A 288,358-nucleotide genomic window follows, 5' to 3' on the forward strand; every position below is an offset into this window, starting at 1 on the left:
GTCTACGCACTTGAAATTTTAGATATAGGTTCCTTGGGCATGGATCGAACTTAATAACTTGATTTGAGCCCAAAACAATAAATTTTAATGGGTCATAATAAGGGTCAAATCTTTTTAAAAATTGACCTCTGCGGTATCTTCCAAATTACTCAGACAATTTCTGGTCTAAATATTTGAAATTTTGCATAAAGGGTATTCAGAGATAGGGCAAGCTTTTTAATCGGTTTGGGTCGAAAAATTTTAGGTACCAATATATAAATGTATGTATTATGTCTGTTTGCATGTCTTCCTTAAACTTTCAATAGAGGCGACGGATTTTACCAAGATCAGTATCGTTTTAAAGTTCGACCTTTCATACGACAAATATCGAAAAATTTGCTAAAAGTATTAACATCTTCGCCTTCAACTAGGCACTTTTCTACAGGGGGGAGTCACTTTTTTCGCCGATATTTTGAAAGTTATCCTCTCCTTTAGATTGTCTAGCCTTAATTTAAAAAATGTCGCTTCTGGTTTGGCGGTGGTCGTAACAGCATAAACGTTAGGTTTTACCCCGTTCTTTTCCTCCTTTGCAGTACGGGTTCGAGCCTGCCTTCCTACTACCACTTTTTTTTTTATTTTGCTCAACATACACATCCAAACACCCGGGCAACGCCGGGCTGAACTGCTAGTAATAAATAAAAATGAATATAAAAACGATTTGGAAAGGGATATCATCAAATGAAAAAATGTTAACAAGTAACTATGTATCAGTTTAAGAGGAAACGCTAGCAATGAAAAAAAAATAAATAAATAAAAACGAATTGCTTAGTCTCTTCGGTGAGCTTCGCCATATGATTAAGAATGGAACACTCGCCAAGTGTTATATATTGAGACCCTGCAAAAGTGGGTAGAAATTATTTTGGCTAATATGAATTTCGAGAGCATTTCATTAAGTACATGTCTAGATACTCTGGCACCAAACGGAACTGGACCCAGTGTACCTAGCGAAAGAGGCAATCGGACACAGGAGTCAGCTGCCTAGAAAAAAACATGCTAGAAGCAGGTGCTGATGAATACATATGACATAGGAATGTGATCATGTGTTTAAAGATTGGAACATAGTTTTGACGCAATGTAGGTATCTAAGTGAATCTCCGTTAAACTGCCTGTTCATTGACCAATTTTTATTTATGAAAGAATTAAGCTTAGCATTTATTTTATAAGGAGTTAATCTCGGTCTCTCCCCTCATGAATGAATCGCTTTTCCAAATAAAGCCTTTAAAACCGCTAACAAGTCTCCTAGTGTTTTCTTGTGTGAGTTATTTGCCTGAATTAAACAGCCATTGGATGATGCAGGAAACGGCCATATGTAAAAAGCGACGATCAAGAGCAGAGTCCAGACAACACACATATATAAAACAAAGAGACTTTTATTAATTAACTGTGTTACTTGATCACTCACCAGTGATAACAACAGATGCACAAGTAGGCGTGTGCGTGAAAAGACTATGTGCTTTCCGTCGTTTAAGCGTTTTGATTATAACAACGTAACACCAGGGGGTATTTGTCCCATTGTGGCAACACATATATACTGAGGTACTTTCTAAAGTCATCTTCAAGGCTTCATTATTTTTTTACATGTAGGATTCCCCATTTTCTTATATGCAGCACCTGATATTCTCAGTCACCCATTTGATTCTGACCAGGCTCAACGTTACTTAACTTCAGTAATCTAACTTGAACTGGTGTATCAATGTGATTATGTCATAAAATGAACATCAAAGTGAAATTTCTCTTTTTTTTCTAAATATAACATCAACACATTAAAAAACATACATTTTAAGTATATAAACAATTTAAATATATATTGGTCCTTGAAAAAAAGAATTTAAAGAATTAAAATTGATTGGCCCATTTGGTATAACGGTTAGAATGTTTGATGATAGACGTAGGAAAAATAGAAAAATATGAACATAAAGAAGGCTCTCCGTACATGTTTAAAATAACAACCTCATCAAAACAGGTGACTATGCCAATGATAATGTTTATGCTTAAACTAAGTGTAAAAAATGATGAAAAGTACTTTGAATAACGTACAAACCGACAATATAATAAGAACGACTTACACAGACTTGATACTATGCCTGAACCAATATAAAAAGTAATCTCAATAAAGTTCTGTAACTTATAATCATGACATGATTTGTTTGTTTTGCATTACACTCTGCCAAATTTGTATAATGTATTATGTCTATTATTCTGTGCCAGGGCTATTGCTTCCACCTGTAATTCAGTACCTCACATTATCTGAAAAGAAAGAACTACAAAGGTTTTGACATTTTAGGGCTACTTTTTTCCTAATATAGTCTCGGATAATCTGACGATGAGGCAGTCAACCATTGGTTGATTTGGTCACGTGGTCACTCATACAAATGTTGTGACTTACAAATTCACTTTTCCCCTCCTTTTTCGTTTAACCATTAAAGCGACAACATCGATTGTTCACTTGTTACGTATCCACGAGCGATCAATAAATAAAATAAAAGTCTTCATGCATACATGAGGATGTTTCTACGCGATGGTCTTTTTATTCTCTTTGCCATGTTTCACGTGTGGTCGTGATCTTCTCGTCTGTTTAACTAAACAAATAAAACTTCTCACGCAGGAAGACGTTCGCTGAGTTTCTTCAAGTTTTTATTAGAGAGAATGGATTTTAGGAGAGAGAGACTAATTGACTATTTCCTTCTTAATTTACTAATTTACGAACTCTGGTTTGAAAGTTAGTTTCAGTAAAGTTGTGTGATCTTTTCCGTTCATGGTTTTTCTAATTAAATTAAACAGTCTGTTGCACATGTCCGTCTCTGTAACATGCTTCATTTCAACTCAACGTTCTGTTCTGTCCATGGCTTCTTTTATGCACCTAGTACAGGCTACCCTGATGAGGTTATTTTTAGCGAAATATCGACAAAAAAATAAAAATAAATAAAAATGATTTTAGCATTACATTCAACACTTAAATGTTCAAAATTGTTCATTTATATATATATATATATATATATATATATATATATATATAGAGAGAGAGAGAGAGAGAGAGAGAGAGAGAGAGAGAGAGAGACTAGCAAGACCCGTTTCTCAATGTTCCCCGGGGAGATATAAAAGAATGCTAAATAAAAAAAATATTAAATATTCTTTTTGAATTGTTAAGTACCTATGTAACAGCATTGCCTGCTGGAAATATGCCACAAATAAAGAACAGATTTATTTAGAGAATTCCCCTTCTTAAATCAATTAAACTATGTTCGTTAAAAAAAAGCACATTTCATGATTTTTTGTTTATGAGTTTTATGTACTTATATAGAGAAAGTACAGTATTGAAATGGCCAGGGGAAGTTGTTTTGTAACGCATATATGTTTCACCTGTGTGGGCCTTTTCTTGTCTCGCACAAAAACACGCGTTCACATCTCAAGCCATTTTTCTTGTCATACACATACGCGTACACAGACATACGCGCACACGTACACACACGTAGATATATTCACGTTCACGTACATACACCCACATTCACGTGCACATAGACACACGCTAAGGTACACACATGTACACACACATACGCGCACACGTACACACACGTGTTGAAGGAAATCCACACGTGCACAAAAGACCACCGGAAACAACTATAAAAGCAAGAGACAAGCTGTTTCCTTCCTTTTTCAACTCGCCTTCCAACCTAAGCGGTCGACGGACCAGCCGCCTCCCTTTCGGGGCGCGCACGCTTCACGCCACCTGCTACTATGCGTGGGGCAAGAGTCAACAGACAGTACGTACACCTTACACGCTTTCTATCTCCATGAACTGGATTGATTTCTTTCTCTCTCTCTCTCTCTCTCTCTCTCTCTCTCTCTCTCTCTCTCTCTCTCTCTCTACAACAATAGACTTTCCCTCTCGCCAGCTAACAGCGAGAGACGCTCGCGAAACTGGATTGGCTTTCTCTTTCTCTTTCTCTCTACAACAATAGATTTTCTCTCTCACCAGCTAACAGCGAAAGACGCACGCCAAACTGGATTCACTTTCTCTCTCTCTCTCTCTCTCTCTCTCTCTCTCTCTCTCTCTCTCTCTCTCTCTCTCTCTACAACAATAGACTTTTCCTCTCACCAGTTAACAGCGAGAGACGCACGCCAAACTAAACACGTGCTATATCCTTTTCTTTCATTTGTTTCTTCACGAAATAAATTCCAGTTCGTTTAATTCAATTTAACGCGTTGTTCGTTCTTTCCTCAAAACAATCCACTTTTCCTATTTTGCCACACCGCAACACACCTAACGATTTAATAAAGAAAACTTGAATAAAAAATTCATAAAAACATTATTAAAATAATTTAATGTAATCAGATATTTACATTTATCTTACAGTTTAGGGTGGGATCCGTTTTTTGGATGAGTTTGCACAATAAATTTAGATTTGTAACTAATGTAGGTAAAACATTCCTTTTTTAAAAGGAATCAAAAAATTAAACCCCAAGAAAAACCTTCCTTCACCAAAAACAAAACAAAAAAAACACCGCATCTATTCTGTACCTTTATCTAACAATTGAATAAGTATTATTCTAAGTAATTCAAGTGTTAATGTATCGTGGGCACTCACGGGAGAAACGCCCCCCCCCCTAAAAAACAAAGAAAACGTTCAACTGATAAATAAATGAAATTAGTCGAAGAATTCATTGTAAGGAATTTCTGGGTAAACCAACAAAATTCAAGAAGCACAAAATTGTAGGGAAAGACTTGAATTGTTGGTTATTTAGCGAAAAGAGGACAATAGCTAGAAAACTGTAGATGCATGAAGAATGTAGGCATGCAGAAATTGAACATTAAGAAAAAAATTCAATAGCGCCCAGTCAGCAAATATGGTACACCAAGTTGGAAAAATTGGAAGATCTTAGGCAACTGTTTGCCAAACGTTAAAGAATTAATGAATAATGGAATAACGGAATGTAAGAAAACAGCCAATGAAATCGTTGGAAAAGTCAGGAGTTAAAGAAGAAGGGACCGATCAGTAAAAAGATTAAAGCAGTAAATATAAAAATGAAAAAATAGCGGACATTAATTATAAGATACTTTTATTCTTTAATTACGGAAGTTTGTGATGACCAAATAATGAGTAAGTACCCTCCCACCACCTGTAAAAATCACTTATTTGGGAGAGTGAATAATGCTGAGAGGAATATAGTAAATTACGATATTATGAGTAACATTGACTCATAATATCCGAAAACATGCAGCAGATATCGGCGGGTAGTGTGAGCATATTGAATTTATGTGTTTGCATTGCTATAATGTTTTTGTCTACAGGGGATAATCGTTTCCAGTTTATTACTTACTATTAACCCCCGTTTCCCGGCGTTGCTCGGGGAAGTTAAAAAATGCTAATTAAAAATATAAGCACCCATTTTTAATGAACTTACGCTTAAAATAAATGTATTCTTGTTTACATGTACATGTAAACACTCAAAATATAATTTATGGCCCTTATTTCCGTGGTAATTCTTGTTTGAGTTTCGTAAATTAATAAAATTGCATTTTTTTGCATTAAATGATCAGTAACGTCTCCCAACGCTTGCCATAGAATCGGTAATGTTATCATTTTCTGTGTATTATATAAGCATTGCTAATTAACGAATGTAGCAAAAACATGCAATATGAATAATGGAAGCGAAGTCTAATAATTAGAAAACGAAGTTTTATGTTTCAAACTGAACATTTCAAAACATCTAAATCTTTTAAAAATCAATTAGTTTCCAGAATGTATTTTTCTTTATAGTTCAACAGATTATATAATGGGAAGCATTTTTTACACACTAATATTAAATTAATCTGAATTGTTTATTTTTGAATTCACGGTAAACATAAAATAAATATTACATACATATATAAAAAAAATTGACCGCTTTTTTTTTTTTTTGCTCATCATACACCTCCAAATACCTGGGCAATGCCGGGCTGAAATGCTAGTATATATATATATATATATATATATATATATATATATATATATATATATATATATATATAAAAGTGGAAATGTGTGTGTGTGTGTGTGTGTGTGTGTGTGTGTGTGTGTGTGTGTGTGTGTGTGTGTGTGTGTGTGTGTGTGTACATTTCCCTACCAAATAACTCTGTCAATTTTCGGTCTACAAACTCGAAATTTGACGTAAGGGGGATTGAAGTTTGGGAAAATCTTTTTAATCAGGTTTCGGCCAGAAATGTTGCTGTCAAGGGGTCAAAGTTCAACGATTTGACCTTTGAGAACTTTACCAAACTCCTCCGCCAATTTTGGGTTTAAATACTTGAAATTTCAGATATAGGATACTTGGACATGGATCTGACTTTATAATTTGGTTTGAGCCCAAAACAGTAAATTTTAAGGGGTCAAAATTGGGGTCAAAGTTTTTTAAAAATTTGACGTCTGCGGTCTCTACCAACTTTTCTCTATGGTAGTTAAGAAAGCCTTTTATATAGAAAGGCATTACCGTACATATTCACACATTTTAATATACACTTATGTACATAAAGTTATGAACAGTACATAGGGCCCAAGCAAAACTGGGCGGAACTGCTAGTATAAAATGTTAACGAAGCAGTATTCGAAAATGCTGAAACTAATGCTTTTTTTTTGTTTTCTGTGAAGGAGATTGTGCCCGTGAAAATGTGATATTCATCAGGGACATTTTCTTTTTGGCATATTTAATACGTACCCTTGTCTAAAATTCCCAGACAGTATTTAATCAATAGATTTTTTCCTTTGCCTTTTTTCTTTTCTTTTTTTTTTTTTTTTTTACAAAGGAATCACCACTTATCAAGACCCAGAATCCACTCGAAGATAAGGGTTAAAGAGTATACATTAGTCAAAAGTACAATATGATTGTAATCGTTAGAAGTGTAAATTTGGTAAATCGGATTACATAAGGGCAATGGCTCATCAAGAACTTGTTTACATTGGACTTGAAGATGGCCATGTTGCAGTCAGCTGGAAAGCAGGTAAACGAAAGAGAGTTCTAGGAACAAAAAGTAATATCTATTTTGGTGCCACACTTAGTCTATTCTGTTCTAGGTCAATGATGTAGAAATCCTCACTCAAGCAATGTTTTTTTTTTAATTTTTGTATGAAAGGCTGACTAGAAAGCCACAGCTGTAGTACTCTGATATCATAATATGGAGGCATTGTACATCAACACAGAGTTCTAGGAGTCTGACAGTCAACTGACCCAAATAGAGAGGAACCTTGACAAAACACCTCAAAGAAGATAAGAACCTGACACAAGAAACAACACACCCAAACAGAAAGAAAACTGACAGGACCTACGTGGGACTTCGTTACTCCCACATCAGCCTTTGCAGCCATAGGTATTGCTGCTCTAGCCAAAATGACAACTGGGATGCTACTCATGGTTAACCCAAGAAGCCTAATATATATATATATATATATATATATATATATATATATATATATATATATATATATATATATATATGAAAATGTACATATATGAAAATGTATTAAAAAAAAAAGAATACGAAAAGTATAAAAGCTTATAACTTTTCTGTATTCGTTTTCTATTGGTGACGTGCAGGAATACAAAATGATATGAAAAAAAAAATTAAAAAACTTTTTTTAAAAGTACATATTTTCGACCGATCCTTCAGTCTTTATCAGTGTAGTGAATATTATATATGTATAATAATGAAATTAAAAATAGACGTAGTGTTTACCTGAAATATACAATTGTAAACTTCAATCTAATATAAATACCTGTATTTATATATAAATAATTAAATCTCAACCAAATAAAAAAGCTCAATACACAATAGAGAGTAGAGCTTATTATAAGAGCAAAAAATGAAAACTGTAAGCTGAAATTTACAATCAAAATTTATTGTTCGACTGAATACTACAAAAAAGAATCTACAAAGTTCTGTAAATTTTTTTTGGAGTATTCAGTCGAACAATAAATTTTGATTGTAAATTTCAACTTACAGTTTTCATTTTTTTCTCTTATATATATATATATATATATATATATATATATATATATATATATATATATATATATATATATATATATATATATATAATTTAAAGGAGATTAGACTAATAGTCTAAAGAGCTAAGTGTATTTTAATGTAACAGTGAAATTACTAGTTTAATTAAAATACAGGAAATGCTCGTTGTAATTTAGATATATAATAAGCTCGATAGTTAAATGTCCTAGAGCTAATTCAATATTAAGTAATGTGATTTATAATTTAAAAATTAAAAAAAAAATTTTAAATTTAAAAATCAAATTTTAATTAAATTAAAAATCAGTTTCATAAGAAGGAACAACAACAAAGTCAATTATCTGTACGATCGTTTCGGAAATCCGTGCTTTTTATTTGTGGTATACATGAAGTTATGCAGAATATATATATATATATATATATATAGTTTTTTTGGTAAGCACGGTCTCCTCATCAGCAAATTTAGGAGGATTTTTATTGAATTTAAAAGACACCATAAATAAACCTAGCATTAAAAGTAAGGCAGATGAATCTGAAAAAATTGAAATAAAAGGTTTGGATTTAAAATTTATAAGAAAATTAATATAGGTTAGAGATAGAAATGAGTAGAAAAAATATATATTTTTGAATTTACATAATAAATTTGATTTAAAAATATATAGAGATAGTTACCTTTTAGTTTTTCTTTTTTTGAAATCAGGAACTGTGTTTAAAGTAGTCATTTAGATGTTTGCTATAGCTTTTTATTTTATTGAATGATGAATTTTAAAAGGGCGACGCTCGTGCAGTAAATTGTTTCCGTTAGCGTATTTTGATTTAAAGACGCTACAGTTAATATATATAGAGAGAATATTTATTTTGCAAGTTTTTAAGGGGAGATAATTGTCATGTGTTATTGACTTAATTTATTATTTATTTTACGGGTCTAAGGGAGGTAATTGGTCTAACTTAATTTATTAAAAAAAAAAAAAAAATTGTAATCTATTTTTACTAATGAGTAATTTTTAATGATTTAAGGTGGTTTATATTTATTAAATTTAAACCAACGTTTATGATTACATGTCAGAAGCTCGTGTCTTGAATTTAATAGTTTGGTTGTACTTCTTATATCTTTATATTTTAAAATATTTAGGGTTTCTTTTGTACATAGTGCACAAAATTTATCTCCTGGTTTATATGATTCGCAAGTCTCAATTATTTATCAATATTTACCAAAAATGAAAAATACTATAATGAAGCCCTTAAAAACTCTGGATATAATTCACAAATTAAATTCATAAATGAAAATGATAGAAACATAAACTGCATTAAAAATAAACCTATTAAGAGCGTAATAACATATAATATGGCAATGTCTTCCCGTATACGAGTTAAGAAAAAAAACCAAGAGACAAAAAAAGATAAAACCAAACTACAAATATTAGATAATAATACAAATAAACAGCAAACTAAAACCCGTAAACATAAGAATAGACACAAGGAGATCCTATGGTTCAACCCCCCGTATTCCAAAAACCTAGAAACAAACATAGCCAGAGAATTTTTTTAAATATTAGATAAGAACTTTAAAGCCCCCCATAGATATAATAAAATTTTCAATAAGAACACAATTAAAGTCTCTTACTCTACTATGCATAACCTTCATCAGAAAATAATTAGCTCTAATAATAAGAAAATTAATAAACTACAAAATACAACCATACAAATTACATCGGACTGTAACTGTAGAAGAAAAAATAAATGTCCCCTACAAGGCTCATGTAAAATTAAAAATGTTATCTATAGCTGCACAGTATCAAAAACTCCAAATCTACAAGAACCTATTAACAGCCATAACTCAACTACCAGATTAAATAATAACACCAACTTAAATCAATCTACCGATCAATTACTAATCAACCCACCACATGTACAAAAGAAACCCTAAATATTTTAAAATATAAAGATATAAGAAGTACAACCAAACTATTAAATTCAAGACACGAGCTTCTGACATGTAATCATAAACGTTGGTTTAAATTTAATAAATAAAACCACCTTAAATCATTAAAAATTACTCATTAGTAAAAATAGATTACAATTTTTTTTTTTATAAATTAAGTTAGACCAATTACCTCCCTTAGACCCGTAAAATAAATAATAAATTAAGTCAATAACACATGACAATTATCTCCCCTTAAAAACTTGCAAAATAAATATTCTCTCTATATATATTAACTGTAGCGTCTTTAAATCAAAATACGCTAACGGAAACAATTTACTGCATGAGCGTCGCCCTTTTAAAATTCATCATTCAATAAAATAAAAAGCTATAGCAAACATCTAAATGACTACTTTAAACACAGTTCCTGATTTCAAAAAAAGAAAAACTAAAAGGTAACTATCTCTATATATTTTTAAATCAAATTTATTATGTAAATTCAAAAATATATATTTTTTCTACTCATTTCTATCTCTAACCTATATTAATTTTCTTATAAATTTTAAATCCAAACCTTTTATTTCAATTTTTTCAGATTCATCTGCCTTACTTTTAATGCTAGGTTTATTTATGGTGTCTTTTAAATTCAATAAAAATCCTCCTAAATTTGCTGATGAGGAGACCGTGCTTACCAAAAAAACTATATATAATTGTTCTGCATAACTTCATGTATACCACAAATAAAAAGCACAGATTTCCGAAACGATCGTACAGATAATTGACTTTGTTGTTGTTCCTTCTTATGAAACTGATTTTTAATTTAATTAAAATTTGATTTTTAAATTAAAAAATTTTTTTTTTAATTTTTAAATTATAAATCACATTACTTAATATATATATATATATATATATATATATATATATATATATATATATATATATATATATATATATATATATGTATATATATATACTAGTAAAGGTATCCATCGTTAACTGGGTTCAAAAACAGCCTACAGAAAATGGACTCTGATTTATGAAAGTATGGTAGGTTATGAAAAGGAAGGATTGTAAAGAGATAGCTTCGAATTTGGGGGTATCAAAACCAAAGCAAAATATGATGAAAGTAAAAATAAAATAGATAAACCCCATAATTTAGCATACCATACCTGTTCACACTGAAACACTTGTCACAATATTCTGTGGATCTATATTAAAAGACCTTGTTAAACTTTGTGACATATTTCCATTCTATGGAGGTCAGGCCCGAACGAACACCCCATAATTTTATTATACCATATTTCTTCAAACTAAAACATAATTATCAAAGTATACTTATGCAGATAGATATGAAAAGTCTTTATTAAAGTTTGTGCCTATTTCCATTCTATGGAGGCAAGGCGTGAACGCAGACCCCACAATTTTATTATACCATCCCTATTTAAGTTAAAACATACTTATCAAAGTATTACTATGTACATCTATATTAAAAACACTTGTAAACGTTTTTTTATTTTTTTATTTCTATACTTTGTGGACCAGGCACGAACGCAGACCCCACAATTTTAATTAACCACCGTTCTGCCAGATCAAACATACCCATTCCTGTGTCTCGATACATCTTCTATCATTATATGTAATCAGTTTTTTAAAATAGTCAACCATATAGGAGCCTATTCGTAACCAGACACCCCCACACACACATACACACACACACTTCTTCTTGCTCGTCCGTCGAAGTCAACGATGACCAAGGTATCAATCAGTTCGGCGTCAGGGGTTTGTGGGTCCTGAGATGGCTGATGAGGCCAATCCGTGCTCGGCAGACTCTTCCACACTCTGGACACGTGAAGGCGGTATCGGCAGGCTGTGAACCGGCAGCTCTCTCCTTCCTCCTCTTGCGCTTCTGCTGGTCGTGTGTCATGCGTTGATTCTCTGCCCTGTCGGTTCCTAGGCTGATGACGCAACGCCAGGCCGAACGTTTAGCAGCGCGACTCTCCCAAGACTGGGAGCTGATGTCAAAGTCTTTTAGGGACGTTCTCAGACAGTTTTTATATCGTTTCTTTTGGCCCCCTGCATTCCGCTTTCCCTGGCTGAGTTCCCCATAGAAAAGTTGTTTGGGGATTCGCTTCGTCAGGCCAAGGACATCTTGTCCTTGGCCTGATGAAGCGATTCCCGTACTGGGTTTTCGCTGAAACATGTATGCTTATGTGTAGCCATTTGTTTGTAAACTAAATTCACTCATTTGTTTGTAAACTAAATTTACTTATTTTGGCTCTGTCTAAACATTGAGCACTCTTTTGGTGGACACACTTATACATTTTGTTTTGAACAAACAAATAATTACTACCAATACAATATATATATATATATATATATATGTATATATATATATATATATATATACACACATACACACACACATTATATATATATATATATATATATATATATATATATATATATATACACAATATTTTTCAAATAAATATTACTAAGTATTTATATAACTATAAACACTAGTGTTTCATGCTTACACAATCAGTGTAGTAAATGATAATTACTGCTGATTTGAACCCAGTTACATAGTCAGGCTAGCATTCCACCAGTAAAAACTTACATAATAATTCGGGGAAACTAAGTGCTTATATTGCCAGGTCAGTTAGCTTACATAGTAAACAGTCAGAGAGCATTCAACAATTGAAAGTCAGAATGCTGCATTTGCGCTAATGTTGGCTGCTGTTTTTTTTTTTACTTCCCTTAAGAAGGCTCAACTTTAATTTCTTACAGGGCTTTATAACTATAATATTTTCCAAACCAGTAGGTATTATTATTATTATTATTATTATTATTATTATTATACCTTTCATTATTTGTTTAATTTCTTATTATTACGCTCAAGGCATAATCTCGAGTAAAGGTGATGGAAAGCTGTTCATAGAAGCAAGTCAATTCATGAGTTATTTAATGCTAAAAAACGATTCGTTTTATACGATTCCTTGGACACAAGTTGTTATTTTACCCATAATTGGAGTAAAATTGTTGGTGCATACTTTTATCAACAATATTTCTAAGTGCATGTGATAGATCTGTTAGGATTTGAACTCATTATGTGATTTTCTAGTCTGCAACATTATTCATTACACCAATCATTCATAATGTATGGATGTGAACACTGCAATGTTTTGTTTTGTTTTTTTAATCGGAAAACGACTCTTTTGGGAAAATTATGAAATACCACAAAACTGGTGCTTGCGAAGCAATAATGATTTGGCATTAGTCCCATAAAGACAAGTCAGAAAAAGTTAATGAGAAAATAGACAGCAAATAAATTAGAAATAGATTTCTTACAAAAAAATCACTTACTACATTATATATAAATGTAAAGCAAATAAAAATAAAACACTAATATAATGTCTTATGCATTATATAGAAGTAGCACCTGGACTCATACCAAAAGACTAAGAAATAGACATAACGGTATGTACACCAAGATTCTAAGAAGAGCTGCTCTAAACATCTCCTGGAGCCAGCACTCTACAAGGGAGCAAATTTGCTGACACCTTCCTCAGATCTCAGAGTTTATCAAAGAAGAATCAGATTTACTTGTTATTGCTTGAGAACTAAGGATGAAATTGTTAGCAATATTTTTTTGTGGATGACAAAACAGGGATTTAGTTCAGTAAGGAGTTTTGATTTGTTTTGTTTTGTTTTATGGAACATCAATTTTTTTTTTTTCAAGTTATTTAATGCCAAAGCCAGTAATTTTGGAAAAAAACGTTTTGATGCTTCAAGTTCTTAATATCTTCAAATATTTATTTATGGAGTTTTGTTTTGTTTTAGTTTTTATTTATTTGCTGTCTGTTTGTTACAAGAAAGGTTCCCTTTTCTTGTACGTAAGAAAAACATTAGATAAGTGTAAATGAGATTAGGATAGACCAAGAGTTGAATTTTGTAAGCAAGGTTCAGAAATGTCCAGTTTCACATGAAATAGTTTAGATTTGTTGTTGTAAAAGGAATTTTAATTGTTCAATTCTTTTTATGAAAACTGAATCAAAATAAGGTCAGTTAGAGAAGAACGAACAATAGCAATTGAAAAACATATTGAAAAATAAGTTAAATCGAAAAATTAGGTTAGTGAGAATTCTTTTTCTGCAGAAATTGTTTGGGAACATGTGCGAACCGTGTATGCTTAGGCCACGTGAGTTCCCCACGTGTGTGCGGCACGTTTTGAAGCCATACATGACGTCATAGCAAAAATGAATTCTCAATATAGGAGCTAGAGTCGAAGATCTGTTTGGTTTAGTATAGGAGAAAATTGTTGTTTTTGTTTTTTTTTATTTTGCATAACATGATCGAGTTCGTAAAGGGAACGAAAAAACAAAAAGCAATAACATCAATGTTTGGTGCATGTTAGGTAAGGAAGCCGGTATATTCAAATAACCTGATCAGCAGGTAGATTAGAGAACAGATGTCAAACAATAGAGGACTCACAACGCACCTACGAAAACTCACTAGATATGATGGAGGATAAAGAGAGATAACATAAGGGAATCAAAAAAGTATCATGACACTATTACTACTAGATAATGATAATGTCTTAATAATCATGATAAAAAGTTCACACCTCGGAGAGATGCAGCTTAATTTCTTTTGCTGATTTCGTCAGAACTATAAAGTGAGTTGACAACAAGATCGATTGCTTTGTTGTTTTAGTGATCAATAATTTGTGATTAACAACTTACCTTGTATTATTGTTTGTAGATAAATCATCTTTTAGTGGCATTTTTATGATTGGTAGTTGATTTCCTATTTTGAACGCTGCGCGATCAGGACGGAATGTACACAATTCAGAGGCCTTTTCTCTTGACGGCACTTCTATGAATCGAACTCTCTCATTGATGTGAGACCCCATTATCTGAACCGGCATTCGAGATATCGCCTTCATACATTCTGTGATAAATGAAAAAAAAAATAAATAAAAATATCGTGATTGATCTTATGTGGTTTGTCATAGTCAGGGTTTGTAGGTTGGTAAAGGCGGTCTTGTGGCGTGGTACTTGAGTTTGGTAGGACCAATATGGGCATTGATAGCATCTTTGGGTATTGCTAAACACCACACCGACATTTAATATAAATTGTGCATCAAATTTATTGTTATAGCGAAGGAATGAAATGGTAAATATATATACAGGCATTAAAATGAAAATAAAGGAAACATGAAATAAAAGCAGGGTACACAGTTATCAAGTGCTAACTAAACTATAAAAATAAGTTTTGTAAGTAAAAAAAAATTGAGAAAAAAAGATTTTATGAGAAAACATTTTAATATTACAATTTTATAAGCATATAAAAGTTGTGTTCAATTAGTAAATATTTATTTATGCAAGTTTGTGTTTGGTGAAGAAAGTATAGTTGGTAGTAATAAGGGTAAATATGTTCATAGTGCAAAAACATCAATAACATCAATGTTTGGTGCATTTTAGGTCAAGAAGTAGGTAGACTGTCAACTACTGATCTGATACAATGTCAAGCAACTAATAGAGGACTCACAATGCATAGATGAAAACCTACTTGGTGTTATGGACGATAGAGAGAGATGGCATAAGAGAATCAAAAAAATGTTGTGACACTAGCATTACTAGATAATGATAATGTCTTAATTCAAGTTAATACATTCCTGTGAAAACTTACTTGCTTTTGGGAGTAACTCTTCACTCCCAAAAGCAAGTAAGTTTTCACTCAAGTGAATTTAAACGCAGCAGAGAAAGAAAGAGAGTAAGTTATAAGAGCCATTTGCTTTTTAGCATTTGTTCGAATCACTTCGTGATTCAGTCACCAATGAAAGGTAAAAATTTCAGAAATAAAGTTTAGCTGACTCTATTCTGTAAACTTTTAAAAATAAAAATTTTTGGAAAGAAAAAAAAACATTAAAATGGATAACGTTTAGTCGCATACGAGGAGTGCAATAAGTAATGCCCCTGACCCACTTCTAGTTGTCTGATCTAGCTGAAAGGTTGCATGTGCAATTATTTATATCTCTACGGATTATGTGGCAAATATCAGCTCTGAACTAATTGCGGTTTCTGTTTTACAGGTGTTTGAACTGAGTCAGGTGTGAAATGGAGCCTGTTGAATATCGAGCAGTGATCCGGTTTTTGTATTTGAAAGGACGCACACCACAGGAGACTTTTGATGAAATGAAAGAAACTTATGGTGATAATGCCTTGTAAAGTGTTGGCATCATGAATTCAGACATGGCCGGAAGTCTGCGGAAGCAGCTCCCAGACCTGGTCACCTCCCCCCCTTCTGCCATTGATGAGGAAGCTGTCCGTCAAGTTGGAGCTGCCATTTTGGAAGATCAGTGCATTACTATTTGCCAAATAACCAAGATGTCAAGATTAGTACAGGGTCTGTGGAAACTATCATTCATGACCATTTGCATATGTATAAGGTGTCTGCCAGATGGATTCCCAGGTTGCTCACACCATTCTAGAAGCGAGAACACGTCGAGTGCTCTAGGATGAATTTGGAGATGTGCAAAGAAGATGAGTCAAAGTTTTTCAAAAGACTGATTACGCAGGATGAAATCTTGGTCCATCACTATGATCCAGAGACCAAAGCCCAGTCAATGCAGTGGAAGCACTTGGACTCACCATCTCTAAAGAAGGCAAGGGTGCAGCCCTCCGCTGGCAAGGTCATGCTCACAGTCTTCTGGGACTAGGACGGAGTAGTGATGACAGATTTCCTGGCAAAGGGTACCACAATTATAGGAGCCTATTATGCTTCACTTTTGAGGAAATTAAGGGAAGCTATCAAAATCAAGAGGCGGGGCAAGATCAGCAAAGGTACCCTCCTCCTTCAGGACAACGCTCCGGTCCACAACTCGCTTGTAGCCAGATCAGAAGCACAGGCGTGTGGTTATGAAATCCTTTCTCCTCCTCTCTACTCTCCTGACCTTGCACCCTCTGACTTTCATCTCTTCCCATCCATGAAGTTGTTTTTGAAAGGAAAGCGTTTCCCAGATGATGCAGCCTTGATTTCTGAAGTCACGTTGTGGTTGGAGGACTAACCTGGGGTGTTCTACAAAAACGGTGTCCAGAGCTGCATCAAACGATGGGAGAAATGCATAACTCTGGGTGGTTCCTATGTAGAGGAAAGACTAATAACTGTGCCAAGTTTCGTTGCTCTACTGGTATGGGAAGTGGGTCAGAGGCATTACTTATTGCACGCCCCTCCTAACAATGGCTTTTATTTCGACTGGATTGAACCAAAACTGAATACAATGATATCATCGTTAAGAAAAAAAATGATGTAAATGTTAAAAAAGAGTTCTTTTTATTTTTTTTTACATAGGCGTCACCACTTATTAAGGCCGAGAGGCCACTTCAGGATAAAGGTTAAAAAGTGTAGAGTAGTCAAAAGGACAATATAGTAATCGATAGTAATGGAAGTTCGGTAAATTTGTTAACATAAGTGGAACGGCTCATCAGAAACTTGTTTACGTTGGACTTGAACACAACCATATTATAGACAGCTGGAAAACAGGAAAACGGAAAACAATTCCACAGGCGTGCAGTTCTAAGAAAGAAGCTTTGTTCATGGAATCTACATTTAGGTTTAGGCACAGATGAAGAGTGAGGGGAATTATTGATAGTGTTTTCAGCTAGACCAGTGTTTCTTGTGAAAGTTTGGCGAGGGGGGACCATAGATTGAAGCTCAGTCGAACACTTTCCATGAAAATAATGATAAAGCATAGACAAACTCGCAACATCTCTTCTGTGAGATAGAGGTTGCAGTGAAGAGAAAACGACATCTCCCATGAGGCCACAAAGTATATTTTGAACCCTATCAAGGCAGTACAGGTCCTTTCTAGCAGCTCCTGCCCAGATGTGGCAACAGTATTCCATCCTTGGACGTACCTGGCTCTTATATAAATAGAGAATTGTATCAGCAGTGAGATATCTACTGGATCGATAGAAGGATCCGACCATTTTTCCAGCGGCCTTGGCAACAGATTTGATGTACGTATTCCATTTAAGGTCAGGAGTAAAGGTCAAATTCCTTGTTGCTTTGAGTTGGACATCTCTAATTGAACCGACTAGAGATTAGTGATGGAACAATTCCAAAATTTTCCCCGATTCTGATACAATTACCAATTCCGTTCTAATTCCGATACGATTCCTGAGTTCAAGTCTGATTCTTTTAAAATTAAGAACTAGTAAATTAGAGATTTGTTTTTTATTTGTAAATTTTCAAATTCCGAGGTAATTTTCATGTATATTTTTTCTCAAATGTTTTCCTTGTAATTAATTGAAAAGACAAAAGATTTATTTTGATTTTAAAACAAAGCCAGATTGTATTAGTCTGTTGTTAGTGTACAACATGCTACTTGAAAGTTTTCATAAACAGTTGAAAATAGTCGACGGTTGGTAGGCAAAATGAGAAAACGATGTAAGAACAAAATATTTAACAACGTCCCTACCATTGTTACGAACGAATTTCTAAATAACGTTACTATTTGAAAAATCAGTTTTAACATGTTAACTATTCTGTGCCTTCTCTCTACAAATGAAGTCAAAATTTTATTTTGATTATAAAAATTTGGTGGGTTATTAAATTGATTTGCTTTGCTGTAAACAAAAACAAAACGAGATGCAAATAATAATAATAATAATAATAATAATAATAATAATAATAATGACAAATTTTTAGATTAACACTCTCAGCTAAATCCCCGTTCCAAAAAGAAATATTACTTTTATAGGTGATTACGCGTGAGACCCTTAAAAAAACTTGACTTAGAGAAAAGCAATCATTTTATTATTTAGCTAGATAAATGTATAAACATTCTCATAAAAATAAATTTTATTCATTTTTATTCATTAAAAACTTTTTCCGTTACACCACATAGAGGTTAATAAAAAAAGTTAATTTTGTTTTAGACGCAAAAACATCGACTTCAGTTCTGTTGCTGGATTTTTAAAAATAATAAACATGGTTTTTAATACTCGTACTTTTATGTTTATTTGCTAGATAAAAATGTAAAATAAAAAAAATTTGTTTTGTGACGGAATAAAATTTGGCACACTGGTGCACATTTTGGCATACTTTTTGGCGAACTAAAATGGTAGATTGAAATCTGGTGTGCAGGCGTGCTGAGGTCCCGAAAATAATTACCCAACGATTGGTATGCAAAATAAGAAAATAGTGTAGGGAGATATATGTAATAAATCCCGTCCCATGTAAAGAATGCGTTTTACATAATAATGTAATATTTAGAAAAGCATATGTTAACTATTCTGTACCTTCCCTTTTTTAAAAATGTTCTGTTTTTTTTTTTCTCGCAATTATAAGCATTTGGTCGATTATTAGATTGATTTGTGTTACTGCAAAAGAAAAACAAATTACAGATACTACTACTACTAGTGCTAATATTATTATTATTATTATTATTATTATTATTATTATTATTAATAATAATAATAATAATAATAATAATAATAATAATAATAATAGCAACAGAAGTAAATATATTAATCCCTTTAGAATAACAACAGAATAACAAAATGGGATTCTACATTTTTAAATGATTATGTGGCGAAAAGAAAAAAAGAACAATTATTTTTACATTTTGCATAGGAAAACTGTTTTGCACATAAAATTAACCTAAAATGAGACTCATTTCCGGCCCATTCTTGCTTAATCGCTCCCAAATCGAAAATGAAACAAAAATACTCATACAATTTCGATCGATTGTTAATATTTATTTATGTGTTTCTACCAGCGTTTGTTTAATTTTCAATTTTGAGCAGTTACCAATGGTCCTTCTACCGAAGTTATTGGGCAGCCATTTTTTAAATTCTAACTCAAAGAGGAGACACTAAGTTTGTTTTAAACCAAAAAACAAACTTTGAAATAAGTTTAACCACAAATAAATTTATTCAAGTATGTAGAAGAGTCTTGTCTTTGATAACATTTATTTGTTGCATATTTTTTTATAATTTCTTTGTGTTTTTGTTAATTACAGTAATAAATGTCCCAAGCCCATTCTTTCTTTTTTTTGGGGGGGGGGGGTATGTGCATAAGTTTAGATGTAGATATAATTTCCTTTTTAATTAAGAAAATCTTCAGAATGTTTTATCTTTATGCATTTTATCCAACCGGAGATCTCATCTACATTTTTCACTTTCATCCAAAGAGAAGCACCATATAATTTTAATTATTTCATAAGAAACCGATGACAGACCCCGCTGATGTACAACTGTTGCCAACGAAATTTAAAAACCCTGGCCAGAACATTTAAAATCTTTTAATAATCAAGTGAACTCCCTCGGATGAGGGCATATAGACGTTTACCAAATAGATGCGAAAAGTTTACAAAGTGAATAGGCAAGTTATCTTTCTATAAATTACCAATAAATAAACCAAATTAAACTCTGTGAATCAATGTTAAATCTTTAAATGAGATTTATAACCGATTCTGTGACCCTTCTCAGTCTTATGTTGTAAATGAACCATTTCTAAAAAAAAACAAAAACAATTTGTGCTTATTTCATTTTTTATTATCAAAAATAATTAAAAGAAAGAATCGGTTTGGAATCGGAAATTAGGCTATAATTTTTCCGATTTCGATTCCGATATCGATTCCAATACCCCAAAATGTTCTGATTTTTTCCGATTCTCGATTCCGATTCCAATTAATCATCTCAACACTACTAGAGATGAGAAAAATATATAAGTAGTCCAACGTTTTCATTAACAATGAATCAATCACTTCACATAGTAACAAAAAATATTTACTGACATAGAAAGAAAATAGTCCATAAAAATATAAGTTATAATCTAATGCCACATTTTAATGGGGAAAGCCGACCCCCTCTAAATAAATTACTAAGTAAAGACTCAAACATCGAGAACTGTAGATTTAAGTATTAAAAAGTGAGACACAATAAAGTTGATTCGAATTATTGATCCCAGGTTTACAAATGATTCAGTAATTTAAACTTCCATATAAGGTGGATGAGTCATCTGTTCATCAGTTTAACTCAGAAATCTCTAGCGTTCACGTCATTAGGAAGAAAGAAGGTTATACCAAAGAGTCATGATAACAGGTATTTATTCAAGATGTCGTCGGTTGGAAACGTGCGGCTTCTTCTCATTCAGCCATCATAATTCTAGACTCTTAGATTGTTGGGGAAATCATAATTTTGATGTCATGATGACAAAAAAAAAAGAAAAGAAAAAAAGAAAAAAACATGATACTAGAGTTTTTGAACTGCAGTCAATCCATTATTGAATGGATTGGAACAGCTGAGCCTGTGTGTTGTATGGTTCAATAAAGAAAGTAGAATACGCAATCCCCATGCATCTGACAGGTGGCGCTTTTGCAGTCTATCCTGTTCCAACAAAAGGACCCGTGGCACAATGGATTAAAATACTAAGTAATAATTAGTTCTAAGTGATAGTCTTTTGGAAGTGCAAGGTTCAAGTCTCAGTATAGGTGATATTAAGAATACAATTATGAATTACTTGAAGGTGGCTAAGTGGCTAATGATATGGGCTAAAAACCTGGGTATACTAGGATCGAATTCAGTTTGTTTCAAAGACACACTTTCATCTAAACCACATATAATCTTGTGTCTAACCTCCTGGAGAGGAAGTAAATAAATACTTAAGGTCTGTTCATGACTGACTGAACGAGAGTAATCTACTCCTGTGTATTAAAGAAAGGTTTCTGTTTAAAATTCTGTACAGATTCCTGAGTTTGACATGATTCCCAAATTCAACAAAATGCATTAAGAAAAAGTTGGAGGCTACATCGGGTAAAATGTTGTGATAATAACAAGCAAGATGAGGACAGTAGTCTGAATAATCCAAATAATATAAACTCTTAATATTTTCGCTCTACATGCTTTTAACAGTTTTTATTTTAGACATTGTGCACGTAACACTGAAACTTTCATTGTTTCTTATCAAAGAGATGGTTATTCGATGGGCAATCTCTGCTTGTGATATTCCTTTTTACTAAAGTCACATTGAACATTGTTCTGTTAACTCTACAATGCGGTTGTGATTCTCAAGCTGATGCGAGGAATTTGCAACGAATCTTCTTGCTCTAATTTTAACACGATGACTTTCTTTATATCTACATACTTTTTTTTATCTACATACTTTTTTATCTACACACGTTTTTACTTTTTTTGTTTTTATTTATCCCAAACAAAGCACATTGCCTCTAAAACGTAAGGGGCAATTATGATTTTGATACAGATTTATATCTTGAGTTGGAGTTCAGTAGCAAGATATTTGTTTAAATTACATTTAAATGTCTGCATGTTGGTGCAGTCGGGAAACAGGGAGTAAAGAAGGAACTTAAGCCAGTCAGTAAACTTTTATGTTGACCGACACATCTGAATAAAGCATATACATCATTTGAATAGATTGTCAGTTGGTTATTGGATATTTAACCGTACCTTTTATTTAGTCCACAGAGGTAAATCGTTCTTGTTCCATCAGCCATAATCGGCTAGGAGTATTAAGAAAATAAATGTGGTCTACAGGATAAAGATGTTCAGTGACAATCAGTTCTATATGTAAGAAAGCCTTTTACTCTAATAGCTTCTTCCCCAGAACTGCAAGACTTTGGAATTCTTTTCCTGTTTCCTGCTTCCCCAACTGTACTGACATACAGAAATTCAAGTGTAATGTGAACAGACATCTTGCTGCTAAACTCCCTACATAGTACTTCTGCAACTTAGGTCCCGGATAGTAACCCCCTACATCAAAGTGGCAATGTGCCTTGTTTGGGTTAAAATGTAATAAAAAAAGAAAAGAAAAGATGTTTGCTATGAAACTTAAGATGAGGAATGAAGATATAAATTCTAATCTCTTTGGCAGCATACGATGACATATCAAAGATAGGACTCCATACAATGTCACATAGCAAGCTGCGAATTTCACCTCAATCAGTCTTATTGTAGTTATATGTCTTCCTATGGAGGGAACGATCAACTGAAGACTTAGCAGAAAAATCAACATCAACAACATCATGATCAGAAGAACCCAATGGAGGAGAAGAGGAAATAGAACATGATTCAAGAACAGAATTAAGAAAAAGATCAAGTAAATATGGTTGATGAAGGTTGTTATCAGGAAAGTAGGGAAAAGTCATGGGGCAGAGAAAAGTTAAGACAGATTTCACTAGCAAGATCTGTGCGATTAGAGTGGGGAAGCAAGTCCGAGAATTGAAGTCATCAAAAACAAAGATAGAGCTCGACGGATGAAGTTGTAATGCATTATCAATATTGTTGGATAAAGCTTCAACAACAAAACAGTCACTGTGAGAAAGGGGAATGGTATAAAAAGAACAAATAAGAAGTTGAGGGCAACAAATGTAACCTCAAACAGATAAACAGACATTCAAGACTGGAGACATGTACAATGGAGAGATCCTTGCAAAGATTCTTGCAAATGCATGGAAAAGTCAAAACGGACAAGAGACAAATAACTTTCCATTTGTAGATCATAGCTATGAATAGAGGAATCTAAATTATTCTCACAAAAAGCAAAAATATGAGGATATTTGTGCAAAAGAAAGGACTGAACATCAGGAAAGTTTGACGTGAGACCTCTGATATTAAGATAAGAAATAGTAAGAGGCTTGTTCTGTGAATTTGTAGAAGGAATGATAAAATAAATAATTAAATAAAAAGGAGGGAAAGGTACTTCAATACAAATAAAGCCTGAAAAGACCTCCCCCCAACCAGCATTCTCCAAACAGGTTAGCTAAGTCGTTAGAAAACAGTATGAAACTAATAGAAAAACGACACAAATGTTTAGCTAACGTCTTCAATATAGCCCAGGCTTAACATCTTTAATATAGCCGTTTTTACTTTATACATCGTTAATAAAGAACATTTTCTATTTGGCCTTTTTTGGCCTTTTTTGGCCTTTTTTGGCCCTTTTTCCTGAAAAATATTGCTTTAAATATCTTTTATAATCCGGCAACCCTGAGTTACCTCTCTTCTTGTGTTTACTCTTCAGGTTCAAAACAAATATGACCGAAAACGGTTTCAAATTGTGCTGAAAAAGTCTCTATTTTAGCTCTTCTTTTTAAGCATCATCAGCCTGTGTAAAGAAGTCCCTGTGATATTCTTAATGAAATAAAGCATTTTCAAGTTTAATCTAACTTCGATTCTTTCATTACAGTTTATTTCACTGAGAACATAAAATGGAGAAACACTTCAGACCTAATTAATTGGATTTGGATCCCATGAAATCGAATGCTGCCAATACGTAGTGTCACTGAAAAACATATTCAAACCTTTTTGGAAGTAGTCAGCGATTCTCAGCCCTCAGACAAGTCAAACTGAATTTATTAACCAATTTCATTTCTTCGGCTATATATAAACACATTTTAGACATGAACGATTACCAAACAGCTATTAACGTTCTGTGTATGACATAATCACGTTGACACACCGGTTCCCACTGGATCACCGAAGTTAAGCAACGTTGAACCTGGTCAGTACTAAATGGGTGACCATTTGGGACTTCTAGCATGTGCTCTCCGCTTATTTTGGCATTGTTTCCAGTCGGCCTGGACTTCTGCTTGCCACTGGACTCAAACAGTGCCGATTAAGGGGAGGTGTGGTTGGGATTGTGCAACCCTTGCCTCACAATTTTATGTGCAGCTGCCCCTACAGGGGGTATCCTTTGTCTTTTGAGACTGAACGAAGGCATCATTAATGTTCTCACAGAGGTTTTCATCCAGTTGACATTTATTGGCGACTTGTTGGCAACAAACTAATGAAAATGTGAACTAATATTTGCAGTCTTTGAAAGACTCGCCAAGGACTGTGATTTCCAGGCCAGGATGGAAACACAAGTGAGGGACGAATACATCAGAGACGCATTTATAAATGGGATTTTGTCGTCTTGCATAAGACAGAGGCTCCTTGAGAACAAAAATCCTCGATATAAGCACAGCATACGGCCAGGCTTTCATGCTCAAGACAGTCCAGAGAGAGATAACTTCATACACCCAGTCAGACGCCATAACTGCCTCTGTGTCCATGGTAAAGACAGGAGAAGTAATAGGTTGTAACGAGTTGCTGTGCACTAAGCAACTCGCAGTAGCAGCCCACTCCGGACTGAAATGTTTTTTTGTGGAAACCTGACAGGAAACATGACAGGATGAGATAATCTGCCAAAAATTCCGTTTGTATGAACTGTAAAAGAAAGGGTAATTTTGCACGTGCCTGTAGATGACCTACAGCGGCTGCTATAGACTATGGTAAGTCTCTTCTTGTTACCTTAGTTCCTTCGTTTGCTTTCTCAGAAATTTTATCTCATTCGTCTTTATGAGGAAAAATCAAGAAGAAGCTGATGCAGATACTCGTCATTATTAGAAGCTCTAAAAAAGTTTATCTATCCTGATAAATTAAAGAAGCTTGGATTGGTTATTGCACCAAGTCCTGAGAAAATTTTGATGGCTGGCAGTTCTCATTTGTACTCTACTCTTGTGTTGTCTAAGTCTGAATGGAAAGCAGTGCCATAATATCAAACTATTGATTATGGCCGACCTATGCAGTGATATCATTCTCCCACATAAATTTCTAAGTCAGCATTTTTCAGTGAAAATACCTTTTGGAGGACCCTTCCTTCTCTCACTGTTTGTAGACTGACTGCTATTAAAAGGTTCCTTATGCATTATTCATCTCTGTTTATGAATTTGACCCCTGATTGTTGCTGAATAGCAGTTTAATCTAAGAAACATGCCCCACCAGATTCAAAATTTATCCAGTCTGAATTATTCCCTATGTCAGTCTCTGTGGCGAACTCAAATGCTAGTAATATCTCCTTAGAATTACAGGATGACACTTGTTGTGGATTACTCACAAACAATAAACAGATTCACTCTCCTCGATGCTTATCCTCTTCCTAAAATGGATAACATAGTAAGTGAAATTGCTACTTACCAATTCTTCATCACTCTTGATCTAACCTATGCTTATCATCAAGTTACCATCAAACCAGAAAGGCAAAAATACACAACTTTTGAGGTCTCTGGATCTCTGTATCAGTTTTGTCAAATTCCATTTAGAGTAACCAATGGAGTAGCAAGTTTCCAACAAGTCAACGATTACATCATTATCTGCCACTACTCACCTCTGTAGATATACTATAAGCAAAGTCTCAGTAAAATCTGACTCCGACAGGCTTAAAGGATTGATGGACTTGCCTGCCCCTCAAGATCTTCCTTCTTTTTAATGAGCTATGGTAATGTGCTCTCAATATTTCAGTTGGATATCAAACTTTTCTGAGAAATTAAATCCCTTAACCAAGATTACCAACTTTCTCTTCACCAAGGAACAAACAGACGCCTTTAGGTACCTGAAGAAAGAAATTGCTAAATCGATCTTTATAGTCATAGATTCTTCTTTCCCTCTTGAGGTTGAAACGAATTCCATTGCTGTTTCTTTGACCCAGAACTTTCGACCTGCGACTTTCTTTTCAAGAACCTTAACATCTGCCGAGTAAAAGAACTTTGTAGTGTAAAAGGAAGCCTATGCAATTGTAGAAGCCATCCAAAAATGGTGACATTTACTGCTTGGGAAACATTTTAAGTTGATCACTGACCAAAACTCAGGGTTTTTTATGTTCTACTCCAAAGACAAGAGTTAAATTGTTATATCCCGTTTTGACGGTATATAATAACATGACAAAATACGCCGAGTGGAATGCGTAACAAAAAGGTTTATTCGTACTTCGAAAGAATACAAAATACAAAATGGCTGCTCGCCTTGAAGTTGATATACGCATAAATGAAGGTAAAGGAAAAAGGTAACTTAATGTGTGTGAGCGGAACGCTCGTCCTGGGAGCTTGGTAAATCCTGACTACACTTGGAGAGTGTAAGACGCGAGACGGTCGGGCTAGTGCGTACCACTGAACTGACTCCAAGACAATGCAAGACGCTCTTTTATACACCGTTTCGTATCCGGTGCTATCCGTAATTATGTCCCTTATAACATAAATCAAAAATGAGAAGATTACAAGTTGGAAGCTAAAACTTGCCTATTTTAGTTACAACATTTCTTATTGCAACAAAATGCTGCTGCAGACGCCTTACTCCAAATTTGTTCCTCTACTACTACTGCTGATAGGTCACACTCTTTGCACTCACACTCATGCTACTTTTCATCAGGAGCAAGCTTATTCTGACTTTAACTTTTCCATTACACATGTATCATGAAAATATGTGTCTTATCAGGTTGACAAGAAAGTTCTGGCGGTTTTTAACTTTTAAATTCAAATGAACATATCTCGGCTCAAACAAAAACTTATTAATTAAAATAAGTACCATTAGAATCAACACACTTTTGCCAATTTTGTCTTCCCAATCTCTCTCAAGTGGTTAGAAATCATTGTATATGTTACATCTTATTCAGGAGCAAGTTCTCAAACAGTGTACGTGGATTGGCTTTAACTAAGGCTCTTCATTGATTGCTGTTGACATTTGATGGCTGATCACTACACTCATCATCTGCAAGGCTTTCGTCGCCACCACAAAATTTCTTAAACCGTTATTGTGCTGTGCATTCAGTAGTGATGCATTGATATCGCAATTGTTTCAACAGCTTTTTGGCTTAGCTAGAATTAAAATAAGAAAATTGTGCGAATTTGCTTTTTTTCCATATTGTATGCAATATTCTGAAAAGAAGGCATAATTGTTTTAAAACGATTAGATAAAGCAAAGAACAATTTTAAAATTATATATAAAGTAAAGGAATTATAACGGAAATTTAATTGCAAATATATTATTTGAAATCAAAATTAAAGATTCTGCAAGAACTTTCTTCTCATCCTAATATTTTATAATGCAACAATATTTAACTAATTGTAACATGTCAATTAAGTGAGTAACATTGCTTTTAGTCGAAATTGACATAAAAAGTCAGTAAATACGATTTTTTTTTTAATGAAATTCATTTTTTGGACTTCTGATTATCGCTCTAATAACTAAGAAGCACTCTCTGAAGTAACTCATAGTTTGGAGGCTTCTTGGCCTTCAGGCCAAGATCAAAGTGTAGTATCTTTTCTTCAGATCTGCAATTTGTGTCAAAGTCAGAAGATCGAGTGACAAGCCTTCTTTGTCCACAACCAAGTAAAGGTTAGTTTTTGCCTTGTCCCTCAAGGACCGACCTCATTCTTTGGGGGCCTGGATCAAAAGGACTTTATTTTGTTTTGTTATCACTTATTTGTTTTCGTTATTGTTCATTTGGGCAATATTTATTGTTAAGTTTTCTTTCTCTTACAGATAGTCCAGTGCTTAGCGTAACTTAAGCAGCAGGCAGGTTTGGAGAGACTCACATACCTTTTTTAGGTTACGCTCTTCCTGTTTCCAAATCGGTAGGTCATTATCTGAGTTAGATATAGCAGGCCTCTGCTGCTACCACCTCGAGAGACGCCCCAGATGCAGTTGGAATCGTAACTGGGGCAGCCATAATGGGTGGCACCCCAACACCAGGGGCCACCGACTCGCCCTCACCACTTGCGTCTGTTCTGTCCATTCTAGAGGTTGGCACACCCAGTAGCACCCCATTACTTAGGACCGCCGACTCACCCTCATCACTTGCATCCGTTCCGTCTATTTTGAGTGTTACCACACCCAGTGGCACCCCATTACTGAGGGCCACTGACTTACCCTCCCTGACAGAGTTTGTGTCTGGTGGTGTCCCAGAGACAGTCAGAAGAACCAAAAGAAAGATGCCAGGTACTCCATATGTCACTCCCAGCAGACTGCAGGTTCTAGGAGCACTCTTTACCAGCCAGGAAAAAACAGAGGCAAGTGAAGAGAAAGAGGTCGCACTGGAGGAGTTCCTGAAACTGTGGCTGGTGAGCAAAAAGAAACCAGGTTTAGTCAGGAAGAGCAGAGACGTTTTTGGAAAAAATGGGTGGAAGAAACCCAAGAAGAGTGGGAAAAAGTTTACAAAGTGGCAAAGAGAAGAGGAACAGTGGCAAAAGCCCACTCAGCAACCAATAGTCCTCAAAAAGAATGAGGAAATGGGATCTGGAAAAGCAGATCACTGGAAAAAGTAGTAGAAGATGGGTGCTCTGCAGGGGGGCAACAAGAGGAAGATTGGCCAGCCCTAAGGTTTTCGGACTCTCCAGTACCAGAAACCCAGAGGGCACCCAAGAGTAGTCCCCAAAAGAACAACCAGGCAATAGGAAAAAGTCTCCACAGTTCTACAAGGACCTTTTCAAGACTAAATATGAACGATTTACAGAGAGGAATATGATAAAAGTCATTCCGGAAATACTTGAAAAGATCAGGAAAAGGTCAGTGTTACTAGCGACATCTGATGCAAAAAACAAAGGACTGGTGGGTGTTCCCAAAGTTAAGCTGCTGGAAATGTTGTGAGAACTCCAGATTCCAGTGCAATATCTAGTCAGAAGGAGTTTTGCCAAACTTCCAAATAAGGAAGAGTCAATGGCTAAAGGAGATATCAAGTGGAAAACAATTATCCTGAAGCCAGAATGAATGAAGCCAAAAGGAGGACGGTAGTAACGGTACCTGGAGTCCCCAGCTTCCTCTCTGAAGATCAGTTGGTACCTATAATATCTTAATATGGAGACGTTGAAGAAATATGTCCAATAAAATCTCCCAGGAACATAATAACAGGGGACTACAAGTTCCAACTGAGATTAGACAGGAAGGATTTAACCAAATTCCGGTGCAATTGAACTGTGAGAGCTGAGCAATGTTAGTGATAGTAGAGGGGAGGAGACCACATTGCTGGCATTGTCAAAAACCTGGGCACATTTCCAAGGCATGGCCTCAAAAAGCCCGGGTAAAGCCGATGGAGCAGAGACCAAAGAGGACGATGGAAGCGAAAGAGAAAGAAAAAGAAGAGTTGAATGGAGCAAGGTCGCCGCCAAAAAGACAAAAAAGCAGGAAGACGGTACTCAACTAGTAGACAAAAGAGTGGTGGCGACCAAAAGAAAACATGTAACACTCTCCTCGGAATCTGAGGGGGAGAACAAGACGCCGGCCACAAAACCAAAAGACAAAAAAGAAAAGAGAGAATATGAAAGCCAAGACATAGAGATTCCGGTACAGATCCCAGTACAAGAGGAAGAACAACCCATCACTCCCCTATCCATCGCACCAACCATCATGGAGGAGCTGAAAGAAGCTCCGGTACCAAAGGAGGCAGAAGAGAAACCTTCCCCTGCAGGCTCCAGAGAGGAAAAGATGACGAAGTACCCTTTTTGGCCGGAGAAGAGACAATGTGAGGCAGATAGTACTCATGTAATAACAGATCTGAACAGGAGTCGGAGGAAACACCTGAAGAGCCTGGAGGTGTTTGATGAAGTGGATGGAAAAAGGATATCAAACCCCAGAAACTTTGAAAATGTCGCTAAGAGTAAACAGGGGAGGAATGATCAAAACAGGAAAGAAAGCATTTTCTGGCTTAAAATAAACTGAACAGGAACTTGACAAATTTAAAGACTAAGTGCAAGGGGAGGGTTCCTCTTTATGTTCACCCTTCCTTCTTTAGAGGCCTAAAATTAACGTTTCCTCTGGATGTGGGAGGCCTATCAAGACGCGAATGGGCTATATTCGACCTGCTCATGGGCAGTTTTGGCCAGGCCTTCGACGTCCTTACCGCTGAAGATTATAGACCCATCTGTGATGAATACTACTAGGTAGGGACATAATGAACTTAAACCTAGCTAATTAAAACATGAGGGGCTTGAAATCTTGAAGTACGGCTGTTTGCGTGCTTGAGGCCCTTGAGGTAGATGTAGCTGCTCTACACGAGACCCACTTTGTTTCTTATTGGGATTGCGATGTGCTAATGAATGACTTTGACATGTATTCAGCATATGGCAATCTTCGTAGTTGTGGGGTTTCTGTGTTAGAAAAGGCAAGGGTGCAGCCCTCTGCTGGCAAGGTCATGCTCACAGTCTTCTGGGACCAGGACGGAGTAGTGATGACAAATTTTCTGGCAAAGAGTACCACAATTACAGGAGCCTATTATGCTTCACTTTTGAGGAAATTAAGGGAAGCTATCAAAATCAAGAGGCGGCGCAAGATCAGCAAAGGTACCCTCCTCCTGCAGGACAACGCTTCGGTCCACAACTCGCATGTAGCCAGATCAGAAGCACAGTCGTGTGGTTATGAAATCTCCCCATCCCCCCTACTCTCCTGACCTTGCACTCTCTGACTTCCACCTCTTCCCAGCCATGAAGTTGTTTTTGAAAGGAAAGCGTTTCCCAGATGATGCAGCCTTGATTTCTGAAGTCACGTTGTGGTTGGAGGACCAACCTGGAGTGTTCTACAAAAACAGTCTCCAGAGCTGCATCAAACAATGGGAGAAATGCATAACTCTGGGTGGTTCCTATGTAGAGAAGGACTAATAACTGTGCCAAGTTTCGTTGTTCTACTCTATGGAAAGTGGGTCAGGGGCATTACTTATTGCACGCCCCTCGTAGATTTCTTATCTTGTCCCATGTTCCAGTGGCTAGGTCATTAAGACCATAAATTAATTACGGCCCTTTTGAAGTTAAGCGATAGGCCTCAATCAGTCCAGAACTTCCGATAGGGTCGACCATGGGTTCTTGGAATCTGTTATAGAGACCACTGATTTTGGTCTGGACTTCCACAAGTGGATCTCTTTTTTTGTATCGTAATCAGTGCAAGTAAACGGTAGGATCTCAGAGTTAGTTGGGGTCTCTTGGTTGTCTGCTGTCACCGTTGCTTTATGTGCTGGCATTTGAGCCCTCCCTTTACAAGTTAAGGGACAAAGCAGCGAGATCAGTCCTGCATGGCATTGCTCCACCTGGTAGAGAACGTGCCAGGGTGTCCGAGTACACCAATGATATCACTGTATACATTTTGCAATGCAGACATAAAAGCAATGAGTAAGGTGCTCACTGAGTATGAAGACGTCACATGAGCCATTGCCAACCATAGCAAGTTTGTTTGCTTGTGGTTGGGAGCCTGTTCAGGAGAGTTAACACTTCCATATAATTTCAGTTGGACTGACGGCCTGTTTCAGATTCTCAGAGTATGGTCCGGACTGGACCTCCAGCTGGATAAGAATTGGTCAAAGGTACAGGCTAAGGTCGAATCGCCAGTGGGGACTTGGATTCATAGGATATTGTCCTTGAAGGGTCGTGCGCAGGCATACTCCTCTTATGTCTTTTCCTTGATCCTTAACCGTAAGTCTGTACTTCCTCTGCCTGTGAACCATCTCAAGGCTTTGGAGCAACTGCTCTTCAAGCTTCTTTGGAAAGGGGGCAAGCCATTTGTCTGTAGACAGGTCTGTATGCAAAGTCTCAGCGATGGAGGTTTGGGGATGCCCGATCTGGAGTATCATCAGCATGCTGAAGGGTTGGCATTCCTGACTCGCATTCTTCTCAAAGATTCTCTATGGGTCCCTGTGGTCGAGCGCTTCTTTCCTCGACTCATACCCGACTACTCCACTGAAGGTCGTCAAAGACCAGTTTAGGAGATGCTTTTCTTTGCTGAACGCTGGACCGCCCTTAAGAAAGAGACTGTATCAGGATTTAGTGGTAGGTACCGCAAAAAATTTGCTGGTTGAGTGGCTACGTATGTTGAGAGAGGAGGTTCCCTCGCAGTGGAATTGAGCACCAGCCAGAAGTTATTTAAATAATTCAGAATTTTCTTTGACATGAAGACTTGTCCGAGATGCACTGCCACTCTATGACAGGCTCGCCAGGGATGGAGGAAGGGATGCTGAGTTTCTCTTCTGTCTGTGCTGCAACAAAAACAACTGATCACACGTTCTTTCTTTGCAGTAGACTTCAGAGACTCTCGGGGTATATCAGAGAGGTAATGGCTTGCATCGACCTCAAGCAGCTGGTGCCACTTGATTTGGCATACATCATCGATAATATGGACTCGCCATTTATTAGGGAGAAATGGTTGGTGTTTCTCATGATCCTAGCAGTAGCTAGATTAGTGACATGGGTTACACGTCCAGACATATTTCATGGGGTTGGATTTATTTCAAATTGGGATCTGGTCGTTTACTTTAAGCATCAGCTTAAAGTAAAGATCAGATGCGATTGGAAAAGATTACATTGCATGGACTTTGATAGGAGATGGGTGCATAACACTAGCTTGTGCATCCATCAAAAGCGCTGGGTTTGAGTCTGTTTTCCCGTCCTAATGTATTGGTCAGGCGGTGGTAAGGTTTTCTGGAACCCAGCCCCGAACAAAGTATTATAGTTTAGGTTAGATAGGTGTAACCACTTCGAGTGGAAAACCTTTATTACTAGAGTAAGGTGAGTCTGAGAGTCGATCCTGTCCCTGTTCTTTATTTTTTATTGGTACTAGAAGAGCTTCCAAAGATGCTCGTTTCACCCTTCGTTTTGTCTCCGGTCTGTTTGCCCCTACACATACATTTTTATCTTGGAAGACACCGCCCATTCCCAATGTTTCCATCCCTATCTAATTTGTTGTTGAAATATCATCCTTAGGTCTCCCACTGCCCATGACCTTCTTGTATTCAACTTTAAGTCAGAAAACAGTGGGCATGCCATAATTAGAATTAGGTAGGGAGGGCCCTTACTAACCCGTCCCCATAGATATTTTATTTAGTTATTTTTTTTTTCTGTTTTTTTAGTGTATTCTAGCTTGTCCCCCTCCCCTCATCTTACCTCCTTTTGATTTTTAGTTATATTTTAATTAAAGAAGTTTTGTTTTTTGGTTTTTGCTGTAAATACATGTTTTTTTCTTTTATTTTCCAGACAATTGTAAATAAAGTCCATCATGTAAGCTGATTTTAAGTAGATAAACGCCATGGAGAGAATGAGGTATTATGATGAGAGTACTTAGTTTAGGCCAATAATAAAGCTTAAATAAAGACCTAGAAAAAGTAGATTAGATAATCATCCACTCCAACTCCCCCTACTTGCTCTTGTACCTAAGTGACTTGGACCCCAAATGAGGCTCTGGTAGTAGATAATGCCAGAGCCGGGGCCAAGCACTAAATAAAATCTGTTCCTCAGATGCTACAATTCAATTTTTTGTTCTCTGTCAGTGGAGGAGAAATCCTTCACGACTGAGACAATTTTTATTTCTGTTCCTTTTCTCCACATTAAAAAACGACCACGGTGTCTAACTCTGTCCCGTGGGGAGGCATTGTAAATAGGAACTCATAGTTTGGAAAATTTTCTATTTTCTAACTGCTATTTACTTTCCTCCCCAAGAGGGTAAAGTTAGAAACAAAATCAGTTTTAATGTGTAGGTATATTCGCCTCCTGAAAATGGGACATTCTGGATTCAAGAGAAAAAATAAAACATCTCCAATTGAAAAGAAAATCTCTTGCTCTGACTGAGAGCAGAATAAAGGCTGGAATTCGAAAGGAGTTTAATTTTCCAATCCCACGTAAATTAACAACAACAACAAAAAAAAAAGGTAGAAATGGCATTCGTTGTTCTGTAGTTTTTTTTTTTTTTTACACAGTGGTCACCACTTATCAAGGCCCGGAAGCCACTCAGGGATAAGGGTTATAGCAAGTACAGTACGTTAGTGTGGAGATTTAATGAAGTGTTTACTTAAGAGGGCGGTTCATTAGGCATTTGTTAACGTTGGACATAAAGACATCCAAGTTGTAGTCAGGTGGGAAGCAGGCAGACGGAACAGTTCCACAGGCGTGCAGTTCTAAGAAAGAAGCTTTGTTTTCCATCATCATCATCATCATCATCATCATCATCATCATCGTCGTCATCGTCGTCGTCGTCGTCGTCATCGTCGTCGTCATCGTCGTCATCATCATCATCGTCGTCGTCGTCATCGTCATCATCATCATCAGCAGCAGCAGCAGTAGCATTTATTTATTTATTTTCATCTTTAAAAAAGTTATAATCAGTTTCGCTGTAATGCTGATTTTATTTTTATTTCCTTCTCCATTTTAAATCGCGTTATCTTCCTCCCACTGTCGGCTGCTTCTGTTTAGATTTTACGCATGCGCAATGACACAGCAAAGCGTACTTCCGCTTCCTGTGTTGATTTCATGTCCATGTGTTTATTAATTGGTGAGTCGAGAATGTTTTGATTTTATGAATTTAACAGATTAAATTTGTCATTCCTTATTAGTTATAGTTTTCACATACTCGATTTGATTATTAGCAATGTGTACGTGACTTAGACATGCCGATCTTTTATTTGTTGATACCGGCTACTACTTTCATTTATTTTCTTTCACCTCTAAATTTGAAAATTCTCCTTGAGCGCATCCACGGGCCGCACGCGCACGCACGGCACGACTCGGAAAATTATTAGTTTTCATTCATTCATAAACTTCTCGCCATAAATTTTTCATTTGCTTGCGTAAATAAAATGAAAATATCTTTGTTTCACCTGTTGTGTTTGTGCGTAGCTTTTATATACTGTCGCTTTATAAAACACCGTTTTAAACATGCCAGTTAAATTTTAAACATGCCGGTTTTAAAGGTTATTATTAGTGATTTTTTTAAATTTTTTTTTATTTATTTATTTTTTTTTTTTACTAAAATACTTAGACAAGGTTACAGATATTTTGAACCCCTCCCCTGAAGAATTTTTAAGGCTTTTATTGGGAGGTATAACGGTCCAAATGTTTCTCATTACAGTTTAAGGGACAAATCGGAAATGGCCTAAGCAGTTTACGAATTAAAAGCCGCGGAAAGAAAAATGTAAAAAGGAAGACAATGTCAAAGCATACGAATGCAAAACCAAAATGACGATCGTGGCCCGAAAAACAACCCCCAAAAATCTATCGCATTCTGCCCCTCCCCTCCTAAAACAAACAACAAACAAACAACAAAAAAGAAGCCCTATGTACCCATTTGGCTACTATTACAAATTTTGGAGATAGGGTCGACAGATCGATTTAAAAATAAAAAATGCCATTTTAAGCAAAACAGTATTGCGTAATTAATCGTTTTTTTAAAAATTAGTAATATATACAAAAATTACGAAAATTCATAGAGTAGAAAGTTATAGTTAAAAGTAATTTTTACAGAAAATTGGGGAAAATTGTATTTTTTCTTAGATGTTGAGCAGTAGACAGTGAAGAATTCACACATAGGGGACATCCGACATCACTCAGGACGCAAAATTTAGATTACATCGACATTTGTAGCGATAGACATTTTTTTTATTTTTTTACCAAAACACATAGTAATTGTCATTTGTTCTACTCAATGAATTTTCGTAATTTTTGGATATATTGTTATTTTTGACAAAGAAGTACGTAATATTGTCTTTGCACCAAAACTTTGCTAATCCCCCCTTCCTCAAATAGTTTGAAATTTTTATTTTGCTGATACCCCCCTCCTCCTCCACAAATGAGAGAAATAACAACAAAAACACAATGATTTTTAAATTTAGTCTGTGGATCAGTTTTGCACATAATTTTAATTCAAAATGAAGGCATTAAAAATGCCTTCATTTTGAATTAAAATTATATGCAAAACAAGCAAGTATACTATTTAATTAACTGGAATTCTTATTGAGATGAGTAATTTGTATTATGTAATGTGGGGTCACGATAATCTAGATCTATAGGGGTGGGCAACCTGAGTGCAGAGTTGGTCAGCAAGATGTTTTTCACATTACATTTAAATTTTGCCATATTGGTAGCATCAGAGAAACAGGGGGCAGGGTCAGAATTCCAAAGGCAAGCTTTCTGAGGAAAGAAGCAATTAAAGTGGAAAATCTTCCGACATCTGTGGACCTCCACAGTGAAGGGGTGGGATTTTGCTGCTAGTCGGAGTTATTTACATTGAGGGGATATAAGTGCACTAAGTTTATTAGGACAAATTTTTCTCAAAGTACTTATAAAACCAGCACAGAGATACAATACAATGGTGATGTGACAGAGGCGGGAGCTTGGTTACCAGTGAAGGACTTACTAGATTAGAAATTCCTTTATCACCCTGTCCAAGAGAGGCTAGTGGTTGGTGCACTAGCCCAGACATAGCAACAAGAATGCTCCATGTACAGGCAAATCGTAACTTGGTGGAGATATGATATCGTCAGATGTTAGAAGTTTGGTAGCTTGATAGAGGGAACCGACATTATTTGCTACAGAGTTGTCAGTATCTTCTATGTATATTTTATGTACCTTAAATAAGTTTCCAGACATATTTTGTACAGGCATTTAAAATTGTTATAGACTTGAAAATTCAGTATGTTATTGTTATACATCTTATGAGATGATTGATTGATTTTTATGATTTCAGGTTCTAATGAGCAGCTACAGCAGGAATTAGAATACATCCTACTAAAGCCTGAGTATCACAGCTGGTGAATTTCCAAAACGCAATCTGAACGTGCGAATATTTAGAAAAAATATATGCAATAAAATTCTGTTTTAAATTTGGAAAACTGCCACAGAAACGTGTGGAATGCTTCAGACTGCTTTTGGACTATCTTGCATGAATTGAGCATCAGTTTTTGAATAGCATGAGAAATTCAAAGAAGGCAGAGAGTCTGTGAAGGATGATGAGAGGTGTAGGAGGAGTAAGGAAGTGAGAACATCAGAGTTGATTGGGCAAATAAAGAATTCATGAATAAAGACTTCTTTCTTCTTTTACATGCCTAGCGTTTTCAAATGCCCACAGATTTCTGTTATGGACCATTCTCACTATTGTATTTCTGCTGTGTTTAAAAGAACAAGAACACATTGATGTATAAAAATATATTTCTTTATTCTCAATCACATTTATGGCTGGTTGTTAAAAGAGAGATGCACTTGCAGAAATCTGCTGATTTCATTCTTCTTGGCCAAAATTGTTAACATCCTTTTCAATTGTTATTATATAAGCATTTGTGACCACACCGCTAGTGTTTTTTTTGGCTATCATCGTTCACTGGAATGATCTGCCTTTGATCACACCTGTGTAACCTTTTGCTGAAAATGATCTTTTAAACATCATACTAGTAACATTTTTTTTCTGACAATTTCAAGTTTGTTGCTTCTTCACATCGTTTCCCGTCAGGTTTATAATTTTTATTCAAATGACCTTTTGGTACATTTGATAACTATTATTGTTCTTACAGGCGCACGCTTTTGTCTAACTCTGCACTAAGTATTAACAAGATGTCTCTGTAATAAGATGTTCCTGTATCTATCTGGTTGGACTATTTGCCCGGACCAATGTGACTCTCTATCTCCAGACTTCCCTGTCTTCCATCAGTTGCCTCAAATCTTCAGGATCACAGTTGGCATCATGTGCAACTTGCTGGATGTATATGGATCTACGTTGTCCTATGTTCATGTGCACATGCCGTGGAGTCTACAGCCATACATTTCTCACTAGCTCTTGCTTGCTTCTCTAGCAGTGATAAATTGTACATGTCGCTCCCTGATGGTAGTAGATACAGCAGGTAGGTTGGCATAAAGTTGCTGCTTCGTTGAATGATCTTGCCAAGACATATTTCACATTGTTCGTAGCATGCGGGTGTATGTGCCATCTAGTTTTCTTTTCCATGTTTTGGTGAGTGTCCAGGTTGTATCACCAGAAACAAAGACAAACCCCACCACTGCTCTGAAGAACTGCCTTTTCAGTTTGTCAGTTAACCTTGAAGTCCATATTGATTGCAGTTTATTTAATGCAGCCCATGCTTTTGAGATGCGAATTTCAATATCTCTCTTTGTGGAACCTATGTTGCTGCCCAAGTACGTAAACTCAATAACTTTTTTCAACGTTGTTCCATCTAGAACTTTGATCTCCTCCTCCTCCTTGAAAGTCATAAACTTTGTCTCATTTGTATTAACGTAAAGACTAATGTAATTTGCAGACTTTTCTAGCTCATGTAACAGTTTTTGTGCATCAGTAGTGTTATTCATGATCAGAGCAATATCATCTGCATGAGTTATGTGTGCTGATGGATGGCATCTGCTTCTGGATTCATTTAAGGTGAAACCCAGTGTGCTGCGTATATCAACAGAGGTGTGAAGTACACAGTCAAGACAGACAATGAAAAGAAAAGAGTGTCTCTTTGAAGAATCCCGGTGCGAATGTCAAAAAATTCAGTGTCTCCATCTGGCGATCTGACCATTGCTTGAATGTGTTTGTACAGTATCATGATAGCATTAATGACTTCGTTTGGAATGCCATATGCCTTTAAGATGATGGCCATTGTTCCTCTATGTACAGAGTTGAACGCTTTGGAGAAATCTACAAAGAGCATGATGCCTCAAGCTTTTTGGCTCTGACTTCTTCAATTCGATTCCTGACAGTAAGAATTTGACCAGTAGTTAAGCGACTCTTCCTAAACCCATTCTGGTTCTTTCTGAGCACTTTTTCGATCTTTGGTTGGATATGGTTGAAAAGCATGGCGTTATTTCTCCGTAGTGGTAGTTATGCTTAGGCCACCTTTGTTGGAGAAGGGAAATATGCAGCCTTCTCTCCACACATGTGTAACCTCTTGATTATATACAACATTGCATTAAAGCCACCTGTCTTCCAGACAGCTAAAGGTATACACCCCGGAAAATACATGGTCAAAATGGAAGGGACACTTTGAAAAGCTACTTGGAAACGAACCAGTAGTGGCAGGCCAACCATTTCAGCCAATTATTGAACAAGAACTTGATACTAAGAAAGGAGATTTTATTAGCAATACACATGAAAAAATTTAAATGGCTTAAAATATTTCAATATTGGTATATATAGAAAGAGCTTGATGAGCTAAGAAAGAATCTTTTTAAATTTTTAAAATCTAATTAAAATTAAGAAAGTTATGGCTATTTTTGTGCCTCACACGTTTGGATATTTTTTCCACTTTAAAACCATATGCGTTTTGTCATTTTTTACATTACTTTTTCAGTAAAAATGCTATATCTTTGTTAAAACACAAGACTAAGCAATGAAATTTACCATATAAGTGTATTTTTGTGCAAGGAATCCGAATATGCTACTGAAAAATCTCCAGAAATGAATGGTTTCCAAATAATCTGCAATAAATGCACATAAATATGCTGCAATTCCTTAAAAATGCCATGTATCCATTAAAAGAAAAGAAGTTGAATTGTAATGCATTTTATGTGCCAAAAACTGAAATTGAAATCTAGGACTGGTTTAAAAATCAATATATTGCAATATTTCTTTGGTATTATTGTAGATTAATACCTTCTGTTAGCTCTCTCCAAAATATGTGATTGTACCTTTATAGACAATTACATGTGAACAACTTGAAAAACTTTAATAAAAGATAAATAAAAATTCTTTTAGAATTTAATGTAAGATGATTTCCCATTTAGAATCATTCTAGCGTTTTAGAGCAGTTATCCCCCCCCCCTTCCTATGATAGATAAATCCTGGGTGTTTTTTGTTTGTTTGTTTGTTTTCTAAAAGGCGATTATGTGTGGTTTTTAACAGGGTCTTTGGGCAATTATGAGAAGGTGGGGAGGTTGTCACTCTGACTTTGGGTTAATGATAGGGCTAAGGAAAATTATGTATAAACATCCTGAAGATTTGATAGAAACAAAACAAAAACAATTTTAGAATTTAGAGTGGGGGTTGGTTTCACATAAATGTAAAATAATTCACCATTTCAAGACCATCCTATCGTTTTAGGACAGTTGACCAATTTATTTTTTTATGGAAGATTAATCATGTGCACTTTTTTTAAACAATTTTACGCTTTTTTTATGCTTATGAGCTTACAGAGGAAGTTTGTTTAGTGGGGAGCTCTGCCACTTGTACTTAGCGTTATTGTTAAGGCTAAATGTTTTAGGAGGAGGCATGCCACTCGTACCTAAATTTAGACATAGGATTAAGCGAGTTCTTTTGTTTTTATTTTTAAGAGGGGGTTTGATACCCATTGTGAAATTTTACAAGAATTACGACAAATAGACAAAAATGTTATTTAAAAAAGTGACGTCACTCTAACAGAAAACATGACGCGTGGAAAAATATCAAGTATTTTTTGTCCCACCTATTTAAATATAAAAAATAGAAACAACTTTTTGCTAAAGCTGACAAATTGTTAAAAGATTTTGAATTAATTTTATTTGGATTTTTAATTACATTTCATGTCTTTTTATACCGTTTTTATTTCTTAACTGAGCACTTCCTACAAATATTTAAATATTGATTTTTGTTTTAATAATCGGGTAGATTAGTTTCAATTCGATAATAATTCACTGAAAACATTTTTAAAAGACGAAAATTAGAAGTGTGTATTGCTAGCAGTGTCAGAAATCGCCATTAAAAATGCGTGATAAAAACTTGAATAATTCGACCTCCTATTTTTCGAAGCTTATAACTACTTGAAAAATATAATTCAAACCCTAATGTTTTTTTCAATTAAAGGAGCAAATACCAAATTTTTAAAAATAACAGGTTTAATAGCAAATTATGCAACATTTGTTTTTTTTAAATCGGTTTTCTTTAAAAAAGATTTAAAGAAAATCAACGAATTTTAACTTACTTCGATAATAATATATATATATATATATATATATATACATTCCAAAAAATCACTTATCTATAAAAATATACTAATCAATGGGTACTTCCATTCTTCATTGTTAAGAATTTATCCGTATTTATATTTTATATTCCATGTTCTTTTTAAATAAAATACATTTTTAAGCATAGGATTCAAAAAAACGCGACATCAGATGTGTTTCATAGTTGAAATAAAGGGAGACAAATGTCTGCTTTTCTTCAAGTTGACATCTTCAGTGGCTTTAAGCGCCAGAATTAATGTTTCTTTCTATTGCGTGCTGTAAACAAAAGTTAGTAAAAATGGGCCACCATAGTTAAAAAATGATCCCATTTCACTTATCAGTTTTTGCCGTTAAAAAAAAAAAAATACTCTACCGATTTTTTTTATTATTCTCTTAAAGAAATAGATGAGTTTTTTATTTAATATATTTTATTTCTTCTTTATGGAGTGATTTTTTTTTTAAATATCTAAAAAAAAAATTGAATGAAATAGAAAAAATTGTCGTAATTGTACAAAATTTTCTGAACAATATAACAAGATTATAAGATTTCACTTAAAAAAAACACAAAAAATTCAACATGTTTTTTTTTTTTTTAAAGTTTTAAACTTTGGAGTTTACAGGTAAATTTGCAAATAACTGTTCTTTTTTGTTTTAATAACTGTTCTTTTTTGTTTTAAATTAGCTTATTTTATTTATTGATTTTTTATCTTCAATTTGAGGTGAGTAAATTATTTTCATTTTAATAGACATTTCAAAATGGGGGGGTGAATTTAAAAAAACGTCTAAAATATTATATTTGGTTTATTGGAAAGAGCATAAAATTTCACATTGACCCTGAAAATATCGTAAAACTTGAACCAATAGAAAAATTTTGATAGATTTTTAAAGTTTAAAAATTGAAAAAAATTTAACTCGTAAAATTCAATTGATTTCATTACGTAAAAAAAAAATGGCTGCATGAAGGCTCGCAGGCACTTTGTAAACACTGTTTTTTAAAAAATAGAAAAATAATATTTCTATTATTTTTCAAACAACTTTAATAGTTTATTTTGGAAGAATATTCCATAAAGAAAATAAACAACCCACTTTAAAAAAGAGAAATTACAAGTTTTTTTATATTTTATTTGCAGTTTTGTGTTAGGGGTGTCAAAAATTCCCAAAAAATTCTGATACACCTAGTGTACCACTTGTACACGTGAATCAAAACAATCGTATTTCACATCTTTGGTTGTTTGAATATTTTAAAATTTGACTACTATCCAATTTTTTTAAAATGTTCATATGGCTGATAACAAAATAGCTCTAACTAAAGATGTAAGAAATTGTTTTTCTAACCAGATTTTCAATAAAAAAACAAATCGATCTGGAATAGAAAATCAACAACAAAAAAAACGTCTGTTTACGCCATACTATCTCTGTTGCTGATGCTATTACTAATATTACTACATCAGTCTAGGTTCGAATTCATAACGATTTTTTTTTTGGATATCGTGTTTTTAAATTGAATTGCTACGTACTACTAGAGAAAAAAACTGTCCAATTATCTTTTTAACGAATAAACATAGTGAAAAGATTGCTTTATTTGATAGTGGGTGTCCGAAGAAAATTAAAAAAAAAATTTTTCATATTAGCCATTTTGAAATCTTTTTTTTAACACAACAAAAAAAACGAGTGGTCAAATGAACTTTGGGCACTCGAAACTATTAAAAATGACATCTCTTGTGGCTAATTTCATTTAAAAAAAATTCAGAAATGTGGTACAAGTGTTTAGAAATCAGGGGGGGGGGTCGTTACAAAATCTTACCGAAAACGCCATTTTATGATATTCACATTTTTATCACTTTATTTACTTAAAAGTCTAAAAATATACAATGTACATTATTATTTATTAATTCATTTGAAAGTATATTCATTTCCGAACAAAACGGTGGTATTTTGAAGACATAAAGTGCTCTGGTTTGTAAAATATGACTATTTTAGCAGAAACCCCTTGAAATCTGTGATTATCCAAAGCATTTTATCGGCCATGTGTATTGCTAATTTTATAATGGAGGAACTTCTAGCTGCACTAAAGAAGACCAAAAATTATAAAGCTGCGGATTTAGATGACATTCCTCCAGATGTTTCTGTACTAAGTATTAACAAGATGTACATTTGATAACTATTATCGTTCTTACAGGTTTAAGCTTTCATCAAAACGATCTCTGTACTAAGTATTAACAAAAAGTCGGGTTCATAATTTTCAATTCAGTGTCTCCATCTGGCGATCTGACCATTGCTTGAATGTGTTTGTACAGTATCATGATAGCATTAATGACTTCGTTTGGAATGTCATATGCCTTTAAGATGATTGCCATTGTTCCTCTATGTACAGAGTTGAACGCTTCTTATTATTCAAATAACCTTTTGGTACATTTGATAAATATTATTGTTCTTACAGGTTTAAGATTTTGTCAAAACGATCTCTCTGTAAACATGGCCTAAGTATTAACAAGAAGTCAAGTTCATAATTTTTATTCAAATGACCTTTTGGTACTTTTGGTAATACAGGTGCACGCTTTTGTCAAAAGTAATTTCTCTGCGCACACTGTCCAAATATCCAACACCACAAGTGTTAAAACTTGGTCGTCATTCTCCATCTTCTCATAAGTTCCTCATCGCTCAGTAATCACTCTATTGCATGAATCCTTACCCTATCTTATCTTTCCACAATTTCACAACCATCTTATCAATAACATTATTCAATGAACTTTAGATGTTAGTATTAGTTTGGACAGCTTTGATGGAAAGAGGCCGGATGGAATTACAGTGTCCCCAATTGAATATGGAAAATTATGTTCTGGGATGCTATGTCTTCAAAAGGAGTTAAAAATCAATAAATATCAGGCTGGCAGCTATGTTTTTATTTTCATTTCTGTAGAGATGTCAGGCATTCTAGGTACTTAGGCAGCCCTTCTACTAAACAGGCCAGAACTACTAAGAGAGAGAAACCACATAATTATAATTGTGACAAGTCTACGGGGCAAAAAATTAAAAAGAATACTAGCTTATACACGTTCTTTTAATAGTGTCTCTATCATATCTGTGTCTCTAAATTTCCGACTTTATCCTGTGTCTATCACTTTATAACTAGAATGAAGAAAAATACTAGTGGAATTTTGTGAAATAAATACTTCGTATTTGCATAAAAGAGTAATGAATGTATTTATGTATTGATTTTTTTGTAAAAAATATAAACATTTTTTTAGAAGACTTCATTTGATTTGAATTAATGCTGAATACGTTTTCTATCTTTGTTGCTGTTTTTTTAAAGTTCACTTAGTTTAAAAATAATATTTATGTATGTTAATTTCTTCAGTTTATAAAATACTTAAACAATTTTAAAAAATCCTTTAGATTTACATGGGATTCGAACTCTGATATTTGCATTATAAAACGCCTACTGCCTTAATAATGTGTAATCTGCCTATGCCTTTTTGTCAACCAATTGTCTCTATGTATGAATAGATAAGCTCCCAAACACCATAACGTGTTAATAGTACACATAAAATTAAAATGTAAATTTCAAAGAACAGATTTAAAAAAAAATTATTAAATGCAAAAAATACTTGCAAAACTCCCAAGATTTATTATCTTAACATTTTGAAAATAAAACTTACACCAATTTCTATTATGACTCTTCAGACTATTTTCGATGTTCACACATGTTTTGCCTGATGTAGCCTCTGAACATTTTCAGGTGCAATTTGTTGAGCTCAGAAATTTACATTGAATGGAATTCTTTATTTCATCCACAGGTGTAGCTTATTCTCATTCCATCATCCATTACCCAGTAGAAGTTGTCAGTAATTTTTTGCTTCTTCTTGTGAAGTCAGTTCTCTCTATAACTCTAACCACTTTCTCACACCCAAATTTATTCTCTTTCTCTACAAATGTACTATCAAATCCTATATGGAATACTAATGTCATATTTGGCCTGGTGAATTTCGGCCTATTTGAAGGTTTTTCATAAGCTTCAGAAACATATCTGTGATTAAATTGGCTCTCCTCTTCTTTTTTTCTGCATACTCTCATAAACATGATCTTGCTAGTCTCAGTCTTTTCTATAAATACTATTATGGTGTGTATTCTTTAAAACTGTCTGATCTATTCTCTGCTTCCTGTGTTCTAGCTTGTTTGACTTGTTGGTCTAGTTGTCTTCACAAACTTGCTGTTTTGCTACCCTGACTTCCTATTCCAGTAGATTCTTCCCAAGAACTGCAGTCTTATGGAAATCTCTTCCTGATTGCTGTTTTCCTCCTACATATAGTCTTGGTCTTTTCAAAATTAAGGTCAATAGGAATCTTCTTTCTTTGCAGTAATCATCTTTCGTTCATTTTAGCTGTTTACATCAAGTGGCTTCATACATTGTCTGAAGCCATTTCCATAGGAAATAAAAAAACAGAAAACAAAAAAAATAAAAATGTTTCCATTTTCCCAGTTGTCTGGGTTGGACAAAATTATTTTTAAAGTAAACTGCATGTTATTTACTGCCAATAACATGGTACGACAAAACAAAGAAAAATTAGACAGTCTGAACAGTATCTGAGCAAAGTAATTGATTTATGAATTAGAATCGGTAAAAATTCTGATTCCAGCAAAACAAAGCAAATAAGAAAATAACACACAATGAAAATGTCCAAAACAAAAAGAAAGTCTGTGATTAAGGAGTAGTCTTCCTTTATTAGGGAGAGAGGGGGGATTATTGTGTATCACTTTCTTATTTTAAAATCAAATTCTTTAGATTTCGTCCATTAAAAAGAAATTTCAATGAATCTGCATTATTAATTCCAAGCATCATCCCAACAGAAAAAAGTAGCAATAATATTATTTGTTTAAAAAAACAAGTAAAAGAAACAAACATGTTTTATATGCAAATGAAATTGCAAGAGCGATAAAATCTAATGTACACTTTAAAGAAATCCAATGAGGATTAGTCTTTGCGATTTCATGCATTTTATAAGAAGCCAAAAATAATGATCTTTTAATATCTGAAACCACTGAAGAATAAATTTAAATTCTTTATGTTCGTGTCTAACCTTTTATAAACGAAAATGTCTTCTGACATCCAACAGATATTTACATTTTTTTAATCGGAAGATTATAATCAAGGATTATCATTTAATCCTTTCACCTTCATAACTTGGGCTATTTCTTCACAATGAATTAACTTTTGGGAATTTATGCTACCACGTTCTTTACATTTTTATTAATGGAGGGAGCAGTCATTATGGAAGATAATTTAAATAGAAAAAAGTGCACTAAAATTTACAAAGAAAAGAATGTTTTAGCTTAAACTCCAGGATTGTATGATAGTATATAAAAGGTATGTGATAATTTTTATAGATGCCAATATATATATATATATATATATATATATATATATATATATATATATATATGTATATATATATATATATATATATATATATACAAGATTTTCTTCTATTTGATTGACACGTATAGCTTTAACAGATGCTACACACTGAAAACTATTTTACCAATCATTTCCAACTCAAACTGATTCATCTAAGAAAAAAAAAATTGTTTTCATTCAATTTCATGGATTTTTAGATTTAGTCTGCTTGCCTATATCTGCTTTGATTACTCATGTCAAAGAGGAAGTTGAGGGAGATAACTCTCATTCACTCACAACTACTCTTACCACAACCATTACACCATAAGGAAATACAGAAGTAATCTAATTAGTGTTATCATTTTGCATTACACTGACTTCAGATGTATCACCATGCCAACCTGATCATAACTGGCTAATTAACAAAAACTATAACAAATCAGGTTGACAAGAAAGTTCTTACGGTTTTTAATTTTGAAATTCAGATGAACATATCTCGGCTCAGATAAAAATTTATTGATCGAAATATGCACCATCAGAATCAACACTTTTGCCAACACAAAACAAGTGTATTTATGCCAGTAACATAAAAATTTTGCATTCTAGTGGCGATGAAGTTGCTGCAGGTGTTTTTAATATCGTTTTGGTTTTAGAAGCTCATAAAAAATTATTGAAATGCTTGAAAGAGTGATAGTCGATAGGTGAGAGGTCTGGAGAGTATGGCGGATAAGGCAGAGTTTCGTAGCCCAATTTGTTCAACTTATGCTGGGTCTGTTGTCATGGAGGAGAATTGGGCCTTTTCTATTGACTAATGCTGGGTGTTGTGAAAGTTTCTGATGCATTTCATCCATTTGTTGACAGAACTTCTTTGCTGTAATGATTTTGCCTGCACTCAAAAATATTTGAATGGATAAGTCTTTTGGTGCAACTCTGACTTCGGAAAGAGTTGTGGAGCTTCATCGGTGTCTAACCACTGAGTTGAGCATCGTCGGTGGTCATAAAGAACCCACTTTTCATTGCAAGTCACAACCCAGTCAAGTCATTCTTGTTGTATAAAAGAATGGAAGATTCCACTTCATAACAGCGTTTCTTTTGGTTGTCGCTCAATTCGTGAGGCACCCATTTATTCTGTGTTTTGTCTTTCCAATCACTTTCAAGTGGTTGGAAATTCTCATATACAGTACGTCCAATTCAGAAGCAAGTTCTCAAACTGTTGTGCGTTGTTTGGCTTTGACTAAGACTTTTGATCGTTGTCAACATCCCATGGCCAACTTCTATGCTCATCAACTCCAAGACTTGTTGCTGCCAGGAAATTTCTTAAATGACCATTGTGCTGCGCATTCAGTAGTGGTTCCTGGGCCAAATGCCCATTAAAACCTGGCAGTCAGCTTAACCTTGGTGTTGCAGGTAGCTAGGTTGGTGTTTTTTCTCAAATGCATCCCACACATAATTGTCCATGGAGTTGCAATCAAGCAAGTTGCTGGGTGAAGTTGTGGAAGTTCTCAGATAGCTACTTCTGTTTTTTATGACAATATAACTTGGAACCGAGTCTTGCTTCCATGTGTATGGCTTTTCTGCAGCTACTTCCCACCCAGCACTTGACAAGAGTAGATAACAATTTAACATAATCATCAAAATTGTGCAGATGTGGGAATGCATTACATAGCTTTTATTAGAAACACTCCTAAAAATTGTCACAGTTTGAGGGAATTTGGTCTTCATGAAATGCAGAACTTCATGCAGACTGTAGATTGAGTACCTGTTGTTCTGCATGTTTTACAACTTGTCAGAAGAACCAGAGCATTCCTGGTTTGAATATGTGTTTGACCTTTGAGTTCCTTGGCCTTTGTGAAATGGTTTGCTTTGCGATTGATAGTGATTAGTTAACTCTTGTGATTTTTGCATAAGGAGTAACAAATATTCTTGTTCAGCATTTTCTCCATAGTTGCCATTCTGAGGTCTATGTTACTTGCCATCGTCTGAATTACTTGCTTAGATCATACGGCACCTTCGTTTTTATTTTACAACTTTTTGACAAATTTTTTAGTATAAACACAGAATGCCTTCTGTGACCCTTCTTGTTAGTCACATAAAAACATAGCCCACATTTGAACCTCTTACGCCTATTAGCTGTGCCCCAAATTCATAAAAACTGGTTAATTTGTTTAGGAGTGAATCCTATGCATACAAATATATGAACATATAAGCATACCTAACTTTGGAATACACACACACACACAGACACACAATACCTGTCTGACAGCTTATTATGGCAGGCCGCTTACATGTCTTCATAAATACTTAACTTCCTTACATTTGAATGTTAATTGCTGGTGCTAACAATTCTCGTTATTCATTTTTCCATTATGTTAGATAATTATTTCCATAATTATCATATATATAATACTAAAGCTGAATGAATCAGCAATTATTTCTTAAAAGCGTTTTTCTTAGATACTCTAATCCTCAAATCTACACGCTAAAATATTGCATAATTTTTGTTCATAAAATTCTAATTTTTCTAATCAACTAAACAATTCACTCATTTAGTTGTTTATGTGTTTCCTGTCTTTTCACAACCTTATTCAATCACTCTTTAATAAGTTTTAACGTTGTGAGCACTTAAAAAAATATGTCTGTTTCTTAATACCTCCATTTTACCATCTAATGAACGTCCACCACAAACGTATTGGATTAAATAGCAACGTTACTTGTACATTATCTGTAAGGATAATAATAACCAAAGAGATTATTACTTTTAATTATGCAAGAAGAATGCCTTAATTTTCTGATCATTTTGTTCTAGCTGGGGATGGGGCAACCTACCAGATGCCAGACGGCCACCCACTATCTCATGCATTTCAACCAAGAAATCTTAAGATTCTAACCGTCCCTTTAAATGCAATTGTTTGTATTTCTCTTGTGCTCTTAAGTTTCATTTTCCTTCAGTGAAAGTTCTCAGAAATAAAGGGGGGTCCCCTGCTTGGGGGCTAACATGTGAACTCCATATGAAATACATAGATATTTGAATGTTACATTAAAGTTCTTTATATAACAATCACAGAGTTAGTAAAGAAATGAAGAATATAATTTTCCTCTCCCTAATCGATCATGTCTTTCCTTTTGGTTTCTTGGTCTTACTGGATTCCAGAACAAGATTTGATCTAGTCTGGTGGACTATCCACCTTTGTGTTGCTACTTGAGGTAATATGACTTGGAGAAGGTGTGCCATTCCCATAAAAGCTAGTGTTGGTTAACCATACTGAGATTTTGTTTCGGCTGTGAACACTGTGATTTTAAATATTTGGTCAGGGTTTACTTGTGAGAAAAGGTATCCTGATGACAGGTTTTCTTAACAAACGTTTCCAACCCGTTTCCCTGAGCAGCAAGAACAACACGCATCACTTCTAGATCTGTTTCTGACATCAGTTCCTGGGGATTGTATAACAAATGCTGACAGCCCACTCGGGAATGCTGATCATGCAGTGATAATGGTTGAAATCGCCCAAAACTCTAGACCCAAAACTGAAGAGCTAGTGCTCAAAACAACAAGATATTATAAAAAGGCTGACTGGGAAGCCATCAGAGATCTTATCAGAGATGCCCCATGGGGAAATATTTTTTCTCTTCCTGCTGAACAGTGCGCAAATGAGACCACTGAATGGTTCAAAACAGCAATTAAAGCACATGTTCCCATGCGGAAATTTTATAGCAAGCCCCACTCTCCCCAATGGTTTACTTCTACTTGCGCAACTGCCATTGCTCAAAGGCAGCATGCATACCGCAGATTTAACCGACATAAGTCCAGTTTAAACAGACAGAAGTACATAGAAGCTAGAAATAACCTTAAGAAAGAAATAGCGAGAGCTAAGAGAGAATTTATTGAAACCACTAAAAAACGCATCGAAGCACAAAAGTTAGGAACTCGTGACTTCTGAAAAATCTACAACAGTGTAGTAAATAATGGGCAATCAACAATTCCCCCACTAACCAACAATCACAAGGTTATTTGCTCAGCAACCGACAAGGCTAATATGCTTGCCAGCTGGTTTGCCTCAAACTCCACACTGGACCCTTCCAACGACCCCCTGCCTGACTTTCCTTTGCAGACAGAGGCCACGCTAGACAATCTAAAAATCACCCCTGCTCAGGTGCATGCTATCATAAAAAACCTTGACACTTCAAAAGCATGTGGACCTGATCTCATCCCAGCTGTGCTATTAAAAAAGTGCTCAGCAGAAGTAGCTCCAGTTCTCTCCAAACTCTACAACAAATGCCTTAATGAATCATGCTTTCCGGGCTGTTGGAAAACTGCTTCTGTGGTACCAGTATTCAAGAATTCTGGCGAAAGAACTGACCCATCAAATTATCGCCCCATTAGCCTCCTTCCACTTTTCACCAAAATATTTGAGACCATAATTAACCATGCTCTAGTCCGTCACCTTACAGATGCTAAACTTCTGACTGACAAACAATATGGATTTAGAAAAGCCCGTTCCACAGCTGACATCCTCACTGTAATCTCTGAACGTATATACTATTAACTGGACAAAGCGGGGGAGGGGAGAGCGGTAGCTCTAGATCTATCTAAGGCTTTTTTGACAGGGTATGGCATGAGGGTCTCCTCAGGAAAATTAGATCATACGGTATCACTGGTAGAATACTTAACATAATTAAATCCCTCTTAGATAAGAGAAAAATCCAGGTTGTCCTCGACGGTCGTACATCTAAACCATATGATAAAAATGCGGGAGTGCCTCAGGGGTCTATCCTTAGACCTCTATTGTTCCTAATATTTATTAATGACCTCCCCGACAAAACTGCCTCTGAAATGGGTATATATGCTGATGACACCACACTCTATAACAGGTATGACAGGAAAACAAATGAACACATAACTAAAGAAATGGCAAAAACACTAGAGGATGACCTCCAATCTGTAGTGGAATGGGGACAAAAATGGATGGTCACAATCAATGCTCCTAAGACTAAACTGGTTTCCTTCAATAATTACAAGAAACCTTCTCTGCCACCAATAGCAATCGCCAGTGACTCCCTGTCTGAGAGTACATCTTTCAAACTGCTTGGCCTAACGTTCACAGGAGACATGAGTTGGAACAATTACATTGAAAACATTGCCAAGGCCGCTGCAAAGAAGATAGGCTCTCTCTACTGTGCTAGAAACCTACTGACACCTGAAAGTATCCTGTACCTCTATAAGGCCACCATTCGCCCATGTATGGAGTATTGCTGTCACATTTGGGCTGGTGCATCTGCTGCTAGTCTCTCGCTCCTAGACAAGGTTCAAAAGAGAGTTGCCAATCTGATAGGCCCTGAACTGGCATCTAAGCTTCAGCCTCTATCCCATCGACGAAACGTTGCATCCCTCTGCCTGTTCTACAAGTATTTTAATGGTGAATACTCTGACGAACTGCACTCACTTGTGCCCCCACGACGTAGACACCCTCGACAAACCCGACATGCAGCTAAATCCCACCCCCATGCAGTAGAGATCTCTAGACGTAAAAGATCTTTCTACTCCAGTAGTTTCTTCCCCAGAACCACTAGACTCTGGAATTCCATTCCAGGTCCCTGCTTCCCCAACTGTACTGACTTGCAGAAGTTCAAGTGTAACGTGAACCGACATCTTGCTGCCCAAATCCTAACATAGTGCCCCAGTAGTTACTGCCTCTGATAGTAGCCCCCTACACCAAAGTGGCAATCTGCCTTGTTTGGGGTGAAAATTTAATAATAAAAAAAAAACCCTGTACAGACAGACCTTAAACACTCAAGGATAGTGCCTCATAGGCATTCCAGCTGTCTCCAGTAGGCATTCAAGTTCATGAATTTTCAAATGAAATCAAAGTGAAATGGAGAGTAGTAGTGGTTGTGACCCAATGGGTCATGGGTTCATCTAGTTTATGTGTGATAAGAAAAATGGTCAAGCTCAAACTCTGAAAACCCCTTAATCTCCACAAGTATCACAAACGAATCTAGTTTAATGTGTGAAAATCTCTTAAATTTCAACTTTGATTATTTTGCTATTTAATTCCCATACATGTTCGACTTGCGATATTGTGCTTATTGTTTGGGTTATTTTAATAAAATTTGGATGTCAACAACACTTACCTCTTTCTCTTTATAAATGTAAGCTTTATTTCTTGTGTCATTAAGAGTTCTTCCTTTTTTTTTCCGCCTAATTCAAGTTCAGTTAATATTTTGAACGCTGGGAGATAAAAAAATATTGTAGTTTTAAATTTTGCTTTTTTAAATTTTACTTTTGTTACTTTGATGTGATCAAAAGGTTCCCTCCTTAAGCTGACACACGATTTCATTATGATTCAAATTTATATATATATATATATATATATATATATATATATATATATATATATATATATATATATTAGTCCTCGCATGAAAGAGCAGGACACAAAATGTTTTAAATAATAATAATAATAGAATAGCAATAACAGACTTTCGCTGGTGAGGACTACTATTGAGCAGAACCAGTTATACAGTCCTTTTGAAATTTTCATCTCTATTTTTCTTGTTATCTACTGAATATTTTTAATGAAACCTATGTGAAATATGTTCCTTATTAAATTGTAAAGATTTTCTATTCTGAAAGAAGTTTAAAAAATTTAATCTAAAAAAGTTATTTTAAAGTTTTTGTTAAAAAAATTCAGATTTTCTCATTATTCAGACATGTATGACAAAGAGGGAGTTGCAAAAAAGAATTGTGGTGTGAGGAGAAATACAGACTGAAACAGAGAAAATATTCAGACCTGTAATAATACAGAGAGGGGGTTGCAAAAATGAGTTGTAGTGTGAGGAGAAATACAAACTGAAATAGAGAGTAGGAAAGTTTTTATAAATACATGCAAAACCACATTTATTTTTTTAAATCCAAATTAATAAATTAAATAAAATATAATCTTAAAAAGATACAATACAAGTTAGAAAAGCATTTCATCCAAGGCACGAAAATTGTTAAACAAAATTTTTTTTACTATAGGCTTTAAAAATAAAGGTACAAGATTCAATTTGAAATTTATCTTCAAAGTGCACTTTTATACATTTTACAAAGTAAGGTATTAAATTTTCATACCTTACTTTGTAAAATTTATAAAAGTGCACTCTGAAGATAAATAAATTTCAAATTGAATCTTGTACCTTTATTTTTAAAGCCTATAGTAAAAACATTTTGTTTAACAATTTTCATGCCTTGGATGAAATGCTTTTCTAACTTATATATATTGTAAAAGGGTTCTTTTAAGGATAAACCTTGTTTATTTTACGGTTAATATCTGTTGGTGTGTGTGATATTGTGTTCTCTATACAAATAAAGATAATTTTATATTAAAGCAAAAAAGTGACACATTACTATTAAAGGCGTAATGTACAGTATTTAAATTGTCTGTTATAAAAATAAAAAAATCCGAGTGATAACTTCAGTGATAAAATGCAAAATAAAATTTTGTTATATTATAAAATTGTGTTTCCGTTTTTATTTATTTATTCATTTTTATTTTTTTTATTACATTTTCACCCCAAACAAGGCACATCGCCAATTTGATGTAGGGGCTACTATCAGGGACATAAGCTACAGAGGTAGTATGTAGGGAGTTGGGCAGCAAGATGTCGGTTCAAGTTACACTTGAACTTCTGCATGTCAGTACAGTTGGGGAAGCAGGGTCCCGGAAGGGAATTCCAAAGTCTAGTAGTTCTGGGGAAGAAACTACTGGAGTTGAAGGCTCTCTTACATTTAGGGATTTCTACTGTGAAAGGGTGGGATTTAGCTGCTTGTTGGGTCTGTCAGGGGTATTTACATCGAGGGGGTACAAGCGCTTACAGTTTGTCAGAGCATTCACCTTTAAAGTACTTGTAGAACAGGCAGAGGGATGCAACATTTCGTCGATGGGACAGAGGCTGAAGCTTAAATGACAGTTCAATTTTTTTTTTTTTTTATATTGATTTATTATTACAGGAAAATCTTCCTTAGTTTCTAATGTGCTATGAATCATATTAAGAGTATTCAGTGTGTTAGCTGTTGCAATTAATCTTATATGAACTATGAAAGTTGCACTTTCATTGCACTGTCATTTTTGCATATTTTTAAAGATGAATGGGATTTGGCCGAATGGGTAGGCTTCCATTATGATTAATGTTCATTTACGGCAAGATGGCATTATATTTGTGAGGATGGTTTGCTTGTTTGCATTTTGTATTTCGGTTATGCATTGTGAAAATTGGCTTTTGGATACAAGACATCAATATATTAATTTCCAACGACCTTGAAAAATCATAATTCAGCAGCAAATTGAACTACATATATACATATATAAATTGATACGATTGTTTTACAAATATCTATCGATTCAGATATATAAGAAGGGAAACCAAACTAAATTATATTCAACCATGTTGATGTGTCATGTTTTTGAGGGGTAAACACTATGTACAGTCTTAGTTTGCCTTGGAGTAAATAAAAAACATCTTATATGTAAAAAATAAAAACACCTACTATCACACATATTGTATGTGTTAAATGTTGATAAGTATTTGTTTTACTGGTCTATAATATGGAGACTAGCTGATTCACAAACATATAGACCATAATCTTGAAGTTATGTGCCATCGACTTTCCAAACACCTTTAAATCAATATATATTACAATAGAAAAATGCGAGCATGAAAAGTAATATGGTTAAGCTTAAACATGGAAAAGTAAAGGATTAGTTGTTAAAACTGGAAAAAAAAAAAGGATGAGATATTCTAGTAAAAAATATAATAAATTTATAACTTTAAATATTGCATCATTAAGAATTGACTATATGATGTTATAAATTGAATTTAAAAAAAAATTCTTAATGTCAAAATATTTTAAGTTATAAATTTATTATATTTTTTACTAGAATATCTTGTCCTTTTCTTTTCCAGTTTTAACAACTAGTCCTTTACTTTTCCATGTTTAAGCTTAACCATATTACTTTTCATGCTTGCATTTTTCTATTGTAATCCATGATTTTCCAGGCTTCCAGTAAATTCACTTGTTATTTATTTAATTTCAGTCTTATTTTTTTCCCCCTATAAACATAATATACACATATGTAATAAATGTACCGCACTCGTCTGCTATCAATGAAATACCCTTCAATTATCTTCCTTTGATTCTTTCTGTTTCACTTGTTATTTCTCTTTTTGCAAGATCAGTGAATTGGTAGCAACATTAGTCACTGAAGTGACGTGGTTGCTATGGAAACCAGTCATAAAAAACGTTGCTCACCTTATGTTTTTATACGATTTTGAACACCAGTGAATTCATTCTAACTTTTGTTTTACTGAACAAAAATTGAAAATGTTTTTTTCACAATATAGCTCAGAAGGTGATCTATAAACTAATAATTATTCGAAATTTGGTTGAAAAATGAGTGAGCAGTGAAGTTTTAAAGCAGTTCTAAATGACTAAAACTGGCACTTAGCCATATATTCAAACACGGTAGTGTTTGAATGACATATATATATACAGGAGTCAAAGAGTTCAACAGCACATACCGAGCAAAATCAGGAATGGGATCTATCTACCAATGGATGTTCTAGGTAACACATCCGGGTCCTCAATAACAGATTATTTGCTTAAAATCCTGTCTTGTGCTATGAACTTCTGCATTGACTCATTTACCATTTTGAGTCGTGCTCCTTCCGATTTTAGCCTGAATATCTTGGAGACCGTTCATGTTCGTTTGAAGAGACCTTCTCTTTGTAAACACACGGAATGTCTCTTCGATTTGAACATGATTAACCTGTAGGGGATTCTATCATTGTATCATATGTAGGTTTATTTTAGATATACAGTGTCTCCCCCATTATTTTTATTTGTTTTCTCCCTGTGAGCACTCTTTATTTTAAATGTGTATTTTTTCTTAGGCTTATCTCGCTTGTAGAAATAAAATAAATCCCTTGATCCAACTCTAGAAGAGAAAGGTCGAAACCAGTCAGCTGACCTCCCATTTTTTTTTAATCATGAATATCAAAACATGTCTTTCCCTCATAATGACAATATATAAATTTTGTATGCCACAAAAAAAATTATGATATACATATATATAAATTGTAATAACAATAATGATAATACTAATAATAAATAAACTAGTATAAATAAAAGTGTAAGTGGAAATATCCGAACACATCTAGATTAGTTCATTTTCTTACACTAAGAAAAGATGGTTCTATTCTTCCTAAAATGAACAAAGAAAGGGGTGAATTAGAGCTCAAGTGAATCCTTATCTAGTAAATACACGACCATTGGTTGCGGTAAACCTGTGCATGAATAGCAAAGAATCAGATTGGCTAACTTACAAACTCTGCACCATGTGAACATATAAAAACGTGCTAATATCAATTTCATGCAAAGAACAAATTCTCTTGAGGATGAAACACGGGAAATTGTACTTAGCTTAATTGCCATATATATTTTCCAAACTTGTAGATAAACTATTAAAGTAGGTTGAATTATTTCACTGTAAAATTTATTTCGCATGGCCAAAGCTTCAAAGATAATATGATAAATATATACTAGTGTAATCCACTCCATCTAGCTGTAACCAAATACTGCCACCCTCATACACGTGCGCTCTCATGTCCCATGCTAAAACGACTGGCAGAGATAACGAAAATAAAAAAAATTTTGGTTTGAGATACCTACTTTTGAGGTGACATTTTGGAATATATCTACTGATGTAAGTGTTATTGAAAACCAGACAGTGTAGGGAGATGTGTGCAGTAGAGTAGACTTCAATGGTTTGGCTATGTTGAAAGAATTGGTTGAGAGTTCTGGGGTTTGTAGATATAGAACTATGGAGGAAGCAGGTTCTGTTTACAGGAGACAACTAAGGGAAACGGAGAAGGAAGTGATAATGGATTTGAAGAAAGGGATAAAGACGTGGCTAGATATCGGTTAGTTTGAAAGTCAATTTCTAAAAGCTATCCAATGCATGTCAACATGTAGCCCAAACATTAAGCTGAATATGACAATGAAAAAAAAACAACAACAAAACAAACTGTAGTTTTTGTGTTTATAGTTTTTCAAATACATAATCAATAAATTATATTTCCTCAAATTTTTATTTTTTAAGTCATGGAGATTAAAATTATTTTTTTTATTTATTATTTGTATTTTTATTTTCAAATGGAAACATGATAAAAGGTAAAAAAAAAAATAATTTGATTCTTAAAAAAAAATTTAAAAAAGACAATCTTGTTCATTTATTTATGTTTATTTTATAATGAAACAATGTTTAACAGTTGGGTTTTTTTTAATATAAATCTGACTTGCAAAAGGCTTATTGATTTTATTTTGGCCCGTTTCTAATTAAAATAACTCAATGTCTGCGAAATCGATTGACACTTAGTCTAAAACTTTCTCGGACAATAATAGCAAACACTGCATTTGTTTTTTTTTTTTTGCAATTTTTTAATTGTGTGTGATCATTTTTATTTGCCAACAACATGTCTGCGTTGAATAGCCATTGACTACTTGTGCATGGCTGACAATTTTAATGTCCGACCAAATGCACAGCTTGTAATGGTGCTTTGAAGATGATTCTTCAATGATTAGCTGATTAGTCAGATATTGTGCCACACATCACATCCACAAGAATTACTATAAAGGACAAGCAAAGGCCAGTTATCTATTATAGAAATCTCACCTGCTTAAATACATGTATACATGTATGTATGTTTGTATGTCTGCCTAAAACTTTTGACAAGAGGCAACAGATTTTCACAAGATTGGTATAATTTTGAAGATCGACCCTTTGGATGACAAATATTGAAAAATTGGCCATAAGCATTAATTCTTTCACCCTCAACTGGGCAATTTTCCACAGTAAGTGTCGTTTTTTTTGCTAATATTTTCAACTCTCACGTTCACGATGTCTCTTAAAAGGCATTATTTCGACTGCCTGTGACATCACAACCACGGTAGGCACATCAGTAAGACATTTTTTTTCACCTCTTTTTCCTTTGCCGCATTACGGGTTCGAGCCTGCTTACTTCTTTTTTTTTTTTTTTGCGCTTCCAATTTTCCTTTTATTTTTTTTTGTTCAACCAACACCTTTACACACACCGCCACTTTATTTTCTGCCTTCATGTCACAGGTTCGAGCCTGCCTGTCTACTACAACTTTTTTTTTTTTTCTCAACGCACACCTCCAAACACTCGGGCAACACCAGGCACCCATGCTAGTTAAAGATATAAATAAGAATTTCGGATTGAAGATATTTATTTAATCCATGGAGATGTATTGGTCTTCTATCATAAGACAGATGTAAGTGCTAAGTAATTTTTATTTTATTCTTAGTAATTATTGTTTACTTTTAAATCCCAGGAGACTGTTATGTAAAAACTGATTTTACTCAACACTTTTATCCATTGTGCAACGAGTTCATGTGAACAATTCTCGTATGAATTTCGGAAGCTTTAAATCTTTATTTAAAATGTCTAGTGTACAGTTAAATTTCAGGTATTCACAGATAACTCTAATATTATATTATGTCTATTTACATGTAATATATATTGCAGTTTACAATATGTACATGGTTATACCAATAATATGCACTCACCAATATATATTTATGAATAAAAGAGTCAGAAACGAACCACACATTTAATAGCATGAGTCCATTTCTGAATTCCAAGAAATTTGAGTAAACCAGAATGCTAATTATCAGCATTGTTTACTCTGAATTCTTGGAATTCAGAAATTAACATTTGCTGTGAAATCTGGAATTCGTTTCTGATCCTTTTTACTGTATCTTTTTAAATATGTTGGACTTGTAATTTAATAATTGAGCACTCTGGTTTCTCTCTCTCTCTGCTTTTTTTTTTTAATCATCTTTAAATCATATTCCAAATAAACAGGTTACATATTGCTATCCAAGTTTTGCAGTTGTTTCCAGGTGATGCTTATGTTTTAATTATATAAAATAACATGAAATTCTTAGCAACAGTGTCTTTCATCAGAACATGATTCAGGAAAAAAGTCCTTTAATAACTGGGCAAGGCTGAGAGAGAATTTGCAAAACAAAAACTTCAGGTTGCATTCAATGTAACATATCATGGTCAAATATGAGAATGTATACACATCTTAGTGTATATTATGTAATCTGAGAATATGATGAAATGTCTCAGTGATCTGTGTTTACTTTTTGTTGGTTTTGCAAGTAACTGAGTTTGGCAAAGTAGGTCCTTTATTTTAGTAAAATATTGCCAAGGGAGATAATCCAGATATTTTTCCTACTTATTTTCATGTTCCTTCACATTGCTTAATACAACAGGGATGCAAGTTCTCTGCTATTCAGAAAAGGTGGAAGTCTGCTTTAAAAAAAAACTTCAAGAAAAGTGGATTTCTGCTTAAATTTCCCCTTTTTTTTCTCTACATAACATTGATTTCAGTCAAATCATTAAAACTTATGTACTTATTTTTTTGTTATTTAACTCTATTTTATTTTTCTTTCACTTTCTTCCTCTCTCGTTTTATCTTTTGTTCTTTCTTATTTTTTTCTTTCTTCTCTCTATCGTGTCTTGCTTTGTTTCACTTCCTTTTCGAGTCTGTTGAAAATTTTGCTAAACTTCAAACGATTCACAATGCAGGTAGGGGTGGGAGGTAAAATTCTTTTCTTTCATCAAAGGATGACTTCCTGTCTCCTTACTCCCATTTTAATAGCTACCGTTTTTTTTTTTTGTTTATTTTTGGACTAAGCATAATTTTGATGTTTTTGAATTTTTATTGCACACAAAAAATTTGAAAAAAAAATGGAAAAGACAAACAAACACTGGAGACGATAACACGGTGGGAATTTTGTTTAACTCAATCAAATAAAAGATAGAGACAATATCTGTTTGCGAATGTGAGATATTACGATCTGGAAAGTATGGAAAAACTTCTTGTGGAATCTAATCGATGCAAGAAGCCTTTCGTAGACATACACAAATGCTTGCGCCCAGTTTGCCCTTTATATAATAGACTAGCCTGAGTGCCCGGCGTTGCCCAGATGTTTGGAGGTGTGTGTTGAGCCAAAAAAAAAAAGAAAGTGGTAGAAGGCAAGCAGGCTCGAACTCATACTGCAAAGGAGGAAAAGAATGTGAAAAAAACCGTGAGGTCTTTGCTGTTGCACCCATCGCCAAACCGGAAGTGACAAATGTTTAAATTAAGGCTAGTCAGTCAAAAAGAGGGGATGAATTTTGAAAATATCGTTGAAAAAAGCGACCCTTCCCTGTAGAAAAGTGCTCAATTGAGGGTGAAGGAATTAATGTTTTTAGCCAATTTTTCGATATTTGTTGTCCGAAGAGGCGAGCTTCAAAATGATACCGATCTTGTGAAAAAAAAAAAAATCCATCACCTGTGTCGAAAGTTTTAGACATACATACATACATACATACATACATTTAAACAGACAGGTGAAATTTATATTATACATTAGCTTGGTTGCCCGGGTGTTTGTAGGTGTGTGTTGAGCAAAAAAAAAAAAGTTGTAGTAGGCAGGCAGGCAGCCTCGAACCCGTGACACAAAGATGAAAAAGAAAGTTGTGTAAGGGTGTTGGTTGAGCAAAAAAAAAAAAAAAAAAGGGAAACTGCAAGCGCAAAAAAAAGAAAAAAAAAAGTGGTAGTAGGCAGGCAGGCTCGAACCCCTACCGCAAAGGATGAAAAGAAGTTGAAAAAAAAAATGTGATATGTTAGCTGTTGTGCCCATTGCTAAACTAGAAGTGACGTAGGTTTAAATTAAGACGAGACAATCGAAAAGAGGGGATCAATTTCGAAAATATTGGTGAAAAAAGCGACCCCTCCTTGTAGAAAATGCCCAGTTGAAGATGAAGGAATTAATGTTTTTGGCCAATTTTTCGATATTTATCGTCCAAAGGGTCGAGCTTCAAAATGATATGAATCTTGTAAAAATCCGTTACGTCTGTCGAAAGTTTTAGGCAAACATACATACATGCATTTAAACAGATAGGTGAGATTTATATTATAGACTAGCGGGGGGTACCCGGCGATGCCCGGGTGTCTTGAGGTAAATCAAAACTCTCGGGGGGGGGGGGTTAAATAAAAAAAAAATGTTTTGGTAGGTAAGTATGAGAATCGAACCCGTACCCTTGAGTTGGAAATTAATGTGTGAAAAAAAAAACGGGCGACGTTACCCATTAGGCCACTGCGACATACATACAACATACCCAGGTTTGAATTTATTTACTAAACTATAAAAACAGGCGTGCGCAATAAAAGTTAACTCTGCTGCTTCCATTTGACCTAATTAACAAGGTCAAATAGAAGTCACGCAGTTGTTTACCCAAGTTTGACTGTTTTTGTTTATTTCTCCAAACAAATGTTGGGGGCAGGGGAACCAGCTCCCAATTGTCCAGATTGAATAACAATTGTCTGATGTACAACATTGATCAAAGCTGATTGCTTCTGGGCATTTCCCGGCGCAATGCCGAGAACGTTGTTCGTTGTTAACTTTGAATTAGTTTCGCTTTTTATACGAAAAAGCCTCATCAACATGCGAGAAGCCAAAATAGCAATAATTTTGTAAAAGTCGACGTAAATAAATCTAGATGCGACGCACTTTCCCAAATCGTACATATTATTATTTAGGACCCATATAAACAGTTGTAAGCGATCGCAACGACATCGGAACCGTGTGCGAGAAAAGCCTTTTGAAGACAAACACGAAATGGTCACACACATTTTGCCTTTTATATATATATATAGATAATAATTTACCTTTTTAAAAGATGGAATCGCTCGATCGTCGAAGACAAAATTCAAACAAGCAAGGACACCCAGACAGTATACAACAAAGTTTTATAATTATTAAGATATATGTATTTGACTGTCTGAAAGCGAAAATGCTTTATTATTATACTTAGTTACAATTAGTATAGTACAGTGGTGTAGTAGGGTTTAAAATAGTATGGGGGAGGATTACTCTTTGGCTTCAAAAATAATCTATATATATAAATCTCCCCTGTCTGTTTAAATGTATGTATGTATGTTTGCCTAAAGCTTTCAACAGAGGCGACAGATTTTTACGAGATTGGTATCGTACGACAAATATCGAAAAATTGGCCATAAACATTAATCTCTTCACCCTCAACTGGGAACTTTCTACAGGGAAGGGTCGCTTTTTTCACTGACATTTTATGCAAGTCATTCAACCCTCAAGTCCACAACGTCGCACATAAAAGGCGCTATTTCGACCGCTGGTGATATCACAGCCCCTGTAGGCACATCGATAAAACAGTTTTTTTTTTCACCTCTTTTTCCTTTGGCATGTTACGGGTTCGAGCCTGCTTACTACCCCTATTGTTTTTTTTTTGTGCTCACAATTTTCCTTCTTTTTGTTTTGTTCACCCAACACCTCCACTTTCTTTTTCACCTTCGCGTCACGGGTTCGAGCCTGCCTGCTTGCTACAACTTTTTTTTTTTTTTTTTTTGCTCAACACACGCTTCCAAACACCTGGGCAACGTTGGGCACTCAGGCTCGTGTATATATATATATATATATATATATAAATGTTGTTTTTTATGATTTCTCGACCTTTTGCTTTAAAATAAAAAAGATATTCTTTGATTTCATATAAATTATTTTTAAAAATTAGAGGAAAAGGGTAGAATCGAAACCGCACATTTAGCGTTTTGAGTTTAATACCTTCCGAACTAAATAATTCAAACATTTGTTAAGTCGGCATTTAAAACAATACTAATAATAAAAATAAATTGTATATACCCATTTAAAGTTTTAAGAGATTTTTGTCCCCATGGGTCACTTAGAGGTGAGGCCACATAGATATCCAGTACATAAAGGATGACATAAAAATTCAAAATCATTTGCATTGCCTTCCCTGGAGAATGTTATACATCTATTATAATAAACTCGTATTCCTGTCTGTTTGTTTGTTTAATACTGAAAATGAACTTTATATATTTTTATTCTGGCATGATTTCTACATATAAACTATTTATTCAAAAGCAATCAGTATTGAAGAGGTTATCTCATTTGCATATTACAATAAAGAAAATCTGTTTTAACAATTATTAATTGAAATTAGTAATAGAATTGTTTTAGGTATTGTATTTCGAAATGTATAAAGTTAATTTAACTTATTTTAATTGAATTTACCTTTAATTTATTTTTATTTATTATTATAACCAAGATCATCTATGTTTAAAAACGTAAGTTTTCATTGAACCTATGAGTTATTTCCATTTAAGCTGTGAGCTTTTATTTCCCTGTTTGAATTTTGTAGATGAAGATGGTATGATTTATGCTTCCAAGAATCCCAAATATGTTCAGCTTTCAAGAAAATCGTGACAACTTAGTATATTTAGTCTATCTTAAATATTATGTGACTAAATTCTTTACCTGATAATATAATTTTTACCTTACAACGCCAGGTATGTACACCTAGTATGATATAAAATTCATTAAAATAGAATATATGTGAAGTTTTAAAGGTAGTTATTCTATCATAGTCCCTCTTAGGGTGCACTTTGAGATCCAGGAATACTTCCATTATTTTCCACAGTAAATTTTATATAAAAAAATATACTTTTCTATTCTATATATATATTCTCTACTCCCTTTTTTATATAGGGAACACACAAACATCAGTTCTCACTAGTCATCATCCTCCTATGTATTATCTCCTTCTTTGAAGAGGATACAGTGTAGTATGTGTTCATTTGTCATGATACAATCCTGCCAGGCATTACCTCCTTTGAATAGAAGGTACTGTAGTATATATGTTTGTTCATCGTAATCCCATCATCCCACGCATAGCCTCCTTTTTGAAGGGAATAGAGTTGTGTAATATCTGTTTTGTTGTTATATTATCTGCCTAGGAATTATCTCCTCCTTTTTTGAGGGTGGGAAATAATGTAGTACATGCCCGTTCACCATAATACCATTCTTTCAAACTAGCAAAAACGTGCATAGAGAAGGAGGAGTATATGTACTAATAAATATATCACAGATATTCCTTTTATCAGGAGGATGCTTATAAGTACCTGAATTTCTTTTCAAATCAAACAAACATTACCAACTCTCTCCACTAGTTATGCTTGTAAAAGTAAATGAGATTTTAGTGTCGCCTGTACTGAGGATTGAACCTTCCAGCTCCAGAAACCGCATTTTATCAAGTACTTTATCCACTATGCCACAATTGCAAATTACTAAAGACTTCCACCCAGTCATGGTTGATGGAATGAGGGAGCATGTTACTCCCATGGATTAAATAAAGAGTCCCATTTGAGATTCTATGCAGATGCTGAATTCGACAAAAAGATTGTTGAGTCCAACAAGGTACACCTGAAGGTCTGAGATTATACCAACCCAAACGTTGTGAGAATAACACTCAAGATGAGAACAGTAGTCCAAATAATCCAAATAAATGAATTATCAATCCTCATCTAAAAAATTCAGAAACATAAGGTGCATGATATGTGTCACATGATAGAGACCTTCCTCGTTAGAGTATTTGTCTCATCAATATGATAGACTAGTCTACCCTGCTATTCATCTCATGACTGAATGAAGGAGGCAAAATGGATTTCTATCTTTCTCAAGGACATTAATGCAAGCAGAATGATCTTGAACAGGTTTCAACCACAGACGATGCTTATAACTATGCACACACGCACATATATAGCTGAGATGAATGGAGATATTGATTTAAGACTTGCGGTCGTAGCTTCACCAGACACTTTTCTTTAGTGTGTGTCTCTGGGCTATTTACTAGAGGTGAAGATAGGCGATCAACATTGTTGTACTAAACGCGACTGTTATGTTATTAACTTCCTGGAAAATACCGGTTAGTCTTGCTGATAGTTAATTATGATGATTATTGTTATTTAGATAGAAAAATGTTATTGATACGAAAAGTTATGTTTTTGATGTGGACCCAAGGTTGTGACCATGGAAGGAAAACACAAAACACGGATTAGGTATAAGAAAGATATATTAACCGAAAAGGTTACAACGATAGGATAATGGGTAAGAGGCGCTTACTATCTATCCAGTGGTGTTCAGTATGGGTAGTTGTACATGCTGCACACTACTTGTACTCCTGCTGATGCTATGGTATTATGATATTTTTCCTCTGAAAGTGTTATCTTACATATAGTACTGGATGCAGGTAAGTTTTGGTCTCACAACAGTTTTAGAAGAATAAAAATATATACATTATTTTCTAAGAATGTAACTTAATGGATGAAATTTCATTTTTATGTTTTCACTAAGAAGGCTATTCAGCAGCGTAAGGATTTAGTAGACAAAGAAAATAATAACAAATAGATTTTGGGAAAAACAATAGGCAACGAGTTTTTATTCTTTGGTCACGTGGGTGATGACGTAATAAATTGTAGATTTACACATAGGAAATTAGTTAAGTCAGTCTGTAACCAAGAGTTGACAATTGGAAGTCAAGAGAGACGGTCATCGAATCGTGATGGCTCCAAGTGGTAGGGTGGTGGTGGTGGTGTTGATAATTAAGACATAGAACTGAAAACTAACATGCCGTTTTCAATGGGGAAACACCAGAAAATAAAGGCTGTAAATACAAGCAAGACTTCTGCTATAAATTCTATACTGCATTTCTTATGTTAAAATAATTGCGACTTGGAAGCAAAACAATATCAATTTCATCAATATACAATATTTGAAAATTTATAGGTATTATACCCTCATAATGTATAAGGGCTGTACTTAAGAGATTCAGGGACATTTTCATTGTCTTTACATCGGTAGATTTTATATAAGAATACATTTTCGGATCTTATGTAGATTCTCTAACCTTTCTTTCTATAGGAAATACACAGGAATCGGTGTGATTGGCCGATTCCATCTTTTAAAAGAATGATAACAGATGAATTTATATATATGTATGGGTGGCTCAGAGGCTAAGGAATGAGGGTAGAGAGTTGGTTTCGGTTTTAGCTGATGGCACCCAAGTCAAATATATATATATTAGTTTTGATCTTACTAATATATTTAGGTTCAATATAATAATGGTCTCTATAATAATAATGTTATATGCATAAATTAAAATATTTTATTTAAGCATATCTTACCACCGGGCAAGCTTTTTTTCCATGTATCCGTCAGTGCAAGATCAACCAGATGGAATGGATGTTTCTCTATTCTCCAATGTACACTCCATAGAATTGTATCTGTCCTTTTATATGTAAACATGCACACATACACAAAAGTAGACTGTTTTAAATATGCACATAACTAGAGACACACAAATAGACGATGCATCAACAGTAAATAGAGACTCGTTTATACAAGTCATATATACATACAGTACATATAAACTCCGGCCGGCTATTTAACACAATTGCTGCCATGATTTCATCCATACCTGATGAATCGGAAATTAGTGACAAATTATTATTAAGCGAACTGTATTTATTTATTAAAATGAATAAACGCAAAAATTTCTTTCCAGCTATCCTAACTATATTAACGTAACAAGTTGTGCTTATTTAATTCTATTATACAACATGTTATTGTGACAGTATATATAGTAGTGGTGCGACGACTCCAATATTTTTCTTGATTCCGATACAATTAATAATTCTGTTTCTTTTAAAATATCTAAATATTTAACTATACAATTGTTTGTTTTTAGTCGCATGCAAGCATCGGTCTGTCCGTAACACTTTTGTGCTTGGCCTTTTTGGTTAAGATCAAAGGTCTGTTGTTAATAGATGCTGTTCTTAGTTTGCTAAGCTTTTCTTGGTCTTTTGGCCAAGATCAAAGACAAAGAAATCAATCACTAACTCCCCATCCCTCACCCACAAAATTTTCTTTTCTCCCTTTCGTCCCATCTAGAGAGCATCCCCACTTAGAGACCGGCCTGCAGGAGCTCAGGCTCCTTTACAAACCAAGTGAAACAGACGGTCTATCAACTTGACGAGGTTGGGAGGGTCCTACTAACCACTTCCCCCCCCCTCGACACAAATGAATTATCGTATCATCATTGTTATCTTTTTTGTTTTTACACGGAAATAAAAAATGTTTTAAACAATTGGGTGCCAAGTAGGACGTCCCTAAGTACAAAAGGGCGAATGTGGTATTATGGTGAAAGACGATTCTAGCTAAGAGAAACTTTTGTTTAGTTCTAGAGTGACAAGGATGACCAACGACCCCCATCTGCTCTCCCCCCCTTTTGAGTTGGCCTTGTGCCTAAGTTTTTTGTTCATGTTCTTTTTTTGCCTGAATAAAAGATTTAATATCTCAAAGTGTAGTATCTGTTCTTACTACATGCTGTACTTATGTTTGTAACTTTGTGATATAAGGTGGGAGATCACTTTTCTGTATTAATTTAATGTAAAATGATCACCCACTTTACAACCAGTCAATCTCAAAGCCATTCAAGTCATTCTCCAGATCATTCAGTTGTTTTTGAAGGATTCCAGTTATTTTTTAAGCATTCAAGTTATTTTAAAGTCATTCAATTCATCTTGAAGTTCATTAAAGTCATTCTAAGTCATTTACTTTTTATTTATTTAAGTCATTTCATCCACATTTTCCGTTCGCCTGAATTCTTAAATATAGGGCATACTGATGAGATTTTCCAGGGTGATGGGAAGCAGTTCTCCTTAAGACAATATTTAAACAGTTTTGTAAGTATGGGGTCTAGTTCTGGTGGAAGTTTTTAGACTACTATACTTGGAATAGTGTCAGGGCCGATTGCTTTACTGGAATCAAGACTTTTGATTAGCTTGGCAACATCACACACAGATATTTGTATATCACATAATGTGTTTTCTGATACAGGAGGAAATATTGGGGGTTGGCCGTCTTGGTTGCAAAGGGTAGAATTAGCTGCAAAGTTCTTGGCAAAATGTTTGGCTTTGTCTGATGCTGACGAGATTACCTCAGGTCCATTGATGATAGTTGGGATAGAGCACACACTTCTGTTTAGGATTCTGTTTGCTATTTGCCAAAATTGGTGAGAATTAAGCCACTGATCAGCTACTTTGGACTTGATGGACTAAGCATACAAGTCTCTAGCATTCTTTATTACTTTCTTACAATGGTTGCTGGCAGTCCTGAAAGCGGCTTTAATCTCCATACATCTATTACATTGGAAGCAATGGAAAAAGTGATTTCTGTGCACAATGGCAGCAGCACATTCTGGAGAGAACCATGACTGCATGTTAGGTTTTTGCTGGAACTTTTTTGAGTGTATGAAACAGTCTATACCTACAATTAACCATTCCGTCAGGTCTGATACTATAGGACACATCCTTTTTAAACTTGGAATGCAGAGGTAGATCCGTACGGTAGCTATCCCAGTCAGCCATAGTGTATCGATATACTGTATGATGGAGAGGTACGTCTAAGGACTTATTACATTTCATTTTTACCTTTATTGATACAACAGAGTGGTCGGAAGATCCAAGAGGAGACAGAACGGAAACTGAACATAGCTCAGGGCAAGTTGTGAGAAAAAGGTCTAGGAGACTCGCATACTAACTGTCAGTGTCCAGCACACAGGTAGGTTCCGGTACAATCTGTGAGGTCATAAGCAATGGAGAAATCATGATAGAACCTCCCCTCGTCATCGGTCTTGTTTGAGTGGGTCAATCATTCCACATTGTGAACATTGAAGTCTCCACATACGTGATTGTTAGCTGAAGGATAAGCAGATAGGATGTGGTCATTTTCTCAGATATGCTTTTAAAGATAGTAACTCCGCTTTAATATAGGCACGTATTCCATGTCCATGGCGATCTTGGGGGTCAGATTTAGAAGTTAAGTTAGAGTGCAAACTCATCTAGGGAAATAGTCTGTCCAATGCCAGTTTTGCTTAGAAATAATAGGTCTGGTTTAGTGTCCTGTAATTGGGTTTCAACCTCTGGAAGGTTAGAACGTAGACCCCTGATGTTCTTTTCATTCTTTTCCCCCTCTTCTTTTTCTGCTTTTAATGTCTGGAGTTTATAAATCGTACGACTCCTCTCCCTCCAAATTTTAAAAGTTTCCTTATTATTCATTTGAGAACTTTTCTTCTGTCGCCTCTGTCGAAAGTTTTAGGCACATATGCAAACATACATACATACATACATTTATATATTTGTAACTAAAAATGTTCGACCCAAACTGATTAAAAAGCTTGCCATGTCTCTGAATATCCTTTATGTCAAATTTCAAATGTTTAGACCAGACATTGTCTGAGTAATTTGGTAGAGACCGCAGAGGTAAAATTTTTTGCTTTTTTTCGCCGATATTTTTGAAAGTCATCTTCTCCTTTCGATTGTCTAGCCTTAATTAAAACCTATCTCACTTCCGGTTTGGCGGTGGTCGTAACAACAAAGACATCAGGTTTTTACCCCGTTCTTTTCCTCCTTCGCGGTACGTGGTTTGAGCCTGCCTTCCTACTACCATTTTTTTTTTTGCTCAACACACACACATCCAAACACCCGGGCAACGCCGGGCTGAAATACTAGTAAAAAATAAAAGGCATTACTTTGGAGTGTCTTTGATGTGTATATACATATATTTCTCTCTCTCTCTCTCTCTCTCTCTCTCTCTCTCTTCCATTTGCAAATTCAAATATTTTAGGTCCTGGATATGACCTAAAACTATATCCGATGGTGAGGCCCCACCTTGCGGGCCTTGGGGAGTGTGGAGCCACCCTTTAATTGCCATTGCTCCCAGGTCCACTCTGACCTGGAGTGGTAGTACCTGTAAGGATCCCAACTATGGGTTAAATAGAATCCGACTTAAAAAACAAGTATACTCCATTAAAAATCGTTCCTCAAAATAACTAGATTCGGCATTAAATAACCTGAAAAAGGTTGATATGCCGTAAAACAAAAACAGCCAACAACCAAATATTTTAGATTCCATTAAATTTGATCCATAGTTATTTGGCAGTAATGCCTAAATTTATTGCAGTAAATAATGAAATATTTGAATTTTTGAATAGGAAGTTGTAGAAATATCTAAACATATTAATCTAACATTATATAAATAGAAACATAGAAATAAAGAGTTGTATTATATTTCTATTTAATTTACATATATATTTACAAATACATTATATAAGGTGAAATCTTTAATTGCTTACAGATATATTATAAACTGTTAGAGTGGTTGAGTCCACATGCAGAAAGGGGTGATGAGTTAGTTCATTTAATTAGAGTTTATAACTATTTAGAAGAATTGGAATTTTTGGTCAAACATAACTCAATCCCAAAACTCAGGGAATCTTACAAGAACCCGTTGGTGTATCGGATAAAGTACTTGGTAAAATTCAGTTTTAACTGACACTATTCTAGAGGTTGCAGGTTCAATTCTCAGTGCAAGTGGTGGGCGGAATGAGAGCATGCTACTCCTGTAAATTAAATAAAGGGTCCTGCTCAAAATTCTGTGCAGATTTATGAGTTCAACAAAACAATTCCTGAGTTCAACAAAATACATCTGGACAAAGTCAGAGGTTACATTAGCCGATATGCTTTGAAAATAATGCCTAAGTTGAGAACAATACTCCAAATAATATAAATAATATGAATTATCAATCCTTATCTCAAAAGTTCAGAAACAATTTCACAAAGGACTTTCACCGCCACTTTGAAACTAAATAAGCCCATATTACCCACCTTTATTGCCACTAACACGGCAACCTGATAGGTCCTGAACTGTCATCTAGGCTTCAGCCTCTGTCCCATTAACGAAATGTTGCATCCCTCTGCCTGTTCTACAAGTACTTTAATGGTGAATGCTCTTACAAACTACAAGCACTTGTACCCCTTCGACGTGAATATCCCTGACAAACCCATAAAGCAGCTAAATCCCACCCCTTCGCAGTAGAGATCCCTAGGTGTAAGAAAGCCTTCTACTCCAATAGTTTCTTCCCCAGAACTGCTAGACTTTGGAACTCTCTTCTGGGATTCTGCTTTCCTAACTGTACTGACATACAGAAGTTCAAGTTTAATGTAAACAGACATCTTGCTGCTCATCTTCCTTCATAATACCCCTGCAACTTATGTTGCCGATAGTAGGCCTCTACTTCAAAGTGGCACTGTACCTTGTTTGGGGTGAAAATGTAATAAAAAAAGAAAAGAAAACTGTGTTCCAAATTTCATAATGATTAGTTAATTAGTTTAGGTGTGAATCCTGTACGTACAATATATAAACATATGTACACATACCTAACTTTGTATAGAGATATACTAGTATTTTGACTTTATTTTGCCATTTACTGGTCTGATTATTTGTCAGATATTCAAACAAATGTTAGGTAACCTCTCCACATGTGGGAATTAGTCTTTAACCCGTTGCTTCTGATAATCATGACATTCGATAAGATCATCACTTCGCAGTCATCCGGGTGCTTTTGATAATACATAAACGATAATAAAACCGTCATTTGTTTCCTTCAATAGTTTTTTTGTTATCCTCCGGGGAACCTTCTTATCAGTTGATGGGTTTGACTAATGAAATCTTTGTTCCTCTTCTCTATGGGAATAAGGATTTGAAGTGAAGGTCGTTTTCACTAATCTTCTAAGTCGGTCTCTTGAATCACTAGATTATTTCATCTACTTTTTTAAAGGAAGACATTTCAGTGCATCCTTGCATGAAAATGAAGCCTGATGATGTTTTCTTTTTAAAAGAGCCAATTATTTTTATTTATTTTTAAAAAATTTTTGAGGAGGGGTACTCTAATTGCAATAGATTCTTAGAATCTCTCTGCAAGTAGTTTTACTGTCTTTTTAATTTTAAATTTGAATAATAATTAGTTTTTAGTTTGTTAAAAACAGGCAAAACTTACAGCTGTTGATTTGAATGAGTGCCTTATGTCAAATTGAAGGTTAAATATGGTTAAATCTGTGTTCATTTTCGCATTAATTACTAATCTCTATTAATCTCTAACTTTACAATTAATGTCAAACATAAATCGACCCGTTTCTGAATTTTTGAGATGAGGATTGGTTATTTGTATTATTTGGAATCTTTGTACTACTCTTCTCATCTTGAGTGTTATTTTCACAATGTCTCAGTCGATGTAATCCCCGACCTTCTTTAGGTGCATTTTGCCGAACTCAGGATGTTTCTGTCTAACTGTAGAGTTTGAACGGAATTTCAAGCAGAACCCTTTATTTACTTCACAGGGGGAGCAGGTTCTCGTTGCGTCATTCATGAATGGATAGAGGTCCTAAGTAATTCGCAATTGACATTCCGTCCAAATTTCCATGTTTGACAAGATACACCTGAAGAAGGTTGGAAGTTATAGCAACCAAATCAGCAAAGATGGTGATGTTTTCTTTTTTCTTTTTAAATTACATTTTTACTTCAAAGAAGGCACAGTGCCACTTTGATGTAGGGGCTGCTATCAGGGACATAAGTTGCAGCGATACTATGTAGGGAGTTGAACAGCAAGATGTCTGTTTACATTAAACTTGAACTTCTGCAAGTCAGTACAGTTGGGGAAGCAGAAACCCGGAATGGAATTCCAAAGTCTAGCAGTTCTGGGGTAGAAACTATTAGAGTAGAAGGTTTTCTGATATCTGGGCATCTCTTCTGTGTAGGGTGGGACTTTGCTGCTTGTCGGGTTTATTTATATCGAGAGGGTACAAGGGCTTGTAGTTTGTCATAGCATCAACCATTAAAATACTTGTAGAACAGGTAAATGGAGGCAACATTTCGTCTATGGGACAAAGGTTAAAGCCTAGGTAACAATTCGGAACCTATCAGGTTGGCGATTTAGGTTTAATATGATGTCGGTAATATAAAAAGTTTTGACTTCACTCACTTGAAAATGAATTGTTCCCAAATCAAATTATGTTGTCCCATCGAGTAAAATAGTACAATTTCCAAATAAATACATTTTAAATAGTGTTGAACTCTGGAATCTTTATGTCTCCTATTTACTTTTCTACCCACAAAGGCAAAGTTGGTCACATAGTTTAAAATGTTTATTTGCACAAAATATAAACATTTATATTTGGAACAAATTAGACACAAGACCATTGAAAGTGTGGAGAAATGAGTGTCGGTTGGTTATGAAAATATCTATTCTACTTTTAACTAGACTCATCTCGATCACTACAATACCACATTTACTCCAGGGTTCCATCCTACTTAAGCAGTAATAATTATATATTTCATTGCCTATACATTTTTCAGAGTTTGTTTTTCAAAAATAACTGTTCTGCTGTATTCATTCTTAATTTTATATCATTTTTTTCTGTATAAGCGATAATTTTGTGTATTACTATGCACAAGAAAATAAAACAAGTAGCCGCTTTCTACATAAAGTGGTTATTTGTTTTATTTTCTTGTGATGGCAAAGTTGAACACAAGGTTGTTAATGTGAAAACAAAAGTCAAAAGATACAAAACTGTTACTTTTTTGAAGGAGCAAAAATTTGAATTATCTTAATATTTTTTTTTTTTTTTTTTTTCTTCCTTTGAAGATTGTAATGCCGGGTATGGGGCAGCCAAACCAGCTGCCAACATTGCCCCGCCTTTTTATTGAAACCAACCGAGAGCTCTTTTTAGTATCCTCGCTGTTCCCTTAAGTGCAATTGTCTGAATCTCTTTTGCACTTGGTTCACCAGGAATATTAGTTAGGTAGGACTTCAGGTTCTTCTTCATAAGTCCTGTGGCACCTATGATAACTGGTATGATCGATATCCCCTTTAGGTTCCAGTTTCTTTTCATATCATACATGAGACCTTTGTATTTGGTCTGTTTCTCTCTTTCAGCTCTGTTAAGACCGCCATCATTAGGAACACTCACTTCAATCAAGGTTGCAACTCTCTCTGACTTATCAGAATAGTTTTCCTTTTAGACTAATTTGACAACTAAATAGAACATGTACTACTCTTTGATCCTAGTTTGAATGATAGAGAAGAAAGTGTATCAAATGCTATGTGTTGAATTTAGGATTAATTTTATGAAGTCTGTACAGCATAATTTTTTTTATTTACTCTTTTTCAGACCAAAATATGTATATGGTCACTTGGACGTAAGGAACTAATATTTGGGATCATACCTAACAGGGGACGGTGGGAAGTTGAGCAGTGAGATATCTGTTCACATTATATTTCAACTTGTGCATGTTAGTACAGCCCGGGGAATAGGAAACAGAGAGGAAATTTCAAATTCTAGCAGTCCAAGGCAATAAAGTGTTAGAATAGAAGGTTTTCTAGCATCTAGGCACCTCAACAGTGAAGAGGTGGAATTTTGATGCTTGTCAGGTTAGTCCAGATTATGTATGTGAAGGGGGTACAACACATTCTGTTAAAGTACTTGTAAAACAGGCACAGGGATGCAACATTGTGATGATGTATCAGAGGTTGGAGCTTGGTCAATATTGTCAGATCTATTAGATTTGAAATTGTTTTTTGGACTCTGTCTAAGAAGAAAAGACTAATGGTAGATGCACCAGCCCAAATGTGGCAACAATACTCCATGCATGCATCTTCTGCTCAACCCTTAATGTTCTGCTCAGCAAAACCAAATCAAAGTGAATGACTTTTCTTTATAAAAAGAATAAAAACCAAGATGTTTAATTTTCACTTCACTACTTTTTTTTTTTTAAACCCCGAAACCACAATTAATCTTAAAAATAAAAGTTCATTATATCAGAATAGTCACATTCTTGGCATTGCTCTTGTTCTAATTTCATTGAGTTAAGAAATATGTGTCCAAAGATATTTATAAGTAAATCATATATGAAGTGCATTTATTAATTTAATGAAGTGCATTTATTAATTTAATGAAGTGCATTTATTAATTTAAAAAAGGCTTCTTTTCACTCTCAAGAGACAATAGCTTACCCTGGTACTTTTATAGGGAATCCATACTGAAGCAAAAGTTGCATAACCTAGCTGCATCTCTCCTGAATCGGCATTGCTTAAGTTTAATAGCAAAAAGTTCAGGGCAACTGTAAACAATGCTGTGATAAACAAAGAAAAATTGGTTTTAATTATGATTTTTCTTTATAGACTAGATTCACAACGAGTGAAAGATCAAAGGGTTGCTGACCATGCCAAATGCTTGGTCAAGAAAATAGATAGGAAATATGAAAGCAGATGAAAAATGCTAGGCCTCCCAGATTTCAAGTACCCAATATTTATGCCTCTCACCCCCCCCTTTTCTCTGTACAAATTTTTTGTAAGTTCTTCCTCATCTTTTTCTTTATGATTTGTTAAAAGAAAAACTTTGTATGAAAGAATTCATTCAAAATTTGGTTAAAAAAAAAGATTAGGCCTAAAGATGCTGTTTCTTTAAAGGAGTTGCAGCAGAACAATGTCTGCACATATATAGCCAATAATGTTTGCATAAATAAATATATTATAATTATGCTCTGCTTGTCATTGAGCACGTTTTGATAAACGCTGGGTCTCATTGAATTTACATCTAGGAAACAACTACGATACAATCATTATATATATGTGTGTTTGTGTGTGTGTGTGTGTGTGTGTGTGTGTGTGTGTGTGTGTGTGTGTGTGATAAAATTAAAATAATATCACAACACAAGAAACACTCGTCTAGCTGAAAACACTATCAATAATTCTCCCCACTCTTTATCTGTGCCTAAAACTAAACGTAGATTCCATGAGCAAAGCTTATTTCTTAGAAGTGCACACCTGTGGAACTGTCTTCCGTTTTCCTGCTTTCTCAGCTGACTACAATCTGACTGTCTTCAAGTCCCAAGTAAACAAGTTCTTGATGAGCCGTTCTGCTTAAGTTAACAAATTTACCGAATTTCCATTGCTAACTATTACTATATTGTTCAATTGACTACTGTACACTCTTAACCCTTATCCTCGAGTGGTCTCTGGGCCTTGATAAGTGGTGATGCCTATGTAAAAAAAAAAAACAAAAAAAAATACAAAACTAAGTGGCAGTACAGTAAAGCATATAAAATATTTTATATGAAACTGTTGGGTTTAAAGTTGTAGTAATAAAAATATTATGGAGAGATATCTTTCAGGATTTCAGTATAAGAATCTTCTGGTCATTGCGCTGTGTGCTTTTTAGAAAGAGTGTCTTAAAAGTTAATTAATGTAATATTAGTATCCATTCATAAAATGAAAGGAATTAAGTATCTTGTTTCGTAGGGTCAGTAAAAAATTAGAAAAAAAAAGCAGCATATGCTTTTGAACATAAGTATAAAAAAAACGTGTGAAATCCGACGTCATATCTATAAATATTGTTAATTCTTTCCATTTCACGTTTTGATTCGTGAAAGTCTGATAGATTTTTGATGATTGGTGATGCTATGAAACTGCAGTAAATTGTTAAGCTAGGTACATTTTATTATTATTGATGTATAAATAGATTTATGTTTATTAATTTGATGTATAAATAGATATATGTTTATTAATTTGATGTATAAATAGATATATGTTTATTATTCCTGTATTATGTCTATCCTACTGATCTTCTATTACTCCCCTTCCCATCTGTCCGATGCTAAAACCGTCTGCACCAACCATGGTCTACTTGCTACCATTTTGTATCGCACTATTCGCAATAATTTCACAAGTCAGTCTGTTTTTGTTGGCTGATACCCGTTCCTCTGTTTATCCAATCAATAAGTCTGCGTATAGTGTCCATTCTCACTCTTCATCTTCGCAACCTTTGCTTGAAGCTGTCTTTTCTTCATCCCCCATCTTCTGAGTTTTTCCTCCCTTCTATCCTGTCTCCTATGCAAATTAACGCCACGGCTTTCTTATAAATTCTTCTCCTCTCTCTTCAATTTTTTCTTTTCTGAGAAACGCTTACTGGTCTTATTTCTAAGCTATAGACCTTTCTTTTTTTCAAACCATCTTTATTCATCATCGCATACAAAATGCTTTTCCTTCCTGAACTTTTCATCAAAGATTCTTCCATTTATCTTTATGTTCTCTTAACTAGTGTATCTCAACTTTTTTTTTAACCTTACGGAACCTTTAAAATGCTCTCTGAACTCCTGTGCAGAAAAAAACTGTATATATCTTTCTCATATTATTTTCATTATATATTTTTTTTTACATAGGCGTCACCACTTATCAAGGCCAAGAGGCGACTCGAGGATAAGGGTTAAATATTGTACAGTAGAAATTGGACAATATAGTAATCGTTAGTAATGGAAATTCAGTAAATTTATAAACTTATATGGAACGGCTTATCAAAAACTTGTTTACGTTAGACTTGAAGACAACCATATTGTAGTCAGCTGGAAAGCAGGAAAACGGAAGACAATTCCATAGGCGTGCAGTTCTAAGAAAGAAGCTTTGCTCATGGAATCTACGTTTAGGTTTGGCACAGATAAAGAGTGGGGGGTAATAATTCACATGATAAATATAGTATATATACTGTATATATTTTTTAATAACTCATTTAAGGAAAAAGTATTACTTTGTCAAATTTTCACAATGGTACTGTATATAAATTATACTCGTTTTTATATACTTATTTTATAACATCATAGGTAAGATATGGTGATGTTTGTATGACAATATTACAATAACCGGGAATATATTGTACGTGTTTAGTAATATTACATATGAGGGTACACCCTCTGTCACAAGTGTCAGGAAAAATTATGTTTGCCAGTGTTTCTACTAATATTGGTATTCATATAAAGTAATGTCTTAATTGGCGAATTTAAAAAGCAATAAGAAAGAAAACCTCTCAAGCTGGAAAGTTAAAAAAAAAAAAAGAAAGAAAGAAAAAGCCTGCCAATTCCTATAGAAAGCTGAAAGGAAAATGAAAGAAAGCGTCTCGTTATGAAAATAGAGTGAAGGATTTCTTTCCAGATTCATTCCAGATAGCAGCGAGGAGGGCGTCTGATTTGCAATTTGCTTATTTTCTTCCCCTAAACACTTGAAGTCATTCTGTTTATATTATCTATATATTAATATGATAACGTGGGTGTTATTTTCTGTGTCACACTTACATGCAGGTGGTTTATTTGTTAAGTACTTCCATTGCTTGTCATAAATAATTTTACCAAGAATTTTTCATAAGTTTTGGTTTCAGTTTCGATTATGGCTGAAGAAACTCAACTTCTACATACATACATACATACATACATACATACATATATTTTTTTTTCATAAGTTTTTATTTCGGTTTAAATTCAAGCTAATGCACCCAAGTCATATGAATATATTTTTTTTATTTTTGAAATTGCAACTTTATAATATATCAAAATCGATAGAACATTAACTCTATAATAATATGTACGAAATCTACAAGAATTAAAATATCATATTTAAGCGTACTTTATGACTGGGCTTTAACGGGTGTCCGTGCTAGCTTAGATAAATACTTTTGCAGTTTTAACAAAAAAGCTACAATAATATCAGAGCGTCTCCATTTACACTGAACATCTACAGAATGCCAACATTAATATATTACATATGAAAGAGTCTCCCGTGGAATTTTCTCAGGTCCCTCTAGTTATGTCTATATTACAATAACGAATAATAGTACTTACATATCTTAAATTGAATAAAAACGTTAAACTGCATTATCTTATTTAATTTAATTTTGGGGAAATTTTTACAATAGATGTTTGTTCTACAACATTATATAATGATCTGCGCATAAGGGCTAAATTGACTAACTTTAATTCAACGAAAAGTGCTGAACTATAAGAAATGAGCTTCTTAAAGGGGCTAACGTAATTATTTATCATAATAATTATTAAATACCTACAGACACTAGTGTTTCATCCTTTCGGGAATCATCAGTGCAGGATGTCATGATTAACGCCAGTCGATAGATTCGAACCCGGTGACAGAAGCCATCCCTGGCTTCATTAGCAAGGACCTAATCCATTCGGCTACCGTTAACTGTGAGAAATGCTGTTGAATTTAAAAATTATATATATATATATATATATATATATATATATATATATATATATATTGTATGTGTTTTGTTTTTTGCAGCATTTTCAAATAAAGGAAAACATGTCTTAGTTATAGAAATCTAGATCTTCTGACTGAAAAACCAATTGGTTTTTATAACTGACTCATTTTAAAAATATAATGTTGTTTTTGTTCTGATGTTTTGTTTTTATTTATTTTGCTATTTGACATCTATATATATATATATATATATATATATATATATATATATATATATATATATATAAATCGAGCTTGTCTGTGTGAGGAAGGGTCTATACCAAATTCCTTTGTCAATTTTTGGTCTACAGACTTAAAACGTGATATATAGAAGATTTGGACCTGTGGAACAAATTCAATTTGGTCTTTAGCCGGTAAAAATACCAGCTAAGAGGTCAAAATTAAAAAGAAAATTAGAACTTTGCAGGCGTAAGTTGATTTACAGTGGTCTTGTATGCATGTTCAAATATACATTTATAAGTTAAACAATCTCATTTTTAAAACTTTTATATTTGTATAGAGTTGGCCCAAGGGGTAGCAAATAAGGATCGATTCTCGCAGATGGCACCCAAAGCATAATTTTTATTTTACTTTTCAAATCAGTACTATATGTTGGCTACAATATAATAATCAATAAAGAATTGTCTCTTTAATAATAGATACGAAATGGGCATAAATTAAAATATCATATTTAAGCGTATTTTAAGACCGGATAATGCTGTGTGACATACTAGTTAATAAATATCTAAGTTTCTTTGGAGCATTTTATAGAGTTTTTCAGGGACATAGCCTCTCATTTGAAAATTCAACTATGTCAGATTTGCAATGAATTTTATCCATGGTCATTAGACACTTATTAATCAAGATTCACTGAATTTCAATTTCTTCTCAGTATCCCTTAAACTTATGGCTTAAATTTGAGACATTTTCTAAACTTCTTGTATAATGGATTTTGATAAAAATTTGAATAAAGATTCTAAAAATAAAGTTTAGTAGCATGATATGTGCATTTTAATCTCATTAGGGAACATAAAAGTGGTGCAAACCGTCTGTTTGCAGAATTCATTTTACTTCTCCTAGGACGGGTATTATTCTCGTTCTTGATACAGATATTTTTCTCTCTAAAAATGACCAGTCTTTTTTTGTTCTTGAAATTATTTTATTTCTGAGTTATTGATCTTTCCTCTTCATCCATATTTTTTTTTTCTTTATACATTACTTACATTTTCTTTAATAAATCTTTCATTTCCTCCTTGTGTCCGAAACTCTTTTTTACTTTGGTTTTTCCAGATTGCCCCCCCCCATCCTTCTCCATCTATTTATCTTCCTACTCCCTAATCTTTATAATTTCTTTCTGAAAATATTCAGTCCTTTTTTTTTTTTTTTTTTTTAAATTTAAATTCTTTCAACTTCATACTTTTTCAGTATTCATACAGAATATTGACTATGCTATTTTAAAATAAGATTTTCAAGTTAAATTCAATTTTTACCGTATCTTTTGTTTATTAAATTATTAGCTGAAAATACGGAATTGTTACAAAACACCCTCCTATTCCACTCTTAAGGATGGGTTTCTAAATAATGTTATTGTTTTAGCACGATTCTTCATAAGTAAGTACTTATTTTTATATATTACACATTGGGGGGTGGTTTAGTTTAGTGATTAAAGACATAGACTGTCAGTTGGGTTCAGGTTCTGTTCAGGTTACTGCTACACTTTCATGAATAGCCTTGGGAATGGTATGAAACCCAGCTATGGATTAATAGTAGAATAAAGAAACTGGCACTGGTAGAGCTGTCAGGTGATATGGAAGTATTGTTGTAAAGATGGTGTGTTGGTGAGACAATTTGAAATTTATTTCGGACAGATAAGTTATTGATAATCCATTGTTCCAGGTAAGCTGACCTAGTTTTAGTGTTCCCAATCTCCCCTACAATAGCTTCTCTTCTGGTATGACTAGAAAGAGAAGCAATGACACCTGATCTCCTACCTAAGCCAAAGTGTCCTCCTGTTCCTAGCTCTAGTTGGGTTCAAACAGCACAGAAGGGAAACAGTTATTCCTCGACTGTTAATCACTGGGGATGTCATGGAGGTGATGCTGCTGTAATTTGCTTAAGGTTGACAGCCCTGGAGTGACACAATATTGCAACAAACTTAGACACAAAGGTGGTTTTTAATGTGAAAAAAAAATCAGTTCCCCAAAAGGGGCATTCTGGAGTAGTAAAAAAAGTAAAAATTGCCTCAGTATAGAAGGATTTCTCATTCACTGACCAAAGACAGAGAAAACAATGTGTAGCATCAATAGGAGAAGGGAAATTATAAAATAGAATCAATCGTTCTCTGCTTGTCCCAGCATTGTTTTCAATTATCCTAACCTTCTTATTACCTGTACTCAAGTAATGCTTGTTCAGGGAAGTGCTGTTGGAAATTTTGCAATCTTTGTTTTGCTATAGGCTGTATCCAGGGTTTTTCTCCTTTGGTAGTGGCGCCAAATTCAAGTGTTTAGACCATTGTTGAAATGACTTGTTCCCTGTTGACTGAAGTATGTCTCTGGTTCAGTGCAATTCTAGGAGGTCCACACTCTCAGGCTTTTCAAGCTAATCATCTGAAGTGCTCCTACTGGGGAATGACAATGGAGTTGCCCAGGCATTTTTTGCAGGTACGAGTGCTCTTCCTCTAGGGTGTTGGCTTTTCAAATCTCACTTTCTTACCCTTGTGTCACAACTTATGCTGCTGTGGGTGTCCGATAAATAGTTTCACTATAAGCTTTCCGTCCAGGCACCCAGACAGTAGATATTCACTCTCTATCAAGACTAAAAAGAAGGCGAACACATTCAAATACTTTTTAATTCATGAATAAAATTGGATAAAATATCCAATATACAGTGAAATATTTTATTTTATTAATTTTTACTTGTTACACCACTAAAATGGTTGAAGACATCATGTTGCTATTATTTTTCTGCTTACTTTGCTGAATAAATCTTTCTTGCTGGATCCCACTTATTCTTCCTTTTCCATAATGTAGATATGAATTAGATTGAAGCTGAAAACAAAGTAAATAAGCCTTGTTGATTTAAAAAAAAAACAACAAAAAAAAAAACAGAATCGAATGATACTATATAATATGACCTTCAACAAATAACCTTAGATACTGCTTTTTATAGTGAGTAGACCGAACTGGGAACGGCTTCATGAAGCTGCTTTCTTTGCTTAAGCCATACTTCTTAGTTTCAATCCAGTTTAGCTCTATAAATTGCTCATGTTTCAAAACACAATAAGATCAGAATTAACTGATATTTTAACGTAGATGTTTTATTTTTCCTTATCAAATACTAGCTGAAGTACCTGCTTATGCTTGGTTTCTCAACTTTTCTTTAATTTTCTAACCTAGATTATAAGAACATATATTAAATATTTTTAAGACATTTTTTTTATTAAAATGAAAAAAAAAAACAATTATGATAATGATCGGTATGTGTTATATATAGTCGTAGTCATGTTGGAGTGGAAAAGTTCAAGAATTAAACGGATAAAATCTGGTGGAAATTAATTGGGTCATCTGATTTCTGATGAGACTTTTTTCACTCTTAGCTGGTGAGACTTGAATGAGGAAAGAGGTTTCATGCTTAAAAAATTTCCGTTTATGTCGATGGCAACCAGAAGATCAACCCATGTGTGTAAAAAATTTAAACATCTATTGGTAATGTAACAAAACCATGTGATCAATTGTACCTGACCTGAGTTGGCTTGAAAAGTCACTTGAAAATATACTGAGTTGCAATCAAGTAAACAACCACCTACATGATATCAAAATATGTAATCCTTACATTAGATTGTTACATTGTAATGAGTGTAGAAAGAAATGGAAAAGCACTACATGGTCAGTGTTGTAGAACCTCTTTCTAAAGGTGCTCATGTCTAAACTTTATATCATATATGGTGTTCTCAGTTGTGCTGTAATTTTCTTTCTTTTTTTTTTTTTCGCTAGTTTTGTTTTTTTATTCGTTTTTATCACCTCTCTAGGACCCGGATAACTATTCTGGTGGGAGATTCGTCTCCTGGTAGGGTCACCGAAGCCAGACAGATTGAAGGGTAGAGATCAGACTAAGAGCACTTACTGGTCCTCCAGGTTGGGTGTTAGAATAGAGCCAACAAACCAATTCTTTAAAAGAAAAGAATTTACAGAAATCGCAACATCATCTGTGGACTTCTTGGTTCAGGAAGGGTCCTCTCTAGTAGAGTTGATGATGCAAGTGGGTGAAAGCCTCTGGGAAGCCAGTGCACCAGCAACCCTTCTGACGACCAAGGCCAAGGAACATCAGAACCTTATACGAGACAAGCAAGACTGCACAGCTGTGTAGTGAGTTGCACAGATACAATCTTAAGATCTTAGGACTGTGTGAGACCCAATGGAATCGAAGTGGAAGGACAAGACTGACGATTGGAGACACCATCATCTACTTTGGACAAGAAGAAGGCCAACCACACATGTGTGGTGTAGCGCTGCTGATGACGCCCAAGGCAACACAAGCACCATTGTCCTGGGAACCTGTATCTTCAAGAATTCTCATGGCAAGATTCAACTCCAAAGGCAGGAAAGTTACTATAATACAGTGTTATGGCCCTACCAATGCAGCAGACATTGAAGACCAAGATGAGTTTTATGAGCAGATTCAAGCAACTCTGAACAGAACACTAAAGAGTGACATGAAGATTTTGATGATAGATTTGAACACCAGGTTTGGCATGGACCACACAGACACAGACCTAATCATGGGAAGACATGGCACTGGAGAATGGAATGAGAATAGAGAGATCTTCACCGAATTCTGCACTTTCAATGACCTGGTCATTGGGGGAACCCTTTTTCCACATAAGACCATCCACAAGACCACATGGATTTTCCCCGATGAAAAGACAGAACCAAATTGATCATGTCACAATCGGGCAAAAGTGAAGACGGAGCCTGCACGATGTCAGCGTGAGAACAAAGCTGAGGGCCTATAAAGGCCAGGCAGGAAGACCAGCACACAAGTTCAATGTCTACAACTTAAAAAAAAAGGCAAAGGCAGAGGAATTCAGGACAGAACTACGAAACAAGTTCAGTTTGCTTGAGCATCTACAGGAAGAGACAATTGGAGAGCATGGAGTAGTCTTTGAGAGACCTGGAAGACAACATGCAAAACAGTCCTGGGAAAGAAGACGAAGAAGCACAAAGAGTGGCTGACAACGGACACCTGGGCACTCATCATGGAGAGAAAGAACATGAAAGACACTATCAACCAGACATCAGACCTGGTAGAGAAACAAGAACTACAGATGTATGAAGATACCACCTGTCAAGTGATCCACAATGGGAAACTGACAGAACCTTTCACCGTACAAACCGGTGTCTGTCAAGGTTGCCTGCTCTCACTGATAATATTTCTGGTGGTGGTCGACTGGGTCATGAAACAATCCATGGTTGGGCAGAGGACAGGTATCCAGTGGAATTTTACAAAACAGCTAGAGGACTTGGACTATGCAGATAACATCAACTTCCTTTCACACAGGTTTCAAGATGCACAGGAGAAGCTATATCATATGTCAGAGGAAGCTGGAAAAACTGGACTCCAGATCAACATCATGAAGACAGAAGTCATGAGGGTAAATAACAGAAGGCAAGATCCAGTGCAACTTCAGCAAGAGAACATTAGAAGGGTTGACAAGTTTGTGTACCTGGGCAGTGTTGTCAGCAGGGATGGAAGAACTGATGAGGACATCAAGCACTGGATAAGCAAAGCCAGGCACGCCTTCAGCATCTTGAGACCAACCTGGAGAAAAGCAGCCCTCTCACTCTGAAATAAGATCCGAATTTTGAGCACCAATGTGAAGTCGGTTCTACTCTATGGCTCAGAAACGTGGAGAGTAACCAAGACCAATACCCACAAACTCCAGACATTCACCAACAGATGTCTCAGAAACATCCTAAACATCAGATGACCAGAGACTCCATCTCCAATGAACAACTGTGGGACAAAACTCCAATGGAGACAGAGATCAAAAACCGAAAATGAAACTGGATTGGCCACACCTTGCGGAAGCCTGCATCCAACATCACCAGGCAGGCCCTTGAATGGAACCTACAAAGCAAGCGTAAAATTGGTCGCCCGAGGTAGACATGGAAAAGAAACATTGAGGCTGAGAGCAGGGCTGCCAGAATGACATGGGCCGAACTGAAGAGGACCAGCCAGAACCGAGTGAACGAAGAGCATTGTCGCAACCCTATATTCCCCAAGGCATCAAAAGGTGTAAACAAAAAACTTGTGACACATATGGAACATTTATTAATCCTTTTCATTTTGAAACTTAAAAGATTATTAGAAAAATCGAAAAAATAAAAAAAACCATAATCAAGCAGTGAATTCTGTTGTTTAACAATGTTTGCTTAAATGAAAGAATGCTGCCGTAATACACACAATTCAAATTCAATATAATTGTTAGGAAATCATAATTATGTGGAAGAGTTCATGCACTCTATATGATGCTTCATTACTTTCTTCAGGCCATAAAAAAATGTTTACACTATTGGAAATGACATTAAAAATGAATACAGACAATTAGACAAGAAATATACAACATAATCACGTTGACACACTGATTCTTGTTAGCTCATCCAAGTTTAGCAACGTTGAACTCGTCTTGTACCAGATCAGTGCCCATTGATAATACCAGGCGCTGTATTTTGACTGATATCAAAATCTCCATGCAAAAACAAAACAGCAACAACAACAACAACATAAAAACAGTCCTAACCCCCCCCCCCCCAATACTTCAGTAGAACCTGTGTATTCATATATGTATTGGGACAATGGAACAACCACCTCTTGAGTGTAAGTTTTATTGTCAATCATGTGTTGAAGCTTTTCAGAAATGCTATCAGGGGTGGATTAGTATTATAAAGAGGGAGAGGGGGAAGAAAAAGAAAAGAGAGAATAGATTAAAACAGATTTTTGTTACATATCAGATAGATTCAAGTGTACCATATTTAATTGTTCTAATTTTAATTCCACCCACTCCTTATTCAATTCTTCATTTACTATACTGGTGGGTCATTGCTTATTAAGGCTCAGGGCTCACTCAAAGGTAAGGATTAAAGAGATTGTCAGTTGGCCAATGATCAATGTTATGAAAGGATTGGAGAGAGTGACTGAAATGCACAAAAAATTAATTAAGAGAACGGCTCAACAAGTATTTGTTTATATTAGACTTTAAGATGGTCATGATGTAGTCAGTTAGGAAGTAGCCTCACAATATTTTGTTCTACAGATGGGATTTTCTATGTAAGAAACTGAGTTCATGAAAGTTCAATTTAGTTTTAGTACAGAGAGAGAAAAAAGTACTTAACTCACACATATACATATTACAATAGAAAAATGCGAGCATGAAAAGTAATATGGTTGAGCTTAAACATGGAAAAGTAAAGGACTAGTTGTTAAAACTGGAAAAGAAAAGGACAAGATATTCTAGTAAAAAATATAATAAATTTATAACTTAAAATATTGCAGCATTAAGAATTGATTATATAATGTTATAAATTGAATTTAAAAAAAAAATTCTTAATGCTGCAACATATTAAGTTATGAATTTATTATATTTTTTACTAGAATATCTATTTATCTATTTTTTGCCCTATGAACATAACATACACATATGTAATAGCAATGTACGGCACTCGTCTGCTTTCAATAAAATCCCCCCAATTATCTCCCTTTCATTTTTTTCATTCTCTCTGTTTCACGTGTTACTTTTCTTTTTGCGAGAGCGGTGATTTGGTAGCAACAGTAATCGCTAAAGTGACATGGTTGCTATGGAAACCAGTCATAAAAAACGTTGCTCACCTCCTTACGCTTTTTAACAATTTTGAACACCAGTAAATTCATCCTAACTTTTGTTTTACTGAACGAAAATTGAAAATTCTTTTTTCATAATATAGCGGAGAAAGTAATCTATAAACTATAATAATTGTTTGAAATTTGGTTGAAAAATGAGTGAGCGGTGAAGCTTTAAAGCAGTTCTAAATGACTAAAACTGCCGTGTTTGAATGATACTATCTTGAAAGCGGAAAGAGAAAGGGAGGAGGTGGGAGGCGGGGTTCTAGGTAGGTCGGTAATGCTCTAGTTTTGGAGGGTCTGGGAAGTTCATTTTTTTTTAACTGTACCAGATTTTTTTGTTAGTTTTTTTTTCTGTTCCAAATTATTGTTTTAATAGGATTTGGGAATAACTAAAGCTGAAATCGAGAAAATGTATTAATTTAATTTCCTATTGAAAATACTTTTTTTTTTTTTTTTTATCCCCGAGTGTCTAAGGTTTCTCTGTATAAGAGTTTGTCAGCACAACCTGGTATGAGGATACTTTCCCTGAAAGTAAACTCTGACTAAATATTCAAAATAATATAATATTCACAGCACAAATAAGATCTTCTTGCTATAGCACATTAACTTTTACAAGGAATGGTGCAACTTCTTCAAGTGATGTTACCTCAAGTAACAGCAAGAAGCTGGATACTCCACCAGACTAGATTAATTCTTAACCTTGAAGAGACACAATAAAGGTATACTATAACATATCTAAATGATCAATTGAGGATAGGAATCCCAACTTCTTTACTAACTCAGTGTCTGATAAATAAGAACTTTAATGAAATATTTGAATATCTATGGATCTTGTATTGAGATTAAGTGTTAGCCCTTAGAAAGAAGCCCTTCATTTCTGAGAACTTCAACTGAAGTAAAACAAAACCTTATTCTAATCATTGTTCCCCAATGATTTTGCAGTACTTCTCTCCGGCTGGTTCAAATAAATGAAAAAAAAAAAATACTATGTTTATTCTTATTTGTAAATCTATTTTCACTTATAAATTTTCACCACACTAATCAACATATTATAAATATAAGCGAACACCCCACAGGTCAAGACATATTTACCAAGAAATCATCTCACTAACGAGATGCCAACAATCTAAACCTTAGAACACAGAAATTTAAAGTAACCCCCCATCTTCTTACCCTCTCGATATATCTCTATGTCCTTAACCACACCAGAGATGAACTTCCCAGACCCCCCACAACCACCTAATGTTCCTGAACTCCAAAACTAAAGCATTACCGACCTACCTAGAACCCTGCCTCCCACCTCCTCCCTTTCTGTTTCCGCTTTTATCGCACCCCTCCCCTGACATCATTCATTCTTTCATTCCACCATAAACAAACTTTTCTGTAAAGTCTGAGGAGGCTACATAACGGCCAAAAAACGGTCGCGTAGCTGAAACAATAATGTAACTGAACAGAAAAAAAACGGTAATAAAAAATAAAACGTGTGTATATATATATATATATATATATATATATATATATATATATATGCTAAGCCAAACCAATTCTTAAAATATTCCTTTCAAATTCAAATCTTTGACATCAAAGCTAACAACACTATATTATATGAATCGTTACAATATATAAAACTATGTTATAAGAGAATTCTATGTAAGCATTAGTTTTAATATTTCTTATGTCTATTTTATTACAGTACTAAATGGATCTACCCGGCGTTGTCCGGGAATCATTTTATTTTCATTTTTTTGTTTTGTTTTGCTTACTATCTCCACCTCCTTACCTTTATTTCTTGCAAGAAAATATTTATATTTTTTAGAAAGTTAATTCAATGAAGGAATGTATTTTATTTAAAAGTTTTCATAAAATCAATTGGGCATCTTTTAAATCATATAAATATGGCCATTTTTTTTTTTTAACTGTACCAGATTTTTTTGTTAGTTTTTTTTTTTCTGTTCCAAATTATTGTTTTAATAGGATTTGGGAATAACTAAAGCTGAAATCGAGAAAATGTATTCTGGTGAATTTAATTTCCTATTGAAAATACTTTTTTTTTTCTGTTTTTTTTTTTTTCAGTTATAAAATTATTTTATTTTATTGCACTTCTGATTTCAATAAATATTCAATTCATCTACAAATATAAAAGCAAAAATGTTTGTGTGTGTGTGTGTGTGTGTGTGCGTGTGTGCGTGTTTTCGTGTATGTCCAAGAAAGGCTTTTTTCCGAGAACCGATCAGTTGCCTCACAACTTCTTAAAACTTTTTATATCGCGCCTAAATGATAATATCTACGAGTCAACAACCGGGGTCGCCTGTCTATTTAATTTGCCCGACTTTCAAAAGATAAATATTCAACAATTTTCGATCGCCGCATGTGCATTAAGCTTTTTCGTATAAAAAAAAAAGTGAACAGACTCGCGGTAAAAAGAACACTATTCCGCACTCAAAGTTCACGTCATTAACTCGTCAAAAACGGGAACCTGCCAAGTCGCACTGTTTTTTTTTTTTTTCACACTTTATTATTTTCCAACTGCGCGTCAAGGCTTCGTTTGTTTTTTTTTTTAAACAACCAACGATTTTTGTTTTCATTTACCCAAAAACACACACACCTACAAACACCCAGGAAACGCCGGGTACTCCCTGCTAGTATTAAATAAAAATTTTTTAAAATTAAACCTGGCGAGTGAGGGTGGGGAACATGTATTGCATGGAGAGAAATGATATGAGAATGATAGATGTATGAAAAAGTCTTAAACACGGGTTTAGAGATCTGGTGATCTCAGAGGAAGCTTAAATCTGGGCAATATAGAAAGAGGGGTGCAGAACAGGAGACTTTGATGATATGGCCATGTTGAAAGAATGGATGGGAGTTTTTGGGTTAGTAGATGTAAAACAGTTGAGTAAGCAGGTTCAGTTCATAGGGTAAGGCCAAGGAAAACCTGGGAGGAAGTGATAAGGATGGATTTGAGGAAAAGAAAGCTAAATAGTTGGCCAGAGATAGGTTAGTTTAGAAGGCAATTTTAAATAAAGCTGTCTAACATATGCCAGCGTTTAAACTGAATATGATGATGATGATGATTTAAATAAGTCACATACAGGACTGATCATGCTGAAATTTTGTATAGACCCTTGTTATGACAAGGTGCAGCAAACTAAGTATTATGGTATCTATTTGAGGCATAGTTAGTCACCAAATTACTACATTTACTCTCATTTTTCTTGGAAACCACTGGCCTGATTTGACTGAAATTTTATATGAACCTTTGTTATGATAAGGTGTAGTGGATCAAGTATTACGCCATTCATTCAATGTACAGTTTGAGATTAATAAATAATTAATTAATTATGTAATTAATTAATGATGCAAAAATAAGCACAAATTTAACCATATTGAACCGTCAGTTTGGCATAAAGCACATTCTAAGGCAATGGGCTAAAACTTTTGTCCTGTTTTTAATAACCTAAAAAGTCTAGTTTTATTAATAATTTCATAGATTTACAAGCTAGTGTAAATCCCTATGTATTTTAATAATTAGCAAGCAAGATGGAACCTATTCTGATAAAGTCCATATTCGATTAAGTTTGTCCTGGTAAATCCCTGTGAAAGATAACCGTTTCCTTAATGAGAAGAGCACAACAGAAAAGCAAGGGAAAACGAAAAGGCTCCATGTTGCTATTTGCTTTGTTAATTCATGCTTGAGAGCGAGGAAAAATGTTCAATCTACTTGGGATATTGAAGAGAATCCTGCTGTTTCCATTAATATCTCGGATGTGAATTGAATTTGATGAGACAACTGCTTCCGAATAAAAAACAATCCAAACAAAGCAAAAGACATGTATTTTATAAATTCTTTCTAGTGTTCTTTGAGAAACTGTCCACTTTGAATAACCAATAGATATCATTTCTCATTTAAAGCCATCATCATTTTGAACCCTTTTTTTAAAAAAAAAAAAAAAAAAAAAAAAAAAAAAAAAAAAGAAGATATTTTCATAATGGCTGCTTTTAATAATAACTAGCAGAACTGGTGAAATCTTCAGTTATTAAAATTGCATGTCATGTTATTGATCAGATATTTTCAATGCTATTCAGTCCAAAAATGTTCTTAAAATTTAATTAAAAATTATCTGTTTATTTGGAACTTGGAGAATATCTGTCTTAGGATGGGTTCAAGTTATATTATGTAAAATTGAATGAATCAGCATGACACGACTTCTGACCAGCTCAATTCTATAGTTGATATTGCTTTCCACAATTCTTTCTTGAATTAGGATATACTTATTGGATGGACTATGTGAAAAGTGCCAACATATATATGATGCGAGAAGGTAAAAAAAAAAAAAACCAGAAATGAAATAAGGGTTTCCTGTGGCTCATCCTGCTACTTCAATTATTTTACATCTACTAACCCTTAAGTGTTTTTCGCCAAACATTTTGGCTGATGTAACCTCCAGCCTTCTTCAGGTTTATCTCATCAAACTTGAGAAGGTTTCTATTAAAATAGGAAATCTCCATAGAATTTTGAACAGAACCCTTTATTCAATCTATGGGGTTAGCATGTTCTCATTCTGTCGGCCATGACTGGGTAGAAGTCTTAAGTAATTCACAATTATATTCTTTAGATAGCCCGTACTGAAGATTGAACCTTTGATCTCCAACTTACAATTGAATTTTACCTAGTCCTTTATCTATTACACCATGAGTCTTTTTATCCATTCTCTTACGATGGCCATATCATCAGAATCTTCTGTCCTACACACATTCTCTCTATACTATCCAGATTTAATCTTCTTCTGAGTTCACGGATCTAAGCCATTCTTTGATTCACTTTACACAACCATTATATCTTCTAAAGGAGGAAGTTTTTACGAAATATTAATTTAAAAAGTCATTTTCCAGTCGCATGTATATCCTGATTAGGAGAAATGATGATGTTAGACTGTGCAGTTCGTGCAGGGAAGTATTGGCATCATCCTGCATGTGCCTGGTCTACTGAAGGCATCTTCAAGGTTGAATCTTTTTTTTTTTTTTTTTGCAAAGAGGTTTTTCCATCCTCCTATGTACAGCATTTAGTATTCAAAAATGGTCACCAAGCTGATACTGACCAGGCTCAACACAACTTCAGTGATCTAACAAGACTGTGTCAACATGGTTATGTCATATAGGGGAGAAGATAGTGACACAATGAGGTATTTTACTGATGCAATAATAATTGCTTATGGAATAATTAATTAAAAGAAGGCTCAACACATTTTTGGCACACAAGTATTGCCAGTTATTATTTTTGCTTCCAAGAAATGATTTTAAGATTTTAAGTAATATTTTTGTGTTTGAATGACAGCTGTAGAAAAGGATTGGTTTTGATTCTGAATGACTAGAGTTGAATTGTCAGATTATGATTTAAAGGTCATTTTTCTTGGTTTTGGATTGTCCACTTTCTCCATACTCATCCCTTCAGTCCTCAATCAACATTATAGCAACACAATCTCTATTGTTTAGAAACTGAACAACTCTACTTTATTCCACAGAAAAATATGTTCATTACACAAGGAACATAACTCATAGCTTGAAATAGTTTAAAGAGTATAATTTATAATCTCTATGAATGGCAGAAAGTGGAAGACATCATTTTGATTTAACTAAGTTATGAAGATAACAAGAATAATTTTAATTTAGAACTAGCAGTTCAACCCGGCTTTGCTCAGGCCCTATGTACTGTTCATAACGTGCCCTACGTGTGAATACACTTTATGTAAGATTTCAAATGTTTAGACCAAAATTTGTCTGAGTAATTTCGTAGAGATCGCAGAAGTCAATTTTTTTTTAACTTTGACCTCAATTTTGACCCCTTAACATCTATTATTTTGGTCTCAAATCAAAATACAAAGTTTTACCCATGTCCAAGTTACCTACATCTAAAATTTCAAGTTTTTACACTCAAAAGTGTGGAGGAATTTGGTAGAATCTGCAAAGGTCAACTCTTTCAACTTTGACCTTTTGGCAGCCAAATTCTCGCCCCAAAACTGATTAAAATGCTTGCTTCATGTCTGAATACCTGTTATGTATGAATTTCAAATATTTAAACCCAAAATTAGCTGAGTAATTTGCTAGATGTCGCAAAGGTCAAATCTTTTGAACTTGGACCCCTTGGCAGCTCAAATTTTCGACCTAAACCGATTAAAAAGCTTACCCTATCTCTGAATACCCTTTATGTAAAATTTCAAATGTTTAGACTAGAAATTGGCTGAGTAATTTGGTAGAGACCGCAGAGGTCAAATTAGTTTTTAACTTTGACTCCAATTTTGACCCCTTAATATTTATCTTTTGGGCTCAAATAAAATTTAAAAGTGTGATCCTTATCCAAGTAACCTACATTTAAAATTTCAAGTGTTTATACCCAAAATTGACAGAGAATTTGGTAGAGTTTTCAAAGGTCAAATCGTTGAACTTTGACCCCTTGCCAGCCAAATTTCTGGCTGAAAACTGATTAAAAAGATTTTCTCAAATCTCAATTCTCGAGTCTGGACACCGAAAATTGACAAAGTTATTTGGTAGAGAAATGTACACAGACACACACACACACACAGACATTTTCACTTTTATAGATATATAGATTTTACAGATCAGATGGATTTATAGATGCAAATGACTAAATTGTGTTTGAAACTTTAAAAAGGTCAGTGAAGTGCATCTGCCATATTTGATTTTAAGATTGAATAATCTATATACCTATAAATGCGACTTCTTTTTCTCGTTTTGACAATGATATCAAAAGCCTATTTTATCTATTTAAAAATTACTTAAAACAAACTGCTTATTATACTCGGTCAAGTATATGTGAGCGACTACATAAAGATTAACTAATTTGCATATTCCTTGGAAAAACGAGCATTAATTAATTAATCATTTCTATGGTTAATTAATTAATTATTTCTATGGTTTCTTATTAGATGATTAATTTTTGTCCTGCATGGTTTCTACGTTGTGTGTAATAGCGAAGATTTTAGGATAAAAACGTTTTAGCACATGGACAGTATATATATATATATATATATATATATATATATATATATATATATATATATATATATATATATATATATATATATAGTGACTGTCTTTGTGTGAAACGTCTCTACCAAACTCCTCTTTGAATATTTGGTCTGGAGACTTGAAACTTGATATATAGAGTATTTCTACCTTGGGAACACTATCATTTTGGGTTTTAGCCTGTAAAAATAGCTGCTAAAGGGTTAAAAGTAAAAATAAAACAGTTAACCTTGGCAAGAGTAAATTGACTAACTTCTGAGCATATGTGCATATACAGTTTTAGCCTAAAATCGTTTAATTTTTAGCCTTTTTTTATCCATCTGGTGATAGCTCAGATGGTAACGCTGAAAGCTGAAGCTACAAATAACAGTTAAGGTTGGAATACTGAATGTTCTGGTTTCTATTCCAGTTGATGGCACTGAAGTCATTTTTTTTTTTGTTTGAACTTTTGAAATCATTACTATATAATATACTGGGTACAATATAATAATCAATAGAGAATTTGTTCTATAATGATAAATTCGAATAGAACAACAGATTTTAATCATAATTTGAGAGAATCAAAGTATCCAGCCGGTCATCAGATTGCTTTTACAATTTGAAAACGGATATGAAATTAAGTTTTCATATTTGATACTTTACTTATCAACAATAATAAGACATGCTATTTCTAGAATAAGGTCTGTGCTTTGACTGGAGTTTCCTCCTACATGCGTGAAACGCACGTTTTCATTAACTGACAAATCGTAGAATTGCAGAAAATGCAAAACGCTACATTACTGGTTAATCATTCAAAATGATTACATCAAGTGAAAGTTCTCAATAAAAGAACTGACTGTTGAAATGCTTTTAAGATCATAAGCAAATCCAAGTCCGATTGAGTGACAAAAGTTTTTGACTAACCCACTCAGCCACCATAAGCTGAATAAATGAAAACATTACCTGAAAATATTTCTTTCAAACTCTTCAGCTTAACATTCACAGGGAACATGAGTTGGAACAGATACATCAAGAGCATTGTCAAGGCTGCTGCAAAGAAGGTGGGCTCTCTCTACCGTGCTAGAAAGTTACTTACACCTGAAAGTATCCTGTAACCCTACAAGGCCACCATTCGCCCATGTATGGAGTATTGTTGTCACATCTGGGCTGTGCATCTGCTACTAGTCTCTCACTTCTGGACAGGGTTCAAAACAGCGTCGCCAACCTGATAGGCTCTGAACTGTCATCTAAGTTTCAATCTCTGTCCCATCAACGAAATGTTGCATCCCTCTGCCTGTTTTACAAGTATTTTAATGGTGAATGCTTTGACGAACTACAAGCATTTGTACCACTTCAACGTAAATACCCCTAACAAACTCACCAAGTAGCAAAATCTTAGCCCTACACAGTAGAGATCCCTAGATGTAAAAAAGCCTTCTGCTCTAATAGTTTCTTCCCCAGAAATGCTAGACTTTCGAATTCCCTTCTGGGTTCCTGCTTCCCCAATTGTACTGACATGCAGAAGTTCAAATGTAATGTAAACGAATATCTTGCAGCTCAACTCCCTGCGTAGAATCCCTGCAACTTATGTCCATGATAGTAGCCCCCTACATCAAAGTAGCACTGTGCCTTGTTTGGGGTGAAAATGTAATTAAAAAAAAAAAAAGAACTAATGAAATAAAAATGAAGAAGAATTACTGCTTATTTGACTTCCTCTAACAAACAAAAACACAAAGTAATTTTCAAAGTTTCCCAACAGCACCAGTCAAACTTGTTTTTTCTCCCCCCCCCCCGATAAGAACAATATAACATTTGATTTTTACTATTGTTATACACTTGTATTTGAATATTATTGTTTATAGCAAGTTTTACTTGTAGTTAGGTTGCCAACAAAAGTGACCACTACTTACTCATGTCTCTAAGTTTTCAACACAAAGTTTTGCAGATCATTTAAACATAGCATGAGTACTAAATGATTGATATCAGACAGAATGCGGACATCATCTGATTATAATAAAGGTAATGCAACTTTATAATATCCTAAATCAACATTTTATTTATTTATTATATTTAAAAGAAAACGTTAAATATGGACATAGATTTTTGCAAAACAACAATTATGGTGCTCAATTTATTTTCATAACTCAATCCATTACCAAATTATAACTGCTCAAAGCTTCCTGGAAATTAGAAAAATTACCATCTTGTATGCTAATTTGTTTCTTAATTTTCTAGATGAGGATTGATGATTCATATTATTTTGATTATTTAGACGATTGTTCTCATCTTGTGCACAACATTTCAGCCAGTGTAACTCCTTGCCTTTTTCAGGTGCATCTTATCAAACTCGAGAATCTTTCTGTCAAACTCAGGGAATCTTTCTAGAATTTCGAAAAAAAAAAAAATGTTCATTTAATCTACAGGGGTAGTTAGTATGCTTTTGTTCTCTCAACCATGACTGGGTAGAAGTCCCAAGTTATTTGCAATTGTATATTAATGTCATCCGCACTAATGATTGAACCTTCAACTCTAGAAGAGAGTAACTTACAACCGTATATTACCAAGCCCCTTATCCACTATACCACGTGTCCTTACACAAAGATTCTGGAGTTCAACAGAATACACCTGAAGAAGGTCGGAAATGTTGTCTAAATAATGCAAATAATATGAATTGTGTAATATTTGTCCAGAAGTCATATGTCACAATGTATAATTAAAAATGCAAGCCGTGGACAGGTAAAATAATCTTTACAAATGTAATATCATCGTGTTAAACGAAAAATAATTAGAATAAGAGAAATAATTATTAGATCAAGCTAGTCTAAATATTTGGTAAAATCTCATTACCTCAAAAAAAAAAAACATGTACAAAAATAACTCAAAAGCACAACTTTGACTTTTCACAGAAAATTAATTTTAACAGCTAAAATATTGAATCTTTAAGAATATGATTCATAACTTACTAAAGATCAATCTTGATTTTTATTTTATAAAAAAATCAAGAAAAATAATTTCATGTAAAAACAAATGGGAACACAATTTCATAATAGGGCAAAGATTTCATACACTAAAATTTTTAACTTTAAATTTTTCATGTAAAAGGCAACTTAAACCCCTTTATAAAGTTCAGTAAATTAACTAGTGGCTATTGTTCTTTAACAACTGTTTTATATGTATGTATGGGTACGGCATAATCACGTTGGCACACCGGTTCTTGCCAGATCACCAAAGTTAAGCAATGTTTTGCCTGGCTAGTCTCAAATGGGTGACCATTTGGGAATTCTAGGCACTGTATGTGCTCTCCGCTCATCTCGGCATTGTTTCCGGTCATCCTGTACCTCAACTTGCCACTGGTATGCAACAATGTTGACTCAGGAGAGACGTGGTTGGAGACTGCGCAACTCTTGCCACACAAATTTTACGCGCAGGCACCCTTACAGTAGGTATCCATAGTCTGTTAAGACTGGAGGAAGCCACAATATGTATGGAGACATATAATACTGTGCACACCGAGTTGCAAAACCATCAAATTTAATAAATAAATTGCCTTTCCCTGAAAATAATTTAATTTGAAGTAACTTCCAAAAAATAAAAATAAATAACTATTAATGGCACACAACAAAATGAATTATACATTTATAAAGAGAAAGGATTTCTTCTTTTTTTTTTTTACATGAAAACTTTATCAAAATAACCGTAAAAATTAGTTATTGTTTAAATTGAAGAGAATATCACTATATTTACCCATTTTGCACGCTAAATTTGATGGTTTCTGATACCTAATTTTAATTCAGATAAGGCCACCTGTTATAAAATACAAATATAATGCAGAAATACCGATAGTACCTGCAAGCTAATTATAATAAACAGGTTTCACTCTGTCTATTTTAATTAATATCAAATAACTCACAGGTATTTTCCATTTGAAATTAGTTTTCATTCAACCCTACTTTTGTTTTGTTTTTTATATCATTTTTTTTAACGTCTTTTTGCAATTATTAATAAGTAGCACGAATTCAAAATGAAGAATAAGTTTTTACCGATTTAAAATTTCATTGATTGAGATTGTCGGACTGACTTCCTCATCTTGGTTGTTAGAGTCACAACGTTTTGACATATGGCCGAGTGGTCCTAGATGTTGTATCAAAGTTTACAGTTACCCAAAGGTGCTGAGTTCAATCCTGAACGAAGTCAGTGAAAAGTAACATTTAAAACAGAGAATCAGCAACTATGTCCCAGAGCTTAGCTGGAGTCCGAACACGGTACCCCCGTAATAATAATAAAGGGTTGGGTTTGAGACTCCTAACAAACGGTTCCCCAGTTCGATACAAAACACCTGATGAAGGCCGGAGGGCAAATCGGCCGAAACGTTGTGACTCTAACAACCAAGAGGAGGAAGTCAGTCCGACAATCTCAATCAATGAAAACACCTCATCTCAAAAACACAGACAATTATTAAAATTTCATCTTTAAAATGAAAGTCTGTTTTTGAAAATCTTTATTTAGAACAATAATGACCTTTGCTCTCTAACTTGATTTCATCTGTCAATGAGCTTATAAATGCCTCGCTTATAAAAATCTTAATGTTGATGTGAAATATGAATTACATTCAATCGTTTTTCATGATATTTATCTGAAGAAGATTAGAAACATTGTCCAAATAATCCAAATTGGGTACTATTTGTCCAGTAGTGGGATTTCAAAATGTATGATTAAAAATACAAGCTGCAGACAAGTAAAATAATTTTTATAAATGTAATATCATCTTCATGATGATTAAAGATAATTATATATAGTGATGGGACGATTCCAGTATTTTTCCTGATTTCAATACAATTACCAATTCTGTGTGAAATCTCTGATTCCGATACATTTATAAATTCTGATTCTTTTCAAATCTCTAAATATTTAACTGTAGAGTTTTGTTGTTTTTAAATTATTTTTCAGATTACAATAATAAAACAAAACAAAAAATATTTTTTTTGTTTTATTATTGTAATCTGAAAAATAATTTAAAAAGATCAAAACTCTACAGTTACATATTTCAATTTCTTTGGAATATTTAAAAATGTTTTGGTACATAATATGAGTATAACTCCAATTTTGAAAATTCAAATATTTCAGATTTGTATTCAATTTGATAGCAAGATTCCCTGAATTTCAATTTTTTGTGCTTTAAATTTTAAATATTTTCTAGAATCCAAATCATGTAATGGATTTTTATCAAAATTAGAATAAGGAATCTAAGCATAAGGTTTAATAACATTATATCTTCATTTTAATCTTCATAAGGAGACATATAAGTGATGCAAAATAATTGTTTGGAGAATAAATTTTACCTTCTGGAACAAGTATTGTTCTAGTACAATATGAATACTGCACTAATGTATTTAGATAAAGTAACTCTTTGTCTATGAAATCGCACTGTTCAAGATGTCCTCCATCCGTACATTTGTATCACCTTTGACCTTGCCTATCAAGTTTTGAAAACTTTCTCTTCTCTCTACTAATGTCTTCAACTTTACCCCTATCATGAAAGCTGCATCAACAAATGTTTTCCTTTCATCCAACCGAAATAAGTAAAGGTGCGAGTGGTTGTAAGGTGGATTCGATGTTTTAGTGACCATCCCATTTGCGCAGTAACCTGTGATGTTGCCAAAGTAGATGAGGAGGGGATGAGGGTTGTTAGATTTTTGTGGCACAGCTGAATTGCATTAAGATGTCTTCTGCTTACGAGTGACTTTTCAAAGTTACCCAAGTGATGCAACGTAGCAGTCGTGGTTCATTCTTGTGATTCCACGTCTAAGAAAAGCAAGCACGATCACTCCCCTGCCTTTTTAGAAGTTTTTTTTTCTTCTGTAATCTCACGTGCTAAGTGCTTTGCATTTGATCCAAACTGGAGTGCTATCATTGAGAACTTGTTCTTAGGGTAACTTGGTTATGCACGTACACCATGGTCACCAGTGTAAATGTTTTTGGGAGATTAATTGGTACTAATGCACTTATTAATCTGCACTATTTTTTAAATTGTATTTTTAAGTTTAATTAAAGTTTTATGATATCTGTTTTTATTAAAATTTACAGGATAGGTACAAAACACTCTCCCCTCCCCATGTTAAGAATGGCTTTCTAAATAATGTTATTATTTCAGCATGGATCAATAAATGCACTAGTACTGATAAATTTTATATTTATAGATAGATTTTTAGAAAAATTTTCTTGGTCCTTTTACTTATTATTTTGTATTTTTGTTATCAACAATCTTTCTTTTTTGGTTTCATCTATTACTAATGGAGATTTTGTATCTGTTTGAAGCTGTAACAAAGATATTCGACTAAAGGGAGATTATCATTGCTAATTTTGAAAAAACAAAAAGAAGATATAATAAAACTTTCCACTTGCATATATTCAAACTTAATTTATTCCAGGAAGCCATCCAAGTTTAGATTATCACTACACACATTTCTTAGTGAAAATCAGATCGGATGGCCCTAATAATCTATCATTTGTTCATCCATCTCTCCAGTCTAATATCGATCTTTTCAAACATGTATTTATAAAAATCATAATTTTAGTCATAGATGACCGCAGTAACATCTTTTCTCCATCTTTCCTGAATACTAACACAGTTTAATACCAAGCATTTATTTATTAAAATCATGGTTTTATAGTTACAGATGGTTCATGTAGCATATAATAATTTTTTCCATCCCTCCTGAATATTTATCCAGTTTAATGATATTGAACCACTGGTGACAATGGGGGTATGAATGTTGAATATATGATTTTGATCCAAATAACTAATAAGAAAGGTAATTGCAGGTGTATGAGATAGAAAATAATGCTGAAAAGCTGTAGCATGCTTAGCAATATGAGAAAGATGAAGAATTTTTGTCTCAAATCCAAAGCCCCCCTTTTTGGGGAGCTGAATTTTCTCCCCATTTTAAAACCAACCTTGTATCTAACTTTGCCCCCATAGAGAAGCGAGTAAATAAGGACATGTTAAGCTTCTGCCATTATTTTTTTTTTACTTTTTACCTTCACATTTTCTTTTCTCTTCTGTTTCATTTCAAAAAAGCATCACTCACAGGAAAATTGAAACCATTGTTTACTAGTAGATCTCCAAAATCAGACCACATGACTAGATCACTGTTAAAAGCAAGAACATAAATCAGTCATGAGACTGTGCTTCCATCTGACAACATAAATCTTATCCAAACCTTATTTTTCCATATTGTATTAAGGATTGGTCATGGACATGGCATTCACCCTTGGTCGATTAGACTGGCTCTTTTCAACAAGTTCACCACATCCCGAACACGAGCTGACCAGAAATTGCAATCCAAAGATACTTCCGTTATGAGTGCAAGTCATTCGTAGTTCCAGCTACAAACCCCATGAAGGTGAGGGCCCAAAATTTATTCAGTATCCTGCTTCACCGTCCTGAACCAGGTTTTGAGTTGGCAACTGCGCTGCTTCTTCTAGCCTGGTGGTGGTGCTGGATCAATGACTTCACAGATGAAATCACCTGGGTCTCATCGAAGGCCGTATTAAGTATGCCCAAAGTTATGCCATCGAAACGTTGATTATACAAAATCTCTTTATCTGATAAGGCTGAAATTTTGTATGGTCGTTTCTGTTTTTAAAGACCATAAATTTGGAAAAATCAGAAGTTGAAATTCCATCAAAATTTCGACCATGACTGCTTTTCCCACTCCAAGACCACAATCATATGGGATTTGAGACTTCATTGAGTACAATATGGACCAAATAGTGTGTCTCTGATGAACAGAGCTGAAGTTATATATATATATATATATTTTTGAGGCCCTTGGCGCAGTGGATAAAGGTGTTGAATCTCTATTGTTCCAGGTGAGCATTGTCTGAAGATAGCAGTTCCAATCCTACCCAAAGCAGGCCAGAGGTTTAGTTGGCCAAAACATAGTGAGATAACAACTACTACGGAAGGCAGTAATTACTGGGGATACAGTAACAAGACTCAACATTTCTATCCCGTTGCGATTAATCACCTGAAGAAGGCCAGAGGATGAGTTGGCTGAAACAAAAACAACTATGAAGATAAGGATAACAATCTGCAAATAAATACATAAAGTTGAAGTTATTGGCAAAAGTGTAATTTTCTCCTTTTCCATGACCTTGACCTTTGATGTACAGCAGATTAAATTTTGGTATATCTAATGTAGATCTTGACTGATATTTGGATCAAGTTCGGTGACAATTAGTCAAGCAGTGTGAAGGTTATGCTGTACACATACAAAAAAACTCAACTGAAAGTAGCATTACAAACGTATGCTGTATTTCCGTGGACATCAGCTATATTACATACCTAATGTGCTTCAACAAGTCATATCTTTTTTATTTCTGGGTCAATTTTTAAAAGAATTACATTGCTGGAAAGATAACAGAATAAGAATTCAAATGATGTTAACTTATTTTTCTTTTATGTGTTCAATGTTTTTATGCTCCAAGTTATAAATAAAAAAAAAGGTAAAAAATTACGACAGCAAAAAGGGAAAGTGTTTTTTCAATGTTTACATTTAATATGTTACGTTTGGATACATATGCGCGGGGTCAAATTTGATTGGATATGGCTGAAATTTTACAGGCTATATAAGCACAGAAGTCCATCTCTACTGGACTTTGATTTATATTTTTACGACCACAGGAAACAAAGTTTCGACCAAGTAAAGTTGACAAAGAATATTTCAAAATTGATGAGATAAATCGGTATATATAATCCAATTTCACATAGATAATAGTTTCAGAATTATTTTCATGTATAATATGTAAATATTTGATAATTATTAATTGTGCGAAAATTTCTTTAAAGTGTTATCTTTTATAGAAATTCAAATCAGCTTACAGGGAAAACGACTCACTATGAACTAAATGCGCTATTAACGGGTTTGTATTCTGTTAAAAATAGAAAACTGTTTTTTCTGCTTTCAAAACGAAAGCAGAAAAAAGTTTCATTTTTTATTCTGAATTCGTCAGTTTAAAAAAAATTATTTTCAAGTTTTTCAAATTTGATTTCCAAACAATACTATTTTGTTGTTTTTAACGCTTTTAGTACACATGCACTAAAAGCGTTAAAAAACAACAAAATGTACTAAGTACATGCGTTTCTGTTATCATGGTATTTATAACTTACTTTTACTTAAGGTAGAATTGTGTTTTTAAGTGGTAAAAAAACAAACATATATAACAAGTAAAAGGTACTTGTGTACTTATGCTACCATGCTGAAATAATAACGTCATAACCCATTCTTAACAAGAGGAAGGAAGGGTGTTTTGTTAACTATTCTGCACTTTTACCTAACAATTAAATAAAATATATTGTGAAACTTAAATTTATTTTTAACTCATTGTCAAGACCATTTTTTCGAATCTGTAAAACCAACCCATTTTTTTTAACTGAGGATATCTAAATAATAATAATAATAATAATAATGATAATAATAATAATTAGGCGGTTCGATAAAGAATTTCATTGTGATGCACTGTGTAAATTTTTACCTTGTTTCCACCTTAACATTTTACTGTAAAATGACTGCCTTCAAAGGTTTTCAAGTATGATGAAAAGAAATATCGCATTTAAATTTTCTGCAAGTAAATAGCTTTCCGGATATTAAGCAATATCATTTCTTATGTTATCGCTGGTGGCCATCTTGGTATGTGCAAGTTTCTCGGGGTTACGTTTGCGCACTCGTGCATACCAAGATGGCTACCAGCGATAACATAAGAAATGACATTGAGTAATATCCGAAAACTACTTATTTGCAGAAAATTTAAATGCGATATTCGTTTTCAGCATAACCTAAAACCTATTGAAGTAATCATTTTTAATGTTAAGGTGGAAACAAAGTAAAAAAATTACCGTTTTATTTCTATCTTTACATAGTTGAATTTTCAGTAAAACAAAAGAATAGAAATGACAAAATTTACCATCAACTGGTGAATATATAGTTGTTTATCAGGATTCCTGGTATCCTGGTACTGTGAAAGCTACATCAGGGATTAGTGTAGAGTACGATTTATGGTTGCATCTCAGAAAATAGGGGTATATTTTGGGCCAGATAGAAAGGATTTACAAAATTGAGAATTGGACTAGTCCCAAAATGCGTAAGTTCTGGTCAACTATGGGAATTTCCATCTTTTACAGAAATCCAAAATCTATACGAAAAATTTTCTTTGATTTATTTCTGAGATTAATTCATATCTACTCATTTTTTTTTTCTGTGAGGGGAGTAGTAAATACCGGTCATGAATGCTCTTTAGGCATTCAATGGCGACACCCCAGATTAAGCTCTCCTTTGGTGAGGAGTCAGAAAAATGCTTGCTCTCAATAAATCTATATTTAAATACCACTATAATACTTAGTTTTGTTCATGAATAGATAACCACTGTATGATACCTTGCGCTAGTTTAAAAAAAATTGAAATTTGTACATTTGAATTTATAATTCATGGTTTATGGTAAAGAGATACATCAGATTTGACTACATAATCAGAAAGAGCACACAATTTTACATAAGAGTGCCAAGTTTCATGAGAATAGCTTGAAAAATAAATAAATGGTGGCGAAATTACCGAATTTCTTGTAATGTTGACGTCCGTAATTTAGCGCACTTTTTCTAAAGAAAAATGTCCACGGAAAAGCATAAATTTTGACACTTAAAATTCTCATAACTTTTAAACTACTGATGGTATTTGCATAATTCAAACGGTTTGAAGTATCTTTTACATAGCTCTTTTCATGCAAGTTGATAAAATAACAATTATCTGAAAAGAAAAAAATCAACTTGTAATGCTACTGAAAGCATAACTTCCTCCTTGGCAGATGTAAGTAGGTGTGTGCAATGACATACTCAGAATAGCTAATTTGCATATTGCTTTGCAAAAGGATATCCCATCAACTATTCATGCTTCTGGAAGTTGCTATCTGGTTCTGCATTGTAAATGAAAAATGAAATTCCTCCAAATACACACACTGCAACTAAGCAAACTTCTTTCTCTCTCAACACATTGCATTTCAGTTTATGTAAACACAAGCCAGCTGTTTTATTTGTTTGCTAAATTGTAAATTAAAGTCGAAGCTCTCCCTAAAAAGCAGACAAAAAAAATGCACAAAACACTCTGCAGCCAAGTAGACATGTTAGTGAATATCTTCCTCTACTTGAATAACTGATTACAAATAATTTTTATATCTTCCGTAAAAAGCATTTTGGATGAAATTATTCCCCGGCTTAGAACAGTTTTGTTATATATTTTTGCCCCCTTATGAATATTCAAATCAAGATATAATACTAAGCCTCATCTCTAGAATCCTTATTCCAACTTTGATCAAAATCTTTTATATGGTTTTTGATTCTAGAACATACGTAAAATTTTAGATTTAAGCTATATTTTAAGAAGAAATTGAAATTTAAGAAATCTTGCTTAATTAGCATCTAATGATCAAATTTAATGCAAATCTGAAATATTTGAATTTTCAAATTGGAGGTAGTACCCATATCAGTCCACTAAAAACCTCTTAAGGCTCTGAAATTTGGGAATATTTATTAGTTGTTGTATACTGTCTATTGTTTAAGTTTTACGAAATTTGGAACTGTCTCGATTTTAACATAGGACTTTAATTCCCTTTGCATAAAATCAAATTGAACTAAATATAGCCCAAATTTTTATTACTTACTTCAAGTAGTTGTGTTTCAAAATTGATAATGATCAGTTAATTAGTATAGGAGTGAATCTTATACCTTATTTTATATTGCTAGACATGTACAGTAGAACCCTGGGATACGGCTTTAATCTGTTCCGAGGTTGGGATCGTAAAGTGAAATCGCCGTATAGCAGGGCCCAAGCAAAATTTTATACAGTACTTATTAAAAATTAGTAACAAAATACAGTACAGTATATAATACACATGTATATAATCAAATAACATTATAAATAACATCGTAAGGCAGGGCAAATACCATAACCAGGGTCCGGAAAAACATTGTATTTCACATCATAACCTGAAAAAAAAACGTATACTAGGGCCACCATATCCCGGGGTTCTACTATATTGATATATAGATTAAGCATTTCACAGTCTAAATTAGTTTCCATAAAAATAAAGGAAAATGATTACATAGTTCAGGAAAAACTTATACAGCAACAACCATAATATGTGACTCAAGTTAAATGCTAAATCAAGTCCCATTCACTCAACAACTAACATCTGAATTCGATAAGAAAGTGGCTTACTGAAAAGTTCAGTTGGTTTCCAAGCTGTTGACCGATATTAAACTTTGGTGTAACCTAGAAGAGATTAACTGAGCTCTTTCCTTTACGATATCAAGATTGAGCTATAAGTCGCCATGTAAACAGCTTAAAACGTCAGACAGCTTTATAGTGGATCTTCTTATTTTCTTCTACTAGTTACTTTGACTCATATTTGTTTTTTTCTTTTTTTGATTTTTAATAGTTTTTCAATCTTCTTTTATGAAGGAAATTATTTTTTTAAGATTCGTAAGTTACAGAAAATCAAACAGTGAATCGTATTTTCATAAATGTTAAAGGCAAAGATCAGCACAATTCTTTAGATTGTTCTCATCTTGAGTGTTATTCGCACAATGTTCTGGCTGATATATTCTCCAACCTTCTTCAGGTCTATTTTGTTGGACTTGGGGATCTTTCTGTCAAACTCTGGAATCTGTACAGAATTTAAAATGGATTTTTTTTATTTAATAGCTTTTATTCTGTTCGCCATGACCAAGTAGAAGTCTTTAATTTGCAATCGCATTTTTAGTATCACCTACATTAAAGATTGAACCTTCAATCTCGTGAAAAGTCTCATTTAGAGCTGAATTTTTACTTAGAACTTTATCTATTATGCTATGGATACACAAGGATGAAAGATTCCTGAATTCAACAAGATAAACCTGAAGAAGGTCGGAGGTTACATCGGCTGAAATGCTGTAAAACATGAAAACAGTAGTCTGAATATTTCAAATAATGCAAACTCATTTTTTAGATTGATTATATGCTGGAAGTTTTTGATAATAGCTGCCACTGTTACATCTTGTATAGCCAGTGGGCTGACTGTGTCCCAAGTGCTTTTCCCCTTCAACACTTCAATATTTGCAGCAATGTCAATGATTGTTTGCAATGTAATTTTCTCTACCTTTCTATTTGGGTGGACAGCTGAGAACATGCACAAAATCCATCAAGAAAGACTTAGTTGAGCTCTCAGTCCACAGATAATCTGCCTTTCACAATGGAATCCTATTAGTCATCTTGTGTGATATTACTAAGGAACTCGATGCATGAGTCGCCACAGCTCGTGGTATAGTGCAAGCCAGGAAAGAAGTTTGCTCAATCCGACTACATTAAACGTTGTTACAACAATAACAAATGTCAGTGGTTGATAAAACTTTAACATTATCAATCTATGTTATTGAGTACTGTTTCTTTTATAATACACCAAGTACAAAGGTCAGTGATCAAACGTAAACTGAAACTTTGAATGTAAGTTGGTTGCTGATCGATATAAACATTTTTATTTTTAAAATGCAAATCAAAAATCATGTAACTGCCCACTTTAGTGTATTTCTGTTGTAATTGTTAGCATCTGTCTGTCTGGAGTTGTATGTCTCAGATCAGATTTCTAAATCACTGCATTTACTGTGGCTGTAAGTCTATCCTGGATCGAAAGGCTCTGTTGAAGTTGTCACAGATGTAGATCGTGTGAATTGCAGTCCTCTGACATTTGTGTTCTCTCCTTCCACTGCTGATCTCTTCTCACTCCTTGAGCATGTCTTCACAGTACTCTTCCAGTGACTGTAATCTTCAACTATGGATTTCTAACCGACTAGGTCGATGCCATTTGCCCTCATATTTTCCTACACACATCCTTATAGGGTAGGGCAGATCTTCCTGCTGATCTCAAATCAGTTGTGAAGTTGTCATATAGAATATCCTTTAAGATCTTCCTATCATGGATTCATCTGGCATGGCCAAGCCACTGGAATCATTATTGGGTGAGTAAGGCGAACATGTTTGCAATGTCTGCCTGTTTAAGGATGCTCTTTTTGAGACAGTGTCCTGCCAGGTAATTTCTAGGATTCTCTTGAGGTTGTGCAGAAAGAAGGATTTGAATTTATTCTCTTAGTGGGATAAAAGCCTATTGTTCACTGATATAGAGCCACATGCTGAGCATGCAGTCTAGGTAAACTTTTATCTTGATATTGATGAATATTTTGTTCCAAACTGTTTTTCAACCAGTGAGCAGTGGCTGTTGTTGTCTTGCCGGTATGTTTGTGGAGTTCTGTATCCAGGGATGGATTGTTGGAAATGGTGGATCCGAGGTATGTAAAGTGCTCAGTAACCTCAATCGTGGTGTTTGGTGTACTGTTTATATCTTGGCCAAGGGTGTTTGCTCTCTGCATGCATGTGCAAAGCATCTGATAAGTTGCTGCCATGCTTCTTCAGAGTTTGCCATTAATGTTACATCATCAGCAAAGAACATCTTGCATATAAATATCTTCCAAACTCTAGTCTTAGCTTGGGATGGGTAAGGTTGAAGAAGTTGCCATTGTTTTTGGTATGGAGGTATACTCCGTCCTCTGATTGGTTGAAAGCGTAAGCCAACAGCAGGAAGAAGAAAATGACAAAGAATGTTTCACCCTACTATTAGGTAAGGGAAAGGGTTCAAGGAATAGCCAGGCTTCATAAAAAGATATGATAATTTTTAGAAGCCAGCAACTGCATGCATGCCAATGTTTTCTCCTGAGTAAAGTTCATGGTAGTATTCAGACCCTCTCTCTATCTGCCTTCTGTAGTCTAATATAATGTCACCGGCATATGATCTATAGGGTACATTGTTGTTTATGCTTAACAAGTCATTATGCATGCCAAAAATGTTGCTACAGTCAACAGATAACTGGTTACTCTCACAGACTTAACCAGTAGTCATTGGCCCAGCATTAAGTGATTTATTGAACATCATTCCTGGCCTCATTGAGGTCAGTGACTGTCTTCTCAGAAGAAATCCCCTTTTAGTTGACAAGGGCTTTTCTTTTGGCATTGACTGCTGCTGATTATTCAGCAATGAAAGCTTCAAACTAGTTCAGGTTTGCTTTTCTCTCCTGCACAATTGTAGAAATTTACTGATTCTAATTTTAGTTTCATGTGAATGATTTGAAAAATCTTTCAATTGGCATTATACGTAAAAGTTTCTTTTTATATATATGTGTGTGAGTGAGTTCCCTATGGACTCCAAAACGACTCAGCCGATTTTAAATAAATTTACACAAATGTTCTTTATGTATCTGGGAGTGTTCTTGTATAAGTTTTGTATCAGAATGCCGCCTTGGACAAGTATCGAAAATCGATAACCAAAAAATCTGATTAAAAAAGGAACAGTCTAATTTTGACCCAAACATCACAAATGTATTTGCAAAGTTTAATCACCTCCCAAGCAGAAGGGCATGACATAAAATCAACAGTGGGTTCTTTGATAAAATAGAGGCACATTCAAAATGAATGTTTCTGCTTAGAGCAGAATTGAACAATTATACTTGACTTTTACATTTTATACTTTAACGATTATATAAAAATAATTGTATAAATTCAATGGTAGGTTCTTTACTGTTCAATGTAGACTATAATATATTGTGGACTAATTAACTAAGTAGGTATGTGTAGCTTCCTCCTGGTGCATCATGGTTAATCCCCGACTGAACCAGGCAATCAATAGATTTTATTGAAAAATGGGCACTTTCACCATTTTTTATGGCAATAAAAGTATTGGAAGTGTGGAACATTTGTTGATCCTCATTGCTAGTCATCTACAATAATCCATGATATTTTGTCTGTGTGACACATTATAAGAAAAACATTTTAAAATTCTTTCTTTTTGGCAGTGAATCGTATCTCTTCTGGCTTTGTGAGAAGCAGGAACCTTAGACATTACATAAGTCAATCAAGAAAAGTAGCTACAGTTACATTTCTTATATATTATTTCTCCATGATCATTTTCGTGACTTTTTTTTTTTTTTTACATAAACGTCACCACTTATCAAGGCCGATAGGCCACTCAAGGATAAGGGTTAAAGAGTGTAGAGTAGTCAAAAGGACAATATAGTAATCGATAGTAATGGAAGTTCGGTAAATTTATTAACTTAAGTGGAACAGCTCATCAGAAATTTGTTCACGTTGGACTTGAAGACAACCATATTATAGAAAGCTGGAAAGCAGAAGACAATTCCACAGGCGTGCAGTTCTAAGAAAGAAGCTTTGATCATGGAATCTATGTTTAGGTTTAGGTACAGATAAAGAGTGGGGAAAATTATTGATAATGTTTTCAGCTAGTCTAGTGTTTCTTGTGAAAGTTTGGCAAGGGGGGGACCATAGATTGAAGCTCAGTTGAACACTTTCCATGAAAATAACGATAAAGCAGAGACAAACTCGCAACATCTCTTCTGTGAGACAGAGGTTGCAGCGAAGAGAAAAGGACATCTCCCACCAGGCCACGAAGTCTATTTTGAACCGTATCAAGGCAGGACAAGTCTTTTCTAGCAGCTCTGGATTTCATGTGTTGACCATGTAGCCATATTGAATTCCATTCTTTGTAATTGGAATTTACCATGGAATTGATTGAGTATTACAAACGCTTTAGATAATTTAAAATATTAATTTATTAATTGAACTTTACAAAAATAATCTGCTACTTAATTGCTTTATAATTTCTATGATCTTGAATTGTCATTCAGGTGGCTATAAGAACAGCTCTGCTAGGATAGCTTTGTGTCACTTTTCAACTGCCTAAGCTTAGCTGATTGTTTTAAAATAGATATAGATATATAGTCAGTCAATTACAGCTTAATATTTCTTACCCCTTCTCACCCCAACAAACATGTTTATGAATCCTTATTAAAAGTCATATTTTTTATATCAATTTATATATTGCTGATGCAACAGTGTTTGTTTACCCTGGTTGGCTTGAACCAACTTCTTCCTTTTTATTTGGAAAATGTAACATTTCTCTCCGCCATTTTTGAAGGAACAGGTACTCTGGTATGAATATGAACGACACGAAAAACGTAAAGGAATAACAACTAAAAAAGTTTTTTGTGCAAGAAACGGTCAGAGAGAGAAAAAAAGATGCATTACTTTTGTTTTCATAATGAATGTTTCTGACAAGTTTTATGAAGATGAACGGAAGTTTTCTCTGTAAATCTTTTATGGAGGCTATAAATATTTCATTATCATATTCTATCGTTTCCTATGAATCATTTTCTGACAACACTCTTTGTAGATGATTTTCTCGAGAAACTATTTTAATAATATGACTCTAAATGTAACTCTTCATAAGCATGTTCAAGTTGAACTCGTGTTTCGAGTGTTTATGTCATGCTATGTATAAGTGTTTCTGAATTTAAAAATAAATATCACAATAACAAGTTTATTATTCCATGAACAAAGCTTCTTTCTTAGAAGTGCACGCCTGTGGAACTCTCTTCCGTTTGCCTGTTTCCCACCTGACTACAACTTGGATGTCTTCAAGTCCAACATAAACAACTTTCTGATAAACCGCCCTCTTAAGTAAGACACTTTATCAAATCTCCATTACTAATGATTACTACAATATTATCCCATTGATTACTGTACACGCAATAACCCTTATCCCCGAGTGGCTTCCGGGCCTTGATAAGTGGTGATTTCCATGTAAAAAAAACAAAAAAAAACGTAAAAATGTATGAAATATCAATCTATAAAATACACTTATATTTTTATTAAAAACAAACAAACTTTGTTATAAATATTACTCATATGATTTTGTGATTTTCCTATTTTGATACGTCTTATTTTTTTTTATTTTTTATATCATCAAAGCCAAAGGTCAAACACATGAATTAGAATAAAACAAGACGTGGTGAATGTATATTTTTGAGCTGAGGATTGATAATTATTTTTTGTATTATTTGGACTTTTATTCTCATCTTGGGTGTTTTTCTCGCAACGTTTTGGCCGATGTAACCTCCGACCATCTTCAGGTGTATTCACATTGGATGTTATTGGTGAATAATGAAAAATGTTTGTTTTTTTGTTTGCTTTCCAACGAACAACAACAACAACAACAACAACAAAAATAGACTTGGCGCTATTTGCGTTTTGAATTTCTAACGGCTATGCTCATCAGAAAGCAAAAAAAAAAAAACCCAAAAAAACAAACATTTTTCACTATTCACCTGAAGATGGTCAGAGATTACATCGGCCAAAACGTTGCGAGAAAAACAACCAAGATGAGAATAAAAGTCTAAAAATACAAAAAAATAATTATAAATCCTCATCTAAAAAATATACATTCATCACGTCTTTCTTTATTCTAATTTATATGCGTTTGACCTTTGGCTTTGACTGTAAAATTCAGTAGAATAAAGCCTTGATATGGTCTTTTCTGTTTCGTCTTTGTTACACTACATGCATACATACCAACCATCAAAATTAATAATGGCATTTGAAAAAGAACAAATGCTGACTAAAACGTAAACAGTTTTTTAAATGAAAAATGAATAAACACAAAATTTTATAAAAAATATAAAAGCTATTTTTAATCAGTAAGTGTTTGTTTATGTGAATTCATGTTTCGTAAAAAAAGTTCAGTTTGTAGTCACAAGGCTTAGAGGTGTGTATGTCAATATGAAGATAGCATGAATAATATGTGTATGTAAGTAATAGGCCGCAAGCCACTGTGTGTGTGTGTGTTGGTTTACCTTTTTCTTGTTAGTGCATGTATAGATGTGATGGAACTTGTAAGTTGTTGAAACTTGATGGAAATTGTGAGTTGTTGAAAATTTCTTTTTGCCTTCCCTTTCCAGGCCAAAAGCATAGGAAGGAGGAAGAATCCTTTGTTCTTGGAGTCTTCATTGAGGCCAGTTGGAGAAATTTAATTTCATTGACCAAGACATTGTTATTTATTCGTTTGGTTAATTTGACATAGACTTGTTATTTTTGGAGTTTAAAACAATTTTCATTGGTTAAAAATATTTTAAGTTAAAACGGTCCTGTGAAAACTGGCTTGCTTTTGGAAATGGAGAACAAATCCCAATGAAGCGGAGAAAGAAAGAAGGTAGCTATTCAAGCCATTTGCTTTTCAGCATTTGTCCATATTGCATCTCGATTCAGTCATTACAAGTACTTTGACCAAAAACTTTGTTGAAATATAAATATGAAAGATGTGAATATCTATTCTCTTGTTATTTTTATGAAAGGTGTACGTCCAAGTTCTAAGACGTTTGCAGCAACTCTTATTTCAAAAATCTCTCTCTTAACACACGGTATAATTCAACGAATCAGAGCCTCAAGTGTCATGCAGTCATTTACTATGTAACAAAAGTAAAGATTTTCATAGTTTTTGAACTAAACATTTAAAGTTCTCAATTGATCTCTCCATTTTGTACATTAAAAGATGGTCTCTCCTCCCTTTTTTTTTGTTCAATACTTGTCACGTGATTTCCATCATCTTCATTAGATTCTTCTGCTAACGGCAGTAAGAGAAGTTAATCATTATTGAAATAAACCAATGTTTATTCTTAGTTCCAGCCTGATTAGACATACGATTCTAAACAAGATTCTATTTATGTGGTTTGCCAAGCCGTTTTTCCCCTCCTTTTCTGACGGGGACTAACAGAATTGTAAGACAATTTTACAGATGCAGAAAATTGGAGTCACAAACCTTGAAAAACATGAGTTAAAAATTGATGGAAAATTAACGTAATTCTATTGTTCAAATAAATATAGCCACATTGTGGAGCAACAGTGTTTCTATCTTTTCATTTCTCATATCGAATCTTTAACTTGTTTGTCTTTCGAATTGAATAAATTATAACCCCTCCACCTCCCAACTGCTTACATTTACTAGGAAATGTTTTGTGATTAAAAATAAAAGTAATAATTTTTCCTATAAACTTTAATTTCGATTTCAGTTGACTAACTTCTATTAACCCACTTTGGTCCCTGTCTAGGAGCAAAGTGTAGAATCTGTTCTGATACTACACTTGATCTTTTCTGTTCTCGGTCAGTTAAGAAGAAATCCTTCTCAGCTGACACAATTTTTATTTTTATCCGAATCCAGAGTATCTCCTTTTGGGAACTGGATTTTTCACACATTAAAAACAAACCTTGAGCTTAATACTTTCCTAGTGGGGAGACAAGTAAATAGGGATTAACTGCTACTAACAATACAGGGGATTGTGGTGAATATCTTTGCCTGCTGTCTTTAATGTAGTAATAGACTGCTACTGCTAATAAGTACTCCTTTATGTACTGACTTATATATGGTGAATAAGTCTAAATAAGGTTTCTCTGCTTCTTATCTTAGTTATAACAAACATTAAACTTGTATTCTAATTTGTCATTACTAGGGCTATGACAAGAGAATATTCTTATCATTGTTTTGACTCTCGAGTATATATCCGACACAGTTAGACACAGTTAATCAATCGAGAACCAGATCACTCTATCTAAAAACAATTTGCCCATCGGTCGGTTGGTTTGTTTTACTTAATTTTGTACCTTAAAAGTTGAGAAAGAAAGAAAAAAATAAGTTCTTTTTTTTTCCAACTTGTATTCATCTCAAACAAGGCAAATTCCTATTGAGACATAACAGGCTACTGTGGATTAGCTACCATGCCTATAGGTACATTCTAAGTAGGGAGTTGAACAGCAAGATGTCTGTTCACTTTAAACTTAAAATACTGCATGTTAGTACAGTCGGTGAAACAAGATACAGGAAGGAAATTCCAAAGTCTAGCAGTTCAAGGGAAGAACCTTTCAGGGTAGAAGACTCTTTGATATTGGTGGACTTCTACAATACTTTTGATTGTCTTTATTCAAATCAAATCCAAACTTATTAGCAACAAAAGCAGAAAAATAGATAATGCCATGTAAAAAAGAAAATTATGTACAAGTATATTTATCCTCAAAATGGCTGACTAAAGCTCTCTTGATTGTGCTCTTAATGGTCTGATGGAGTACATCCTGAGGATGCCTATTCCATGAACACCTTGGTATGGCACCTTGGTTAACAAATCAGAAAGAGGCAGTGACTTTCCGGGCATTGTATGTTAGGATGAGGTTGCTCCATAGTCTTTGCTATTCAAGTGTAATGATGTTCAGCTATAGAAATTGTTCCTCATGAATAAACATAGAAATGCTGATCATGTGCATCGCTAAACGTTGTACGTCTGAGGTGAATAATTTGTTTCTTTAGGTACAAGCTGTAAGCCTGAATGGTATACTCCCTTTGTAATTCGAAGAAGAAACATGTCTAGAAGGGGAAATCCGTCAATGAACAGATTAATGACAGATTTGCAGATGAAGAGAACCATTGTAGCTTTATTTTCAATGTCAATACATTGGATAGATGGTTTAAAAAGGGTGTTTGTTGTTTTACTTTTCACATAACTTCAATCAAGAACATGCTAACCCTAAAGGTTCCATTCAGAATTCCTTGCAGATTTCTGAGTTCATCAAGAGACATCTGAAGTATGTCAGGGGTTACATTGATTGAAACGTGAGAATAACCCTCTAGATGAGAACAGTAATTTGAATAATCCAAATAAAACAAATCTTAACTTTCTTACTTTGAGCACGTTTTTTTTTTATTCAATTCCTCATATATATCACTGTTATTGTGTCTAGGTGACACTTAGGATTGCACTTAACATTCTGGTATAGCTACCATCTATCATTTTGCATATTTCTTCTGTAAGGGTTCATCTTTCTGTTCCATATAGCAAAACACATTTAGCTGCGGATTTGAAGAACTAGATCTTAAATTCTCTTTTTAGTTTTGATTTCCAATTTTGTTTGACTTTTTAGTTTAGCAATTTTCATGACAACATGATTCAAACTTTCATTTGTTTGAACTTTAACATGAAGAAATATATGAAGCATCTTTTAATAAATTGCATATTGCAAAAATGTTAATAAGAACTTGCGTCTAATTCTTTATTTAAAAATTGTAACATGCCTGTGTAGCCATGTTACCGTGAATTTACTTATGCAACTTTACATGTGTAATTTATAACTTAATATAATTGTTATTTATAAGTGTTGTTTCCAATTCTTAACAGATAATCAACTGAAACGTTTTTATGTTTATGAAGTTTTTGGATGAGGATTGATTATTCATATTATTTGGATTCTTTGGATTCTCATCCTCCCATCTAGATTCAATAAAAGATTCTGTTAAGAATTCCATACATATTTCCAAGTTTGACAGAAAGTTTTCTGACTTAATATACATACATCGACTGAAATGTTGTAAAAATAACATTCAACCTGAGAACCGTAGTCTGAAGAATCCAAATAATACAGATGAAACATTCTTTTTACAAAATATCAATATCAAGAATGTTAATAGTAGGTATGACAAACTATGTGAGTATTAAATTATGGCAAACAGATTCAATTGAATCATAATTCAATGAACAAAGTTTGATGACATGTTTCTATTGACTAAAAAGTGAAATAGTTGTTAAGTTTTAAAGTTGTTGAGTTGAGGAGTGATTATTTGAATAACTAATCTTATCTTGGACATTATTCTCACAATATTTCAGCTTCTTTTTGTTGAACTCTGGAATTTGTTCAGAATTTGGAATGGAATCCTTTATTTAATCCGTGGGTTAGAATTATGAATTACTTATGATTTCTGCCTGGTCATGGCTAATAAAGTGAGAACAAGTTTCTGCATAGATTAAATAAATGGTTCCATTTGAAATTCCATACAGATTCTCGAGTTTAGGCCAAAGATTTGTGACTTCAACAAGATGCACCTGAACAAGCTCAGAATTTACAAACGATGTGAGAATAAAACTCAAAATGAAAACAGTAGACCAAATAAAGCAATACATGTTTATGTTACGTTTACAAAAGAGAGCATAATTACAGTCAATATAATAGCAAGAATAAAGAAAGCCAATATATATATATATATATATATATATATATATATATATATATATATAATATAAAGCTGAACGTCTCTGTGTGTGTCTAGTCATGAATAGGCTCCTATATGGTTGACTATTATAGAAAACTGATCACATATAATGATAGAAGATGTATCGAGACACAGAAATAGGTATGTTTGATCTAGCATAATGATGATTCATTAAAATTGTGGGGTCTGCATACGCGCCTGTGTTATATAGGGGTTTTATTGAGAGAGTCTTATTAGTCTTAGAGAGTCTTGGAGAGAGTTTTATTAAGAGGGATGTTGTGAGAGATATTGTTGTAGAGATTTTTCGTTTTATAATGAATGTTGTTGTTTCTGTTATGAAGCGATTCATATATATTAAAACTGTTCATACTTAGACGTGTAGAAGAAGAAAGCTCTTAGAGTGAGGAGATAGTGTTCAGACAGTCTTAGTGTAGATATGAGATGTAGAGTTCACATTGTAGATATGAGATGTGTATGTCATGACATTTTATAACACAGACATATAGACATATAATAACAATTCACTTTACCTTTTGCTGGAATCACAACACAAAGACGACGTTTACAAAAACACCTGATGGTTTTATTTCTTCACGATCGGCCGTGGTTTTCTCATCAAGAATTCAAAGCTTCACATATTAAGTTTCAAAGTGACCGTCTCGCTTCTAGACGTTCGAATTCCAAACTGGACTGTCGTCTGTCCCTCTCAAAATCCCCCTGCTTCTGTCTGCCCAACTCTAAAGTTTTTCTGTCTATTTCTAGGACTTTCTATTTTCCATGACGTCATACACATGTTAAAACATGTGCCTTCTTTCACGTGTTCTGGACATGCATGTCCAAAACTTTTCCTTTTTTTACAAAAGGAATTTTAACCTATACTCAGTAACCTATTTTTCCAATATTTTAAAAACATTATCTTATAGCTGCATTCTTTCAATTAAATTTTCATAACAAAATTGATAGTGCACATTCTTTTCTTGAAATATTTTATCTCTATTCTAAACAATTGTTTGCTTTACATTCCTTTTTCTAATTCTCACATGTAATCTATTTCTAAACCTAAATTACGAGGTTCGAATTTCGTCTATTGCTATTTCATTTTCATTTTAACTAAATCTCTCTATTTTTATACCTACACCTGGTCCACAAAATATGGGAATAAAAAATAAAAAAAAAAACGTTTACAAGTGTTTTTGATATAAATGTACATAATAATACTTTGATAAGTATGTTTTAACTTAAATAGGGATGGTATAATAAAATTGTGGAGTCTGCGTTCGCGCCTGGCCTCTATAGAATGGAAATAGGCACAAACTTTAATAAAGACTTTTCATATCTATCTGCGTAAGTATACTTTGATAATTATGTTTCAGTTTGAAGAAATATGGTATAATAAAATTATGGGGTGTTCATTCACGCCTGACCTCCATAGAATGAAAATATGTCACAAAGTTTAACAAGATTTTTTAATATAGATTCACAGAATATTGTGATAAGTGTTTCAGTATGAACAGGTATGGTATAATAAATTATGGGGTTTATCTATTTTATTTTTACTTTCATCATATTTTGCTTTGGTTTTGATACCCCCAAATTCGAAGCTATCTCTTTACAACCTTTTCTTTTCATAACCTATCATACTTAATCTTAAATCGGAGTCCATTTTCTGAAGGCTGTTTTTGAACCCAGTCAACGACGAGTACTTTTGCTAGTATATATACATATATATATATATATATGTATATGTATATGTATATATATATATATATATATATATATATATATATATATATATATATATATATATATATAAGACATCAATACATAATTGCCAATAGTTATATCAGCTTGCTTTTATTTCCTTCATTTTCCCTTCTGCTTTACATAGTGGTATATTATTACTGATGACATTCTGAGGTAAGAATATTATTTACACCAGCCATAGTATCATAATTCAGAAAATATACCAAAAAGATAATTGTATCTACCCCATCACTGATGTTGTATATCTAAGCTCATGACGGGTTTCAGACTTCTTAACATCAAACCTGTTCACTCGGGCTACCTAGCTAGTATTGATGAAATACCAATTTGTCATATAATGACAAACTATAAAAATATTTGATTATTAAGGGAAAAATGGTTTAATAGTAGCAATCTCACCAGTCTAATAGAATGATGGAATACCTCCACCTATAAAAGGAGCTACTTTTTCTATTTTCCTGAGAATAGAACCCAAATACTCCGCACTTGAATTAGATTGTCTCCAAGCTTATGATTTTCATTATTAAGTATAATTCATGAAATTTTTCTAAAGATTCAAATATATAATCCATTAAATTAAGATAATGGTAAATCTAAATTATAAGCATTTTTGTAAGAATGGTAAAAAATAAATTTATAAACGTTAATATTACAGTATGCCCAGTTTTCCTTATTTGATGTAATTCTTTTTACTAATATAGGTAGACAGATTTTCTGTGTTAAATTTTCTTTAATTCTGTTTTCATTTTTTGGTAAATTCAACTTTTTTTCTGTCTGCATTTTTAATCAATTCAGTTTTTTCTTCCTGTTTTCAGTTTTGGTCAGTTCACTTTTCCAAATTTCTTTATAATTGCCTGGATTATTTCATGGAATGCATTTTTTTTTAAATGAAAAATATTTTTCTGTTCTGTATTTTTAAATTTTGGTATTGATGCGTCTTTTTTAGACATTATTATATTGTTTTTTTTATTCTTGTAAAACTTTAGGAAATAACTTTTGTAAAGCAAGTTCATTAAGTTTACATTAATTTCCTCCACAAACTATTGATTTTTACAAAATTCCAAACACTGCATTCTTTATATCCCCTTTTAATTTCTGCATCAACATTATTTGTGCATGCTCTTATCTCCACTTTACCAATAGTCCCCTTCCTCCCGTATAATTTGCTCATTAGAAAGTTGAAAATAGAAAAAAAAAATGAATTTCTGACCATATTCATCATCATCATCATCATCATCATCATTGGTTTAACATCCATTTTACATAATGTTATGTGTTGGATAGCTTTAAGAAATTAACTTACAAACTAAACTATCTCTGACCGTGTCTTTATTTATCTCTCTTCCTCAGTTTTATCACTTCTCTCAGGTTTTCTTTGATTTTCTTCTCTATACTGAACCTGCTATTTCAACTGTTCTACATCTTCTAATCCAATAACTCATACATTCTTTTAATATGACCATACTACCAAGAACTACACTTCTCCCTATCCTGACTAGATTAAATCTTCTTCTAAGTCACATTAGACATGCATTGTATCATTCTCATATCATTTATCTCCATGCAACACATGTCCTCAACACTCACTGATCATATCTCACTTTCATGTAACATCACACTGCATACACATGCTTGCCTTGATCGACGATAGTAATACTCTACTGTTTAGCAAAGGCAAAAATTCCCTGAACTGACTGCATCCACTACTAACTCTTGCAATACTAAGATAATAAAACTTTGTGACAACATCTATTGCCTTGCAATCCAAAAATATTTTGTCCATGTTTAAGTTTTCATCCATTTGCATTGAATTACAAATCTTGCATATAAACTGGTTATCTTGTTACCAACCATAGCCTGAGGGGCATAGGCCATCTACAACTTTGTAGATGCTTTTGTACCGACTGAGTTCTTGTTACGGGGTGAGGGTGCTGGCCCTACGCCCAACTTTCCCAGAAGGTAGATACAACACCTAGCCCTCCCAAATGGTCACCCATCTGGTAATGGCCAGGCTCAACGTTGCTTAACTTTGGTGATCTGGCAAGAACCGGTGTGTCAACGTGATTGTGCCATACTATCTTCTGTTAACCTACCAATAATTCTACTTTTTGTATACCTAATGCTTACAATAATCACAAAAGGTTGAATTGCACTGAACTACCTTTTCACAAACTGAACAAGGAAATTTTTCTCTTTTTGGAAGACTTCTAATACTATAACTACTGATCATTACTCAGGTTTTGGTAATATTCACTCTCAGATTTTTACTTGCCATAACATTCCTCCAAGTCTTTATCTTAACAAGTAGATCTTCAATTAATTCACAATAAACTAATAACTTATCAGCAGACAGCATCTATTCTAATATATATATATATATAAATCACATCCTTACATCATTTGTAGACATTTATGCTGACAACACTACCATTTATGGTAGCACATCTAAGACAGTAAACGATCAAGTTCTCTCCAATTCTCTCTCCTCTGAACTTGAGCACGTAGTACAATGGGGAAAGGAGTGGCTGGTTACTTTTAATGCATCTAAAACCAAGCTTCTCTCTTTACATCATCAACATTCTGATCCACATCTGGCATCAATTGAAATGAATGGCTCTCGTCTTCAGGAGGCCTCAAGTTTTGACAAGCTTCTGGGCTTGACCTTTACTCCTGATCTTAAATGGAACACGTACATCAAATCTGTTGCCAAGGCCGCTGGAAAAATGGTGGGATCTTTCTATCGATCCGGTAAATATCTCACTGCTGATGCTATTCTCTATCTATATAAGAGCCAGGTACGTCCAAGGATGGAATATTGTTGCCACATCTGGGCAGGAGCTGCTAGAAAGGACTTGTCCTGCCTTGATAGAGTTCAAAATAGACTTCATAGCCTCGTAGGAGATGTCCTTTTTTCTTCCTTGCAACCTCTATCTCACAAAAGAGATGTTGCGAGTTTGTCTCCGATGTATCGTTATTTTCATGGAAGGTGTTCAACTGAGCTTCAATCTATGGTCCCCCCTCGCCAAACTTTCACAAGAAACACTCGTCTAGCTATACACACTATCAATAATTCCTCCCACTCTTTATCTGTGCCTAAACCTAAGCGTAGATTCCATGAACAGAGCTTCTTTCTTAGAACTGCACGCCTGTGGAATTGTCTTCCGTTTTCCTACTTTCCGGCTGACTACAATATGGTTGTGTTCAAGTCTAACATAAATAAGTTCTTGATGAGCTGTTCTATATAAGTTATCAAAAATACCAAATTTTCATTACTAATGATTACTATATTGTCCAATGTCTACTGCATACTCTTTAACCCTTATCCTTGAGTGGCCTCTTGGCCTTGATAAGTGATGATGCCTATGTAAAAAAAAATATACATATATATATATATATATATTCTAGTATATATTTTTTGTTTAATCTATCTATCTATATATCTATAAAAGTGAACGTGTCTGTGTACATTTCCCTATGCAATAACTCTGTCAATTTTAAGTCTACAGACTCGAAATTTGATATATAGGGTACTAAGATTTGGGAAAATCTTTGTGATCCATTTTCGGCCAGAAATTTGGCTGTTAAGGGGTCAAAGTTCAACGATTAGACCTTTGAGAAATCTACCAAACTCTTCTGACAATTTTGGGTCTAAACACTTGAAATTTTAGATATAGATTCCTTGGACATGGATCTAACTTAACTTGATTTGAGCCCAAAACAATAAATGTTAAGGGGTCATAATAGGGGTCAAAGTTAAAAAACATTTGACCTGCGGTCTCTACCAAATTACTCAGACAATTTCTGGTCTAAACATTTGAAATTTGACATCAAGGATATTCAGAGATAGGGCAAACTTTTTAATCGGTTTGGGTCGAAAATTTTTAGTTACCAATATATAAATGTATGTATGTATGTTTGCATGTCTGCCTAAACTTTCGACAGAGGCGACGGATTTTACCAAGATCAGTATCGTTTTGAAGTTCGACCTTTCAGATGACAAATATCGAAAAATTGGCTAAAAACATTAATATCTTCACCTTCAACTGGGAACTTTTCTACAGGGAGGGGGTTCGCTTTTTTGCCGATATTTTTTAAAGCCATCCTCTCCTTTCGATTGTCTAGCCTTAATTTAAAAAAATGTCACTTCCGGTTTGGCGGTGGACGTAACAGTGTAGACGTCAGGTTTTTTCCCGTTCTTTTCCTACTTTGTGATACAGGTTCGAGCCTGCCTTCCTACTACCACTTTTTTTTGCTCAACAGACACATACAAACACCCGGACAACGCCGAGCTGAAATGCTAGTATCTATATATAAAGTGAAAACTCCCTGTGTGTACATTTCCCTAGCAAATAACTCTGTCAATTTTCGGTCTAGAGACTCAAGATTTGACATACAGAGTATTGAGATTTGGGAATATCTTTTTAATCAGTTTTCAGCCGGAAATTTGGCTGTCAAAGTTGACCTTTGAGAACTTTACTAAACTCCTTCGCCAATTTTGGGTCTAAATACTTGAGATTTTAAATGTAGGTTTGTAGGTTACTTGGACATGGATCGAACTTTATAATTTGATATGAGCCTCAAAAAATAAATCTTAAAAGGTCAAAATTGGGGTCAAAGTTAAGAAAAATTTTACCTCTGCGGTCTCTACCAAATTACTCAGCCAATTTTGAGTCTAAACATTTGAAATGTATATATAACTGGTATTCAGACATGTGGCGAAAATTTGGCCGCCAAAAGATCAAAGTTGAAAGAGTTGACCTTTGCAGATTCTACCAAATTCCTCCACTAATTTTGGGTCTAAAGACATGAAATTTTAGATGTTGGTAACTTGGTCTTGGGTAAAATTTTTTATTTTGATTTGAGACCAAAATATTAAATGTTAAGGAGTCAAAATTGGGGTCAAAGTTTAAAAATTGACCTCTGCTGTCTCTACGAAATTACTCAGACAAATTTCGGTCTAAACGTTTGAAATCTTACATAAAGTGTATTCACACGTAGGGCAAGTTATGAACAGTACATAGGGCCTGAGCAAAGCCGAGCCAAACTGCTAGTATATATATATATATATATATATATATATATATATATATATATATATATATATATATATATATACTAAAATCCCGGGATACGGCATATATCCATTTTGGGGTTGGGATCGTAAGATGAAATCGCTTTATGGTGGGGCCTAAGGAAAATTTTATAAAGTACATATTTAAAATTAGTAACAAAATACAGTACAGTATATAATACACATGTATATAATCAAATGACATTATAAATAACATCATAAGGCAGGGCAAATACTATAACCAGAGGCCGGAAAAACATATTTCACATTGTAACCTGAAAGAAAACGTATCCGAGGCCACCGTATCCCAGGGTTCTACTGTATATATATATATATATATATATATATATATAAATATATATATATATATATAAATATATATATATATATAAATATATATATATATATATATATATATATATATATAGTAAGTTATAAAATATATATGGCGATTAAGCTACACTGAATATTTCGCGTTTCATCCACTCTAGGACTCTTCAGGCTTAATATTCAGTGTAGCTTAATCGCCATATATATTTTATAACTTACTAACTAGCTCTACCTACGTATTGAGCACTTTTGAAGTAAATACTTAAAGTTTACACATAAATCTATGCTTTCATATATTAATTTTATGTGAGTAAATTAAGTATATATATATATATATATATATATATATATATTTGGTTTCATCTATTTTCCTGCGTCAGTTACAAAACTTACTAGTAAATGTGCTGTTAGTTTCAAAACGACAATACATTGCTTGAACAACTTTTGCCATCCATCCATTTGTTCTAAGTTTATGTGAAGTCCATCAGACAACTGCTTTTAGTACTCTGTTAAAAGCTTTCTCTACATTCACAAAAGTAAAATACAGGTTTGTCTTATAAAGGTCGTTGTCTTGCATTTGTCTTGTGATAAATATAGCACCAGTGTTACTTTGCCCGGGCATTCTATAGTTATTTGACGTTTTATTTGCTGCTAGTAAGCCAAGAAAATTTGCCCCGCCCCAACTGGTCCTGACTATGACCTTAAAGGGCATAATGTTGTAGTTACCATTGATTCCAGTTCCACTTTGGTCTGGAGAGGTAATACCTGTTAGGACATCTGGTGCTACCAGATCAGGCTGTCTGGAAGATATTGGCTTCCTGGCCAAAAATGATTCGAACATTGATGTTATTGTTTTTTTTTTCTTTTCCCTTTAGAAAACTGAATCATATTCTGCAAAGTCAAAGACAATGACAGTTTTCAAAACCATCAAACAAAACTCTTTGAATAAATACTTGAAGATATAAAAAACTTGAAGCATAAAAACTTAAAGATAAATGATTTGTTATTCATCTAAAACAACCAATCAAACATGAACTATTGAATTATTTGTTTTTGATGTTTTGATCAGGATGCATGATAATCAGAATAAAACTAGTAAGATTGTGTTCCTCTGATATAAGGGCTGTTTGAAATTTAATTAGAAATATGTATGTTTTACGTATATAAGTCAATGCAACAGAAAGATTTTTTTTAGATAAGGATTGATAATATGGATTATTTGCACTACTGTTCTCATCTTAAATGTTATTCTCACAAGGTTTGTAACGTCCAACTTTCAAGTGCATCTTGCCAAACTTTGCAATCTTTGTCAAACTCTGCAATCTGTTGAGAATTTCAAACTGAACGCCATTTTAATCCAGGTGAGTAGATTGTTGTCATATTGTCAGCCAGATAGAAGTCTTAAATAATCATTATGTATATTGTTAGTATTACCTGTACTGAATATTGCACTTTCATCCTCCAGAAGGCTATCTCTATGAATTGGTTGTTAATTAGCACTTTATCTATAGCGCCATGTGAACTCATGGCATAGCAAATTGCCAAATACTATGTATAGCTTTAAGTATGAAACTTGCACATTCCATTATATTGTTTGCCTGAACACATACAGACAATTTCACTTCATATATTTTATTTAAAAAAATATTTTTTATACTGTTAATGAAAAGGATAAATGATTATTATAAGTATATTGTGTGGTTGGCTCATAATAGAAAATATAAAACTAAAAACTGAATGCTAAAAATGTTGATACAACGGTTTCTAATGTTATTTTTACATACTTTCAATTTTGACTGAGTTTTTAAAAACATCCAAGAACTTCTAACTTTGATATAACCATTGGATTGAAGATGCTAATTCCAAGTCTATGATTAGTTTGACTCTTAGATCAACCGTTGAGCAATATAATGCTGTGACACACACACACAGAATTTTGCTTTATATACAGAGAAAGAGATTTGAAGTTCTTGCACGTTGTGTTTGAAAAAAAGTGTTTTAGCATCATTAAAACGACCTGGCTTTATAAATAGTGGTTAAATGCATGAAGCCTGTTAGATGTATTATTGGATGGAAATCAGTGATATTTTTTTTTATCACAAACAAGGTACATTTCTAATTAGATGTAAAGAGTTACTGTTAATAGGAGCCAGATTTAGAAAACCAACCTAAGTGAGGAGTTGATCAGCAAGATGTTTGGTCACATTACATTTAAATTTTTATAGAGGAAAATTCCAGAGGCAAATGGTCTAATAAAAGAAGGACATCTTTTGGCATTTGTGGGCATTTAACATTGAAAGAATGTTGCTGTTAGTTGGGTCGGCTGGGGCATTTATGCTGAGGGGAAGGCACAAATGCAATAAGTTTTTGGAGCACATTCCATGGAAGTACTCGTAAATCGAGCATAGGGATGCAACATTGTGGTGATGATATATGGGTTGGAGCTTAAACAGAACTTGACGTAAATATAAGTCAACTGTCATTTAGAGATGAGCACATATCCGTTACAAGATGATTCTACTAAACACTTCATAAAATATGTGTAATTTGAAATCCTATAGATTCTATAAAGTCTGTAGAATGAGATTTTCTAGAAGAACGATCAATAGTCCAATGGTCTACGCTTGTCAGTTTGTGATCCTGATTTCCCCTTTGGCGTGATGTTATAATCTTGTCAAGAATCCTTGCCTTAAGACAATGTCTACTCAGATATCGTTTGAGAGACAAGTGCAACAGAATGCATTGAAATCTGCACAATTGAAATGTCGGTGCGTTAAGTGGATGTATTGCATCTGAGAAATCAGATTCAGGAACTTCAACTTACAACACATCTTCAATGGTGAGTCACATTATTTATGTATGCAGACTATTGGCAAAGAAAGTATATTGTGATTTGTCTGGTCAAAAGGTTAAATCTCTAAGCATTCACTTACTTAGTAAGCACGTCATCCAAAATTATTTCAATGGAAATCAAACATACTAAATAGCAACTGTGTTTGTCACATAAATTTCATTTTATTTTTAGTTTTAAAACATATTTTGAAATTTTAGAGATGTGGATTGATTATTTGAATTAGACCCAGAAATTATTTTTAGACTCAGAAATTTTTATGTTGGACTCTAAAATCTGTATAGAATTTCTACTAGAACCCTAAGGAGTGGTTTGCTCTCATTCTATCAATCATGACAAGGAAGAAAAAGTAATTTGTAATTGTATTTCACGGATTAAATAAAGAATTCCATTTTTTGTAATTGTACTCTTAGAAGATTTCCATTCAAAATTCTGTTCAGATTCCCAAGTTCAACATAAATATTCCAGCATCAACAAAATGCGCATAACAAAGATCAGAGGTTACATCGGCCAAAACATTGTGAGAATAATAACCAAAATAAGAATACTCAAAATAATACAAATTCTAAAACATTGTTTTTCACGTTCCATTTTTGAACGCAAAATATTAACTGTTATTGTTTGGGTGTTGTATTTTGATTTGTGTCTTTTCAAATCTTTTCCTCGTAATTAATTGAAAAGATGATTTGATAAACTCATTGTGAGATTTTTATCTACATTTTTCACATGTGACATTTTTTCCACTTTGTTCATTAGTGCAATTTGACCTGTGCCATTTTTACTAATTTCAATATTATGATAGATAGATTTTAGTTTTATTAGTAGTTTAAAAACAATAAATATTTATTATTTTATCATTAGCAATAGCAATGGAAAGTTAAGTTTTAAATAAAAAATTTTCAAAAGTTAAAAGAATCGTTTTTGTTTTCCTATTCTAACACCCCAAAACGTTCTGATTTTTCCAATTCCCGATTCTGTTTACTCATCCCAATACTAATTAACCATTCACCCTGGATGGGTTGAGTCCACTTCCTTCTTCACCTGATCAGCATATTAAACTATGACAACCCACACTTGAAATGACAAGCCAGTCCCTATTCTATCAAAATTCAAGCTAAAGATTTCATTTTATTTTTAGTTGCCTACTAATGTATTTATGTTAATTTGGTAGTGGAAGCAGAAATTTCTTCATCCCTATTATTCTGTTAGCTTTCTGATTTTCTTATCATCAGCGAGGCGGCCAGAGATGCTGTATCATTATTTAAACATTCTGACCCAAATATCCAAGTCCAAATTGAGCGTATTTCACTTGTCAAACTAATCGCCTCAATCCTATAATCACAAATAAATTGTCTCACTAATGCTTGACGTAATGTCCTTTGCGACAACAGCTGTGTGTCAGAGAAGGTTTTTAAAGCTATATTCTGCTTACTATAACTTGTAGAGATTTTATAATTTCTCATTTAACTAAAGGATACTCCAAAGGGGAGGTAATCATAAAATAAACGAGACTACTCTTAATTACTTATTCTACTAATATTCAACAATACAATGAATCTCTACTCCATTCTTACTTATAGTTCTTTGAATTATATTTTTTTAATTAAATACTTGTATAGGTAAGAGTTATCTACTCCTGTGTTGAAATAGTACCCAGGAGTTAATTTCCCCTGATACAGGAAATAGTAAGAAGTTATCTGTCCCTGGTATAGAAAGTACTGGTGAGTGATCTGCCCATAAGGCCTATATATATATCTATAATATAAAGTTGAATATGTGTGTGTGTGTGTGTCTGGTCACGACTAGGCTCCTATATGGTTGACTATTTTAAAAAACTGATTACATATAATGATAGAAGATGTATCGAGACACAGGAATGGGTATGTTTGATCCGGCAGAACGGTGGTTCATTAAAATTGTGGGGTCTGCATTCGCGCCTGGTCCACAAAGTATGGAAATAAAAAATTTAAAAATTTAAAAAAAACATTTTACAAGTGTTTTTTATATAGATGTACATAAGAATACTTTGATAAGTATGTTTTAATTAAGTAGGGATGGTATAATAAAATTGTGGGGTCTGCGTTCACGCGTGGCCTCCATAGAATGGAAATAAGCACAAACTTTTATAAAGACTTTTCATATCTATCTGCGTAAGTATACTTTGATAATTATGTTTCAGTTTGAAGAAATATGGTATAATAAAATTCTGGGATGTTCATTCGCAACCCGAATTTACAACCCTTCCTTTTCATAACCTATCATACTTTCATAAATCAGAGTCCATACTCTAATTTTTGAAAGTATGATAGGTTATTAAAAGGAAGGGTTGTAAAGAGATAGCTTCGAATTTGGGGGTATCAAAACCAAAGCAAAATATGATGAAAGTAAAAATAAAATAGATAAACTCTATAATTTATTATACCATACCTGTTCACACTGAAACACTTATCACAATATTCTGTGAATCTATATTAAAAAACCTTCTTAAACTTTGTGACATATTTCCATTCTATGGAGGTCAGGCGTGAACGAACACCCCATAATTTTATTATACCATATTTCTTCAAACTGAAACATAATTATCAAAGATAGATATGAAAAGTCTTTATTAAAGTTTGTGCCTATTTCCATTCTATGGAGGCCAGGCGCGAACGCAGACTCCACAATTTTATCATACCATCCCTATTAAAGTTAAAACATACTTATCAAAGTATTATTATGTACATCTATATCAAAAACACTTGTAAACGTTTTTTTTTTAATTAAAAAATTTTTTTTTTCCATACTTTGTGGACCAGGTGCGAACGCAGACCCCCACAATTTTAATGAACCACCGTTCTGCCAGATCAAACATCCCCATTCCTGTGTCTTGATACATCTATCATTATATGTAATCAGTTTTTTAAAATAGTCTACCATATAGGAGCCTATTCATGACCACACACACACACACACACACACACACACACACACACACACACACACACACACACACATTCAGCTTTATATATATATAGATATATAACAGATGAAAGTAGCCATTTGCTTTTTGAATGGAACTCTTCAGTGAACTGTAGAACAACATCTTCCATGCTTTACAGTACTGATCCATGTTCAGAATCAAGAGTGACCATACTTGTTGATTTGAGGTAAGAGCCAAGTAAACTGCTACAAACCTGCTTTGCCGACCGAAGCAGAAATACATATTGTGAACATTCATTATTTTCCAGCGCAAATGCCTTCTCAAATTAATTTTCTCCCGGTGTAAATTGATCCCACATTAGAGAATAAACTACCAATGCATTCAACTCTTTATAAATAGATTTATTCTCATTTACAATTGTTTTTCCAACGGCTCCAGTCGTCGCAACATCTTCAGGGAAATGACTAATTTGATAACACTAATAGATAACGGCAAACAAGCAAGCGCATTTGTTTTCCAGTCAAAGTTTACAATTACTCAATTGTCGAGACCTACAGTCGAACATATCAATAGAAACAATGGCCATGAATAATGAGACGTCAGCCCGCAGGGAACTGATCACTTAGCTGTAGATCATGAGGAGGCATGTCTAAAAAGGCCTCAATAAAGATGAGTGTCGGCAATTAAGGATGCCCTTGTGGTATAGCGTGGCTGCGGCATCCTTTGTTTACACTTGTCATTGTGATGGCAGAGGAACAGAGCAATTTGGCAAAGAATACAAAGTCATCTTTCAGCCTTTGAAGTTTTACCTATCAAGGTAATATATGTATATTCTTTTTGGCTGCAGCGTGAAAGTCTATGCAATAAAAGTAGTTTACAGGAAAGATTAATTGGTGATCAATATTTTAGTCAACAAATGAGAAGTATTTGCTAGAACAAAGCATGCCACTTTATATGAGCCATGTAGAACTATGAGCAAATGTCTGTAATAAGGCATCAAAGATGGCTGATAGCCAAATTCCGTATCTTTTTCATTAGCCAGCCGAAAGAAAGTTGGACTGCATCTTGAAAGTAGTCAGATTGTGATCAGCTTTTAATATGACACAAAACCACTTTTTTTTTTAATGAAAATCGCTTGAGACAAGGTGTGAAGCCACTTAATGTAAGGAGCTAATATGAATGAAAGATGATTATCGCAAAGACTAAGGCAGCAGGTAGAAGGAAAACTGTGTACAGTAAGAAAGTTTCACAACCTTGCAGTACTTGGAAAGAAGTTACTGGAATAAACTGTATTCAGATATTTCTAAAAGTAATTTTTTTCTTTTCTTTTTTTTTTTTAAATTACGTTTTCACCCCAAACAAGGCACAGTGCCATTTTGATGTAGGGGGCTACTATTGGGGACATAAATTGCAGAGATACTATGTAGGGAGTTGAGCAGCGAGATATCTATTCACATTACACTTGAACTTCTGAATGTTAGTACAGTTGGGAAAGTAGCATCCCGGAAGGGAGTTCCAAAGTCTAGCAGTTCTGGGGAAGAGACTATTGGAGTAGAAGGTTTTCTGTCCTCTAGGGATAGCTACTGTGTAGAGATGGGATTTTACTGTTTCTCGGAGGTATTTATGTCGAGGGGATACAAGGGCTTGTAGTTCATCAGAGCATACACCATTAGAATACTTGTAGAACAGGCAGAGGGATGCAACATTATGTCACCGGGACAGAGGTTGAAGCTTAGATGACAGTTCAGGATCTATCAGGTTGGTGACTCTCTTCTGAACCCTGTCCAGGAGCAAGATACTCGTAGCAGATGCACCAGCCCAAATGTAACAACAGTACTCCATACATGGGCGAATGGTGGCCTTGTAGAGAGTGAACTAAATGTATTTTCAGCACAAGCTTCAATCACTGGATATTTACATACCCTATTGTCTTGCATTGTATAGTAATCCTTCCCTAGCAGAATGTTACAACTCACTGCTTCTATGTGTCTAAATCTGCAGTCATCTTAAAAGCACTGGACATCCGTTATCATCCTGTACTGATCATAGTGGAATCATCTTTTTTGGAGCCAGTCAATGGCGACCTCTTCATCTATGCGACTTTTCTAGTTGTATTTGTGGTGACTGAACTCAGAAGTTATTCCTATGATCACTAAAAAGCAAATTACTCTAATTGCCACACTCATTCTTTTTCTGCTTTCTTGGAATTCGCTTCCTTTGTCACTTCCAAAAGCAAGTAAGTTTCACGGGAAGATGTTAACTCAAAGTATTTTCAATTAATAAAAATTGTTCCAAACCCCAAAAAGTAACAAGTCTATGCCATAAGTAATAAGCTAGTAGAAACTTGAAACCGAAGACCTGATAAACAAAATCAGTTTCTTCCAGAATTCTCAAAGTGTTTTGTTTTTCTTAATTTCTCATTTAAAAAACTTGCTACCTTGTGACCATTCCATTCTTTTATGTTTCAGTTATTTCCATTTCATATACATGCCCATATATATATATATATATATGTATATATATATATATATATTTGGTAAAACTGGTAATAAGTAAAAACCTGAAGAGAGTGCTCAATACTATTGCAGAGCAAATATGCGTTTTATTTTTTTTATTACCGTTTTATCTGTTTGGTTACATATGTTTCAGATGTTGGACCATGTTTATGGAGGAGGGAGGTTGAGGTAGGAGATAATAAGGGAGGAGGGAGACGGGTATTGACAATATTTCAGTTTTGAGGGTTAAGATACATTAGATTGTATTGTGTGTGGGGGGTAGTAGATTCAGGCAGGCGTGGGTGGAGATATATGGATATAGGGAGGGGAGGTGGAGAGAGGATGGTAAAGAAAAGAAAAAGGGAGGGGTTAAGGATGGAGAAGGGGGGTTCAATTTTTAGGTTTTAAATTTTAACTACCTTTTGCTTGTTCCATAAGATATATTAAGTAGATGAGAGAGAGACAGAAAGTGAGAGCGAGAGGGAAAGAGAGGGAGAGAGAGAAGGAAAGGGTTAGTGTAGATGTCATGTCTTTTGACAGGTACAGGGTTCATTTAAAATTTTCACACGTCGACTTGTCCATTTCAGTTTACAGTGGGTTGTGTGTATGTGTATGTACATCTATATCTCTGAGGATCCATACATGTATCTTCATTTGTATATGTATAACTGGGTTTATATATATATATATATATATATATATATATATATATATATATATATATATATATATATATATATATATATATATATATATATAATCTCCTTATGCGTGCTTATGTATATGTTTCTATGTGCATGTGAATGAATGTATGTACTCATAGGTCGTCTGTATATGCATGGATGCGTATTCGTATATCTATATCTATGTGCATATGTATGTGTTTGCATACATCTGACTGTTAATGTCTATATATGTGTGTGTATCTACAGGTATGCATGGCTGAACGTATGTATACGGATAGAGCTGTATCCGAGTTTATATGCATATATATATATATATATATATATATATATATATATATATATATATATATATATATATATGCATTGTGCAGTCATACAATACACTTAAACATGATATAATAGTTCATGCAGATAGCGTATGTATTATTATAGAATCAGTCATCTATTGATTATTATGTATTACGACGAATAAATTACCCGGGCGGGGGGGGGGGAGACTAATTCGAAAAAAAAACATTAAAAAAATAATAATGATAATAACGCTCATCAAATTCTGTCTGTGTTTATTTCATGTCCGCTGATATTTGGGCTTAAAAATGAATGCCCTGCAAAAGTTTTAGAATATGCAACCGAAAAAATGATTTGTGACGATTTTAAATGGTACGTCTTGTTTTATCGTAAATTGAATTCGTTAATAATAAAAAATTAAAATAAAATAGTGAGGTACATCCAGGATTGAACAGGGGATCATTCGATCTGTAGTCGAATGCTCTATCACTAAGTTGTATCTCCAGATTATAATTAATCTTTTTTTTTTAAGAAGAAATGATTTGCTGAGATTTTATTATCTCCTTTGGCCTGTGTAACATAAAATATTTCCCTGTAAAAATTATTCTTTTTTATCTATAAGAAAGGAAGACTATTTTTAGGATTGGACTTTTTCGATTTTCGATATTTATCAGATGAATTTCTGTACAAAATATGTTTAAGAACACTGCCTGACGGATAAATGACCTTTGTGTGAAATTTACAAAAGATAGGTTCAACCGTTTCAAAACCTATGAGGAAGAAACTCCTACACACACACACACACACACACAGTGACTTTTATGTAATAGTAGAAATAGAGACATATATCTTTCATTTTATTCCTTTGTTGAAACATAACTTTTATAATCAATTTATATTAGATGTCTGTATGGTTCTTGGCAAATTTCAAAGACTCTATCCTTGTCTAAAAATGGCCGCTACCGAAACCAGGGACCGACCATACCACACATTCATTTTCTCTCGTAGATTAACTTGGGGGGGGGGGGAAACTCAAAGGCAAATTTGTAAAATCTAAGATTACAGCAACTTAATTAAAAGCTATGAAATATTTTGAATTGTGCTTAAGACATTTTATCCAAGAAGATAAAAATCTCTGAAAAATAAATCTACTTGAGATTTATGACTGATATAATTTAAGCACAGCATAATTTCTGATTAATTCACTTTCTAAAGCAATAATAATAAAACCATGTTGCTCGAATAGAAGAAAGCGAATTTCAAGTTGAGCATACTTCCTCCTCATCATCATTCTACTCCATCTTTATCATCATCATTGCCATCTATTTTACTACTAGCAGGAAGATCCGACGTTGTCCGGGATTGAATGATGATCAACGAATATTTTACACTCCCATAATTTTATTGTCATCGAAATTAGTGAAATCGTCCATTTTTCAATCAAATCGATTGATTGCCTGCTCTAGTTGAAGACCCATTGCATTGCACGGGGAAGAAGCTTCACATGCCTCCCTGCGATGACTTAGTTCACAATACATTGTAGTCTACATTGCAATGTAAAGAACCTACTGTTGATTTTATAAAATTATTTTTATATTAAAGTTTAAAATGCAAAAATCAAATATCATGGTTCAATTATGCTCTAAACAGAAACATTCATTTCGAATGCGCCTCTGTCATATCAAAGAACTTACTGTTGATTTTATATATCGAGCCTTTTGGCTTGTGTGGTAATAATAAACTTCTTAAATGCACTTGAAATGTTAGGCTGTGTAAGGTGTTAACTTTGTCAAAATAGCCTATTCCTTCATTCATTGGATTATTTTGATTATCGATCATTGATACTTATAGGAGACATTCTGATACAAAACCTATCTAAGAACACTGCCAAGCACATAAAGTACCTTCGTGTCAAATTTCATAAAAATCGATCGAGACGTTTTTGAGTCCATATGGAACAAACTCCCACGCATATAGACACAGACATAGACAAAGTTCCTTTTATATAATAGTGAGACTGAAGGATCTTTGGATGTTGTCACTGCAGATGTAGTCAAACAGTGTAATTTCCAAGATCCAGTAGAGAATTTGGTTTACATAACCATGAATATTTATTCATTTTATTTCAACTTGCATATATTGTCAGCATACATTCGGAGCTGTAGAAAACAACAGGATAGAAAGAATTAAAGGAACATGAAGTTTTGATTGTTTAAGTATGAGTTGTCTCCCCCTGATCACTTTTTATTCCTATTCTTTTGTTTCTTCTTAGTTTGTCTCAAGGTATGGCAGGGTTCACAATAATGGATTTTTGTCTCTGTTTAGCATGGTTTTCACAGAGACCATTGTGCAGTGGCATAATTCACATTGACACACAGGTTCCCGTTAGTTCACTGGAGTTAAGCAACATTGAACCTGGTCAGTACTAAAATGAGTGACCATTTGGGAATTCCAGGTGCTGTATGTACTCTCTGTTTATCTCGGATTGTTTCCAATTCTCTAGCATTTCTGCTTGCCACTGGACTCAAGCAGTGCCAATTCAGAAGAGGTGAGGTTAGGGATTGCTATTGTCTTTTGAGACTGAATAGAGGCATCGAATTGTGCAGGACGTTTGGCCATCTCATCATCAACCTTCCTTTCAGCTGTTTCCCAACGACAACAAATTTTAAAGCGAGTTTCACAACAGTGTTGTTGTTGGTCCTCAGTGCATGTTCAAACCATCCAAGCAACCATTCTTTCATTTTTCTCTTGATCAGAATGATGCTGGTCGAACAATGTAATTTCAGAGATCAAGCAGGGTATTTTGATTTCTATAACAATGAACCTTCTTTCTACTTTCCTCGTTGTAGGCAAGCACTTACTATCATTCTATTTTTTGCATATCATGCCTATAACTCTAACAACTTACATATTATTACTTGTGTGTAGAACAGGAGATTCTGATGGTTTAGTCATGTTGAAAGGATGGGTGGCAGTTGCTTAATTAATAGATGGAGAACAGTAAAGGTGAGTTTACGCAGGGGGGGGGGATGCCCAATAAATGTATGGGAAGAAGTGAGAAGAATCGACTTGAAAAGGAAAGACCTGTCTAGAGATAGATAAGTTTGGAAGTCAATTTCTAAAAGTCGTCCAAAACATGCCAGTAGATAACGCAGCCGTTTCTGGAGCTACCAGATCAGACTTTCTGAATGTACTGGCTTTCTGGTCTAAAATGCACCAAACATTAATGTTATCATTTTTTCCTTTCCCTTTAAAAAACTTAATCATGTTCTTTAAGTCTTCTTTCTATACAAAAAAAAAAAAATAAATAAATAAAACCAAACACCATAAATAAATTTTTAAATATGTAAGATACTTAAAACTAGTGTTGGAACGATTCCTAAATTTTTTCTGATTCTGATTCCAAGAAAATGTTGATTAATAATTCCGATACCAAGTACGATTCCGATTCCTGTGGAATTGTTGTTTTGAAATATACCATTATATAAGCGAAAGTTTTTGTGTAGCGAAAAAATTTGCTACATTTGATTTTTTTCGTAAAATTTCTTTCATTCAAGATAAAAGTCAAAACAAATATTTTAACCATGAATTAAACATGCACCATGAAATTAATAACAATCAATTTCAGGAGTTATTTTATATATTAAAAACTATAAAGAAAAAGGACGGACGTATACGAATGCTACCCCTGTAGCAAAATACGCATCGGCTCCGATGTTGTACATTGGTCGACTGAAGGAGAAGTCATTTTTACAAGGAAAGAATTTTTTGCGTGTGTGACCTAGTTTTTTATTATTTATTTTAGCTTGAAATTTGCACATGATTTTTGTTATTATGATTTTATCTTTTATTTTTTATTTTTTATTTTTTTGCCGGATTTTATATAATTATTAACAGGAAAATTGGTGAAAGTAAAAATGGAATCCGCGCTATTTTTAAATATTATTTTCAAGTTTAATTAAAGTTTTACGATACCTGCATTATTTTTTATTTAAAAATCCGCTTACTGGTGTTTGCCCCAACAATATTGAAGCCTACTGGTCTTGTATTAAAAGAAGACTGAAATACATATCGGGATCAGTAGGAGAAATGAAATGGTCTCATGTCGAAGAGGCCATGTATAGAGAGGCTTATAACATGAAAAGTGAAAAAAATATTAGATAATTTTGAACCATTTTTAGAGCATGTTCATGAAAAATATGGTTTGGGAAAAAAATGCTTTGAACAATTGAAATTTTTATTTTTTATTTTTATTTTGGAATAAAAAATAATTATTAAAACAAAAACAGTATTCTCGTCGAGTAGTTTTTATTTTATTTAAGAAAATAAAAGGTACTTATGCACTTATTGAACCGTGCTGAAGTAATGACATTATTTAGAAAGCCATTCTTAACATGGGGCGGGAGGGTGTTGTGTACCTATTCTGTACTTCCACCTAACAATTTAATAAAAACAGGTATCATAAAACTTTAATTAAACTTGAAAACACTATTTTAAAATAGCATGGGTACTTTCACCTAACAATATAATAAAAACAGGTACCGTAAAAACTTTAATAAAACTTGAAAGTACTATTTAAAAATAGCGCAGATCAATAAGTGCACTAGCACCAAATAACATTTCACTGTGTTTTGATCTATGACATTCCATGAGAGATACGTACACACTAAAGCTTTTTGTTTATATTTGTTTATCGCCACAAGTGCTAATTTTGACTTTCACCAATTTTCCTTTAAAAAACAATTAGAAACTCTTCAAACATTGGGCGAGACATTTAAACCATTAAAAAAAAAATAACGGTAACATAAGTGCATAAACACCAAGTTTTTGTTTTGTTTTGTTTTGTTTTGCTTTGCTTTCATTTTGTTTGTTTGTTAAATCCGACAAAAAATAAATCAATAAAAATAACAAAGAATACAAAAACAATAAGGAAAGGGTATTGTAAAACTTTAATTAAACTTGAAAATAATATTTAAAAATAGCGCAGATTCCATTCTGACTTTCACCAATTTTCCTGTTAATAATTACATAAACTCCGCCCCCCCCCCAAAAAAAAAACAAACAAAAAAAAAACACATAAAATCATAACAAAAATCGGTGAAGCTTAGATAAGTAGGTCCCGCAGACGAGCCTCGTTCTGACATTCGGAAAATTTAAGTTAACAACCGGTGAAGCTACCGAAAATAACTCTTTTGAATGAAGATGGATATAAACAATATTTTTTAAATTAATTTCTTAATTTTACTTAAAAACAAAATGTAAACATATAAACAAAATATTTTAGAAAATAATTTCTTAATTTTAAATAAAAATTGATTGTAAAGAATTTTTTAAAAAATAATTATTGAAAAATATTGCAAAATGTTTACATAGCTGGTTCTTTAAGATAATAGGGGCGCCTGAAACTCCGCTTCCAAAACAAAAAAACTTTAGTGTTTTTACTATTTTAAAGTGCTTGTTTTAAAGTTTGAGACGCAAGTAGTGGCTAGTTAACTTAGAAAAACAAGTGTGCATGGTGGAAATTCTTCAGGGTTTAAATTTATTGTAATGCTTTTATGGTGGTCGAAAAACGTTTTTCAGACGCCTTATTACTTCCTATTTACTTGCCTCCCCACGAGGGCAGAGTTAGACACAAGGTTGGTTTTTAATGCAGGGAAGCATTTATTACTAAAAAACGAAATGGTGAAATATAAAACTAAAAGCAAGTTAAGCTAAAAGTAAAAAAAAAAAAATTAATTCAAAGAATTAAAGAAAGAAAAAAAATTCAAAGAAATTTCGAAACTCATTAAGATAAATAAAGACTACCTTTAAAGTAGTTAATTAAATTCTTGTACATCATATTAAATATGTTATGAAAAGTTCTATGGCGTTTTTATCATAAATGTTTGAGAGCATTAATCTCCCTTAAAACAAACAATTCAACTTAAAATTATAAGAGAATCGTAATGAAAGAATCGTAAATCTAGGGTATTTTTAATGATGCGATTCTGATTCTGATACCCCCCCAAAATATACGATTCTTACCGATTAACCGATTAACAATTCCGATTCCGATTAATCGTCCCACAACTACTTAAAACATAAAAACTCTTTTTCAAAATTACTGGATTTGACATTAAGTAACCCGAAAATGTTGGTATGTCATAAAACAAAATATCCAACATAAAAAAAAACTTTTTCCAAAATTACTGGATTCGGCATTAAATAACCTGAAAAACATTGATATGCCGTAAAATAAAATATCTAACACAATCTCCATGAATAAATATTTAAAGATATAAAGAATTTGAAAAAAAAAACCTTTTTCCAAAATTACTGGATTCAGCATTAAATAACCTGAAAAATATTGATATGCTGTAAAACAAAACAACTAAACCAAAACAGACGTTAAAACCAAATATGATGATGGTGCCTAGAGTATATTCATTCTTGTGCAAACTATTATCCTCATCTTCATAGTTGTTGTTTCACCACGTTTCAGCCAATTCATCCTCTGGCCTTCTTCAGGTGATTAACCATCATGGGATAGGAGTGCTAAGTCTTGTAACTGTATCCCTAGTAATTACTGCCTTCCAGAGTTGTTGTTGCCTCACCACGTTTTGGCCGACTAGTACTCTGGCCTGCTTTGGGTCCCGTGGCACAGTGGTTAGAGGCATTGAGTCTCTACAGTTCTAGGTGAGTATTGATTGAAAATAGCAGTTTCAATCCTATCTAATCACCTAAAGAAGACCAGAGGATGAGTTGGTCGAAACGTGGTAAAACAACAACTATGAGGATGGATGAGGATAACAGCCCGCAAAAGAATGACTGCACAAATTATCCTCATTGCAAAGGATTAAAAAAAAAAAGATGATGCTTGGAGTATACGTGTTATTATTTATTTTATTTATATTCATGCATATTTTCTTGTACATTTTCCACTTAGAATGTAGAAACAAAAAATATAAAAGATACAAATGTTTGTTGGAAAAGCTATAGAATTTTTTTTTTTTCCACCACAAAACTTTCATATATTTCTTTTGCCATATATGAAAACATGATGTTATTGATTTTCTATAAAATATTCAAACTACTTACTTATCTCTCCGAAATAATCATTTTCAAATGTCTGCTGAAGAGCAGGCTATAAAATGTCTTGTCCATTTTCAGATCACAGGGGAGAGATGAAATTTAAAGTCGAGATGATTTTTCCTTTTCTTTTTTCTCTTTTATTTTTATACTAGCAGGGGCACCCCGCTTTGCCCTGTCATAAAATATGCTTAAATGTGATATTTTAATTGACACAGATTTTGTATTTATCGTTATAGAGTCAATTATTTCATATTATATTGTACCCAATATATAGTCATGATTTCAAAAGTAAAAAAAAAAAAATCTGATTTGAGTGCCATTAGCTAGAATCGAAACCAAAACATAACAAACCATAGTTTCAATCACGAAACTATGTCTACAAGTTAAGCAAATAGTGAACTTTATTTGTACTAATTATGGTTGGACTGTGGAAAGAAATGTGAATTTTATTAAATACACACTGGTTTTCATGACCGCAATATTTTTGATAGACAAGATGCAAGCAAGGACGGTTGGACGGTCCACAGAGTTTTATAATTTATAGATATCAAATTTCTGATAGCTCTGTCTGACGGTGCAGCTGAAAACAGGGTCCAGTAACAAGATCAACTATTGTTATCTATTATATAAATCTCACCTGTCTGTTTAAATGTATGTAAGTATGTATATTTTGGCAGCAATTCATTATTCAAGCACGTCTTAATGAGCACAAGTGTTATTCTTTTTTTCCTATCTTTCTGGATATCTTTTCTATTTGTCGAGCAGTCTTTTTAATTTTGGCAGGCATGTTATATAAAATGGCGCCCAAAAGTTGTTGTTCGGCCATATTCTTTTCAAGCGCTTTCTATCGGTTCATCCGATTATCATCAGGAGCGATTGTTGTTGTTTTCTCCCGAAGATTAACCTATCATTTAGCTGACAATAGTGCCATAAAACAACACCTAACATCATACAGTTGTCCGACATTAGAAATATCTTAACTAAAAATACTAAAATTCGATATCTTAACAACTGCACACGACAACTAAAATTACTAGAAGCCATACTTATCAAAAAACTACAGCTCTTTTTAAACCGGATCTCATTTAACACCAGGACAAATATACTAACAGTATTTAATAACTAAAAAGAAACTAAATAAATAAACTATAAAATAAGAAAATTGAAAAAAATGAAAAATAATTCGCCTCCATCTTTCCTGCACCCACCTTTATAGCCAATTAAAAAAAAAAAAATTAAAAATACACCAAGCTTCAAAGAAAAAGAAAAAGAAAATGACAACAATCGCTCCTGATGATAATCGGATGCACCGATAGAAAATGCTTGAGAAGAATATGGCCGAACAACAACTTTTGGGGCACCATTTTATATAACATGCCTGCCGAAATTAAAAAAAAACGCTTGGCAAATGGAAAAGATATCCAGAAAGATCAGAAAAAAGAATAACTCCATCGTGTTCAATCAGACGTGCTTGTATGTATGTATGTATGTATGTATGTATGTATGTATGTATGCATGTATGTCTGCCTAAAACTTTTCTCAGCAGCATTGGACTGGGTGGAAAATGGTACTGTCTAAAAGGGCAATATTTTGGTCGAATATGTAAAAATTAGAAAAAAATGGTCATTTATTTCCTATAGAAATAGACGTTCACAATGAAGAAGGGTAGCAAAAAATCGTTCTTCATGACAATTTAGCCAAACATGCATGCTTGAAAAATGTTCTTTCTTGAATTAGTTTAAATAGAAAAAATAACGACATTACTTCACTGACACGATCATAGAGTAGTGGTTATAGTGACAGCGTTGTTTTCTTAAGGTGGCACGTTCGCGCCGACATAGCGGACATTTTTATTTTTCGATTTTTAAAATTTTAATATTTAAACTGGGTTATTTATGCCATTTTTTTCATTCGTTTATCCTTATTTTCCCTTTTTTTATTTCTCCATCACGTTCGCTGTTTTTTTTTTTTTTGTTGTTTTTGTTTTTCCAATTTAAAAAAAAAAAAAAAAGTTTTAACATTTAAACAGGATTATTTCGTTCGCTTATTCTTTATTTTTCATTTTATTATTGTTTTGATTTACCCTCTCTCACCTCATCAAACCCGGGCAACGCCGGTTACCCCTGCTAGTATTCTCATCAATGAGTTCGCATAGTTATATTTTCATCAACGACTGATGCACACATGTTATGATCTCACACATGAGGAATCAAGAACTAAATCAAATTTTTATACATGCATATTCTCTGCATAATCGCTTTTTTTTGTTGTCGTCACCATTTCATGCATAGCCGTGTTGTTGATCGGCAATCTTCTTTTTAACTAAAACGAATAAACAACTTCTGCATGAAAAACACAACAGGATTTTTGCTGAGTCTTCTTCAAGGTTTTATTGGAGAGAATTTATTTTTGGAGAGAGAGAGAGAAAGACTAGTGACTAAAATTATTTACTTCTTATTCTACAGACTTAAGAAATGAGCTTTGCAATCAGCAGAGGCATCAGTAAAATTCTTTGTGGTGTGTCCCAGTTATCTCCCGTTCGAAAACATGACTTGTACCATAGCGTGGTCAATTGACAATGTGCTTTGTTTAGAGAGTTTGACCTTTTCTCTCTGCTTCCTCCCGTCACCCATCTGTGAATACAATTCCGTTTGCAGCTAGATTATCCTGACATGTACTAATGTGACCCTTATCAAAACTCACACTAGCTAACAATCGCTAGTTACTGGTGTAGGGTCACAAGCATAAACAATATGATTTTTCATGAATAAATTACACTCTTGCCATACATCGATAAATGACAACAAGATTTTTTGAATATAAAATTAAAAATCTGAAACAATAAAAATTAAAGTGCTAATATGGGGTTCAGGGCTGGGTGCATAACACAGGTTTTTTGGGTTTTTTTTTTTTTTACTCGATCAATGCTGAGAATGTTTCCTAGTATTTTATTTACCTTTTCTCTGCACAGTTAGACACAAGGTTGAGTGTTGGTTTGATGAACGTATTCCTGTGGAAGAAACTAGTATCGAACTTGATACACTCAGGTTTTCTGTCAATATCATTAACCACTTAGCCACTGTTACATCCAGTATGTTATATGTGCCTCATTGTCAAGATTTGAATACACTAGAAGCTTGCACTCACAAAAGATTGATAAACAGACTTATAGATTTACAATTTATATCATTTGTATGTTTTTGAACGGTTATCTTAGTTTTCATTATTCTGATGTTCATAACATATAACATTTTATATGTCAAACGAAAGTTTGCGCATGTCATTTTCAATAAATGCGAAGGGCACGAGGATAACCAGATAAATGAAATAAAATTTCTTTTATACATATGTACGCGGTTGCTAGTCTTCATTCTCAGATTATTGTTTTTCCATGTATAAGGTGTTACCCTCTAACCCTAACTTCAAACAAATCTACTCATGTATGGAAACAGAATGAAGAATTGCTGGGGATTTTCTGAATTTTGTTCAGAGGTTCTATTCTTTGGGGGTTGGGGGTGCGGACTACATCAGTTATTTCTTATTTACTTTTCCTAACTTGTTTTTCTTTGTCTTAATGATGACGATGCAAGGGCAGAGTCTCGAGGCAACGTTCACTTAGATTTCTACATTGTCGGATGCATCTTGTCTGTATGTCTCTCAATGACAGACTGACTTTTTAAAAATCTTTTTATTTATCTCCTTGAAAGCGTGACCTCCTATATTTCGGCACCTACATTTCTAGTGTGTTTTGTCTAGGGAGCTAATCTTTAACCTCACCCCTCCCTCCACCGTTTCACTCACACCACCTGGAGCTGGTATATTTCCGTTTGCCCCCAGGTTATCTTGACATTTACAACATAATTGCTACTTACTAGAGTACCAATATATAACAATAGCAGCCATTCTATTCTCCAGCCTGTTTGAATGCCATTTTTGTCAGTTTCCAGAAATTTCGAATTAAAATATTCATGCTTGTTTTATTTTTTAGGGTTCCTTTGAAAAGTATCAGTTTTTATTTAAGTTCTTCAATATGAGTGGTGGTGATTTTCCCATATTACTAACAAAGCAAAAACGGGTGGAAAAAATAAACAGACAAGTTTTTTTTTATGTGTTTATACTTATTTTAAAGTGTTATTTTTTTAAGTAAAAGTAAAGGTAGTGTAAAGTTCATAGAAAGAAAAAACAAAATTGAGGTCTTAATAATCGCTCAAAAATCGAAAATGAAAAAAATACTAATAGAAACACATCAGTGAATGTCACCAATAAAGCAAAAACGCAATATTCATCCAAGATGAAAACCAGAATGCAAATACCGAATGTACTTGTGCATAAGTCGATGTGCGTTTTAAGACCAAACATTGTGTCATTTTAAGTATTACCTGTGTATAAGTCGACTGTAGATTCTAGTTAAATGGTCCGTCTCCTGGCTTTCTTGTACAGATAATTTCATTTTTGGTGTTTTGTTTTTATAAGACATGATATAAATTGTTTCTCAGCATCCGTGAGCAATAATATGGGCATTTATGCAAGTGTGGTTTATTCGATTTTCATATATAAAACCAACCCGTTGTACATTTACATGCAACAAATGCAAATGTTGCTAATCAGACATTCTGATTAATGACATGCTGTAGATTCCAGGTGCAGTTACTGTTTTTAGGCATAATTTTTGTCATGTACCATAATAACATAAACACATACATTGCACGAGCCGTAATATATTGTCATAATGTGATGCATTCATTAAGTACCATTAAATGGTTTCATTAAATAGTTGTCATCGAATTGTTAACAAATAGTTAATATTGTCGTTTATAGGATTTTTAATAGTGAACTTAGGGGAAAACGACATATCGTAAACACTACATTTCCTAACCTACTAAAAAAAACCTTTCATATCTTCACTGAATACATCATGTCGAACTTAGATCTATAACCACGTCTATAGAGTGAACATTGCAAGAGCTATTTCAATTATTCTTAAGCCTCCCACCGGAAAACCGCGCATGTGCTTACATGCTGGCAAACACTGCAGTTGGGTTTGAAAGGAGTACGATTAATTACTAGGATTATCAGTATATACTGAGTACACAAACAAAATAGCGCTTTCTGTGTCATGATCGAGCGCGGAGTTTCTCTTTAAGAACATTTCCAAAAACATTACCTATGTATAAGTTGATCTCCAAAAAATAACCTTTAAATCGTCTCCAGAAATTCAACTTATACATAAGTGTACATGGTAATAGAAATTATCAATCCTCATTTCAGAAATTCTGAAAAAAAGTACAATAATTATTATTTTCTAAAATAGTCTTATTTTAGCTTTTGTTTTGTTTAATCACAGTTTAGAAACTCTATTAAAAAACTCACCTTTTTTTTTTTTTTTTTTTTTTTTTTTTTTTTTAGGAGCATATTTTGAGCATATTAGTTGCATATTATTTCATTGTTCATTGTTGTATCCAGAATTTATTTGAAGTCTTTAAATAGGCATTTCATATTGAAAGCAGAAAATACCTATCCCAGCACGGGTAAAATAAACCTCCCAAATAGAGTAATTTTGTCATTTTTAAAGTTTTCTTATCAGTTTCTTCAAGCCGGCGTTGCAGCAACCTACTGAATGCCAAACATTTACCCACTAACTCAGATATTCTAACTGAGAGATCTTTTTAAGATTCTGACCGTCACTTTAAGTGCAATTGTTTGAATATCTCTTCTTCAGTTATATTTGCCAGCTAGTTCATGAAATTCTTTATCATGAGTCCAATTACTCCTGTAATAACTGAAATGATAGAGATCTTCTTAAGATTCCAGTTTTTTTGGGGGTTTTTTTTTTCATGTCATACATAAGACCTTGGTATTTCATTATCTTTTCCCTTTCAGCTTTGTTTAACCCAGCATCTAACTTCTACCAAGGTTGCTTCTTTCTCCTCCTTGTCCCATATCACTATGTCAGGTTTTATGGCTCCGTTTTCTAGGTGCGTAGCTGTAGGAATTGGATAGTCATAGTGGATGGTGTATGACTTATTTCCAACTGTTCTTTCTGGTAAACATGTTCCCAGGATTTGCTGCATCATTCGATATTCAACTTTTTACAGATTGTCCAGTGGAGATATTTACACCCTCCATTGTCAGTTTTTTGTCACTTTATGAAGATTAAAATCAAGATATTATGTTATTTAATCTTCTACAATCTCAGTTAAATGTTCAATCTCATAGTAAAATGTTCCAATGCTAAAAATCCATTGCTTTATTTTTGTTTTAGAAAATGTTTAAAATGTAAGGCCTAAGCTTAAGAGTTTTTGAGAAACAATTAAAATTCAAATAATTTTGTTTTATTGATGTCTAATAAGTAGTGCTGGGACAACAGCATATTATTTTCATTGTTTTGATTCTCGAGTGTGTATCCATTCGTATCTTATATGCTTTTATATAGAGTGATGTGGTTCTCGGTTAATTAACTGTGTCTGTGTCGGATATATACTCGAGAGTCAAAACAATAAGAATATTCTGTTGTCATAGCTCTACTAATAATTATGGATTAAATGTAATGAAAATGTGAAATCTTTCAAGTTTTAAATGGAATGTTGGATCTATATTCTCCAAAATTTCTTTAAAATTCTCCAAAGAAACTGAAAGTTGATAAATATTTATTAATTGATGTCTAATACCTATTGTTAAAATTTTACAAAAAGCGGAAGTATCTGCGTTTTAATGAATCTCCTCACTTTGCCCTTTTGCATAAATATAAATTAAACTAAATATAGCCCACATTACCCACTCTTATGCTAAACAGCTGTGTTCCAAAATTCATAATGATCAGTTAATTCGTTTTGAAGTGAATCCTATACATAGAAATATACACACACACACACACGTGTGTGTGTGTGTATATATATATATATATATATATATATATATATATATATATATATATCTTTGTATGAATATTGAAATATTGATTTTTGTATAAAAAATATCAGTGAAGCATCATGAATATTATAGAATATGCCCCTGCAATTCAACAGACTGGTTGAACATTAGTTGAAGCTTCTTTTCAGTTTCTTTATACGCTTTTCATGATGTTGCAATATATTGGAATTGGACGATTCCAATATATTTCCTGATTCTGATACAATTTCCAATTCTTATTCTTTTCAATTTTCTAAATATTTAGTTATATAGTTATTTTCTTTCTTTTCTTTTTTTTTGAATTTTCGGATTTGCATAAAAAATTGTGTAATGTGGTTGGGGTGGTTGGGCGTATATTATAACATATTTTCTTCTCTAATTATTTTCTCGTAATTGAGATGATTTACTGTTTCATCAGTTTGCCCATGGGGGTCTACATTTACTATTTTTCTGGGTGTTGTCTGTTTGGCTTTAATATAGTATATTCTTATGTGTTTCTGTTTCGTTATCCTAGCAATTCCACTTCTCTATTCAAGTATGTTTCTCATCTCTAGCCGGTCTTACAGATTCTCCATTTTTGTTTTTTCACCTTTTTCTTTCCATGTTTGCTGCTGCTGCTGCTATTATTATTATTATTATTTGATGTATTTTATAATAACAAGTAGTTAATCATAAATTTGCTATTATTTTTATTTCATAATTAAATTAAAAAGTTAATTGTATTTTTTTAATTATTTAATGATTAAAATATCTTTGTTTGGAGTTTAAATTACAAAAACTAATTTTAAATTAAGTATGATTTCTTTTTACATTTACTTGGCTTGCCTTGAAAAAACTAATTAATGTGGTCCAGTCTAGGATTTAAAAAAAATTACCACCATCTGATTCAGAGTCCATAAAGTATTTGCCATTGTCAACTTAGGAGCCATTTTGATGATTAATGTGTAAGGAATGAAAAACAAATCTCAATTTCAAAGAGAAATGGTTGAATTGTAGCATTACTTTATGGTTGGCTTTTTTGAGGTGACTGTTAGCATAAAATTATATGTACTCAGAAGTTGCAGACATTCCATATTTCTTGTGTCTTTTTATTTTGCATTTTTCTCCAGTTTTTTTTTTTTTTTTTTTTTGTCAGGGGGGTACCGGTAATTTAGGTAATTGTCTTCTAAAATTCTGTATTTTCTTCAATTTTTAATAAGTTATTTAAAGGAATGTACCAGTGGTGATACACCATTGGAACACATTGGAGCAGGTGCAAGTGTGATTGCAAGAATTCGGAGTAGATAGGAACCTGCTATTACTAACCAGCAGAGCATTACCAGCTTCAACCAAGGTCTTTCAGGCATATGTATGCAGTCTGATGATGTATAAAAATGAAATGTGACCAGTTGGGGATATGTGGTGCATGGAGAGAAATATAAATGTTATGAGAATAATGCAATGAATATGTAATGCAATTCCTTAAAAATTAAATCTGTATAATATAGGAAAATGTGTGCAGAATAGTAGACTTTGATGGTGTGGTCACTTTTCATAAGGTCACATTAGTACATGTCAGGATAGCATGGAGCATTCTTTTGGGGTTTGTTAACAGCCGGTAGTCATTGGATACCGTACCTGAAGAATAGGGTTGGTGTGGAAACAATTTAATTGACTTATAACAACCTGCATTGTTTTAGTGGAAAAGTATTTTTTTCTTCATTTGTGGCCGTTTTTTCCTTGAAATACATCAGTAATGCTATATAATATTTTCTATTTATGATTCCTTCTTTCTTGTGGTAATTGGTAAATAAAATACCTTGCAAGTCCAAAAATACAGAAGCCAAAACCTTGCCTGCTAACGTTTAGTTGATCGGTTTGTATGGATTTCACTTTTTGTTGCCGACTCGGCTGACCACAGATTGGACTCTAGATTGAAGCGGTTGATCCATGTTTTAACCATCATAATTTTGTTGCATTAAAACAGTTGCAAACAACGTTCTTAATCATATGTTGCTATTTTTGATTGACTGTGAGCAAACGTAACACCCAGTTTGGATACAGCTTTCTCATTGATAAATATTCATGCATAAAAGTTAATATCCTTTCATCTTATATCTCCAATTCTTCTGCTATCTCACGTATTTTCATTTTACAATCGTCCAAAATTAGTTTGTGGACTTATTTTATATTTTATTAGACAACTGCATTCACTATCATTTCTGTCTGTAGTCACATACTGTTTCTCAGCTATTATTTCCAACAGAACAGAGTCTGAACAACACTGATCAAGTTATTGATCTGCTTGAAATGTATTCTTTATTATCAGAAAGCAATACTTTATCAATATAATATATATGAATATAACAATGAAGTATATATAATTCAAATTTTTCCTTTGTTTTGAAAATTTGCGACAATAGCTTCACTTAAATAATGATAATTTATAAACTAATAATTCAATGTTTTTTAAAAATATTTTGACATTAACTACTCAATGGTTATATTTTTTTTAGTTGCATGATCTAGATGTCAGTCCCGGGATTTATTGGGTGATGTGTTTAGAAATATTCCCCCAATTTCAATTTCTTTATAATTTCTCTTAAAATTAAACCTTACATTTTAAACACTTTCTAGAATCAAAATCATGCCATGAAATTTGACCAAAGTTGGAATAAGGATTCTAGGTTAATTGTCATTATATCTTAATTTCAATCTTTGGAAGAGGGCATAAATGGTACAAGATGGTTTTATTCAAAGAAATCTATTTTACCCACGATGGGATGCGTATGCTTCTAGTATATATATATATATATATATATATATATATATATATATATATATATATATATATATTATTTTTTTAAACAGTAATCTACGTACACGCGTGTTTCAAGGTCATTACCTGTCATCAGCGTAGTTTAACTGTTTCTAGGGATCGAACCTCAGACCATGTTTACCACAGTCCGGTGCCTTAACCATTAGGCCATAATCCCTAGATTAATTATACTGTTTATTTTTATCGCTTATAAATTTAGATTTTGTTATTGTTGTTATTTTTCAAGCGATACATACGGTTAATATTGGCTTCGCCTCGGAGCTCATTTTTTTTATTTACGTATGTATCGCTTGAAAAATAACAACAATAACAAAATCTAAATTTATAAGCGATAAAAATAAACTGTATAATTAATCTAGGGATTATGGCCTAATGGTTAAGGCACCGGACTGTGGTAAACATGGTCTGAGGTTCGATCCCTAGAAACAGTTAAACTACACTGATGAGAGGTAATGACCTTGAAACACGCGTGTACGTAGATTACTGTTTTAAAAAATAATAAATAAATAAAAATGTTATATACGTCCAAATTAAAAAGGGCGACTTTCTAAGTAAATAAAAAAAAATGAGCTCCGAGGCGAAGCCAATATTAACCGTATGTATCGCTTGAAAAATAACAACAATAACAAAATATATATATATATATATATATATATATATATAATTTGAATTGTGTTAAACATTTGTCGTTATTTGATGTGGTACATATCTCATCAGGATAAGAAAAATTGTCCTCTCTTCTTTGAGTTTGACAATCTCCATAATGCCTGGAAAGACGAATTATCTACTTATCTTTTTGTCAGCTCTCTTATGTTCTCTTTATCTTCAACTTAGGTTTTGATAAAGATAGAATATATTTGTGGTGGGTTGGGGATTTTTGGTCCATTTGCCTTGGGTGGGTGGGTTGCATTATTACTATTAGACTTATCTCAAGATTATCTCTAAAATCTTGGAACTGTTCAAAAACGTCATTCGAGATTGAAGACATCAGAATCTCGAAGAAAATTGTTCACATCATTTGTGATTTCTATGTCCATTTATATTACGGATATTGTCAGACTTAATAGCTTGTCAGATTTTGTGACCTTGTTTATTTATTTATTTTTTACATTGGGTTTTTAAAGTGGGTTCTTGACCAAAAAAACTTTAAAGTTTTCAAGTTGGGGTGGTTTAGATAAAAAATTGACAGAACTAACCTGTTCCGATATTGAATTTTTCTTATAACTGATACAAGATATATGCAAGGAATTGAGCATGAAATAAAAGAGGCTTACTTCATAGAATTAAAATAATAATAATTAATTGTATCTACTTTTGCTTGTGTTTCAGAGTTTTTGAGATGAGAATCGATAATTTTGATCATGTGTATTATTCAAACTGTTGTAAACCTATGGTGAAATGGATAAATGTGCTGAGTATAATTCTAAGCGACAGTATTCTCGAGATTGAAGGTCCAATCTTCAGTACAAGCGATTACTAATAATATAATTAAATATTAAAACTTGACGAGTTTGAATGTAAAATGCAATAAACACCGTTTTCAAAATGATAAAGCTCTCACAATATTGTTTTAAAATTCAACCACGTTTTACATAATATGACACGGGCATAATTTTCTTTTTGCTTTCAATTCGATAACCTTTTAATTGAAGTTTGGATTTCATATATTCACCCTTTTATTGTTTAATATCTCAACTGAAACAAATTGGATTTATTGTGTTTGAACTCTTCACTTCTGCCCGGGCATGAATAACAGATCGAAAGCAAACTAACCCGATGTAATAAAGGGTTCCATTTGAAATTCTGTACAGATTCTCAAATTCAAGTTAAAGATTCCTGAATTGGACAAAACTCATCTAAATAAGGTCAGAGGTGACATTGGCATGCCTTGACATAGTTCAAAATAGACTTTGTAGCCTAGTGGGGGGTACCCTTTTCTCTTCCCTAGAACTTCTTTCACACAGAAGAAACGTTGCAAGCTTGTCTCTGCTTTATCTTTATTTTCATAGCAAGTGCTCGTTTGAGCTCCAATCTATGGCCCCCCCCCATGGCCTGACTTTCATGAAAAACACTAGTCTAGCTAAAACCACTATCAATAAGTTCCCTCACTCTTTATCTGCACCTAAACCTAAACGTAGATTCCATGAACAAAGCTTCTTTCTTAGAACTGCACACCTGTGGAACTTTGTTCCGTTTTCCTGCTTTCCAACTGACTACAATATGGTTGTCTTCAAGTCCAATGTGAACAAATTCTTGGTGAGCCATCACCTTAAGTAATCCAATTTACCAAATTTCCACTACTAACGATGACTGACAAGTTCCCCTTGACCACTGTACACTCATTAACCCTTATCCTCGAGTGGCTTCAGGGCCTTGATAATTGGTGATTCCTTTGTAAAAAAAAAATAAAATAATAATAATAAGATGCAAAAGGCCAGTAGTCGAAATAATGGAAAATATTTGTGTTTGGTTCTCTTAATTCTTGAATTGCTTACGATTCATGTTTCTAATGTTTTGCAAGGAACAGTACTGGAGGAAGAAGATGAGTCACGGTAAGAAAGAAGTAAGAAGACAACATGAAAGTGAACGCGACTATCACTGGTTATCTTTGACAATAAACGTCATCCAGACCACAAGACAGATGAGATGAGCTGGACGTTGATAGTTGTGACAACATTTTCTATGTTGTCATTATCTATATTTCAAGGAAAAATTGCATTCTAGATCTTTCTCCATCTCCTTGTCCAGTTTATAGGGAAATATGTTAGTAATGTTTTATTAGCAATTAAGCTTCCCATGTTGTACTTGCCAGAGTTGATCAAAAAGAAATGATTTCCCGGGTTGTGGGTTCACCAAAAGGTGATAATAAAAAATTTAAACACTCGAAGTACATAGAAGATGTTGCCAAATCTGCTGCAAAGAAGGTAATTTCCTTCTGCAATGCGAGAAAACTTTTCACACCTACTGATGTAATATTTCTCTAAAGCCACCATTGGCTAGTGTACCAGCCAGATATGGTAACAGATGTGGCGCAGAGTGAAAAAATATTTCTAGTCTAATGAGTTTCACACTGTCTGCTAAGCTCCAGCCCCTGTTGCATCGCTGCAGTGTTGCTTCACTGGGCTTGTTTTACAAATACTTCCACAAAATGTGTTCTGATGAACTTACTGTACTTGTAACCCTGTAACGTAAATACCACCGAGCCACCTGATTAGCAGGAGAATCATATCCTTTCACTGTAAAGATCTGTAAATGCTGGAAAATTTTTTATTTTAATATTTTAATATTTTTCTATTTTAATATTTTAATAGCTTCTTTTCCATGATTGCCTTATATAATTCCGTCCTTGCTCCATTTCCTCAACCATACCAACAAACAGAAATGTAAATGTATCCGAACAAACATCTCGCTGGGCAACTCCCCATTCAACTCTTTTATAAATCTGACCCTTATCACAATAGCTCCTTACGCTTCAGCAGCAATATGCCTTGTTAGTGGTGAATAAATAGTGGTTACAATCAATTTTTAAGGCACGTGTATGACACTTGTTAGGTTCCTTTATTTCGTAACTAATGTTAATCCCAGTATGAACTAATTGGAACGAGGAATTAGACTTTCCTCTTATGCTAATACACATTCAGATCAATTGTTGTAGCTCATAAAATACTTAAAATTTATGTGTTTTGTGGTGGACACGGAAGGTGTTATTTTTTCACCACACATGCAATTTTATTATTTAGCTTTTTAAGAGTCGACATTAAAACAATCCACTATTCATCGATTTCCATTAGAATTTGACACCTCATAAAACATAAGACGTTTCAATTATACCAGTCATCATAGGAGCAACTGGGCTTATGAAAAAGAACTTTAAAAAGTACATAGCAAGCATACCCGGTGAACCAAGTGCAAGTGAAATACAAACGATTGCACTGAAAGGGACGGCTAGAATCCTGAAAAGATCTCTTGGTTGGACTCACTAAAATAGGGGTAAATGTCAGACATCTGGTTGGATGTCCCATCCTCTAGAAGAAAAAGTTTAAGAAAAATGAAAAAAAAAAAAAAAACAATTGGCGAATATACAAGTGCAAAAGAAATACAAACAATAGCACTTAAAGCGGCGGTTAGAATCTTAAAAAGATCTTTCAGTTGGAGTAACTAATCTAATGGGAGAATGTTTGGCATCTGGTAGAATGCCCCATCCCAGGAAAAACACCATGATAAGAAAATTAAAACAAAAGACAAAAAATTCTGACAAAAGATTCTGCCACACAGAATTAGAAAGTGTGAGCCATCTGGTGTCAAGTTGCAAGGTTCTTTGGGGGGAGACATGATAGAGTATGCATCTCCACTGGACCATCTGTTAAAAATTAAACATTCAGTGTAGCAGCAAGTACTGGGAACTTCAACCTGAAAGAACAGTTGGAAATGACTTATATACCATACATTACTAGCAAGAAATCTCTACAACCACCTACATTGAAAATGCTGCTGTGAAACCTGACATAGTTATATGGAATGAGCAAGAGAGAGTGATAACAACCTTGATTGAAGTAAGTGTCCCTAATGATGAAAGTCTGAACAACGCTGAAAAGGAGAAACCAAATATCAAGGTCTCATGTATGCTATGAAAAGAAACGGGAATCTTAGGTAGATATCAATCATACCAGTTATTATAGGTGTCACAGGGCTTATGAAGAAGAACCCGAAGTCCTACCTAACTAATATTCCTGGTGAACCAAGTGCAAAAAAGATCCAGACAATTACACTTAAAGGAACATCGAGTATACTAAAAAGCTCTCGATTGGTTTCAATAAAAAACAGGGCAATGTTGGCAGCTGGCTTGGCTGCTCCATACTCAGCATCACAATCTTCAAAGGAAGAAAATTAAAAACAAAAACCTTTTTGTCTGTATTATTTGGATTCTTTGAACTAATGTTCTCATCTTGAATGTTATTTTCACAACGTTTCGGTCGCTATAACTTCCGACCTTCTTCATGTGTATCTTGTTGAACTTGGGAATCCTTTTGTCAAACTATGGAATCTGCAAGGAATTTTGTAACAGAACCCTTCATTTAATTCATGGGTGTGCTATCGTTTCATTCTCTTAGCTATTACTGGTTAGAAGTCCGAAGTCATTTGAGTGTTGGCTGCACTAAGGATGGAACCTTCAACACCAGAAAAATGTAGCTTACAACTGAGTTTTACCAAGTACTTCATCCAGTACGTCATGGGTTCTGTCAGAAAATTGTGAAAGATAGCACTCAAGATGAGAACAGCAGTCCAAAGAATCCAAATAATATGAATAATCAATCTTCATCTCAAAAATTCAGAAAGATTTGATTAAAAAAAATAATGTTTTATCTCATCTCCTATAATATATTTGGATGCATGAACTGATAGACTTTTTCTATACATTTTAATCTTTTACAAGGTGGCTCCAATAAGTTTCCAGACGTTTTTTGTATGAGCACTTTTATTGATAATACACACATGAAACTCTAGTCCTCTTTCGAAGTAATCTCCTCCAGCTGCAATACACTTGTTTTACCGTTCCAACAACTTCTGAAAGGCCCGATGGAAGTCCTCTTGTGTGAGCGTGTCAATGACCCACGTCATAGCCTCTTTCATCTCTTCAGTTTTCTAATAACGACAGCCTCTAAGTTTTTTCTTGAGAGAGAATAACACAAGTCACAAGGATCTTGACTATAGAGAAGGTGAGGAACTATGTTGATGCCCATCTTGTTCAAACATTCGTGCAAATCTTCTGCATCTTCAGTTTCTCCCCACACAAACATCAAACTGTGCACTTATAATCTTTAAAGACACACAATGGTAGTTATTCATGAAATTTGGCTAATACACTCTGGTGTTTTGACTTCCTTACTCCTTCCACACCTCTCATCATCCCTCATAGACTTCCTGCTTTCCTTAAATTTCTTATGTCTTTCAAAAGCTAATGCTCAGTTCATGCAAAGTAGTCCAAAAGAATCTTTCCATACGTTTCTGAGCCATTTTTCCAAGTTTAGCACAGAATTTAATTGCATATCATTCTTCTAAAGTATCCTCCTGTTTGGACTGCAGTTTTGAAATTCACCAGATGTGACAATCAGGCTTTAGTAGGGTGTATTCTAATTCCTGCTGTAGCTGTTCATTTGAACCTGAAATCATAAAAATTGGTCAGTCATCTCATAAGATGTATAGCAATAACATACTGAATTTTCAAGAGTCTACGAGAATTTTAAATTCCTGTACAAAAAAGTCTAGAAACTTATTTAAGGCACCTTGTATGTGTGTGTGGAGGTAGTAGAGGTACTTGTATTTAAATATACCATTTTTCAAATGATTCTTCTACAGTTGAAATGTTGTATATTACTGTAGTGCTTAAAAACATATAATAGTGTATATTGTTAGGGTTGCAAAATATTAGTAGAATGAGCGAGCATCTCTATTTAGAGGGTGGAACGATAAATTTGTTGCCCTAAAGAAAGCAACATTACATTTTTATTTTAAAACTTTTATTGAAAAAATCAATTCAGGTAACTTGATTATGTAGTGTAGCCGCCTTCAGCCTTAATTACTGCCTCGATATGGGTCTAGAACTGGGAGCATACCTTTTCCACAAATGCCAGTGGGAGCTCGGCAAATACTCTACAGATGGCGGCGATCTGGCTGGCTTTGGTGTTGTGGGATGTCATGTTGGTGTTCTCAATGTATGACCAAATGAAGTAGTCCAGTGGGTTCAGGTTGGGGAAGGAGAGGGCCAATGAGAGAAGGATAAAATGTTGTAGTACTACTTGTGAAGCCAAGCCTGGGTCTCTTTGGACTTATGGGCTGGTGCAGAGTCTTGCTACCACACTCAGGGTTTATCAGTGGTCCACCTGATTTCACCAGGGAATCACCACATTCTTCAATGCATCCAAGTACACTTTGGTATTGAATTTCAAGCTGACTTTGAAGATGTGAGATGGCATGATGTGGCCCTCACTTGAAACCACACCAAAGACCATAACTGTGGCTGGAAACTTCATTGAGCTGTGCCCTAAAGAATTGATCCATCCAGATTTGCATCTTGAGGGTACTGGCAATGGTCTTGTTGTCATACCTTGTATCAGTAGAGCATGAATTGTACAGTGTTGCATCTCCAAGCTTGCTCGTTGAACATTGTGTCACTTTCAGACATGATAGAAGGCTCCTATCGCTCTTGGGATTTGTACACAACTGGCCAACTAGTAGATGGTCTGCAACAAAAAAGAAAACTGGTTTTCATCAAACGAAAATGGAATCATGCCGTCTTTTCTAGGGTGACAATTTTTACGTTCCACCCTATATTTGCTTTTTCACAATGATAGAATTAGACACAAGGTCGGTTTTTAATATTGGGAAAATTCATCTCCTTCAAAATAGGGATGCTCTGAATTGAGACAAAAATTAAAATTGTCCCAGTCTAGAAAGGGGTTTTCCTTGACTGACTAAAGATAGAACTAATAAAGTGTAACATCATAACAGATACTACACCTTACTTCTACACGCCAAGGGCTTCAGAGTGCACAAACATGAATTGATGCAAGAGGTAATCTTGGTTGATCAGTCTTGAACATAGAACGAGTTAAAATAATATTCTGGACATGCATTCTTATGTTGCCATGTCCCTTTTGGCATGTCCTCTACACAAGTTAATTTGGCCTCACCTTTTTGCATATGTCACTGATTCTTGAGTGGAGAGCCATTCTTTTAATAGAAAAAGGATTAGAAAAAAAAACGTATGGCAAAAGAAAAGAAAATTATTCAATTTTGACTATTAATTGTAATTGTCCCAGGCAAAAATTGTCAGCATCAATCTTGTCAGAGAAGCTGTGAATTGTAAAGAATGGTAGTATTAACCAGTCAGGATCAGCAGTAATCCTCCACTTGTGTCAAGGTGAAAAGCTTATAATTAAAATATTCAAAGAGCTTCAGTTTATTTTATACAGTGACTAGCGAGGGGTACCCGGCGTTGCCCGGGTGTTTGTAGGTGCCCGTGAAAAAAAAAACAAAGCCTTGACGGCGCGCAGTTGGAAAATAGTAAAGTGTGAAACAAAACAAAAACAAAAAAACACGTGCTCGTTTTTGATTGACGTGACGGCGATAGGTATTCAGCAGTCAGCATTTTGTGCAGGGAGGGGACAGTTTTTAATGAGGTCAATAAATCGGTTTGTTTATTTTCAAAAACCCGCTCCCCCGTCTGATATGACGAAGTCTATAAACGTTCACTGGCCCTGGGCCTGTTATTAGAGTCGAGTTTCGCTTTTTGTTTATACCGAATGTAGCGCATGCCGATGCGGGAAATGTGGAATAATTAACGTTTGAAAGTCAATAAAATTAATTAGACAGGCGAGCTCCGTGGTTAAGTGTGAGATATTACAATTTATTGATGATATAAAAAGTTTTAAGAAGTTGTGAACCAAGCGAGCGCTTCTCTGAAAGAAGCCTTTTGTGGACATCGAGGAAAAGCGTACATACATACATACATACATTTTCGCTTTTATATATATAGATTACAGTACCTGATTTATTAATTCTTATCATTTTGGCAATAAAAATAATCATTCAAATTTTGTGATCATACCTAATATTATGCCAAGTCTTGTCATACCTATGTAACTTCCTGTTGGGCAGTGCCTATTTCCGTTTAAGCAGTTCAATATTGTTTACGTTTTAACCATCGAACGAATGTATTTTCTATAGTTTATATTATTCTCAATGCGATTAGCAAGTTCATTTTCTCTACCGATAACCAATATGAAGGCTTTAAATAAAAACCTCAACAGCATCCAATGATACGGTTTGGATTTGAACAGGAAACGATTATCTTATATTAGCTTAAAAAAACCCCAACTCTATCAGTTTTCTTGCAATCTTCTACTTCATATTTTTTTTTGTACCTGAATTATCAAACCGAAATAATAAAAATAGAAAGCAAGAAAGATTATGCTCAACCAGAGAAATAAGAGTCTGTCTATTGATGGAATAGAACCATTGAAATCCAGGAAGTTCATATTTGTACCTGTGTGTGTTCTGTATCTATATTTAAATAAATATATTTATGCTTATAAAAGGATTATAATACTAAAGTACCGTGACCCGTTGGGTCACAACCACTACAATAATTTGTTGTATTATTTCATTTGAAAATTTATTAACTGTGACATGGAATCTTAGAAAGATCTACATCATTACAGTAATTATAGGAGCAATCGGACTCATGAAAAAGAATTTCCAAAACTACCTAGGAAATATACCCGGTGAACCAAGAGCAAGAGAAAAACAATTGCACTTGAAAGAGCGATTAGAATATTAAAAAGATTTCTCGGTTGGGATGTATTAAATAGTGTAAGATGCCCCCATTCTCAGTTAGTACAAAATAAGAAAATTTAGAGAAAGTAAAATTAAGAAATTCTTCTTGCATTAATAAAAATAAGCCTTGTTAGTTCTATGTTATGCTTATGGATAATACAGAAGTAAAAAGTCCTATTAGTTTGCTATCTAATTTACATTTGTGTTTATGGTGTCTATGATGACACTATGTAAATTACGTGAAAATAGTCACTTTTGCTCTAACTCCTCACAAACACTAATGTAACACTCAGAACTAGTTTGTATTTTGTGTTATGTATATACAAATTACAAATATGCTATGTATATACAAGTTTTTTTTTTGTTTTTTTTTAATAAATTTTCACCTCAAACGAGGCACAGTGCCACTTTGAAGTAGGGGGCTACTATCGGGGACATAAGTTGCAGGGGCATTATGAAAGGAGATGAGTAGCAAGATGTTGCATGTCAATACAGTTGGGAAAGCAGAATCCCGGAAGGGAGTTCCATAGTCTAGCAGTTCTGGGGAAGAAACTATTGGAGTAAAAGGCTTTCTTTCATCTAGGGATCTCTACTGTGAAGGGGTGGGACTTAGTTGCTTATCGGGGGGGATCACATCGAGGAGGTACAAGTGCTTGCAGTTCGTCAGAGCATTCACCATTAAAGTACTTGTAGAATAGGCAGAGGGATGCAACATTTCGTCGGTGGGACAGAGGCTGAAGCCTAGATGACAGTTCAGGACCTATCAGGTTGGCGACTCTTTTTTGAACCCTGTCCAGGAGTGAGAGACAAGCAGCAGATGCTCCAGCCCAAATGTGTCAACAGTAGTCTATACATGGGCGAATAGTGGCCTTATAGAGGTGCAGAATACTTTCAGGCATAAGTAGTTTTCTAGCACGGTAGAGAGAGCCCACATTCTTTGCAGTTTCTTACTTAAGAAAAATTTAATTACAGTATGTATTCTTCCAGTCATACCATATGATCTAATTTTCCTTAGAAGACCATCGTACCATACCCTGTCAAAAGCCTTAGATATATCGAGGGACTCTGCTCTACCCTCCCCTGTTTTGTCCAATGAATAGTATATACGTTAAGAGACTACAGTTAAGATATCTGTTATGGAACGGGCTTGCCTAAATCCATATTGTTTGTCACTCAAGAGTTTAGCAGCTGTTAGGTGTTGAACTAGGGTTTGATTAATTAAGGATTCAAATATTTTGGCGAAAACCAGGAGAAGGCTAATGGGGCAATAATTTAATGGGTCATTTCTTTCACCAGAATTCTTGAAGACTGGTACCACAGAAATGGTTTTCCAGCAATCGGGAAAGCAAGATTCGTTCAGGCATTTATTGTAAAGTTCGGAGAGAACTGGAGCAACCTCAGTGGAGCATTTTTTTAATAGCACAGCCGGGAGGAGGTCGGGTCCACATGCTTTTGAGGTGTCTAGGTTTTTTATGATACCATGTGCCTGAGAAGGTGTGATTTTCAAATAATCTAGTGTGGCATCTGTCCGCAAAGGAAAGTCGGGGAGGGAGTGGTTTGCCGGGTCTAGTGTGGAGTTTGAGGCAAACCGACTGGCAAGCAGATTAGCCTTGTCAGTTTCCGTGCAAGCAACCTCATGATTGTTTGATAGTGTGGGAATCGTTGACTGCCCATTATTTACTATACTGTTGTAGATTTTCCAAAAATCACGAGTTCCTAATTTCTGTGCTTTGATGCGTTTTCTAGTGATTTCAGTGTATTTTGTCTTAGCTGTCGCTATTTCTCTCTTACAGTTACTTCTAGCTTTTATATTCTTCTGTCTCTTGGAACTGGACTTTTGTCGGTTGGATCTGCGGTATGCATGCTGACTTTGAGCAATGGTAGCTGCACAAGCAGAAGTAAACCATTGAGGAAAGTAGGGCTTGCTATAGAATTTCCATGTGGGAATATGTGCTTCAATTGCAGTTTTAAACCATTCAGTAGTCCCATTTGCACACTGTTCTGCTGGAAGAGAGAAGATACTTCGCCATGGGGTATCTCTGAGTTCCCTGATGGCTTCCCAGTCAGCCTTTTTGTAATACTTCATTGTTTTGAGCAGTGGGTCTTCAGTTTAGGGCGAAAATTTAGGGTGATTTCTACCATTATTACAGTGTGATCAGCATTCCTGAATGGGCTGTGGGCATTTGTTGTACAATCATCAGGAACTGTGGTCAGAAATAGATCTAGAAGTGAGGCATGTTGATCTTGCTGGTCTGGAAAACGTGTCAGAAATGTAACCGTCTGAGATAGGGAATGGGATATAGAGAAGCTATGTGTTGTGCTACCAGCTACGTCTGTGTAAGTAGAGAATCCAAGCCAGTTACTGTGGTGGACATTGAAGTCACCAAATACATGCACTTGTGCACTAGTATCGAGGGAGAATGCTATATCTATGTTGTCAGAAACTTTGTTTATTAGGGTACAGTCCTGGGTTGAGGGAAAGCGGTAGAGAAAATACAAGTAGCTAATATTGTGTTGCATGTTTAGTCTAAAGCACATAAAGGCCTGGTCGTCTGATTCTAGTTTTGTTTCTCTAGTCAGGGGGAGGGTGTTACGAATATAGACTCCAAGCCCATGCATATGTCTTTCCGAGTCCTTACGGCAGGCATGTTAAAGTGGTTAGAGGGAATGGAGAAAGTTAGAAATATGTTATGTATATACACATACATATGTAGAGTATTCTTAACTAATTAACTAATAATTAATAGCTTTGTGTCACAACTACTAGGCATAAGGAGTCGTAATGTGAGCTATATTTAGTCATATTTAGTTTCATGCTAAGGGGGCAAAGATGGGTGAAAAGTCAGATACCTTTAATTTTTATAAAATTTTAACAATAGGCATTAGATATCAATAAATATTCCACACATTTCAGTTTCTCTGGTATATTTTAAAGGGATTTTGGAGGACACTATATGAGAACAATTACTCATTTGGATTATTTATAATAATTATTAGACATCAATTAAGCAATATTCTCTAAAATTTAAAATCTTATTAGGACCCCTTAAGCTTTAATTTTTTTAACATTTTTTAGAATCATCTTATTGATTTTGATTAAAATTAGAATAAGGAAAGGTTTAGTGCCATTAAATCTTGATTTTCATCTTAGTAAGGAGGCATAAAAGAGACTCAGAATTGTTCTTTGGAAATTAATTTTACCTGTCCTGGTGCAGGTATTATTCTAGCTGATTATATAGGAAAAAAAATCTTATGGAAAAAAACGTTGATTACATCAGCATAAATGTTTCTATATTGTTAAAGTTTCTGAAAATAAAATAAATTAATTCCTTTTTAGTTAAAAAGTATTAATTGTACTTCCCTTTGAACGAATTTCTCAAGTCAGCAAAGTGTGAATTGTTGGACAAAAATCTCTTTGAAAACGCCTTTCGGTCTCGTTAAGGTGGCACACCTTAACGAGACACCGAAAGGCGTTTTCAAAGATGACTAAAAGGACATTATTATTCTATATATTCTAATCTTGTTAGAAAGAAGTGTTACACTGAAACACTAAATATTGATCATTCAGCGTCTTATTTCAGCCAATCATAGTGTCTGCTAATGGTGTTCATATTTATTTGTACTTTTAATAAATACTGTTAAATTGAGTTGTCAAGGGTTTACCTCTCCTGCCTCTTCACCTACTTGTTTTCAATAGATGAATAAGTCTCTCCAATGTTTATTGGAGGCTTCATAGATTTTTTTATTGATAAATGAGGCCACCTGGTGTTGCTCATCTCAGTGTAGTTTTATAAAAAAACTAGCAGTTCAGCCCAGCTTTTCTCGGGTCCTATGTACTGCTCATAACTTTATGTGCATATATATATATATATATATATATTAAAAAGTTTGATTCATGTGCAAATAATCTACATCTAAAATTTCAAGTATTTAGGCCCAAAATTGGCGGAGGAGTTTGGTAGAGTCTGCAAAGGTCAACTCCTTCAACTTTGACTTCTTGACAGCCAAATTTTCGCCCAAAAACTGATTAAAAAGCTTGCTGCATGTCTGAATACTCTTTATGTAAAATTTCAAATATTTAGACCCAAAATTGGCAGAATACAGGCAGCAAAGGTGAAATCTTTGGAATTTTAATCCTTTGGCAGCAAATTTTCGGCCAAAAACCGATTAAATAGCTTGCCCTATGTCTGAATACACTTTATGTAAAATTTCAAATGTTTAAACGAAAAATTAGCTGAGAGGTCATTTTTTTTTTTTTTTTAACTTTGACCCCAACTTTAACCCCTTAACATTTATTGTGTTGGGCTCAAATCAAATTAAAAAGTTTGATCCATGTCCAAGGAACCTACATCTAAAATTTCAAATGGCCAGACCCAAAATTGGTGGAGTAGTTTGGTAGAGTTTTCTAAGGTCAACTCGTTGAACATTGACTCCTTGACAGCCAAATTTCTGACCGAAAACCGATTAAAAAGAACTTTCCAAATCTCAATAACCCTTTATGTTAAATGTCGAGTCTGTAGACTGAAAATTGACAGAGTAATTTGGTTGAGAAATGTACACACAGACACACGGAAATTTCACTTTTATAGATATATAGATTGCTGGTTATTTCAGATTAAATAATAAAATTATGTAAGGGTATAAAAAGGCTGTTAGCAGTGTAGGTTAGCAGGATGATGAAGTGATGTCACATTAATAAAAACAGACCAACGAAAGTTGCATTTAAATTATAAATGTTTGCATATTTATTTATTTATTCAAAATCTTTCACATATAAATCAGTAAATTATGGATTTACTTTTAAATGTAACCAGGATTGTAAAATGTTTTTTGATAATTTCGAGAGATTTTCTGTTTTTCAAAAAAAAAATACAAAAACTATTCCGTAAAAATGGAAAAATTAATACTTTTGGCTTATTTTCTTTTTAAAAAAAAAAAAAAAATAGGTATCTCTTGAAATTATCGAAAACATTTTACAATCCTGATTATATTTAACAGTAAGTCCATATTTACTTCTCTTCCTCTTATTTCTTTTCCTCCTCTCTCTTTCTTCCTCTATCCCCTTTCCTCCCTTTTCTCCTTTCTCTCCCTCTACCGCTCTTTTAATTATTTACTCTGCAAGCTTTCTTCCACTACATCTATTATCATTTTCTTTTTATTTACTATTACCATGGATACCCAGCATTTCCCGGGTGGACGTGAAGTTCAGTTTAGACACACTGTTATACTAAGGATATTGAGCACTTTCATCCATATCCCACAAAAGAACAGAACCGCCCCCCCCCAAAAAGAACAACCATTTCCATGGCAGGTGCTCGTCTGAACTCCAATCTCTGGTCCCCCCTCGCTAATCTTTCACGAACAACACCCGTCTAGCCGAATCCACTGTGAAAAATTTCCCCCACTCTTTATCTGTGCCTAAATCAAAACGTGGATTCCATGAACAAAGCTTCTTTCTTAGAACTGTATGCCTGTGGAACTCTGTTCCGTCTGTCTGCTTCCCACCTGACTACAACTTGGATGTGTTCAAGTCCAACGTTAACAAATTCCTAATGAACCGCCCCCTTAAGTAAATACTCAATCAAATCTCCACACTAACGTACTGTACTTGCAATAACCCTTATCTCTGAGTGGCTTCCGGGCCTTGATAAGTGGTGACCTCTGTGTAAAAAAAAAAAAAAAAAAAAAAAAACCTCCCGACCAGATATTTAGACAGAAGGGATACAAAGAGAAGTAGCTATTCTCTGGATTGCTCCCTAAAAAAACAAAAAAAAAAGACATATGAATCAGAACAACTTCTCTTTCAATCAAAATAGCAGCAAATGCTTGTGTGACTGACAAAAAAAAAAAAATGAACCACGGCAGTTGGGTTGGAACCTGAAATGCGAAAAAGGAAAAGAAGGGAAAAAAGTTACTAGCTGTCACGGCCATGACTACTAATGGTGTCTTGACTCTGAAAAATAACGTTTTTAGACATACTTTCGTAACTTGCGGAAATCGTGCTGCAAAAAGTATCCCCCCTTGCAAAAAATGGTCAAGTTCACTAGCACAGAATTCATAATTTTTCTAATTTTCAGATATTATTTATCCGAGGCATTGCTCTTTTAGATGGTACCAGTTTCGACCTAGTCAGACGCAGATGACAGAAGTTTTTAGCTAACATACAAACACACAAACGTACCAAAATTTGAGATTTATACATTAGAATATTCACTTTTCCTTCCACCATCTAATCTGGTGCTACTAGATCAGGATGTCTAAAGATACTGGTTTCCTAACCTAAAATACACAAGATATTGATGTCATTGCTTTTTTTTCTTTTCCTCTTGAAAAACTCAACCATGTTCTGCAAACTCTAGAACAGAAACAACAATTTTCTTTGACAAAACAACCAAACTGAACACCATGAAAAAATATTTGAAGATATAAAGAATGTGAAGCATAAATGACCGGATTCAACTTTAAATAATCTTAAAAGTGTTGACATGCCATAAAACAACTAACCAAACTTCACCATCGAAATCATTTATAAAGGTATGCACAGTGACAACAGCATTGTGAGAGTTTTAGTAGTATATAGATTGTGGCATAAAAATATTCCCGGAAGTTATCTAATCAGTTGTGTTGAGTACATCTGAGCCCGATATGCAATTAATGCTGATAGGTGTAAACACCTGTGCAGAATGTAAAGCAGTTATCTACTTTACTCTTTATAAGATTATTCCAGCATTATCTTTGCAAATATTATATTCATATCTGCAAATTATTTTGTTGTTGTTAGCAGAAAAGAAACATCTATTTGTTTTTCTTTGCTTTTTTGAAGTTTGTTTGGAGATATTGCTGTTTAATCTTGCGTTCAGAATGCACGTTTCCATCGATTTATTGTGTTTATTAATGAAAATAACTATTTTCATATCTAAGCGAATAAATGCGAATTTGTTTTTATTTATCACACGTATATTTCCATTAAAACGACTTGCCTTTATTGGAATTAATAATATACCATAGTCTTTTTAAAAAATGTGCATATATGTATGGGTGTGTGTATATATATGTGTACACATATACATATGCACATATTGTATGGCATGATTACGTTGACACACCGCGTCTCGACAGATCACCGAAGTAAAGCAATGCTGAGCCTTACTAGTACCAGATGGGTATGTGCTCTCCGCTTATCTTGGCATTGTTTCTAGTCGTCCTGAACCTCCACTTCCCACTGTTATTTAATAATGCCAACCTAGGAAAGGTGTGGTGGGAGATTGCTCAACATTTGCCACAAAAATTCCACATGCAGGCACCCTGACAGTGGGTATTCATAGTCTGTCAAGACTGAAAGAAGCTACACACACACACACACACATATACATATATATAGACGAGTAAATGCACCAACTGACACTAAAAAATTGTAACGTTTTGGCTTTTTTTTTTTTTTTATGGTTTTGTCAGGTTGGGACTACAGTTGAGTATGGGAAAGTTTCAAATTTCAATGTTGAACATTTTGGACTTACATGTATATTCCATTACATTTTAAAACCCTAACTCTGCCATTAAAAAAAAAAAATTATTTATCTTGCGTATAAAACAACTTCCCATTATTTAAATTAATAATACAAGTCTTTAAATAATGTGTGTGTGTGTGTGTATATATACATGATATGATGGAACGATAAAATTGTCACCCTAGAAAAGATAGCATGATTTGCATAACTTTTTAAACAATTCATAATAAGTTAATGTTTTTTTTTTTATTCAATTGTAATTGTATTCTCCTACACACACACACACACACACACACACACATATATATGTATGTATATATACATACAACAGGTTTGTCAATATTAGTTTAAGTAATTTAATTTTTTTAAAATAATAAATTAACAAGACATTTCCTAAAATATCATATGCATTAATATTCAAGACAGTTAATTTAAATGAAAACTCTTAGTTCTTAAAATTACAGTTAAATTATATGTAAGTTATACTACATTTAAAAATGAATACTTGGGGATAGGTTAATACCAGTTGGATGACTGGTAGATTTTGCTTTTGACGGATTACATGTGATGCTATATAAATATGATAGTTGTCATACATATATAACATTATTTGAACCATACAGATTAGTATGCGATGCGGTATATAACATATTGTCACCATACATTTTTTTTTTTTTACTCATGTTCACCCGTTACAAAGCATATCGCCATTTGGACGTAAAGGGCTACTATTTAGGCCCATGTCTAGGAAAGATTAACAACATATTTGTTTATGCTACATATAAACTTCTGCATGTCAGTACAGCAAGGGAAGCAGCCAGCAGGAAGGGAATTCCAAAGTCCAGCTGTTTGAGGGAAGAATATATCAGAATAGAAAGCTTTTTGGCATTTAGGTACATCAACAGTGAAGGGGTGAGATCTTATTGCTAAGCTGCTTTGTCGGGGATATGTACATCGATGGGGTACAAGTGAAACAAGTTCATCAGAACACATTCCATTAAAATATTTGTAAAACAGGCACAGTTATGCAACATTGCGGCGATAGGACAGTGGCTGGAGCTTAGTTGATAAAGTGGGACCGATTATATTGACAACTCTTTTGGGGGCTTTATCTGGGAGGGAGTGACTAGTGTTAAATGCACCACCCCAGATGTGGCAACAATGCTCCATGCATGGGCAAATGCTGGCCTTGTTAAGGTACAAGATACTCTCAGGTGTGAGTAGTCTTCTAGCTCGATAGAGGGAATCCATCTTCTTTGCAGCAGTCTTTGCAATGTCCTCTATGTATTTGTTCCAGTTCATATTGCCTGCAAATGTTAAGCCGAGGAGTTTGAAGGTAGAATTCCCAGGTAGGGTCCTATTTGTCACGGATATAGGAGGTTGGAGAGGCGTCTTGTAATAGTTAAATGAGAACAGCTTAGTCTTACTAGCATGAAATGTTACCATCCATTTGCAGCCCCATTCCACTATAGTCTGGAGGTCATTTTCTAACGATTCTGCCATTGTCTTAGATTTATGTACATCTGTTCTTCCCTAATGCATATTATAGAACATTGTATTATCAGCAAATATACCCATCTTAGACACATTAGTATGAGATCTAATTTCTGTTTGAGGCCATACTATACAACGGTACAGTGTATAGTCCACAAATCCAATGGTAGGTGTCGATTGTGAAATTATTTTTATATAGGCACAATAACTGATTTTCATGCACCTTTGCTTTCAGAGCCTTTCTTGATTCCAGCTTTATAATAATTACTCATCTCATTCATAGTCATGTATTTAATTACCAGAGATTGCTAGAAACTTGAACATTAAAGTTAAGTGCTGTTGGAAATAAAAGAGTGTCACTTGAATTTCCCTGTTAGACCATAACTAGGCTTATATGTTTTCTTGGTTGAATTACAGGACCAGAGTTGGGCTAGTCTTGTGGAATATCCAACGTGATGGTGTACCTTCTGATAGTATCACTAGTATGACCCACTGCATAGCCATGCAGAAAGAACCTTTTTTTACTTATTTTCGTACACATTTTACCATTTTCTATTCTGAATACTTAATCAGGATTTACTTTAAAGGGGAAGTAATGTCATATCACGTTGTTCTGAAACCCCTCTGTAGAGAATATTCAAATGCATTTGAGGTTGATGTCTAGCAAGCTTTCAAACTCTCTAGTAGGCTTTAGTCTCTATTTACTTCTCCCTACGAGGGTAGAGTTAGACAAAAGGTCATTTTATGTAGGGAAATCCTGCTCCCAAATAAAAAATGCCTCATTTTAGAAGGCTTCTGCCCTCGCTGCTCAAGGACAGAACAGATAGTGTAGTATCAGAACAATGACTTTTATCAGCATCCACATGGAGTGTGTTCAGCTGATTCTAAATTGTTCACCCATGCCAATTGCAACTGGATTCTTGGTATACTTCAGGCATTCCATTCAATATAAATTTAATTTAAATATGAAATAAATTAACCTTATATTTTATTTACTAATATAGAAATAGCAAAGATTTTTAGACTATATTCTAGCTGCCAAGGAAGAGAACTCTTGCAAAATTGCTTGTCATATTTCTCTCAAATTGCTACTAGCTCTAAGCTTGTCTTTACCTTTTTAATCCATATCTTCAGTCGAACACCTTTATGCTTCCTCCATCCAGTCGGTAGAATTAGAGCGACCAACTTGTCAGGGCTTTGAAGCACATGTCCAAACCATCAAAGTCTTCTTTTCAAAGGAGTCTTCATAATGTTGATAATTGCAGAACAGTCTGCATGTTTGTATACTTGTAAAATACAAGAATGATTTTATTGGATGAATATTTTTCAATATCTTGCTATGCTTCTATAATATACCGTGAGCTTAGCTGTTTGTATTCTTTTTTTCTTTTTACTTATGCCATTTGCATGAGTTATAGGGCAGTTGCTGCTTTGTAGTCTTGCTGTGAATGGACCTATTTTCCTGTAAATATAGCCAATAAAAGTGTCAGCTTTGACTCTGTCTTATGTGCCTATATCTTTTCTTTATCAGTTATTATTATTATTATTATTATTATTATTATCATTCAGAAGATAGATTGCTTTTTGGTTTCTCATTTTATCTCATCATACATCAACATACTTATCTACTTATCTTATACATACATGATAGCTTATTGACCAATTTTTGGCAAGTAGCCATATCTACACCATACATATAGCTCACACATACACACACACACACACACACACACACATATATATATATATATTAGTGATGGGATGATTCCAATATTTTTTCCCGATTCCAATACAATTAATGATTCTTTTTTAATTTCTTAATACTTAGTTATAAAGTTGATTTTTAAAAAATTGGGAAGAGGGTGTGGGAGGGATTTCTTTGCTGTTGCGCCCATCGCCAAACCGGAAGTGACAAATGTTTAAATTAAGGTTTGTCAATCAAAAACAGGGGGATGACTTTAAAAAATATCGGTGAAAAGAGTGACCCCTCCCTGTAAAAAAATGCCTAGGTGAAGGAATTAACGTTTTTAGCCAATTTTTCGATATTGGTCATCCAAAGGGTCGAGCTTCAAAACGATACTGATCTCGTGAAAATTTGTTGCCTGTCAAAAGTTTTAGAAAGACATGCAAACATACATGCATACATACATACATTTAAACAGACAGGTGAGATTTATATAATAGATGTCTAACATAAGTCTTAAAGACCAGCTTAAATCTAATGATCTAAAGTGAAGATTAAATCATGATAGCATGGAGAGAAGATTTCTGCCTTTGCAAACCCCTAAAGATCTCTGGCTGGAGTCCTAAAAATGATCCAGTAGAAATTATAATACTTCATAGCTTGATTCTCACTCCCTACTTTATCATCTACCTGTATAAGAGCCAAATATGCCCTGAAATAGAGTACTTGGTTGGTTGGTTGTTTTTGTTTTACGGCATATCAACCTTTTTCAGGTTATTTAATGCCGAATCTAGTGATTTTGAGGAACAATTTTTTAATGGAGTATATTTGTTTTTTAAGTCGGATTCTATTTAACACATAGTTGGGACCCTAACAGGTACTACCACTCCGGGTCAGAGTGGACCTGGGAGCAATGGCAATTAAAGGGTGGCTCCACAATTCCCAAGGCCCGCAAGCTGGGGCCTCACCATCGGATATAGTTTTAGGTCATATCCAGGACCGGAAATAGAGTACTGTTGCCACCTCAGAGGGGCAGCTGCTTAAAGCACCCTTCCTTGCCTTGTTAAAGTTCAAAACCGACTTCAAAATCTAGTAAACAATGTTCTTTTTTTTTCCTTTTTACAACCTCTTTTCATAGAAGTCTATCTAATGAAGACAACGAGGTTGTTAAATAGTGCTCAATAAAAAGAACAAAATATTTTTTTATTATTTGAGGTAAACAGTTATATATAGTCGCTACAAATAGCCATCTGTTTCAGTCAAAGAGACTTCATCAGGCGACCTGGAACCTCTTAACGCCAAAAAAAAAAACTTTTTTTTTTTTTCACTTTTTTTTCTTTTTGGCGTTGAGAGGTTCCAGGTCGCCTGATGAAGTCTCTTTGACTGAAACAGATGGCTATTTGTAGCGACTATATATAACTGTTTACCCCAAATAATAAAAAAATATATATATGTATGTATATATACTAACTGGGGGTGGGGGCGCCTGGCTTTGCCTGGTCATAAAATACGCTTAAATATGATATTTTAATTTATCCAGTTTTAGTATATATCATTATAGTCAGTATTTCAAAAGTACAAAAAAAAATATTTGGGTGCCGTCAGCTAGAATCAAAACCAAAAGCAAAACTAGCATTCAAAGCTGGTGATGTTCCCACTGTACCAACGTTACATGCATATGAATAGATTAAAAATTAAAAATAAACTAAGATGAATGTGCAAAATGTAAAACAATTCTTTTTTTCAATTTTGACCCCTTTTTGATCCCTTATTTTAACCGGCTAAAGATCCATAAAAGGTATTATTCACACTATGAATGTTTAGTGACTATTATTCACTCAACTTCCTTTACTCAAACACTAATTTGCCTAAATGAACGTTTTCATGGTTGAAAATAACTTTTATAGTCTTATCTCTTGTATAAAAATGTTATGTTATCAAATTTCGTTTTCCTCAATTTTTGTTCACAAAAGCTTTTATGTTTTAGGTAGCACCTTCTACCTGGTGACCCTTTATTATCTCAATATTTAATTTATTTATGCATGCACATCTATATAAATGTATCCTTAATTTATTCCTTTGTTAAGACATAACTTTTATGACTAAATTATATTAAATTGTTGTGGTAGATCTTGGCATTAGCCCAAAGACGCTATCTCAAACTGATGCTACTTACTCTATGTCTTCCACAACGTTTTGCCAGTAGGTATTGCGATCAGTCTTCATAGAATGGGAAGTCTCATGAGGCAATCGGTGAAAACCATACCAGACTCAACTAAGAAAACTAGCAGTGAAAATGAAATGTTGCTGGACATGAATGGAATATCTACCTCTCAGTTCGCAGACCGCACGGTCCGATGGAAGCAACATTTTGAAACCCTGCTGAATCACGTCCCTCCCTCACAACGTTCCCTTACCACTTTCACAAACACCATCGAGTATGATACCAACTGCGATACTCCAATGGAAGGGGAGATACATGAATACATGATGTCATCAAAAAACTAAAGAATAACAAAGTGTTAGGCAAGGATGGCCTTCCAGCAAAACTTTACGAGAGCTGTCCAGACCTAATGGCCAGATACACAGAATTCTTGATTGTCATCCAAATGGGCATCCACAAAGGATGTGTACTCTCCCCCATCCTGTTCAACTACTTCATTGACTGGATCTTAGAAAAAAAGTTTTGTTGACTTCGCTGGTGTCAGAGTTGGCCATGACTGCTTCATTATCGATCTCAATTTTGCTGATGATGTTACAGTCCTTAGTAAGTCCTATGTAGAAGTCCAACATGCAATTAATGAGGTCAGTCACATGTCCAAAATGGTAGGGATGAAAATAAATGCTTCAAAGGTAAAGATTATCTTTACAAACCACCCCTTACTTGACTGAGTGACTATAACCCTTAATGATAACACTATGGAAGCTTTCAGTATCTGGGCGCCACTTTTACAGCCACTGGTCACGCGAAAGACAAAATCAACATTTGTATCAATCTGGTTAGAATTGCCTTTGTCTTTCTTCAAATACGACTCTGCTCTTACCAAGAGATAAAATGATTCATGAAGTTGCAAATCTACAAAACCATGATCAGAACAATTCTTCTCTATGGATGTGAGATCTTGTCATTGCGTAAAGATCTTTCATCAACTTCAGGTCTTCAATCACTACTGCCTCTGCCATATCCTGCATGTTCACCTCTCCAACCAGATCCCCAACTCTACCATCCGTGCTAGATGTAACATTCTCGACCTGGAAGAAGCTCTACTCAGAAGGAGACTGGTGGTTTGATCATGTGCTGTGCCAGCCTGTTGAGGAGTTTCTGTAAATTTGTGGCACCAAATGCATTTACTGGTTGGAGGAAGCACCGAGATGGGCAACTCAAGACATGATTCCCAACAGTCAAAGCAGACATGAAACTTTTATTCGGTCCTTGCATTTTTGGTGTCGACACTGGAATCGTGAATGGCTAGATTATGCCATTGACTCTGCTGCCGATATACAAGGGTGGCTGATCTTGGTGTATAATTTGGTTAACACAATTGGCTCAACGTATGCCAGATGAATGCTGCTACAAATCCCAGGAAAGATACTATCATCATCCAAGATAGTCTCAACCAAGGCCAGGGAACATGCCACACTTGTTCATATTTTTCCTATACAATTTCATGACTGTTAACTATACTGCAAATTTACTGGCATCTTATGCAATAGTTATAATATTCTTGCTCATAGACTCACTCTGATGAAATAGTGAATTAAGTCTGAAAATATTTAACTGATTCAATGCAAAATTTTAGAAAAATAAAATAAAACAAAAATGAAACAAACCTGCATTCTGTGAACATCACAAACAATTTGATGGGATTCTGTTGTTCTGTCAAAACTCGTTTGTTTTCTACAACGGATACAAACATGGAATCTTCTTATTCTTTTTTTCTTTTCTAAATCCTGTTTTTGGATTGCTTCCAAGATCTGCATGTGTTCCGTCTCTTCATCTTGGATCACTTCCTTCAATTGATCATGGCGAAATAACATAAAATTCGTGACAAGTTAAATTACCCCTCCCCCTCTTCCCCATCTCTACCTGCTAGAAGAAAATGGATAGGAAAATAAAACTTTTTGTTTACGGTCGGATTATTTGTTCATGAAACGTAATAACTCATTTCTTTGGATTGCCACTCATTCTGATGCGTCTTCAACTGTTTTTGACCAGCTCTGGGAAATGCCGATTTTGGTATTTTTAACAAGGAATCATGAAATAAAAAAATGAAAAGACAACTTTATGATGAAGTTTGTTTTTTTTTTATCTCCCAGATCCAATGTAAACCACCATTTTGTTTTTATGATTCTCAGAACTTGTGAATATTATTTTTAAAAAATTAACACGAGTTTCATGCTGAATATTTAATTTCATATAACGTTAGATGATTATTTATCTCCCTCTCATGATAAGAAGATGTGACACAAAGGCTGAAAAGTGGGATTCTAAGGCTTTAGAGGAAGACCACTCTGGCCTGCAAAAAATGCTTGGGCAGCCCTGTCAGCATTCCTCATTAGAGATGCCTCAGAGTATTAACAATAAATAACCTACTACTCAAAGAGTGTAGGCAAAGCTCGGGAGGGTGGATCTCCTAGGATTGAACAAAACTAGCAACATATCACAATGAAGAGGGAAGAGGTTATTTTAAAAATTGTCTAGACTTGGCTTTGACATCAAAGGAAATAATTCCCTGGATGAAACTGAGAATGTATATATGTTTATATATTTGTACATAATTAACTGATCATTATAGATTTTGTAACACAGCTGCTAGTTGTAAGAATGCGTGATGTGGACTGCAATGCAAAAGAAATGCCCTTCATAAAACTTTGAATACGTTTGATTTTTGTGGAATTTTAACAATAGAACATTAATTAATAAATATTTCCAAAATTTCTTTGATGTATTTTAAAAGGTTTTTCGGGGATAAATATGGGCACAACCTCCAACTTAAAAAATGCAAACATTTCGGATTTACAATAAATGTATTCGATAGTCATTAGGTACAAATGTAATAAGATTCCATGAATGCATACTTTTTTCCCAACAACCTTTCTAACCCTTAAATTTTAGATATTTTCTAGATGCAGTAAGGTAACATAAAAATGGTGCAAAACTGTTCTGTTTGAGGAATAACTTTAACAGTCCTAGACAAGTATTCTAGTTTCAAGTTTATCATTAGCATAATTTGAATTGAATAGAAAGTATTTATAAATTGTCGATAGAAAGTTATCTTTAAAGTCCTCATGCATTAAAAAATTGAACATTTTTAATTATATCTAACTAGCCCGGGTGTTTGGAGGTGTGTGTTGAGCAAAACAAAAAAAATAATGTTAGTACGCAGGCAGGCACAAACCCATACCACGAAGGAGGAAAAGAATGTGAAAAAAAAAAAAAAGTGACATCTTTGCTGGTGCGCCCATCGCCAACCGGAAGTGACAAATTAAGGCTTGTCAATCGAAAAGAGGGAATAACTTTAAAAAATATCGGCGAAAAAAGTGACCCCTTCCTGTAGAAAAGTGCCCAGTTGAGAGTGAAGGAATGTTTTTAGCCAATTTTTCAATATTTGTTGTCCAAAGGGTCGATCTTGTGAAAATCCGTTGCCTCTGTCGAAAGTTTTAGGCAGACATACATATATACATTTAAACAGACAGGTGAGATTTATATCATTGACTAGCGAGGGGTACCCGGCATTGCCCGGGTGTTTGGAGGTGTGAGGGGGGGGGGTTAAAAAAAAAAAAGTAAGTATGAGGATTGAACCCAACCGTTGAGGCAAAGTTGTAAATTAAAGTGTGAAAAAAAAAAGTGCAACGTTAACCATTGCCCCACCGCGAGATGCTAATGGAAACACGTTTGAATTTATTTGATTACTTGGATTTAGCAGGTGCCCGTTTTAATGAGTTAATGAGGTCAAGTTTGACTGCGGGATAGTATTCATTTAATGCTGAACGCTTTTTCTTCCCTCCCCCAAGATGTTATAGGAAAAAGACTTACCCATATGCGGCGAGCGACAAATATTGAATATTTATCTTCCCAAAATCGAGCAAATTAAATAGACAGGCGAGCTTCATTGTTAACTGTGAGATATTACGATTTATATGTGATATAAAAAGTTTTTAAAAGTTGTGAAGTGAGCGACCGCTTCTCTGAAAAAAGCCTTTTGTAGACACACAGAAAAAGCGAACACACATACATACATACATTTTCGCTTTTATATTTATAGATAACTTTACAAAGTAGACTTTTTAGCCTATTAAAATGGGCAAAAGCTATAGACTTAGAATGAATGCTTTATGCTAAATTGATGGTTGAATATAGTTCAGTTTGTGCTAAATTTTGCATTAAATACAAATCCCTATTAATCCCTAACTGCGCATCAAACAGATACCATAGTATATAGTTCGCTGCACCTAATCATCACAAAATTCCATACAAAAATTCACCCAGTAGTTTCCAAGAAAAAGTGGAATGAACAGACAACCCAACGTTGGAATTGAATGAGGATCAACAAATGTTCCACACTTTCAATACTTTTATTGCCATCAAAATTGGTGAAATCGCCCATTTTTCAATCGAATTAATTGATTACCTGCTCTAGTCAGGAACCCACTGTGGTGTACCGACAGGAAGCTTAACATGCCTTCCTGCAGTGACTTAGTCCATTATACATTGTAGTCTATATTGCACTGTAAAGAACTTACTCTTAATTTTATAAAATTATTTGTAGATAATAGCTTGAATTAAAGTTTAAACTGCAAAAAAACTGGTCTAATTGTACTTTAAACAGAAATATTTTCGTTTTTTTTTTTGTTTTTTTTTTTAGACAATTAAAGCTGTTAGCATGAGTGCTACTTCACAGCCAGGAAAACTTAGGAGTTTCTCTCGTTATGAAGAGATCCCTGAGGGAGCTGTTCGCATCTCATCCGAAGATGTCTTTATCTATCAAATGGAACGTCTCAGAAAGTGGAAACCACAGTCTGAAGTGTAAGTATTATTGTAAAACATTTTCCACCTATAAACCTGCAACATATATAGTCATACGATTAATGATGTCAATATTTAAACGCAGATTATTGCTTTTCATTCAATGCTGAATAACCCTTCACTCTTTCTTCTGCCAGTCAAAAATGTAAAATCTGCTGAGAATTCAGTTTGTATGTTCATTTAACAAAAAATCTTCTGCATTTTTCATATTTCTAAATTTTTGTGATGAGGATTAATAATTCGGATTATTTGGACTACTGTTCTCATCTTGAGTGTTTTGTTTTTCCACAAGGCCTCGTGACATAGTGGATAAAGGACTTGGTAAAATGGAGGTTGAAGGTTCAATCAACAGTGCGGGCAACACTCAAAATACAATTGCAAATTACTTAGGAGTTCTACCCAGTCATGGCTGACAGAACATGAGCATACTATTCCTGTGTATGAAATATAGGTTCCTATTTACAATGCCTCCCCACGGGACAGAGTTAGACACCAAGGTCGTTTTTTAACATGGAGAAAAGGAACAAAAATAAAAATTGTCTCAGTCGTGAAGGATTTATTCTCTACTGACAGAGAACAAGAAATTGAAGTGCAGCATCTGAAGAACAGATGGTATTTATTTGCTCCCCCACCGAGCAAATTAGGCACAAGGCCGATTTTTAATGTGAGGAGTGAAGGGAGGGGGAAGGGAAAAAGGGGACCAGCTCCCGAGAGGTGGGAAATGGGAGCTGGTTAATGGTCAGGCATGTGGGGTTGCCCCCACATCTGGTCTTTGCTAGTCATAGCTTGCAGCATCTGCCGGAACAGATGGTATTTATTTGTTTCCCCACCGAGCAAATTAGGCACAAGGCCAATTTTTAATGTGAGGAGTGAAGGGAGGGGAAAGGGAAAAAGGGGACCAGCTCCCGAGAGATGGGAAATGGGAGCTGGTTAAAGGTCAGGCATGTGGGGTTGCCCCCACATTTGGTCTTTGCTAATCATAGCTGGTCTTTGCTAGTCATAGCTTGCAGTATCTGCCGGAACAGATGGTATTTATTTGCTCCCCCACCGAGCAAATTAGGCACAAGGCCAATTTTTAATGTGAGGAGTGAAGGAAGGGGGAAGGGAAAAAGGGGACCAGCTCCCGAGAGGTGGGAAATGGGAGCTGGTTAAAGGTCAGGCATGTGGGGTTGCCCCCACATCTGGTCTTTGCTAGTCATAGCTGGTCTTTGCTTGCAGTATCTGTCGGAACAGATGGTATTTATTTGCTCCCCCACCGAGCAAATTAGGCACAAGGCCGATTTTTAATGTGAGGAGTGAAGGGGAAATGGGGACCAACTCCCCGGGGAGTAGGGGAGCTGGATAGTGACAATTGGTATGAAGGGTTGCCCCTACATTGACCAAGGTCTTATATGTGGGGTCGCCCCCACATATGGTCTTTGCTTGCAGTATCTGTCGGAACAGATACTACACTTTGATCTTGGCCAAAAAGGCCAAGTTTGGTTTTGTCCAAAATTCTATGCACATTTCTGAGTTTGATAGAAAGATTCCAGAGCTGAAGATACACCTGAAGAAGGTCGGAGCTTACATCAACCGAAATGTTGTTCAAATAACAATGCTCAACATGAAACCAGTAGTCTGAATAATTCAAATAATTCGTCTTTTTTAATGTGTGTTTTAGTGTGCGTTTTGTGTTTCATACATTTTTATTTGGTATTTTGCACATATACTCTTTTTTTTTTAATTAACTTCAGTTTATTTGAAGAGATCAGGCAGCTCTCTTTTTGGAACTAACATTTGATTTCACTACAATTACAGGTGACTGGGGACAGCCTGTGAATTTAATATTCCCTTAACACTTCCTCCTTCGGAGCAAGCTGGTTCACCCTGTGAATGTTGTACAAGAAACAAACAAAACATTTAAACAATTTGAATTTATATCCAAGAGTTCTTTTAAGAATTGACATAATTCCTTTTATGGCTGCTATCTCTATTTTGCTACAACTTGTTCTTCCATAGATTGTGTCTAAGCATTTTTTGAATTTTTTATTTCATGAGGTTTGATATTTTGTTATCTTTTCTCATTCAGTTTTATTTAGAACGGTGACATCAATGTGTGCATTCCTTTTAGGTTTGTTCCATATAACAATATTTGGCTTGATGGCGTTCACTTTTATGTATCTGTCTGCCTGTATGTCTTTTTCATAGAACTCTGTCACCTTTCCGTTTGATGTTATCAGTGAAGGTTCATGCTCCCAGATGTTTGACGATTTATCAAACTGCATCTCTCTGAGATCTTCCAATGGAGTTGTTTACATACTGTATTTATGGTGGACAGTGTGAAGGCCATTTGCCAATAGGATTTAACATCCAGACATTAAGTGGCTCGGACTCTCAATCACTGGCAAAACCTTCACAAGCCATTTGTTTGTAGACCAGCCATATTTTTTTAATGCATTTGTGAGTAAGTCTTGGTCTTGTCCGGCTAAAATAAATCTTTCCTTATCAAATGAAAGTCTGCCCTATAATCTTCTGTAAGCAGTTGTGGATGAATGCAATTTTTTGAGAAATAAAAAAACAAAACCAATTAGATGTATGAGATTGCAACTTACTGCATTGTTTATTAGTCTATGACTCATGGTTGGACATTTAAAAAACATTTTCATATATTAAAAGGTATTTTTGAAGGCTTACAATGCAGGAATGTACAGTTGTTATGAGCAAATAAATAAATAAATGATAAATAATTCAATAATTTTTTTATATTATTTTTTATTTATATTTATTTATCTATCTGAAATTTTTTTTCCAACTGTGGAAAGCGAGAGAGGATTTATTTCTCCACTGATGATGGGTTATTACCCGAAAGGACCTTTGGAATAAGTATCATGCACAGTTGAAAAAAAAAATCAGGTAGATGAATAAATAAATATAAATAAAAAAAAATAATAAAAAAAAATTATTGAATTATTCATTTATTGATTTGTTTATTTATTTATATATTTATCTGCTCATAACGATTGTACATTCTGCATTGTAAGCCTTCAAAAATACCTTTTATTCTTTAACAATGCTTCAAGCAAACCACGCCATACTTCTTATTTTCATTTTTTTTTTTTACAAAGGCATCACCACTTATCAAGGCCAAGGGGCCACTTGAAGATAAGGGTTAAATATACTGTTTTAAAATATTTTTCCATTTTTAGGATTGGTAATTTTTGGATAGGCCTTTATTCTTCTCCAGCCAGTTGAAATATGAAATCCGATTAAAATTCAATTTAGCATCATTAAAATTCTGGCAGCAACTGCCTTATTTTCAAATCTATTTATATATTATTGTTGAACTAACCAAATCATTGATCTGTTATGGGTTTCTAGCTGAATCTTAGGTCACCTCTGTTAATCATCTATTATGAAAGAGCAAACTGGAAAAAATGCACAAATTCTCACAAAATTGGTATTTTTTTAAGTGGTGTAACCCCGGATATAAAAAAAAAAATGATGATTCATTATTTGGGGTTCAAATGGTCATTTATATCATTAAATGCCACCAAGACATACACACATCTTTTAGATTTATCATGTAAAGAGGAAGTAACACTAATTTGTTTTCACATATTTTCCCCATGCTGACTCGAGTTGTGTGTGTATGTCTAGAGAAAGGAATGGGTTGTCGAAGAAGAAAGAGAGGAGAGAAACATGGAAGAAAGAGGGATAATGTTGGATAGCCTTGCTAGTTCTGGATAAATCACTGCACCTGCAGACTATTTATGTACTTCATATTGTGTCTTTCTTCCTTCCATCAAAATACAACACAGAGGCGCCTATATTGCTCTGAGTATGAGCTAATTCAAAAGTGGAATGCATAAATAACAATCTTTAGATATATCAAGTTCTGAATTTGCTTTCCAAAAACTTTTTCTCATAGAAATTTCTCCAGACAAGACATGAAGCTACTTGATATAAAGAGCTAAAGAAACATAGTGCTACAAGGTCAAAGACTTGCCAATGATGCTTGGTAGATGGATAGATTCTGATTCAGAAAACAGTAATTATTCTACCTTTGTCAAAAGCATTGCTCATGAAATGTGAAGACTACAGGACAAAATAAGCGAAACCAAAATTTTGAGGCTGCCGAAAGTAAACCCAATGTCTATTTTCTATTCTCTAACTTGTAATCCCAATTGGTCACCCATTTGGTACAGGTTAGGCTCAATATCATTTCTATGATCGAATGAGAACAGGTGTGTCAATGTGTTTATGCTGTAACTACATTTTATCTTTATCTCTATATATAAAAGCGAAAATGTGTGTATGTATGTATGCTTTTTGTGTATGTTTGCAAAAGGCTTTTTTCCGACGCTTTCCGACTTAACAACGGGGGTCGCGTGTGTATTTAACTTTTACTAGCTCGTCAGGTCTTCGAAAAGCGAATAATGGGGTGGCTGACTTGCAGCGCAAAACTAGGTTAAATATCACGCCACTTCCTCGCACCTGTATATTTCAGTTTATAAACCTTAACTGAACACACTTATCAATTCCTCTCCTTTGTGGCCGAGATGGTTAAGTGGCTGGCATTTTCCCCTTTCGTTTCCACCTTCGTGTCAAGGATTCGGGGGTTCAATCCTACCTTCCTACTAAAACTTTTTTTCTTTTACACCTCCAAACACCCGGGCAATGCCGGGTAGCCCCTGCTAGTCTTCTATAAAACTTGTGTTAACAATTTCATAAAAAAATACAAAACCAACTGATTTTCAGACTCCAGTAAGAAAAAAAAATGGAATAAAATCAAAAATTTATATTTTGGGACGCATTTCCATAATCTGTTCACTATCAAACTCTACCCAACTAAAAAAATGTGTTCTTAAAAGATCTCAAATTCTCTTTCAATTTGGATTCCACTTCATATTGAAGAATAGAAAAAATTTTTAGGAATCTTTGGGTTTCTTCAGTCTCTTAAAGATTTGACTAAAAGAATCTCAGTGGAGCCAATTATTTGTTTGATTTTTCCCTGATACTGAATTCCTTGACCTTTCATATCTCAGCATACTTGCAGCGGTGAAAACAAATTGGACCCCTAAGTATACTCAGTTCAGTTACAAGTGTCAGATTTTACTTGGTTTTCTTGTTGCTTTTGTCAAAGACCAAAATAGAAGATGTCTTGGATTCTTTGACAGCATTAAAATAGATTTGCATTGTTTAGTCTGTTACTACAAAGCTGGATATAGAAAACCGCTGGTGTTAATACGATTTGTTACAGTTGTTTTTGTGCACAAAGCTTTGTATATTATATAAAGTAAAGTCAGTTTTACTTATACGTTTTTATTGATGGCTTTTTAAAAATTATTGTTATATATTCGGACCCTATGCCAGTAAGTGTTAATTATGTTAACTAGTATGAATTTTTGTAAGGATTACATTAGAACATGACAGGATAACCTTTTGGCAAATGGAAATAGGCCCAGCTACATGTGACATGATTAAAATAGGGGAGTTAACTCACTAGACAAAATGTGCTAGAAATACAGGAATCAAAATATAGGAGATGATGACGTCAATCCTTTAGTCTGAGTTGGGAGGTGGAATAGACATGATGTGCCCAACGATGTTAAAAAAATGTAAGGGAACGTTGCTGTGAGATTCTGCCCATGCATCACCATCATTAAGACTGAGTTAGATAATCAAGTTAAGAAAAGTAAGAAATGGTTTACCTGATCTCTCCTCCAGAGAGTAAATTATCTAAATAAAACCTGAGATTTGGAGAAATTAAATAATCTATTAATAAATTTACTTTTCATTGTCATTTTTTGTAAACATTTGCTATAAAAAAGCACATACTAAAACGCAACATAAAAACATTTACGATTTTAAAGAGCGAACAAATATTTTTTTTCTTTTAACTTATGTGAACATTTTTTTCTTTTTATGTTTGACTCGCATTTTTAAAAAAATATTCCCCTAATTCTGAAAAAAAAAAAAAACGAAAAAAACTTGTTTATTTTTTACAAAGATTTCTAGTGCAAACAAACAAAAAACTTCAGTATACATTTGTTGTGCCTATATATCACTGAGAGAATCAGCGGGAGCTATTTGTTGTGCCTCTATTTAAAAAAAAAGGCAAAATGCGTGTGTTTGTGTGTCTTGCAAAAACTTCCGACAGACACATTGAAATATGACAAAATTGGTACCGTTTCAAAGATTGATGTCTCAGATGACAAATGTCAAAAAATCAATTCTTTCACCGTCAACTGGGTCGTTTTTTACGTGGAGAGGTCACTTTTTCGTCAACATTTTTGTAAGTCGTTCAAATATTGTGTGAATGACGTTGCATAAAATAGGTTATTTCAAATGACCATGACGTCACAATTGCAGTGGTCGCATCGATAAGACCGTTTGCTTTTTTTCACCTCCTTTTTCTCTTCATACCTACTACACCTAATCTTTTTTTTTTTGCGCTGGAACGGATACTTGCTGCTATTTTCAGTTGTTTTAATTCATTTTTTTTTTTTTTTTTTTCGCTCAACCAACCTCCTTACACACAGCTCGACATCTGGGCAATGCTAGGCACCCAGGCTATGATATAATAAAGCCGTTTGGATATAACTCTGTTCTTAAAAGCAAACATTTTATTTTCAGTCGATTTCATTAATTTTAAGATTTAATCCTGATCAATATTTTCCTTTTGATGCATCTAAAACCAAGCTTTTATCTTTACATTATCAATGCTCTGATTCCCATCTGGCATCAATTGAAATGAATAGCTCTCGTCTTGGGGAGGGCTCATGTTTTGACAAGCTTCTGGGCTTGACCTTTACTCCTGATCTTAAATGGAACGCATACATTAAATCCATTGCTGGAAAAATGGTGGGATACTTATATTAATCCAGTAAATATCTCACTTCTGATGCAATTCTTTATCTATATAAGAGCCAGATACGTCCAAGGATGGAGTCCATTTGGGCAGGAGCTGCTAGAAAGGACTTATCCTGCCTTGATAGAGTTCAAAATACACTTCGTAGGGATGTCCTTTTCTCTCCCCTGCAACCTCTTTCTCACAGAAGAGATGTTGTGTGTTTGTCTCTGCTTTATCGTTATTTTCATGGTAAGTGCTCGGCTGAGCTCCAATCTATGGTCCCTCTTCACCAAACTTTCACAAGAAACACCTGTCTAGTAGAAAACACTATTAATAATTTCCCCTACTCTTTATCTGTGCCTATACCTAAACGTAAGTTCCATGAACAAAGCTTCTTTCTTAGAACTGCACGCCTGTGGAATTGTCTTCCGTTTTCCTGCTTTCCAGCTGACTACAATATGATTGTCTTCAAGTCTAACATAAACAAGTTTTTGATCACCCGTTCCATATAAGTTAACAAATTTACTGAATTTCCATTACTAACTATTACTATATTGTCCAATTTCTACTGTACACTCTTTAACCTTTATCCTCGAGTGGCCTCTTGGTTTTGATAAGTGGTGATGCCTATGTGCAGTTTTTATTTTTATGTCGTTATGTAAAAAGAAATTGCAAGCTGAAATATATTGTTTGTTTATAACTTTTTTTCCGGTTATTTCCGTCATAAAAAAAAATATTTCACACTGATTTTCTCCCCAAATAAACATTTCAGATAGCAGATCTGTTTTACTTGTAAAGTGTTCAGATGGGAATCATCAGTTTATACTGAAATACTTGCTAAAGGGTTTGGATTTTTTAAGGGAAATTTTGCTGTCTTTCAACATACAGTGCTTGGTATTCTCAAATAGTCACCAATTTAATATTGGCCAAGCTGAACATCACTTAACTTCTGTGATATAACCAGAACCAAGGCTTGGTTTCTCTTAAAGTGACTCTATCTTCTTCTCTATTATTGTGATTAGTTCCTTACATCAAGTGGTTTCATGCTTTGTCTGATTCTACTGTATTAGCTAGTGAAGTAACTACTCAATGAAATTTCTTTAAGTTTTTCACGTAGAAGATTACAAAACTGTGTATTGTTCAAATGCATATGTTCCTCAGAATTGTCTGATCTATTCCCTGCATCCTTTGTTCCAGTTCGTTTGACTCTTCATCGATCTAGTGGCCTGTATCAATTTGTTGTTTTGATACCTCATTGTAATACAGCGTCCTATTCCAACAGTTTCTTTCCAAAGGCTTCAAAGTTTTGGAACTCTCCTCCTGCTCACTGTTTTCTGGTCTACCTATAGCTTTGGCCTTTTCAAGACTAAGGTCAATAAGCACCTCCTGTCTTTGCAATAATCATCTTTTGTTCTTGTTAGCTTCTTACATCAAGTGGCTTCATGTCTTGGTTTAAGTGATTTCCATGAAAAAAAAATATAAAGCCTATGGAGATTTGGAGATCATTAGAAGTTTTGGCGTTTGTGTGTATGTATTTACCAAGAATGTTTACTGTTTGTTTGTTTGTTTGTTTGTTTTTGCTAAGAATATCAGTTGACTTTTGTCTATTTTTGTTTTGCATGAAGAGTTGTTTCTTAAAAAGGAAAACTCTGCCAAAACAATTAAGGAACATTTTCTTATGTGGTTTCTTATCTTTCTTGGCGTTTTCTTTCCTATTACACAATTTTTTTTTCAGGCTTTTTTCCCCCAAAGACTGAGAATTCCTGCCTGGACATATTGCCCTTTTTAAAAGAAAAACGTCTTTCTGTCTGGCGCCTATTCTCTTTGAATTCTAGTAAAAAAACAGTTTTCTTTGTTCCCTCTTTATTTTTTCTTTACCTTTGTGCATCTACCTTATGCAATTGTATTTTGGTCAGTTTAACTTCAAGTTTAAGGCCAAAAACAAAAAAAAAGATATTTAAATTTTTAGATTAAACTAGCAAGGCCACCTGACAATGAGAAAAATTTTGAACATGCCTGTTATTCTTAGGGTAGAAGAAGTTTTTATGCCTAATGTATCATTTGCCATCTTGAGCAAAAGAGTATTTTACCTACCCTAGGATGGGTATTACACAACATATGTATGAAATAATTTTACCTTCCCTAGGACAAGAAATTTCCAGCTTGTATATGGAAAAAAAAAATTCCTTACCTAGCGTGGGTAATGTACAACACATACTTAACATAATTTACATAATTTTCTGTTGTGCTAAATTTTCTGCATGTCACAGGTAAAAGTTTGTTTGTTTTCACATCAGGGTGCTATAGTAAAGAAGCACCAGATTTTTAATATAAATTTCATACTACTCGAATATATTACATGATTTTCAATTTTGATAACTTATGTACGTCACAGATAAGAATTTCTTTGTTTTTCATATGGGTACTTCACTGTACAAGTACCTTATTTCCTGGGTAGAATACTGTACAAGTACCTTTTTTTCTAATTCAAAAATGAAAGAACTCGATACTTTTAAGTAATTTTCTGTTGTGCTAAATTTTTTGTGCATCTAGAGTAAGAATTTGTTTTTCCATCTGGGTGCTATAGTGAAGAAGCGCCTTATTTCTCATTTAAAGGTCATGCTACTCGAATATATAACGCGGTTTTCGGTTGTAATAACTTTTATGCACATCACAGATAGGATCTTTTTCATATGAGTACTATACTGCACAAGTACCTTATTTCTATTGATGAAACTACTCGATTTTACATAATTTTCTGTCATGTGAACTTTTCCATATGTCACAGGTGATAGTTTGTTTTTATATTAGAGTGCTATATTAAAGAAGCACCTTATTTCTTATATAAATGTCATACTACTCAAATATATTGCATAATTTTAGATTTGGATTACTTCTATGTACGTCATAGGTAAGATTTCCCTTGCTTTTCATATGAGTACTATACTACCTTATTTTTATATAGTATATATATCGTACCTTATTTCTTGGGTACGATACTGTACAAATACCTTATTTCTTGGGTTGGATACTGTACAAATACCTTATTTCTAATTTAAGAATGAAAGAACTTAATACATTTATGTAATTTTCTGTTGTGCTAAATTTTCTGTACGTCAGGGGTAAGAATTTTTTTTTTTTTATCTGCATGCTATAGTAAAGAAGCACCTTATTTCTCATATGTAAGTCATACTACTCGAATGTTAAGCATGATTTTCGGTTTTATTAACTTTTATGTATGTCCCAGGAAAGATTTTCTTTGTTTTTTCATATGAGTACTATACTGCACAAGTACCTTATTACTTTGATAAAATTTCTTGTACACATACATTAAAAAGTAAGTGATCATTGTATGTGATTTTTGGAATATGACATTTATGCAAATATACAAACATATATAATACATAAAATTTATAATGATCAGTTAATTAGTTTAGGAGTGAATCCAATACATACAAATATATATTCATATGCGCATACTAATCATTCATAATGATCGGTTAATTAGTTTAGGAGTGAATCCAATACATACAAATATATAATCATATACGCATAATTAAAATTCATAATGACTAGTTAATTAATTTAATAGTAAATCCAATACATACAAATACATAAACATATATGCATAATTAAAATTCATAATGATCTGTTAATTAGTTTAGGAGTGAATCCAATGCATACAAATATATAAACATATACACATAATTAAAATTCATAATGATCGGTTAATTAGCTTAGGAGTGAATCGAACACAAAATGCCATTACTTGATCTATTTATGTGATTTTGGAATGTAACAAAGAAGCCGCTATATCATATATATTTTGAATATGACTTTTCTTCTGTACTTTTTTTTAAAATAAAAGTGTTTTTGTGTATTTATTACATAACATTTAAAAATCAAGAATATCGGAATGTAAAAAAAAAAGGGGGAATGATGGAGCTCGAACCCGCAACACTTGTGCTAGTAATCAGCCATGCTATCCACTGCACCAAAGAGGCAACCGGTTTAACAACGTTGTGAAATATCTAAATAAATAGATGTGTCCTTTACACGACGCATGCACAGAACGACGCCATTGTACTACACTTGTCAAGGTGTCATTTATTTCAAGTTTGAACCCCTTTTTGAATCCCTTAGCAATTATTTTTACCGAGTAAATACCCTTAATAAAATTCAGCATCGAGAATGCAATATTTTGAGCTACTGCACGCCGTCAAACGACCATCTGTCTAGGAGGAGATACGATTTGAAAAACAAAGACACACACACATAATGAGATTTATATATTAGACTATACGAGCAGATGCTTTTAATTCTTTTTACTATTTTAAAACGAATCCATTAATAGGGCTGCTCAGACTGAGCCAACCCACATGATTATCAAGCATAACTTATTGTACATAGTTTTATAATACATATTCATATACCATAAATCTATATATAAAATATTCCCAAATTAATTTCATAGCTCTATTTATATAAAGTTAGGTATGCTTATATATTTGTATCTCTAGGATTAACTCCTAAACTAATTAACCGATCATCATGAATTCTGAAATACCACTGTTTGGCATGGTCATGTAATCAGCACTTACAGCAGAAGCAGTTTTCTATGTGGTAAGAACATCGCCATTGAAGCCTCTGAATTGCACTATGTGTTTCCATATTGTTCTTGCTCATAGCACCATCTTCATCTTTGCTCTCTATTGCCTTGACAACAATGGAGTTAATGTCATAAGGAAAATCTCTGAAGAAATTGACAAGAATCTGTTCAGCTTTTTTTGCTAGCATTCATGTCTGTAGTGACTTGAATGTTTACAATGTTGAGTATCCAGTTCATTCTAACAAGACTGATGATGAAGGGAGATTTTCTTACGATTTTTCCCCTGCAGAGGAGTTAAGTCAGATTATTCACGAACCCATACAACCACCTGATACTGTTCGATATTTTGTAAGCCTTCTTGATTTTTGTTGTGTGACAACTTACTCTCAACAGTACACATCTATTTTTTATTGTTTTCTCCTCCATGATCCTCTGATTACTCAGTTGTCTCAAAATCAAACCAAATTTCAGTATGATCACCAGTATCCATTCCATCGCAGAGTGTATTGATTCTTAAACCTTAATTGAGATAGAATTTAGATCTTTCCTACCTGAAATTCCTCTTTATTCTATTTTCAAAAGGAATGTATCCTGCGTCACATCCAATTTATCTGATTGGATAATAGCAGGTATCATCTTCATAGCAGCAGGTAGCAGCTTCATATATATTCCAACAGAGACCAAATAGCCAGCCATGGTACACTTCTGAATATGCAACTACAATTGCTCACAGAAACTACCATTTTAATTACATTCAATAAAGTAAATACTTTGAAACTAAACCTGCTTTTAAAACAGTTTGTAACCATTGCAAAAAGCTTATAAAAAATGTTCATGTACAATTCATTAAATTTACAATGGCTGAGCAGAAGTTTGCCAGTGCGAACTCTATGTTAAACGATTGTTGTGATAATGCAAAATCATTTTTAATTATTTTTTAGGAAATCTGGGGAGAATTGTTGTCACTCTGACTCCAAGGAAAATGACCTTGTTGGTCTTCTCTAGAGTCTGGCAATAAGGGATAGACTCTTAATGAGCTAGCCTTATAACCCCTTCTTTTCCAGATGATTGAAAGGCTTACCTTTTGGCTAGTCTGTTTGGATTGAATACTAGTGGTGTGCTTTCTTTCTGGTTTGATTTATCTTAAAGTTATTCTACCTTTCTCTCTATTATTATGATTAGTTCCTTACATACAGTGGTTTCATGCCTTGTCTGGAGTGATTTCCATAAAAAAGCCTTTTCAAGGTTCCATTACTCTCCATACTTTTCCAGTAATATCTTAGCAGGTATCTGCATTTGAGTAGTTTTATTCATATTTGGACTGTTTTCAACATTTCAGTGTATTGTATGGTGTCAATCTTCCCTTAGATTTCAATTTCTTTTTTTTTTTTTCGGTTTCTTTTTTTATAATTATTGGTATCATGTTGATTTTTTAAATTTTTCATATTCTTTTGAGTTCTCATGTAAGTTCCATGTATTTACTTCATTATAATTATTGCTATTTTGTTTTTACAGATGGCCTCTAACAAAAGGAGCTGGTGCCTGTGCAGCTTCAGCTGTTGTTTCTGCCGTTCTCACCAACAACCATTTCCGTCGACATTTCCGACTGCGGCATTATGGTCGGGCGTCTGGCTACATGATAGTTGTTTGTATGCCCACAGTAGTCACCTTCATCATTCATTCGGCTCTTGTCACTCGAAAGGTTCTTACTGCTGAGTTTCCTTGCCCGACATGTTTGCTAACAAAATCTTCTCTGTACCAAGCTGCAACTGGGGCTATCTATCCGAGCATAATCAGTCCCATCTTCTGTCTAATCCAGGCCAAAAAATATCTCACTGCCGCTATTGAGCCTACCAAGAGAATAGGAGATACAGTCAAAGTTATTGCCAGGACAGCTATTCCTTTTAAAGGTTTTATCCTTTTGTCAATCTTGTCTAATATGGCCGTTGGGATGTATGTTACGCAGATGGAAATGGACACGTTCCTTAATGTACTGATGAAAAAAGAAATAACTGAAGAAATGAAATAACCAAATTCCAACAACAACTTGCAAGAAATGACAATAAACTAGAAAATATTTAATTATTAAAAATAAAAGCAACTTTTGAAATTGTTAAAATTTCTTTATTTACTCATAGTCAACGTTTTCATCAATAAGATCTTCTGCAGGGTTGTGAGGTGAATTTATGAATAAGTGCAAAATAATATTTTTTTTTAAAGAATTAGAAAAAACAAAAACTTTTTTGTGTTATAAAATTTTAGAAATATTTCATGATGTCATCATACATATTCATAAATTTGGCTTGCACTTCGTCAACATGTGATACTCAAACAAAACTCTCATATTCATTGAAACGTTAAAGATATGTTTACTGAAGTGTCCCTATTCACCCCCCCCTCCCCATTATGAGTACAAAGTTAGACACAAGATCTACTGTTAATGTCGGAGAAATCCAGCTTCCCAAAAAGGACAATGCGGATTAAGACAGAAATAAAAATTACTTCAATTTAGAAGGATTTCTTTTTCATTGACTAGGAGTAAAGATAAAGTGTAGTATGAGAAAAGATACTACACTTTGCTGCAATCCAAAAGGGCAGTTATATAAGCCAATGAGGAATTTTTAATGATTTTGATATTTTGCTTTTTCTTTTCAATAATATCTGTAAACTGTTGGAGGCTTCATCCAATCAAAAGTAATCTAAAGTATTTACAAAACATTTTTTAAATAAATGTATTAATTTGAATTGTTTTATTTCAGTTTTTTACTTCCTCAAGGTTAAAGGTTAAAGTTAATGAGAAGATGACCATACTGTAGTCTGCAGGGAAGTAGAAAATCTTTGGAAAGAAATTTTGTTTATGGAAATTTCATCTGATGATAGGCACATAGAGGAAGAATGTAAAGTAGTTTTTTTTTCTCGCGATAAGAAGACAAGTTCCTGCTACAAATGTCTTACAAGGAGGAATCCGAAATTACAGCTCAGTCAATCACTTTCTATGGAAAATACGGATAACATATAGAAAGACTAGAACATTTCTTCTGTGAAAAAAGAGACTGCAAAGAAGAGAATAGATCATCTTCCACTAGATTGTAAAGTCAATTTTGTACTCTGTAAAAGCTAGAAAGTGTGCTCTAAGTGGTATGCCCTCTTCATATGTGGTGCAGTACTTCATCTTTGGATGGTTAGCTTGATTAAATTTTTCTTGATAATTTTTCATTCAACCATTTATGTTGGGATCAATTTACCCTAAGTTATGTTCATTTGCAATTGGCTTTGAACATATCATTGCACTCTGTACCACATCAAAACAAATAATGACCAAGATCAATACATACTTTCTGTCCCAATATTTCAACCTATTGTTTTAGGCACCTCCAAAGAATGCTAAAGAGACAAAGAAATCTTTAAATGGCCATGATTGTCGAAAGATATTTAATTTATGCTATTTAATCTTGAAAAATTATCCATGTGTTGAGAGCTCAAATACATTAATATAAATTTTGGATGGATTCTAAAAACATTTGATTTCAACATGAGAACGGTAAAATCTACTAAAAATCTTATAAACTGTAAATGCTTGTAAATTCATCATCTTTGAAATGCATTATTGTCTTCATTACAAAAGCAAATAAAGAGATTATAAAGAGGGTATCTATTCTCCATTGTAATTATAGTTGGCTGTGACAGGAGGTTCATCTGACTGTGTAGATGAATAAAATATGATATTGAAAGTTAACAGAAATACTTTTTTAACTTGAGCTGTGTTGAAAGGGAATAAGTTACAGCTTTACAAAAGTGTGCCACACGTTTTGGTAGATTTTATCATGTTGTTGGTGAGTTAAAAAGGCTAATGATATAAGTCCTGCTAGTATGGTTTTTACATTTCAACTTGTTAGACAGAAAAAAAAACACAAGGACGCTGCGAGAAATAATCAAACAATGTGCATTGTTACACCAAGACAGTGGGTCAGTAACTCAGTAGTATGAAAAGAAAATATGTGAGTGTTACACATTAATGAACAAAAATGTTACTATTTGTATACAGCAAATAGAGAATCAGCAAATGACTTTTGCTGAATCTCTATTAGGTACAGCATTCAAACAACCTAGGATTCTTATGTCAGGAAAACACGAAACAACTAATTTTAATTTAGATGGACTGGCATGCTTTTGTTATTTTCGCCACTAAAAATCTTTGTAAAAATTAAACAAATTTTTTGTCACACTGATGGGTTTCGGGGAATAAAATAATTTGTTGATATTTTTCCTTTTCATTGTTGTTTTTTTTTTGTAAACATTTATTATTAAAAAATAAACGCAAACTCGTACTATAAGGAAAGAAAAAAATTACGATTCTAAAAAAGTAAACAAATATTTTTTTTTATTTTAACCTAAGAGAACTTTTTGGACTCATATTTTTTTTAAAACTATTACCTCTAAATCTGAAGAAAACTCATTTATTTCTTTTTTACAAAGAGAAAAAAGAAGCAAGAGCCATTTGTTATACCGTAATTTGTTGTGCCTAAAGATAATATGATTAGCAGAAATCGGTGCAAACCATTTGTTGTGTTTTAATTTTAAATAGTAAAACTGCAAATGGAAAACAGTTTTATTAAAACAACCAAATGTTAATCAATTCCAATGTTTCTCTAGTTGTCTTGGTGTTATTTTACAAAAATTTTGTAAAGAGATAGAATTTTTTTTCTTTTTTTTGAAAAGTGGTATATTTTCCTGAGAAATAATTAAAAATGGATTGTATAAAATATTTTATCTGATAGTTTTTCTTCTCGCATTATATATTCTCTACTAGGAATCTATTTACTATTATTTCCTCAAATAAGATCTTTTTCTGATTCAGATTTCACATTAATCTAACCTTATAAGATATGAACACACTACAAAGTGGACCCAGATGTCAAAATAGGCAAAAAATGTTGGTTTTCGTTATAGTAAACCTTGTTTATAAATGGAGTATCATAAAAAAAATTCTGAAACAACAAAAAGATTTAAATCTAACATTTCTAGACTTTATGTTGTAAAAAAACTTTGAAGTTGATTTCAAGTTGTAAAAAAACTTTGTTTTTGTTGCTCATCATGTGAATTCGTTTATAGTTTGATGATTTACCTAATGTGAAGCAAATGACGTGCCAAGTTACATCATTTTAACTTATTTGTAAATGAAGTAACTTCTTAGTAGAAAAAAAATAAAAATCTTTTAATGAAAAAAATTGAAATTGTACCCAAAAAATCTAAATAAAAATTACCCATCAAATTTTCACTTATTTTTTGAAATTATATCAATTTTTTGGCCTTAACCATCAAATATCTCGAAACTACTAAAAATCGCATACTAAACTTTGTTTTGAAAAAGTTAGTTGTAACCCATTTTAAAAATGCCTATTGCATTTTATGACTATTAAGTTTCATTTTTATATGAAGGCAAAAAATTTTCCTAGTTTGAACCAAATTAAGCAAATTGCAATATTTTTTTTAATTTAATTTTTTTTTATGTGGGAGCCACCACTTATCAAGGTTCAGAGGCCACTCGAGGATAAGGGTTAAAGAGTGTACAGTAGTCAATGAGACAATATCGTAATAATCGTTAGTAGTGTAAATTTGGTAAATTGGATTACTTAAAGGGAACGGCTCATCAAGAACTTGTTTACTTTGGACTTGAAGACAACCATATTGTAATCAGCTGGAAAGCAGGCAGACGGAAGACAGTTCCACAAGTGTGCAGTTCTAAGAAAGAAGCTTTGTTCATGGAATCTATGTTTAGGTTTAGGCACGGATAAAGAGTGGAGGAAATTATTGATAATTTTCAGCTAAACGAGTGAAAGATTGGCAAGGGGGACCATAGATTGGAGCTCAGACGAACACTTACCATGAAAATAATGATAAAGCAGTTTCAATAGAATCAATGTATAAGATAAACTTGAATCGTTTAGCATCAATATCCTATTATGATGATTTTTAAAGCCAATATTAGCTAAAAGGCATTCTAAATATTGAGATAACACATGGAATAGAAATATTTGAGTGATTTTTAACAATTTTACTGAAATAATTATGAAAATTCTTTGAAACTGTTAATAAAATGTTTTCAGTTATCGAGCACAGCATTAAAGAGCAATGAAAATTGTCCTGAAAGAACACACTGTCTCTAATTTAATTGAAAATCAGTTTGGAGAGACAATTGCTCTGTTGATACATTTATGACCTTGTGTAGAAACAATAGTTAGAATTTCTTTCAGTTGCATTTAGAGAAATTATTATTCATCAGTCTCACAAACTTACAGCAGACTTTCCTTTAAGTTTTTCTTTTCATACTATTCTGGCGAACTACTTCCTGTGTATTTCCTGCTCTGTCCATTTTATCTGTGAAAAGGAAACCCTTTTCAATTGAATTTGAAAATTCTTGACAAATGATGATGTTTACTGTGTCTTGACACATTGACGTCAACTTGCAATAAGCATGTCATCAAGCAAGTTACCATTTGTGAACATCAGGTTTTCGAAACAATCATATTTAGGCAAATTTATGTGGCAAAACCAAAAATTCTGAGTTTACTAAATGTTTGAGTCGATCAATAGATGACTGCAGTCTCAAAGAAGAGCATGTTTTCAGAACTGCATGGACATGTTTCTATCAGTTCAAGAAAGCAAACCAATCACATGCTATCATCCTTGAACAAGCTCTGAAGGAAGCAAGAGAAATGGAAAAAAGCTTTGTGTCACTTAATGTATATGTGAAACCATCAAAGAAATGAAGTTTCATCAAGTTGGGGGGAAAGATGTAGAAGGATGGAACTCAGTCCCTTCTCTATCATGTGAAAAAGTTTGTTGCCTGAGAATCTTTATTGCTTGAGTACCTTGTCCATCGCATATGAATTTAGTCACAAAAAAGGATGGTCGAGTTGGATGTGACAAATTTCTCCTCCAAAATAACCCAAACTTGTTACTTTGAAGTTGATGAAGTAATATCTTTTATGCATTCTTTAATTGTATGGTCCAAATGAGAATGATGGGGTACATACTGACTGTAAAGGGTATATACTTTCTAACTAGTAACGAATTACTGGAGGGACAAAAGAAACTCACACCTGGCATCTCTTCAGTACATGATAGAAATGTTTAGGTGCAATACAAAAGTTGATAAAAATGACATGTCTGTGTTAAGTTTGCTCCACAAAGACCTTTTGAAAAAGACATATGGTGATCTCGAAATAGTATTCAAGGATAGAAATGATGGCACTTGTCAACAAGTTGTGTGGAATTCCACAAGCATGCTTGATGCAACAGAGAATGTTTCAGTATGATATAACTCCACTGAAACTATTCCGTTGATTTGATGATCGGCTTCATTTCTTGTCTGAATACCTGTAAACACCACGGCCACCGTTTCTCACTAGAGAGAAAGAGACTGATGAAGATCTTCTCAATATGATCATTCAGTACTTGTGCATAATTTGAGCCAGACGTAACTCAGCGTCCGATCGGCGTTCCTCGGAACACAACGTTAACTGCCGAGCTTCGCCGATTATGAAAATGTAACAAACACTGCAAAAAAAAAAAAAAAAATGAAGGAAACATCTAAACATAAGAATTTTAACAGAAGAAATAAACAAAACAAAAAATAAACAAAACAAAAAATAAACAAAACAAAAAATAAACCAAGAAACAACGACCTGCCGTAACAAGTTTTTTGTTTTATTTTTTTGTAATATAAGTTTTATTGTAATTTGTTTATTTATTTTTTTTTGAACCAATGAAAAAGTTCAAAACAAAACAGAAAAGCAAAGTTTTTTTTTTTTAAGTTTTGTGTAACAATTAAAGAAACTTTTTTTTCAAGAAAAAGATTAATAAATTATGTTTTTTTTGTTTTTTTGTTTGGTAATAGTGGTTCTAAACATGAGGAGGTTGGGGAGGGGTGTCTATTCCGAAAGCCGTTTTTAACATGGGGAGGAGTGTCTATTCTAGGAAGGTTGGAGGAGGGTGTTTATTCTGAAAGCCGTTTTTACCAGGATCTCCATCATTCCAGTAATTATAGGAGGAACCGGACTCATGAAAGAAAACTTCAAAAGCTATCTGGCATATATACCCGGTGAACCAAGTGCAAGAGAGATACAAGCAATTTCACTTAATGGGATGATTAGAATCTTAAAAAAATATCTTTGTTAGAATGTTTGAAATAGCAGATGAATGTCTGGCATTTCCATCAAAAAAAAAAAAAATTGAAAACAAAATCTCAATCATTCCAGTAATTATAGGAACAGACAGACGCATTAAAGAGAATTTCAAAAATTACCTGGCAAATATACCCGCTTAACCAAGTGCAAGAAAGATACAAACAATTGCGTTGTATTTATATAATTAGATACAAGTACACTGTATTATTGACCTTTACACCGAGCAGCTGTATTTTGAAATTCATAATGATCGTTTAATTAGTTTAGGAGTGACTCCTATACATAAATACATATAAAATAGACATAACTTTATTTTATTATCTCCTCTCCAGGATATTAGACACAAGGTCAGGTTTGAGTTTGATAAACGTGTTTGTGAAACAAACTGTATTTGAACTTGTAACACTCAGGTTATCAGTCCATGTTATTAACTACTTAGCTACCATCAGCTACAGATTCAGATTTTTTTAGCGCATATAATATACTAGCCTGGGTGCCCGGCATTGCCCGGATGTTTGTAGGTGTGTGTTGAGCAAAAAAAAAAAGTTGTAGTTGGTAGGCAGGCTCGAACCCATGACGCGAAGGTGGAAAAGAAAGTGGAGGTGTGTATAAGGGTGTTGGTTGAGCAAAAAAAAAAGAAGAAAATTGCGAGTGCCAAAAAAAAAAAAATGGTCGTAGGCAGGCAGGCTCGAACTCTTATCTTAAAGGAGGAAAAGAAAGTGAAAAGAAAGTGACACATTAGCTGTTGCGCCCATCACCAAACCAGAAGTGATGTAGGTTTAAATTAAGGCTAGACAATCGAAAAGAGGCGATGACTTTCGAAAATATGACCCATCCCTGTAGAAAAGTGCCCACTTGAGGGTGAAGGAATTAATGTTTTTGTCCAATATTTCGATATTTGTTGTCCAAATGGTCGAGCTTCAAAATGATACCGACCTTGTGAAAATTCGTTGCCTCTGTCAAAAGTTTTTGTGAGACATACAAAATACAGTCATACATACATTTAAACAGACAGATGAGATTTAGACACATTACCAAGACGCCAAAGAGAGAGAGAGAACTGAAAGCAGACGAAATTAAAGGTTAAAAAAAACAGCAAGTGGTTTAAATTAACGTCAGCGTTTTCTAGGTCAAACATTGACGTCATCATCGTAGTATTGTAGAAAAGGAAAATGAAGGAACTATTTTTTTTAGCTACTCCTCCATGTAGAGAAGGGTCCAGTTGAGGGTAAAGGAATTGTCGCGGTTTCAAAATTACCGCCTCCATTTTTCTTTCTTTCTTAACCCCCGCTGTTTCTCTTCACCTTCCCTTCCCTTAAACAAAGGATGCAATAGGCTAACGCAAAGCTAAACGTATGAACAACATCCGGTTTCAGTGAACACATTCACCTTCTCTTTCTTTCCATCCTCGATTTCTCTACGCACGTCGGAATTCAAATATATCAAGCTTAACATCAACAATTCAAACAATTGACTTTTTACTTTTAGATGAAATTAATTTAAATGGAATCAATAAACTCCCAAGCCACTTTTGATTGCATAAATTTCGTCCTAGAATTAATTAGAGTCGTTTGTTATCTTGCAGGGAGTGACACCACTAATATCACTCCTCACCAATGAATACCGCCCGTTTCGGCCCAGTCAGGTCAACTTGGCCGGGGAGTAGAGGAGCCTCCCGAAGCGATGACGGGCGCTACCAGTCATGTCAACCGAACCCACCAGCCGAAGGATTCCCAGTGACACCAGCCGTCTCAACAGCAGTTCAAACAGCCCTTATCAGGGCTAAACAACCAGCCCTTATCAGAGCTAATAAGTTTTTCTACTAATGTGATTAACTACTGCTTGCCTCCTGAGACCCACCAGCAGCGAACTTCACACCCAGTCTTCCAGCTCACTCTATCAGTACCAGCAGCGAACTTCACTCCCAGTCTCCAGCGCTTCCAGCTCACTCCAGCAACTTCTTGCTAATGCCTGCAGTCTTTCCAACCTTTGGTGCCTCCAGCTCACTCCTGCAGCCTTCTAGCCCTTGGTGCCTTCCAGCTCCTCCTGCAGCTTTCCTGCAACCTCGCCTGCACCTTGCTCCTCTGGCCTGCAACCTCGCTTGTACCTCACTCCTCCAGCCTGCAACCTCGCCTGTATCTGGCTCCCTACTAACCATCCATTCCTTAACACTGACCCTGCGTTCTCAGTGTCGTCCATTCCTTAATACTGACCCTACGTTCTCAGTGTCCACCGTCCGTTCCAGATCGCCCTGATGTTGTTGGATCGATGTCCCTGGACGACCGGCCCTACAACAGAATGAATGTCTTTAGCCAATTTTTCAATATTTGTCATCTGAAGGTTCGAGCTTCAAAATGATACCGATCTGGTGAAAATCTGTCGCCTCTGTTGAAAGTTTTTGCGAGACGTACAAACACACACACACAAACACACACTCACACACACACATTTCGCTTTTATATATATAGATTAAAAATCCTTTTTCAAGTTATTTGTACAATTTAGCATGCTATGTATACATGTTCTATAACCTGTGCAGAATTTCAAAATAAAATATGGCTCAGCATTTGAGCCACTCTGGATACTAGCTAGTTTAAGAATGTCGAAAAGATAAAAACTTGGAATTAGAATATGATTTTTCTCTTTTATAATAATAGAGATAAGAAATACTTATTTTGAACTGCACTTTCCAGCCGAAAATAGACTCAAATTTCCAGTTTTTCTATCATCTTCAACTCAAAAACAATTTCTTCCTCCTCTCTTGTGATTAACCTAAGAACTAATTCATTTTATAATAGACAAGTTTTTACCCACTCCTTGAACGATCTTCATACGTGGGCGTGTCAATTTCTATCTTTACTCAGCTTCTACAGCCTATACAGGTAGTATGATGGAAAATATTTGGAATTTCATAGGAAAAATAAGCTTTTTAGTATTGGCATGAAAGAGTAAATAACTAATATGAATGTATTAATGTATTATTTTTTTTATTTCAAAGCACATTAGAAATTGTTTTATTTTTTAAGAAAAAATTATCACCATCATCACAAAGATTCTATTGTTGGCATTGGTTTCCCTGATAATTTTCTTGTCAGAATTCTTTCTAGAAAGACATTTGGTACTTACATGAGGGACTATGAGAAGATTGCCAATATCCTAAGTGAAAGTGATTTTTGTGGAACGAACTGGATTCGAACTTGAAACACCCAGGTCGTCAGTCCATGATGCTAACCATAGACCACCAGCCCTTAAGAAAAAAAAAATAATTTACCTTTATGTCTATTTTTTTCACAGCTTAAAAAATATATATTTATGTAATATTTTTTTATGCAATCTTAATTTATTTACTTTTATACATGGTGGAATGATAACGTTGTCACTCTAAAAAAGACACCACTACAGCTTCATTTTAAAACTTTTATTAAAAATCAATTCAAGTAACTTAATTATATAGTTGAGCTAACATCTATTCTATGTAACCCCCTTCAGCCTCAATCACCACATAGATATAGGCCTGAACAGGGATCATGCCTTTTCCACAAGTGCCAGCAGGAACTCAGCACATACTCGGCAGATTGTGGTGATCAGGCTAGCTTTGGTGTTGTGGGAGGTCATGTTGGTGATATTCTCGATGTACTCGTATGACCAAACAAAGTAGTCCAGCAGGTTCAAGTCGGGGCAGAATGAGGGCCAGTGAGAAAAAGGTACAAAGTGTGGTGGCACTCCTGAAGACAAGCCTGTGTCTCTTTGGATTTATAGGCTGGCGCCAAGTTTTGCTGCCACACCCAGGGTCTGCCAGCAGATTGCACCAGGGGATCACTACACTCTTCAGCACATCCAGATACACTTTAGTGTTGACTTTCAAGCCGACTTCGAAAATATGAGGTGGCATGGTGTGGCCCTCACTTGAAACAACATGAAAGACTATAAACGTGGCTGGAAACTTTGTTTTCATTACCCTGGCCATGTTTCTGTTATTCATGGCAATCCAGTGATGCATTTTGAAGGTGATGGCAATGGTCCTGTTGTCATAACTTGGAACAGTAAAGAGCATGAGTTGTACAGCGGCAGATCTCCAATCTCACCTGTTGAACACTGTGTCACTTTCAGACATGATAAAAGGCTTCTATAACTCTTGGGATTTGTAAACAACTGGCCAACTAGGAGATGGCCCATAACAAAAAAAATGAAAAACAGTTTTCATCAACTGGAAATAAAATCATGTCATCTTTTCTAGGGCAACAATTTTATCGTTCCACCCTATATATATATATATATATATATATATATATATATATATATATTTGTAGTCATCGACATACAGTCCTGTTTCGCTGTATCACAACTCATCAGTGCCGCTAGACTAGCATCTCTCCCAAGCCAAGGATTGAACCTAGGACTGTCGTGTTGACAGTCGGCAGTTCTCCCACTCGACCATGGAATTGACGCCCGTAAATAATTCGTCGGAATATCTATTTAAATAGACACCTGCCACCACTTTTATAGTGCTCAAATCGCCTGTTCATAAACAAACAAACAACAAGCTTTGCATTTTCAGCCAATTAAGTAGCAGGTGAGATTATTTACGACAGTGCTCTACCCAAAGAGGGGGGCTTAAATATATTTATAGTCATCGACATACAGTCCTGTTTCGTTGTATCACAACTCATTAGTTCCGCTAGACTAGCATCTCTCCCAAGCCAAAGATTGAACCTAGAACCGTTGTGTTTACAGTCGGCAGTTCTCCCACTCGACCATGGAATTGACGGCCGTAAATAACTCGTCAGAATGTCTATTTAAATGGATATATATATAAATATATATAGATGACTATAAATGTTCCCTATCTTGGGTTAACCATATTGGGGAGTGAAATAAAAAAAACTGCTACTAGCATACAAAACAATGCACTTTGTGTAAACAAATAAAGCTTAGGAGTTTGGAAAATGTTTAATCATTGTAATTTTGCATACCCATCTTAGCAGCAGCCAAATAGCGTGATGGTTAGAAGCGTTAACTGTCCTAGCCAAAAAGGTAAAGCTCAATACTCGTATATAAATATAGAGCAAAATATAAGTGTGAGGATTTAAGTTAAATTTTGTAGATTAAAATATACATAAAAATATATTCAAGTTAAGAATTTATTGTTTGAAACAAGGAATATATGGAAAAGAATTATATTTATTTTCCTTAATCCATAGATTTTCAATAATGACTCATATCATCACAGGAAATGAAATCCAATTAGCAAAATTATCAATTATGAATAATAATGTATTTTGCTCATCAGCACATATATTGAAAAAAATATTTAAATAGTATTTAATATGCTCAAATGTATTTAAAAGGTGCTTAAAAGGATATCATACAGCCTGGGTAATCCAACGTTGAAATGAGTTCAATTATTCTCGGGAAGTTTCTACCAGGTCGGATGAATAATAATCCAAGGGGAAAATTGGGGGTAATAGAGTAATCTGTAACATTTGAAACAAACTCCAAATTAGAGGTGACATTAAGAATTCGTAAAAATCCTGTAGTGTAATTTCCATATATATATATATATATATATATATATATATATATATATATTAATGTCTATGTAATTTATATATATATATATATATATATATATATATATATATATATATATATATATATATATATATATATATATATTAATGTCCAGTACAAGTATTTTTCACTTCTTCCCATTCACACTGTGTTTTTTTTTTTATTTTTCATTCTGTTTTCTACTCTTATTTAATATACTTGTAATCACTGATGAAACGATCTGTGACAAGAATTTGTTAACATTGGATTTGAAGATAACCAAGTTGTAAGTCCTATCCTTCCATTGTGGGACTTTGCAAAATATGCATTGAAGGCATGATACAAAGAAGCTGTTCTAATGTCAGACAAAACAAAAGATGAATAGACAACATCTATGAATGGACAAACATGAACAATAAACAAGCGAACATCTTGGTCCAAGATTGTAAAGCTTTAACGACACTCACTTATGTTTGTGTGTATTTTGCAGCTTGCCGAAAAGACGTATAATAAATGATAATAAATAGTATCAAGCAACAGGGATGCAGTCTTGCAGTAAAGTTTAAGGGTTGCTACATTCGAACATTAGACAGAACTATGTCTTCTAAGTATGGAGTTTAATATAGACTATTATCTACAAACTGACTTAAAACAAATAGAACTCATATATACTTTATTAAATGTTATCAACATTTATAAAATTTCCAGAAACTTTATTAGACTTAAACTCTAACTTTATTATTTAAGTTTCACTTATATTGATAGTAGTGATGGGGTAATTCCAATATTTTTCCCGATTTCAATACAATTACCGATTCCGTACTAAATTCCCGATTTCGATACAATTACTGATTCCGATTCTTTATAAATTTCTAAATATTCAAACTATAGAGTTGTTATTTTCACCGATTTCTGTAAAACAAAAAAAAACACATGGTAAATATGCAGATATTTTCCTAAATGTAGAATTACATTTGTGAAGGATGATCTATATATTTTAGCTTTATTGGTATTTTAAAATCAATAAATATTTATTATTTTATCATTTATTGCCAGCAATGGAAGATTTTTCTTTAAACAAAATAAAATGAAAAAGACAATTAAAAGAATCGTTTTGGCATCGGAAAATAGACATGATTTTTTACCGATTCCGATACCTTCAAATTTGTTGATTTTTCTGATTCCCAATTAATCGTCACATCACTAATTAATAGCTTTGCATGAAAGTCATCTTCTCTCTAGAATATGCTCCAAATGGGCAGCGCAGTGTTTTATATGTCGCCACCATTCAAGTTCTTTTCGATCTTAACACTCATTATCTTACACATTTGGAATTTAGATTTTGCACAGTTCTAAACTTTCTAAATTTCTGAATCCAGCCAAAAAATCCTGCTTTTTGATGGCATATAGCAATATTGAAATTTTCTTCAAAATGTATAAAAATCATCCACCCCTCTTTTTGTTTTTTAAATCTCTTTTTCATAAAGCTAAATTAAACTCTTTTTTTTTCTTATCAGTTTGTTCAAGCTGGGGATGAAGCATCCTACGAGATTCCAAACATTCACCCGCTAACTCAGATGTTCCAACCGAAACATCTTTTTAAGATTCTGACCGTCACTTTAAGTGCAATTATTTGAATCTCTCTTGCACTTGGTTCACTGAATATATTTGCCAGGTAGTTTTTGAAATTATTTTATGTCATACATAAGACCTTGGTATTTCATTATCGTTTTCCTTTCAGATCTGTTTAACCCAGCATCAGTGGGACACTAACTTCTACAAAGGTTGCTTCTTTCTACTGCTGGTCCTATATAACTATGTCAGGTTTTATGGCTCCGTTTTCTAAGTACGTAGCTGAAGGAATTAACTGGAAAATCATAATGGATGGTGCATGATTTATTTCCGACTGTTATTTCTGGTATACGTATAGCTCACATTATGATCAGCTTTGTTCCAAAATTCATAATAATCGATTATTTTGTTTAGGAGTGAATCTTGTTCATAAAGATATGTAGACAAACCTAACTTTGCATAAATAAAGATAAGATAAAAAAGATGTATATAGTTGTTCATAAATTCCATCAAAAGGTTATTAAAAAAAAATACAAACAACAATTGTATTTACTTATTTTTCAATTTCTAACGTTTTTTTTTTTATTTTAAGGTTATATTAATTTTTTTTTTGTCTTATTGTTTTTCTCTCATCTAGTTTCCATCTGAAGCATCAAATCGTGACTTCTTTTGAAAATGAGATTTGTTCATTCTGCTTCCATTTTATTGTGTAAACTTCTTCCCCCTTACCTGCTGGCAGTGTTAATAAATAGTTATACTGCTTTTTAAAGTGGCGACACCTACATAAAATGATGCTGATAATAAAACGCGCATGATAGGTTGAGGAAGACAGCTTCTGTGCTAAAAAGAATTGGATGGTGTGGAAGTTCTATAATACCACATCCAACTTAGATATGATAACCACAGAGAAAGATTAAAAAATTAAATCTGAACTGTATAGTGAAATGTGTGCAGAACAGAAGACTTCATTGGTTTAGTCACATTGAAATAATGGATGAGGGTTCTTGAGTTAGTAGATGTAGAACTGCTTGTGTAACAAGTTCAGTTCACAAGAGATGGTTAAAGAAAACATGAAGGGAAGTGGTAATGGTAGACTTGATGGACAAATAACAAATAAGTTACGTTAAAGTTTGTGTTCCTGGATAGAAACGCTGGTTAGGTTTGAATAAAATAAACACGTATTAGATACGTTTGAAGCCAAAACAACGCATTATTACAAAATAAACAGATATTTATTTTGTTTGAAATTTATATTGAAATTTATTTTATTCAAACCTAACCAGCGCTTCTATCCAGGAACACAAACCCTAACATGAATTCCGCGTGACCAACGCACCGTTCCGACATTTGAAAAGACTACCGTAAAAACAACAAGCGGACTTCTACTGATTCTATGCTCCAACAACAGCATGGTAAAAACAAAAGAAAAACATACTGATGATGAAGTGTATCTTCGAAATCTATTTATAAATTTAAATATAAATTTCAAACAAAATAAATATCTGTTTATTTTGTAATAATGCGTTGTTTTGGCTTCAAACGTATCCAATGCGTAATTATTTTATTAAAACTCAACCGGCGCATCTATCAAGGAACACAAATCCTAACGTAAATTCCGCGTGATCAATGCACTTTTCGACATTTTAAAAGACCACCGTAAAAAACAACAAGCGGACTTCTACTGATTCTATGCTCCAACAACAACATGGTAAAAACAAAAGAAAAACATACTGATGATGAAGTGTATCTTCGAAATCTATTTATAAATTTAAATATAAATTTCAAACAAAATAAATATCTGTTTATTTTGTAATAATGGCTTCAAACGTATCTAATACGTATTTATTTTATTCAGAAATAAGTTAGTTTGGAAGTTAATTTCTAAAAGCTGTCTACTATTCGCCAGCATGTAAAACAGAAGTTCTACCACATTCAGCAAATTGTTGAGTCATTGCTTTATCTGATTACAGGCTATTCTGATGAATCCAGCATTTTATGAAGAGCCATTGATTTGAGTAATGTAACATTTATTTTTTATTCTTACTCTTGTTCACCCCAAATAAGGCAAATTGCCACATGGATATAAAAGGGGCTATTATTTGGGGCCATGTCTACTGCGGACTATGTGAGGAGATGAGGAAGATGCCTGTTTGTATTACATTTACACTTCTGCATGTGAGTACAGTTAGGGAAACAGCAAACAGGGAAGGAATTACAAATCTATTGAGACGCTATTAGAGTAGAAGGCTTTCCACCATCTAGGGACATCTACAGTGAATGGGTGTGATTTTATTGCTAGACGGGTTTGTCGGGTGTATCTATGTCAAAGGGGTACAAGTGCAATGAGATCGTCAGAGCACCTTCTATTAAAAACCTGTAAAACAGACACAGAATGCAACATTATGGTGATGGGACAGAGTTTCGAGCTTGGTTGATAATGCAGAACCTATTAGATGGGAGACTTTTTTTATGTTGTCTAAGAGGGAGAGACTAGTGGTAGATGCACCCACTCAAATGTGGCAAAAATACTCTATGCATGGCTGATTGGTAGCATTGTATGATATTTTGTTACATATTACTTAGCAGTAAAGTCGAAGTTGGGGCTTGAATGATTTTTCTAAATGTAGAAGAGATGATGTATACTGTGAAACAATGGAAGACATACTTCTTAAAGTTAAAGACTTGGAGGAATATTATTTTATTAATTGGATTGAAACTGCTATTTTCATTCCGTGGTGCAGTGGATGGAGACGTTGAATCTCTACCATTCCAGGTGAGCATTGTCTGAATATAGCAGTTTCAATCCTATACAAAGCCGGCCAGAGGCTTAGTTGGTCAAAAATGTGGTGAGATGACAACAACTACAGAAGGTAGTAATTGTTGAGGATGCAGTTAGAAGATTTGGCATTCCTATCCTGTTGTGGTTAACCACCTGACGAAGGCCAAAGGAATAGTTGTCGAAACGTTGTGAAACAACAACTAGAAGATGAGGATAATATTCCGCAATAAATGGATGAATAATACTTGGAGGAATGTTATGGAAAGTAAAGGTCTGAGAGTGATTTTTACCAAGACCAAAGTTATGATCAGTAGCTGTAGTGTTAGAAAGCCCCCAGAAAGAGAAAAGTTGCCCTGCTCAGCTGGTGGAAAATGATTCTGGTGCAGTTCAATCTTTTGTGGTACTTGGCAGCATTAAGTACGCAATTATTTTTTACCAGCGACTAAAAACCCATAAAAGAATGATCCACAAAAAATGCAATCATTTGACTTACCTGCACCGTTTTGCAGACTTGTATCTCAGAGGAGATTCACTTTAAAAAAAATGGAGACAGACAGACAGACAGACAGACAGACAGACATAGCGAGTTTTATAAATCAAACTTGAAAACGACCACGTTATAGTCAGCTGAGAAGCAGCCCTGCGGTATTATGTTTCACAGACAGTTCTGAGGAAGAAACTTTGCTCATAGAATTTTCGTTTAGTTTTAGGCGCTGATGGAGAGTAAGGGAAGTTATTGACTGTTATTATAGCTAGAAGAGTGCTTGTTGTGAATGTTTTGTAGGGAAAGACCAAAATATTTTGAAAATAGCAACTAAGATGTGAATAGTATTCTGAATAATACAAATAATACAATAGATTTTCACTTGAAATATATATTTTATTACTTATTATGAATTTCCTTATCCATAAGTGATTTTTGAGAGAATCTAAACACGCCTATCTATGCGGATTGTAACTTATATACTTCTTTGACTCACGTTAAAATACAAGTGTCTGCTAATGTAATTCTTTGTTGAGTTATATGATAAAATCTATCAATCCTACTTTTCCCCTTGCATCACACGAGACGTGTATTTGAGTTAAACCTTTTTTTATCATATTTAATTAATCTTACATCATCATCATCATCATCATCATTATCATCATCGTGGTGGTGGTGGTGGTGGTGGTGGTGGTGGTGGTGGTCGTCGTCGTCGTCGTCGTCGTCGTCGCCGTTTTACACTTCATTTTACATGATAGCATACATTGGACGACTTTAACAAATTGACTTCCAACATAACCTATCTCCAGCTACGTACTTATTTCTCTTTCCCTCAAGTACATTCTTATTTCTTCCAATGTTTTCCTTGGTCTTCTATTGTGAACTGAACCTGCTACCTCAACTATTCTACATCTACTAACCCAAGAAACTTTACCCATTCTTTCAACATAAACATACCATCAAAGTCTCCTGCACACATCTCTCTATACTATCCAAATTTAATCTTCCTTTGAAGGCATCAGATCTTAGAGTTGTCTTTAAAATTCACATTACACATCCATGATACCATTCTTGTATTCTCTTCATGCAACACATGTCCTCAACCCTCACTGATCAGGTTTAATCAATTCTGATTTTCATGTATAAATACTCTTAAGGTTGTTTGAGAATTGTCCATTTTTTTACGTCGTATAGTGCATACACTTGGCTCTTCAAAAACTTTTTCCAGATTTATTCATCTGTTACTTTATAATTTGCATCGTATAAATGTTCCCTTATTTTCTGGACTACATTGTCATTCGTTTAAAATCCAAGGTTAAAAGGGGACGGGTATTGGGAAATCATTTTGTTAATATTCAATTACTCAGAAAAGGTTTTAAAAACCCCTAAACTTGATTTCAATATCGGAATGCCAGCTAAGAAAATAATGGCACAAAAGTAAGGTTTGGCTGTCAAGAGAACTTCAATCCATTACAGCCTCCCAACCCAAGATTTAATTTGACAGTGCAATGCACACATGTAGATAAGTGAGCGCCCACTTTGATATAGCAGGGGCGCGTTTGAAATGTATGTTTCTGTTTGGATCGCAATTGAACCTAAACTTGATATTTACATTTTAAATCTTAATTCAAGACATTATATAAAAATAATTTTATAAAATCAACAGTAGGTTTTCTACAGTGTAATGTAGACTACAGTGTATTCTGGACTAAGTCACTGCAGGGAGGGTTGAAAAATGGGCGATTTACTGATTTTGATGACAATAAAATATGGGAGTGTGCAATATTCGTAGATCCTCATTCAATCCCAGGTAATGTCAGGTCTCCTTGCTAGTATGTTCGGTCTTATCTGTATGAACTGCATGGAGCAAATTTCACCAGCATCATTTTATCTTAACCTATCACTCAGTCTCATTTGTTATTTTGGGTCAAATTTGTAACGGCTATGTCTCTAGTATACCACATTATATGCAAAATGCAGGACTCTCGCTAGATCAGTGTTTCTAAGGATGCAAAGTAATGACATTGCTTTGATCTGTTGGATTTGTAATGTGTGCCTTGGCGATAGCTTAAATTCTGACTCCCTACTATTGAAGCTGAAGATGCTCAGACTGGAGTAGTTCTGCATTTCAACTACCTACGATGGTATGACTATATCGAACAATCATTTGGTTGCATAAAACATATGTATATGCATCTCACTTTAAAGAAGACTTGGAATGACTCGATCAAGGATGACCTCAATGAAGGGCATGTTGAAAACAACGTAAATGATGGAAAAAGTTAAAGAGGAAGTCGTTTCATATCGCCTTGGTTAGTTTATAGTTCACATTTCATGTAGCAGAGATACATTAGAAGAAGAAGAAGAGAAGAAAAGATAATGAGATTATTCACATATTGAGAAGTTAAATCCGGGCATTTTAGTTCCATGTATCCCTGGATTTTGTGTACGGCATAATCACATTGACCTTTGATCACCATAGTTAAGCAACGTTGAGCTTGGTCAGTGCTAAAATGAGTGACCATTTGGGACTTCCAGGTGCTGTATGTGCTCTCTGCTTATCTCAGCATTGTTTCCAGTCCTCCTGAACTTCTCCTTGCCACTGGACTCAAGCAATGCCGATTCAGGAGCAATGTTGTTGAGGATTGCACAACCCTTGCCTCCCAATTCCATGTGCAGCTCCTCTTACATTATATTTTGAGACTGAACATATCTCTGGATTTATTTAAACATCAATGGTCTGTTAACAAATGTCGTTCATTTGCATTTTATTTTCGCATGCTCTACCTGTACATTCCTCCACCATCTCCACGCTTTATCGGGCTTAGCTGATATCAAATCTGTTATTTATTTTTTTTAATTTTTAAAGAACTTGACAAATATGTTATTTATTCGAACTACACTTACAATTCTTTCTAGAAAGACATTGGGTCGTTACGGGAAGGACCATGTGATGGCAGTCAACATCTGTAAGTGAAAGTGTTTCTGTGGAACAAACTGGATTTTTTTTTTTTTTTTTTTTTTTTTTTTACAAAGGCATCACCACATTATCAAGGCCCAGAGGCCACTCAAGGATAAGGGTTAAAGAGTGTACAGTAGAAATTGTTCAATATAGTAATCATTAGTAATGAAAATTTGGTAAATTTAATAACTTATATGGAACGGCTCATCAAGAACTTATTTACTTTAGACTTGAACACAACCATATTGTAGTCAGCCGGAAAGCAGGAAAACGGAAGACAATTCCACAGGCGTGCAGTTCTAAGAAAGAAGCTTTGTTCATGGAATCTACGTTTAGGTTTAGGCACAGATAAAGAGTGGGGGAAATTATTGATAGTGTTTACAGCTAGACGAGTGTTTCTTGTGAAAGTTTGGCGAGGGGGGACCATAGATTGAAGCTCAGTTGAACACTTTCCATGAAAATAACGATACATCAGAGACAAACTCGCAACATCTCTTCTGTGAGATAGAGGTTGCAAGGAGGAGAAAAGGACATCTCCTACGAGGCTACGAAGTCTATTTTGAACTCTATCAAGGCAGGACAAGTCCTTTCTAGCAGCTCCTGCCCAGATGTGGCAACAGTATTCCATCCTTGGACGTACCTGGCTCTTATATAGGTAGAGAATGGCATCAGCAGTGAGATATCTACTGGATCGATAGAAAGATCCCACCATTTTTCCAGCGGCCTTGGCAACAGATTTGATATACGTGTTCCATTTAAGATCAGGAGTAATGGTCAAGCCCAGAAGCTTGTCAAAACTTGAGGCCTCCTGAAGACGAGAGCCATTCATTTCAATTGATGACAAATGTGGATTAGAATGTTGATGATGTAAAGAGAGAAGCTTGGTTTTAGATGCATTAAAAGTAACCAGCCACTCCTTTCCCCATTGTACTACGTGCTCAAGATCAGAGGAGAGAGAATTGGAGAGAACTTGGTCGTTTACTGTCTTAGATGTGCTACCATAAATGATAGTGTCGTCAGCATAAATGTCTACAAATGATGTAAGGATATGATTTGGAAGATCATTAATGTAGATCAGGAAAAGAGTTGGGCCCAGGATGGATCCCTGAGGGACACCGGCATTAATACTGTGAGCTTCTGATTTTTGCCCCTCAACTACTACTCTTATGAACCTATCAGAAAGAAATGATTTAATAATTGAGAAGACTTTTCCAGCTATACCATAGCTAGCGATCTTATGAAGTAAACCTTTATGCCATACCCTATCAAAGGCTTTAGATATGTCAAGAGCAATTGCCCTAGAAAGATTGCCACCGTCGAGAGATTTGCTAATCCTATGCGATATAACTGTAAGGACATCTGCTGTAGATCTAGCAGAACGGAAACCATATTGAGTGTCACTAAGAAGGTTATTTTTGTTGAGATGTTTGATTACTTCTGTATTTAACACAGATTCTAGCAACTTACTCATGACGCAGAGGAGACTTATTGGCCTGTACTGAGAGGGGGATGAGCGATCACCTGAATTCTTAAATACAGGGCATACTGATGAGATTTTCCAGGGAGATGGGAAACTATTCTCCTTAAGACAACGTTTAAACAGTTTTGTAAGTATGGGCGCTAATTCAAGTTGAAGCTTTTTGAGTACTATAATTGGAATACCATCGGCTTTAGTTTCCATACATCTATTACGTTTGAAGCAGTGGAAAAAGTGATTTCTGTGCGCAATGGCAGCAGCACATTCTGGAGAGAACCATGGCTGGCTGTTAGGTTTTTGCTGAAACTTTTTAGAGGGTATGAAATGGTCAATACCTACAATTAACCATTCAGTTAGGTCTAATACTATAGAGGACACATCCTTTTTAAACATGGAATGCAGAGGTAGATCAGATATAAATGTACGGAAGCTATCCCAGTCAGCCTTAGTGTATCGATATACTGTACGATGAAGAGGTACGTCTGGGGACTTATTACATTTCATTCTTATCTTAATTGATACAACAGAGTGGTCGGAAGATCCAAGAGGCGACAGAACAGAAACTGAACATAGTTCAGGGCAAGTTGTGAGAAAAAGGTCTAGTAGGCTCGCATACTGGCCGTCATTATCGGGCACACGGGTAGGTTCCTGAACAATCTGAGTGAGGTCATAGGCAATGGAGAAATCATGACAGAACCTCCCCTCATCATCGGTCTTGTTTGAGTGGGTCAACCATTCGACGTTGTGAACATTGAAGTCTCCACATACGTGAATGTTAGCTGAAGGATAAGTAGAAAGGACTTGGTCAATTTTCTCAGATATGCTTTGAAAGATAGTAACTCCGCTGTTGTGGGGGCGATAGAGAGTAAATATAAATGCAGTAGTGTGAGCTAAAGCAACCCGGACGCACATATAGGGTAAGTTAGGATCTTCCCTGGAGATGTCCCTCCCACATGGAAAGCTATCTTTAATATAGGCACATATTCCATGCCCATGGCGATCTTGGGGGTCAGATTTAGAAGTTAAGTTAGAGTATCCTGAAATTGCAAACTCATCTAGGGAAATAGCCTGTCCAATGCCAGTTTCACTTAAAAATAAAAGGTCTGGTTTAGTCTCCTGTAATTGGGTTTCAACCTCTGGAAGGTTAGAACGAAGACCCCTGATGTTGGAGAAGGAGACATGGTAGTAGGGGTCTACGTTGGAAGTTGGAGAACCGGGTTTAATCGTGTATTTTTTCTTGAAACTTGTCATGATGAAATTTTGGAATTTGTGGACTAGGTCGACAGATTTACTTAGAGCAGGACAGAGAGGGGAAATTAAGAGAGAAAAAGAAACGAAGAATTTTTTTATTTATTTATTTATTTATTTTTTATTTGTAGCTAATGATAAGGTAAAGCCGTAACAATTACCCACTAGTATGGCATCGAGAGGCCCCACCAGAAGCTACTGCATGGTCCAGAATCCATTCACCAAATGGCAATACAGCAGCCCCAGTACTTTGCACCTGCTGATAGGACAGCCTCCTTAGTGGTTAATCCAAGGTTCGGGTCCCTGACTATCAGGCGGATAACGTCAGCCCAGACAAAACGTTTACCTCCAGCACCCTTACTAGTGACATGGCTACAAGGATAGACATAGAAACAGAAAATTTCCGCCATCTCAGCCAACTGTTCGCAAAAATACTGCCAAAACTTGGTTGTCAGTCCGTGTCGTTAACCAGTTTGTCATCGTTACCTCCCTAATGATGATGATGGTGATGATTTTTATCAGGAGAATTTTACTGTATAATATTGAATCTAGCCAGGTTTTAAACAATAAACTCCATGAGTCGTCAAAGAATAAGTAACACAACAGGGGATAACATTTCGAATCATGTCCATAAAATTAGAAATGAAAGCACATAAGAACGAAACCAAGAAGACACGTGTAAAAGGAGAATGTCTGTATAATTAAGAAATTAACTTGTACCAGTTTGCGATGTTCTCTTCCATAATACATTATTTACCCAGTCTTGACTTAAAGAAGTCCTTATTTACTTGGCTCATCACCGGGGGGGGGGCAGACTTGGGCACAAGGTCGGTTTTTAATGTAGAGAAAATCCAGCTTAACCAAAAGGCGCAGAAAGATTTCTCCTTCATTGACAAAGGTGAACAAAGACAAAATATAATTTTAGAACAGATACTCCACTTTATTCCCAACCGAAAAATCCAAACAGTGAACACAAATGCAGCGAATGGCAAAATACTTTTATTCTTAGAAATCTAGTGAGAATGATATCTTCCTTCCGGGCCCCATTCTCACAGAAGAGACATTGCTGGCCTTTTTCTATTCTATAGTTACTTCCATGATAAGGGCTCAACCGAGCTACAATCCCGAGTTCTTTCTTGTAAAACATTCACAGCAAATACTTATCTGGCTACCACCATCACAAAGAACTTTCCTTTCTTCCTCTGTCTGTGTAAATCCAAATAAAATTTCTATGAACAGAATTTCTTTCCATACAATTCACTTCCATGTACTAACATTATCATACAATTACTTCCCTTCAGACTACAGCATAATTGTCTTCAAGTCCAATTAAGTCATCATCTTAAGTTATCAAGTTTTGTTCATTTCATTCATCGTTTTTAATACTTTCATAATACTCTTCATCATTCAACTGACAATCTCATTAACCCTTATCCTTCAGTGGCTTTTAGCTTTAGTATATGATGGCTCATTAGCCTAAAAAGAACGAATTCTTAAAAAAATAAAAACATTGGAAGCAGTCACTGTTGATTTGTATGCCCTTTAACGAAGCACATTGTATCCAATTGTTTATTCAAAGAATGTAATCAAATTACTGACTCTTCTGGATTTTCATACATAAAATATAAAGACACTACAGCAATTAAATAAATAATCTTGTTTTCATATGCAGTTATTTTTTTAAATCAGTGCGTTTTATTTAATTTTTTTTTTTTTCAAGGGAACCAACAAAAACATGGACACTGAATTTTAAAATGGATAATTAAGGATTTCCTGCTTTTGTATGTACCTCGATCCGAACATCACGCTATGTGTGAAAATCAATGCATTTAATTGCTAATTTGAAGTCAAGTAAATGCATTCCAAATGACCATTTTTAATACCAATGCGATTTCGCTTTAAAAAAGTATCTTGATTTTACCGTGGAGTAGCTGACTCCCCTACACATAAAATAGACTAGTCTAAAATTATATGACGTTTCTGAATTTTTGAGATGAGGATTGGTTGTTGGTATTATTTGGGTTCATCTAATTCCTGTTCTCATCTTGAGTGCGATTTTCAAAAGGTTTCGGTCGATGTAACCTCCAACCTTCTTCAGGTGTATCTTGTCAAACTCGGAAATGTTTCTGTCGAACTCGGAAATTTGGACGGAATTTCGAGCAGAACCCTTTATTTACTTCACGGGGTAGCATGCTCTTGTTCCATCAGCCATGAATGGATAGAGGTCCTAAGTAATTCGAAATTGTATTTTTCGGTCGCCCAGACTGAAGATTGAACCTTCAACTTTCAGGAAAATATCACTTTTTACAATCAATTTTTCCAAGTACTCTAATCACTGCACTACGCGCCCTTGTGGACAATTCTGGTATGAATGTTTAGGCGCCTTAAACCTATTTTATTTCTAGTTGTATTACTTGTATATATTATCGATTGTTTATAATTAATGGTTCCCATATCGTATTAAATTCTATACTAGGTCTATTTAGTAATTAGTTATCCCCCAGTATATGTGTTGCTTCTTTGAGTCGTCTTACTCTCCACAATTCTTCTCTGTCTATAGTTTTTACTTCGTCCAATAATGGTATATGGTTTCCCTTTTCCTTCCAGAAATACTCAGCTATAACTAAATTTTCAATTTCTCCACGTACTACGGCTTTTCGATGTTCTTCTAACCATACTTTTAGTGGATAACATGTCTCACCTTTGTATAGTTTTCCACATTTACATGGGATTTCATATACACAGTTCTTAGTCATGATTTTTTCTGTAGGGGGCTTGACTCTCACAAACTGTTTCAGGAGAGTTGAATCAATCCTGAATACTGTCCTGATGTCATATGGATTACATATTCGTTGAAGTTTTTCAGATAAGCTCTTCATATATGGTATACAAACTGTGATGAGTTTCTGAGTTGTATCCTTTTGTGTCTGGTCCAGATTTCTTGGAGCTGATGTCATGCTCTCTGAATAGTTGTTTTGATGGAGGGTTTCTCTTAAACTGTCCATTTCCTAGTGATATACACTGATATTACAACACATTACTTTTGCTCGGTGTTGTAGGCAATGGACGATTCCTTTCTTTACATTATATAGGTGGTGGGAGTTGAAGTTTAGATACTGTCCAGTGAAAGTTGGCTCTCGGTATAAAGATGACATAAACCCCTGACCAGTGCAGGCAGGTTACGGTATGACAAAGGTCTACTCCACAAAGTCTCCAATTAATGCTGGAGTCCCTTAGGGATCCATCCTGGGCCCAACGCTCTTCCTGATCTACATCAATGATCTTTCAAATCACATCCTAAGATCATTTGTAGACATTTATGCTGATGACACTACCATCTATGACAACACTTCAAAGGCCATAAATGAAGTTCTCTCTGATTCTTTCTTCTTTGATCTTGATCACGTGAGGCAATGGAAGAAAGAGGTAGCTAGTTAATTTTAATGCATCTAAAACAAAGCTTCTATCTTTCCATCATCAACGCTCTGATTTCCATCTGACATCAACCGAAATGAATGGCCTCATCTTGGGGAGGCTTCATGTTTTGACAAACTTCTAGGTCTGAACTTTACTCCTGATCTGAGATGGAACACATATATCAAATCCGTTGCCAAGGCTGCTGGGAAAATGGTGGGATCGTTCTACCACTCCAGTAGATATCTCACTGCTGATGCAATTCTCTACCTGTATAAGAGCTAAGTACATCCAAGGATGGAGTACTGTTGCCACATCTGGTCAGGAGCTGCCAGAGGCAGTTTATCTTGCCTTGACAAAGTGTAAAATAGACTTTGTAGTCTAGTATAGAATGCCCCTTTTTCTTCCCTGCAACCTCTTTCTCACAGAAGAGATGTTGCGAGCCTGTCTCTGCTTTATCATTATTTTCAAGCCAAAGGGTTGTTGTAAGATTTCTTGTGCCTTCTAGCCTCGACTTCCTTTATTAACTTTTCTTTTTCTCTTTCTACCTTTTCGTGGTGTTCGTGTGAGTGATCTCGTGAAGCAATACGATTGGCCATCATCAATATTGAAGCAGAAAGATACCATAAAAGTTATAAAACCGATCAGGGGTGTGACTATTATTTCGAAATTGAGGACCGACGCCCATGATGAGATGGATACGCGACAAGGAGCTGGCGGGAGATACCATCCGCTGTCTTCTCCGAGAAAGCGCTCTCCATCTGCAAGTACCTACAACTTGAGGCAGCGTCAACAAAGGAAGAGACATCGTCGGGTACACATGGAGTGGATTTGAAGGCCAGCCATGGTTGATAAATTCAAGAAGAGGACTGGCATGGCGAAGCAGCGAGTGCAGATACCAATGATACGGACGCGTTTGTGCAGCGTTTCACTTCATTAATTTCGGAAGAAGGCTGCAACAAGTATTTAACTGCAACGTGATGAGCCTTCTCTTTAGAAAAAAATGCCATGCATGGCTTTTATTACCGCTAAGGAGAAAAAGTTGCCAGGCCACAAGCCCATGAAAGATCGTCTAACTTTAGCACTGTGTGCTAATGCTAGCAGTGACTGCAAAGTAAAGCTTCTGCTGGTGTATCATCCAGAGTAGCCACGTGCATTTAAGATTTATAAAGTCTTAAAGAGAGAGACTATAGGTGATGCGGAGAGCCAATGCAAAAGCCTGGGTGACACGGCAGTTCTTCACTGAATGGATGAATTTAGTGTTCGGTCTTTCAGTGAAGCAATATCTTCAGGAGAATGGTCTTCCCTTGAAATATTTACTCGTTCTGGACAATGCTCTCGCACACCTCCACGGCCTAAGAGACGACATATTGGAAGATTTCAAGTTAATCCGGGTACTCTTCTCCCCTAATACCACCCCAATCTTCCAGCCTATTGATCAGCAGGTGATCCCAAACTTTAAAAAACTATACACTAAGCATTTGTTCCGGTGACAACACTTTTTGGAAGGCACATTTCAACATTGCCATAGCTCTGAAAATCATTGATGCTGAATAGCAGGATGTTACGAAACGCACATTGAATTCTGCCTGGAAGAAATTGTGGCCTGATTGCAGCGTGGAAAAGGGACCTTGAAGGGTTCCATCGTCAACCTGAGTCCGACATGGTGTTGAACGAGACTGTTTCCCTCGGAAGTCTATTGGGGCTAGAGGTAGATGAGGAGGATATTGACGCTTTTGTGCAGGAGCACGAGGAAGAAATGACAACAGAGGAGTTGAAGGAAGTACAGACGATGCTACAAACGGAGGTGTTGCAAGAGATCAGTAACAAAGAGGAGGATGGGCCGGAGAAGGCGACATCTATAAAGGAGATTGGAGAGATGTCGGAAGAAATTGCCGCTTTCGTTGAAAAGAAACAGCCAGAAAAAGTGATATGCTTTACGCATTTTCGTAACATTTTGAAAGGGAGGCTGAGACAAACCTCCTTGGATATTTTTTTGTTTAAGGACATGCAGAAAGTGAAAGTGTTGCGAGTCCAACTAAAAGAGCAAAAGAAAGTGAAGAAAAATAAAAAACAAAAATAAAAAAGACAACAATAAACAAACAAAAAATAAAATATTTTTACTTGTTTACTGTTGTTGTTTTAAAAAAATTAAATTTATTTTTTTAAGTTTTCATTTTCTACCTAGCTTTGTAAGTTTTTAGTGGGTCAACATATTTTAAAGAGTTTATTTAGTTAAAAAAAAACAAAAAAAATGAATGTCGAGTGCTACTTTTAAACAAAAAATGTCCGACATGAGAGCATCACCTCTTAGGAGTCTCGATAATCGCTCAAAAATAGAAAATTAAAGAAAATACTGAGGCAGATATAATTTTAAAACGAGACCTCCTCCCCACCTCAAAAAGAAAATAAATTTGTATATATGTCCAAGATCACTGCTCGGAGAAAAAAATTCAAACTACCGGAAGAGGATATGGTTGATTATATAACGAAACCAGACGGAACACAGGAAAAACGAAACCATATATTTAGAAAAAATAATATTTTAGTTTTTAACATTTCTTACGAAACAAGCAAAAAAAGAAAACACTTCTTATATTATCAAATAATAAAACAAATATTTTATTTTAAAAAATTAATTTAGTGTTACCACTTTTTGTGTTCTGGAAACAACAAAAGGCACTCATGCAGTGTGTGGATGGCGGCCATCTTTTCTTGGTGCGTTTCACTAAACTGTCGCCAGGTGGTGCTTCTCGAGCAAAAAACACTTAAATTATTAATTTGTTATTGACCCTTCAAAGTTGCTTTAATTAAAAAAATGTTTTATTTAAATTATTTATTTGTTCGAAAAAAAAAGAAGCTATTTTACTTTATAAAAATCCAATGTTGTTTTCATTACAAAATTGTTTTATTAAATTATATTTCCTTACGCAGACCTTTAAATAAATGTTTTTACAATTATATATTGATACATTTTGATGCAATAAATGTTTTACAATTGTATATTGATACATTTTGATGCAATAAATGTTTTACAATTATATATTGATACATTTTGATGCAATAAATGTTTTACAATTATATATTGATACATTTTGATGCAATAAATGTTTTACAATTATATATTGATACATTTTGATGCAATAAATGTTTTACAATTATATATTGATACATTTTGATGCAATAAATGTTTTACAATTGTATATTGATACATTTTGATGCAATAAATGTTTTACAATTATATATTGATACATTTTGATGCAATAAATGTTTTACAATTATATATTGATACATTTTGATGCAATAAATGTTTTACAATTATATATTGATACATTTTGATGCAATAAATGTTTTACAATTGTATATTGATACATTTTGATGCAATAAATGTTTTACAATTATATATTGATACATTTTGATACAATAAATGTAATTCAAATATTTTTCTGTTCGGAAAAAATCTTGTTTGTTACTTATTTGCCACGTTATTTGACCAAGAAGAAATTGGAATTATCATCCCCTAACAATAGCCGCCGTCTGCATACTGCAGAAGTGCCCCCGATGTGAATTTTAAACGATACCGTCCCCTCCCCAGGTTAAGAATGGCTTTCGAAATAATAACCTTATTATTTCAGAGCGCTACCAAAAATACATCAGTAGCGTGTTTCCTTTTTTGTTGTTTTCGCTTCATCAGAGTGTTCTAGGTTACTTACATTAAGGTCAAGAGAATGGGAGCTGCCGCTATTTCCATCACCATTACTGCCTTCGGGATATTGATCAGTAGTTTCCTCATCTTGTTGCACCCACATTTCAACATCATTTGCATTAAGTGATTTAAGAACAGTGTGGTTGGTCGGTAACCGTTTGGTTTCAAGAATTTTTTCTAGACCAGATGTATTCTCTGATTCTTTCAGTTCAGAAGCCTTTGGTGCTGGGCATAATTTACCTCATGCTTTTGTTAATGTGCTTGCTCGAACTTGATTCCATGCACTTGCGAGAGAAAATATGACATCTTTGATAGTAAAATGGCGCTGAAAATCGCTTATACTCACGGTACTATTTATCATATTTATCATGAAATCATTTCTGTAGAAACATTTTAAGTTCCAAATAATCTCTTGATCCATAGGTTGGATGAGAGAAGTCACATTAGGTGGTAATTAGCACACAAAAATATTCCCGCAAGATGACACTAGTTCTGACTCAGGAGGATGTTCTCTACAATTGTCCAACAGAAGCAAGCACTTTGAATCAGGTTTACCTAATTCAAGAAAACGCTTCTGGACAACTGGCATAAATTATTGCAAAAAACATTTTTTAAACAACTGTTGATTCATCCATCCATTTCGTGAAGAATAATAGGATACTGGCAAAGGCGAAACTCCTTTCAATGCTCGGAGACACTTTGATTTGCCGATGACAAGAAGCTTAAATTTATGAGTTCCAGAAGCATTAGCGCATACCATCATTGTTAGTCTTTCTTTATTTAATTTGAATTCTTTTATTTTCTGCTCCTCGGATCCTACTAATGTTTTTGCAGGTAAGGACTTCCAATTTACGCCACTTTCATCAGCGTTGTAAACATCCTCTGGTGTTAAACCATAATCGACAATTATCGTCTTGAATTTGTCACAATAATTTGATGCTGCATGTGTATCAGCAGACCGTTGTTCGCCTGACATTGTTAATTGTCTTATACCATGTCTACTCTTAAAGTTACTTAGCCAGCCTTCACTGAATTTCATAGCTTCTGCGATATTCAACTCTTCCTTAAGAGATTTTGCTTTAGCAATTAACATGGGCCCAGATATTGCTACACCTTAATTCCGTTTTGCTACTAACCACTCATGCAATATTCGATCGAATTCAGCTACCTTCGGTCTGCAAAGAGTCCTTCTTTTGACATGTCTTTTATTTGGAGAGAAAGGAGCAGCCTTCAATATTTCCTCCTTTTTCTTTTTGATGTAAAACAGTGTACTTCTTCCAATCTTATAATCTCTCAATATAACGCTATTTTCAACTCCAGCATCTAATTTTTCTATAATTTGACATTTTTCGAGTAAAGTCAGTGTCACTTGTTTTCTTTTAGAGTTGCAAGCCATTGTGATGGGTTGTTTTACACTATTTTAAATATAGCAATCTCAAAAAAAGAATTTACAGTTAGTGTAAATTAATTATCAATAGCTAATCTACATTAATTACATAGTAACAATATTAACATTTCTGCACAATAGCTGACTAAACCATGTAAACAGTTTTACTGCAACTCCGCATCAAATATGCTAATACAATTTCAATGACGAGACAGTTCAAGTTTAGAGAAAACCCAGGTTTAGAAGAATTCCAAATGAGAGGAAGTCTAACTTTAGAGGAAGTTCAAATTAAAGGAGTTTTACTGTATATATATATATATATATATATATATATATATATATATATATATATATATATATATATATATATATATATATATATATAAAATTTTCAGAATGTGAGAGATTATATAATTCCAAAGTCGGATTTCACTGCGGTTTGCTTGATCTGTGTTAGTAGACTTTTTTGTGTGTGGGACGTTTGCTCAGTTCGCAGAGTGCTTACCTTGCATGCATGAGGCTCGGGTGTCAAATCCCGGCTTTGGATATGTCTAACTGATGAGCCCAAATGAGAGAGAAGCTAGAGTCTTGGACTTCCGGTTTGTTGACTGTGATGGCTCTTGTGAGCTGCGATGTTGTTTGGCTGTGGAAATTATTATAAGATATTATACATATATTTTTTCCCTGTTCTCTCAAGTAGATTTACTTTTCTATAATATAAATCTCACCTGTCTATTTAAACGTATATATGTATGTATGTCTGCATGTTTGTATGTCTGCCTAAAACTTTCAAGAGAGCCGGCGGTTTTTTACAAGATCGGTATAGTTTTGAAGCTCGACCATTCGGACGACAAATATCGAAAAATTGGTTAAAAATATTAATTCCTTCACTTTCAACTAGGCACTTTGCTAGAGAGAGGGGTCGGTTTTTTCGTTGATATTTTCGGAAGTAATTCTCTCTTTTCGATTGATTAGCCTTATGTAAACCTTCGCCACTTCCTGTTTGGCTATGGATGCAACGGCAAAGACATTACGTTTTTTTCACTTTCTTTTCCTTCTTCGCGGTACAGGTTCGAGCTTGCCTCCTTACTACTACTTGTTTTTTCTCAACACACCCAAGCAACGCCTGGTACCCAGGCTAGTCTATAATATAAATTTCACATATTTGCTTAAATGTATGTATGTATGTATTCTCTACCGCTCTCCCTCGACCCAAGACTGCACCATAGTAAACAAAGTCTCTGACATCATAGACACGGCACTCTCCCTCGACACTAGCGCCCAAGTACATTTATTTGGTAACTTTAATATCCATCACAAAAACTGGCTTGGATTCTCTACTTACACAGATGCAGTGGGCAGCACAACTCATAGCTTCTCTATATCTCACTCCCTATCTCAAATTGTTACTTTTCCAACCCGTTTCCCTGACCAGGAAGAACAATACGCATCACTTTTAGATCTGTTTTTGATCACAGTTCCTCATGATTGTATAACGAATCCCGACAGCCAACTTGGGAACGCTGATCATGCAGTGATAATGGTTGAAATCGCCCTAAATTCTAGAGCCAAAACTGAAGAGCCAGTGCTACAAAACAACAAGATATTATAAAAAGGCTGACTGGGAAGCCATCAGAGATCTTATCAGAGATGGCCCATGGGGAAATATTTTTTCTCTTCATGCTGAACAGTGTGCAAACGAGACAACTAAATCGTTCAAAACTGCAATTGAAGCACATGTTCCCATGCAGAAATTCTATAGCAAGCCCCACTCTCCCCAATGGTTTACTTCGACTTGTGCAACTGCCATTGCTCAAAGGCAGCATGCATACTGCAGATTTAACCGACATAAGTCCAGTTCAAACAGACAGAAGTACATAGAAGCTAGAAGTAACGTTAAGGAAGAAATAGCGACAGCTAAGAGACAATTTACTGAAACCACCAAAAAAACGCATCGAAGCACAAAAATTAGGAACTTGTGACTTCTGCAAAATCTACAACAGTGTAGCAAATAATGGGCAGTCAACAATTCCCCCACTAACCAACAATCACGAGGTTGTTTGCTCAGCAACCGAAAAGGCTAACATGCTTGCCAGTCGGTTTGCCTCAAACTCCACACTGAACCATTCCAACCACTCCCTACCTGAATTTTCTATGCAGACAGACGCCATGCTAAACGATCTGGAAATCACCCCTGCTCAGGTGCATGCTATCATAAAAACCTTGACACTTCAAAAGCATGTGGACCCGATCTCATCCCAGCTGTGCTATTAAAAAAGTGCTCCGCCGAAGTAACTCCAGTTCTCTCCAAACTCTACAACAAATGCCTTAATAGATCTCGCTTTCCGGGTTGTTGGAAAACTGCTTCTGTGGTACCAGTATTCAAGAATTCTGGCGAAAGAACTGACCCATTAAATTATCGCCCTATTAGCCTCCTCCCACTTTTCGCCAAAATATTTGAGACCTTAATTAACTGTGCTCTAGTCCATCACCTTACAGATGTTAAACTTCTGACTGACAAACAATATGGATTTAGACAAGCCCGTTCCACAGCAGACAGCCTAACTGTAATCTCTGAACGTATATACCATTCACTGGACAAAGCGGGAGAGGGCAGAACGGTAGCTCTAGATATATCTATCAGGGTGTGGCATGAGGGTCTCCTCAGGAAGATTAGATCATACGGTATCACTAGTAGAATACTTAACATAATTAAATCCTTCTTAGATAAGAGAAAAATCCAGGTTGTCCTCGACGGTCGTACATCTAAACAATATGATATAAATGCGGGAGTGCCTCAGGGGTCTATCCTTGGACCTCTACTGTTCCTGATATTCATAAATGACCTCCCCGACAAAATTGCCTCTGAGATGGGTATATATGCTGATGACACCACACTCTATAACAGGCATGACAGGAAAACAAATGAACATATATCTAAAGAAATGGCAGAAACACTAGAGGATGACCTCCAATCAGTAGTGGAATGGGGACAAAAATGGATGGTCACGTTCAATGCCGCCAAGACTAAACTAGTTTCATTCAATAATTACAAGAAACCTTCTCTACCACCTATAGCAATGGCCAACGACTCTTTATCTGAGAGTACGTCTTTCAAGCTCCTTGGCCTAACGTTCACAGCCAACATGAGTTGGAACAATTACATTGAGGGCATTGCCAGGGCCGCTGCAAGGAAGGTGGGCTCTCTCTACCGTGCTAGAAAACTACTAACACCTGAAAGTATCCTGTACCTCTATAAGGCCACCATTCGCCCATGTATGGAGTATTGCTGTCATATTTGGGCTGGTGCATCGGCTACTAGTCTCTCGCTCCTTCACAAGGTTCAAAAGAGAGTCGCAAATCTGATAGGCCCTAAACTAGCATCTAAGCTTCAGCCTCTGTCCCATCGATGAAACGTTGCATCCCTCTGCCTTTTCTACAAGTATTTTAATGGTGAATGCTCTGATGAACTGCAAGCACTTGTGCCCCCATGACGTGAGCACCCTCGACAAACCCGACAAGCTGCAAAATCCCACCCCCACACTGTAGAGATCCCTAGATATAAAAGATCTTTCTACTCCAGTAGTTTCTTCCCCAGAACCGCTAGACTCTGGAATTCCATTCCAGGTCACTGCTTCCCCAACTGTACTGACATGCAGAAGTTCAAGTGCAACGTGAACCAACATCTTGCTGCCCAAATTCCTACATAGTACCCCAGTAGTTGTTGCCCCTGATAGTAGCCCCCTACACCAAAGTGGCGATGTGCCTTGTTTGGGGTGAAAATGTAATTAAAAAAAAAAAAAATGTCTGCCTAAAACTTCGCCAGAGGAGACGGATTTTCACGAGATCGATATCATTTTGAAGCTCGACCCTTCGGACGACAAATATTGGAAAATTGGTTAAAAAACTTAATTCCTTCGCCCTCAACTGGGCACTTTTCTACAAGGAGGGCCGTTTTTTTTTTTTACATCTCCACTTTTATAAGACATCGTATCGGTTGGAATGACTTTAGTAATTTCAACGTTCCGAACTTCCGGTCGCATCAGGGAGTAGGGGTAAAACATCAGGTTTTCTTTCACTTTTTTTTCCACCTTCATGTCAGAGGTTCGAGCCTTTCTGCCTACTACCACTTTTTTTTTTGCTCAACACACGCACCTTCAAACACCCGGGTAAGGCCGAGCACCCAGGCTAGTATTATACATTTGCTGATGACACCATGCTCTATAGCAGGCACGAGGGGAAGACCAGTTGAAACCATGTCGCATCTTCGATTCCAGAATGCAAGTGTCTGCTGGTCTTTATAATAATATGCTCCTCATTGTTAAATCTTAAATAAATGATATTTTTATAAAAATGCATTTGTTCGCTATTTTTGTATAAGTGTTAAATTCCATCATACCATGCCGGCGACGGAAAGATGCCTGTGATGACGCAATGAAGACAAGAAGCAACCCATGCCAGCCGGTTACAGCCGACGACATCTTGACCCGTTTTTGTTGATGTTTCCAACATGTGCCTATCGTTAGATATCGTTTAGATATCGTGTTTATTCCCCCGGGGAGCTGGTTGCGTTCCCAGGACGTTCCTCAACCAAGTAACCCTAACCAGGAAGGGATAGTACTACATTTGGTGCCTTAAGACGCAGGATTGACCCTGGTTAATTACCACGACGGATCTCGTCGCATCTGTGCCACAGAATCCAGTATCGACCACAAATATATTTTAATGCTTCAAAACACAAGATCGACACTCAGCTAATTCACAGGCGCAACGACACTTCACTCAGAAACCAGCCCAGGAAATAATCAGCTCAACCTACACAGCCACTCAAGGAAAAGTATCACAAAAAAAATCCATAGAGTCAGGGTAAGTGACTGTTTGTCTTTGTTCTGTGCATTTTGTTCATGTTTTGTTCATTTCTAAATAGCTTCTAGGGGTGTTTTTTTTTTAATACGATGGCTACTTCCCGTTTAAATATTTCACCGATGTTGGTAACAGCTGGATCGAAGATACCAGTTTTTACTGGAAGGCCGACAGATCTAAAACCATGGCTAATAGCATTAAAAAAAACAAAGGGTCCATGATTTAACAGATCCTGAATTAATTAACTTAGCCTATGACTATTCAGATGGAGTCGTATCCGAATGGATTGGAACTTATCTTGATGACCATTCGGACACTTCCAGTAAAACCTAATTCGACGAGATCACAGCACAGTATAGAGAGTTTGTCAACCCTGCTGATGCTGCTCGAGCATTGATTAAGGTGATGCAAGGAAAAATAAATCACTTGCGGAATTGGCTAGTAGAATGTCAAGTCTTGCAAGGCTGGCTTATAGAGACTCTGAGCTGAGAGAAGGGTCAGCTGTACAAGTACATCTGGCCAAATTCTTCATTGATGGAACAAACAATATTTCATTAAGGAAGATGTGGCCAGAGCCAACCCAAAGACACAGCCAGAGAAAGTGAAAGGCTTTGTGAGCGACTTCGGGGCTGTGGGAAACAAGAAAAACTAATAATAAATTTTTAGGTAGAAATTATTGGTAACAGGAGGGAATAGGCTCTCATACAGTACTAAGGGAACCAAAGGCGGAGGGTCACCATAGAAAATGGTCTGGAGAGAGGCATGGTTGGTACAGCTGTAGACAAGCAGTACAAAAAAAAAAAAAAAAAAAAAAAGGGAATACTTCAAATCAGCATGAACGCTGGAATTATTATGAACAAAGGTGTCTGAGGTCTGAAAGCGAGAATTGATACATAAACTCGATGTACTTAGAGAGGAAAATTCTCCAACAGAAAGTGAACAGGTGGGTAGTTCTACCTGGTTCATTTTGATAATAGCCATCAGCTTAATAATTGTATTAGTTTTGTTAACATCAAGCCTGATAGTACGCCATTGTTTACGTAAGCTTAAGAGAAATGAACCAACTAAACTGCACAAAAAATGATGGGAGCTCAGGAATTGTTGTCACCGATCAACAGAGGAGACCAGAACAACAAATCGAACTTGAACCAAAAGATAACATACAAACGTTACAGAACACAAATAACCTGAAGGAACCATTGTAATTACCATCGGTGGAGATACTTCAAGGGTAATGATCTGAATTACTTGAAACAATTGAGTATAAAATTTTCTACAAATGCATGAAAAAAAATGAAGAACTCTGCAATGAATATTAATTATTATTATTATTATTATTATTATTATTATTATTATTATTATTATTATTCAAAAACAAAAAATAATTTTGAAAAAACAAAACAAAACATTTTTATAATATTTTCTCTATGACAAATAAAGAAACAACAACAAGAAACAAATGAATGTGTTTTTTTTTTTCAGGATGGACATTTGATTTTTTTATTGATATATACAAAACTAAACTATATAATCAATCATTATAATTATGTTTTCTGTATGTTACCAGAGGCATACTCCTCCCCCACTTACTGACATTTAACCAAGGGTTAAATGTCGGTAAGTGGGGGAGGAGTATGAAACTTTTAATTAAGTGTCACAAAGTTGACTGGCGAAGTTAATTAATTAAAAATTAATTAAATTATGATAATAATTGTTTTATTACACAGTATAAAATTCGTTCGGTAGCCAACACTTTTTAAGAACCAAGTGTAATAAACTGTCATTGAGTGCAAAGAGATGATGACGCAAGCAAGAACAGTATTGACCTATAAAACTGTCAATAAAACAAAAACCATCTGCAGGTGTATGGGCCTTTCAAAATTATAAACAAATTATATAATGAAAATAAATTCGTTTTGGGAATACAACATTTTAAGTGCAAAGAGATTGTGACTCGAGCAAAGACGTGTAAAACTAAAACAAAACAAAGTGCAGGTGTTTGCACCCGCTGAAAATGATATTTGTCCAAATTATAAACAATAAATATATTTCTAAGTCGGCAAACATTTTTGGGTTGGCCTAACTTGGAATTGAGTGCAAGTTTGGTACAAGGACTGAGCGAGTATACATCATTCATCAACTAATCACAGAATTGCTCCGTATAGCCCCTCCCAATAACTGCAATTAATTGGCCGATTATCTAAAACCAATCAGAGGCAAACCAGGGTGACTGTTACGACGATAGCCATTAGTCGGCAATCTCCATGGGCTGGCCAATCAGACACTGATTGTTCAAGGATTCGGGCCAATAAATAGAGGATACCCAAAGCGAAAAATCGAGCTGGTTCGTTTTTTTGTCGCCACTTAAAGAACCAAATCTGTTGACACTGCGTTCTACATTATTAACACTGCCTAATTGCAGTTAAGATTTTCTAAGAAAACTGTATTCCGCCAGTCAACCACAACCACTTCCATTCCATGGTGTTTGTTGAAGATTGTGTTAATAAGCGTTGTTATTGTTTATAACACTTTTCCTGGATCTGTTTGAGTGAGAAGATCAGATCTGCTATGTCTCTGTTTGCACGGAATCCACATTGTGCCTCAGGTAGCAAGGTTTCAGCATGGGCTGCAAGCCTGTTCAGGAGAACATGAGTGAACACCTTCCCAGGAACTGAGAGCAGTGATATACCCCTGCAGTTACCGCACAGCCTGTAATCTCCCTTTTTGAATATGGTCACTAGCTGTGCGTCTTTCCAATCTTGAGGGACAGTTGCAGTGGTCCAGGCACTCTGTATGATTGTGCAAAGAGTGCTAAGTAGTTTTTGTCCTCCTCGCTTGATGATCTCAGGGTATATGCCGTCAGACCCAGCTGATTTGCCATCCTTTGATATCAGCACTGCTTTGCAGATCTCATCTGAGTCAGGGCATCTGTCAATCCAGTGCTGTGTCAGGAACTGCTCCAGTTTGATTATTGCTCGTTCGTCAATGTCTGGCGTCTCGTTTAGCAATGTTTTGAAATGCTCAGTCCATCATTTTAGAAGCTTGCATTTGTCAGTGAGGAGAGTGGAATTGTCGCTTGCAAGTAGTTGATCGGGATGGCTCACATTTGGGCCCCAAACTGCTTTCATACTCCCATAGAAACCCTTCATGTCATTGGTGTAAGCCAGAATCTGTAGTTCAGCAGCCTTAGCCATCCACCATAAGTTCCCTACATCTACTCTGGAGCTTGCTGTTTGCCTTAGCATACTTTGCTTTGATGGATCTAGTGTTCCTGAACAACATTGAACTTCTTGCAGCGTTTCTCTGGTTGATGAGTTGATTGATTTCTTCGCAGTTCTCATCGAACCAGTCCTCATGGCATTTCCTGACCAGCCCGAGGCACTCTTTGGATGTTTCATAAACAGTTCCTTTGAAGGACAGCCAATCTGAGTTCACATCTCCCGTTGGTTCAGCAAGTCTTTCATTGAGAGTATTCACCAGCTCTTCTCTTACATTTTGACGTTTCAAGCCGTTGACATCCAGCTTCTTAGGGGGGTGGTTTTTTATCTTTATTTTGCATCTCAGTTTGAATCTGGCTTGTGTCCAGATCATAATATGGCCAGTGTTGCAGTTTGCTCCCCTCATTGCTCTTGTGTCCAGGATATCTGGGAGGTCATGTTAACGAGTGATGACGAAGTCAATGAGGTGCCAATGTTTACTTCTAGGATGCATCCAGGAGTTCCTGTGAACAGGCTTGTGTTTAAAGAAGGTGTTGGTGATGCAAAGCTGATGCTCAGTGCAAAGTGAAAGGAGGAGCTCCCCATTTGAGTTGACTTTCTCACATCCATACTTCCCTAGTGCTCTGGGCCAGGTGATATAATTCTGTCCTACCCTGATGTTAAAGCCTCCCATGAGTATGATTTTAACCGGTTTTGGTACGGATGCAAGTGTACTGTCTAACTGATGGTAGAATATATCAACAGTTTCCTGAGAGTTTGTCATAATCCGAGCATATATAGCTATCAGGGTACACCAACGGTCGTCTGATAAAGGTAGCCTGAGTGTCATCAGCCTGTCATTTATGGTATGGGGCACTTCTATCAGTTTCGTCAGTAGCTCGTTTTTGATGGCTAGTCCGACACTGGACTCGCTTCTCTCACTAGAGGCCTTGCCACTCCAGTAAATGGTGTAGGCACTCTCTAATAGAACCGCTCTCTTTGAACCTGACTTCACTCAGGGCAGCAATATCGATGTCATATTTTTCTAATTCACACGATATAATCGCCCTTCTTCTTTCTGGTCTTGCCGAATCAGACCTGTCAAGCATCACTTGTATGTTCCACGATGCAAACTTGAAGTTGGGTGTATTGTGGGCCTTATTATCCTGGGCGACGCCCTGCCAGTATGAGTTCTTTTTCTGTTTTCGTTTCATGGTTCGTAAAGAATTTGCTGACAAGATAGTTTAAGGATGAAGTGGGTTTTGTCAGTGGCAATTTCACTCCTCTCCTCCAATGGGGTACGCCAGACTGGTAAGGATTGCCCAAGATGAGTCGGCAGCTCATTGGTTGCAGTGACTAGCCAGAATGAGTGTTATCAACTTTCTCAAACTGCCCTAACAGAGCATCACAGTTTCTGGTTTTTCTGTCTGGGTTGAGCTTCCCATAGATCCCTGCACTGTTAGCCTGAAGTTCAGTTTCCAGTGGCGTCTGCCAAGAGGCCAGCACAGAGTCTTGACTGACAGTTACACTTCTGTACATCTGTCAAGCCCTTGAGTGATCGGTTCCACAGTGGTGGTGGATGACAGACCAAGAGATGGACTGGATCGCGTTATGAAACCGATCTCGCACACACACACACACACACACACACATGTATATACACACACGCATATGTATATGCGTATACCCGCAAGCACCTATATTCATAAACACACAGAAAAGCACATCCACATCCATGCACTAACCAGCATACACATAGTTACAAATATATACATAAACACATATACACATCTTAAAAGCCTCCATGAACCAGCATAGATGCACAGATGCACCTGTATATTTACAAACACCCACCCAACAACATATACATCCACAGATCCAGGGAAACTTCCTATTATAAACATTTAGTTATAAACAATCACACCACCCATACGACTGGTGCTTATAGGCTCATACACACACACACACACACACACACACACACACACACACACACACACACGCACGCCCACACACACGCACATATATATGCATGATGCTAGTTGGCCATTGAACCCCCAAAAACGAGGGTTCGTACTCCCTTTGAAAGATCTTGTTTTTAATCTTTCTGGGAGACTAGCCATGCTCCTCACCAGACAGGGGGAACCGCTTTAGTCGCCGGTAACCCGACCATGCGACAGGTAGTACTAGGTTACATGGTACCAGTAGCATATGACATGACCTGACTATATATATATATATATATATATATATATATATATATATATATATATATATATATATATTAGCAGGTACGCCCGGCTTTGCTCGGGCCCTATATACTGTTCATAAGGTTATGTGCATATGTATACAAGTTAGAAAAGCATTTCATCCAAGGCATGAAAATTGTTAAACAAAATGTTTTTACTATAGGCTTTAAAAATAAAGGTACAAGATTCAATTTGAAATTTATTTATCTTCAATGTGCACTTTTATACATTTTACAAAGTAAGGTACAAAAATTTAATACCTTACTTTATAAAATATATAAAAGTGCACTTTGAAGATAAATAAATTTCAAATTGAATCTTGTACCTTTATTTTTAAAGCCTATAGTAAAAACATTTTGTTTAACAATTTTCATGCCTTGGATGAAATGCTTTTCTAACTTGTATCGTATCTTTTTAAAATTATATTTTATTTAATTTATTAATTTGGATTTAAAAAAATGAATGTGGTTTTGCATGTATTTATAAAAATTCTCCTACTCTCTATTTCAGTTTGTATTTCTCCTCACACTACAACTAATTTTTTGCAACCCCCTCTTTATATTATTACAGGTCTGAATATTCTCTCTGTTTCAGTCTGTATTTCTCCTCACACCACAATTCTTTTTTGTAACTCCCTCTTTGTCATACATGTCTGAATAATGAGAAAATCTGAATTTTTTAAACAAAAACTTTAAAATAACTTTTTTAGATTAAATTTTTTAAACTTCTTTCAGAATAGAAAATCTTTACACTTTAATAAGGAACATATTTCATATAGGTTTCATTAAAAATATTCAGTAGATAACGAGAAAAATAGAGATTAAAATTTTAAAAGGACTGTATAACTGGTTACGCTCAATAGTAGTCCTCGCCAGCGAAAGTTTTTGTCATTGTTATTGTTATCCTATTATTATTATTATTATTTGTTATCGTATTATTATTATTATTATTATTATTATTATTATTATTATTATTATTATTATTATTATTATTATTATTATTATTATTATTATTATTATTATTTAAAACATTTTTTGTCCTGCTCTTTCGTGCGAGGACTAATATTAAAATGTGTGAATATGTAAAGTAATGCCCTTCTGTATAATAGTCTTCCTTAACTACCATAGAGAGAAGACAGACAGAACTTTTCACTTTTATATATATATATATATATATATATATATATATATATATATATATATATATATAGAGAGAGAGAGAGAGAGAGAGAGAGATAGATAGATTGGTTGCAATATATTAATGATTTAAAAAGTATAAAACAAGACTCATTCGTTACCACCGAGAATAAAAATCAAAACGTTCAGCTCACGATTTATTTTGCTTCTACTGTCAATGACTGGGCTATGAAAACATGTTTACTGCAAGGCTAAAAATTTAACATGAACCAATAGCTACTACGTTATACATTCGTAATGCCGGCGTTCGACCTTCACCTGACAAATTTCATTTTTTTTAAATTTTCACACTTTTGCACGCATTTTTCCGGGCTAAAACAAATATAAAGTTTTGCATAGATTCAAATACCTTATATATGAAGTTTCATGTCTGTAGACTAAAATCTCTAGGAGGTGTTTGGTAGGCAAAATTTGTTAAACAAAAATATATACGTATACATAAATATACATGGAAATAATTTTGTGTTTACTGTAAACTTTTTTACGCAAATATTATGCAAGTATAAATCATGTAGAATATCTGCATGAATATAATTACACGTAATAGTTAACTAAAGATGATCATCCCATAAGAAAACCGGAGCAACTAATAGGGAATTAATTAAAATGAACGTTTAAAAGAATATGCAAATTAGCTAGATCTTTTGCTAGTGAATGTAATTCCAGGACCCATATATAAGAAAATTGTATTTTCTTTATAAATAAATAGAAAAGATGGTTTTTGATATGAATATCAATACACAGAAACAGAAAAACGAATTTATAGGAGTATATATATATATATATATATAATATGTGAGCGGTTGTGTGTCTGTGTGCATGTCTGAATAAAAAAAAATAAACCGAAATGCAAGATCACATATATAGCTACTGTTATTTTTCCGGTTTAGTCATGTTTGTTGATACCAGTCAGATAAACTTCTGATGAGCGGCGATACTGTTAAACTGCAGAAAAAAAATGTAAGAGCTAAGTGCATTTTTTGTTCTCTACAACCCGTTTCAATGAACAGTATTTCTTTGCAAGAACTTCACAATCTATGAAACACAATACTTTGAGATTGCTTCACTTCAGACTACAACATGATAGTCTTCGAATCTAATGCCATGAAATACTTGTCCAAAAACGGTCCCCATCAGTAAAGTTCATTTTTTATAATCCTCTGATAATATTCTTCAATTGACAATTCATAATCTCATTAAACCTCATCCCGAGCGATTTCTTGGCCTTGATAAGTTTGAGTTATTAGTAAGTAAAATAGAAAATAAAAATTGTTATAAATAATATCTAGAAAAAAAAGAAGACATTTTACGTTATTTCATTTGATTTGTAATTTGAAAATTAAAATAGTAAAAGTATAAATGTTAATATGGAGTCCAAGGGTTAAAGCAGGACTACACACGGATCCTCAATCACAGGAGTTTCCAAACCAAGATCCGCAGAGCTTTATAGAAAGTATAAAATCATTCAGAAAAAAATTTAAATGGAAATGTATGAAAATAGTGTGGTGGCTTTTCTTTTTGTTCAAAAAATGGTTAAAGGAATAAGGTTTTCAGTAAAAAGCAAAACTAATCAACAAAATAGTATAAAACATGTCCAGATCATTGCTTTTTTTTTTTTTTTTTAAATTTGGCCCATGTGGCTCTAAAATTCAGCAATATGGTCTTGTTGGAAAACTGCTCAATCATTCTAGAGAAACGGCGGTGTTTTTGCACACGGCATTGTTCGAAAGAAAAAAAACGCTAGTTTGTCATATGTCAAAATGTCGTCTAATAGACAAAGTACATCGTGTTAATCCAAAGTGCCCAATATCCCAAAAAGAGCACACATGTTTCAAGCCTGCGTTGTCCGAGGGAAACAACATTACTATGCATTGTTATGCTATTTTATACAAGAAAATTTACTGGACATTGCCGGGAGTCATAACAGTAATACTACAGTACCGTATCTGATGATGGTATGTAATAAAAGGTTTCCAATACCTTATATAGAGCAAGTGTGTTTAAAGGTAACGTTTCTCCAGGTGAAAGAACTTCTTTGTTTTTTTTTTATTATGTCGTATACTAGACAAAGTAAATGGTAAATATACGGATAAACATGTTAATTCGGAAAGTTTGCTCATGGACAATATTGAATCGTCATATTTGTGACCAAGAACCTGTTCTTCTTGAAATCTGCACTGGAAAGAAAAATACGGGCATTTCAAACTTCTTCAGCATCAGCAGAATGGTGGAAGGATAAGTAAGAAAGGAACGAAAAGATCCAGGATTCGATTACGATGCGACACCAGACAGAACAAAAAAAAACGAACTTTTCTGTTTAATGCAAAAAGAAAATTGGGTTGATTCTATTACTCATTTTCAATCCTTTCATACTATTCTTCACCTGATAATCTACTCATCTCATTAGATCTTATCCACGAGTGACTTTTGGCCTTGATAGGCGCTGACACATTAGCACATAAAGAAATAAAAAAATTATTGATAAAATTTTTTCTTAAAAAAATACAGAAGATGGCTACTGCATCGTTCTACTTCTAATTGTTACAATTGGAATTTCGATTTTTCTTTTGCAATTTCCTGTTCAACATCGTTTATTCGCTCATCAAAGCTCACTTTGCTTGTATATTCTGTCTCTTTTTTTGTTGCTGTCTCGACGCCATACTCGTTCTGTTCTTTATTGATCTTTCTATTTCGTTCCGGCGACAAATGAGTTCGCAGATCTTTGTCGTAAGGCAGGGGAAAGACTTGTGAGAGTTACGTTTTTTTTTGGCCTCGCAATTTGTTTTGATGTCAAATAACACGTTAAGATATTGGCGCCAAAGTCAGTCGCTAGTAAGACGTACCGACACTTGGAGGTTTTCATTTTGCGCCGAAATCGATAAATTCAAATTCAAATATAGACAAAGTAGATTTAACCATTTTCAAAATATCTATATATTAATACGATAGCAGGTGTGCGATTTTGTGTGTCACGCTTACATCATTTTTCTCCGAAACAACTGTCGTTTAATTGTTATTAGCCTAGGTTTCCGGCGTTGCCCGGGTTTTTGGAAGTCTGTATTGAGCAAAAAAAAAAAAAAAAAAAATGGTAGTAGGCAGGCAGGCTCGAACTCGTACTGCGAAGGAGGAAAAGAATGTGAAAGAAAGTGACGTATTTGCTGTTGCGTCCATCGAACGTCAAAATTAAGGCTAGTCAAACGAAAAGAGTGGATGACTTTCGAAAATATCTGCGAAAAAAGCAACACCTTTTTGTAGAAAACTTCCCCGTTGACGTTGTCTAGGCAGATATAAATACATAAATAAATACATACAGGTGAGATTTATATTATAGAAGATGACCTTCCATTTCTTGTAATAAATTTACCAAGTTTTAGTTTCGGTTTCGATTATAGCTGATGGCACTCAAGTCATCTATTTTTTTTCTAAATAATTTTACCAAGAATTCTTCATAAGTTTTGGTTTCGACTATAGCTGAAGGAACTAAAGTTTATACACACACACACATACACACACACACACACACACACACACACACACACATATATATATATTCTTTTTTCTTCATAATTTTTGGTTTCGGTTTCGGTTCAAGCTGATGCACTCAAGTCATATGGATATATCTTTTATTTTTGAAATTACAACTTTATAACAGTCCGAAATGTCACTAGTAGAGTTTTGAACTTAAATAGATTCCTTATTTTTGAAGTTATCTTTCTCTAATTTTAACACAATCTGACTTAGACATTTGGAAATTTAAAAAAAAATTCAAAATTCAAGCAATCTTTATTTATGAAAAATAATATCTTTTAAATGTTGCCCATTTTCAGCTTCGCATATTTCTGCTCTTTCGAAAACATTATTCCTGACAGATTGCAGAATCTTTGGATTGCGATTTAAATCCCTGATTTAATTCCTGAAGTTTTCTTTCAATTCTTGCAGGGTTTGGGGCTTGTTAACATACCTCCCTCCTTCTTTAAGATATCACCACAAGAAAAAGTCAGGGCTAGTCAGGTCTGGGGAAAGTGGTGGCCATTTGACATTGCCATAGCGAGAAATAATATGCGAAGCTGAAAATGGGCAACATTTAAAAGACATTATTTTTCATAAATAAAGATTGTTTGAATTTTGCATTTTGTTAAAGTACATTTCCGAATTTCTTAGTCAGATTGTGCTAAAATCACAGAACGATATCATAAAAAATAAAGAATCTATTTAAGTTCCAAACTATCAGTGACTTTTTGTTCACCCTGTATATAAGAATCGATACAAAATCGACTCTATAATAATATATACGAAATCTGCATGAATTAAAATATCATATTTAAGCGTATTTTAAGCGTATTTTACGACCGGGCTACCCAAGCTTAGATAAATACTTTTGCAGTTTTAACAAAAGAGCTACAATAATATCAGAGCGACTCCATTTATGCTGAACATCCACAGAATGTCAACATCAATATATTACATATGGAAGAGTCTGCTGTGGAATTTCCACAGGTCCCGCTTTTTATATAATTAAACTTGTAGCAAAAGATTGACAAGTCTACCGGTCATTTACTTAGAACACATGTATACGCATACATGTATACGCATACATGTATGCATTTATATACGAATAGCGTTCCAAAAGTAAAGCCTCCTATTTTTGTAACTAAAAAATTTCGAGAGCTACGAAAACAGAAGTAGTACCATTAAAATGAGAGCCCTTTTATGCTTCAAAATATATTTTTTCACGTAGTCATCACTATAGCCAATATACTTTTGGCAGCAATGAACGATGGCTGTGCATAGGCGTTCGGAGCACACTTTGTCATACGAGAATAGTCCCAATAGTAAAGCCTCCTTATTTTTTTAAAACTAAAAAGCCGAAGAGCTACGAAGACGGGAATGGTACCATAAAAACAAGCGATCTTTTGCATTTCAGAATTTATCTTTCACTACCATTCGCAATGCACTTTTGTCAGGAATTCAATGACGCATCTCTGTATTTGACGCATGCCCATGACAGGAGTTGCTTTGTCAGAGTCTCACACCGTCAATATCTGCAACAGAGAGATTAAATGAGAAAAAATTTTTAAATCAAAAGTTTTTATTTCGTTTTAGCATGATTCATTCTTTACAATCCAACGAAAAAACTATTTTTCCGAGGAACTATATCTGCCTCTGAAAATTTGTTTGGTGAATTTCTACCATTCTATGAAACATGTGTAAGACGCAATATATCAGCAATAAAATAAAATTAATGTGAAATAAATACATATGCGGCTTTGGAATGTTCACTATCGATATATATGCTCCGAAAGTGTAAATTCTTTTCATTAAGCTTATTTAATTGTGGCCATTTAGAAAAAAGAAAAACACAAAACAACTTTATTGAATATATACATTATACGTATATATTTTTTACAAACACGCACACACTCACACACATAAATCTCACATGTCTTTTTAAGTGTATGCATGTATGTTTGTATGTCTCGCAAAAACTTTCGACAAAGGCGACGGATTTTCATGAAATCGGTATCATTTTAAAGCGCGACCCTTCGGACGACGATTATCGAAAAATTGGCCCAAAACATTAACTCTTTTACTCTCAACGGGGCACTTTTTTACGGGGAGGGTCACTTTTTTACGCCGATATTTTCGAAAGTCATCGCCTCTTTTCGCTTGTTTAGCCTTAATTTGAACCTATATAAACTCCCTCTCGGCCTTCGGGACAAGATCACGGTGTAGTATCTGTTCTTCGGATGCTGCCCTTCAGTTTCTTGTTCTTTGTCAGTGGAGGAGAGGTCCTTCACGACTGAGACAATTTTTATTTTTGTTCCTTTTGTCCACGTTAAAAAACGACCCTGGTGTCTAACTCTGTCCCGTGGGGAGGCATTGTAAATAGGAACATCCAGTTTGACGATGGGCGCAGCAGCTTACACGCCACGTTTTCTTTTCATTTTCTTTTCCTCCTTCGCAGTACAGGTTCGAGTCTGCCTGCCTACTACCACTTTTTTTTTTTGCGCTCGCAATTTCCCTTTTTTTTTTTTTTTTTTGCTGAACCCTTACACACACCTCCTCTTTCTTTTCCACTTTCGCGTCACGGGTTCGAGATTGTCTACTACAATATTTTTTTTTGCTCAACATACACCTACAAATACCCGGGCAACGCCGAGCACCCAGGCTAGCATATATATATATATATATATATATATATATATATATATATATATACAAGTTAGAAAAGCATTTCATCCAAGGCATGAAAATTGTTAAACAAAATGTTTTTACTATCGGCTTTAAAAATAAAGGTACACGATTCAATTTGAAATTTATTTATCTTCAAAGTGCACTTTTCTAAATTTTAGGAAGTAAGGTATGAAAGTTTAATATCTTACTTTGTAAAATATACCAACCAAATATTTAAAAGATAAACATTTTAAAATAAGTATTTGCTCTGCAATTCTGAATTTTTGAGATGAGATGTGGATGTTTATGTTATATTGATTAATCGGAGTATTATTCTCATCTTGGCGTTATTAGCACAACGTTTTGAGCTAAGCTGCATTTGGACACCTCTAATTACAAAATCACAAAAAAAGAAAACATGTTATATGTCCATCTCAAGGGAGGTAACTTCACAATAACAAATAACTCTTTTTTACGTAGAGATGCCCCCCCCCTTTACATCGTGATAAAAAAAAACAACAACAACAACAAAAATACGCATGGGTATCGATCCTCTGTTCTTAAAACACTTTTTTTTTCTAATATTAACAATTAGTATAGATATTCCGAAAAACTGAGTCATAGAAAAACCTTTAACAAATATCTTAGTGATCCCTGATGACTGAACCTTCTTTATGATCTACGGACCCACCCTCAAAAACAAACGGTTCGAATTCTTGTAATGCAGTGTCAACCTCCTTTTCCTTAGTAGGAAAAGAAGCATGTTCTCAACACTCGAAGAAGGTCGCAGGTTGCAGCCACCGAAATGTTGTGCTAATAGCACTCTAGATGAGAATAATAGTCCGATTAATCAACATAACACAAGTATTTGCTCTGTTGTCTTCAGCAGAGAAAATACCCATTTAACAAATTTCTTTTTAAGTTTAGAGGAGGTTAAGCTACATCCCACATATTTTTTCGACCTGGCAAACATTACTGAATTTCCCGTTATCAAACCTTCTGTGAAGGAATTTTCTTAAATTCTGTGAAGGAATTTTCATAAATACATTTTTCCAAATTTTTAGACCATAAAAAATAATCGTGAAAGGTTATTTTGATATTAGCATTGAATATTCGTATTATTTAGATTCTTCGGACTACTATTCTTTACTTGAGTGTTATTCTCACAACGTTTCGATCGATATAACTTCCAACCTTCTTCAAAGTGCATCTTGTCAAACTCGGGAATGTTTCTGTCGAACTCAAATTCGGCAATCAACACGGATTTCCGAACGAAACCCTTTATTTAATCCCCGGGGATAACATGCGCTCGTTCCGTCAGCCACGAAAGGGTAGTGGTACTAAATAATTCGCAATTGTATTTTGAGTGTCGTCCGCATTGAGAATTGAACATATAACTTTCAGAAGAGTGTAACTTATAACTAAACTTACCAAGTTCTTTAATCATTGCGCACATTATAAATTCCGTGAAGATTTTCAAGGTCGACTGAAAGAATCCCGAGTTCGACAGAAAGATTTTCAGTTCAACAAGATATACCTGAAGAAGGTTGAAGGTTATAACGGCAGAAACGTTATGAAAGTAACACTCAAGATGAGACCAGTCATCCGAAGAATCAAATAATATGAACATATTTGTTCATTTTTAGCATAAAGTTCAGATTTTTATATGCAATGTTAATGTAAAGTATGTGTTTTCAAAACGCAAATAATAGAGTTCCGGAATTTCGAATAGTGTAGTGTTTTATGTGAAACTAACATCTGAAACTAAAATGACCTAAAAAATGCACTGGAACGTCTTATATATTCTGTTATACAATATAATATAATACGTATATACGTATACTGTTATACGGATTATTTGAACATTTGATATTTAATTGATAAGTAACCGATTTTCAAAAGCATAAAACAGATACAGTAAAATAGTGTCGTGTACATCCACCCGTATTTAAAACGTTGCAAGAATGTTCTGTGTTAACTAAACGTTTCATATTCTATTTCAGTCTATGATGTAAATAAAGTAGTTGCGGCTTCTTATAGATTGGGAAGTGTTACTGACGTAGTCTCGTCGTTAAACAAGAGTTTTGCTGGGGAACAATCGATAAGAAGAACCGACGTTCAGACTATATATATATATATATATATATATATATATATATATATATATATATATATATATATATATATATATATATATATATATATATATGCCAGGTGACGCAACTGAATGTCATTATTTTATCGTTTTAGTCTTCTAAAAATAATAAACTGATATAAGTAATGTAAATGGCTAAGAGAGAGAGAGAGAGAGAGTAGAAGAAAAGAGTTAGGGTATATATATATATATATATATATACATACATATATATACATATATATATATGGGCGTGTGTGTGTGTGTATGTATATATATACATGTATATGTATATATATATGTATATATATATGTATAAATATATATAAATATATATATATAAATATATATATATAAATATATATATAAATATATAAATATATATATATATAAATATATATAATATATATATATATATAAATATATACATATAAATATATATATAATATATATATATAAATATATATATATATATTTATATATATATATATTTATATATATATGAATATAGTAATTTATAAAATATATATGGCGATTAAGCTACACTGAATATTCTGCGTTTCATCCACTATAGGATTCGTTAAGCCTGATGAATCCTATAGTGGATGAAACGCAGAATATCTTTCTACTCCAGTAGTTTTTTCCCCAGAACTGCTAAACTCTGGAATTCCATTCCAGGCCACTGCTTCCCGAACTGTACTGACATGCAAAAGTTCAAGTGTAACATGAACCGACATCTTGCTGCCAAATCCCAACATAGTACCCCAGTAGTTGTTGCCCCTGATAGTAGCCCTCTACTCCAAAGTGGCAATGTGCCTTGTTTGGAGTGAAAATGTAATTAAAAAACAAAACAAAAAAAAAACATCATGTACAGATATTTTTATGTTGCATAGCATGTTTTCAGTTACATAAGGAAATGTTGGGGGCTGACGGCCTTAGTTGTTAAGGGTAGAATTAGCTGAAAAGTTCTTGGCAAAGAGTTTGGCTTTGTCTGATGCTGACGAGATTACTTAAGGTCCATTGATGATGGTTGGTACAGAGCACAAGCTCCTGTTCAGGATTCTGTTGGCTATTTTCCAAAACTGATGGGAACCAAGCCGTTGCTCAGCTAGTTTGGACTTGACGGATTGAGCATACAACTCTCTTGCGTTCTTTATCACTTTTTTACAGTGGTTGCTGGCGGTCCTGAAAGTAGTTTTAGCTTCAGTACATCTATTATGTTGGAAGCAGTGGAAAAAGGGATTTCTGTGCGCAATGGCAGCAGCACATTCTGGAGAGAATCACGGCTGGCTATAAGGTTTTTGCTGGAACTTTTTCGAGGGTATGAATCGTTCTATGCCTATAATTAACCATTTGGTCAGGTCTGATACTATAGAGGACACATCCTTTTTAAACATGGAATGCAGAGGTAGATCTGATATAAATGTGCGGAAGCTATCCCAGTCAGCCATGGAATATCGATATCCTGTATGATGAAGAGGTACGTCTGGAGACTTATTACATTTCGTTTGTATCTTAACTTCTACAACAGACTGGTCGGAAGATCCCAGTGGAGACAGAACAGAAGATGAACATAGCTCAGTTGTGATGTACTGGCCGTTAGTGTCGGGCATGCGTGTAGGTTCATGGACAATCTGAGTGAGGTCATAGGCAATGAAAAAATCGTGACAGAACCTCCCCTCAGACGTGAATGTTTGCTGAAGGATACGTAGACAGGACATGGTCACTTTTCTCAGATATGGTTTTAAAAATAGTAACTCCACTATTATGGGGACGATAGAGTGCAAATATGAATGCAGTAGTGTGGGCTAGAGCGACGCGGAAGCACATATAGGGTAAATTTGGATATTCTCTGGAGATGTCCCTACCACATGGAAAGCCGTATTTAATGTAGGCATATAATCCATGCCCACGGCGATCTTGGGGATCGGATTTAGAGGTTAAGTTAGAGTATCCTTTAATTACGAACTCATCGAGGGAAGTAGTCGGTCCAATGACAGTTTTGCTTTGGAATAATAGGTCTGGTTTAGTCTCCTGTAATAGAGTTTTAACCTCTGGAAGGTTGGAACGTAGACCCCTGATATTGGAGATGGTAGCAGGGATCTATGTTGGAAGTTGAAGGTTTGGGTTTAATCGATTATTTTTTCTGGAAACCTTTCATGATTGAGATTTGGGATTTAGAGTAGAGAAGAGCAGAATCAGAAAGTAAGAGGAAAAGAAATGAAGACTTTTTTTTTTGGCATCAAGAGGCCCCACCAGAAGCTACTGCATGGTCCAGAATCCATTCACCAAATGGCAATACAGAAGCCCCTGTACTTTGCACCTGCTGATAGGACAGCCTCATTAGTGGTTAATCCAAGGTTCGGGTCCCTGACTATCAGGCGGATAACGTCAGCTCAGTTGAAACGTTTATTTCCAGCACCCTTACTAGTGACATGGCCACAAGGATAGACAAAAGAAACAAAATTTCCAGCATCTCTGGCGACTGTTCACACAAAATACTACCAACCTTGAATACAGCTCTTTCTTCTCCCTTTGTCAGAAAAATCACTCATTGAATTAGATGAGGACTGAGGGACAAATAAGGAGTAGCAAGAGTTACAAGAGCTGTCGATAATGCATCCACATTAAAAAAATAGCATTAAAGGGACTTAATAATATTTACTTGGTATAAGTCTATAGCTCTTTTCAGAGATTAAAGATATTGTTTGAAGATACCTTCCCCTCCAATATTTAAGCATGAATTCATATTGTGGAATCAACATGACCCTGTTAATAATAGATTTTATAATTTTTTTTTCTTCAATATTCTAGATATATTTGCATTTTAAGTACTAATAGAAATAAACTTATATTAAACAAGATATAATAAAATAAATAAATAGAATAGAAAGAGTTTAGCACAAAAAAAAAAACGGTAGGAAATTATCTCATTGTTGAAACATCTTCCCAACATGGAGTCTGACAAAGGACACCTTACATTGGCAGCATTCAATATAGTCAATTTGGTCAGCAAGAAAGCAAAAAAAGAACAAGATAAATATACATTACGATTTGTCATTTATTCCCTATATTGCTCTGTAATTACATTGAACTTCTTAAATAAGGATTGGTATATATTATAAGGAAATAAAGTATATTTCCACCCAAATATATACACAGACACACACAGACATAGACACAGACACAGACACAGACACACACACACACACACACACACACATATATATATATTACAGAAGATAGGTACCGTCGGTTTCAAATCCACACAAAGGGGACCTATAATACACACACACCACCACCACCACCAACATGAAAAACAACAACAACACAAAAACAAAAACAAACAACTAAAGAAAAATATTTTTAGAAAAGATCAGTTATTGGTTGATGAAAATATAAACTTGTGGGAGGGACATGGCAACGAATCTTACTGATCAGTTAACTAAACACTACATGGATATATAAAAACAAGCACTGCACATGATGCACGATGATTCCTTGTGGAGATGAAACACGAGAACCTCTTTCAATTTGCAATTGTATTTTGAGTCTCGTTGACGCTCGGTCTGGGAAACACTAATAAATACAACTGCAAGTTACTTTGGACTTCTACCAAGTCATGGCTGATCGAATGAGAGCAGGCTACCCCTGTGAATTAAATGAAGGGTTCCGTTCAAAATTATGTGTAAATTCCTGAGATTGACAGAAAGATTTTCGAGTTCAATAAAAAAATTCGTGAGTTCAACAAAATACACATGAAGAAGGTCGCAGGTTACATCGACCGAAACTTTGTAACTGGGTAGAAATCCTTAATTCTTTGCAATTGGACTTTGACTGTCGCTCGCACTGAGGACTGAACCTTCAACCTGTAGGACCTGTGGCATAGTGGATAAAGTACTTGGTAAAATTCAATTGTAGGTTACATTCTTTTAGAGATTGAAAATTGAATCCTCAATGCAGGCAACATTAAAAATACAATTGCAAATTACTTAGGACTTCTACCCAGTCATTGCTGATGGAACAGGAGCATGCTATTTCCTCACTCTCCATAATTAAAGGGTTCCGTTTGAATTTCTGTGCAGATTTCTGAGTTTGACAGAAAAATTCGTAGGTTTTACAAGATACACGTCAAGAAGGGCGAAGGTTACATCGACCGAAATATTGTGCGAATAACACTCAAGATGAGAACAGTAGTGTGAATAATCCAAAAAACGCGAATTACACTGGTCAACAACAAATTTGTTTCAGCTGATTTAAGATGAATCTGATGCACTGAATCAAAAATCACGTTGGTTTTGATCAATCAGGTCAAGTTTTTAGCTATGTGTCATGTTGTTTTATACCTTTTTGTTCACATGTGTGGACCATTTTAGAAGTTGGTGGGTATAAAATGCCATGTTTTAATTGGAAATGATTATTTTAATGACAAGAAGTATTCAAGTCTTATAGTTCTGAGTGAGTATGTCGAAAAGGGATCAGTTTGAAGTAAAAAACAAAAAAACTTTGAAATCTTCACAAAAATTGGTGCTTAGTATACACAAAGAAAGACTGGCCTGGAATTGGTGCCTTGCAAAGAAAGGAACATCATCAATGACCCTCTGGTGAACAGAGACAATACTCTTACCACTACTGCACATCAAGCTCAGCTTAATCAAGCAGTTCATAAAGACTGAAAAAGTGTTGTGACTGCTTCACTTACTAGTGCAAGATTTTTCAAGGATTAACCATGAAGGAATTGAAAGCTGCCATGTTTGACGATCCTCAGATCCAGCAGCTCATCAAAGATCCAGAATTTGAAAACTCAATGAGCAAAGTGGAACTGGAAGTGTGGAAGGCATTTGTTCTGGTAGTGAAAGACTTTCTTGGCAATAATAAGGCCAGAAATTACGCAGAACTTGTCAATAACGTGCTAACTGCTCTTAGAAACCTGGGCTGCAACATGGTCGTCAACATGCACTATGTTCACATATCAACCGATTTCCTGAGAACCCAAGTTCAATATGTGATGGGGAAAAGAAGAGATTCCAACAGGACATGAAAGATATGAAGATCAGGTATCAAGGTCGTTGGGATGCAGTTACAATGGTTTACTATTGTTGGAATCTGAAGAGAGACCTCCCTGCTGCTGAGCATTTAAAAAAAAAAACAAAAAAAAACGAAAGTTCAAGCCGTGAAGTTTGAACAATGGTGAAGCAACATGCAATTTATGTGGACTCGTCTTTATCAATGTCCACCATTCAGTTTACAGTAATTGATTTTCTATCAGCTAATCAATATGTGTTGTTGGCAAAATGTTTTTTTCTCTTAAAAACAAATTTAGGATGATATGTGTTGAGAAAAATCAGCCGATAATGCCACAAAAATGCAATCGATTTTGTCACAAGATTTGATTTTTTTCAAATCAACTTAGCATAAGAACCTGACCCAATGGAGAGATATGGATGTCATTTCCTGATTCCACAGTGCAAAATAGCCCAAATCAATTGTAGAAATCTAGATAAGTTCAAAAAGTAAAAAATTGTTGCCTGGTTTTATCAATCCTTATTGAAAACAAGTCACAAACATAAGTCGCGTTTTTAGAACAGTAAGGGCACAAACTGATTAGAAGATTGGGAGTGCACTATTACTTTGAAATGAGGTCAACTAACCTTTATCACACCTTGCATGACTGGAGAACAACTTTTTTTCAAAGACTTTTCAGGTTTATGGCTGTTGACTCAGAATTGTTGATCAAATCATGTCGGATTTCAATCGATATCTCTTCTTTTGGCCATCGGTCATTTTTGCTTGGATTAACTGTCGTGACCAAAATATGATTGACCCTGTTATTAAATAGATCTCTTGGAGTAGAAAGAAAAGAAAAACAAAGCTAAACACACACACACACACACACACACACACACACACACACACACACACACACACACACACACACACACACACACACACACACACACACACACACACACACACACACACACACACACACACACACACACACACACACACACACACACACACACACACACACACACACACACACACACACACACACACACACACACACACACACACACACACACACACACACACACACACACACACACACACACACACACACACACACACACACACACACACACACACACACACACACACACACACACACACACACACACACACACACACACACACACACACACACACACACACACACACACACACACACACACACACACACACACACACACACACACACACACACACACACACACACACACACACACACACACACACACACACACACACACACACACACACACACACACACACACACACACACACACACACACACACACACACACACACACACACACACACACACACACACACACACACACACACACACACACACACACACACACACACACACACACACACACACACACACACACACACACACACACACACACACACACACACACACACACACACACACACACACACACACACACACACACACACACACACACACACACACACACACACACACACACACACACACACACACACACACACACACACACACACACACACACACACACACACACACACACACACACACACACACACACACACACACACACACACACACACACACACACACACACACACACACACACACACACACACACACACACACACACACACACACACACACACACACACACACACACACACACACACACACACACACACACACACACACACACACACACACACACACACACACACACACACACACACACACACACACACACACACACACACACACACACACACACACACACACACACACACACACACACACACACACACACACACACACACACACACACACACACACACACACACACACACACACACACACACACACACACACACACACACACACACACACACACACACACACACACACACACACACACACACACACACACACACACACACACACACACACACACACACACACACACACACACACACACACACACACACACACACACACACACACACACACACACACACACACACACACACACACACACACACACAAAGGAAATTAAATCTCAAAGGTGCATCCGAAGGAATACGCGCGACGGTAGAAATAAGATGAGTATATGAGAAAAGGAAAAATAATGAATTGCTGTTTCTGCTGTCATCACAAGGAGAAAGGGACTGTTGAAAGGTGGAGTAAGGGCAAACGCAGGCGTAAGTTTATTACCGAACGTCACAATTTGATTGACTACACCTTTTCTCCGTCTCTGTACCCTCTTTCTTATAGACGTGATGCGGTTAGTCTCAATTTTTCTTATGACATGTGCACTTAAGAATTGTGAAATATATTCCCTCATATTTTTGTTCAAGCTCGTTTGAAATATTTATTTGCACAAAATATAAAAAATATATAATGAACAAATTAGGCACAAGGTCCAGCTCGTTTTATTCGTTGTTCGTTATGTGATGAAGACCAGTGAAATAACAAATATTCAATTATATAATATTTTTTAAAATAAATATTAACAATTATTTTTATACCTACATGTTTAATGGTTTCGCAATCACCAGCATAGGGAATGATAGTCCCAATGTACAGATTGCACCAACGAAATTTATCCCTCCCCTCAGCCCGGACCATTTAAATATCATCAGGTAAGAAAAAATAATCATATGAACGCTCTCAGATGAGACACATGGATATTTTAGCAAATTGATGCTAAACGGTTACAAAGCCATTAGGGAAGTTATAAATGACCAATAAATAAAATAAATTAAATTTTGCTAATCAATGTTAAATATGTAAATGAGATTTACAACCCATTCTGTGGCCCTTTTCAGTCTTATGTTGTAAAGAAACAACTTCTAATAATTTTTCCGATTCTGATACCGATTCTGATTAATCATCCCAATACACACACACACACACGCATATATATATATATATATATATTATTCAATTTTCACCCCAAACAAGGCACAGTGCCACTTTGAAGTAGGGGGCTATTATCAGGGACATAAGTTGCAGAGGTATTATGAAAGGAGATAAGTAGCAAGATGTCTGTTCACATTACACTTGAACTTCTGCACGTCAGTACAGTTTGGAAAGCAGACTCTCAGAGGGGAGTTCCAAAGTCTAGCAGTTCTGGAGAAGAAACTATTGGAGTAGAAGGCGTTCTTACACCAAGGGATCTCTACTGTGAAGGGGTGAGATTTAGCTGCTTGTCTGGTTTGTCGGGGGTATTCACGTCGAGGGGGTCCAAATGCTTGTATTCGTCAAAGCATTCACCATTAAAATACTTGTAGAACAGGCAGAGGGATGCAGCATTTCGTCGATGGGACAGAGGATGAAGCTTAGATGACAGTTCAGGACCTATCAGGTTGGCGACTCTCTTTTGAACCCTGTGAAGGAGTGAGAGACAAGTAACAGATGCACCAGCTCAAATGTAACAACAGTCCTCCATGCATGGGCGAATGGTGGCCTTATAGAGGTACAGGATACTTTCAGGCGTAAGTAGCTTTCTAGCATGGTAGAGAGAGCCCACCTTCTTCCCAGCAATATATCTATTCCAGTTCATGTTCCCTGTAAACGTTAGGCCGAGGAGTTTAAAGAAAGTACTTTTGGGTAATGTGTTCTTGGCCATTGCTATTGATGATAGTGAAGGTTTCTTGTAGTTATTAAAGGAAACAAGCTTAGTCTTGGCAGTATTGAATGTGACCATCCATTTTTGTCTCCATTACACTACAGATTGGATGTCATCCTCTAGTGTTTCTGCCATTTCATTAGACATGTGTTTATTTGTTTTCCCCTCGTGCCCGTTATAGAGAGTAGTGTCATCAGCAAATATACCCATCTCCGAAACAATTTTATCAGGGAGGTCATTTATGAATATCAGGAATAATAAAGGTCTAAGGATAGACCCCTGAGATACTCCCGCATTTATATCATATTGTTTGGATGTATGACTGTCGAGGCCAACCTGGATTTTTCTTTTATTAAGAAGGATTTAATTACATTATGTAGTCTTCTAGTGATACCACATGATCTAATTTTACTTAGAAGAACATCGTGCCATACCCTGTCAAAAGCCTTAGATATATGGACGGTTACCGCTCTACCCTCCCCTGTTTTGTCCAGTGAATGGTATATACGCTCAGAGATTACAGTTAGGATATCTGCTGTGGAACGGGCTTGCCTAAATTCATATTGATTGTCGGTCAGGAGTTTAGCAGCTGTAAGGTGATGGACTAGAGCTTGATTAATTAAGGACTTAAATATTTTGTCGAAAAGTGGGAGGAAGCTAATCGTGCAATAATTTAATGGGTCAGTTCTTTCGCCAGAATTCTTGAAAATTGATACCACAGAAGCGGTTTTCCAGCAGTCAGCAAAGTAAGATTCGTTAAAGCATTTGTTGTAAAGTTTGGAGAGAACTGGAGCTACTTCAGCGGAGCATTTTTTTTAATAGCACAGCTGGGATGAGGTCGGGTCCACATACTTTTGAGGTGTCTAGGTTTTTTATGATACCATGTACCTGAGAAGGGGTGATTTTCAAATCATCTAGTGTGGAGTCTGTCTGCAAAGGAAAGTCAGGGAGGGAGTGGTGTGCTGGGTCCAATGTAAAGTTTGAGGGAAACTGACTGACGAGCACATTAGCCTTCTCAGTTGCCGCGCAAACAACCTCATGATCGTTTGATAGTGGGGGAATCGTTGACTGCCCATTATTTACTACACTGTTGTAGATTTTCCAAAAATCATGGGTTCCTAATTTCTGTGTTTCGATGTGTTTTCTGGTCGTTTCAGTGTATTTTGTCTTAGCTGTCGCTATTTCTTTCTTACAATTACTTCTAGCTTCTATATACTTCTGTCTGTTTGAACTGTCGGTTGAATCTGTGGTATGCATGCTGCCTTTGAGCAATGGCAGATGCACAAGTAGAAGTAAACCATTGGGGAGAGTGGGGCTTGCTATAGAATTTCCATGTGGGAACATTTACTTCAATTGCAGTTTCGAACCATTCCGTGGTCTCATTTGCGCACTGTTCAGCTGGAAGAAAAAATATATTTCCCCATGGGGCATCCCTCATGCGATTTCTGATGGCTTCCCAGTTAACCTTTTTTTAATACCTCGTTGTTTTGAGCAGTTTTGGGTCTTAAGGGAATTAAGTGCGATTTCTACCACTATCACATCGTGATCAGCATTCCCCAGTTGGCTGTGGGCATTTGTTATACAATCATCGAGAACTGCAGTCAGAAATAGATCTAGATGTGAGGCATGATGATTTTGCTGGTCTGGGAAACATGTCGGAAATGTAACCGTCTGTGATAAGGAATAAAACTAATAAATAATTATTGCCTTTTAAACATTATAGCTGCAGACGTGCACTATTGAACACCCCAGTCGTAGGATTCAGTTCTCTGGTTGTAATATTTGCTAGACGATGAAAAGCATTGCAACCGGATTTGATAAGTAATCAGTAGGGCTATGACAAGAGAATATTCTTTTCATTATTTTGACTCTCGAGTATATATCAGTTAATATCTTATATGTTTTTAGATTGAGTGACGTGGTTCTCGATTGATTAACTGTGTCTAACAGTATTGGATTTATACTTGCGAATTAAAATAATGAAAAGAATATTCTCTTGTCATAGGTAGTCAGTAATGTATATAAAAAAAATACTTCCGTCATGGGTAAGATATCTGAAATTGTAGTAAAGCATTCTATTATTATTATTGTTATTATTTAGTAACTGGCCTGGGTGCCGGCGTTTCCCGGATGTTTGGAAGTGTGTGTTGAGCAAAAAAAAAGTGGTAGTAGGCAGGCAGTCTCGAACCCGTATCGCAAAGGAGGAAAAGAATGTGAAAAAAAAAAAATCCAAACAAACAAACAAACAAACGTCTTTGCTGTTGCGTCCATCGCCAAACCGGAAGTGGCGAAAGTTTAAATTAAGGCTAGTCAATCGAAAAGAGGGGATGACTTTCGAAAATATCGGCGAAAAAAACGACCCCTCCCTGTAGAAAACTGCCCACTTGAAGGTGAAGGATTTACTGTTTTTGGCCAATTTTTTGATATTTGTTGTCTGAAGAATCGAACTCCAAATGATACCCATCTCGTGGAAATCCGCCGCTTCTATCAAAATTTTTTGCGATACATACATACATACATACATTTAAACAGACAGGTAAGATTTATATAATAGATATAGCTCTATCCATTAGTATATGCAATATCTAATTTGTGCAGTATCTGTTGTTTCACTTTGGTTTATACAAAATTTTAAGAGAACAATTGGTCTTCCCTGTTATGTATCTCTCTATATGTGAGAATGTGTACGTGCGTGTGTGAGGACACTTCTCAACTTATATACTCAACGGATATTTGATCTTTGGACGAGGTTTGGGATATAGGATATTCAGACATGTGAGTAACTTTTCAATCGGTTTTCATCTGGAAAAAAAGGACTTTTAAGAGATCAACATTGGAAAATTGGTATGTGAGAGGGGTCGTCAGATTTTTATCTGTTTGCTAATTCTTCCACGAATGTGCATGCGTGAATGGTCACGTGACAGATTCATAAGTAGGTCTGAAAGCACTTTTTAAATACGTGTCAAGCCGGACTAATGGTTATCGTACTTGACTCATTGTCTTTAGCTTGAGTATTTTTTTTACTCATAAGAAGTGAACTGTTTAAAAAAAAAACATAATACTTGTATGCACATTTCTCAGTTTCTGTATGAATTAAGATATAATATTTATGGGTATTCTATGATCAGGCAACATCTGGCGGTCTGCTCATATATCTGGTGAGAATATGTGTGTGTATGTGAGGACAACTTTTATTCTATGTAATCAACGAATTTAAAATCTGCAGATTTGGTATATAGAGTATTCAGACGTGGAAAACTTTTTAATCGGTTTTCATCTGGAAAAGGGGCTGCTAAGAGGTCAAAATTGAAGAATGAGTACTTGGCGGTCATCGGATTTTTATCTGTTTGTCAACTGATTCAATGGGTTTGAAACATCTTTTACAGTACAAATAGATAAAAGTATATAGAAGCTAGAAATAATTGTCAGAAGGAACTCGTGATTTCTGGATAATCTATAATACCATAGTAAATAATGGGCAATCAACAACTCCAGCAACCTTGAAGTTGTTTGCACGGCAAACGAGAAAGCTAATCTGTTTGGCCGTCGGTTTTCCTCTAACTCTACTTTGGATTCAGCAAACCACTCCCTCTCAGGTTTTCCTCTGCATAAAGAAACCACACTAGATGATCTAAATATCACCCCCTCTTAAGTACATGATATCATAACAAACCTAGACACCTCAAAAGCATGTGGACCTAATCTTATCCCGGCTATAGTATATAAAAAGTGCTCCGCTGAGGTTGTTCCTGTTCTCTCTAAACTTTTCAACAAATGCCTTAACGAATCTTGGTTTCTTGACTGCTGGAAAATTGCTTCTGTGTTACCAGTTGACAAGAATTCTGTCGAATGAACTGACCCATTAAATTATCGCCCCATTAGCCTCTTTCCTTCTTTTCGCTAAAATATTTGAGTCCATAATTAACCAAGCTCTAATCTACTATCTCACCGCGTCTAAAATTCTGTCTGACCAACAGTATGGGTTTAGGCAAGCCCATTTTACTGCAGATATCCTAACTGTAATCTCTGAACATATATACCATGCACTGAATAAAGCAGGGGAGGCTAGGGCAGTAGCCCTAGACACATCTAAGGCCTTTGACAGGGTATGGCACGATGGTCTTCTCATAAAAATCAAGTCCTATGGTATTACTGGACGAATGCTTAACATAATAAAATTTTTCTTAAATAAGAAAAGAATCCAGGTTGTCATCGATGGTGGTATATCAAAACAATATAATATAAAAGCGGGTGTACGTCAGGGGTCGATCCTTGAGCCTTTATTATTCCTGATATTCATAAATAGCATTCCAGATAAAATTGTCTCTGAGATGGATATATTTACTGATGACACCACCTTCTATAACAGACATGAGGGGAAAACGAATGAACATGTATCCAAGACAATGGGGGAAACACTAGAGGAAAACCTCCAGTCTGTAGTGGAATGGGGACAAAAATAGATGGTCACATTGAATGCTACCATGGCTAAGCTTGTTTCCTTTAATAATTACAAAATACCTGCTGAACCACTAATAGCCATGACTAATGACACATTATCTGAATGTAGCTCGTACAAACTCCTCAACGTAACAATCACGAGGAACATGAGTTGAAACAGATACATTGAGGGCATTGCTAAGGCTGCTGCAAAGAAGGTGGGCTCTCTCTATTGTGCTAGAAAGTTACTTATGCCTGAGAGTATCATGTACCGCTACAAGACCACCATTCGCCCATGTATAGAGTATTGTTGCCACATTTGGGCTGGTGCATCTGCTACTAGTCTCTCCCTCCTAGGCAGAGTTCAAAAAGAGTCAGCAAACTAATAAGTCCTGCACTATCAGCTAGGCTTCTGACTGTCCTATTGACGAAATGTTGCATACCTCTGCCTGTTTTACGAGTATTTCAATGGTAGATGCTTCGACAAAGGAGAAGCCCTTGTGTCCCCACGATGGAAATACACCCGACAAACCCGACAAGCAGCAAAATCCCAGCCCTATTGTTAGCATTGGTTTCTCTGATATATTTCCAGAAAGACCCCGGGTACTTACAGAATAGAGCAGGTGAAGGTTGCCAACATCATACATGAAAATTTTTCGGTGGGATGAACTGGATTTGAACTTAGAACAATCAAGTTGCCAGTCCGTGCTGTTAACCTCTTAGCTATCATCAGCTCCTTTGGTACGTATTAGCGTATTATAGATTCGAACCATTGTGTTTGTGTACATATAAGAACAATTTAGAGACAAACATTCTTATATCTTCTTTATGAATTTTCATCTGACCTTTTCTTCCCAAAACTGATTTTAATTTGTTTTCTTTCCTTCCCAAGCTGATTTATCAAATGTGTACAAAGCATATACCAGCAATATTGTCAGACATAGTACTCGTTTTGAAATATGAACGATTTGCGCCGGAAAAGAAAACCATGAAGAAAGGAATCCACTTTAGAACTTCTTTTTATGAAATTATATTGCGTGATTTGATATATGTCAATTTGTTGCGGGCATTTTCCAAAATCACGTCAAAGTTAAATCGATTTAAAAAGTAAACGTAGGAAACAAATTTTGAACAAGGCGTTACAAAATGGTGCATTTTTTTTTTTTTGGCAGAAAAATAAAAGAAAACTAATGTTGGATCCGCCTTCGAAAATGAATTTGCTGAACGACTTTTCTAGTCATGCAACTGTTTATGATGAGAATCATGGTATACGAATATAAACTATGAATGATCATAAAAATCAATTATATATCTATAATATAAATCTGAATGTGTGTGCGTGTGTGTGTGTGTGTGTGTCTGGTCACGAATAGGCTCCTATATGGTTGACTATTTTAAAAAACTGATTACATATGATGATAGAAGATGTATCGAGACACAGGAATGGGTATGTTTGATCTGGCAGAATGGTGGTTCATTAAAATTGTGGGGTCTGCGTTCGCGCCTGGTCCACAAAGTATGGAAATATAAAATTTAAAAATTAAAATAAAACGTTTACAAGTGTTTTTGATATAGATGTACATAAGAATACTTTGATAAGTATGTTTTAACTTAAATAGGGATGGTATAATAAAATTGTGAGGTCTGCGTTCGCGCCTGGCCTCCATAGAATGGAAATAGGCACAAACTTTAATAAAGACTTTTCGTATGTATCTGCGTAAGTATACTTTGATAATTATGTTTCAGTTTGAAGAAATATGGTATAATAAAATTCTGGGGTGTTCGTTCGCACCTGCCCCCCGCCTGCATAGAATGGAAATATGTCACAAAGTTAAACAAGGTTTTTTTTAATATAGATCCACAGAATATTGTGATAAGTGTTTCAGTGTGAACAGGTATGGTATAATAAATTATGGGTGTTATCTATTTTATTTTTACTTTCATCATATTTTGCTTTGGTTTTGATACCCCAAATTCAACCCAAATTTACAACCCTTCTTTTTCATAACCTATCATACTTTCATAAATCAGAGTCCATTTTCTGTAGGCTGTTTTTGAACCCAGTAAACGACAGGTACTTTTGCTAGTATATATATATATATATATATATATATATATATATATATATATATATATATATATATATATATATATATATTTAATGAAATAAGAATTACAGTAAAATTTACCAAAATAATCCAAGATGGAAAAACTAAAGTATATTATAAATATTGAAGAATTAATATTTATAAAGTAATTTCAACCAGATGTAAAAGCTCGATAAAACCAAATAGGAAATAGAGCTTATAATAAGAACAAGTAGTTAATAAAACATGTTAAAAAACACTTTTAAAAAGAGTTAAAAACATTTTTAATTTTAAAAAAGGAAGTACAAAATAAGTGGATAGTCCTTAATCCGCAGAGTTTCGAAGAAATACTTTCCTTCTCATCAGAGGGCAGGAATTAGCAAAATGCGGGATCAGATTTTGCTTGCAAAAGTATTTAATGAAACAAGTAAGTCATAGATCTTACTTGATAACAAATAGTGAAGCAGAGGGAATGATGGACCATCTTCCAATTACGCGATTTCCTTGGATTTCACTTGTGGAAATAGAAATTTAATTAACTTTTTTGGATTTTACCGTTATTGTATATTTTACCCTTCACCAGACCATCCATTCATGTGAAATCACTTTTTTCTTTACCCTATTCCCTCTACTTCACTATTTGTTACCAAGTAAGATTTATGACTTATTTGTAGTTTCATCAAATACTTTTGCAAGCAAAATCTGATCTTGCGTTTTGCTAAATCCTACCCTTTGATGAGAAGGAAAGGTTTCTTCGAAACTCCGTGGATTAAGAACTATCCACTTATTTTGTGCTTCCTTTTTTAAAATTAAATATGTTTTTAACTTTAAGTTTTTTAACATGTTTTATTACCTACTTGTTCTTATATATATATATATATATATATATATATATATATATATATATATATATATATATATATATACTAACAGGAAGACTCGACGTTGTCTGGGATTCAATAATGATCAACGAATATTCTACAAAATCCTTGGAATCACCCATTTTTAAATCAAATCAATTGGTTGCCTGCTCTAGTTGGGGATCCACAGCGGTGCACCAGGACAAAGCTTCACACGCCTCCCGTAATAAGTTATCCCACAATAAATTGAAGTCTACATTGTACTGTAGAGAACCTACTGTTGAGTGTATAAAATTATTTTATGTACTGGTTTAAATTAAAGTTTAAAATGCGAAAGTCAAGTATTATGGTTCAGTTTAAAATGCAAAAGTGAAGTATCATGGTTCAGTTATGTTTTAAACAAAAAAATTCACAAGCCCCTATCTTATCAAAGAACATACTTTTGATTTTGTATGTCAGGCTTATCTGCTTGCGCGGTGATAAAACTTTTCAAATGCAATTGTGATATAAAACTGTATAAACTTTGGTCAGAATCGAATTGTTTCTTCATCAATAATCGATTTTCAATGTTTACCAGAGGCATGCCAACACAACACCTATTTAAAAGCATTCCCAGATATATGAAATACATTTGTGCGGGCCCTGTCAGTGAGGCATTAGAATACGCCGACTGCCACCCTGCAGAGGGTAAAAGTCCCTCAATGGGGGTTCTGGATATGACCTTAAACTATATCCAGTGGTGAGGCCCCAGCTTGTGGCCTTTGGGGAGTGTGGAGTAGCCCGGAGTGGTAGTACCTGTTAGGGTCCCAACTATGGGTTAAATAGAAACCGACGTGAAAACAACAAATATATTCTATTAAAAAATTTTTTCTTCAAAATCTTTGGATTCGGCATTAAATAACCCGAAAAGGGTTGATATGCCGTAAAACAAAACCAACCAACCAACCAACATTTGTGCGAAATTTACAAAAGAATCGACCGAACCGCTTTGGAGTCGACAAGGAACGAACTCACGGACACATATGTAGACACAGACACACAGAGACAAAGTGTATTATATATATATACGAGGGCAGTTCCAAAACTAATGTGTCCTATATTTTTATAAGCATGTAAATCGCATACAGACATCGGCAAATTTACATGTAAAATGTTCATTAAACATTAACTGACATTTTTCGTTTTGTGTACGCATGCGCGTACATTCGTTTTTCTTTTTTCGGAACGCTCGTTTTTTTTATTTATTTATTTCAATTCTAACTGATGACGCCAACTCATTTTTTATGTCTTTGTATTAAAAAAAAAGTAATCATACGTAAATTTTACTCGCGGTTTGAAATTTGTAAATATGAAAATAAACCTATATATCTTTTTTACGATCTCATATTTACTTTATTTCATCATATTTTTAAGACTTTGGGGGGGGGGACACACGGAATACGGACCGTGTGTAAATAATAACGTTATTATTTAGAAAGCCATTCTTAATATGGAGAGGGAACATTAAGTATGCGTTTCTCAATCCAATTTCTTGATTAGTTTATTGTAAAGCAAGTGTTGCCTAATAATTAACTGCACTTTAAAATATTTATTTTTTGTGTAGCATGAATTTTAAATAAGGTGTTTCTACAGTGTAGTACCCCTATTAAAAAATACACACAATTTATAATGAAATCGTGTATTTCGAAAAACTGCTGAGTGATTTTCCAGAAGTGACGTCATGTGTTGATGATGATGAGGGGGATAAGCACGATTATGTTACTTTTAAAAGTACTCTGGAGGCCGCCAGGGATTACCAAACCTTCTTTTTTTAGGTGAGGTTGGGGTGTGGTGAATTAGTACCTGTTCATTCTCCCAAGGATTACCACCATTTTTTCTATTTATGGAGAAGGGGCTAGTGGATGATTTGGCTGAAATGCTGCATCAAAACAGATACTACACTTTGATCTTAGCCAAAAGGCCAAGTAAGCGTAATATAGTTTTCTACCAGGCATGACCTCCTTCTGAAAAAAAATAAAAAAAACGACTCAGCATATATTTTAAGAGGTGAGGAGGGGAATATGGAGTAAGTCCCGGGAATGCCTGAAGACGTTTATGATCTCAAAAATACTTTATTTCATATATATTTTTAAAAGAAGTTGGGATACGGTGTGAAGCCTGGAAACGGCTGAAACTGTTTACGGTCTCAAAATTACTTTATTTCACATATATTTTTAACAGTGAGAAGGGGAAATATGGTGTCAGTCTGAGAAATTGCTGAAACAGTTTACGATCTCAAAATTACTTTATTTCATATAGAGACAGAGGGATATGAAGTCAGTCCCAGAAATGGCTGAGGCAGTTTATGATCTCAAATTTCCTTTATTTCATATCTATTTTTAAGAGAGGGGTAATATGGAGTCAGTCCTGGAAATGGCTGAAACAGTTTACGATATCAAAGTTTCTTTATTTTTATCCATTTTTAAGAGAGATGGGATGATATGGAATCAGTCCCGGAAATGTTTGTAGAAATTTACGATCTCATATTTACTTTATTTAATATGTATTTTTTTAAGACAGGGAGGGATGGAAAACTGACATACGGAATACGGACTATGCTGAAATAATAACATTATTTAGAAAGCCATTCTTAATATGGGAGGTTATTTTTAACTATTCTGTACTTTCACCTAACAATTTAATAAATAAAAAACTGACATATGAAATACGGACCATGCTGAAATAATAACATTATAATTTAGAAAGCCATTCTTAATATAGGGAGAGAAGGGTATTTTTGTAAACTATTCTGTACTTTCACCTAACAATCTATTAAATAAGAAACTGACATGCAGAATACGGACTGTGCTGAAATAATATTTACATATTTATTTGGAAAATCTGTTGAGTATTATTCTAGAAATGATTTAATTTCGCTTAAAATTATAGTTGAAGTTGTGGTTGTAGTGGGAAAAGAAACACAGTAATGATGAATTTTCTGTTGAAGCAAGCGTTACCTAATCACTAACCAAGACAATGTATTTACCTATTTAGTTGGAAATTCTAATGATTCATCTTCTAACAGTGAATTAATTTTTCTTAAAATTATGGTGGCCTTGGTGGGAAGAGAAATTAGTTCATATATGTTGCACAATACCTGTCGAGAGTATGTTAAATTGTTTCGGATATATATTTACATTACCCGTAAAAGGGTAAGAAAATTATTTAATATATGTGTTGTACATTATCCGTTCTAGGAATTGTAAAATTATTTAATATTCGTGCTGTTAATCACCTGTCCTAGGGAAGTTAAAATTATTTCATACATAATTTATGTAATTCACGTCCTAGGTTAGGTAAAATATTATTTTGCTCGAGATAGCAAATGATATACAGACATAAAAAAATCCTCTCTCCTAAGAATAACAGATATGTTCAAACTTCATTTTTCTCATTGTTTTATTATATGGTCCTGAGTAACGCCGGCTGGGTTTGCTTGTCTGTAGATACTTGTGACTCGTTGGATCAACATTGTTACATCTTACACTACGTAATATATTTGATCTCTTTTACATGCTTGCAATAGTTTTGTCCAGCAGACTTTTTACTTGCGTGACGAGAAGGAATAATTATTTATGTATTTATACACAAATAAAGACACAGTGATCTTTATTATAAGGTACAGGATAATTCTAACCCAAACTCTAACCATTATCTTGGCACATCTCCAAATTCATTTCTCGTTTTTGTAGAACACTCCTAAGTTCGTATTAAATTAAACTACACTATATCAAAATAAGACAAACTTTACTTACTTTAATGGAATTATTGTTTTTAATTTAGTTTTTTGTTAAAACAACGAGCAAAGTTTTGGTAATGCCTTATACATTATATATATATATATATATATATATATATATATATATATATATATATATATATATATATATATACGGAACAATAAAAATCAATAAAACTAATAAAATAATGAATAACACTAATCTTTCTATTAAAATTAATCTTAGCTAAATTTTCTTTTAGCCATAATTTACTTAAATATCTATTATAAATTTTCATAGAAAAAAATCTTATAAGTTTAATTCTCATGAGCAAACATTTTTTTCTTTTGACTGATTGGTGTGTCACTTCTATTCATACAATGCGCCATTGTTGGCAGACGTGCCATAGGTTGGCCGTCCCTGATGAATATAATCAGCCAATAGTGTATAAAAGAAAAAAAACTAAAATTTAAGATGCGTAAAAAGAGAAGCTGACACAAACGTAATTATTAATAACTGAAAGGATCGATCGGGTGAGCTTACCCATCCTACAAAATAAAAATGCACTGTTCGCAGGCGATGTACCTCAACCGCCACCGTGTCTGATTTTGCCGCGGTTACAGCCTAATTTTAGTTCAGGCCATTATTTTATGCAAATGAAATATAATAACATTCTGAAATAGACTGTTGCATGCAACAGTGCTGGGTGGAAATAAATAATGAGAGGTCGCTCAGCCTTATTTTCCTGACAAAGTTCGAGATAAAGTCTACGTTTCAAGAGCACGTAGGGCACAGTCCTACTCACCTCAATCATCTTAAAAAGGGAGCTTGAGATACGTGGTAATAAGTGGTCAATAGGAATTTATTTTTTCTTTTCTCTACTGAAAACAGTCTGCATCGTAACGACATACAAGGGTTAGCGTTCAATAAGTAATAAGCCTGACCCACTTTTAGTAGCAGTAAAGCAACGAAAATTGGCACAGTTATTTGTCTATCTTTACATAGAAACCACCCAGACGTCGGTTAAGGCTGCTCTGGAGATCGTTTTTCTAGAACACCCCAAGTTGGTCCTCAAACCACGATATGACTTCAAACATTAAGGTGGTGAGTCCAAGTGCTTTCATTGCATTTACTGGGTTTTAGTCTCTGGATCATAGGGATAGAACCAGGTTTCATTCTGAGTACTCAACCATTTGAAAAAAATGAACTTATGTTTTTGGCACATCTGCAAATTCATCCCCGACATGTTCTCACTTCTTGAAAGATGTCAGCAACATGGGAATCCATCTTATAATAAATGAAAATAATCATGAATGATAGGTTTGATAGACTTTGTACTAATATTGGCCTCTTGGATTATTTGACGAATAGTCACGCGCCAATCTTCTTAAAGAACAACCTGGACTTGGCTGACAATACCTCATCGGTGGCAGAAGAGTGATAACCAGGTCTGGGGGCTGTTCCCACAGATTTCCAGCTATGTTTGAATTCACAATGCCAGCGTTTTACAAGATCAACTTGTAATTAACCTTTTAAGAAATTGATTATGGAAAATCTCTATTTATATGAACTTACATATCATTATATATCTGTATGCATAAAAGTTGCTCCTTAACTAATTAACCGACCATTTTCTGAATTTCAATTTCTTAAAACCCTTTAAGTTCATGCCTTGATTTAAAAAAATTTCTAGAATGAAAATCATATAATGGATTTTGATTCAAATGGAAATAAAAATTCTATACATAAGGTTCAGTAGTATTTTATCTTCAATGTAATCTTGATAACAGGATATAAAATTGATGCAAAATTTCATGCTCGGTGAATTATATGTTTGTATCTCTTCTGGAACGCGTACTGGCATAATATAAAAAAATTATAAATTAAAGACACCACTGTGTACTATATAATTTTTGCTAAAGTTTTTGGACTACTGCTTGAAGACTCTCTATATGGCAGATACACATGAACTTATAGCGCTGTCAGTTACAGTGTGCAATTGTATATCCGTTACAGGGAAAGGGTTTTCATGTAGCTGTAAAAAATTTCATAAAATGTGGAAATAACATCGTATACAAGAGAGGCAGTATACAACACACGCCTGTCATGTACTTCAGCGTAATGAGTAAATGCTGATGATAACCCTCATGAGGACTTCTAATGAGTACGCATGATACCAGGAAATGTAAAAATTCAACAGTTTATTAATGAAAAGGATTTGTAATGTTATAATTTTAACTACTTACGCGCATGCGTACCCGATATCACTTGAGAATAAAACAAAACTCGTGTTCACTTCTATTTTTCTTTACTGCTACCGAATGTCTAGTGCAAAGATGGACTCCACAACACGATCGTAAAATCCCCTTAATACAAAATTACAACCACCATTAGATTCTTCGGAAATTTTTATTTGAGAAAAGTTGTATTGGAGTTTGGCTTAGGGCTGTTTTCAATTGCATTCTCGGATAGACATTGACATCACAAATATGATATACATTTTTATTTTATCACCATTCAATGCATACAATATTTATTTTCCACTCCTGTATATATCAAAACATATGAATTAATATGTCTATCCTCCCCTTTCTCTATGCATTTCTCTTGTGACAGGTTCACCTTTCGTTATGATATTTGAACATTTGAAGTTAATCGTTATTTTTTTTATTTGAAGTTGTTAATTTCTTTTAATTTAAAGTTATTTTTTTATTAATTTGATGTTGATCTCTTGAAGTTTTTAGTTGACTTTTTTTTGTAATTTCAGTTTGATCTTTTTTAATTTGAAGTTAGTCCTTTTTAATTTGAAATTACTCTTTTTCAATTTGAAACTGAATTTTTACTGCATAGTTCGGCTTTATTTTACTTTGAGGGTAAATTATTTTAACTAAAGAAATAAAAAGAATAAAATCACCTGCTGACAAAACTTATTTGAATAATCGCGCATTTTTTTTTCAAGTTCATTAGAGTTTCGTGTGTTTCTAATTCTTAATTTAGAAACTTGAGGAGGAATTTGCTGAACTGTAAATTCTAGCCCAAAGACCTGAAACTATATTTATTGTTTAGAAAAAGATACTGAACTGAATATAACTGAGAACTGTGTATAAAATGAAGTATGAATCAAATATATGAAGAAAATAAGTCCTTTTTCTCATCATAAAATCGATTAAATCAAATTAAATATGATTCCTCTATAATTTCATTTTGACACAATACGTTGTTGATTATTCATGGAAAGACGAAGAACTGAATAAAGTAATGCAATTTTAAATCTTATGCAAAAGTTATTCACTCTGTCGTCATTACATTGTTTTAAAGAATTTGAATTTATCTTGATTAGGATTTTTCTTGTTAGATCAGCAATATCCTTATTGTATAATTGGTATCATTAATTGCTTTTTTTTTACAATATCAAGAAAACTATAATCAATGTATTTCATATGAAAAAAAATCGTATAAAGCAATTTTCCAACATTTTCTTTTTATTGTTACGCATGTGAAAAATTATCATTTTGCTTAATTGTGCTTTTATTTGGGTTCAGTTTGGTTTATTTATTTTATTGTAAAATTATATATATATACATATAATATATATATAATATATATATATATATATATATATATATATATATATATATATGTGTGTGTGTGTGTGTGTGTGTGTGTGTGTGTGTGTGTGTTATTATTGTAAAATTCCCGGAGACAAAAATACCATCATTGTATTTTTCGTTAAATTTTACCAGAGAAAAGCTGTGTTTATCTTGCCATAAATCTTTGTTTTCAATTGCATCCCTGGTAGGCGTTAATAGGAACCGATAATTGAACACCAGTAACCCTAGATAGAATCGGATGGAAAATTGAATTGTGCATTAAATTTTTTTGAAGTTCTAACATATTAAGTTCTATAACAAATAAATTCTCTTATCTAATTTATAAAACTAACTATGTCTGTCTCCATATTTTCAAACTCTATCCATTCCGAAACTACTTGTCGCAGAGCAGCGCTAGGGGCCGTGGATGATTGGATTTTGTTCTTTAATGGGTCTTTAGCTGGTTAAAATAATTTTTAAGGGGTCAAAAATGGGTAAAAATCGAAAGATTTGTGATACATTTTGTACATTCATCTTAGTTTATTTTTAATCAGTTCAAACGCGTGTCAGGTTGGTACAGTGGTAACTTCATCAGCGTTGAATGCCACGGTTTTACTTTCGGTTTCGATTCTAGCTGATGGCACCCAAATACTTTTTTTTTGACTTTTGAAATCACGACTCTAAAATAATTTATACGAAATCTGGACAAATTAAAATATCATATTTAAGCATATTTTACGACCGGGCGAAGCTGCCCCACCCACGGCTAGTATACACACACACACACACACACACACACACACATATATATATATATATATATATATATAGTAATTTATAAAATATATATTGCGATTAAGCTACACTGAATATTCCGCGTTTCATCCACTCTAGGACTCTTCAGGGTGCATAAGCCTGAAGAGTCATAGAGTGGATTAATCGCCATATATATTTTATAAATTACTAATTAGCTCTACCTACGGATTGAGCACTTTTGAAGTAAATACTTAAAGTTTACACATAAATCTATACTTTTGTATATTAATTTTATGTGAGTAAATTAAGTAGTTATATATATATATGTATATATATATATATATATATATATATATATATATGTATATATATATATGAGAATTTGTTTGTTATAGAATTTAAATAACAATCCGAACTATCTATCTATCTATCTGTCTCTCTCTGTCTGTCTGTCTGTCTTTCTGTCTGTCTATCTCTGTGCGTGTGTGTGTGTGTGTGTGTCTCTCTCTCTCTCTCTCTCTCTATATATATATATATATAGAGAGAGAGAGAGAGAGAGAGAGAAAGAAAGAGAGAAAGAGACAGACAGAGACAGACAGAGAGATTGATGTATATTGTGCATACTACTATTTTTTTACATAGGCATCACCACTTATTAAGGCCAAGAGGCCACTCGAGGATAAGGGTCAAAGAGTGTACAGTAGAAATTGGACAATATAGTAATCGTTAGTAAATGGAAATTCGGTAAATTTGTTAACAAGTGGAACGGCTAATCAAGAACTTGTTTACGTTAGACTTGAAGACAACTATATTGTAGTCAGCTGGAAAGCAGGAAACAGAAGACAATTCAACAGGCGTGCAGTTCTAAGAAAGAAGCTTTGTTCATGGAACTTACGTTTAGGTTTAGGCACAGATAAAGAGTGGGGGGAATTATTAATAGTGTTTTCAGCTAAACGAGTATTTCTTGTGAAAGTTTGACGAGGGGAGGACCATAGACTGAAGCTCAGTCGAACACTTTCCATGAAAATACCGATACAGCAGAGATAAACTCGCAACATCTCTTCTGTGAGATTAAGGTTGCAAGGAAGAGAAAAGGACATCCCCTACGAGGCTACAAAGTCTATTTTGAACTCTATCAAGGCAGGACAAGTCCTTTCTAGCAGCAGCTGCCCAGATGTGGCAACAGTATTCCATCCTTGGACGTACCTGGCTCTTATATAGATAGAGAATTGCATCAGCAGTGAGATCGATAGAAGGATCCCACTATTTGATGTACGAATTCCATTTAAGATTAGGAGTAAAGGTCAAGCCCAGAAGCTTGTCAAAACTTGAGGTCTCCTCAAGACGAGAGCCATTCATTTCAATTGATGCCAGATGTGGATCAGAACGCTGATGATGTAAAGAGAGAAGCTTGGTTTTAGATGCATTAAAAGTAACCAGCCACTGCTTTCCCCATTGTACCACGTGCTCAAGATCAGAGGAGAGAGAATTGGAGAGAACATGATCGTTTATTGTCTTAGATGTGCTACCATAAATAATAGTGTCATCAGCATAAATGTCTACAAATGATGTAAGGATGTGATGTGGAAGATCATTAATGTAGATCAGGAAAAGAGTTGGCCCCACGATGGACCCCTGAGGGACTCCAGTATTAATACTGTGAGCTTCTGATTTCTGCCCATCAACTACTACTCTTATGAACCTATCAGAAAGAAATGATTTAATAATTGAGAAGACATTTCCAGCTATACCATAGCTAGAGATCTTGTGAAGTAAACCTTTATGCCATACCCTATCAAAGGCCTTATATATGTCAAGAGCAATTGCCCTAGAAAGATTGCCTATTTTTATCTTGGTTGTTATATTCACAACGTTTTGACCAATGTAACTTTTAATCTTTCATCAGGAGCATCTTCCCGAACTTGAGAATCTTTATGTCGAACTCGTGACGGAACGGATATAAGCGTTGCATAACAATAAGTTCTAAGTGACGGTCCTCTGTATGTTGAAAGGTGATAATCACTAGGAAATATTAAAAATTACTTAATAGTTCTACGCGATCATAACAAATAGAATGAGAACTACCTAGCCCGGTGAATTAAATAAAGGGTTCAGTTCAACATTTTTTGTATAGGTTTCAGAGTCTTCCAAGTTCAAGATAGGCAAAAAAATTACATCGGCCGAAAATTGGGAAAATAACAACCAAGATAAGAATCCAAATAATACAAATTATCAATCCTCACCTTTAAAAAATCCTAAACATAAAAGATTATACTTTTAAATACGAAGGGAACGCAGTCATATTTATCCCTTTTTTTTTTTTTTTTTGTAAAATTTAGTATTTAAAGTCGTACAAGTGTTTTGGATTCAAGCGTTTGCAACACCATACTACATCTTTCTATGCAGTCTGATTCAATGTGTTATGTTGCATATATCCAAATCATTTACGTCAATACTCCAAACTACGTCTTTCACACGCTCTAATGCCTGGAATACTTAGGTATGTTATGGAATTGATGCCAGAAGTGGCTTACTGTACATGATCAAACAACCAAGTTTCTCATGAATCACGATTTAAGTTTTCATCCGTACATCATGTTGATCATAGCACATTCATGATACTGCAGCCATTACACATCAGAAGTGTTTAAGACCCATATCTCACTTCCATGCAAGATTGCAGAGCTGATACAGGTTGAAAAGACTTTGCATGAATCTTTTTTCTTTTTACTTTTATTCAACCCAAATAAGGCATATTACTAATTGAACGTAAGGAGTTAATATATAGGGAATTGAGCAGCGAGATATTTGTTTACATTGCATTTAAATTTCTTAAGGTTTATAAAGCCAGAAAAGCAACGAGGCGGGAGGGAATTCTAAAGTCTAGCAGTTGTAGAGAAGAAACTAGTCGAAAGATTTCCGGCATCTAGAAATCTTTACAATAAAAGGGTGGGGTTTTGTTAGTTGGGAGTATTTATGTCAAGCGGACACAAGTGTTACGAGTTCGCCAGAACACATTCTATTAAAGAACTCGTAAAATGGAGCTTGGTTGACAGTGAGCGACTTATTAGACTGAAGACTCTTTTGTGGACGCTATCCAAGAGGAAAAAACTAGTTGAGAGATATATCAGTCCAGATGTAGCAACGATACTTGAAGACAATTTATAATCATGAAATTATCAAGATTTCTATTCTGAAAACTGAAATTAATATTTCATCGAAAGTCAGTATTTGGTCGATACAGATCACAATGAACAGTTTATGACCGTTCCAATTTTATATTGATATCCCGATGCACGGCTTGCAAAGAACATTTTACATACAGCATATGGCAGTCAAAAACGATCAGCCATCTGAACGCTGCTTTCCGTTGCTTATCTTTTAATGAAACTGATTTTTAGACATAGCCAACAAAAGGTTAAACAGAAAAACTGAAATTAATATTTCATCGAAAGTCAGTATTTGGTCGATACAGATCACAATGAACAGTTTATGACCGTTCCAATTTTATATTGATATCCCGATGCACGGCTTGCAAAGCACATTTTACATTACAGCATATGGCAGTCAAAAACGATCAGCCATCTGAACGCTGCTTTCCGTTGCTTATCTTTTAATGAAACTGATTTTTAGACATAGCCAACAAAAGGTTAAACAGAAAAGGGAATACATTTAAATGCCTAGAGTAACGATCGATGGTCTCCAGTAACTAGCCCATGATTAGCACATTAAAATTACAACAAATACTGTTGAGATTTTCGTTGTAAAGTTTTGCTATCAGAAACAAATTATTGAATATTGATGATAATCGATGTAACATGCCATATTCTTGGGGGAATCAGACTTTTTTCCTCTTCATTTTTTTTACGTTTTATTTTAATTCTGCATCATTCAGAAAGTTTTATTCTCTATCGAGCGTTCCCGTTTGCAGATGATTATGCATTTTTTTTTCATATGAGAATACGCTTACGATTAATTTTCCCACCAGCAGCTCTGATAATAAAAAAAAATATCATTGAGAAGTTACAAAAACAGAACAGGTAAAACGAAAAAAAAAATGTCAAAGTCTCTGGAGCGGACAATCGTCGATATATTGGTTGCAGTAAACTAGAGAAATTTCGCTTCGGTTATTATTTTGTACATTTTCTCCTCTTACCGAGATTAAACCCATTTTAGTACCTCGTCTGCAATTACAGATATTGAACCAATTTTGTAAATTGTCTTCCTTTCTCGATATTACGCCAATTTTTTCAGTGTGCTTTCTTACCGAGATTACAATCATTTTTTATGTCGTTTCCTCTCACCGAGATTAAGCCGATTTAAGTTTGTACATTTAACGTCTTATCAATACGAAGGTCATTTCAGTACCTCATCCCTTTTTACCAATAGTAAGCAAATTGTGTACATTGTCCACCTTGCCAATATTAAGCCAATTCTGTACATTGTTCCCCTTGCCAATATTAAGCCAATTTTGTACATTGTCCACATTGCCAATATTAAGCCAATTCTGTACATTGTCCACCTTGCCAATATTAAGCCAATTCTGTACATTGTTCCCCTTGCCAATATTAAGCCAATTTTGTACATTGTCCACCTTGCCAATATTAAGCCAATTCTGTACATTATCCCCCTTGCCAATATTAAGCCAATTCTGTACATTGTCCACCTTGCCAATATTAAGCCAATTCTGTACATTGTCCACCTTGCCAATATTAAGCCAGTTCTGTACATTGTCCACCTTGCCAATATTAAGCCAATTCTGTACATTGTTCCCCTTGCCAATATTAAGCCAATTCTGTACATTGTTCCCTTGCCAATATTAAGCCAATTTTGTATATTGTCCACATTGCCAATATTAAGCCAATTCTGTACATTGTCCACCTTGCCTATATTAAGCCAATTCTGTACATTGTCCACCTTGCAAATATTAAGCCAATTCTGTACATTGTCCACCTTGCCAATATTAAGCCAATTCTGTACATTGTTCCCCTTTCCAATATTAAGCCAATTCTGTACATTGTTCCCCTTGCCAATATTAAGCCAATTTTGTACATTGTCCACCTTGCCAATATTAAGCCAATTCTGTACATTGTCCACATTGCCAATATTAAGCCAATTCTGTACATTGTCAACCTTGCCAATATTAAGCCAGTTCTGTACATTGTCCACCTTGCCAATATTAAGCCAATTCTGTACATTGTTCCCCTTGCCAATATTAAGCAAATTTTGTACATTGTCCACCTTGCCAATATTAAGCAAATTTTGTACATTGTCCACCTTGCCAATATTAAGCCAATTTTGTACATTGTCCACCTTGCCAATATTAAGCCAATTCTGAACATTGTCCACCTTGCCAATATAAAGCCAATTTTGTACATTGTCCACCTTGCCAATATTAAGCCAATTCTGTACATTGTCCACCTTGCCAATATTAAGCCAATTCTGTACATTGTCAACCTTGCCAATATTAAGCCAATTCTGTACATTGTTCTCCTTGCCAATATTAAGCCAATTCTGTATATTGTCCACCTTGCCAATATTAAGCCAATTCTGTACATTGTTCCCCTTGCCAATATTAAGCAAATTTTGTACATTGTCCACCTTGCCAATATTAAGCCAATTTTGTACATTGTCCCCCTTGCCAATATTAAGCCAATTTTGTACATTGTCCCCCTTGCCAATATTAAGCCAATTCTGTACATTGTCCACATTGCCAATATTAAGCCAATTCTGTACATTGTCCACCTTGCCAATATTAAGCCAGTTCTGTACATTGTCCCCCTTGCCAATATTAAGCCAGTTCTGTACATTGTCCACCTTGCCAATATAAAGCCAGTTCTGTACATTGTCCACCTTGCCAATATTAAGCCAGTTCTGTACATTGTCCACCTTGCCAATATTAAGCAAATTTTGTACATTGTCCACCTTGCCAATATTAAGCCAATTTTGTACATTGTCCACCTTGCCAATATTAAGCCAATTCTGTACATTGTCCCCCTTGCCAATATTAAGCCAATTCTGTACATTGTCCACCTTGCCAATATTAAGCCAATTCTGTACATTGTTCCCCTTGCCAATATTAAGCTAATTTTGTACATTGTCCCCCTTGCAAATATTAAGCCAATTCTGTACATTGTCCACATTGCCAATATTAAGCCAATTCTGTACATTGTCCACCTTGCCAATATTAAGCCAGTTCTGTACATTGTCCCCCTTGCCAATATTAAGCCAGTTCTGTACATTGTCCACCTTGCCAATATAAAGCCAGTTCTGTACATTGTCCACCTTGCCAATATTAAGCCAGTTCTGTACATTGTCCACCTTGCCAATATTAAGCAAATTTTGTACATTGTCCACCTTGCCAATATTAAGCCAATTTTGTACATTGTCCACCTTGCCAATATTAAGCCAATTCTGTACATTGTCCACCTTGCCAATATTAAGCCAATTCTGTACATTGTCCACCTTGCCAATATTAAGCCAATTCTGTACATTGTTCCCCTTGCCAATATTAAGCCAATTCTGTACATTGTCCACCTTGCCAATATTAAGCCAATTCTGTACATTGTCCACCTTGCCAATATTAAGCCAATTTTGTACATTGTCCCCCTTGCCAATATTAAGCCAATTCTGTACATTGTCCACATTGCCAATATTAAGCCAATTCTGTACATTGTCCACCTTGCCAATATTAAGCCAGTTCTGTACATTGTCCACCTTGCCAATATTAAGCCAGTTCTGTACATTGTCCACCTTGCCAATATTAAGCCAATTCTGTACATTGTCCACCTTGCCAATATTAAGCCAGTTCTGTACATTGTCCACCTTGCCAATATTAAGCCAATTCTGTACATTGTTCCCCTTGCCAATATTAAGCAAATTTTGTACATTGTCCACCTTGCCAATATTAAGCCAATTCTGTACATTGTCCACATTGCCAATATTAAGCCAATTCTGTACATTGTCCACCTTGCCAATATTAAGCCAATTCTGTACATTGTCCACCTTGCCAATATTAAGCCAGTTCTGTACATTGTCCCCCTTGCCAATATTAAGCCAGTTCTGTACATTGCCCACCTTGCCAATATTAAGCAAATTTTGTACATTGTCCACCTTGCCAATATTAAGCCAATTCTGTACATTGTCCACCTTGCCAATATTAAGCCAATTCTGTACATTGTTCCCCTTGCCAATATTAAGCAAATTTTGTACATTGTTCCCCTTACCAATACTACTAATTTTATACATTTTTCTCTTTACAATGTTAAACCAATTTTATTCAATCTTATCGATATTATACTAATTTTGTATTTTCTCTTTTTACCAATATTATGCCAATTTTCTGTTTGCCCCTTATACTGATTTTATGTAAATTTTGTACCTTCCCCCTTACTAATATTAAGCCAATTTTGTTCATTATCTCTTTTTACCAATATTATGCCAATTTTCTACCTTCTGTTTCTACCGATATATAAGCCAATTTGGTTCATTGTCTGTTCTTCCTGATATCATGTCAATCTTGCACCTTCTTTGCTTTTCGATATTGAGCCCATTTTGTACCTTTTTATCTTCTTTTGCCGAGATTATACAAAGTTTGTATCTTCTCATCTTACGCCATCTTAAGCCAAATTTGTGCATTTTCTCTTCTATCCTTACAGATGTTAAGTCAATTTAATTGATTGTCTCTTTCTTCCGATATTATTTAAATTTTGTTCTATCTCCTCTTACTGATATTAATCCAAATTTTGTTTCTTGTTTCCTTGTAAAATTAAGCCAATTCTGTACTGGCTGAGGAGGATTGATAATTTTTATCGTTTGGATTCTCATTTTGATTGTTATTTTTACATTGTTTCGGTTGATGTAACCTGTAACTTTTTTTCCAAACTCTGGAATTATTTACAAATTCGGAAACCTGTACGAAATTTCGAACTGACCTTTTTATTTTAATCATCGGGACAGATTGTTTTCACTCTATCAGCCATGACGGATAGAAACGTCAAGTAATTTTTTATTTTGTTTTAAATCATATTTTCCACCCAATAAACGATTACAATTTAAATATTGAAAAAAATCGCTAATATATGCTTTTCAAAGCATTCTAATAGATTTTTCCAAAGATTTTCGTTAATAAATGATTTAAAAAATATTTTTTGTCACTAAATTATTTTTAAGAATATTTGTTATGACCTTCTAATTTCATCCTTAACCTCATCTTAACATAACCTTAAACCTAACTGGTAGCTACTGGAACAGCGTTTTATCCATCCTAATATTTTTCAAAGCATTCCTTCCGCCTAATAAATAATTTTTTTAAACATTGCAAAAATATTTTTCGGCAATAAATTATTTTTAAACATATTTTCTCCACTAAATTATATTTCAAAACACTCTACCTTCTACCTTAGTCCTAAACCTTACCCTAATCTAAACTTAACTAACAGTTGCTCGAACATCTGATTAATGGTAAAAGAAAGCGTTAAAATAGGGTGTAATTTTACGTTAAATGAATATACGAAATTCATCTATTCTTAATTCTAAAATACTTTTTCCTCATTCCGCCAAATTTTGCAGGGTGTTCATACATAATCGTCTCAAAAAGTAGAATTTCAATTTTAGGGGGATTTATAGAGGGTGTTAATCTTGAAATGTATGATCCTGTGTTTTTGGCAAATAAATTATCATAAACTCTAGTAATAAGGTTGAAAAAATAAATTATCATAAACTGTAGTAATAAGGTTCAAAAACAAAAACGAAACACACACACACACACACACACACACACACACACACACACACACACACACACACGAAACAAAATTATGGAAAGCAAGAAACTTTAAAAATACTATTTTTTTTTTATTGAAAATTGTACTATTTTGTTTTATTAAATAGCAGAAAGCACACATTATCAGGAATAAACGAGGACCACTGTGTATTCGTACTCCCAACCCTGACTCCATATTAAAATATTTATTCTTTTCTTTTATATTTTTATCATTTTCAAGTTATAAATAAATTAAAATGCCCCTTCAAAAATGAATAAACAATATGATTCTTTATATATAAAAAAAAACGTTGATCTGGTATAGGGCCTCGTTTTCAATTGTATCCTCTAAGAGATAGACAATACACCATAAAAATATCAAAACCATAAACGCCGTGGATATAGCGTACACTAGTTGGAACCCCGATTTCGCCCGAGGATAGAAAAGGAACGCTGTAAATTCGATATTACCATTTTTATTCTCTTCTTTTCTTCTAGAAACACAACAAATGAAAATGTTGCCGCTTCTATGTAACTTATTTATTTTTACTAGTGCGAACCCAAACCCCACGACATTATCATAAAACTGCTACAATTTTTAAGTAAATAAAATAAAACGTCATTTTTAGTGTTTACGGATGTCCGGTGTCAAAGGAAGACCCCATAATATCATTTTAAAAAACTAATAAAATCAAACTGTTTCGGCGACAGATGTCTAAACTATTATCGTGTTAGTACAAAGGTTATTATAATATTGGGATTTTATAAATGTGTTGTGACTTTTGAATGGCGACATGGAAAGTTGATTGTTGTAACAATAACACAAAATAGTAGCGTATTGTTCACCTAATACACTGAGGCCTCTTCCGGTTCCTTTCAACAATGGAAATGGTTTCAGGATATAATGTGACTATAAAAGACATGTGGTATTTCTTTTCGTCTTCTTTCCTTTCCTCTGGCGCTATCAAATCAAGCTATCTGAAAATATAAGCTTTTAATGCACCAAACATTGATATTATTGTTTTTTCTCTTTCCCTTTGCTAAACTCAATCATGTTCTGCAAAGTCAAAATCAATAAAACAACAACTTACTCCTACAAAATAACCAAGAATCATGAATAAATATTTAAATGTATATAAAGAACTTTAAGCATATTTTTTAAAACTAAAATAACTGGATTTAGCATTAAATAATCCCAAAAGGCTTGCTATGTTTTAAAACAAAACAACCAAACCAAATACTATAAATAAATATTTTAAAATATAAAGAATTTGAAGCATAAACCTCAAAATTACCAGATTTAGCATTAAATAACGCGAAAAGGGTCGATATGCCGCAAAACAAAACAACGAAATCTATCTTTTCCAAGCTCGTTTCCTAAAATATCTAATTTTAGATGAAATGTAGATGAAATTTAAATCCTTGTAATAAGCATTTTTCAGCAACCAGAAATGCTTTACTCGTTTAAAACATGATATGCATTATCGCTAGTGACGGCAGGGAATATCAGTTTAATTGTTCTTCCATTTTGTAATGTGCGATTCTTTCCACCTTCTCATTGCTTACGCTTAGAAACATTTTTCTTATCACGGTTGAGACTTCATCGTTTCCGATTCAATATGGCCGCTGGCGACATGCCTCCCCGCGTTGGTAATATCGCAGTATTCCCAGTTTGTAAAGACACGCCATTTTGTACAAAGGAGCAACTCCTATCAGCACACGTTCTCACATAATGACTGTGATATACAAAGCCGACTTACATTCAGTTCGTGAATACACTCGCTTAAGAATCTCGTTGCTTTATCCTTTTAAACCAAAGTTCGTAGTTCAGAACATTTCAGAATCTTTCATAAAAAATATGGTTTCCTATTTGCCGATATAAATAAACTATAAACACATCCAAACTAAATCAAAATATACGATCGTATTCGAAAGGATTGATATATTAGTTATTTTTATAAATGCATTTAACTTTTCGACTGAATAACCCGAAGTAGAATACGTAAATGAGTTATCAATATTTCCATGAATACAGCTGTTTCGCAATCTATTTTTATTTATTTATTTTTTTTGCGAAAGATATCTTACGTTATGAAGTATAGCCGTTAATCTTTTGTATGGTTTAAAAGCAACCGGATATTTATCAGATTAACATTTTATTTACTTAAGAACTAGCAGAGTGATCCGGTGTTTTCCCGGACACACAGACGTTTATGAGCATGTTTCGGTTAGCCCGTTGCAAGTAACCAGAGATCGTTTCAGGAGATATTGCGTGTACAAAAGTTAAGTTCGTAATTACGTATGATCAAGGAAAACAAAAGAAGAAATAGTATAAATGAACTTCAGAAAGAAGAATCACGAATAATGACCTGGAGAAAGATAAGTTAATTTGGAAGTTAATTTCTAACAAAAAAACAAAAAACAAAAACAAAACAAAATAAAAAACAAATAATTCAAAAGCAGAAAAAAAAAGACGCAGCGTGTAACACGGGCGATTAACCGATTATTATTATTGGCTCACAAGGCGCTTTCACACAAGTCATCAAAGATCTCATTGAATACAGCCTGTAGTGCTCCCTGGAAGCTGAGTGACAACAAGTCTCCTCAGATTTTCCAGTACTCTCCACCTCTTTCGATAACATTTGCAAATAAATTTGCATTATCGCAACAGCTGCTTGCCATTGATTTCTCGCTGGCAGCGACCATTGGTATTTACTGGAATTTAAGTGGCAAGAAGCCTCCCTGAGGTCTCAGGTCTCTTCGCACAGTTGCGAAATCACAGAACACTGAGCTGTGAAAGACGCATTCTAATAAATGGAACACACACTTATTTTGCCTAGTGGAGGTCAGGTCAGCGCTCACTCCTCGGTCTTTCTTTCCTCCTTGACTACTAAGCTATTCGGTCTCACTCTTTTTTGGAGGGGGGAGTGATGTAGTAATGAGAAATGGGGCTGGGGTTAGAGAACATAGGTATACAGCTTTAATGTTCTTGGTTCCATGTAGCCCTTCATGCTTTGTCTCTGCAGCAGTTTGTCTGGTCTGCGCTTGTTGCGCATGTGTGTTAGTCTCAACATTCAAGGGTTTTCCCTAATATTTCAGCTGTTTTCATTATTGTTGTTCGTTGTATTTTTCAAGTCATTCCTCTGATTCCAATTTCTCCCATTCTGTTTTCAAATTTTTTCGGGATTGTTTATAGTGTTCCTACTATTATAGATATTATTTTGGTTTTCTTCATCTGCCATATCGCTTTCAGCTCTCTGTCTAGCTCTGTGTATTTGCTCCGTTTCTCCTTTTCTTTGATATTTACGCTGTGGTCAGCTGGAACAGCGTTATTATTATTATTATTATTATTATTATTATTATTATTATTATTATTATTAAATACTAGCAAGACCTGTGGACTGGCGTTGCGTGGTGGAAGTATGCCTCCCCATCCCATCTGTAAAAAAAAACAACAACAAAAAAAAAAAACAATTAAACTACAGCTGTTAGGGAGAACCACTGCCGGACCAGTAAAATGGCAGACATTGGCACCCGGGGACCAAAATGGATGCACCGTACCGAAGTAACAACGTCAGTAATCTATAAACCGATTGTTAACATGGGGATTTGATTATGTGCTGTGGTTATTTTGTGCTTTCAACTAAGGTGTCAACATTGAAACAACCAAAAAACACTGCAGTGGACCTGAGAAATAATTTCCCTAGCCTTTAAATTTTTCCTATCATCGAGGACAGGCTTAATTTTCACATTAAAAATTTAAGGTATATTTAATGACTGTAATAGTCGTAAAAAAATTTGAAATGCTAACGTTCTAATAAATGGGAAAACACTTTTTTGCCACGTCAGTTGTTTATGCTGCCCCTAGCCGTTAAATGTTTTCCTTTTCTGTTGGTAAGGCGTATACAATTTTTTCCTAGGTATTTTACTAATGTGAAAGTTAAGCGTGTAATCTATGATAAGTGCCGTGGAAATGTGTGCAAAAATTATTTAAAAAATAATGGCAGCATTAACAACGAGGGTGGCCAAAAAGTGGGTGTTCACTGTAGTAGTAATTCCAAATATAAGCCTATAAGCGTTGATAATCGCTTGGATAATTTACGAATAAGTGAAAAATATAAAAAATTTAATGGTTGAGGTAGCATTATTCAGATCAATCAAACTTTTTTAATTATTATTTTGCAATTTGAAAGTCATGTGTGTTTTAAAGAGTTTAAAAGGGTAAACGTGTTCAATAGCTGACCCTAATTGGGTTGGCACACTCTAAATATTTGAAGCCAAATATTTCAGAAAATAGGCTCATAAAGGTCAAATTGATGACTACAGTCAGATTTTCAGAAACAAAAAAGTTAAATTGAAAAAAAAATAAAGAGTGTGTGCGTTAATATATAAACATTTATGTATTTTACTTGTCATTATTGTTATTTGTTATGCTTGTGTAGATTGGTGAGGTTAGAAACCAATGCATTTCATATATATATATATATATATATATATATATATATATATATATATATATATATATATATATATATATATATAATGAAATTATAGAAGAGTCTAGCATAAAAATAATCAAGGCATTTATTACGATTGGTCTTAAAAAAAAGAAGAAATTACGAGATTTGCTTAACAGAAATATGTTGCGGAAAAAAATTGTTTGCAGAAAATAAATTCGTTGTATTTCGTTCAATAAACTTCCGGAAGGTTTTTCGGCATGACAATAAAAAAAAACGCATATTTGGGAGTTAACCCCTTCAATTTTATTGAATCCATCTTTAATATAGCCGTAATCGCTATATAGTATTAATACAGGTAATGTTCAAGGTTAAAAAAGTTAAATTTGTTGTTTCTGAGAGCCTTTCATATTCACCTTAATGTGAAGATATTTCTATGTTTTCGGGTAATCTATAAACGAATATCAAATAGTCCTGCCAGAAACTAAACAACGTGCACACGTGTGTTGTTTGGTTGGCCGTCGGAAAGCATAGCATTCTTACATAAAAACAAATCATCGTCGATAATAATTATAGTAACACCAGAAAACCTATATACCTCGTCTAGTCGCATGTAAAAGATAAAATAATTTACAAAGAAACTACCGTAGTTTTCTAATAGGTTGTTTGTATGTGCATGTGTGTGTGTGTGTGTGTGTGTGTGTGTGTGTGCATTTGTAGAAATCTTAATAAAAGATGCAAATATTTGGGAGCTGCAATCCTTAATATATAAATGTATATGTAATGCATCGGTTTGAAACGTCACAGATCTGCGCGTAGTATAATGGTATAAAAACACGTCTGCAAGGGTGGTTTATTTTTTGTTTGTTTTGACAAAGACGTCCTAATATGTCTCTTAGTGACGCCATATTTTAATGTTAAAACGTATGGAGCGTAGAATTGGATTCCGGAATATGAGAACATATACAGCTAGGCCAATCAGAATGGACAGACTTTTATGAGGGAGCATTTATTATTTATGAATGGAAATTGTAAAGATTATGGAAGGTCTATGTATTTATGAGCCAGTTACGGTCGGTGTAATCACAGAATCTGTGGAACTGTATAATTCGTTCCAGTGACAACTGGTAGCAGTGGTAGGACTAAATATTAGAGAGAAAATAGGGACTCTTTCTTCTAAAGATGTTGCGATTGTGATGGCATTGCTTGTCCATTCCTTCTAATTACTTTAACATGCCTGGATATCTCCCACTCTGCCGAAAGAACTCTGACAGACATATGCACGGACTTGGAGTCTATATTCGTAATACCCCTCCCCCCTGACTAGAGAAACAAACCGAGAATCGGACGACCAAGCCTTTATGTAATTGTATAAAAATACCCACAGCTCACTTGGGAACGCTGATCATGACTTAACATGCAACATAACATTAGCTAGTTTTATTTTCTCTTCTGCTCTCCCGCAACCCAGGACTGCACCATAATAAACAAAGTCTCTGACAGCATAGATACAGCACTCTCCCTCGACGCATAGCTTCTATATGTCTCACTCCCTATCACAGATGGTTACGTTTCCAACCTGTTTCCCAGACCAGCAAGAACAACACGCTTCACTTCTAGATCTGTTTCTGACCACAGTCCCCGATAATTGTATAACAAATGCCCACAGCTCACTTGGGAATGTTGATCGTGTAGTGATAATGGTAGAAATCGCCCTAAACTCTAGAACCCAAACTGAAGAGCCATTGCTCAAAACGATGAGATATTATAAAAAGACTGGCTGGGAAGCCATCAGGGGTCTCATCAAAGATGCCCCATCGGGAAATATCTTTTCTCTTCCTGCTGAACAGTGCGCAAATGAGATCAGTGAATGGTTCAAAACGGCAATTGAAGCACATGTTCCCGCTCAGAAATTTTATAGCAAGCCACACTCTCCCCAATGGTTTATTTGTACTTGTGCAACTGCCATTGCGCAAAGGCAGCATATGTACGGCAGATTTAACCGACATAAGTCCAGTTCAAAAAGACAGAAATATATAGAAGCTAGAAGTAACTGTAAGTAAGAAATAGCGACAGCTGGAGAATTTACTGAAACACGCATCAGAGCACAAAAATTAGGAACCCGTGATTTCTGGAAATCTACAACAGTGTAGTAAATAATGGGCAATCAACAATTCCCCCACTAACCAACAATCATCGAGAAGGCTAACATGCTTCCAGTCGGTTTGCCTCCAACTCCACACTGGGCCCTGCTAACCACTCCCTCCCTGACTTTCCTTTGCGGACAGACGCTACGCTAGACGATCTGAAAATCATCCCATCTCAGGTGCATGCTATCATAAAAAACCTTGACACTTCAAAAGCATGTGGACCTGATCTCATCCCAGCTGTGCTATTAAAAAGTGCTCTGCCGAAGTAGCTTCAGTTCTCTCCAAACTTTACAACAAATGCCTTAATGAATCTTGCTTTCTGGACTGCTGGAAAACTGCTTCTATGGTACCAGTTTTCTAGAATACTGGTGAAAGAACTGACCCATTAAATTATCGCCCCATTAGCCTCCTCCCACTTTTCACTAAAATATTTGAGTCCATAATTAACCAAGCTCTTGTCCATCACCTTACAGATGCTGAACTTCTGACCGACCAACAATATGGATTTAGGCAAGCTAATTCCACAGCAGGTATCCTAACTGTATCCTAACTGTAATCTCTGAGCGTATATACCATTCACTGGACAAAGCAGGGGAGGGTAGAGTGGTAGCTCTAGATATATCTAAGGCTTTTGACAGGGTATGGCATGAAGGTCTTCTAAGGAAAATCAGATCATACGGGATCACTGGTAGAATACTTAACATAATTAAATCCTTCTTAGATAAGAGAAAAGTCCAGGTTGTCCTCGACGGTCGTACATCTAAACAATATGATATAAATGCGGGAGTGCCTCAGGGGTCTATCCTTGGACCTTTATTATTCCTAATATTCATAAATGACTTCCCTGACAAAATTGCCTCTGAGATGGGTATATATGCTGATGACACCACGCTCTCTAACAGGCATGACAGGAAAACAAATGAACACATATCTAAGGAAATGGCAGAAACACTAGAGGGTGACCTCCAATCTGTAGTTGAATGGAGACAAAAATGGATGGTCACATTCAATGCTGCCAAGACTAAACTGGTTTCCTTCAATAATTACAAGAAACTTTCTCTACCACCATTACCAATGGTCAAAGATTCATTATCTGAAAGTACTTCTTTTAAACTCCTTGGCCTAACGTTCACAGGAAACATGAGTTGGAACAATTACATTGAGTGTATTACCAGGACCGCTGCAAAGAAGTTAGGCTCTCTCTACCGTGCTAGAAAGCTTCTAATGCCCGAAAGTATCCTGTACCTCTATAAGGCCACCATTTGCCCATGTATGGAGTATTGTTGTCATATTTGGGCTGGTACATCTGCTACTAGTCTCTCACTTCAAAAGAGAGTAGCCAACCTGATAGGTCCTGAACTGTCATCTAAGCTGCAGCCTCTGTCCCACCGACGAAATGTTGTGTCCCTCTGCTTGTTTTATAAGTATTTTAATGATGAATGCTCTGACGAACTGCAAGCATGTGTGCCCCCACGACGCAAATACTCTCGACAAACCCGACAAGCAGCTAAATCCCACCCCTACACAGTGAAGATACCCAGATGTAGGAGAGCTTTCTACTCCAGTAGTTTCTTCCTCCAGAACCGCTAGACTTTGGAATTCCACTCTGGCGCCCTGCTTCCCCAACTGTACTGACATGCAGAAGTTCAAGTGTAACTTTAACCGATATCTTACTGCTCAACTCCCTACATAGTACCCCAGTAGCTTATGTCCCTGATAGTAGCTCCCTACACCAAAGTGGCAATGTGTCATGTTTGGGGCGGAAATGTAATAAAAAAAAGGATGTGTAAAAAAATATGGTGTCCAAAAGCTACATAAGATAGTGGTTATTAGTCTGAATGTATTGAATATGTATGTGGCATCTGTCGTTGCAAACCTACGATACTTTGGTCCAGAGAGGAATTTCTGCAGTCATTTTATTATATAGGAGATAAACTGTGCTGGATATGACACGAAATTCTGCTGTTTATTTTGGAACGTTAGTGATTGTGGCCTCATTCCTCATTTGTCAATTCTCTTTGGTGACCTTCATGCCGATCTTGACAATCTGAATATATTCAGTCCTAAGTTTAACATGAAACTACACCCGTGGACATACAAATACATTTACGTCATAGATGAATAGTTAAAACAAACATTGTAATTAAATATTAGGTTCATGATTTACTGCGCAAGCATTTATTATTTCACGTCGTAACCTGAAAAAAATAAAAAAGTATCCTAGGCCCACCGTATCCCGGGGTTCTACTATATTCATATTTATTCAAACAAATCTTCTGTTTAAATATGAAAAAGATGTTTCAATCAAAATACTACCAATATTTGAACATAGCATTATTCAAAAGAGAAATTGCTCAAAATTATACATATTCGAACAAGAAAATAAAAAAATATGATTAGAAGATTTCATCAGAAATAAATAAATAAAAAAACAACTAAAATACAATGTGTACATTTGTTTATTTATTTTTGGCAAAATAATTTGTGAATCTTTCTTTTCGTTTCATGCAGACCAGCCTTATTTACTCTAAAGCAACGAGACTATTGCGAGTAAAACTAAGTACGTGCAAAATGAACAATAACGGAGCATGCATTAAGAGTGCCAGGAGCAAGAACAAAGATTCTAATCCGAGTCCCAAACATTGGTTTATTATTGAACCGTTTATCCCCAAGCAAATGTATTATTCCATTTTAGAACATCATGATATAAAAATGCATTTGATGTTAATATATTCCAAATTATTCAACATTAAAAATCATGGTATTGGGTGCATCTACTTAAAGAGAACAATATTTACTTCACGCGGTCAAAAGAATATTTGCGCTTTGAGATTTTGTGTTTCTAAGAATTTTGCATGAAAAGAAAACTCGCTTATCTATGACCCATCATTATCCCTATAAATTTCGAGATCATCATCATCATCATCATCATCATCATAGATTTCACGTCCGGTTTACCTTCTGGAAGTATGGCATAATCACGTTGACACTCCAGTTCTCATTAGATCGTCGAAGTTAAGTAACGTTGAGCCTAGTCTGTACTAAAATGGGTGACCAATTTGGGAATTCCAGGCCCTGTACATAGGAAGATCTCGACACCTCCCTACAAGAGTTGCAAATACCTAACGTTATCATCTCCCCTAACGATGATATACATGTGACTGAAGACTGTTTGTGAATTTCATACTCCTATGGATTTCCTCCTTTGGAGGAAGCTGGTTAAATCCGCATAGGGTTAGCGTCGTTTCCATTAGTTCTATTATTACATGTTGGCATGTGTTGGACGACTTGTGCAAATTGATTTCCAAACTAACCTATGTCTTTGTTTTTATCCCTCCTGCTCTCAAATTCGTCTTGATCACTTTTTCTCATAGTTTTCTTGGCCTTCCACTGTGAAGTGAAATCTACTATACCAATATGCATCCTTTCAACATGACCATACCAATAAAGTTTTCTATTTTGCACACGCATCTCCCTATACTGTTCATATTTCATATTCTTCTGAGGTCAAGAGATCTAAGCCTGTTATTAAGACTCACATTATATATACATTGTATCATTCTTATATAAGCTTCCCTGTTTTATAGGCGACAAACAACGCCGGGAAAATATCAAAACCAGGCAAAACCAGATATAAATCGGATTGCTGGCGATTACATCAATCTTACATTCCGATCGAAAAATCGAGAATTCATGAAACAATAAGAGAAATATTTAACTCTGGATTGGAATTGCTAAAAGTACAAAGCATAATATTCTAGAAGAAAAATGTCCAAATAAGTGAACAGTAATTCCAATCAATAGAATTTTAAATATAATTGGAACAATTATGATGAAAGGAGAGAAGTTTGGTTTTCGCTGCATTAAAATTAACCAGTCATCTTTTTCCCCATTGCACCATGTTCTCAAGATCAGAAGAAAGAGAATCAGAAAGATCTTCGTCATTGCTGGCCTTGGAAGTCTTGCCATAGATTGTCATGTCGTCTGCACAAATACCTACAAATGACCTAAGAATGTGATTTGGAAGATCATTGATGAAGATCTGGGACAGGGTTGGACCCAGAATGGAACCCTGAATGTTAGTACAGTGAGTTTCTGATTTCTGCCCATCAACGACTACTCTTATAAGCCAATTACAGAGAAAGGATTTTATAACTGAGAGGACGTTCTCGGTTATTCCATAGCTGGCGATCTTGTGAAGTAGAAAAGCATTTGATATGTCGAGAGGTATTGCTCTAGAGACAAAGCCTCCGTCAGGTAATTCACTAATCCTGTGTAATATAACAATAATCAGCTGTAGATCTTGCAGAATGGAAACCATACTACAGGAGACTGATTTGCATGTACTGAGAGGAAGATGATCGATCACTCGAATTTTTAAATACAGGGCAGCTTAATGAAGTTTTCAAAACAAAGACAAACAGTGGAGGGTTATTTGCCTCTTGTCTGATTAAACCCTTCCACGCATTTGCATAGTCTTTGCAAGAATTTCCGTATCGTATGTCTTGAATCTAATGGATGTCCTTTCATCTTTTTGAAGTTGCATTTGTTGCACTCAACTTCCTATATGTTCTTTTTATACGGTTCCCTAACCCTAACCCTTACACTAACCCTTTCTCACAGTGACTGCTTTGTTGCTGATGTTTTATCCAACAATATTGATAATGCATTACAGCTTCATCCATCAAACTCTGTCTTTCTCTTCGTTCAATTTAATGCTCACCATACTGATTGGCTTTCCCAGATCTTGTTGGTGAAATCTGTACTTTTCTTGGTCTCATGACTTGTTCTAAATTATCACGTTCCCTACACTCTTTTATGGCAGTTATCTTCATCAATCGTCTTTACTATATCTGTTTTTCATTTCTGAATCATGTTATATTTCTTCTCCTCTATTAGGTTCTTCTGATCATGATGTTGTTGATGTTGAGATTTGATTTTTCTGTTGTCTTCAATTGGTTGTTCCTGTCATAGGAGAGCTGATTGGGATAAGCTTCGCAGCTTCCTATGTTCCATGGGGTCCTATTTTTGGTATGTCTCCGAATGCTACTGCTAAGGAAGTTACTGACTGGCTTCTTGTCGAAAACATCTTCATTCCTTATCATCAGTTTCAAACCAAACTTCTCTCCTCCCTGGTTTTCATCTGTTTGTACGTCTACCATTGCCCATCTTAATCATTACTTCAGATGATTCTGAGGCTTCTAGGTAATACTACAAAAAGACTGCAAGAGAGCAATTTTTGAAGCTAAGTAGCTATTCTCAACAGATTCGTGACTCTATCTCATTTGAAAAGATCGGCTCGTAAATTTTTTGAGAATCTATAATAGTGTTCTTAATAGTTGTATATTTGCTATCCCTCCTTTTTATAATGTTTTCCAGGTCATTTCATCTTCTAAAGATGAGGCTGATCTCTTTGCTCATATTTTTGCTGACAATTCTTCTATTGATGATTCCTGGTGCTGTTCTTCTGAATTTCCCCTTGAATACTGATCAGACTTGATTATGTAAACATCACTCCAAAGATGGTTGCCAAAATTCTTGCTGGTCTTAATCAGTCTAAGGCTTCCAGTCCGAATTTGGTTCCTGTTGTTGTTCTCAAACGTTGTACACCTGAACTTTCTTCTATCATCTCTAAATTATTCAATCTCTGTTTGTCTCAGTCCTGTTTTTTTTTTTTTTTTTTTTACAAAGATATCACCACTTATCAAGGCCAAGAGGCCACTCGAGGATAAGGGTTAAGGAGTGTACTGTAGACATTTGGACAATATAGTAATCGTTAGTAATGGAAATTCGGTAAATTTGTTAACTTATATGGAACGGCTCATCAAGAACTTGTTTACGTTAGACTTGAAGACAACCATATTATATTAATAAAGCTCCTCCTTACATTTAACAGATTATCGCTGTGTTAATTGAATGAATGATGGTAATGGCAGTTTTGTAGTTTATTATATTAATAAAGCTCTTCCTGGCGGAGGAGACGGGGTGAGTTTAGATTGATTAAAGGGCCAGATGAAAAAAATGAAAGGGGGAGAAGTGATTGAAATATTTACGCAAGAAGAGTGGAATGCAATTCTTCAGTCGACAATGAAGAAGACGAAGACAGAGTGTGAACAACGAAATGAACCATTTTTAAAAAATGTGTAGGTAACAAAATGAGTATTGGTAGATGTTTTAAACACACACATACACGTATCACCACTCCCGTATACACTAATATATATATATATATATATATATATATATATATATATATATATATACATATAAATATAAATAAGTAAATAAATATATATATATATGTATATATGTATGTATATATATGTATATATGTATGTATATATATGTATATATGTATATATGTGCATGTATATATATATATATATATATATATATGTATATATGTGCATGTATATATATATATATGTATATATGTGCATGTATATATATATATATATATATATATATATATATATATATATATATATATATATATATGGAAAGCAGAAAAACAGAAGACAGTTCCATAGACGTGCAGTTCTTAGAAAGTAGTTTTGTTCATGGAATCTACGTTTAGGTTAAGGCACAGTCCATTCTTGTTGGAATGAATTCTTTTAAAAAATGTTGGTGATCGATCTAATCCAACTTAGTATTGTCTTATTAGTTTTCTTACTGTTATTAGCAAAGTTTTTGAGAAGTTGATCAACAGTAGAATTGTTCATTTTCTGGAAAGTATGGGCCTCTTTAGTGATGTTCAGCATGGCTTTCATGGTTTTCCTTCAACAGTTGATCGATTAACTGTAGTAACTGAATAGACCTGTCGGTTTATGGATAA

At 34.5% G+C, this 288,358-nt stretch overlaps 2 protein-coding genes across 4 annotated transcripts; both read left to right on the forward strand.

Moving 5' to 3' along the window:
- The first annotated feature begins 34,927 nt into the window (after positions 1 to 34,927).
- On the forward strand, positions 34,928 to 193,642 carry LOC145287963 (transmembrane protein 126-like). Of its 3 annotated transcripts, none has more exons than XM_080135933.1 (3): positions 34,928 to 35,035; positions 177,774 to 177,934; positions 190,891 to 193,642. In XM_080135933.1, the coding sequence occupies exons 2-3, from the start codon at positions 177,792 to 177,794 to the stop codon at positions 191,402 to 191,404; spliced, it is 657 nt and encodes a 218-aa protein (XP_079992059.1). In that variant the 5' UTR covers positions 34,928 to 35,035; positions 177,774 to 177,791; the 3' UTR covers positions 191,405 to 193,642. The 3 variants fall into 3 exon arrangements, with proteins under 3 accessions (XP_079992059.1, XP_079992061.1, XP_079992060.1); XM_080135935.1 differs by lacking the exon at positions 34,928 to 35,035 and adding an exon at positions 59,049 to 59,171; XM_080135934.1 differs by lacking the exon at positions 34,928 to 35,035 and adding an exon at positions 96,542 to 96,685.
- On the forward strand, positions 84,258 to 84,701 carry LOC145288179 (protein CFDP2-like). Its single transcript, XM_080136232.1, has one exon. It carries the CDS (start codon positions 84,258 to 84,260, stop codon positions 84,699 to 84,701), a length of 444 nt encoding a protein of 147 aa, XP_079992358.1.
- Positions 193,643 to 288,358: the final 94,716 nt, after the last annotated feature.

Source organism: Euprymna scolopes, chromosome 11 (assembly GCF_053919585.1).
Source record: "Euprymna scolopes isolate OS-2025 chromosome 11, ASM5391958v1, whole genome shotgun sequence".
In the NCBI taxonomy this organism is placed as follows: Eukaryota; Metazoa; Mollusca; class Cephalopoda; order Sepiida; family Sepiolidae; genus Euprymna; species Euprymna scolopes.

What these genes read in the sequence shown, in the direction of transcription:
- LOC145288179 (XM_080136232.1), top strand. Translation starts at nt 84,258, where the DNA reads ATGTGTGGTGTAGCGCTGCTGATGACGCCCAAGGCAACACAAGCACCA.
- LOC145287963 (XM_080135933.1), top strand. Translation starts at nt 177,792, where the DNA reads ATGAGTGCTACTTCACAGCCAGGAAAACTTAGGAGTTTCTCTCGTTAT. An exon ending in TGGAAACCACAGTCTGAAGT is followed by an intron (nt 177,935 to 190,890) that starts GTAAGTATTATT and finishes TTGTTTTTACAG; the next exon opens with ATGGCCTCTAACAAAAGGAG.